The sequence below is a fragment of the Atractosteus spatula genome, chromosome 12 (assembly GCF_055471065.1).
Source record: "Atractosteus spatula isolate fAtrSpa1 chromosome 12, fAtrSpa1.hap1, whole genome shotgun sequence".
In the NCBI taxonomy this organism is placed as follows: Eukaryota; Metazoa; Chordata; class Actinopteri; order Semionotiformes; family Lepisosteidae; genus Atractosteus; species Atractosteus spatula.
This window is the reverse complement of record NC_142717.1, coordinates 45,151,819-45,440,176: the sequence shown is the minus strand read 5'-3', so window position 1 is coordinate 45,440,176 and position 288,358 is coordinate 45,151,819. Positions and strand designations below refer to the sequence as shown.

Here is a 288,358-nt window from a genome sequence, read left to right as displayed (position 1 = left end):
GGAAACTAAGAAGCAAATCTTCTGCTTCATTTTTTAAGGAACCGTAGCTACAGGACATTCGCTTGCTGCTAAGTCAGCGTTTCACCTTCCCACTTCTTCTCCGCATGCAGCACAACTGAAGTCCTGCTTCTTGGCGAGGGACACTGTACAACTTCAACCTTTTTCGTGGGAGTTGTGCTTTTAAAAATGTTTAATTCATAACTGTCGGCGGTGGCCATAGTCTGGGGGAGCTATAGTGGTATAAAGGAGAGCCTCCAAAGGGAAGGATTTTTTTTAACCTTTCATTTTTACTTTATATTAATAGTGGAGCTTTTAGTGAGATTACATCACACTGACTGAAACACTATGCAAGGGATCATCTCAGGCCTCTGCAGAGACTCTGCGCACCTGTCAGGACCTGCGCACCTGCCAGGACCTGCACACCTGTGACTAACAGCCAGGCGGCCCTCTACCTGTGGGAGCAGAGCTCTGTATAACAGCATTTTATTTCCAGAGACTCACCCCCACATTGTACCTTATCCGTTTATATTTGACTGTTTTTAAAGCTTCTATTTAACCAGATAAGTCAAAGCGATACCTTATCTTATAAATATAAAACTTTTATAAAAAGTTTTATATTTAAAGATATAAGATATATTTAAAGTCTTTATAAAACTTATAAATTATAGTTTTTAACTATATTGCAATCCATCCATCCATCTTCAAGCTGAAGTATCAAATACAGGGTCACAGGGGTGCCAGAGACTGTCCCAGCAAACAGCTGTGCAAGGCTTGAATCCGTGTCACGTCACTGTATCAAAGGTTTTCCAGGTTCTTTTAGGCTTGCAGTGACATCAGTGAGTGGTTTCCCAGTTTGTGTCCACTCCCCCATCAGACACTATGGAGGCTGAAGTGTTAAAAGACGAATGGCACTGTCCATGTCAAAGGAGTGTGCCTGCCTGCTGCTGGCTTTCAGAAGTGGGCGTGTCTGCAGGGCTGGCTCTGATAGGTGGGCGTGTCAGAGGAGTAGGCCTGCCTGCTGGTCTGTATCTGACAAGTGGGCGTGTCTGCAGGGCTGGCTCTGGCTGGTGGGCGTGTCAGAGGAGCGTGCCTGCCTGCTGCTGGCTTTCAGAAGTGGGCGTGTCTGCAGGGCTGGCTCTGGCTGGTGGGCGTGTCAGAGGAGTGTGCCTGCCTGCTGCTGGCTCTCAGAAGTGGGCGTGTCTGCAGGGCTGGCTCTGGCTGGTGGGCGTGTCAGAGGAGCGTGCCTGCCTGCTGGTCTGTATCTGACAAGTGGGTGTGTCTGCAGGTCTGGCTCTGGCTGGTGGGCGTGTCAGAGGAGTGTGCCTGCCTGCTGCTGGCTCTCAGAATTGGGTGTGTCTGCAGGGCTGGCTCTGGCTGGTGGGCGTGTCAGAGGAGCGTGCCTGCCTGCTGCTGGCTCTCAGAAGTGGGTGTGTCTGCAGGGCTGGCTCTGGCGGGTGGGCGTGTCAGAGGAGTGTGCCTGCCTGCTGCTGGCTCTCAGAAGTGGGTGTGTCTGCAGGTCTGGCTCTGATAGGTGGGCATGTCAGAGGAGTAGGCCTGCCTGCTGCTGGCTCTCAGAAGTGGGCGTGTCTGCAGGGCTGGCTCTGATAGGTGGGCGTGTCAGAGGAGTAGGCCTGCCTGCTGGTCTGTATCTGACAAGTGGGCGTGTCTGCAGGGCTGGCTCTGGCTGGTGGGTGTGTCAGAGGAGCGTGCCTGCCTGCTGCTGGCTCTCAGAAGTGGGCATGTCTGCAGGTCTGGCTCTGGCTGGTGGATGTGTCCAAGGAGCTTTTTTCAGGAGTAATAAAACCCACAGTAAGCCAGAAACCTAAATCTTAAACATTCAGCAGTTCTAAAATGTAAAAATGGATAGATGAATCACAGCTCTTCAACAGATATGAACAAAATGTATTTTAAAGTAGCAAATTTATTTTGATACTTTAAAGAAAAATAGTGAAAACCAATTTTAAATGAAAAAATTCTGTGATTTTTCGGTTGTCTGTGGCTGATACCGGCTGACTGACACTGTGCAGATGGAGTAACATGTTCGAGGTGTATCCAGTAAATTTAATTGGTGAAGAAAAGCTGGCAGGTTGATGTGACAAGTAGGTGGTTATCAGATTATTCTCGCTCATCTACAATTCATATAACAATAGGTGCTTGGGGCAACAGTCATTGCTGCCTACCAGCAATCCTGCCAAATCATGTCTCCCTGCTGGAACATGCCACTTAAAGGCTTCTTCAAGACAGCCATGACATCCAGCACAATTGATCCGGTTTGTAAAACACTGTTGGGAGGAGAAAAGGTGACATTCTGTGTACAGTACATGATGCACTTTAGAAAACCACATTATTTTCACAAATTGAAACTTTTCACTGCTACAGGGTATACAAGGAAGACTAGTTTTAACCCATACTGTATGTCATGCAAGTATTCATGCCTGCAAAACGTGTTTTAAGATTTTATCTTGTCTAAAATGTTGCAAATGGTTGAAATCAATGACTAAGGAGAAAATTGACCAGCTGTCAAGGAGATTTTGGGGGGGTTGAGCCTGTGCACAGACAGCACTAGCCTTGGCCCAAACTGTTCCTGTTTCCTTGAAATGCATGCTTGTCTCAGAGGAGGGTGGCTCAGGAAATGGATATTGCCTAACCAGAGCAATAAGTATAAAAACAGGCACCGAGTTAATTTATGCTAGTGGACAGGGCTGGCGAGTCACTCTGGTGCCAGTGTACTCTGTAAAACATCAAACTGACATGTGTACTGTGCAACTGACGGGCCCTGTCACTGAAGAGGTACAATAAATGTCTGTGGGGAAACTTTGGAAGAGGGGTCCCCTCCTTGTTATGTGGGACATGCTGAGCAGCAGGTTCTTGTTGCCTCCTGCTCTGCAGGTCCTGAACTGTGGTATTGTGTCCTCCTGATGACTGGAGCTGGGAACCCCTGCTTTGGAATACGTCTCCGACACCTATTAGTGACACATGTCACTAAATTACCTTGATTGTTGATGCACACTTACAGTCCTCCTAGTTATGTCTGCGCTGTATGGAACCCCGTGGCTAGATATGACAACAATATGAGCAACTGGTGTTTTATTTTTGGATGTAAAATGCACAGACACCTCTTAATGAAGGCACTGCGAGGAATAGAAGCACTTGTCCTGCTATTGCTAAGGAACAGTAGGAATGTTCTGAGAATGTTCAAGAATGTTTTCTTTACATCTGTACAATCTGAACATCTTGAGTTTTTACAGGATTCAGATCATTTACAAGACGATATTTGACTGATTATGTTAAATGTTAATCAAATAGTTCACCCTGAAAATAAAACACCGTGCTGCACAGTCACTATTGTCAAGGCAAGAGATTACCACATCAACCCTTGAACTTGAAGGTATTTTGCTTAAATGAGGAGAAAATAGACGATAACACATTAAGTGCTAAAAGTTATTAATCCGTTTTTTTCCCCAATCTAAATAGTGTTTTTTTTGTATCTCACAACCCTTTGTGTAGAACCCTTGTGTACTCTCTGTTCTCAGTTTTAAGTGCTCTGCCATATAGTTTACTTTCTGAATGTGAAATCCATTCAACATTTCAGTTCCTTCAGAGTGTCAGGACTCTTAGGATCTGGTTTGCTTGTCTAGACACTTTTAATAAAGGGGTGTTCTCCACTTCACAAGGGAGATTAGTTTAGGGCAAGGATTTCCTGTACTGCTCCTTGTGCTCTCCGCCTCCTCTGGCTTTTGCTGCAGATGAGTGCTGTTAAACAACTGAACCCAGAATGGGAACGTGCCTCATCAAACCTGGGTCTCTGCTTTGTTCTCATAAGGTTATGATTTGTCTGAAATCCTTTAAACGGTTTAAGAGCTGCCAATTAAAGTAATCTAATTAATCAATAAAAAGTTGTTCAAGAATTAAAATTAAAAAAATTGTTGCACCACCATGCTGCACATGAAAAGGAAATCATCAATCTAATGAAGACCAGCACACTAGCACTTCAGTGCAAAACTATTTATTTAAATGCAATACGCATAAGCGGACCAGAAAAACATTTAACATAAACTGGGTATTACAACATTTATTTTGCTGTTCAACTTTTCTCTCGACCAATCCCCCCTTATATGTCTCCAGCTCCTCCCATTCAGGCTGGTGAATCACAAAAGATACATTTCAAACATACTATATTTTAAGCATTCTGCAAGATTTTAAACAGTCTGGATTGTTTACATAAATTAATTTACTCAGAATTAGTTGGAGTCTCCCAGCTCTGGAGAACGTTTCTGGTACAGTAAAGACACCTACAGTATCATGGCATGGATCTGAGTCTTTGTGGTCCTTCAAGCAAGAGGTAAGTATTACTGTTATCTGTAATTTTGTATATGCATTCATTTCAAAGACCTTTAAAACCTTTGTTGTTGTTTTTTTACATTGTGCCTCACATTAGTTGGTGATTGCACCCACAAAGCAAGCTAGAATCTGTTGTTTGGTTGTAAATTTGTCTTTTCCTCCTCTTCTTGCTTTTTATAACATGGTGGGAATTATAGGCTGGAGCCTGCTTGGTCGCAAATTGATTGCACTAATGGATAATTGCATGTTTTCAATTGTTACTAATTAACTTGCTCTTCCCTTCTGTTGCTGACTATTAGGTGCTGACTCAGGGCAATTAGCACACATGTGTAAGAAGGCCTGTGATTTAGCTTTAGAGTGAAGGTTGTCTTGTAAGGTTGAGGTTTCTCTGAGTATCTATGGGCAGAGGTCAGAAACACACAGTCCAGTGATGTTTTTAAACACATGGACACTGAAGTTGAATTTAGACCATCCAGACCTGGACCTGGAATCCTAGTCAGTCTTTAGGTTTTTATTTCAACTTGGTTATTTAAATACATGCTCTTACTAAGTGATATAACACCTCCTTGTTCTACAGAATTGTGTATGTACAGTTTGGGTCTCTTTCAGACAGGATGTGGTTAAACAATTTAATGAAATGAATGATTTTCACATTACACCTTTCCTAGGTGAGAGATGTTGCTTAATTACCCCTCAAAAAATGTATGCTGTCATTAAGCTTTCTTCCAACCATGGCATCATGCTCAAATTTCAACTTTTCAGTGCAAGGACGACTTTGAAAATCTCAACCCGTCTCAAAGTGTCCAGATGAAGGTGGTGTTGAATGGAAATGTAGTTCTGGAATGTGAAATGGTATTTGGTCACCGTATGTCATTAATATGCCCCAGCAACCTGTCCATTATGTGTCTATAGTGGGTGTCTTTGAGGCTGGTAGCCTCTTCATGAGCAGAAGTGTTAATAACAGCTGGTTATAAAACTACTTGCCAGAAGGTTTCACAAAATCTGAAAATCACTGAAACATGTGATTGAAAGAGAGTGTGAATACTTCTTGACTCTAAGGACTGTTTTGGAAGTCTGAAATAAGCTTTACAAATGTATTTCTGAAGGAGATTCATTAAGATCTTTCACAAAATTGTTTCTAAGCTACTAGCAACTACTGTAGAAAAATGCTGTATTCTCGTAAAATATAAACTGGCTGTTTATGTTCTTAGCAGCATGTGTTTATTCTGTGTGTTCAATATATTTTTTACTATCTAAAGGAACAATTTCTGAGCTGATAATGTGGTCTACAGTATGTTGAGAACCTGAAGACCTTTTTCGAAAGACAACTTAAATTCTTTTAATATCCTGGACAAATTCCTGATTGTGCAGTTCACATTTTTGGCGATGTCCGCAACATGCTGATAAGACAAATGCCATCAATTTGAAAGCCACAATTGCATTGAAAAAGTTGCCAAGTAAACTAAATTCTTCAGCGTTAATGGCTGCTTTCATTTGTAACTAAATTCCACTGAGATCTCACAGTGATTAGCTTAATTAATATTTTAGATTCTCCAGCTAAAAAGGTTAACCAAATCAGCAGGACACAATGAAAACTGTGGATTAATAATTCAGATATTAATAAAGCAGGGAGTTTAACAGTGGTCCATCCAATAATAATTCCTTGCATTCGTACACAGAACGTTTCATCCCAACGGTAATAGGACTTTTAACCTTTAATAGACCACTTCACAGAATTGCTTAAGGAAGAAATAAACTTTAAAGGCTGAATATCTCTGAGGGTGGGTTTGTGTGTATCAGATATCACTGAGAAAGCAAAGAATTGAGAGAACCTAAGTGTCAAGGAATCTACAAAACTTTGAATTAAGTCATGTTGATCACCTCAATGCAATGACAGTGGAATATGGAATTCGACACCTTTGATGTGTGTGTGTGTAATGTGTGTGTAAATTGCAAAACATATTTAGGAGCTTGCTGACTTTCCTTCTCTGATGTTGCCTCCTTAAAGGCCTTCCATTGCCCGTCTTTACCTTCAGCAACCATCACAGTTGGTCATCAAAGACAAGCTGTCATCATGGGCAAATATACCTTCCTGGACTACAATACCAAGGATTGCTGCACCTTTAGGTCCAGCGTGTAGTCAAATATGCTACAAGAAACACAAAACAAAAACAGCCCATTTCACCCCCTTCTGGATGCTAGACAGCAAGAAAGTCTTTCAGTAATATGAGACCCAATATGATTTTGTGTAATTCCTGCACGCACGTTTGGCTCTTTACAAGGTCACTCCTGGAATGTAGCCCGAACTCACTCTTATTCCCTCCAACTTTCTTCCTCCAGGTCCCCAGTGGGTCAGGAAGGAGTCAAGAGTGGACAAAGGCTCCTGACCCTCAGCTTCCTTCTTCATCCACAGCTGATCCACAGTCACAGGGAAGAATGGATACAAGTACCATCCTCGGGTCAACCAGCTCTTCTTACAAGTCCCCAAGACCATTTCCCTGCCGCCTGGCGGTCTTCCTCCTCTCTGGGTCTCGTCCTTGATTACCAGCCCTGAATCCCGATCGGGCCTGTGAGCCCGAGCAGTCGAGTACCGTGAACGGATGGAGATCCAGGTCCGGCAGCACGGCCTCGCTAAAGGAAGGCATGATGACGCTTGGTCCCTGACTCCAGTGAAGCTCACCCCACCCCTGGATTTGCCTTCGGCCCCTCCTCTCAGCTCCAGTCACCTGGGCTTGCACTACTATTGTGCACCACGCACAACCATACACTCGATGTCATGTTCTGTACATAAGCCCTGGTTGTGCAATGGATGTATTACCATTGTCAGGCAGCAATGATTTGGGGAAGTCGACTGAAAGCCCTCTCAGATACACAGGCGGACAGATGGTTCAGACGGCTCCAGTCATCAGCAGCAGCGACATCAGAACGACTTGAGCCCAAAACTGGTTCAATCCTTTAAAGGTACCGTGTCTTCCATCGCACGATGGCATAGAGAACTGCAACCTGTTAAGGATAAGGAAGTGCTTTCCTCATCAATATCCTGTAAGCAAGCCAGTAAATCAGTCAGACAGTATATGTAGAAGGTTAATGCATCAAAATGTAGAGGTCGAACCGGAATACAGTGGGGAGCTCCAGTCGTTCTTATAGCAGAATGACCTTCATATTTCCCACGAGCAGCTTTAGAAGCCTTTCTGTATAGAAAATTCCCATAACTGGGCCGAATCAACTTTTGAACTAGCCTATACCTCAAGGAATGGGGCGATGATTGGTGGGCCAGAAGGTCTCCTCTTTTTTTAAACAATTCTTATGTGAATAAAGTGGCAACAATGAATGAGGTTCTGTGTGAATAAAGAGATCAGATGCAGGTTTACGGTATACAAATTGTTCCTTTCAGATAATGTAATGGAACAGGAGTCGGCATTACCATGTGTAATTAACAGAACACGTTTTTCCAAAATGTCTGCAAACACGATTCATCCCCTTTCTCTGTGCGAATTAACGTGCTTTAGATCTAAATTGTAAATTTGTGCAAAACAGTAGGCGTATTAATAGGTGTGTGAGTTTTGTCTCACTGAGCGTTTAAGTAAAAGAATGGTAAACATTGAACAATGAGCATGAAAAACCCGATAACTATAAACAAGAATGCTACTGTACTTCTGTTTTAAGGTGTCGTATTACACGTCAGTTATTAGTATGTGCCCAAGGGGGTATTGTAATGGACTGAGCAGTCATTGAGAGGATGAGGTTATTTTGAGACTTCCCCTCACATCTGAAAATCTCACTCCGAAACAATTACTAATACTACTCAGTAACACTGGACACGGGCTGCAGGTTGGTGCGATTTTCCTCCTTCACTGAGCAGCGCTGGAAGACTGCAGAGCTTAACAGAGTAACAAGGGTCGAGGCCATCAGTCACATTGTATTAATGTGATGTGTTACTCAACAAAAGCAACATTTCCAAATGTGAGTCAAAAAAATTAAGAACTGCAACTTCCTTACAGTTGGAGATGGAAGTTACCTACACGCCGGGAATCGAATGGGATGCTTTCGTTTATGCTGCCTAAATCAATTTAAAAAAATACAGCAGCAACTGTCGGCTGTCGCGGGCAGGCAGCGGGCACACGGGGCTGCTTGAAATTGTTATCGCATCAGTTCGCAAGTACAGTACGCCTCGTAACAACTGTGCACCGAGGTTTTTAAGGCAACGACCATATTTTGGTGCTAAGTAGTATAATTTGACAAGCATTGTGCTGCCGGCAGATTTTCAAGTACCGTTAAGGGTCGAGTCATTAATTTCCAAGCCGCTGGACTGCGCGCAGGAGGTGAGATGACGGGCGGCTCACTCACGCCGACAGAGCCGCGCCTGGAGGACCAGCACCGTGGATAGCGCCTACTGTCCACCAGCCGCGCACAGACAGGGGAGAATTACTGTATACAGCGAGCAGCGCCGGCTGTCACACGGACCACCATGGTCGATCCTTAATAAAAAAAACAACCTCTTTTAATATGTGGACGTGGATATAGATGCTTTATAAAGCTCTTTGAACACTGTGTGCGTTCTCTGCGAAAACCGCTAAGGTTGTATCACAGAGCTGGGACAACTCGCTTTCGGAGGGCGAGAGCTGGTGGATTCTCGCTTGGTTTCTACCCCGAACCTGAAGGAATGATGCCCGAGGCAGGATGTGTACCAGCAGGAAGATCATCTGGAGTCTGCTGGTCCTCTCTGTGCTGGAGATAGGGCTCGGGGTGTCCAGCATTGCTCTGGGGGCTGTGGGGATCAGCCGGGTCAAAGCCGAGCAGAAGACGCGTCTGGGTGATGCTTCTCCGGTATGGAGCGGGGTGTGTGTACGTCAAACATTTCACTTTCTTTTTTTGTCCACCCTTTGAAAGTGCCCGGAGCATGATTTTAAAGATGCAGCATCCCTTTTCTTTCTTAAGGAAAGTGCTGTTTTCCATGTAATTAAAAAAATCCAAACCAAGTAAATGAGAAGTGTCAAATATTCAAGGAGGGGGAGGGAAGGGGACACAAAAAAAAATTCTTGTCTGGTCAACTTCAGATTTGAGCGGGGATTTCTAAACTTAAAATATATTTGTAACAAGATCGCTTAATGGATGTCAAGGGTTGCTCATCATAAAAAAATAAATCATAAAAATCCAAACATGAAAGACAAAAAGCGGACGTACGGAGGGATGATGCATTTTAAATTCTACCTTTGCATTTGTATGACTCTTTATATTATGTTCCATGCATGATGCAGTGTTGTGTCTTGAGCGTCCAGTATTTAATGGAGTGGGTTACTGAAAATGCATAGAATTTACTTACGGGGAGATGCGCAGTAGGTGTGAAAAGACGAACAGCACAGTACAGAGTAGATAGAAAATATTATGTTTTGCGTTCTGGGATGAAACAAACGTAACAGTGCGGAAACAGGAAAAATACAAATGATATATCAACGCCATAAACGCATTTTGTTTCAAGTTACTTATTTATCAAAATGGGAAATGTACATTAGTTGTGTCTCGTGTACTGTGTATTATGACCTACGTGATATAGTAAGATTTTAAATAGAGTCTGGCCTTGTTGGAAAAGCGTTGTTTGTTTATACTTTTAAGCTCGGGGTGTAACCCTCTTTTATCCTGGTTCGCTTCTTAGGAGACGGTAAACGAGGAGGAAGTTTTCCTCAGACTCATCTGAGTTTGCGGTTCAAGTACAATGCATTTTCAGTTGAGGCACTATTTGTCTTTTTTGTGCTTAAAAGTGATTATGTGTCTGCTTTGAATTAACTGCATGGTCGACCGAACATTATGTGTGGCGAAAATGTGTATTTTATTTTTATTGTAATGCTTAAACTACAGTATTTAACAGATTCCTACAGCAGGTCGTTTGGATTTGTCCAAGAGTTCGTCATAGAAATGGTTGGTAATTTCACTTTAATTAATAAAGAAGCATTGAAACTAAAATTACTACTTCCAGTGCTTTTATGTAGTTATACTGCTTAAACTGGGGATTTTATATAATGTCACTATTTAAATTGTTTCTTTTAGAGGATAATCACTTATGCTCCTCAAAGAGCCCTTTTATAAACTTTGAATTATTGAGGCCACTAAGTCCCAGTTTCTACACAGACATCACAACTTTTATCCAAATAGTTACAGTATCGTATAAAGCACAAAATAATAATAATAATAATAAAACTTTTCAAGCCATTTTAAAATGGTGAATGACACTAATTTTAAAGAAAATGGCATGTGCATCTTCTCACAGATACTCAAAAAGAGTCCATGCACAGCAGGGAATTAGCCCTCCTCACTCATGCTCCCACCTGAAAGGGAAGATTACAGACTGGTCTGGAATCCTCCTCCAGTGCTCTTGGAGCAGGGGCAGATGCTGGGAGGACAATGCAGTGTTCTGTTGGGGTGCAGCTCACCCTACAAGAGTTCCCCACACAAACTGAGCAGGGGGAGGCGAAGGCAGTCTCATCCTGGATTGGGGGGGGGTCTTTATCTACCTGGTTTGGGCCTGGGCACAGCCGTGCAACCACCCATTAACAGGAAATTGCTGCTGGGAAGGATGGAAACACAGATCGATTGCTGTCTCCCCTGGTCGGGCTGTGGGAGTCTGCATCAAGCTTCCCAGCCATGATGCTGAAGCTGATTCGCTGGGCTTCTTTCATGGAGCAGCCGGATGAGGTCTGCAGCTCAATTAGCCACTAACTACCAAGGGAGCTAGATGAGCCGAGGGGTTCCCCTCCATTTGTGTCACTCCCATGCCCTTGTGATTGCTGTGTAGTCCTTATGACTGCGAACATCACTACGTTGCATTGCCTCTATCGAAGACAGGGAGGTGACCCCAGCTACCCAGCCACAGACTGACTGCCGAGTGCTCTGTGTCCGCATGTGAAGGATCTCTTTGACGAGGAGAGCAAGGCTCCACCACAGTGCACATTGCATGGTGGAGCATGGCATCTCTTCCAGCTGATTTGCATGCTGGGGCTGTTTCAGCATCTGTGATGCTCCACAGCTGACTGGGAACAGCCTTGTCTTCGGGGGCTATGTGCAGCTCCAGGTTGTTGGAATGGTTGGTTAAGTTGCCATGCTTGTCTTTTGTGAACACAGTGTTCCCAGGCAGAATATCTTCTTGGGTGACCTCTCCAAATGACAGTAATTGAAAACATGTTCTTTCTTTGGCCTTCAGCAATTTATTCTGAAGTTTTGTGATGGTGCACAAAATGAATCATGTCATTTTTTTAATTTTGTATTTTATGTTGAATATACTGTGTATTATTAAATACACTATCCACATTATTTTCTACTCCTTTATATTTTCTTCGTTAAGCTGCCTTGTGTAGTGTACCAGAATGCAATGTTTTGATATTGCTATTGCAGCAAGCATGAAAGCTGTACTGCATTATTATTGTGGATAATTATTGTTTTCCCACTGCAGTTTCTCATATGTGGGCTGTGCGGTGTAGTCTGTGCCAAAAAGAAATCTGGACTCATTGTAAGTAGTAATGCTTTGGTCAACAGTGTTTAGAACTAATCAAATCTTCAATATGTGAAAAAATGCTATTAAAATGTTTTATCTGTATTCATGATCTTCACATGAAAGACTGATGAGAATAATATTCAGAACAGTTTTTTTTGTGTCGCTCTTTCATTTATTAGAAATAAGACAAACGTGTGGCAGATTCAAACAGATAAAAATAATCCTTTAATTACAACCCAGCACTTCTCATTATTCGATAAACTCTAAGGGTCAGAATGAGGATGTCTGTGGCCCTCGTCTCTGCAGAGACACACTTTCCCTTCTGATGTGAAGCAACACTCACAGCATCATTGTGGATCTTGAACTTGTGCATCACTTTCTCCTAATACTTATCATCAGAGTGCGGATTCAATTAACCACCTTCAGATCTCAGAACATTAAATTCACTGGAGAGCGTTTTAATGACAAATCAATAAGTAACTGAGATCCATCCTGAAATGCACCTTTGGAATTCAGCCGTTCTCCTGGTGATGAGATTAGGAAGGTGTACAGGGCTCAACAAAAAGTTCCTCTTTGGAAAGTACTGAAACCAGATCCTTTGTAGTCTCAGACACCATGAGACTGGACAGACATATCACTTTCTGGTGCTAGTTCTTTATTAAGAAAGGCAGTGTTGCCCAGATGTAGATAAAAATAAACCAAGTCAAATGAAAACGAAAGGTACATTTAATGTGGCAAAATGTCAACTAGGCCACTTGGATAATGTAATGGCAAGCTGACCTTCTCTGTAATAAAGAGAAGATTGACAGTTCACTCTAAACATCCTAAACCCCTTCTCTCTGTTGTTTAAACCTCAGGATGAAACAATAATTTGAACAACTTTGGGTTTTCATTAGAAAGGGATTGAGCACAGCTGAAATGTAATTGCCTGCAATATCCATTGTTAAACAAAGGAAATACAATATATAACCTACTGTACTGCACTGCATGAGGATTAGAGGTTATACAGGGACTGAGCAGTCTTAAACTCACGGCTGCCAAGACTGATCTTTCGGTCCTTTTAGGGGCCAAAAATTGCACGGTACTATATGAACACGATATACTGGAAATTTAATATGATATATTTAATATATAATCTACAGTACATATTTATATAATATATTTATATATTATAGTATGTTTAATATATACCCATGCTATTCTTTTATTTCTTTCATTCTGGCTGACAGATGATCCTGTTTTCAGCCTGCTGTATCTGTGGTCTGATTGGAGGCATCCTGAACTTCCAGTTCGTGCGCGCGGTGGTGAGGAAGTCCACCGCCGTGTACTCGCTGCACCTGGCCGTGATGGCCCTGGCCTGCCTGGGCGTGGGGGGCTGTACCCTCTCCGCCTGGCTCACCTGCCGGCTGGCCAGCAATGAGCAGCAGAGGATGTTCCTGGAGCGGGAGCACTCCCTGCACCACTCCCACGAGATGACGGAGAAAGTAAGCGAGCGAAGACACTCCCACGCAGTGTTTCAGGGGATCCTGGGCTCTCACGAGCTGAAGAACTCTCTTTGGGCTGGAGCACAGCCCAGCAGCCCAAAGCCTTGTTTGGGATTTAAACAGATCAAACTGTAGTAAATGTGGGATTTACTGTTTTTAGTTGAGTTCAGTATCAGTAGGACGTAGGAGGGAATGTGTGCTGTTCCAGCTCTCTGAAATGTGAGTCTGTAGCTGATTCTTCATGATCAGAACGCAGGGCCACCCAGAGCAGAGAACACCACCTGTTCTCATTTTATTGCGCACAGGTGAAGTGGTAAAGGAAAAGTAAGATTCGGACTAATTACAGATACATTTTAGTGTCTGATTTTTAATTGAACTGCTCTTGAATTCACTGCACATACACGAAACAGATTTTAGTTTTTTGGAGATGAAGTTCTCTGTGGTAGGAACATGCAGGGCAGAGCAAGCCAGAGCTAGTCAGGACAGACTTTCCTTGCATGAAGTAAATGTTTGATTTTCTCCTTCCTTTTCAAGCATAATCAACATAATAGGATTTTTCAGAAAGAAAGGAAACATTGTCTATAACAATGGTATGAGGCCTTGATGAGGCTTCCTATATTTTTTATAGTTCTTTGTTTGTATTTTAAAGAAAAGAGTATTTTGCATATCTCTGTGTGATACTTGAAACTGCTTTTTGAAGATCAACAAAGTGTACTGACTGGACATTCTGCTTCCCCAGGAGTTACCAGATACTGCAGGGAATGGGATCCCTCAGCTTATTCAGAATGGGAAGATGTCCCCACCATGACAGGCGGAAGCCTGACTCTAGATTTCAAAGAAGGGACATCGCTGAGCAGGAAAACGACAGGAAAATAACATGCACCTCGGGCTGGGCTTGATAAACTCAAACTCAAAGAGACTGCAGAGCTGGACTGACCCCCTTGCGCACACTGGGGTTGGGCTGCCACTGGAGCTCGGAGTGTATGATTGACGCTCACCTCTCGGATCCTCGCAGCACAGTGGCCTGCAGCCGGTGCTGCTGTGCTTCCAGCGATGGGCGGATGACTCAGATGATATGAAATGCTATTGGACATGCATCCATGTGACAAAAAGAGCATGTGAATGTCTGCCAGGTCTTGCAGGCTTTAAGTATCGCACCCTGAGTTATTGTACAAAGCGGAATGCTCCTATAAATGTAAAAAAAATCCCAAAACAATAAGGTTAATGAATGTTGAATGCTTTAAAAAGGTACCTTTGGCAATATACTGTATGTATGATCATTTGGAGACCGTACACGCTTGTACATATGGAATTTCTCATTTATGAATGAAATATTTTTCTATTTAGAGCTTCATAAAAATAAAATTAAGAGTGATGGAATATTACTTTGTTGCCATACTGCATTTATTAAATCTAGACTGTTGCAGCCATGTGGCAAATGGAAGTACTCACCTCACATTTTACAGATACACCTTTACACTCATGTACAGCTGTGCTCTTTTCCATTTTGTTCCAGTCCAGCTGTTCACCTGTTCAACTATGTTCCAGTACACAAAGTCACCTGTGCACCTTTACACCTGTGCAGCTGTGCTCCTGTACACCTGTGTGCTTGAGCTCCTGTACACATGTACACACGTTCACCTGTGCTCCTGTGCTCTTGCAGTGCTGCTCAGTTGTTGCATATTCTAATCAGAGACGAGCAGTTCCCATGACCGAGGACTTACACATTCCTTTTGTGTTCACATTCAATTACATTTGACCACCATTTCAAATGTTTAATTTATTTTCAATTTTGCACAAACTAACACGTTTTAAGAAATACATAACTAGGCAGCAAAAGCCTGAGATGAAGTTTCCTACTTGAAATGTTTAGTTGTAGCCTTTCAATGCACTGTAAGCAATTTATTATTCAACCTGGAAATCATAGTGTTGAGAAAAAAGAAAGATTTGAAATTTGTTTTGTTAATATAACATGGACTGCAGGATTTTCGTTCAATTTACAGATGTTATAAATCTCTGACATGGGCATTAACTCTGGCAAGGGAGGGCACTGACGTCTTGCAAATGTCCCTGCTCATGCATTGAAACAGCAGCAGCCCAGCACTATCTGCCCTGTCACTTAGAGGATATTTAAAAAATCGATGCAATAAAATGGGTTATATGTGAACTCTGACAAGACCAAAGTTTTATTGATTGTCTGTTTTTGTCATCTGCGTAACTGTGTGAACTTTGTATTGACTGTTGGTGGCTCTGGAGTCAATCCAAGTACTCACGTCCCAGTGTGATTCTTTGAGCAGAGACCTACATTTGAACCTTCCTCTGTGATGTTGTGAAACCGCCAGTTTTCAGCTTGTAGCAGGGCTCATACCTGGCTGTGTCTTTCCCAATCTCATGCAGAAAAGCAAAATCATGAATTTTCTGGCTTGATTACTCAGTTATAATCAATTGCTATCTTTTGTTTAATTGCACAACCACTTTATAGACTTGACTTTATAAACTTTGTAGGCTCATCATTCAGTATGGCTTTCCAGGAGGAGAGAGGCATTTATTTAGGAAGAAATGTATAAATAATTTGAAAATAATGTGAATAACTATGTATGCTTTCATCCTTTTTTTTCACTTTTCATCTAAATGATCCCAAAGCATTTAAAATATTGGAGAGGTTCTATTTCATCCCTCACTTAAGTGCAGCTTCAGTGAAGGAGGAGTGAGACACTGAATTAAGAGGGGATTGTACAAGCCCTGGGAGGAACTTAGCCAGGACACCATGATTGTGGTGTGACGGGCACACTAGGACATCGTTAATTAACAATTAACATTCCACGCCTGACCTGCTATTTAAACCCGTCTCAGTCCACATCTCTGTGCTCGGTATTGTAGAGTCTCCTCTGTCTCCTGATCTCACCTTCTACTACCAATCTGCTTTGGAAACTAAATCTCTCGGTGACTGCTCTGGATACCGACTCCGTCTAGCCCTTTCGAGACCAACCTGCACAGGGTTCTCCTTTTAGTCTCGTAACACCTGCCCTTAAAGGGAGTTATCTGGGACCTCAGTTTAGCATCCCATCTGTAGGAAGGCATCTCCTACAGCTACAGCTGTAGCGGAGTGTCTGCAGTCACCATCCCGGGGCACTAATTTGGAAATTCTGCTCCACCAGCAGCATCAGATCCGGCTGTCACGACTCGTCCCTTCTCTCGTAAGCGCCCTGGCATTCCCACGCGTACTAGATTCCACACACGCTCGCCCAGGAACTAACTATCCAGCCACATCCCTCTCTTTCAATATTTGAACACCCTTCTCTGGCTTACCTACTCTCACTATTGAGAAGTCTTCCACGGCTTTCTCTTGTGCGCGCTATATTCTTCCCGACCTGACTCCTTTAGCTACCCGACCTGCTTCTCCGAGTTTCGACTTCATTCTTGCCTCACGACTTGGATAAGGAATATTGGATTTACTCTTTTCCTCGAGCTCCCTTCCTCACGGCCCCACACAGGGGTCCTGCAGCTCACCGCTTTCAGATTGCTGGCACTGGCTCCAAGGTGGCAGCTTTGGTAACACCACAAGGCTTTCAACAACTGTCTTGGGGAAACTATGCACATTACTTCTTAATTCCCAGAAGGCAGTTCTCATCATTTAAAGGTTTTGAGTAAATTTTTCAGTGCATGTATATTTGTTCGATAGGTGTTTTAACACAGACAAGATTTGAAATGGTCCATGCCAGAGAGCTGTTGTGTCTGTAGGTTTCCTAAGCAGAGCACCCATAGAGCAGCAGCCCCTGAAGAGCTTAGAGAAGCTGTTAAACTGGTCCCGTTAATGTGCTGATTTAGGTCATCAAGTCAGAAAGGAAACCTGCAGACACAGGACTGTCCACTGCTGGTCCTTTCACCCCTCGTTCTCAGCAAAACAGTGGTTTAGGGATTTAATTGTTTGGAGTTATTGATTCTTTTTATTACTGCTGGGAGGATCCGTTTGTCATAAAATAGCAATTAAACTGTCATATATCTTTAAATCAATTCCGAGACCTTTGCTGTACACAATGTTGAAATCATTACATTTATAGATTTCAGAATACATTTCTTATAAGCAAGTCTTCTCCATTGATTCACAGTATAATCTACTGAAGTGCAATTATCTCCCTCCCTCAGCGCTACAGTGTTAAAACAAATGATCAGACTCATGTTGCTTTGGATTGTGGATGAGGCCTTCTCAATAACAACAATATGCCTGTGACTTGTGAAACTTGTCCCATTGCAGTATTAGCTATTTATTCAATATTTTGTCAAAACAAGCATCTGCATTTAATTACAAGTTTATAACTTGTAATTTTGCTAAAATATATATATGAATATGATTCTCTGCATTATCAATTAATCTATATTTATACAACATAGTTGTTTTTCATACTGTACATCGATTACAAAGAACACTTTCTAGATGTAAGATGTGATGTAATAGAATGTAGCTGTAATGTATAATTATTTTTAAATGATACAACTTAAAGAGCTAATTTAAGTTTAGCAGGAATTAGTAACTATTTATTCCTGTAAATGACGGCATGCTCTTAAAATGCATCATTAACCTTAATTATGTGATGAATGTATTTTAATTGTTTTTTTACTTTTCAGTTATGAAGGACATTAGCCTTCCTTCACCCATCATGTTGAGCAATCAGAGTTTTATTGAAAATGATAACTTTTGCTTGCATCTTTTTCCCATCAACAAAATGTGACATCATTGGAGGAGGTTGAATACTTCTGCAACATGCTGTGTAGGTATAACAAATACAAGACCATTTTAAAATTATGCACAAGGAAATCTAAATTATCTAAAAGATAATCCATAACTCAATGCAAAATGAGTCTATGAAATAATCTGTTTGACTAATGTCAGGGGATTATGAAATAAATAAATGACCATTTCTTCTCTAACATCCCTGTCTTTCCTGAGTCAAAAAACACATAATGGGCAAAATATTGAATTATTCTATAATGTCCAACAAACCAACATTTGAATCAATCAATCAACCAACCAATAAATCAGTTCAGGGATATATACAGTAGATTTGACTTGTCAGACCCTGAAGGTCAGCACCTTGTTTACAGGCAATCAAATTTCAGAACAGTGTGAAGACCCCAGTCAAAAACAGACTGGCACACCTGGCACATCTGGCAGAGGTTGCTTCATGGCCTGGCATCTCTTGTATTGTAATAGGAGAAAGAAATAATTACATAGAAGAGCCAGAGATTCATGGGCATCCTCAGAAGCCTGGCGCTGTCAGGTGTTGCTGTGAAGCGGCTGGTTTGGACCCTATGCAAGGTGGAAGTAGGTCTTTTACCGGAAGGGAAGTACAAAAGTATCCAAGTCCGATAAACGATAAGCGAAGCCGTAGTCGAGGGATAGAGTGAGAGTTTCACAAGCCAAAAAGTCGATCAGAAGAATAGAGTCTTTCCAAAAACGTAGGACGCAGGTTGAGCTCGGGAGAGGGGAACCTCAAGAGTGAGCAGAGACTGAGTGGAGTGAGAGGGTATAAATAGGGAAATCGCGGGGAAAGGTAATTGATTAATTAGTGCGTTGCTGTCTACAGTGAGAGGTGCTTGAGGGTATGTGGTGATGTCTAAGTGCTCACATGCGGTTCGTGAGAAGCCCATTGCTACTACTACTGATGATCTCACAATGACTATCCTTAGACATCTTTCATATTCAACAAATTGTAAATGTGTGTGTCTAATGATGTTGAAATCACATCTCTGTGGTAACTAGACATGTTTCTAAAGAGTTATAGTTCATTAGTAACATTACAGATACAGTGTATGTGCTGTTTTTTTGATCAACAAAAGAAGCATATCACTTATAAGTGCAAAAAATTCACAAAGTTAATATCAGGATGGTATCGAGCTAAAAAAAAACTTTATTTGCGATATGATTTTATGGAACTTTGATTTTATGACATTGATAAATTCCTTGTACTGATTAACATTTGTCATAGATAGGGGATTAGTAGAACGTGTGTTGATGCAATTCACCTGGTTGCAGATGCTGTCTTGCAGGATTCTCCCCCATTTCTCTCACAGAGCCTGGACAAGCCTGTGCCGGTTCACTGGTCTCTGTGCCCTAGATGCCACAGATCATCCCAGCTCATCCCAGAAATTTTCCATAAATCTCAGGTCTGGCAGTTAGGACATCCACAACACAACTGGCGCATTTTTATCTTGCTAGAAAGTTGTTGACTATAAAGTATAATGAGGACATACTTTGCTCTTTTAGAATATTGTGACACTGGGATCAGGCTCCCAAGACTTTATCACTGTAGCACCCCTGTACTGAGGTTGCAATCAAACTCTACAAGTGGAGTTCGGCAGTGACTAGACCTGGTTTCTCCAACCCTGGTCCTGGAAAGCTTCAATTCAGTTAGTCCTACTAGACACTCCAGCCCTGAACATAACACATGGACCTCCCTATCATCTGTGGTCTGCACTCGCTGACATCCATCCGGTTGGTTGACACAAGACCATGATTCACCTCTAAAGATTACCTTTTTCATCCAGCCTCCAACATGGACCAAGAGCACTGATTTCTCTGTGGTTCATTTCAGGTTCATTTCTCTCAATGTTCATGAAGCTTGACAGTCAATAAAGCACCCCATCAACTGTGCCTCGTCAACTCCCTTACCAATGTATAATCAATCAAAATGACGAGACAACATTTGATCCAAAACCTGTATTGTACTTTATGTGTCTAACAACAATTATGCATAAACGACGATAAGTTATCAGTTAAGTGTATGTTAGCAAATCTTTCAAGATGTACAGTATCGTCTTCTGTACAGCATTACAAAACTCATTTCCAAACATCTTTGAAAAGTGATATTTATTTTTCAAAACTGTGTTTCCTGCAGTGGTTCTTCCTGCTTCTGGAATGGGCACAGAACATTTAACTCTTTTCATCGACCTGTGAATTGTTAACTGTCACCTAACACTGCTTCTCATTCAAACACCTAACATCTCACAGAGCACAGTGACCACTGTTTCTCCCCTTCAGAATCCTGCCATCATAGTGTGAGACTGCCTGATCCAGGGTGACTTTAATATAGAATATATTCATCAAGTACAAGGTCCAATCATGCAGGGACAGTAAAGTAAAGATAAATTAAATGAATCAAATGATACATCTAGCATAAACTGAAAGAACAAAGCGTTGCGCAAACAAAATGAAATGGAACTAAACATGGATGAATTGATGAATAAATAATTCAATGAATGAATAAATGCCCTTTCATCTGGAAGCTCAATACTCTTCGCATCTAAACACCTGCCATTACCTCACACCTGGGAGTCTGGAACAAGCTACCTAGCCTTGCTGTTGAAAATAATATCATTGCTTCTTTCAGGAAATGGCAGCATAACATCCTCAGATCAATTAGCTACTAGCAACCAGATGGGCTAGATAGCTCAAGTGTCTCCTCTAATTCATAATCCTACTATGAAAATTATTAGGACAGTACAAATGTAACAGTAACCCGCAGGCTCAGGATTCTGTAATCTTATCTGTTCGGCACACTGGTGAGGAATTACTGTCTATATTCATATGTCCATGTTTATAAACGTACTCTTAGTGCACTTTACAATGGAATTCCATAACATATTGAATACGGAAGATTTGTACATTCAGTGGTATTGATTACACATCACATGAGGTTAAAATTTAAAGAGAATGAGTTCATAACAAAAAAATAGCATTTTATCTTCAAAGAAGAAACCCATATCCTCTTCCATGCAATTTTTTTCTCTGATTTTGTACAACAAAAGACTTCTGTTACTGGGGCATTTGAAGAAGCTAATTGAATGTGCCATGTTCTGTAATACCCTTTTTTTGTGCTTCTATTACCTTCAGCTGTTTAGAGCAGGATATGAGCTTGGAGACAGGCCCCGCAGCTACAGGCCTCATGTTCTTGCTCTGAGAGTAACAGCCATCTATCTCCTTAATACAGTAGCCTTTGACCGGCATTTACTTTGTTCTCACCTGACCTTTGACCCACTGTATGGAAACAGACACCTTTTATACAGTACATTAGTATAAATCAATACTGTTCAATAGCCCATCACATCAGGTGCTAGTAAATTTAGTTTTCTTTGAACTGGTTTTTGGGCTCAGTGTTACAAGAGCAGAAATTCAAAAGGTTGGTTGACACAATTTGTCACGATCCTATCTGGAGGAACGTCCTGTTGAATTGACCATTCAATTTCCTTCAGTTAATAACTGGTCATTTGTTAACATTCAGTAATATCTCGGTGTCTCTGTTCTCATTCCTTACATCAAGAGATATATAACATATAATATCATTTAATAGAGATAAATAATAGCAGCTCATAGAGTGTCCCCAGTGCCTTTGATGTTAAGCAAGACTAGATGCAGAAACACGTTCAAATAGCACGTTGAAATCCACATTTTTGAGTGAGTTTTGGGTGGGGACTGTGTTGTGTGTGTTGAAAGATGGAAACTTACAGATTAATCTGTATTTTGCCTAAAACGTATTACTGAATTGGATTGTTCAATGTGATTATTGAAGTTGTGATATTTGAAATGTTGTCTGCAACCCTTCAGAGAGCGCAGCTGTATAATAGTTTAACATTTTTTTTATAATTTGGTGTTTCCTGACTTGTTCAAATGTTTAACATTTGAGTTTTTAATGCTTGCTTTGTGATGTAATGTTTAAGCACGTGACACGGTTGAAACAATTGGTAAATAAGGGTTATTTCAATATTTTTAAAAGCCTGACACCCCGAATACATTCTTAAAATACTCTTACAAATTCAAAACCAACATTTCATTTTTCTAACCATTAGGACGGCTTCTTTACAAGGATTTTCTTATTTTGTTTTAGACAACGAAAAACCTGGAGCTGTGGCAGGGTTTGTGTTTCCTGTCACTTTTCTGAATTCATCTGCAACACGCAAGAAAACGCAAACCCACACGACTGGAACGGCACAGCCTCCACCAGGCCAGCAGGTGGGGACATCACTGCAACTGATCACTAAATTCTTCACCCTCATCTCCTCCCCCTCAAAACCCCTGACGTTTGGCACGACACCACGTTGAGAGCTGTGGGGAAAACTACTTTACGGCAGCTGGCAGCATGGCGGCGGCGGAGCAGGACGATACCGAAAAGGTAAAAAAGATTTCTTCTCCGGTGTCCAGCTCCAGTCCACCGGCTGCGCCAGAAGGTCCGACTTTGGAGCAGAAGCCGGTCGTACCGTGTCTGATTCCGACCTTTTCCGATGCCTGTAACCTGGTAGACGCGCCTTACTCTTGCCTGGTTGTGGATACTCACCGGAGGCACATCGCTCTTGCCCCGATGTATCTAGGAAAGAAAAGGACGGGAATCCAGGATCAGCTTAACACCGAACTTCTGAAATATTCAGAAAGGTAGGAAACTTTCAGCCTGGGGATGGTCACTATCGGTGATATATCGGTGTGTGGTAGGACGGGTAAGCTGGACGTGAACAGTTACAGCATCGATACATCGAGCATGTGTACTGTATATATAACAAGTATACCTGCCTACATGCATTAACAGTCCACTTTCTGGGTAAATGTGACGGCGGAACATTTGGACTTAAATGAATCTGCAACTTAGGCGGTAGAGCAGGGTCTCAGACTAGCTTCCTGGAGGGCCTGGTCAGTGCCTTCTGCCTTTAGTGACGTTTGAGCTCTGAATTCAATGCAGTTTGTGTAATTATTTATAATAATAATAATAATAATTCCTTACACTCAAAGCGCTTTACAGGTAATGGGGACTCCCCTCCACCACCACCAGTGTGCAGCCCCACCTGGATGATGTGACGGCAGCCATAGTGCGCCAGAATGCCCCCCACTCGCCACTCTGCTTTCCTCCCCACTGATAGCTGGTGTGTGGTGAGCGGACTGATTCACTATGGCTGCTGTCGCATCATCCAGGTGGGGCTGCACACTGGTGGTAAAGGGGATCCCCATTACCTGTAAAGCACTTTGAGTGGAGTGTCCAGAAAAGCGCTATGTAAGTGTAAGCAATTATTATTATTTAGTACTCAAACAACCAAGTCATAGACCTCTGTATTGTGGTTTTAAACCTGTACCTTCTGATGTACTGCAAATATAACTGATCCCAAGAAACATTTTGCTGTCATTTCAATTCACAACAGTTTATAGTGCTTTTATAAATTATTTCATTGTTCTGTTGTAAGATGTATAACAATAGTAAGATGCAAAGGAACAGGTAATGGGTTTATTCCTTGCTGAAAAGAAAGGAAACACAACCTTTGTAGCCTATGCATGCTGATGCAGCTACCGACTTGAACTACAATAGTAAGATGCTTGTTTTTTTCCAGTGGTTTGGCTGGAAGTGACTTAAGAACAAAAAACAAAAAAAGACTGGAGTGTTAGCGTTAAGCTGTTTGAAGATATCATTGGTGCCAAAAACACATGAAGTTAATGAGTGTCAGTGGGTTTCCTTCCATCTTTTCCAGAGAGTGTTAAACGTCTGATCACTTCACTTAGTGAAATAGTAGGAACACATCTTTAAACTGCTGCGTTCTCCTGCTTACTCTTCGAGCCTGAGTGGATATTCTGAAGCAGTCTCTTTACAGCAATGTTGTGCATCTGTGTTTTGTGTTCCTTCTAGTTTAAAAGGTGTTCCTCTCGCCTATGACAACATTAAAGTTGTGGGAGAACATGGACATATCTATGATGATCAAGGATATATCCATATGAACATAGAAGCGTCCTTCGTTATCTTCCAGCCTAAAAAAGGACAAAAACTTGTGGTACGTATGTCCGCTAGCTGCCAGCAGAAATACCAGTTAGTGTGAGTCATGGTGGTTTGAGAGTATTGTTGTTCAGAGATTCCCAGTCTTGAGGATGCACTCTGACTGAGAACCGCCCACCTCAACGTCATACTTAACCCACCCACACAACCTGCTGTGCTCTTTTAACATACTTACGCAATGTGACAAACAGCCTATTAATTACAATAGGTAAAGTAACAGTAACACAATTCACAATAAGAACCACACACCCCCTCTCTACTGGGAAGGATGGGCTTGCTGTTCCTGTATAACTCCTCAGTGTGTGGCCTCCTGTTGGTGCTCATCGCATGCCATTCTCCACATGTGTCTGTGCTCGGTGATTGGTTTTGAGGGCTCTCAAAGTGGACACGCCTGCCCTGTACAGGCTCTTCTGGCTCGTGCAGAACCAGACCTCTGCCGGAGAATTGAGTCTGAGTGCCAGGTTCTTTTCGATCGGCATTTCGATCAGGCCCTGCTGTGACTGCAGGTCGAATATCGCATCAGTCGCTGAAGCGAAGGAATCTGTGACCCGGGTCTGGCGAGTGTGGTCAGACTCGGGGAAGTGCACACTGGAGTATTCCTTCAGGCGTGAAGGATGGGGAGGTATCGCAGGAGGCAGAGTGCCGTGGGCCGTCATGCTGGGTGCTTGAAGTCCTTGTGAAGTAATATCTTCGTGGCTCTGTCACATTGTTTATTCTTCCACCACTTAAACCAAAACAGCGGAGTGCAGCCACAGTAACACGAAAGTGGAAAAAAAGTATGAAAAGAAGTGAAAATGTAAACTTTTAGAACTGAATAATATAGATAAAATAATTTGATTATATGTCGACCCCAGTTTGGGAACCCTTTGTTCTAGGTGATGTGAATAAGGCCTAAAAACACTCTTTTCCTGAGGAGTGTCTTAGGTTATCTATTTTCTTGTTTGTCCTGTGTCTGACGATGACTGTTTTCCTGAACTGTAGTTGAGCTCCTTTTGTGAAAAGCCCGATTTGTCTTCAAGGGGGTTATAAACAAGGTGGGAGTCAATCACGTGGGCTGCCTGGTACATGGCTGTTTCAACGCCTCGATCCCAAAGCCTGCCCCGGTGCCCCTGGAGAGCTGGCAGGGGCTGGGGCTGAACGTCGGCGACAGCCTGGAGTTCGAAGTCTTCCAGTTGGATGCAGACGTGGCCGGAGTCCTGCTCATCAGGGGGAGCCTTGGGAAAAACAGGTAGGAACTTGAAACGAGGTTTTCATATTTTTTATTGCCATAAAATGTGGTTTCTAGTACAACTGATAAAATTGCCATTACTGAGATTTGTTTGAATGCTGAAAAATCGATATTTATTATTATAGATTTTTTTATTTAATCATGATTAGACTACAGTACCTTAACAGACTGATGTTACTGAGATGCGTTCTAAATGACTGAATAAGCTACAATATTTCTAGAATTCTGCTAACTAAAAACACTCCAAATCAGAACAAATTCCCTTAGAGACCCTTATGTGCAATTCATTCATACTTCTGGTTTTTCCAAAGTCAATACTTTTTTTTCTTCTTGTATCTGTATTACATGTGATATTGTACAGAACTTTGAATTTTGAAGAACTTTGAAGAACATTTTGTGGTTGTAATCTTTGCACCTAAAAATGCTTACTGTAGGTTTGGTAAAAATCAGTCCTGAAGGCAACAACAGAAATGCTTTTGTGCAGCCAATAAATGAAATGTGTTTTTAATTTTAATTCAGTTCTAAGACTTTTTCCAAGTACTTGCTTCCGATGTGAAGAATCAGGATTTACATCTAAAACCTCTGAATGGATTAATGCCATTCTGAAAGGCTCAAATTGGCAATTCGACCTTTAAAAGAAGCAACTTCAAGAAAGAAAAATTACAAAGGTTCTTCTTAAAAGTTTAGCTGCATTCTAATCGGGTGCCACTAGGTGGCACCACAGTCCTTAATGGTCGAGCGATGCCTCTAAGTGTTGTTAATTATGTCTCGGGCCAGGGGTGTGCTTACACACAGCTAAAATATTTTAAGACTGTAATGTAAACATGTCAAAGAGAAACTAAAAATAACTTGGTTGCACTTGACCTGAAGTCTAGAAGTGGTGACGTTTAGCAGCTCCAGGGCCGTTTTCAGAAATAACGCAAGAGCTGGAGAGTGGCGCAGCTCCAGGCGACGGGCGACGGGGGCTGTAGGGTGACTCTGAGGCTGATGTGTCCGTCTGCTTGTAAGGGTCCACAGCCTGCTTGGAGCACCGCAAGGAGAAGCAGCCGCGGAAGAGGACGTCGTGGATGGGGAACAGGGTGCGGAAGAGGTGAAGGTCAAGAAGAAGAAAAAGAAGGACCGGCGGAGGGGGGAGGAAGCCGCGGAGGGCGTGAACGGACACGATTCGGAGAGCCCCGGGAGGAGGAGGAGGAGGAAGAAGCAGAGGGAGCGCGCGGCGGACGAGGAGCCCGAGCGGGCGTGCCCGCGGGAGGAGCGCGGCGATGGCGACAGACGCGCCAAGCGGAGAAGGGAGAAGTCTGGCGGCGACGAGATGACGGACGGGGGCTCTAACCCGCCCGGCGCCAAAAAGAAGCGGCGTGCGTGAGGGGCGGGCGGAGGGGTGGGGGGTACGTGCCCCTGCCGCGCTGATGCCAGCACCTGTGTGAGGAGAGACGTACAACACCAAGCACAGAGTGGAGGAGGCACAAACACTGCAGCGCTGTGCAGCTGGAGTGCTCGGCCGTCCGCAGAGGGAGGGCTCTTGACGCACGGGGGGGGCCGTGCTGCTGTGGCAGAACTGGCGTCCGCTAGGCACTGCTGGGGAGGCTGGAGGAAGCCTTGCAGGTCTGTACAGGTGCTTCCTGTCTTGGCAGGTGTGGGTCAAGCCCTGCCTGTGTAGGCCGAGGCGATAAGGATCGCAGTGTGAGCTGCCGGCGAGTACGTCTCCTTGCCTGTAGGTCCCCGGACTCTCCACCAGGGCGCAGCAGATGTTTCCGAGTGCAGTTGTCATCAGAAGGTTTCCATTGCTCCCTGGCTGCCTGCCTGCTCTCCATCTGCACACAGAGCTGGTCAGCTCTGTCCCAGCTTGTAACGCACTGGGGGAGCCAGACCATTTCCACATGGACACTTGATTACAGCACCAAATTAGCGAACGCAAATAAATAAATAATAGCCAATTGCTGCTATTTTACTGTCAGTGAAAGAAAATAGCAAAGTGAGGAAATACCTCTTGTATAAACAAGTTTAAAAGTGTTTACGCTCTGTCGTCTTTCCAAAGCTTGACAAAACTGACAGTCCTCTAAAGTTATTTAAACAAAGGAGTTTGCAGTTTAATGCTTTCCTGTGTTCCCTGTCCAGAAAGTTCATATTGAAAACTGCCCGAAGGAAGAACGTGCTTTTCTCCTGCTCTATGGTCTGGGCTTGTGTGCTTGACAGGAAGAATGACTGACTGACGAATTAAATTACTTCTTTGTGTCTCATAGATCTGTTTTGTCAAAATAAACCGGGCTTGTAAACTAAATATTGTATTTTCAGTCATGCGGTCTTTGAAGTGTGCCAGACCTTTACATGTGCTAATTAATTCCTTGTAGTTATGTTTTTCAAATAGGTCATTGTGTATAGAAGTGAAAAAATAGTGCTTCATGAGTTCAGCCAGGACACCAGCATTGGCATTCCTACTCTTTCAGACTGCCCTGTGCTCTTTAATGGCAAGAGTGTTCTGTCTGTGGAAGATGCATTTTTTTATTAATGGGGAAAGAAAGAAATTTTATAAATGGTCAAGACTGACCGAGCCTCTTCAGCGTGCTGTGGATAAGAATTCCAGTAGATCACTCTTAGGATCTTAGGATACTTCATTGTTAAATTGGAGAGACTAGTCTGTTATGTTTCTTTCCAGTTTAGCCCGATGAGGTCTGAAGCTGTCTTTAATAGACAATAAATGGCTTTGATCTTTCCCTGCAATGCATTTTCTCCTGGCACAAGCCCCTTATGGCTTTGGACTTATCAATGTCTTTTTCAGGTTCTAGCTCTTGGAGATCGGGGGTGTATAGTTACTGTTTGGACAGGAAATGTACAAGGCTTTTCCAAACCCCACAAATGCACTGTGACTCAGAACCAGAATTCCCCAGGAACACCAGCCGTTTGGCAGGTATTTCACCCTAGGCGTCATCCTGTAAGAGACTGATCCACCCCCACTGCAAAATATAAAAAGCACTCAAATGACTTTCTGCAGCTATTAAGTAAAAAAAAATGTGGCATTGTAAATATAGTGGTCTAATAGTTCTGAGAAATGCTTTTTAGAAACCATGGGAAACTACTGTTAAGTAATACATGCTTAAGTTTTGCTTCTCTTTAGTTTGAAATAATGTTTTGTAAACTCTTGCATTTCCACAATAATGTTCCCTTCATTCTCGTAAAGAAGTGGTAGCACAGACCGCATCTGCTGTATGTGGTACAAGATTAACATGTCGTGTTGAAGAATAATACTCTGCATCTACTCAGCACTTGTCATCACCAGGGATCCTAAAGCACTTGACATAAGGGGACACCCATTCCATTTCAGCTTCAGCTGGGTGACACACAGCAGCCTCCCTGCACAGGAATGGTTAACGGGTTTATTCCATGCTGAAAAGAAAGAAAACACTACGTTTCGGCCGTGAAGACTTCTTCAGGTGTGAGCTTCTTCAGCCTGCCTGCACAGCCAATCAGGAGTGAGAAATTTCTTTGCTTCCTGAATTAAGGAGATCATTTAGGGTAGCCCGATTGTATGCAGATCCCGAGTGGAGTACAGCCAGGATCTCAGCTTAGTATGTCCTCTGAAGCCGAGACATTTCCTGCAGTGGTGCCCCTGCTAACCATCATGAGAAGCTCATCGCCCACAATCTCAGAGGTGCTTCGTATTCATGGCAGGAGTCTTAGCAACCTGCAGCCTATCCTGGAAGCATGGAGAACAAACTGGGACAACGCCCTGGTCATTCGGGGCTGCAGGCTTAACACCCCTTTTTGTTTTGCACAGTCCTTTAGGTTCTTTAATGACCAGGTACAGCAGTCCTGGTTGAACGTCTGATCTGAAGGCGAGTACACTACAGCGCAGTGCCCCTGAACTCTAATATGCACATCCAAACTCTGACTCTTCGCCATCCAGGTGAAATGTAAAAGGATCTGTTTGACCATTATTTGTTCGTTCTGTTTTTCAAACGCCAACTGAATTGATTTGTACTTCTCAGTGAGGTCTGTGGTGTCGAATGTGGGGCCTGTTAGGGAAGTGGAGTAACTGAGCAGGTCTGCAGTGAATCACACAGCTTCGTCCTTGTTTCGACACTTCTCGAAGTCGAGGCCTGCTTGTCTTTGAGAACTCTTCGTGGACTCTTAGCTCGTGGTTTGCCTGTGTTCCCATTCGTATGTTGACATGTTTTAGGCTTCTTTTAGTACAATTCTCATCAGAATTTAATTTTTGTATAGCGTTTTTATTGCTTGAAAGCTCTGCGTTTTGAATGATACCAGTGCTTTTCTTTTTCAGGGTAATATGTGGTGCAGATTTATTGCCGTGTCTTGTCCCTTGGAGGACTTTGGAGCTCAAAGAAAGTGTGTCCCTGCTTGTAAATCCACTGCTTCATTACCGCTGTAAATCTAGAAGCTCCAGAGCACATTCTCTCTGAAATGTATTAGCAGTGGAGCCTTTCATGTACCTGGTTCTTGGCTTTTATCACCTGACAGGCCTGACACATGGAGAGGCAGGTTTCACTAGTCTTGCCAGGATCTTCAAGGAGCCACTGGAAAAGGTTCAACTTTGTGCTTGAGAAAATCTCGGCAGACTGATAAATTTCAGTTTTATTTTTGCTTTTGAAAACGTGTGGCGGTTCCCAGAACGCACTACTCTGGCTGCTTCCCCCCCCCAAAGACTGACAGCCTATGAGAATGTTGTTTTTTTCCCTCCTGCTCTTCAGTTTTAGGCTGGCCGCCAGCGAAGCTTTGTGCTTTGAATTGTTTGCCCCGTGTTTTTCCATCACCTGTACATGCTCCTCGGCCGGGCTGTAGCCACCTGACGCGCCTGAGCCGGCTCCGCTAGCCGACGCCGCTGTGGCCGGATGATTAATACGGTGTGGGGGCTGGTGAAATAAATCGGTTGAAGCAGCCCTGATGTACAGCCCCATCTGTAAGGAACTGCCAGCTGTATATTGCTGAGGTGACCTCCTGACACGAAACAGAGCTTGCCGTTTCTGAAATCTGGGAGGTGCAGGAAAAAATGAAATTGAACTTAAGGATTAAAATCGACTCTTCCCTCCTCCCCTCCAACTTTGTGTCTGGCTCGGGTCACAGAAATTCACATGTACATGCTCTTCTTGTAAGTTCACATACTGTATACGAGACATAAGGAAGTAAGCATTAGAAATGTCTGCCAAAAACTTTCCCTTCTCCCATCTGAATCTGAATTATATATACACCTGTTCATGTTTCAGGCTTCATTCCTCAGTTTGTCTGACTTTATCAGCGGTTTCCCAAAGACATTTGTTGAAAATATTCATACTGGTAGATCCCATACGTTTTCTCAGACAGGCAGCACATGGTATCTTTAGTTTAACTGGAACATATTTAACCAGTGCAGGCTTGATTTAAGTGACCTGCCTCACTGCAAAACTTCCTTTAAATGCATATTTATATTATTTACAAATTTTGTTAAAAAGAATACAAGAAGCTAATAATTTAATAACCAATTTTTTTATAAAGGTCACCATCACAGATGGGGAAATGCAGCTGTTTGGATTGAGAATTGGATTTTAAAATAAAGACAGGCTACAGACAAGAGATGAAAATCTAAAATGAGGTGATGTAATCGGTGGAGTACCACAGATACCTATACTGGGACCACTGCTTTTCCTCATTTATGTCAAAGATCTACAGCAGATTATAGAATAGTAAACTAGTCAAATTTGCAGATGATATCAAATTGGGAGGACTAGCAAACACTCTAGAAGCAGCAAATGAAATTCAAAAGCACTTGAATTTCACAGCTGGGCAAACGTGAGAGACGACTTAATGCAGGATATGGTGTGCAAATGGTAAAAACTATTATTATAAATACAAAATGGGAAACAAGGAGCTAGAATAGGCTACTTACAAAAAGTCCTTGGTGTCTGAGCTGATATCATTTACAGTAAACGTAGACAATGTGGGGTGGAAGTTAAAATCGAACAAAGATTGTTGAAAGTGGACAATTTAAATCAAGGAGTGTCATATTCAAATTGCGTAATGCACAAGACTTTTAAAACTCATTTAGAATATTGTGTACAGTCTTGGTCACCAAAGTAGAGAAAAGATATTTCCATTCTGGATGCAGCTCAGAGAAGAACAACCGGATATTGGGGCTTTAAGGAAACGTTCTACACAGGCTCAGGGAACAGAACCTTTTTAGTCTTGAGCAGGGAAAAATAAAGAGGGGACATGACACAAGTATTCAAAATTCTCAAATTAATTGACAGTCAACTCATCTGATTTCTTCAGATTGAACTGTAAGAGCTCTGACCTAAAAGAGAAGATGGCAGAGGTATTGAACAGATTGCACTGAAGATCTTGAGAGTTTTTTTCCACTTTAAGTTCTTACAATAAAAATGTCCACTTTAAAGGACTGTTTCCTACACAAATGAGACAAGTTTTCTTCTCACTTTAAAATAAGTTCCTGGAACATCCAGGAGAAAAAGTATTCTCGCCATCACGTTGCAACTGCACCCGAACAACAACATGTAGAAAACTGAACTAAGAAGTTAAACTCCCAATTATACAGTAAGCTCTTCCAGTGAGTCCCTCCAGTGAGAGGCGCCTCGCTCTTCACTTGTGACAGTTCGCCTCTCGAGTCAGTTATCACCCAAAAGAAGAGACCCAACTCCCCAGCTGGAGTGCAGCTGGCAGGTTCATGTAATTTACTAGTATTAAAAAAAATACTCAACATCTGAATTTTCCTATAAAGATGAAGTCGATGGTTCTTCATGTTACAAATATTCCTCCTTTAACATCCGTCTTTCCACCCATCGTCTGCTTTGACACTTCAGGGCTCAGAGCTGCAGTCCTACAGCCACCCGCGCGGCGGGGAGATAGAGGAAACACGCCCGTCGCAGGCAGCAGAGCGGCAAGAGGGGCGGAGGCGTGTCCGCCACCGACAGCCCCCCTTGCCTGCAGGCGCCCAGACCAGCTACAGGGGGCGCTATATCACTCGCAATCAAGGGAGCCCTGGCTGATGAATGCCAAGCCTCTGCTGGGGGAATCCTGATCACAGTTGGACAGCGACGCAACCCAGGATCGAACCAGCGATGTCTAGTTTATACAGCTCAACCTGCAGCCCTTTACCAGTGGAACCACGTTGGTGCACCAGAAGCCCTCAAACGTGTATCTCTGAGCCGATGCAGAGATCCCACTGCCCAGCCCCTCACTCTCCCGGCTCTCCCGTGGCCGGAGTTCACTTGCCTGGCCTGAGGCCGGCCCGCCTGTGTGGAAGCCAGAGCCACACCTCCTCACACTGCCGTCACCAGTGTCTTTACGTGCAGGCGCCAACGACAGTCCTAATGCTTTTTAACGATCACAGCACATGATTTATATCATCCTCATTTTCTGTACACCAAATATGAAACAGTGCAATAACAGAGCATGTCAGCATTGGTACAGAAGAGAGGTGCATGTATAATGCAGGGTGCGCACTTGTCCTTGGCAAATTACTCCACACCCAGAGGCTGAGTTCAAGGCAATTGGGAGTCCTAGGTGATCACACTACCTTTAACAGGCTCAAGGACAGGGGGAGACCCATTAACCTCTTTAAATAATAAATTTCACAACCACATACAGTATGAACACATGATGTGTACACAAAGACATATAGCAGTGGCAGGATAACATGATTATGAGTCACGTTACCTTCATGCGCTGATGGGTCTCTTTTTATGTGACAATGTGATCAAGCTGGGTTATGACAGGCTGCAGCTGTTGTTCTAGTCTTCTAAGCTAAATGTTAGCCTTGCCAGCTTGACTAGCATGAATCTGCTTTGGGTGCTCTGTAGAACTAGTTATTTGTTATGTAGTGATATACGTTCCTGATGATTTTTTCTTGAAGACCTCTGCACTGAAGAAGTGTTGGAGAAATGCATTGTGAGTGATAGGAAACTGGTGAGAGATACAGTAGGTCAAGAGGAAAGTCCATTACCACTAACAGCAATTTACAAAAATGGCCCCACTTGGAAAACGGCCGACATATTTGCCGTGGTGTCTCTGGATCAGTATTCTGCTTTAGCAGCAGCATGAGATACACCTGCCTCTAAGCATCTTGGGTGCCCTGGCTTTACGGCACACCTCCCACTTTCTGACCAAGCGTGGCTTCAAAAAAGCACAGTGCTCTTTCTGATGATAAACAGCACGTGGCAGACTAAAAATCTAAAAAAACAGCACAACTCATGCTTTGGGGGTCTGTTCAAACACCCTGGCGATGTTGAATGGAAGCAAGGTACTGAATCCAATGGACATTACCAGGATAATTCCACAGCACAGTACAATGCTTCTTCCTCCACTAAACTGAAGAACCTTTACATTGGTTTAAGGTCCTTCTCCTGGTTTTTCCCTGCTTGTTAAGCAGGTTTCACCCTAATAAGGGAAGGTTACACCATCTCTTGCCACTGGATTTGTTTGGAACACTGTGGTGAGTCTCGGATGAGCTCTCCAATCCTTCCAGAGGGATAAGAAGAATCAGCATCTTGGAGGAAATCGCCTCAATCCAACTGGTAGAAATCCTGCAACTGCTCTATGTATTTGATTTTTTTGGATCCAAATGAAGACGTTCAAGCCATTATGGAACTACAAAATAATGTGCTCTTGGAATGGCATGATTGACATTGGCATGAGCACCACACTGTGAACACTGACAGTAGCACTGGGAAGGTGTGCATGAGTTTTGGGTCTCAAGAAAAGCAGTTGTTGTGTGAATGTTGAGGCACCTCGTTTTCTTGGTGCTCAGACCGTCTCAAAGGCGAGGCCCTGTGTGACTCAGTGCGGTGTCAGAGGAGCACAGGAAAGCAGAAATGTAACACTAGCGTGAACTGTCACGGTCGATCTATTATACCACAGACACTCCAACAGTAAGAACATTAATCAAGAACAAAAAAGATTCACATTCCACTTCAAGCCAAGTGGTGCTGGGTTTTGGAATACAAACCCTTACATTTTGAAAAACGTTTTGTCCTGAGAGTATATGAAAACTTCAGCCCTGGTATTCATCAGCTGTATTGGCTGTGATTATTTGGAAGATTAACTTTTCCCTGTTCTGCTTCTCACAGAATGAAGGAATATCTCTTATTCTAGCAGCCCAGAACAGTGTATGTAAATGTACTGGATATAAAATATCTTCAAAGCATCCAATTTATTTTGGTCAAAGGATCATTTTTTAAATGTTTCTGCTGTTTCTTGACGATATGTGAAGTCTGCGCTTACATTCAAAACTACAAATGAGAGGAGGCTATTTGGACCATCTAATTTGATAAGGGTTGCCAGTAGCCATAATTCTATACCTTTCTAACTGGGGCATAATCTCCAAGATCTTTTTCATAAAGTACATTGCTTCAATTACATTAAACGTTATCTAGATGTCCTCCCAGTCATTAATTTTGTCTAAGTTGATAATAAGATCTGATATTAAGGATGTGAATGAAGTGAAGATCTTCTTTTACAAACACCTACACAAATCAGTTAAAATGCAGTAAGACACAGTACATACTCAAGTAATTGTATTATTCTCTACCGTTTTTCAACACAGCTATCAGATGCTGAACATGCAATTTCCACTAAGTACTGTGTAAAACACAGTATGTATGTTTTTGCTTTGATTGTAACCAAAAGTTTCAATGTAGAGTTATCTAGTCTTTCATTTGATATACTTTGTTTGGTTCCCCTGTATGACACACAGAGTCTGGAACAAGAACCTCACTGATTTATACTAAGTATATCTCTAATTTATACTGCTCTCTTGACCAGCTAAGTGCTTTAAAAGGAAGATTAGAAGGATCTGAGAACATTCAGAATTGCTACTGGTCTCAGTGTGTCATAATTTCAGTGTAATTGTAACAGTCTAACTGACCTTCTGTGTGGAACACGGTGCACTAAATTTACCATGCAAATGGACTGGTAATTATGACATTTCAATGCACGATAATATTTTAATTAAGTGCATTCTTTAGGTGCACGATGTATCTAAGGAACTAGTAAATGTTAATTCCACACAAAAAAGCAGAAAGAAGATGCACAACATTTTGGCTGCTGAGCCAAGTTCTTTAAAGAGATGAATCTTTCATTGAGAGAAAGGTCAACATAGGATGCAAGGAAATTAAGGATGACCATAGCCTCTAGTTTTTCTGGAGAAGGAGTCCAGAAATCCCTATAAAAAGATGCAGGCAGAAGGGTGAGTGGAATCATGGCTGGGAGGGGTGAGATGGGGGACTGTCAGCTTAGAGATTCTTGATCCTCATGGCTCTGTGCCAGTCTGCTTCCTGTCTCACTGATGTGAATGTCAGGGAGATCCAGCACATGAGGGTACTGGACACACAAGATGTTCTGTGGGTGATTCCGAAGTGGCCCGAGGGGCCCTGTATATACCTGGCACTGGATGAATGTTGGCCTGTGATGCAGCAGCTCCTGTTACTGGAGAAGGGGCTGGTGTGAGTGGTCGCTGTGGGGGGTTATGGGAGCTGTAGACAAGTAGGTTGGGCACATTAGGTGGTCAGCGGTATGAGATGGAGGGGCAAGGGGGGTTCTGGGAAAAAGGTTCCAGCTGAGGGGTCACCCTGAAAAGCAGAGAAATCATCTTTTTCTGATCCAGGGAACAGAAAGGAAGTCAGCGTCAGGGAAGCAGCAGTGGAATACAGTTCTGAGTCTAAAAAAATTCTTCTTCGGGTTGATTTTTGGCTCGAGAATGGGGGCCTGCAGGTACAGCGAGTAGGGTATCCAGCATCACTGGCAAGGAAGGAATGCTTTAACATTTAAGGGCAAGACTGTGTCATTACTGCAGAACTGCAGTAACACCCCGTGGGGAGTGTGCAGAAAGAAACACTGTAGGATCAACTGTAGGATCTTGCCCGAGATGGGATGATAATTTATTTTCTGAGATCAATGTGTGTTGTAAAGTTTAGAGTGGGTGAGAGAAACAGTGAAGAGACACTGACTCAAACGGTGCCAGAGAGATGTCCTCTTTGAAGTTTGGCTGTTATACTCATCTTTCATGGGTTTTGCTTATTGTAAGCATGAGGACAGCAGCTGCAGTGACTCCTGGATACAAATCGGTTTCTGTGGTACAGTACAGTTTCTGCAGACTGTAGTTGCTGTCCAGCGTCACTTATAGTGAAGCCATTAGCAAACAAAAAAGAAAGCCTTTGAGAATCGGACCTTTGCTCTGAAAAATGGTTCTGTTTGTAGGAAATCTGAGTGGGCTGAAACATGGTTCCCTGCTGAGCTAGCTCAGCAGAGCACAACATCCTGGCTCCACCTGATAGTCACTGTGAGTCATCGGCTTACCCACACAGCACGCCATGGCTTTGTTCCGCTTGCTGTGAGCAACACAGCAGGCCAGCAGGTCCACGACTGGTTTACAAAACGTTAATTGCCTCATTATTGTAGGTATTTGCATTCCTGTGTGTTTGTTCTGTATCGCTGTTATGTAAACAACATTTATTTTCCATTTTGGTTGAGGCTGAAGGTTAATTGTCTAAGGGTTCAAAGCACACTTCTAACAGTATTTTTGTAAGATCCCACAGCAGTGCTCATAAGAGTAAGGGTGTTAACCCCAGTGTCTTTGGCTAAATTCCTCTCTGGGCTTGAACGGTCTGACCTCCCTAAAGGGCCCTGTACATTCCACAGGTGAAGTCATTTCTCTCTCCTCTACCTGAGCTGCTGGTGCAGAGTGGCTGCTGTCTTTCACTCAAGTGGGAGCTGGTCGAATTGGGTGCCCTCCTAAATGTAAAACATCCCAAGATCAGTTGGGGTGAAAAGTGCTATAAAAATTAAATGGATTACAGTTGTAAATTGTCCTTAATTCTCCCAAAGCATCTTAACATTGTCAGTTGTTTTTCTTCTGCAGTCTTTTCTTCTTTGCACAATAGGTAACTTGGCATAACTTTATCCGTGTACTCTTTGAAACAAACTGATGTCATAAAGTAATTTTATTTTCTGGTTAAATTTAAGAATGCCCATATAACTAACCACAATTATTTTTTATTACATTGGATACTTTTGGACAGCATGTGCCAGAATTGTATTGCTTATTTCTTTTAGAAGAATTTGAGACAGTTTGCAAACATAAAAGGCCATTTCATTGCTAGTAGCTAATTGATTCAAGGATCTCGCCAAGCTGGTTCTTATAAGAATCCAGGTAACCAGCATCACGGCTGGGTAGTTTCCAGACTTTCACAACCCTTCGCATAACAATGTGCCTCTTCATTGCTGATTCTGAAGATCATGGGTTTTAACTTTGTTTGCCTTCGAGTATTAAAAATATTTGAATCAGGTCTCTGGTCTCATACAGTCAGGACTTGCTGTGTTCAAGACCAAAGACATTCAATTATTTTAGCCTATCAGAGCAGGTCAGGGCTCAGCGTTTCAAAGTAACTTATCCATGATCAGTCTTGTTTAAAGCTACTCTGTTTGTACACCAGTGTACAGTGCATGGGGAGCTGAAGAAAGCACATCACAGATGAATTCTTCAAGAAGTATCACTATTGTAATTTATCCAGTCTAGTGTGGAAAAGATCAGGTGAGGCACTGAGCGTTGAATCCTCGAGGGTAGTGTGGTATTGAATGTGTTGTGTGAGTAAGGAACAATCTCCACCGAATGTGATACAAATTGCGGCTTAGAAGATGCATCAACAGAGGAAGCAGACACAAGGTAAGGAGGTGTTTAGGCTGCATTCAGAGTGAGTGACACTTTGTGGCTCGGAGTGGAAGGGGGGTCAGTGTTTCTACATTCCTATTGTGCTTCAGTCATAACACTGCATAATACTGACTCAAGCCTGCCCAGACACACTTCGGAGTAATTCTGCATCTCAATTCTCAATACATTATCTCCCGGCGATTCCTACAGTCTACAAGGTAGTTTTCATCTGAATATTGTTGACGATTCACTATAAAAGTCAAGTTCTGTACAAACACCCATACAAATAAGTGTAATGGTTTACAGTGCGTGTCTGTGGTAATTCTTGTTAAACGTGTGACAGTATATTAACAATTACAGTATATTACAATATTTACCTCTGGTGAATGCAATCATTTCAATGCATAATGTTTAGTCAAGGCATTTTAAACATTCATATCATTACAACATTTCTTTTAACGTATTTTTTAACAAAATTATTACAATCTGATTGATTTACACCCAAATCCTGATTAAATTAGCAGTTTCAAGTGCTGCTAATCTGCTACTGTATACAGTATACTAAAGGTTACTTTTCAGTTCGACAAAATGTCACAAGAGCCACGTCTTAGATACCTGTACTGTAACAATGAGGAAAACCTTTTGCACTGTACAGTATACTACTTTTACTACTGTATATGCGAGATAAAGAAATTTGAAAACATGGTGAAGAACTTCAAATTTTACAGATCATCTAAGAATGACCTGTGTAGTCAGTTTCTAAAAGAACATTTCCACTGATGTGAACTAAAATGAACAATGTTTCTACATTGGTCATGTGTTAAAAAGGAGGGCCAGGAGACCTAGATCAGTGTGATCTTGTACGTACTGTACAGGCCTACTGCAGGAGCCTACAGCTGATGAGACACGGCCATACTAACTGAATCTGGCCATCCTATCCTCTGTCAGAGTTTCCAGACCTGCCTTTGAACCCAGCACATGAAAGAGGGAGCTTTTTATTGGAAGTGGCCATCAGTGTAGGGCTTGCCTGAAGACTTGATTGGTATTATATGGGCTCACATAATTATCCTGGGGACTGTCTATGATGATTGGTCCTTCACATGTGTCCAAAAGTTAAAAGTCAGAAAAATGTTAAGTGTTCCCACAGTTTGACCTGTACAACTCCCTTCAAAGAACTTCTTATTTTTTTGCAAATAGATTTTCATGTGAGCATTTCTTGAACTTTTGGCACCTTGGCATTTTGCATTACATATTTTATCGATGGAATGTTTGCAGTCCTTGTTTTTTATTTTTTATTTGATTAAATAAGAGCCTTATATGCATGATTCCATTTTTACATTCAAAATTATATACTTTATATAACACCCGCTCACACACTAAGAAGGCTCCACAGCCGAAACATTGCGTTTCCTTTCTTCTCTTTTCAGCAGGGAATAAACCTTTTACTTGTTCCCATGTACTGATTAGTACACAGAAGTTCACTGCATGCTTGAACGATGCTGAAAGTTTTTCCACTGTTAATGCAATCACTGTATGTGGTAACTGGCATCCTGAAGTGTGTTAGTACTCTCACAAAATTTTAGCTTTGTACTGAAATGAACTTGACAGTATAGTGATGGCTATTGGGCTAATGACAAGAACAAAGGCTACAATAAGACATACAGAGACAGAAAGGTGAAATAACAAGATGCAGAAGATTTACAGTCTACAGTACTTGTCCTTTACATCTAGTATACAGACAATAACCATGAACTGTCAACCAATGTTTTTGCAACTTCCTATCCATGTGTTATTTAACAGTGACTGCATGTATACACTATTTTGTTAACTGTGAGTTTTGACTGCAAAATAAGATTTGATGATAGCTAACCGGTGAATTTAAAAGTCTGTGGTCAGTTCATTTTCAGCTACAGGTGTGAATTGTTGATTGCTCAATGTTTTAAATGTACTGTGGTAGTGAATCCATCTCTGGGTCAGAGTCCAGACATGACCAACTGCGTTTGTTTTTCTGGTATGGCCACAACATTTCCTGTAACACATTTTTGAATATTTGTTTAAACGTTATAGTTAAATATTTAAAAAAGATTGTTCCTTTTCAAATATTTAACAATGAAACATTTTAGTAAAGGAAAATCTCCAGTGGGTTTAAAGGCCATAACTGGGCTGGTGTTTCCAGCGCTTTAACACTAAACTGTGAATAGGTTACATATAGTGACCTAGTGAGACCTGGCTTTCTCTGGTATTTGTTTCACTGTAGCTCTGAACTACATACTGTAGGTTAGTTAACTTATTTAATCAGGCTGGAACAAAACCAGAACAGACAATGCTGTAAATAAAGATGTCATGGACAAATAAAACACAGCAAGATAATACAAAGATCTCAGTATAATGTAAATCAACTAAATATGAACATATTTACCTTATTAATTTAAAATTAACAAAGGAGAAAAGATTACAGTATATGGGAAATCTTCTCATGATGAAGGTGGGAATCAGCTGATCACAGTTGGTCTGAAGCTGACTGACTGGCCCACACAATCAGCTCCTTTATCAAGTACATTTAATTACATAAACAGCAGTTGTAGAATACAGATGCAGAGGCAACCCGTTGAACCTAACTGATGCGGACAAGTGATTATGGAATTCATAATACTAACAAGTGACTCATTTTCAGACTGCCTACAAAACATGAGCCGATTCCCAGTTCAGTAATCAATGGATATTGTTTGAAATTCTTTCTCGGTGTTATAAATATAAAGCCTTCATTGAAATTAAACACTTGCCAGATAAATCCTTTATTGCGAATCCTACTGAGATTCGATTGACTTTTTGCCCTTTGAACTACATGTTCCTGCTGAGCTCTCTGCCAGGGGATGTGGCTGCCTGCTGCATTGTCCGAAACGTGTTCGCCACCCCCCTGCTGCTCATTTCCCAGGAGCTTGCTCGCTCACAGCTCCGTCATGCGATCAGTTACCAGCCTGATTTATGTGAGAGGCAGTCCTGGCGCTCCACTGAGGAGGATGACTCAGTGTGTTTGTAAGGCGATTTAAACACACGCCCGATAGGGACACACTGGAAGCTCTTTCATTCCCTCCAGCATAGCAGGATGCTTTTTTAGCACAGAATAGATTGAGAAACTCCGCTTAAAACACCAATAACGTGATTCATAAATGTGTTAATACTTTATGGGTACATAATAAACCTAATTCTGGGTAATGTACCATGATTCAAAACACTCATAAGCTTTTGTTGTGATATTTAATGATGTAGAATTCAGTGTGTTATACTAATTTATGAGGACTGAATACTGCTACTGCAATCATGTGGACAGTGTTTACTCTGCATTGCCCTCTCGACCTGCTCCTGGGTCATGCTGGGCCAGACCTCACCCATCATCTATAAGACGCAGAAGAGTATTGTATTTTTATTGTATTTTCTAAAGAGAGGAATTTGTAGATAGTGTTTGGGAGGGTTTATGATTTTTCTTTTTTTTTGGTGGGGTTTTGGATAACTTTTGGTGGTTGTTTCTTCTTCAGTTGGCTTAAGGAAGTATAGTAAAAGTCAGAAGTCACCTCTTCCCATGGTGGCTGGTATCTTTTTTTGCACCTATGATGCTGAGCTCTTGGCTTCCTTCTCTCCTCTGATGCTCATGTCTCTTCCCATACTGCTGAGAGTCAGAGTCATCTCCTCCCAGATGTGCTCCTGTCATCTTAAGAGCAGCCTCTCTGATCCTCGCTTTTCCTCCTGAGAACCCCTCTAACTCTAATCCTCTGGGCTCCACCACCCTCTTCCCCGTCTTGTCTACAAATATCGCTGGTGTCACTCTTGACCTCTCCTTGCACACTTCTCCTCTGGCAACCTCCTGCCTCTTCCTCTTGAGCAACAGTCACAGAACCCACCCCTTCATTACCAACTGTTCTGCACAGCTCCCATTCCAGACTACTATGTCTCTTGGCTGGCTTCCCTGCCAGTGCTTTCCACCCAGTCCAACTCCATCCAGATCTCTGCCTTTTCTCTTCATTACTTTTCACATGCTACTCCATTACTCCAATTCCTTATCTCTCCCTGCACTCCCTCCGGCCTGCTCCTCTCCTCCTCTCCTGCCAGACTATCTGTCCTCCCCCTCCACTCCCCCACTTGCAGAGACCCCTTTTCTTCTCCGCCTTCTCCCCTCCGTGCTGGAATGAACGTCCCCCAGGAATCAGGAGAGCTCAGTCCCCGACCACTTTTCGGCGCCTGCTCAAAACCCATCTGTTCAGGCAGCACCTGTGATCTCTCAGCTCTCAACTAGACCTTTCAGTAAGTCTTCCACTGTTTTGCATTAAATGTATTTAATTCTCATTTGGTAATGAAATTCACTGGTTGCACTTATGCACTGGAAATATGGGTGTCTGCTTTGCTGCTTTTCATCCACTATACTATTACAATACTATACAATACTATTGTATTTTTATAGTATTTGCTCATACTTGTAAGCCTATCTCTTGTTTCGCTCTGTACCTGAATGTAACGCTAAATTTCATAAACACTGCAAGCTGCCATGGATAATGTATGTCATCATCATCATCATTATTGTTATACAGTCCTCGTTAATAACTGCAGACAGCAACAATAGTGTCTAAAGAGCAGAGTTTGTCAAACACTATATCAAACATTGACTGGAAACACTGTCGTCTTCTTGTTTGTTCCAAACTGGTGTTGGGGTTTAGCATCATATAAATATCCACGAGGATTCATGTTGGAAAAGAGTAAATTCTCCCTGCCTGAGGAGTAACCCCTCAAATAAAATCCTTAAGCGTATTACAATGATGACTTTAGCACATGGCAATGCTAAGGCAGGAAGTACTGTGTGCCCTTTCTCACCACTTTTTTATTTTCCCAGGAAGAGAGGAAGAGGACATTAAATTAGTATCCCTGTAAATCGCACCATCACAGGTTCTGCTCCTGGCTCAAAGTCAAAGTTCTGGGATAAGGGCTCTCAGATGCGATACAGTCGTTAGAACACAAATATATTTATACTGAATACATTCAGTATTAATACCATTATAGTAATACCATCCCACTATTATGGTCTAGACAAACCATAGCCTACAGCAGGTTTCACAAGAATCTCATCCCCATATTTTTTGCGACACCTTAAGTGACATGAAAGGGTCACATGCTGTTGCAGTGCTGCTCACAAGGTCACAGTTTCTGTTCCGGCAGGCATGTGGTCACGTTCTGCACTGAGAGTGGTGAAGGCAGGAACCCGGATTACTGTCGGTACCTGGGGTGGCCATCATGCCACAGGCTTGCACCACTAAGACATCTCGGCCACTTTTTGTGGTAGACCAGTAGGACAGGAGTCTGTTCCCACACCCCCAGCCCAGAAAAGATCACATTAAAATCCTTTCATGTCAAAGTTATTAAACATTACTTTGCTTCCTGCATGGTGTTTAACCTTTTGCAGACTGTATCATGCCATGGGCAAGTGAATTTAGAATACAGCAAAAAATACTGAAATAGATACAATACAGGACAAGATGTTGGAGACGTAATGCTAAATAGCTCATACTTCTGGCTGATCAGGGACATGAAAGGCTGGAGTTTGGTTTTCTCCAGAAAGTCTTGTTGCCTTTACCTGTGGACAGTGACGTTAATGAGGAACTTAACATTCAGCATCCATATCTTGTTTTATCTCTGTAATGTTGAATGCAGTGGAATGAGAGTTAAGTACGACAATGGCAGTAAAATGTTGCAAATCTTTTGCCTTCTATTATACTCCCAAAATCATATAACATTTTAAAACTTACTTCACTCATCTTTTTCCCCTTCCATTACTGTATAAATTGTCACAGGTCAGGTTTCAGTACTTTGTGACAAATGTCGGTTTAAAGAAATTGCAGTTCATGGTGTTATGTAACATGAAGGGTAAGGCCTACCTGGACATTTCCCTGTGAACTCAGAGGAATAAGAGATGAGATGTGTGGATTAGCAAATAAATAATTTCTTTCTGGATGTTACAAATATATACTGAGAATACTCATACCTGCAACTCAGTACTGAAATACCAGTACTCAGCGATTGATTAAAAGTGACCTCAATGATTAGTGCCTCCATATGGAGAAACTGAAACTTGGATCAATAAGCAAGTTTGATTATCTTCAAGATGATTAGGTGAAAGGTGGACGGTGGTCTGCATTCAGTAGCCTTTACTCGTGTTGGGCAAATCCAAACAAAGAGTTGCAGTTTATTTTTTCAATCACTAAATCACTACCGAATTTTTTATACATTTCATGTACTGATGCTCCGCTTATGTAAATAATGGTAGCATTGTACATTTTCTTAGTGTCTTGTTAGGGGAATAGAGCCTGACTTGAATTAAAAGGTCTGATTAAGCCTTTAAGAAATTCAAACCCCCAGTAATATCTGCTTAAGGTCCGTGTTAAAAGGCTTACCCTTACAATATCATTAAACATGATACGTGCAGGAAAATAACAACCTGGGCCCCAGAAACAGGGAAAATGTCATTCTCTGAAATAAATAAAAGTATTTCCAGTTCAGTACTTCCTGAACAGAGGGCAATGTACAAGTCACACAGGGCAGCTCTCGTTAGCCCTTGTAACTCTAATCCGAGTAACTGATTGCAGTCTTGACTTCTGCTTTTGGAGGAAAACCGTCCTGTGTGCCACCTACAAATCATTATTATGAACAGAAGCATTCTTATGTTCTCTGGGGTATAGATTGCTTCATTTAGTTCCCTTCCATGATGTATGCCAAGGGCAAGAAGTCATTTAGCCTTTAATTTATTGGTAAGATGATTTACAGCTGCAATATAAACACAGTAGTGTCCCACTCTCCTCAAAGTGTACCCTACTTTAATAGTTTTATGACTAATGGCATGAAGGTGGAAAGCCTGGCAGCTGTTACAATTAAAAATGTAAAATAAATGATAGCATTTACAGTGTTTGTCTCATGGAGTGTCGCCGATTCTGTAATTGCAAAACGGATTTCTCACTGTGCTAACTAGTCATGAGGTAATGAACGGGTCTGACGCAAACACTTCAACCACAGAGCAGAGTCTGCACACAGGAGCCACCGAGGAACAACTCCCAGGGTTAGGAAAAGGTATGGTGAATAATTCTGAATTTACATTAAGAATATGAAAATATCACAGCCTGAGAGTTGTTGACATATTAGTGTTCATGAATATCACAAGATGATAAATTAATTTGCTTGCACAAGCTGTACGTGCATATCTATAGATCCCGAAGGTTGCTATTGCCAGAAATGCTTGCAGGCGGGGTTGATGAGGAAAAAAAATAATCTAAAAACAAATAAACAGCTGGAACTTATACTTCAATTGAGGATTAATTAAATTTGCAGGGATCTTCGGATTAATGGTAAGGAGGTATCAGACTGTTTTGAATAATCATATTAGGTTTTTACAACTGCAGAAACATTAATTTAGAATATAGTATGCTCTCTGCAACTTAAGGATATATATACAAGGAATTTCACAAAATCGGTACATAAAAGTTAATTGGAATTCATCTGTAAATGATGCAGGATAAGGAACCACTCAGAATTAGAAAAGGACATTAAGGGAAAATAATCCTGGCTTAAATCTTTGCCCCAGCTTTCCACGGTCGGTGTGAAAGGAACTCTACCTCTTACAAAGTTTTCCCCTCTTCATCTGAGTCACCCACGCCTGGTTACTGGCCACAGTTGTTCCTTCCACCAGTAAGAGGTGTCAAACACTGAAACATTCACAGGCCGCCGTGACTCACGATGAGGAACAGGCCAGTCTTTAGAAAAAAAACCTCGGTTTCCTCAGGCAGTGTCCATATCCTAGAGTCGCTGTACACTCATTGTTTCCTTCAGAAGTGCTGAGACGGTTCCAGATGCAACTTCTTTCTCCAAGTCATGTCCGCTTGGCCCACAGTGAAAGTGCACTTACAGTGCACTTCACAGGACAGGGTGGCTCTGTACACCCACTTGCTTTTGAGTAACAGGGAAATCACTTTTGCAGGAACATCTTAAGGATATACAGTATGTGATTTTCTCCTTTTCTGCCAGAAGAATGGTTGTGATGAGTTATTTGTCAGAGCTCTTAGCATGTTGCAGCATTAGGTACTGTTCTTTGTCATCCCCATGTCATGCCAAATTATTCATCCCTTTGCACAGCCGTTTGTGGTTCCCATGGCTAAAAAATAAGTCAAAGCCCAGCACGCCTGTCCAAGACAGTGCTGGCCGATGTCACATCTGCTTCCCATATCACACAAAGTCAAAAAGCATTCGGACATTTTTTTCCCCAATTCAAGCACACAGTAAAATGATTTAAAGGTAACTTTCAATGTCCCTGCCTTGCTGCTCACTGGATGACTTTGCTAAGTCCACACAGTAAATAATGAACAGGGATTCGCAACAAGCGGACATGTGATGTGTCGTGAATATGCTGTGAGTATTCTCAGATTTGATGTGATCTCTATGTGATGGGAGCTCTCCTGCCTGGACCATCACATTGCTTGATTTCTTCCTCATCAACAGCTTTCCCTGCTGAGTCACATCTGACATACTCCATTTTGTGTCACTCAGCTTGGCTTGAATGTAGATATAGGAACCAGATCTTTGTTCACTGATGATAATGTCCCAATGGTAATCAGCCTCTCTCTTTTAATAATTCCTCTATAGGACTCTCATGCACTTTATGTGCTGGTGGGGATTCACTTTGTCCACCTCAGTTTGACAACATGTGGCAGTCGTTCTGTGCCAGCACCCCCACTGCACAGCAGCTCTGGTGCTGACGTAAGGGACTGGTGCCTCTTGTTACCACACACTGGGGCAGTAGTTTGAAACTCCTGGTCCAGGGCGCCACCTGTTGGGCTACCTGCACCATTTACAGCAGCAACCTGGTTTTCCTTGAAGATCTCCTGTCCCAGGACTGACCTGGACCATCCTTGTCCAGTTTTTAAGATCTGACAAAACTAGGATACAAGGTGGTAAGTACTACGTGAATCTTTTAAAATACTTAAGTAATAAGGGGAAATTTGATATACCATTTCTGAGTCTTATTCTTCCACAACAGAGTGTTTGTTTTGATTCCAAAAGAAGTCCGAGTAAAAAAAAAACAGACTGAACTTACTTACAGTATGTGCTACAATTGCTCAAGGGCAGTGCCTTCTGATTTCAACATAACATTCCTTGTACTGTCCAGGAGTGAGTTTTCAACATATTGTGTGCTGCCAGGTTGGTGTGGTAGTCTGTGCTACTGCTTTGCGGGTCTTGGGTCCTGTGTCTGAAGTATACCCTGCAATGGGCTGACATTCCACCCCTGAGAGCATTCTGTGTGGAGCCGGCACACTCTCCCTGTGTCCAAGCACTATTCCAGTGCTCCAGTCTCCTCCCAAGTGAATGGTGTCTCTAAATTGTGCCCCCTGTGAGCTCCACCCTGTGTCTGCCAGGTTACGTTCCAGCTCACTGCCACATTCAAGGAATAAAGCAGTTTCTCAAAACTGTCCATGTATGCTGACACACATTGTAGAAATTGCCGTTGAAGAGAGCCTTTCTGAACAATGTAGGCATATTTTTTTATTCTGATAAGACATGTCAGCTGTTCTTTTTCTATACATGGGAGATGATATAAAACAGCATACCGTGTACGACTCTGTGAGATATGCCTAATAAGCGTTTGTAGCATGTGAGTGAATGAAACCTACACCTTTCAAATAACTGTTATCTAGCCTTGTCTGGGAGCACTTAATGTCACACAGTCAAGGTTACAGAAATGCAGGTATAGGAGAAACATGGTGAAGAAAGAGAACAGAAATACTGAAATGAAATACCATTCAAGTTTTTGTGATCCCAGCTGTAACTTTAGGAGAAAATAATAATAACTGGTAACCCCCTCCCTCCCCCCAAAAAAAGAAAATACAGTCTTCTTTGTAGTATAAAAAATAACCAACACTTTTAGTTTTAGAGGTTATAGCCTCTCTGTTGTTCAGTATTTGACATGGAGCCTGACCTAGGAATCCGGTGAAGGTTTTACTCTACCCTGAATGAATCAGAGCGAGATGTCACCAAAACGTGCTTTTTCCACAATTTTGAAAATCTGCTCCTCGGCAGCTGTTTGTCAGACATACTCGTGGAAGTCGAGAATAACACAAAAATTTCAAGATCTAAACTGGTATGGTCTCAGATCACTTACCAGCAAGGACAAAAATGCACCCTATTTCAGGAAACGTTTGCCTTCTTAAGACCTGATTAGCTATCCACGTGGTTTCCATTCTGACATAAAAAAATACACACATGAAATGTATAAACATTTGATTAACTGTTGTTTCAGCTGATTTCAACAGAGACAAATGTAACGGCCATACACGGACTCTAAACAATGGAAAGTTGAAGGCCTGTGTACTCTGTATGTTACAATTACATCGTCTGGCATCCAACAACAAGGATAGAGATTTCTGGCACATCACCCACCCAACAACAAAGACCCAAACCGAAGAGTCATGAAAGGTTTACACAGAAATATCAAGCTTCAATCACGTTTGATAAGTTGCAAATTGCAGCTAATGCTGCATTTGTTATTTCAGCTGCGGGGAATGACCAGGAGGAAGTCAAAAACGTCGCGCAGGCATGAAACTGAAGAAAAAAGTCTAAACAAAACAGAGTGAAACAGTGCAGCACACTGGACAATAACAAATCTCACTATGATTTGTTATTTGGTCCTATGGGGGACAGGAAGAATGCGGTTCCCAATCTGGATATATTCTTCCAGGAACATTACCAATCAAGGATCCGTTACCAACTGTTAATGGAATACTTGTTGCATCTTTACTTTCTTCCACAATGCCCTGACCACACTTGGACTCAATCTTCGCCTGAGGGAATGTACGCGTGCAGATGTGTGTACAGTATATAGCCATTGCCATGCCATGTGTACCCAGCATGCCATTACTCACGCCATCGAAATGTGGGCAATGCAAAATGCACCAAGAGACAAAAAAAAAATCCATGAAAATTAAAAAAGAAGTCTCTTCTCGGTTGGCCTACTGATTCAAAAAAGAAAAAAGTAAAAACACACTGAAACATATTAAAGTCCAAAACACCTTTTGGTTAACCTGATGTTGCATAATTACAGTATGTAGTTATTAACAATTGGACATACTGTATACTGTATATAGCCTTTTGATCCTATTTCTGTGAATAACCAAATGACTGCAAATCATCAGAATTCACGTTTGACGGTATAGGGTACCAAACTCAAATAAAAAAACATTTTCAAGAAGTTCTTTGTCCCCTCTAATGTATCCATCTAATGTTCAGTACAATCAGTCTGACAAATGGTCTATCTACTGTGTACATATATGTTTGATTGACATATATAATGCATTTAAAAAGCCACAGCTATTAAGCTCTGAACTAATTTATATGTAAATATGTAATATGTACCCTGAGTGTAATGAAAATTCAGCTGTAGAGCCCCGGGAAATGTCGAGTTTTCTTCAGATCTATTCAGCATATGTGTCAGAAGCAGGGATGACCTTGCTATTTGGAATTTAACCTTTCTGCTATACATGCACTGTGTCCGTTGACCTGGGTTATTAAAATGTGACAGGCATAAAGGGGCATTCTGACATCTGTGTTTCCCCCGAATCACCTTCGGGGAAAATTCTTTGTCCTTGAGCAATCTTTTCAAGTTCTATCCTTGACTCACTGCATGAATATTTCATGAAACTATGGACCAGAAAGCATGGAAAACAGAATGATCACTTTTCTTTAATTTGGCCTGTATTTGCAAATAACTAGGAGAGTATTAGCTGCTTTTTATAACTTTGCCAAACAGTTTGCAAATTCTGGCAAAGGACAGAATAACTTTTTTTAAAAGAGGCAATCAATTTTGGTGGTGTTGATACAAACTGCCTTCTGCCTTCTATTAATTTAAACTGTCTGGTCTGATACCATATTTTGTTATCTTGTGAGCTGCTCCAACAGCTCGTATGAGCACTACAGTGTTTGCAATACTTAAATACTGTACTTCCAATGAGAAAAAAACCCATAAACAATTCTGAATAACCTCAGGGCAGAAACAGTTCACAAACCATCGGACCTTCAGCTAGTTGCTTTAATACAGCATGGGAGGACACGAGTGAAATCATAAAATCTTATTGTGAAGAACAAGGTGGATCTAAACGGAGGGATTAATGTGCCAGTAAAGTATTACAGCTAGATGTCTGTTCATGTATTTTTGACTCACGAGTGTGTATGTGTGTTTTGTTTGGGTAAATTGCTCATTGTAAAACATTTTTATATTCTGTTTTCCCTTTCGGTTTTCATGGTAATAATTTTTTAAGTGCTTTCATAATACATTTCATGTTGTTGTTGTTTTTTTAATTTCCTTTACCTCCCAATACAGTCCTTATTTTTCCTTTTTATGTGTTTGCTGAAGGGGGGTCACTTGGCAATGGTCTCTCCAGTTAAGTCTTCTTAAAACATTTTCAAATGAATTACTGAGTGAATTATGAATTATTCTTATTATTTAAATCATTGTTCTTTTTTAAGGATAATCTTCTGTATCTGCTTGGTTTCCGTTTTTTTTTAAACTTGTAGACCACTCTGAGCTGATTGCTTTTGAAATGCATTATATACACATGAAGTCAAATTAAGTTCACTAGACTGCATTTATGTTTCATTCCACCGTTTAGAAGAAAAATAAATATTTTTGCAACTGGTACGATGTTCTTGAATTTACTGCAATACACTGTACAACAATCTTAATGTGGAAATCAACAGCTTGCACATTTCCGGTCGTGGTGGACAAGAAACGCTACACGAATACGAAGAATATTAACGACAGATCTTTTAAATACATCACCAGAACCTAGACACTTATTTTGTATATATTGATGACTTGTTTCCATTTCATTTTGTTTAATTTTCACTAATTGGCAACCTTCTCCGTGTTTACATGAATACATTTGCCGGTCATTTCTGACTGAGGGTGAGAAAAAAAAAGTGTTTCCTCCAAGCAATACGCGACAAGATAAAACGACGTGCATTACAATGTAGCAAAATAAAAATGTACACAGACATACCAGGAGCACAGTGACTGAGCAGCCAGTGAAGGCTTCATGGTGTCTTCGGCATTTTCACCTGACCTCTCTCTACCTGCTGCTCTGCTCTTGGCTGAAGCCCAAATGTCTCGTTATGAGACGTCGCTAATAATCTCTTACCTGTAATGCACATTAAAACACCGATGCTTCAGTGTTACAGTGTTGTTGTGCAGTATTTCTGAACCAGCTGTGCGATGGGTTTTTTTTTCCCCGATTTTTAGCCTCATTACAGCGCTATCCATTTTGCGAACTCCGCTGTGAAGATGAGTGGCTTCTGGTGTGTTTATCTCTGGAGACATTTCCTTCAATCGAAGAAACAGATGGAATTGCGATCAGGAGAGGTCTGGGCTGAGCGCTCCAAGAGCAGCTCATGGGTTTTTCATAAAAGTTGATTCATAAAATATCACTTACGTGTTCAGCGTGTGTTTATCTTCCGGATCAGCAAGTTCAATACAGTTTGCAGGGCCAGAATTGATGCAGAATCTTTAGCATACTGGGCTTTTCCGTTGACTTGCACGTAATGTTTTCGTGCATTAAAAAAATAACTAGCCTGCTTGCACATTCCTCATTGTTTGTGGTTATGCTGTAATCTTAAAAAAATAGAGTGCACGGGTCTCACATATTGTTACACAGATAATTTCGTAGAAATTCAATGTGTTCAAAAAAATTCTACTGTGATCAGCACGAGCAAAACACTATAGATTCTGGCCATCAAATGCAAAATATGGGAGCCTGATACAAATTCGTGAGTAATTCAAGACATTGTTTTTAATTCTAACATCACAAGAAGTTTCACCAGTCTTCAGAATACTTGAATAAGTATACAGTACTTAACAGGAAACTACTCCTGGTTACTTTACCGAATCTCACTTGTCACGCGAGAATCTCTAAAAGTAACGAATCTTTAAAAGTATTTTTGTGTATGAAGTAGAAATAACATTTTTTCAGTAATGAGTACTTAAACAAGAAATTAATTATTTGTAATATCCTCAGGCCATTTAATACATGCAAATTATAAAAGCACTTTCATTTTGCTGCTGTTCTGTTTTTCACTGTTGGAATATTAGTAATCAAAGCAATATAGTGTACTGTAGATGCAGATACTAATGGGACTATTTCTATTTTCCTCGGCAGGGGGAGCACTTCTGCCTGTTGTCAGTCAAATTTCCTGTATTTTGTCTGACGGCAGTTCAAACAATTTAGAGAAGAGTTCAGGACAGGATTTTAAAATGGCCATTTGATCTATGCTGCTCAACCAGTGTAGATCATTTACACTACAGTTATCTGACAGCTTTGTTAAATGATCGATTTTATCCACTGTTTCCGGGTATTTTCATAATAATTTTGATTAATTGCTCAAAACCTTCATATGTCTCCAGGGACATAACAACATCTAAAACCCCAAAGAGATTTCTTTACTTTTATTTCAAATACTTTTATTTTGCATTCTGTCCAGCCAAATGTAAATCTCACTGATTTTCAGCCATAAGGACATGGTGACTAATGACAAATGTGAAATACTATAACAAAGTCTTAAAGAAATAACTGATCATTCAGAGGAAATCACCACCCTTGCGCAAATCCTTTCCATTAATAAAAATGCAAGATTTGGGAATCATTTTAATAGTTATCTGCTTTCTTCATGGGTGAAATGTACAAATGAAAAGAGAGAAATATGCTTCAACATGTAATTCTCATTTAGCTTAACCCATTAATATAATACCTGTCTAGAATTCTGCCAAATGTTTGTGGAGGTCTTACTACGGTAGATTATTTTATGAAGAAAACTCAAACTAAATGTTTATTTATCAGGCCACACTACTCCAACTTAAGTGAATAATGGTTAACCGCTGCATGTGTGTTAGAAAACATGAAACTGCCCAGAAATGTCCAAGTGTTGATTGGAGGTAGCGGTCTGAGGTTTCTCTGGTGAGGGACAGAAACTTACTTCAGTTAACAGCTCCTAATATGCAGACAGTATCAGTTATTACTCTGGCAACGTGTTGAAAATCCAAACTGCCCTTCCTCCCCACTCCATGAATAAACCTTCAAGGGAAAACAAACACCCAGAATGGATCTCGGGTGGGCCAAAGGTTAATAAAACAGATTTTATTAAAATAATGTAAACACAAAATTCCTGTTACCTTGTCAATCATTACATGACACTGACAGATGATGATTATAAAGACTGATGGAAGAATACTGTCACCAAAGAGTACCCCTTCTTCGGATTCAGCACTGCAGAAATCTCCAGTTTGAGCTCGTCCTATTAGCATGTCAATGTGCCCCTATCAGACAGTGTAAAGATGTCTAGCCCTGCCTCAGCTGGTGAAACAGTCAGTGAAAGGTAGCAGTGCTGAAATATAACGGCATCATGCGTATTGGTAGTTTGTGCTTTTTTGTGTTCAGACACCATAAGTGTAATAGGTAAATTCAATACCCTTTCATCGTTCCTTCAGGCAATCTGAGCAGCAGTTGCTCATCATTAAGGGTATGGATATTAATTAGCTCTCGGTCTAGTCACAGTCAGACTGTATTACAACTTTTCATTCTAGCCTTTTGCAAAAATAAAGTCAAAGCTAGCAGACAAAAGATGTTTCATCGTATTAACAGTTTTTAGTGTGACATAACTAACCTTATCTATCTCCCCTATTGCTAATCTATTTTTTAAATAGATCAGAGTCTTAATTAGCTCTTCGTTCAATCGCAATCCTGCACAGGTTCTTAGATATGATTTTTTATGCACCGAGAGATGGAATGAAAAGTAATGAGATGGTACATTCAGACATTCATACTCATAAGTCCCTGTGATGGCTGCTCTTAACTCCCATCCTAACTTGGAAGGGTGTCCATTTTTGCATACCTGGCATGTTTCAAGAGTATGCAGTTGCTATAAATTATGGGATTCACACTCTACCTTAGACAGAATTAGCAGACATGGGCTGTCATTTAACCCTTATTTAGGCTCATCATAGATCACTGAATTTAAAATCGTACTTAAAAACATCACACATAAAGTTATGCTTTTAAAGCTTGTTGTACTTTTACATATAGATGTTTCAGAGTTTTGCAAATTGTTGCATTGTTGCATCGTTTGTACAGTCACCATTTTAACAACTAAACCTTTTCATAATGCAATTCAGCGTTTCATCACTTAACCCTTCAATAAAGGTGTCAGTAGACAGGGGACTGACCTCCCAGAATGCCTAATGAATTTGCCAGATGATCTGAGGAGCTGTAACAGTGCAGGTGGAGACATTCTTTGCTCTGACATGGATAATCCAGAGAACAGACTTTTCTCTATTCTTTGAAGAATGCCACAGGCAGCCGACCAACACCCATGTCATCAGCAACACCAGGAACTGCCAATAACACTACATGTGTGTACCAATGCTAGGAACTAAGAACTTCAAAAGCCATTCAGTAAGGAGTTCTGTGCACATTCCTCTTGTGGATGCCCTTTTCTTGTTTTTGGAGGGAATAAAAGCAAACGCATCTAAACATCTTAATTCTAAACAATATGTTATGTTTTTTTGTTAATGATCAGAACTCTGCACATTGTCTTAGCCGGAGTCAACAGACAACCACAATCACGGCAGTCTGGCTGTGACTGGAGACTCCTCGAGTTTCGTTGGTGCTTAAAATGTGATATTGAAGGAGTATCAGAGTTTGCTTAAGTTACAATCTCTTCAATAGGTTTCAAAAAGCATAATATACAGAACTCATCAAAACATAAAGGGCAGGGCAGGAACAGAGTTTTGGAAACTGCCAATATTGTGTATTGCTCCATTACAGTGAATGCCTAAAAGATCTACAATGAAAAGGGTTATGAACATTTTTATGCCTTTGAAGTTTTGTGCATGAGCTGTAAACTACCCTCACAGTGCAGAGGTTAGGGGAGATGGATTCAAAACAGTTGCCACAGAGGTTGCAGAAAATGAGGCATGAAAGAAAGACAAACAAGGTTTCATTTTCCCCCAAAATTTTCTGTGCACCATTTTCACCAGGATCTAATCCACTACAACATACTTCAGAGAGATGGCAAAAAAGTGCAATTTCAGGCTCTCCTGTGTCAATGAGACTTAAAAACAGACTTTTTGTCAAACACACACACAATTCCTTTCATTCAAGCTTCAGACGGCTGCTCACTGGGGTAACATTACTAATGCACCACATAATCATTTTTTCCTCACTCCTGTCGGCCTTGTGAAGTCTCTCAGGGAGAACGCAGAGCGCTAGGATACAGCGCTTATTAGCACCATGAGATAACGGGGATCACTGAGGCAAATAATGTCATTGTCTGTTTACTCTCCCAGGATGTTGGCACTGCAGAGGCATTTTTCAGGCTTTGATGACGCTGATGATAGGAGCAAGATTCAGGACGAAAAGACCAGCCGACGTGGAAGCCAGAGCCAATAAACTGTTCCCTCCTCTTAAATACTCCTCCTGAAAAGAAGGAAATGTGTGGCACCTACAGTAGAGACCAGTACCTAATCCTTTTCACAAAGGAAAAGTAAAAACCTTTTTTAGACTGGGATTTGTAGCAAAATGGTAGTCTCTCACTTTCTTTTCCTGATCTGTGTGCTGTTATCACATCAGTTGAAAACTACTTTGAAATGGCAAAATATTCATTTTTGACGTGGTAAATAATGCAAAAAAGTATCTTTGCAAATATATCTGGTTTATTCAGAAGGACAGATTTTTTTCTGGGTTAAGCCTGTAGTTTTATTATTTTGATGATGAGATGAATGATGATTGATGACTCCCATACTGGCTCTGAGTGGGACTCCTGTGCATCAGTGAGCCACTGAACGGTCTAGCTCTGGGTTATCGTAAGAACATGTTATGTGAGTTATGCTATTAGCAGTCATCTATTAATCTGAGATCTGCTGATTCAGGCCTTCTTATTCTGATGAAGCCCAGGCTACATACAGTATGGGGTGACAGAGCCCCTTTTGCAGTGGAGTCCAAAACCATTACACACTCTGTGACCGTCTATAATTTTAAAATAACTAAAAGAGCTTTCTTTTCTATAGCTATTAATGTTTAATCTAATTTTACACTTGATTTTTTATTTTAATGTGCTTCGCTTATCTTTTTTCATTCTTTTTGATCTGTATTAATGGAGTTTTAAATTTAAATTTAATATTACACATTTCTGCTTTCCTGTTACATACTGTCCATATCCCATCTCCAGAGCATCCACTCAGATGTGCTCGTTCAGGGTTCGGCTATGCAAAAATATCCACTTGCCACACTCCCCCTCCTCCAGCCTTCTGAAGATTTGCTCTTTCCATCTCTTGCAGGGCACCCTGGAGCTCCTTGGAGCTGTAGCTCAGGTGTGCTCTCGGGACGCAGCACATCCCTTCTCTCTCTCCACCACTCCATCCTCCCTGCTTGGACCTCGCTGCCGCCCCTTCTGTTTTCCTCTCTTCTTGCTGCTTTTTCATCATCAGGCGTCCCACCCCCCCATCCCTTCTCCTCTGGCAGTGTTGTCAGGTGTTTCTCTCCCTCTTCTCTTCTGCAGGCAGTCTGTCTTTTCTACTGTCCCCACGGGAGTCTGTTCACAGCACTGCCCGCCCCTATATGCACACACTGCAGCTGGGTCCCTCTCTCTTCACCCCCTTCTCGCAGGCGTCCAACCAGCTGTGCTGCCACTTCCTCCCCTCAGTTCTAAACTCTTCGCAAACCAGGCCTTCCTGCCCAGCACAGCAGATACCTGCTTCCGCATCAAGACATGTAGACTACAGTCGGTTCTAGATGTTCATAAAAATCTAGAACTGTTGGAAAAAAACTGGATTGCGAATGTAATTTAGATTTTGCTTTGCTATTATTGAATAATTAAGGTTATTCTAAATCATAAGTATCTTTTTTTTAATTTTCTGAAAGAATGTAACTCATCAGAAGAGGATGGTCGAACCTGAGGATACTGTAATGTGACGAAAAGGATATATAATTGAAGTGAACAGTGCTTTCTTAACGAAGCTGCCACAGGTGTGGATTAGATGTGAATTCTGGAACACATCTTTAATCCCAAGAACATATTTGCATGAGGAATACTACAAATAGTATTTTTTTATCTTTATCTAGTTAAATAAAGATTGGATTTCTAGTACAATTTATTAGCTTGTACAATGAATATACAGAATGTTATATGAATACTTATGAAGGAAATAAACATACTCCATTACTCTTTCATGAATGGACAATAAAAGTAGGTACTGCTTAGTTCTGTGTATTTACATAGATCAATAAGCAGAGACCCGAGTTCTGAGTCTCACACACTTGTGCACAAGGTTGAAGAAAACTGCATATTTTAAAACAAAATTCAATGTGTGTTTTAGACTGTGTGTCACTATAGGACTTTGTGATTCATGTATTTTTGAAGGAGTGTTGAAATTATATCTTATTAATTCAGAGATCAGCACTTTACCATATCCTTCAGGGTGCTCAGAGACTGGAAACTATTCCAGCGTTCAGGATTTATTGTGGAAAAGCTTGGTACATGAAAATGTGCTCACAGCTCGCACTGTATTCCAATTTCAGATTTCAGCATTTTATCAACATCTCTACACCTGTACGGGAGCCCCAGAGGTGCTGTAGAGAATCTGTTTGAAAAAATTTCTCCAGTGCCTCAAAAGGGAAGTGTCAGAGCTGTAAGGACTCACTTACTCAGAGAAAAGCTAGGGCCTAAGACCACTTTCAGTTTACATCATGGCGGCTCTCCTAATTCATCAGCCATTTGGAAGGCATCATCTTGAAGAAAATTCTTGTTATGAACCTTGGCGATTTTAACAATAAACCTATCGCATAACATTTGCTTTTTCAAAACATTCAATATCACTTTACAGGTTATTGTTTTTTTTTTTGTGAGGACATGCAATAGATTTCCATATTTTGGCAAAAGGTTTACAAAAAAGCCCGTTAGAATATAAATAATAAAAACATACACATCTGGTTGTAAACTTAAACTTAATTCTACAATATATTTCTCCAATGTATTTCCTTTGTTTCTACATGGTAGAATATGATACACAGATATATATGATACAAAGGTAACATTTATTTACAGTAATACAGTAACAACAATACATTGCAATATAAATCTACTTCCTTCGGTAGATTAAGCATTGTAGCCAAATGTTTGATATGCAAGCTGAGATGTCTCTCGAGTTGGAGGGGAAATGCCTGGGCCTGCTCTGCTTTATAGCGGTCATGAAAAGAATTATGACAGGGCTTAAAAAGTGCTTCAAAATCCATTCATCACCCAGGACTGTGTGCCACCTTCCAGGAAAAATATCTGGTTAATGATTTACAAGCTTAAGGTCAGAAAGAGGAGAGAAATTGTTACAATTTGTTATCCTTTTAAAAATAATTTTTCATTCTGTTAAAATTTATTGCATTCACCCAGATTCATCCGTATATACTGCATATACTGAGCATCAAAGAAATTTAGAACCGCATCAGACACAAGGTTATCAGAAAAATGAAAAAATCTCTTTTTAGCAGGTGCAGCGATATGTTATTGGACAGATATCCATCAGGTCCTGGGGGCAACAGGCAGGGTACACCCTGGATGAGACGCCAGTCCATCACAGAGCAGACACACAGACACAAACACGCACACACTCACAGTTTTCCCAGAATCAATTAACCTTCAACAGATACTGTATACAGTAAGACAGGTAAATTCATTGTACTGATTAACTTTTGTCATCCACAGGGGATCTAATGCAAAAGTCACAGATTAGCAGATTTTACAAGGCTTCACAGTCAAGGTTTACTCACCATATCAGCTGCGGCCCCGATCGACCCTGTCACTATCGGTGTGATCTAGTGCTTGCGCAAAACCATTGTGATTTCTAGGAATCCCATTTGTTCTAGGCTCTAGGTTATCATAAAACAAAAGAGTATTTTATTTATGTTATAACGTGCATCGAATGAAAATTAAAATGATTATTAAAACAAACCGATTTCACAGTTTCAACAACAGTGCCGGGGCACTTTTAACTCAGTGCGTTCTGTGGCGTGTGCGCTTCTGCCCCCTGCTGGAGCTCGCCATGGCTGGACGGGGGCGGCTCCTCCCAGAGCGGGGTGAATTGCACCAGAGCTTCAGCCGCGGGGGATTTCAATGCTGAAGGTGTGAATATTTTGTATCAGTCTGTGGCCCTGAAACCTGTGAAAACCTCTCCCTCGCGAGTGACGAGCGCAGCTCTGCTCAAACCCTTCGCAGGCTGCTCCTGCACCAGCCCAGACAGCTCCTCGCCTCAGACGCCTTCTGTAACTGGAACCCGAGTCCCGGAATCTCGTCACACCCAGCTTTTATTTCCTTTACGGCCTGAAGTCTTTGGCATCTTGCTGGAGATATTTTGGATCGTTTATCCACACTTCCGGCAGAGCTCTGTATGTCGGCTGGTTTCCCCTCCTTGCAACTTCAACATTCAGGTCAATCTGCAACCTCTCAGTAGGATTTATTCTGGCAACAGAGGTGGCCCATCTACTGTATACCTACTCTTCTAGAATTTCAGAAATTCCTTTGTCGACTTCACTAAACGCTTTGGATCACTGACACACAAATTTCCTTTCAGTAAGCTTTGTAACTTATGAAACTGAAGAATATCTTACTGTTTTTGCACCAGTATACACGGAGCGCACAGTTGTACCCCATACAGCTGAGACCACTATACAGTGAAAGATCAGCAGTCAAACTGTCTCCACTGTGTTTACCACTGGACATTAAGAACATTTGTTAAAGTCCTCTTTGTAAAATGCTCTGTCTTCCCTGGTGAAAATAAATCACGAGCAGACAAGGAATAAACAGGCTTCATCGAGTATTCAACAGAGAACTCATGTCATTTATTTGTGTAACGCGTTTAAGAAAAATACACATCTTGATTTTTTTCCGCTAGAAAATGATCTTCCTAGGGTATTTTTGGACTGTTTGATTGGGAATTTCTATACTTTTTTCATATTCGTTGTGTCATGTTTTTTTCAGTAATTTGAGAATTTTTCCAGTCTGCGTTGAACTACAGCTGCAGTAATGACTGTTCTCCGGTGTTCGACAATTGTAACTTGCACACAGCTTTTTGGGAAGGTGAGTCATGCTGGTGTGTTTCTGGTAATTTCTCCACCTTTATTTAGCCAGTTTTCTGTCACTTTGCTTTTACCTCTGCGTTGATCTTTTGAATTGCAAAATTCCAATCAATTAAATCACAAACAATTGTAGTATGTCTTACTTATGGTAATTGTCAGTAGTTAGAAGCAAATGGCGTTCATGCAAAATATGTTGATTGCCAGAATAAATTTGCATGAAATTTATTTTAACACGTTAGCTTTCATTTCATGTTACCGTATGTAATGCCTTGGTTCATTATGAAACCGAATCTGTAATCGGCTGCTCTTCTTCATGGTCCATTCCAGGTCACTATGGATGATGTCGTTTATCCAGCTGTACTGTCATGGATGATGGGTTGGACTGGAACTCTAGCAGACAGAGAGGATTTCAGATATCATGGATAAAGATGAGGTTTTCTGTGTTGTAAGACCGTTGTGTCATATAGAATACAGCCATATCACAATCCTCTGTTCACTTTGACGGGTTGACAGTGTTTCTTCTGACTACTGCATTAAAGTAGCAGTAATCTTTAATTCAATTTAGTCCAGCTTAAGCTCTAAAAATACCTGTTATTTTTCTTTCCAAGCAACCTGGGGAGAACAACAACAAGCTCTGGGTTTAGGAGGCAGCTTGCAGGATGCCAGGCTATCCCAAAGAATAATCCTTCAGGAAAACACAGAGGTGGGGATTGGTGCTGCGAGAGACCAGAGCAAGCCTGCACTTCCGACTGGATTCTGTTTGCCCCTGTTACACAATGACACAGGCCCTACTGCGCAATTTAAAACACCCCCCTGCTTTCCGGCGATTGCTTGGAGTATAGCAACAGAATGTTTTCTTTCTTTCTCTGCTTCTTTGGAATTTCTCGAAGTACTGTACCAAGCTCTGAAATTGATCATTGTTGTTTCTTCACTGTTGAGATGTAAAAAGATTTTTTTCCCATCGGCACTATTGGCCGCTTATGTCCGCCTGTGGTAATTGCAAAGTCTTTGGCGCCCCTCAATCGCAGTGCACCTTTCTTTGTGCCCACTGCATCTGTGTTTACACACTCGCTGTGATCAGTCAGAGGCCTGCTCTAGGGGCCTGTCAGCTCCTCTCAGGACAAGGCCTTAAGGAGTTTAACCAAACTCTACGTGGTTAGGATCAGTTACTCCCTTGAGTCCTGCCTGGCCAGTTTCTGCTTTCCACTGACATTTTGACATAAATAGACAGGCAATTGCTCACTAGTCTGGAGATATGAGGTCTTGCAAAAAGTGTGAATTCAAATGGCTGTTGATAAATTGCTACATGTAGGCCTTCACTATTAATTTCTGTCAGTCAACAGCAAAATGGCCATGGCTGGTGAACATTGTTCCAAAAACAACACTTCCTGCTTGAGGGTAGGCCACTACACACTGACAGGCTTGAATTAATCTCAGGGAACTGAATATTGAGCGCTGTGTAAAGCTTTACAGCCAGTGCTGAGCTGAGAAATATTGTTCTCACCCCCTTTCCAAGATATAGACTCTTCTGAAAACTTAAGTCTGTGTAACTCATGGGCATGAAGCCATTTTCTTTTGGACGCTTATGATACAGATTATCGCCCATTGCAGCCTGCTGACAAATGGCCCACTGAAAAGAATGTTTTTGAAACTATTATCTATTTTTTAGTGGAGAAAAGGGATACTGAGGATGATGGGACATTATCGAGATTAAACTGTTATTTACGTCAACACAGATATAGACCCTAAAATAGTAAGACCATAAGTAAACTATAAACTATTCTATTCTGACCTGAGTCTGCGTTCACAATTAACGTTTTTAGTAATTATCATTAAGTAATTTCGTGCAGCACATGTGCACTGCAGTGGACTGGCATCCTGTCCAGACTGTACCCTGCCTTGCACACATTGCTTGCTGGGATAGCAGCAAGCAATGTGCGCAATGCGTTATTCAATGCAGGTTCCGGCTCCACCACGACCCTGAATTGAATAACGAGGCTAGAAGATGGACATCCAGCACACACAATATCAGCTTTTTCTCTCTTGATTAATAAATAACAAATAGAAATAATTGAAAGACATAAAACAGTTACGGCTTTAAAATAAATTTCTGCATGTAAAAGAAAATGGTCGTATATCCGTAATTTAAAATGATTGGATGTCATTGCAATCACCATATCCACTTTTTGTACCTATGGGAATACCTGGAAGATCAACCAAAACACAGCACAGTGTGCAAGAAATGACATGAAGTATTTTTTCAAAGTGTAAGGCTCTCCTCAAAGGTGTGTGAGGTGCTGTGTGAGAAGCTGACACAAGAGGATTCCCCGATACAGTTTTATCTGTGTGGAAGCCGGTAAGCAGCTTCGCAGTTTGGAACTGAGTAAGAGTTTATAGTCAGGAGCTCAACAAAGAGCGAGGATTTCTTTCAGTCTTGTTTCTAATACAAAATTTTGACCGTAAGGGTTGATGTTTACAACAGGATGATATTATACAGTTTCCGGTGTTTCTTTTGTCACCTTTGTCTTTCAATAAATATAATAGTTTGATAATACTTGCCATTGTTAACAAAGCTGAAAAACAACTTGAGTAATCCAGTTATGCCGTTTAATAGATAATTTGTTTGGTACCCATAAAAATCTGTGTTTGAATTTGACGAAAACATGCGATTCTATACAGTGCTGTCTGTAGGGCAATCGAGGGTTGAGATGCAAAATGGTGTTCAGTTTCCTGTGTGGCCAGACGAGGGGGCTCAGGTCTCTCTGGAAACGTGAACCACTGCAGGTTGAAGAAGAGGAGGTGACAGTGCTTCTCTTCTGAGCCACTCTGGGCCTGGAGCATCCATCTGGCTTCAGTGTTGTTCTTGGCTCACATGGCCCTGCAGGTCTCTTCTCACAGCTGATATCCGAGTGATTCATTTGCAGCACTGTTAGAGCACACAAGTGGCTCTTTCTCTTTTCAGTAGCCATAAATAACGACATTTTGATGGGATTAATTGAAAACATAATGAAAATTCCTGCTATAAAAGCCCTGGGGGCAATAAAAGTTTAATGTGATCAGGAAATTGCTAATGCCCACAAGCACGTGCTCTACTGAGAATCATCAGCCCAAACAGAGTCAGGTCTGAAACTGAGGACATCAAGCAGTCTTTTTTTCCTGAAAAAACAATCTAAATAGTCACTTGGACTTGGTTACCTTGGAGGGATCCAAAACTGTTATTGTTAAACATATGATCATATTCTTCTTAAAAGATGCCTGTCATCTTGGAAACGTTTATTTAATAATTTAATTTGTTGAGCTTTTTTTTCCTCACAGAACTCAGTTTTCTCCCTTTGGATATTTTCTCAGGTAACAAACACAATATTTGATTTAAAAAAAGAGTTGAAACCAAGCTTTTAATTAAGAAAACATCTATTTATAAAAATGACAAGAAAAGGTAATGAAAAGTAAACATTTAACATCTAGGGCAAATTATATTACAGTACAGCAAGTGTAAAACATACTGATGTCTGTGGGCCTCAAGGTCATCAGTATAAAGTCTAAGGATTGTCTAAGCATCATATGGAGTCTTATTCCCTGGGCCATTGCAGATGACAAGCACTGAGCAGGTGCCATTTTCATATCACTGCTCTGTGCCTGGCTGTCTTCCCCAACTACTATTTCAGTAGTTCAGTCACATTCCAATAATGACAAAATGAGATGAAGAATAGAAAGGGATAGCTTTGGCATAAATACTTTGATACTCAATACCTTGGCATTAACTCACCTGGCTGAGGAAATGACAGTGCTGGCAGAAGATCAGCACCGTCACCACTGCCTCACTTACGGGGAATGAGTCAGGGAGGCAGCTGCAAGGGTGAAGTTGGGGTGGAGGGAGGGGTGCTAGAAAAGTCCTCAGAGTTGTGGGAAGTGAGTGTTCATATGTAGGAGAGAGGAAGTGCGAGATTAGAATTTGACCTCCTCCCGAACTTCTGTTAAATAACACCATATGATGCAACCGACTCTAGCTTAGATGTCTGCATTCTGGTGGCATTCAAGATACTTAGCCTGCTGCACGTGAATGTGTCTTCAAATAAGAGCGCTAATATTTTCTGCTGCAATGCTAATGAAAAAATCCAAAACTCTCCTGCTAGCCCATCTGGCATGAGTAGTTTTTTCCAGGCTGTATCTTCACTCTGTGAATTGTACTTTGCTGTACGTCTTGAAGAACATTGACTCGACTCCAGGACACCCTTCAGGGTTTCAATGCTTTTTTGGAGATTTTTTTTTCTCTCAACATAGTATGACGCTGGGTCCAGTTTCTGGTGTACCACACTTGTCCACTGACTGTTTGCTTTCTAAATTCCTCACATTGCCTCATGTGTTCCAGTTTTCACATGTGAGATGTCAGAGGAGGAACAAGAAGAGAAATTGCATCTTCCAAATCAGAATAAAATATCTGGTTATTTATTTGGTTGAAAAAGATTTTAACTTTTTCCAGTAAGAAATGTTATGATTGTATTTCAAGCAAATAGTGATGAATTGTTTTTTTTAAGCAAGTACGATATATATTTTTCAATTTGAGTTATATTCAAAAGTACGTGATATGTGCTTGTGGTATCTTTTGTAAAAACATATTTAAACCATAATTTGCATTTATAGGTTATTGATAAAAAAGAATACAGAAAACCTTTCATAGCTTGTGGGTCATCCTGATAGTGGTTTTGTGTATGCATTTAGGTCAGCTCATAAAATCTTTAAACCAGTACGTGGGAGCAATGGTTCTTTGTCATTTTTTCTTTATCATTGCTGTTTCACTAATTGGTTTGTGTGTTTCCACATTAGTCTGACTAATAAAAGATTTTCTCATATGTGTCTCTTTTAAAAACAGTTTTGCCAGCATTTGGATCCAACAACCCTGGCTAGTTTCCCTCAGATCTTTGCTGTTCTACCTCATTGAACCTTCGGTTCTTTGTCAGAGTTTCTCTACTTGCCTTTTAGACCCTGGAAAAAAAAACGTCTTTAATGTCACCAGGAGGAAACGGGCTGGCAGGCATTTAACATTGTAGCCCAAATAAGAAACTCAGATATTTCTAGGAAAATGAAAGATGGCCTCAGAAAATACACTTTATTCATTGTGACAGCAGGGCACCGTTCAAAGAAAATAAACAAGGCCAAAGTTTTAGGCTTATAACCTGTTAGTCAAAAAGCTCCTCTGTGTCCAAGCATACAGTGTTTAATGGTGAAAGAGGGATCTAGAAACTGAGAGCTCCTGGGATTCCTGCAGCTCCCACTGATAGAAACACAGCTGTACAAACAGTTCCAGGCTTTGTTGGGGGAGAGTGGCCAATAAGCTGAGAACGCTGAGTGTCTCTGACCTATAAATCCCTTACAAAAGCTCCGCTCAAGAGACAGCCAGAAGTCATACCAGTTTTTTCTTAATTCCAGAAGGACTTATTTGACTGCTCTGCAAATCACAAGTTCAGTGACCAAATAGTGTGAGAATTGCGGAAGTACAAACATGGCTCTCTTTGTGAGAATAGATGAGTGAATCAATTTGCTTGTTTTGTTTTCAAAAAGATCAACTATAAAACATGCACGTTATACATGGGCTCTGGGTTTGACCACAGTAAAAGTTTTTTTTATGATCATTTTTAAATATATATAAATGTTCCACAAGTGGAGCACTTTAATATTTTGACACTATGATCCCTGTATTTAACAAAAAAAACTCTTCAATTCAACTGCAAATTCAAATCTTGTGAAATGTTGAAAAATACTTAAAAGTACCACCCTGTAACACATAAATGAGATTATAAAAAAGCTGTGGCAGAACAAATATTTGGGTATCCATAATAAAGACGCACTGGCAGTGTGGTTACAGCAAGCCTGATGTTTTGTTTATTGGCAGTTGAATTAACAGACAGTGGGTTTAGTCTGAGGGGAAAATTCAACACTTTACCCAAGAAACTTTGGAGACTTGCGAATTACAAAATGCAGAGCTAAGCAGGGCAAGTCATAAACACAGGGTTTGGGCTCTAAATCGAGAATGCCATATTAAGATATTCCCATTGATTCTGTGTAGATTTCGACGCACCGCAGACCTTTATAGAAGCCGCACGCAAGTAAATATCTGCTTACAAAGAATAAGGGTCCCTCTGATCTTCAAATAACAAATGAGTGGCTCTCAGACTACTGAAAAGACATGGGGGAGGGAACGTGGGCAGGTCACCGGGTGAAGAAATCATTGGGAAAGATGATCAGATGAAGTAGCACCTAGGGGAGCGTCGCTGTAGCGGCTCTTTAGCTCCTTCATTAAAACGGAGATGTAAAAATTCTAGATTTAAAATGATAGAGTTCAGGAAGTTCATAAAAGTCACCATGTCACTGTGTTGGGAAAAGAATAGTCTCGGCATGATTTCAGTAGCCACTCAATCTCAGTTTATTATTTGAAGATAATCCCAGAAGAAAGCAATGTACATCCTTTTTCCATGTTTACAAAAGGTACAATATAAAGACTAGGTGTATCCATGTACCTTATTCTTGAATGCATCTCGAATGAACAATTCACCCTTTGTATGCCATTTCTATTTAAAGCAGCAAATTAACTAATTACAGTAACTGCTTTATGAAAAGCGTTAAATGCAGGAAGTGCCAGGAGGAAGAAAGTTGGTTGGGAATATGATCACACTAAACAGCACTCAATGAGAAAGGTGAACAATAGGATTCAGGGACGCACAGACACTGCTTTTTTGATCTTCTGAAAACATCACACAAAGCGCAGGTCCATCTATTCATCCTTCTGCTTCTGATATCTTTGTTCTTGCAGGGTTTTTTGTAAAAGAAACCATGACTAGATGGAATAGCAAAAACTCCACATTATTCCGATCACTCTAAAACTGTAAAATGCATTTTAATGATATGGTACTTACTGTACATTTGGGTCAAACCAGAGAAAAGAGGCCTTTGAGACGTGAATGTGGCTTCCTGTGTAGATAATAGTCTTTGCTTTCTTAGGAAGCTTGTATAAATAATGCTTAGTGATGACAATTTAACTTTGTCAAGGATGTCTGGGCTGCTGGTTCGTTTTTTGTAGTCTTTTCTGCTGAAATGGTTTAAACCACAAAGCAGGCCACAGGCACATTTTTGAGAACAAAGTGAAATGAACTCCTTTTCCCAGCCACACAGGATTCAGTTTATGAAAATCAGAGCTAAGAGATCCACAACTTACAGAAGGGAGGGATTATAGGATTGGGCACTTATCTGTAAAAGGCCGGCTCTAAGCTTGCTGTATATTAAGTTTTTTTCTCCAGCCAAAACAGACAGTGCTTCTAAATGCTTTTACATTATGACATGAAGGTCTTTATATTGCTTATAATCTGTTTGCTTTTGTTTCCACTTGGAAAGTGCTTTAGAGTACAGCTGTTTTGCAACGTGAATGTTTTATGCTACCTCTGCTTAAAATACTGAAGAGCAAGCATGCAAAAGCTTACAGATAATGCTTATGGAAACCCATCAAATATGACATTAAAAAATCACAGACAAACTTTTATCAACTCCTGACACTAGTTACTGCCAGGATTATTTCAATTCAAACTATCTTCATCACTCAATGACCGCTAGTCCAGCACAGGGTCATGGGAGAGCCAGATGTTCTGCCAGGAAGCATGGGGTACAAGGCAGGATACCCACTGGATGGGACGCCAGTCCATTGCAGGGCACACACGGACACAAACACACACACATTCACATCAGGGCCAGATGAAAGAAGCCAGTTAACCTACTGTACCAGTGTATCTTTGGGCTGTGGAGGAGACCCACATGAACAAGGGGAGAACATGCAAACGTTATACAGATGACACTCCAGAATTTGAACCCAAGGCCCCAGCGCTGTGAAACAATGTTAACTACCAAGCCACCATGCCACCCCATTTAAGTAATGTTTTTTATATAATGCAAAACCATTCTGTACAGTTCTGTACAGATATTGTCTCTTTGCACACAATAGTGGGACCTCGTGGGCAATAACAGATTTTAAAACAGTTATCTGCAAATAAATGCAATCAGTTGAATTTTACGGGTTTCTCAGTCTCCACCCAGACTCGTAAACATTGATTTTGAATTAGACAGACATGCAAACAAAAAGCCTCCTGCCTGAAGGTTCAATGTGTCTTGGGAATCATCACGGAGACAAACAATCAAGGGGCCTGAGTCACATCAATCATGTCTGAATGTACATGAGACACATGGGCCCAGATGCGCTCCCCAAAACAATCAGCAATTGGAAATGTCTGAAAATGCCTGTATGGTGCAAGTTTAAGTCAGTCACTAAGCCTGGTGGGGTCCTGAAAAGAGGGCTATTTTGGTACAGATGTTTGTAGAACAAAAACAATAATAGGATCTTCTCCCTTTGAATGGCCTTTGAAAGATTGGCAAGTTTTAAGTTGACAGGAAGATAGGAAGCTCCTATCCTCCATTTCAGCCAGAAGGAAATTAAACAGGAATATGTCCTTTTCTGATTTTCTGATGCTGCTGTGGTTTGGGCACTGGGCAGCCTGCATGATATCCATCCATTTCATCTGCTAGCAGAGCAGGTAGCAGGTGCAATCGTCTCCTTCAGCTGCTGGAGGCAAAACTGGAGGAACCTCAGAGTGTGGCAATGAGTGAAGATTCTCATCGCGGTTTTCAGAGCCCCTGAGGTAGCCTGCAGTAATATCTGAGAAGAAATGAGGCTGTGTATCAGAGAGCCAGGGTACGTGTTGCGAATCGTCGCAGGGAAGCATGGTGTCTGCATGCGGAGCTCGCAAAATAAGAAGCAAGCTTCTCACCCTGGCTTTCTTACCCTGTGGGTGAAGGCGTGCCCTGTTGCATGGTGCATGAATCCAACTCCTCCATGTCTGTGGTGTTCATGATTAGACTGCAGCCACATGGAAATTTAATGACACATTGGCTGAGTGAGGGAGCTCTGTCCTGGTTAGGAGCCATAGAATGTCCCACTTTTTAATTTTCTGACAACGAAGGGAACAAACACTGTTTATGTTTTCAATCACCATTTTACCTGTCTTGTTCTTGGCTTAATTAGACCAGCTTAACAGCTTCTCTGAATTTTTTGTTTGTTTGGTGCTGCTGCTCTAAACAGACCTGGAAAACCTGCAGACATGCCCGCCCTCCAGGAGGAGGATGGGATACCGCTGACTGAATGTCAGAGCTCTACTTAAAGAAAAGCATTGCTCTTAAAGAACATTTTGTTACATTTTTGTTAAATTATTGTGTTTGAAGTAGTGCCTAAACCTGCTCTGTGCTGGAGAATATATCTCTGGGGTTGCACCCAGAATAATTCAGAACCAGCCTTTTTCAGCACAGCCATCCCTGCAACTGAGCATCATGACACACCTCCACGCGAGTGGTGTGGGTTATGTCATGTTCACATGTCATATCAAACCCCACCAGAGTGATGTCATTCTCTCCACTTCTGCTGCAGCTGTGATTATCTGTCCAAGACAAACTCTGCAAAAAACAAAAAATCCCCTGTTTTTTTCTAATCATATTGGAGTATTCCTGTCTTTTGTCTTTCAGCTCTCCAGATCTCATATTCACATGAAGGACTTGGACATTAAAAGCTAAGAAAAGCCCAGAAACTGTAGGATTGGGTCTTTTGCATGTCTTTCGAAGGTTTTCATTCTGTGTCATGACAATAAAACCAGCTTTTGAAATTAAGAATATAATATAATTTTCAGCATCTTGGAATACCATTAGAGAAAAAAAGAAACGTCCTTGATTTTCATTCTTTGTGCTAAGGATTATATTCAAAAATAAAATAATAGGTTATTACAATATAACAGGAAGAAATGCAGTGTGGCAGTAAGCACTGCTGCCACAAAACTTGCTTTTTATCTGGGTGCTTCAGCTTCCCCCCAACTTCCAGAGACACACCAGTGAGGTTAATGGATGCCTCTAAATTATTTCTGCATGGTAGTGTTTGTGTCCTGCAATGCATTAGTGTCTCATCCCATGTTGCACCCTGTACATTTGGGATAGACTCAGTGATACCTTGTTCCTTCCCAGGAATAAGTGAGTTTCTGTAATGTATCGATTACCTTAACATTCAATGATTAAGACGTAATGTCAGCACATATTTTAATTAGTTGTGAAATACTGAAGGTTGGCAAAAATAAAGTAAGGACTGAATTGGAATAGTCTCAGACCTTAATGATTTAGTGTCAGGATTACAAGCAGGCCGGATAACTTTCCACAAAGCAGGTGTAGTTATACTGTGTAAGTGTAGTGTGTTTTCAGGTCAACGCCAAACAAAAACACTACACAGAGAATTTCTTGTCACATTTAAGAATCCTCTGTTTCTCCTTTAGGTGACAAGCAAATGTGAAGATACAGTACAATTCATTCATTAGAGTACTAATGACACACGACTTGAAACCTCCACTGAAAGGGCAATTCGATAATGCCAGTGGGTTTGGTTAGTTGCTCTTAATGCCTTACACATCATACACAGCTTCAAAAATGTTTGGAAAATGAAAGTTCAAAAAGAAAATTTCAGAAAGTGATGAAATCCAAACATAGCAGGCATGACAGGACTGAGAAGCTGGCCAAAATTAACAAAGTCAGCCAAAAGGCACTTCATGTGTAGGTCAGGCAGTTTACCTGTGTCTTGCAGTATAGCGCACACGTAGAGGAATAACAGGGGGCCTTCCCTCAGTCTCTCACACGCCAATCCCTTTGTAAAAGACAGGATGTTAATGTCATCAGACAACGCATTTCAGCAGAAGACTCTTGAATGCATTAGAATGGCAGTCTGAAAATCCCATTTTGGGAACACTTCATGTGCTGCAGGGCTGTGAGATTCAAACTCATGGTAACAAACTGATAAGATGCCATGCTATTTAATATAGGACTAATGAATGTGTATGTGTGTATATGTTTCATTGAAGTTTGATTGTGAGAAGTAGATACAAAAAGGGAGGGGTTTCCTTTAATTTCATGATAGTTTTATTTCTCTCACCAACCCGAACTGTAGTTTATAGACAAAATAACGTGAAAGAAGAACACAGTAAGAACTCTCAAGGTTTGCAAAGGTTCATGCTGAGTTTCAGGTTTTGTTTTCTTAGCTCTGACTTTGATGCTGCCTCTTAAAGGAACACCAACAAGTAATGAGCCAATTCCACACAGCTCTGCTGCTGCTGTTTTTAACTTTTACATGTCATTTTGAGTTTCGGTGACTCCAGCAGTCAGGCTGCCAAACCCCAGAAAGCATTCACAGGAGTTTTGTCAGCGCAAACAGAACTCTTGATGGCTTGGACTCAGCAGGAGGGCAGCAAGAGTCTGACCAAGCTTTAATGCTGCCCCTTGAAATCTCATCTCTGCAGCTCTTGAAAGCCTGGTCTCTTGGTGGGAAAAGGAGGGAAACATGCTAGTTGTAAATAAACTCCTTCATCACAGGCAATAGTGTCACGTTGAGCTTAAAGATACCGACTATAAACATTCAACAAACTGAAAACATATAAAACCTAAACAGTGACACCGAGAGATGAGGAATTTCTATTTATCCATGTGAAATAATAAAATGTGCTATATATACAGACACAAAATTGAAGGTCTCGACATTCTTGACTTCTAGAAAACTTCGGGCCTGATAAATTGCTAATGTGTTTCTGAGGCATACTCCAAACATTCAGAAACAACGAACAGACAGCAAAAGTTAAAGACTGAAAAATCACCCAATTTATACAGCCAGGTGTTAAATGCTTCAATTAATTACTGGATTTATTGTCTTTAGTTTGAAATGAAAAGGAAGTGAGTGCTACGACAGTAACTGAAAATTATAACTGAAAATTGTTCATTGTTTGTTTCATCATTACCTTTATTACTATTTTTACTATTATTATTTTTTCATTAGTACTCTTACTACTTTTTTAATACCAAAATACATATTAGTGCGACGGTGGCACAACATTGATCTAAGGACTAGAAGGTGAAGGCGAGGCCTGTTGAATGAAGCTGTACTGTGTGTAAAGTGTATTGCAGCACCTCCACTGCACGTTGTTACTACTGGAACGGCGGCGATGGAAAGTATCAGGAGCACCTCCTTGTATCTTGATCCTGTCAGAAGTGAGATGCTCATCGAGGCTGGATCTAAATAGCACCGGGATGGGAGACCCCCACAGACTCAGGCTGCTGCTGTAAGTGATGCAGGTCAGCCAGTAGGTGGTGCTCTTCCTCTCACCCAGAATACATAAAAACAAAGCCTCTGGGTTTATGGGCCGTTCGTACCGCTGCCTCTTTGGTCTTGGGCTTGATTTTAAGCAAGGCTAACATGCAATGAAACATGGTCATTAAGTACAAAACTGCAGTCCTCTGCTGAGTAAAGATGACTTCATCAAAGTAGTTAAGATGTTACTTATACAGCTTTGGCAAAATGAGAAAGAAGCATCATTATGGCCTTTTTTCCAGGAAACATTGAAGGTAGGCTTTTCAAATACTGGACTGGTAGTTTTCTTTGAAAAGCAAACATAACTCATAGACGTTTCCTGTAAAGACAGAAATGCATGTTACCACATAGTCAATGTTTGCTAGAATATAAGGAATGCCTGTAATTGCAAGGATGAAACGCTTTGGTATTTCATCTCAACATCCACTAAACACAGCTGCCTAGGCTGAGCATAAGGTAATTAAGACTGACAATGGTGTCTCTGAAATAAACACCTCTGTGACACTCTGTTGTGCCTCATGACTGTTATATTTATTGTTAAAACGATTGTCCACCTCATCCACAGAAATAGTCTGAAGGTTAGGATGTGGCTTGAAGGCCTGTATTATTTAGGACAGCGACATTAAGATCTTTTAGAACTCAAGAAGTCAATGTTAGCTTTATCTGAAACCCAGCATGCAATTTAACACTTTGTTGTTGCTGTCAATGTTGTCAAATAACTAATATAAGTTGACCAAATGGCTGCAGCTGGTTCATGCAAACACAAAAGGAGTTAAAAGATCAATTAACTGGAAGGTTGTGCTTAACCCAATAATTTTAAAACATGATTGAAATAATATTTCTCCTAAATGTAACATATTCATTTCTAAAATGTACTGTCATTAAAAGAACAGTTTCATGTATGATTAATAATACTAAAATACATTTTCAGCACTATTAGCTGTAGTTGATTTACACTTAAACTACTGCTAATCAAACATGGAAGATAAATCATAAATATGCAGCCTTAATTCATTGCATCGGCTTAATCTTACATATTGTCAAGAGTTCATATTTCAGTTGTCACCTGGCTAATGGATATAATGTATTTTTACATGCTCTGTCTCATAAACTCCTCAGAGCCGTACACTAGAATAGCTGCTTATGAGATACAGTTTTATCTGAAGCTAGAACACATTTTCAGGCATGGAAATTCACCTGAGTGTGAATAAAGAAATAAAATGTTTGGTTTAGTTGCTTTTTTTCCACCATTTAATATAATAATAAATCAGCTTGACAAAAAAAGATGGCTTGTTAGTTTTTTATCAGCTTTAATTAATATCATTAAGCAAGGCTAGGGAAAGAGAGCTGGTCAAACTTCATGCTTTTGTGAAATTTTAACACCCACTAACTCTTCTTAACTCTTGTTTCTGGCAACAACAGGAACTCGGTGGTTTTAATTTGTTATTTTATAAGTCACATGGCATGCACCATATACAATGGCATACACAAAAACTTTTATATGGCAAGTTTATGTGTTGTTTGTAAAAGTATTTATGAATCACACTGTCACGCAATCGTTTCCCCAGCGATATTGCAAATGACAAAAATTTACTCCATGAAAAAGAAATGGAGAACAAGCCACATTAGTCAAATTTATCCATTTATAAAATCTCATCCACTGTATCTGTTTGTCTATATTGTACATAAATTATAGTATTTTGGAATGTCAGAATAATGGATATTTTCCTAAATACATTGTATTCAGAGTATTGTACTATTAGCTGGACTAAATGTCCATAAGGACTGAAAGCACACTTGATAAGAAGGGAATTGAAGGTGCTGTGGTGGAGATCGGTGAAAACTAGATTTGGAGATCAACTTGTGATGAAATTTGAAAACTGTGGAGAACCGATGGAATCTGCGTGTGATTTCCTTGTGCCCCTACCTGGCAGCTCAAGTTAGGGTTATGGCGGAAGTCCAGGCAAAAAAAGACATATAGAGCAAGGAATCTGAGCGCTTGCAAGACAGAGGGATCCTCCAGTGTGAGCCATGAATAGGTGTCAGCAAGAGAGCAAATTGAAGATGATCAGTTTCTGTATTTCTTCAAATATTTAAAATGCTGTGCAGTAATTAGACACCACATAACATTTTAAATAAAGAAATGATCACCCCAGACCTAACTCCACTTACTTCATAGCTTTTCGTTGTCAGTTTTTAAACAATGCAAAAAAAGATTTAACAGTAGGAAATTGAAACACTAAGGTAAAGTTATCTTGTATGCCATTTGAAAAAACACACTTTTTTTCTAAACCGGGACCAGAGCTGTTTTGTGTTTTATCTTTTATGTGAATGTCAGATTAATAAAATCACTATAGCAGCTGCAGTGCCTGTGATGAACCGATTTCAGTTCTAAGCTGGCAAAGGCTAATGTAGCAGAACACTAACCAGAGCTTCAGGCATCAAAGACTTTCAGGTTTTAAAAGCTCATTTTTACTGCCCAGTTCAGAAGTTTACTTTTCCGAGTTCCAGACAGGTTAAAAGAGAATGTCTGTTTTCATCTCACCCATTCTAATCCTTACGTCACATCCTTTCCCACTCGCTTAGACTTGTGCTATCAAACAGAGATATGATGTCTGTCTTCCAGTTAAAACGCTGACATTTTGAAGACACTGATGTAATACCCACAATCACCAGAAAGTATTGCCCGCCTCACTTCCCTCTACTTGTTTTTGGTGAATCCACCATTTTAAAGAGAATGGTCTTAATTTATAAGACATTCTTATTCCAAATGCTCATTTCGGCTCCAGTTCAGATTTAATGTTTTTCATACCAAGAACACACCGAACTCCAAGTTCCCTGCGGGGAGTAAGGTTTAGGTGCTGCTGGAATCTTTGTGAGTACAAAGCTCTGCAGCTTATCTTGAAGTGAAAGATCATAGTGATCTAATACTCAAGCATATTCTTCCATAGTTTTGGAAACTCATGCTATAGAACTCTTTTTGGATCTTATTTAGTTATACATTTGTTTAGGAAACAGCAAAGCAGAATTAAGACCCGCAAGATCTCACCATGAGTTGAATATGATTTGAAGGTCCTCCCTAATACTGCAGTTCACTAAAATACTTGTGTGTTTTGTACAGAACTCTGACAATGCAACATTTATTTAATGCTGGAAATGACATTGTTTCAATTGCACTGATTTCTTACTTTAGGTACACATGCATGTTGTACATAATAACAAACTGAGCCCACACCAATCTTAAAATAAGGCTGATAATGGTTTTACTGTCCTTGCACAGAGGATGTACACTAGCCTTAAGTCACCTGTCCAACTGGTCAAACTATATAAAATACAAAACCAAATAAAGAAATGAGGAGAACAAGCTGTTTTACTTAAGCAGGGCTGCTGAAATTAAAGGGATATTGTTACCCAGAGCAGATCCTATGTACTATTAATGCAGGCCATGTTACCTGTAGAGAGGACTGATTGTCACAATGCATCTTTTATTAATTTCCTCAGCAGTGTTATAATGGAGGAACTAAGTAACCAAGACAATCAATGATCTGCTGTGATTGAAACAATCTGTAGTTTCAAACACCTTGGGTTTGAACGTTGAGTCTAATGTACTTCAGTGTGCCTAAACTAACTCAAGCTAGCTGCAGCAATGCTGAATTTAAAAACGCTTTGTATTTTAGTCCCCACCTGCCTGAGCACACATACTGTACCAAAATACACTACTGATGTTGGCTTCCACCACAAACTATAAAAAAACATATTAAAACATAAAACAATAGTTTTCATAGTAAGTATAAAAAGTCATTTAAATTTATTTATTTTTAAATGAAGAAAAAATCCACAGGATTTTGTTCACTCTGGAATTTCACAGGAGTTACCATGATGTCCTGATATTGAGACCCTAATTCCAAATATTTGTTTATAAATATTATTCTTGTTATTCCTTTTGTTTTTCTGTTGCAGTGTGGTCTGCATTACTGTTACTACAAAACATTCCAAAACAGTCTACATCTATATGCGCTTTCTGGCACTATTTTCCATCTAAATAATGTCTAAATTGAAGAAAATAAAGGAAAATTAAAAGCAAAGCTGGGGAGATTATATAGCGCTTTCAAGAAGAGTCGTTTGGAAAATGCCTTTAATGACAAGAGAATACTATGATCAAGACATATTAAATAGACCCTAACGCAGTGGAACTAAAATTAGAAGCAGACTACACAAGCCAGGCCCGAACAGTGGGATAGGATTTCAGATTTATTGGAGTTTGGGGGAACATTACAGTCTGTCTCTGGAAAAATCAGCAAAAGGAAGTGGTTACAAAGAATTCAAAACTGTAAGCAACAGAAAACCAGCAAGGATTTCATGGAAGGGGCCTTTCAATTGTTATATCAATCCTGTAAGAACCCACACTCGTACTTTCCGTCAGGTATTTTTGTAACATCTGCATTTCACCGAAGTACAGCAGCCAGGAGCACACATTTCAACTGTGGTTTCTCATACCGAACTATCTGAAGGACATTTTTGTCAACGTTGTTATATCTCTATCAATGTTTGTAAATATTTTAGAATTATCTTTAGCCTTCAATTAGAGGGTACTCATTATACATTAGTGCTGAGCTCTGGCTTAGCCGGCATTCAATTGAAATACAAACAAGACTTTCTAAACTCATGTCTGTTTATTGTGTATAATTTCATAGCTCATGAATACAGAAACAACCTATCATATGTACCCAATAACATGCATAGATGCAATATCAGTTAAAATGGGATACAAGGGTCTCCCTTTCATTCATAATTCCAGGCTTGGCAGCACACAGTCAAGCAGGGGAAATATATTTACCAGAATCATGTCTTGTTTAACTAAGACATGTCAAATCCCTTCTTTATAGGGCTGACCTGTTTTACTGAGTTGGCCCTTTTAGCTGATATCAGATCTTTATTTGGCTTCTTCTAGCTTGGCTTTTTCTGTGCACAGAAAAATGTTCTTTTCAGTCAGGTATCGCTTCTTGTCACGTGTTGTTTGTAGCACAATTACAGCTGTACGCCTAAGTCGGAGAAGAAAACCGGCCACTACGATTTCTGAAAATGACACAGTTCTTTCTCACATATTTCTCTTCATGTGTACAGAAATAACGCACTCATTCATTTGATTCTTAACTGAATAAACATAAAAAGAGAAAAGTGAGCTGTGATTCTTCTCTGTCATGTGTTTTTGTAGCGTCTCTATACAGTAAAAGCTTCATGTTGTAACGAAGCGTAGATCAGGACCCTGTGAAACAGACACGGGGAGGAGACGACGGGGAGCTGAGCAGGCTGACGAACAGGGGGGCATGGCCAGGGCGAACAAGTCCAGGGGGGTCCAAAGGGAAATCCAGGGTGAAGTCCAAAGGTCCAGTACCGGGTGATCCATCCAAGACAAAGTTAAAAACCGGAACGGGATCCGGTGCAGGGAGAGGGAATAAAAACGGGGATGACGGGACCAGGCGCTCCGAGCCCCGGACTCAGCTGGGCCGGGACGCCGATAGGAGGCCTGTGCCCTCAAGCCACGGGCGTAGGGTGACTTGGCGGCAGGTGGGCCTCCGGGTGTCCGTCTCCCAGTGCAGAGCTCGGAATAGTGGGAGCGTCTGGCCTATGTAAGAAGGGGCTGGATAGGAGGCAGGTGCACAAAATCAACTAAAATGTAAAAGAGCCGGAGCACCCTTAAGAGGAGACATTACAATCGTGACACGTGTGTTTTGATACTACCGATCTGATATTTCTGTATACTATATATTGGACAGAATTCATCCGCCCTTTTTGCTTACTATATGGGTGCAACACCCAGAAGAGAAACATGTTTTCTGAAGCAGGTGTTCCTGGTAACCTGAAACTGTCCTGGCAGCACAGGCTGCCATGTGAGACTGAACATGAGATTGTTTTTGTCCTGGATGGGACGCTAGTCCCACCACTTTCCTGACATCATTTTTGTCTTAACCTGTCGTAGGTGTGAAGTGCTTCTTACCTGTGGGATGGGAAGGGTACCAATACCTCCTGAGAGAAACAAGAATAGTGACACTCAGGCATTTAGAATAGCTGGGGCAATGCTTTAGACATGGTCAAAGGTCAGGCCCCCTATTGCAGGACACCCCAGTGTTTTCCCTGCCTGTACTAATCAGCCCTTTCTGTGCCCTTGATCAACACTGTCACTAATCAGGGCTCGCTCTGGTGCCACTGCTCAAGGCAATGGCATATTATCCAGAAATACCAGCCTATCACAATATGTTCAACAGTGAAAGAATTTCAGCAATATATGATCTATTTTGCAACTCTGGAGCAGGATTAATTTTAATGGCTTCTGAAGTATACAGCTCGAGTCACTGAGTTTTTACTTTGCGTTTTTGGTGATATGAAGAGAGAGCATTTTCTCATACCCACAACTGGAGGATTGAACACACCATCAGAAAAGCAGCTCTGAATCCTTTAGTCAGAAATATTTTATGGCAAAAAGATGTTTGAAGGAATGAATGTATTAATATACAGTATACAATTACATTCGCATTTATAAGCTACATAATGTGTAAAGTTTTTTTTAATACTTTACAATTTCATAACTTTTGCCACACCTTTGGGGCATTTCTGGAGAAAGTGAGCTTAGGAGTATTCACACTGATACTCACGGTGCTGCTTCAGGAGACTGCGCTCTTTGACAAAGATTGATGGTGGCCTGAGAGAGGGAAAACACCACCTCCAGTTACTGTACCACAGTGCAGGGCTACTGAGAGAAACAGTGGGCTGGTCATGACGATTATTCAGCAAGATACTTACTGTCCTGAATTTCACTTTACGATGCATTTCTTCAATTGAAGTTTAAACCCACTGTGTCTTTTTGAATTGACAGTATTTTTTGGGTCAGAATATAACCCATGTTTCACTGCAGAGCTCACACTGTGTCCGAAGACATGTCTGCGTTTCCTCGTTCTCCCCGTGTGGGGACAGAGGCTGTCCCTGTGAGCTGAGGTGTAAAGACACAAGCGGGTGATATCTTTGGACTGGGGTGTATAATAAAAAATACAACAGGACATTCATAACTGAAAAACGAAAGGCTGCCATCAAGGCCTCGGTTTATAATGTAGTAGTTTGCCAGTGTTGGGCAGGTTGAAGAGGTGATTGAATCTGAGTCTTCATTATGAAATCTACTGTATGGCATAAATCAAATAATAAATGTGAACAAAATGAAAAATGTGATTTTTACTGTATCTTGATTTTTAGTTCAGTGTGCTTTTCACATACACATATTCATATATTGAATTCCAAAGAAACATTTATGCAATTTTTGGAGTGTCTGTAGCACGAGTAACCTGCAATTGTTTTCTTTTTTAATTCCAGCTACAAAAACATTCAGCGGGCTACTGTACGTGCATCACTTCAAATACCTCGTTTCAAAACTGCGGTACTAAACTGAGAGGCATTAGAGTGGCAATAAATGCTCTCATTTCTCTTGCATTTCTTAATGCTTCTCGGTATATATGAACTGCAGTGTTGTATTAAGGTATTCCTACTTGTAAATATTTACATGGAAATAGTTCTGTAATAGATGTCGTGATAGTCAGTCAAACGACATGTTGTTTTGTTCTTGAGTTTTTGCCTCTTGTTTCAGATTGTTTCCACGAGCCTTCTCAGCCTCCGATGACCACGTATTCATTAGCTCCAGTGTCACTCTCCAGCTGCAGTGTCTCACAATTGCCATGGCAACCCCTGGAATGCAAGCATCATGTTTCTCCTACAGCAAAGGAAAACAGACGAAAGAAAAGACATGGCTACCAACCATGGGCTGATCAATACTCTTTTTAATGATCACTGCAGAGGGACCCTGCTGCCCATCCATTTTCTAACTGCTTTTGTCCAGTACAGAGCTGCAGGGGAGCTGGAGCCCAGCCCAGCAAGCAACAGGTGCAAGGCAGGGTATGCCCTGGATGATGACCAGTCAGCCACAGGGCACACACAGACACAAACACACACAGTCACGCTCCGGGACCAATTTTCCCAGAGGCCCATTAACCCACCAGTATGGTTTTGGACTGTGGAAAGAAACTGGAGCACCCATACTGTAGGAAGCACCCAGTGCAAACATACAACATCCACACAGACAGCACCCCAGGCATTAAACCCAAGGCCCCATTGCTGCAAGGTAGCAATGTTAACCACTGCTGCCCAGAAAGAATTTTAGCAAATGTTGAGACTTTTGTTTTTGAATGATTTGCAGGGGCCTTAATATACCCTAAAAATGAGACACTCACGATTTAGTTTAAAAAAACATATTTTCAAATATCAAAAAGTATGATTGAGAACTCAAGAAGGAAAAAAATATTTTTCAATGGATATTGCAGACTGCAGTATGACAACAGAATAATATATTTCCAACAATATGTTTATTGCAGGAGAAGGTTCTAGATCTAGGTTCTAGAAACACTAGATCTTTATTGAATCTATATTGCAACCAAACTAAGAGCTTATCCTCTACTGTCTTAATTCCCTCTGGAAAGAGGAAAGACTGTAACAGAGCACATCTCTTACTCCACCAACATAGCGACCATATGAAAAAGAATGTGCTTGTTGATATGGTAGACATAATTGTAAAAATCACAAATATATCACCATTACTCATCAGGAAACCTCAAATGACATGACCCTTACAGCCATTCTGTTGCCTGAACTCATAGTTTGCCGTTTGAAGCTTGCTTGCACACATTCTTCTAGAAAATTAATTTAGGTTTTGTTCCTAATTTATTACATTAAAATTACAGACAGTCCACTACAAATCTAGTCATTGGCTTAACTGGTTACAGTCCTGAGTGTCCAGAATGGTGACCAGTGCACCAGTCTGGTGTTCTATGAAAGGAATTGGAGCTGCCTACAGAACACCATTGTAAATCCTTTGATAGACATGAAGCAAATACATCTAAAACCTAAACTTTCGTAATTCATATCATTCTTTTATTTGATTCAACTGATTATAAAATAACAGTTATATATAATGTGTATGCCTATCCCAATTCTAATAACTTAAGATGAAGTAACAAAAACCTGTTGTGATTTATAAAGCATAGGTGCACATAAAAGTCACACTCCCTATTCGCACTGCCTGAAAATCAGCCAACAGCTCTCAAGATCGCTGCCGAGAGGCTCTTAACCTTGTTATTTGTCATGCTTCCATGTGTATCATGTCTCACAAATAACCAAACCACAAGAGTCTCTAATGGGCCTTTGGGGGAGTTACATGACATTGGCAGAAAGAATGTGTAAATCTTCACTGTTATTGAAATTGTGTAGCGATTCTGGCACTACTTCTACAACAAGCTCTGTAATGGATAAAAAAAGCATAATATATGATCCCGTGAGGCTTAAGATGTTAGAGTGCATAACAGATTAAGATTTTAATTCCCGGTGCTGCAGAAAGATACATGTGTCAACTAGGATTAAATTAACATTTAACAGCTAAAAGACACCGTATCACAGAAAATCCAAACAGCAATGCTACTGCTATCATATTAATCGCTTTAACTTTTTGACCAGGTTAGATACAGGGTCAGAATCTGTAGTATACTTTGTAATCTGAACCAAAGTAAATACTGGACGTGTTTAGATGGTGACTAAAGCCACATTTCAACTTTCTGTTTCTCTGGACTAGAGCAATCCCTACAATACCTTCAGGTCAATACATTATTTTACGTAATTACAAGAGTGACACTAAATTGTAAAACCAACAGTCGAAGCAGTCGCAGTTTTTGTTGCAGTAATCTCACCTGCCTTTCCTCTGTGTCACATTAACATACAGTACTACCTTAATCATAGGATTCATCGTAACCTCCCACGAAAAATGGTTTAAAAAGTCAAATTAATCAAATCATACTGATGCAAATATTTTGTACACAAAGGTTGCCTTCACAAATACTTGCCTTATGATTTACAGTAGTATCTGAACTTCTTTCCTGCAAGAACCCCAAACGCACAGTTCACTGGTAGGCTAGCTCAATGTATTCACTTCAGTACTGGTGTTTAAATGCATTGGCACGGCTTTTGAATTTGCAGAATAATGTAATATTGTGCATGTCTGCTATGAATGTTATCATCAAGCTTCATGGAAATGGGCTTTATTTTTCAGACATTTACACAAAAGAATGACTGCAGGCAAGAGCTGGGTCATATGTTTGTGTCCTGTGCTTTTTGATGAATCATGCAGTAAGACATTTAACTAGACATTCAATTACAGGTTTCTACAATATGCTGTAAGTGTGTAACAGCAAGAAATGTTGCTGCAGTTGTTAATATTCATGGCTGGATCACAGATTAATATGCATTTTTGGTCTGCTCAAATCCGTTTTACAATATTCCAAAATAATGTTAATCTGCGTACATCACTTGTATAAAACACACATGTGAGAGTGATGGCTGATTACTTTCTCCTAATAATACTCAAAAACCACAGCTTAGACCGACCCTAGGCATATAGTTTAATACTAAATTGGATCTGAATTATAGAAAACTTGCAGAACTTTCTAAAGACCTTCCTGGGTGTCCCATACAGAATGGAAACTTGTTAGCTCTCCAGGGAACTGAGAAATATTTGCACTTATTTGCAAAATAAAGCTGACTCAAATAGTAACTGTTGGGGAATGTTCTATGTGGTCCCCTACATTGCTTCCTTGAGATAATAGAGGTCCCATTATTTAGCTCCCATTGCACCAGGATACTGAGTAAACACTTCGGGGTGACCCTTTGTAAAGCAGCTCCCCTCTTCAGAACATCATTAAAAGCTTGCATGCACTTGTAAGCGAATCGGTACCAAGGAGCTCATCCTCTTTAACACAATTCAGCCAAAATGCCTTTACAGAGATCTTGACTACTTCTGAAGAACTGGAAATAAGTTCGCTTGAAGTCGAATTAAAAAAAAATATTTAAAAACAGCAGGCAGGACCCGTGGTGGAGCTTTGCCAACAAGGAACTAACTTCATGGCTTTGACGGGATTTAACAAGTGAGAAACTCTCCTATTGATATCCACGCGCGCTGAAGTGTTGGCTGTCAGCTCTCATCAGCGTTAAGACGCGGTAAATCGTTGGTCTTTTTCAACGATTTCTTAATCCCGTTATCTCCTCCGTCATAAATACTAATGGCCTAACTGATAATATTTCATTGTATTTTGCCAGCCTTGCTGCTCTCAAGCCAGGCACTCGAGATTCATGCACATGCTTCCATCAGCATTCCCTACGGATCTCGAAGAAATGGAAGGAGCGTTCCTGGATACTCCAGTTATGGACTTCGTAACGGACGTCAACTTTCTGGACTTGCCTCTGCAGTCGCCCGGGCAGCCCAAACCGACCTCGGCCACGTCTTTACACGCCGCGGACCTGCGAGGGCTTTATTGCGATATCGCTTCCGTTCGTGACATTGGGGAAGGGCCGGTTCCTTTCGCTGGAAAGGTGTGTCTGGGCTCTCTGGGGATGGAGATATCGCCTGAGTACGACGTTGGCCCATTAACTGGCCGATCTAAAAGGAAACGCGTGATCACCACATCCCAGCGCCAGGCCGCCAACATCAGGGAGAGAAAAAGGATGTTCAGCCTAAACGAGGCCTTTGATGAACTGCGGAAGAAGGTGCCCACCTTTGCCTACGAGAAGAGACTATCCAGAATCGAAACTCTTCGGCTAGCTATTGTGTACATCTCCTTTATGACAGACCTCCTGAAGGAGAACGAAAGAGAGACCGAAAGCCGATCATGAAAAAAAAACGGCGGATAGCTTTTAATGACGGAAACAATGTGAATTAAGTTATGTTCATGTCCTTTAGGACATCCTCTTCAAAGATTTGCTATTTTTTTATTACAGACATACGGATATTAGATATATTTCCGCATACATATCATCATCATAAAAAGGACATTGTATACATGTCGTGGGCATTGCGACCCACACACGATGCGCGCTATTGCTGAATGTTTCATTTTTCGATTAATACATTTTAATTTGTTGAATATTGAATCAGCGCGTGAAGCTGGGGGCTATTAAAAGACTCCGAATTTAAGCCAGGCGATTTAAAATAATTTAAAATAATGGGGGAGGACAGTGCCTACTGTAGTGTGATCCAGTATTGTGGATTTACAGATCTGCAAAAGGTCATGTAAAATGAATACGTCTGTGATTATGCAATAAATTCTTCTTTTGCTTAATCTGAGTCATACCAAAGGTGGTTTGGTGGCTCATGGTTTTAGAAGTGCTGCGCGAATGCATTAAATGTAACCACAGGCGTAAAATAATGAAGGCGCGAAATTACCATTATGCTGTATGTTTATAGTGGGAGTGTTTTTCGTGATATCCTGGCTGGGGTTTCGCTGGAGTATTATGGAGACGTGATAATAATTCGCAGAGAGAAATTGGGATAAAGCACCCGTGTTTATCTGAATTTCTAGCTTATTCGGTTGTACTGTACGTCAAATGTTTTGAAGCAAATAAAGGTAAAGAGAGGTTGGCTCCCACGTAATTTATAATTAATTCCAATTCCTTGTTTTCTAACACATTAGTATCCAACACACAGCTTTGTTCTTCAAATCAGTGTTTAGACTAGCAAGGTTATTATTTCCCAGAACAACTCAGCTCAATCGATAGTTTCCCTTTTTGAAGCGAGAGATCTCTGCTACATTTTCCAGCCTACATGTTCGCTTTTTAAAAACATTATGCTCCATTAGTTCAGGCTGTTTTGAGAACCGCCCATGTTATTGTCATGGGCTTCATTTTGTCATCAGCGCGCCTCATTTGCGGTTTATGAAAGGTTTGATATGGACCGGCATTGGAGGATGATTCCTGAGAGACGAGGACAAGGGAACATCCCTAGAGAGTTAAATTGGGAAGAATCCTGATTTTTAAAGTAAGTCTGTACCGTGAAATGGCCAGTATAGAAGTACTGAAGAGACTACCGGCGTTTATTTTACAGGATTAATTGAAGGGATCACAATTGTTTCAATTGTGGTATTGCCGCGGACAGAAAAAAATAGTTTACAGCATAAAAAGAAAATATTTTTGTGATGAATTGGAGAGCAAATTCCCCACACATTCTTGCGTAAAAACGACGTTTTGTCACATTTATCACATGTACATCTACATTTTCTATAGAAGCAGAAGGAAAATGTTTTTGTACAGTATGTACCCACATCAACTGACATCAACCCGTACTACAGTACACATCTACACTTTACACACAGTGTTCCTGTGAAATTAAACACTTACTATTGTTAATTTGAAAGAGTAGATGGAGACCTTTATCAGTGCTTTAGTCTAGTTTCAATGAGCAGACAGTTATCTAGTAAGAAGAGTCAAGATATTAACTTGAAGGGCATCAGAGAAATGAATACGACAGGGTGTTGTTCAGCTGTAGTCATACCACACTTCTAGGTGGTTTCTGAAAGACTGGCTTGTAAGACATACTCAGGCATCCAGCTACCGAAAGACGGACACCTTTGAGCAAGGATTTTCAGTTACGGTACCAAATTACTCTGTATCTGTGGTCTTTTACGTTTAAGCTCTATTATTTAATTAAACATTTCATTTAAAATACATTTAGTGTAATCAGACCTTTTGCGATTTTTTATTATTAACTACAGTATTTAGAGATTGTAAGGTACTTGCGGAATTTCGAAAGTCACTTAAAATCTTCTGCTTTGCAGAAAACTGGAACAACCATAAACATCAATAAAAGAAAGGTACTGTAGGTCGCTCGGAACAAGAACCGACAGCTCCGGGGTTAATATAACCGGAATGAAAGAGGGTTATAAAGGACTGGATGAGAACCTCGATCGATTAGCTGAAAGAAACGAACGACACGAGCCGAATTAACTATTTTTTTCGTTTTGAATACTGAATTGCCAGTTTTACAAAGAGCACGTCAAATAATATTCATGAGCTTGAAAGATACACGTCTTCCTGGGCCAAACGGTGAGAAGGAATTGTTACAGCTCCTACCACCTGCGATCTAAAACTGTTACACTGTATTTGCCTTGATAGCTGAAAATTAAATTCTCATGCCCTTGTCTGGATATCTGACGCGTGGTACTTTGCAATTTGTGCAAGGTTTTGAAATGTTTCCTTTAACAATTAACATTTTAAAGGATGTTTATTTTAACTTGGAAATAAATCATGGTCCACGCCGTGATTTCCAAAAGCTGTGCAGCTACATTTTGTAACAAGACATCTCTAAATGTTCCATGCTGTTAGTTTTTGTTTTCCACGTAAATAATTCCATACCTCATAGGAAAACAACATGAGTAGATGTCTCGGACGTGGAATGTCTAATTATTTTAGCGAAATACTAAACTGCGGTTTAAAGGTTGGACAGTGTTTCATCTAGGCAGCCAAAGCAGGAGACAAAATGAAAGTCTTGGTACTGTAAATGGTAAAGGGGTTTTCTGTATTTTTCCTTCTAAACAATATCACTTAGGTTTACGGGAAATGCGGGAAAGGGCACACAGAAAGGCTGTCATACAATCTTGCGGAACATATCTAGAAATCTCGGTTCGGATTTTGGAGAATTCGGAGTAGAAGTTCCAATTTAATGTACAAGTTATTTCAACGTTGAATGACTCGATGTGATTGTAGTTAACGCGGTTAGCGCGCTAGTTTTCTGAAAGAGAATTAGAGGAATAGATAGCCTTATTAGACCTTACTAGCTCTCCCCGTACTGATTGTTTGCATAACACAGCGCGGGCCTGATCTGCTGTCCGATCCGATACTTCATCAAAATAGCGACATTGTATCTTGTTTCCCCACTGATTTTCTGTAAATGTGGTACAGACACCAGACCTCTGCGGCAGACGAGGGTGTGTGACTCAGGGCCTGTTGAGGGCCTGCAGCCTTGGCACGTGTTGCCTTGCTCCGTTTTGTGCTTAGTGTTCTACCTCGCAGTTTCATTATCAATGTCAGTCCAAGGTGATGCAGGTACTGTCATTATACATGTCACTCCCCTGCATTAAGACACGTCCCCCACCAACGCTAGCTCCACCCTGCACACACACCGCGAACGCTTTGTCTTACACAGTCACAATTAAAAACAAGGGAAGTCTCGTCAAGGACTGTACCTCATTAACACACACTTAGAAGTGTGTCCATTAGAAGCGAACATCCTGTAACAGGGCTCAGTGCAGTAAGCATTTCACTGTAGTGGCGCAGAGCAGAGCTACCGCTGGACGGTTTCATCTGGAAAGAGTCAGAAAAGAGGTACACAACCGTCCTCAAAAGCAGACGCAGAGGGTTTGTGCTGGGCGCATAAAGGAGTCACATACAGCAGCAGTTTCTGCAGACGTCCGATATCAATTTTCTTTATACTTTAAGGCTGCCTTAAAAAGCTTTTTTTCAACAAAGGACATAAGGTTATTCCTTTCAATATTCTTAACTAAGAGAATACGTTAAAGCCTCAACTCTCGTCTACGTGTTTCAGGTAAGAAGGGCTCCGAGCACGCATAAGCATCGCCACTGGTTTCGATCGGTTCTTCTGAATCGTCACAGAACGTTCTGCTGTGTCTCCGCCGGGGCCGTCTGGGCCAGGAACACAACTCGCCCTCCGTCCGCCCCAGTAGTACCAACTGCCTCTACAGATGGCTCTCTGTGCGCCGAGCTCGGCTTGGTGGCCATGGCAACCGCTAAACTAGGGACTATAAACACGAAATATCCTTGTAATGGATTGCCGGAGTTCGCTCAGACTTGCTAAAATAGCACGCTCGTGAGGATGATTTTAATGTCATGATCATTTTTTAATGTTGTTTTATTGCATTTAATGGCAGTTGAAATCAGTAGAAAGTGAATAACAAGCAGTTCTCTTCAATTCCACCCCTGCTGAAAATAGTGCCACTACTCCACTTTGACATAAAATGTTACTTACAGCATATTTCAAGTCTATTACAATTTATAAATAACACTGATCTTTTGTACAATTCTGTTCTTTTAGAGCATTAAGTATATCTTGTGTTTTGTGATGTCACAAATACTCTGCAAGTATGAACAAATTATTTAGTTGGGGGCACACACTTAAAAACTCACAGATCCTCAACCCATTACGCTAATGCAACTGCTGACAACTAGAAATTCTGTCCTAAATTCAGCATGACCACATGCATGCAGGCCTAAAAAACCCGATATTTTAAAATAAGAGCTAATTGAGTGCATTTGTTTCAAACTGGTTCTGCAGTCAGTGAGGCAGCCACTGCCTTCGTCTGTATTAGGACTTTAAACTGACAGTGTGTCCTACGGTGTCTTTCAATCACTGCTTTTCTCTGCCATTAGGGTTCCTCACCTTTGACTCTAGTGTGATGTTGAGCTTCCTGTATAAAGATTCCTTTTCAAAGACTTCATTTAAAAAAAAAAGAAAAACATAACCTATATTTATTTACATTAAGGCAGTTTTGATTTCACATGTAGGAAATAGTGGCTGGGTACAAGTAAATTAAACTAAATTTAAATGAGTTCAAGAGCAGCATCACTCTCGTACTCTCGTACAGAATGTGTCTGTTTCCCACACGGTGTTATGCAATACTGAAGAAGGGTGTAATCATTTCTGTCTCTTGTGTGCTTTGGTTACTTGCGGAATTTGGTCTGTAAGGAGCTTTTCTGGAAGGTGAATCAGATTATGAAAAAAAAAACATTTTGGCAAAAATCTTAAGTAGTATTTTTACCACAAAGGAAATTGCAGTAGGATTTCATTTTGAGAATTATAGAAAAAAAAATGAAGAAAATAAAAACACATTTTGGCGAAAATTCCTCAGGTGTGTAAATGTGCTGCATGCCTGCTTTGAGAGATTTTTGTCAGCATTTGGTATCTATTGCGATAATATTTTCATCGAGGTTTTAAAATAAATGGTTGAGTCGAAATTTTGATCTTTTTACCGAAACGCTCTTTCTTTGTTCATGAGCGGATCGGCTGGATTCCTCTCTAACATGCAAAACAGCACTTCCGCAGCTCGACATGAAAGTCCGTCAGGCCAGCTTTGAGCAAATTGAGGTTTTTATCAGTTGTGAAAGTTCTGTCAGAAAGTGCCCTTTCACTTTTCTTCTGCTCTGACAGATACGTGGGAAATCGCGCCCTCTCGTGGTCGGCGATGATGCCTGCAAGCCACTTCCTTTCCCTTTGCTCCTCTTTCCTTTAACCCCGTTCTGTTCAGGAAGTGTGTGCAGTATGACAACACACGCTAATCACTTCAAGTAGTTCAGAAGATAGATGCACACAAGCACTACTGGAACTCGTACTTAATTTCAGGGAATAACCTCAGTTTCTCCAAGCTCTCGCGGAGGAGGACTACGGTAGTTAAGTGTAAGGATGAAGACCCATTTCAATAGACGAGCTCCACATCCGTCAGCTGGGTCGGTTACTCAGTCGGTCGGTTGGCTGGTTGAACTGCTGAGTGGCAGGACGCTCAGAGAGCTGTCGTTCAAAGCTCAGCCCAATGTGGGTTTATACAGAGACGGACAACCTCAAATAGAGGTCATACGAGGTCACAGGGGCGATGCCCTGCCTCACTAGGAGCTACTCTGACCTTTTCTGTACGGGGCTATCGACGTAGCCCCCCGCCCCCCCACCTGAAATTTACCTTTCAAGCGCTTTCGTGGCACCTACAGTTTCGTATTTGGCGGGACTGCAAGCAGAAGCCCACAGCCCCGGTGTGCAACTCGCGGCACTCCTGGGGTAACAGTCGTGGAGGTGAATGGTTTGCCAATCAGGCGGTTTCACACAGCATCCGTTGACATTAAAGCGTTTTATGTGTTAGCTGTGGGTGCCTGCTCTCGTATCTCTCGCCAGGTAGTGTTTGTTGGTGGTGCGCTGCGGCCTCTCGGTGTGAGTGTGAGCAGCCGCCGCCGGTCTGCCCGCCGGTGTGCCCAGCCCTTACAGGGAGAAACCCGGCTCAGCGGGCTTGGGAGAGACGCTACACCTATTTTTTTTTCCAGGATCGTGGTATAACCTCCGCACACCCCCGCTTCTTTTTGGTGGACAGGTTTTTATTACTCACACTAGCACCTCTCTGAGCGACTCTCTCGGAACTAATAAATGAAAATAAATGTTGCGGTCACCTAGTGTCGAGGTGGAGGAACTTTGCAGGTCGCCTACTGACAACTGAAATAACCTACTGAAATAACCTCTTTCAATAATAATAATAATAAAAAAAATAAAAGTGCTTTATCAGCAATTCAGCAATAAAGAACAATATTTTCCTTCTTTCATTGTTGGCAACTGCTTCATCTTCAAAGGGTTGTCATTTTACTTTTATCAACATCATTCTCATTTTGCTCCTGTGTGATTCTTCTCCTTCTGTGTTGTCTGTTGTAAATAATAGTATAATAACTTTAAATATTATCTTTTGTCAACACAGTCTACAGAGGACACAATGTCTTTACAGCTAGTAACAGAAAATGCGGGTGGATATTGCATTCGCCTTGTACCCTTTCAATCACAGGAAGGCCAGTTACACGGGAGGAGTTAGAATGCACAGCTGCTAATTAAATTGACTATCCAGTACCAAACAACTGATTTCAGTCTCGATTACCAGCTCTGTTAATTCGAAAGAAGGCCGAAACGGGAGTGTATTGAAATAACCTCTGGTTGGCATAGCCTGAACACAAAATAAACAGTATTTGTGATTTCCATGAATAATGACGTTTATTACACCTAGAGTGACATTTCGTTTGACAATATTAGCTAGAAGACCATTACATTTTGTTTGGCTGTATCTATTGTTTGTATGTATACAGACCTTTGAAAGAACATGCTAACTATGTCATTACTAGAATTCAATATAATTAGTCATACCATTCGCACTTTATATTATGGTATTTGAATCTATTTATGTTTACGAAACCCCTGCGCCGGTGATAACATCATCTTAACACGACCCTCTTGGCCTGCTTTGCTGCATAGATACGTGGGGCCGGCATCCAGGCTCCTGAGATGTCCGTTGATTTAAGTTTGCAGCAGCAGCAGCAGTATTTCTGACTATAATCGTACTGTGGAATCGTAACAGCTGGTAAATATCAGTCTTGTGCTATTTGCTCCGCGCCGAAGCCGGGGAACAGCTTCAGCGCCGCCTGCGCGTCACTCCAGGTGAAATAAAGCACGGAAAGCGCGTGTGAAATGTCCCTTTTATACAGTAGGTCCCCCCTTCTCACTGGCATTGTTGACCAGGCTGCTGCGCTACTCTGAAAGGGCTGCATCTTGAAAAACGGAAACTTTTTCGGTGGTTCCTTGGACACCTCCGTCCTTCTTACTCGCGTCATTTGCTTTCTTGACCAATCGCATCATTCTCCCAACACTTAGCGCCGTCCAGGCTATAAGAACTCCCAAAGTTTCCAAGAAGCCAGAAACACCTCCGTGGCTAGGACGCCAGAGTACGGATATTTTAACTGACTTTATATAACAAGGGACTGAGGTCTCCAGTTTTAAATTAATGAAATAAAGAAGCGCGATCTTGTGTCTTTTCTAAGTGGAAGCTGATGTTTGAAGAAATGATGCAAGAGGAATCCAGCTCCCCTGTGTCTCCAGTGGACAGTCTAAGCAACAGTGAAGAAGAGCTCGACAGGCAGCAGAAAAGATGTGGGAGGAAAAGGAGATCGAGCAGGAAAAATGGGGAGGATTCAGATAGCCCTACCCCTGGGAAAAGAGGAAAGAAATCCAGCAGCAGCAGCCCGCAGTCTTTCGAGGAACTTCAGACCCAGCGAGTCATGGCTAATGTGCGCGAACGCCAGCGAACGCAGTCTCTCAACGAAGCCTTTGCCGCCTTGAGGAAGATCATTCCCACCCTTCCTTCAGACAAACTGAGCAAAATTCAGACCCTCAAACTGGCTGCCAGGTACATCGATTTCCTCTATCAAGTACTACAGAGCGATGAACTGGACTCCAAAATGGCAAGTTGTAGTTATGTGGCTCATGAGAGACTAAGCTATGCCTTTTCAGTTTGGAGAATGGAGGGCGCCTGGTCCATGTCTGCATCTCACTAGCGTCTGTGAAACTAGGCTAACATGGTATGCCTCTTTTCCTCAAACATATCGTAACTTTTGTAACATTACATTTGTAACTTTTATAGATTACAGAAGCAACAGACCTTGAGTTTTTAACTCATTTGGTCGCCTTGGTTTAATTGCTTGTACGCTGGCGAAGTGCCTTTTTTTCTCCCATTATTTTTAATTGATCGAAACAATGTATTTTTATGATGACGATCGTCAGTATTGAAAGAGTTTTGTTCTTATGTAATAACGTTTTTTTTTCTTTCTCGGTGACTGCCAGCTAGTTTCCATTTTAAGGTTTCCCTGCGTTAAATGTCGCTACATGTTAACATTGCACAGGCCACGAAAACAAATTTGGTCACGCGTGGATCTCTGTCAAATTGTCTCTGACTTATTTTGTTCTTTGCAGGTGACAACTGGTGTCCACTTACCCACCCGTGATGGGGACTCTCGAGTCTGAAGCTGGATATGTACAAAGCTGCGTTTTTTGGGGGGAAATACGAAAATCTTCAACCCAAGAAGGCAGGGCGGGGAGCACTTAGAGACAACGAGGCGACGGACACCGACCAAGCACACGTGCGACTTCACGGTCACAAACTCGACATTCTGATCTGTGTTTGAAACATTTCTGTCTGACGATGAATGTTGGAAATTTATTTCATTATGCATGCCTTTTGACCAGCTGTGCCTGTGTTCTATGAAGGGGGTGAAAAAACAAAGGATAAAAAGCATCGAAACTTTTCATTGCTAGGCTGTCGATGAAAACTGTCCTATAATATAGTCTGACACCTGGCTCATACCTGTGCAAACCTTTTTAAGGTTTTTTTTTCCTGAAAATACATTTATTTATTTATTGATGACCCATGTTATAATGCAGAATAGATCCGGTGTCTAAATGCATTCTTATTTTTATGATTGTTTTGTAAATATCTTTGTATATTTTTCTGCAATAAAATAAATATGATTTTTAACAGTACGTTTTGGTCACCTTTAACTTATCGAGCACAGAGCAGAGATAGAGGTAATAAATTAGGTGATAAAGACTATCCTGGGACGCAGAAACAAAGAAACGTGGGCAAAGTTAAACAAGCAGCGGTGACAGACAGATGATCGCTTCATCTTGATAACGTGACGCGAATTAGTCTTGGGGCTGCAGTCCTCTATTCACATCAAGGACAGGAATCCTACACGCGTAGGTCAGAGAAATAGATTCGATGGACTTTGGGAAATATTTAGGAAAATATAAACTGGTAAACCTCAGCAGCCTTTCCGTGAATCGCATGTCAGAACTTCAGCAGTTTCTCTGTCGGAAGTTCACACGGGTATCTGTACTTAGAACTAGGGGCAGGATGGTTAAAAGCTTCTTTTTTTTTAGATTAAGGCATTCTTGTCCTAACTCCACACATATTGGAATGTATTTATTTTACATGAAAATAGTCATGTATCTGCCTGTTTTTAGCCTCAACAGAAACAGTTTAGCGCACATTGAACAAAATAATTGCTAGTACGGATACATGTTGATATCCAATTCTCTGAAGTTTTGTATCTATTAAAAAGATTTAAGTCTTTATGAGATGTAACTTGACTTTAAAATTTAATTTGACGTGTCATATCTTCGCTTTAGAAGCATATACTGATATATATAGTTCGACTTCGATTTTTGGCAAAACATGAGCTGTTAACGGCGACCTCATTCGAATGTTTTGTATTTGCAAAATCTTTATTTTTTAAAATAGTGAAATGCATTTAGTTTAGTGATGTGCAAGACGGAGAAAACAATGGCTTACACTTTGATATATAACAATGCCAGTATTGTAAAATAACAACCAATCTCGCAAAATTGGTTATACGCGGTGCCACTGGAGATCAGATCTCGGCCCTGCAGTTTTCGGGATGTTTGCGCGCCTTTCTGTGCCTTGAACTGAACCCATGGGCGCTAGTATTAGGTTTTATGTTTGTGTTGCCAGTCGCTGTCTTTGACACTTTATAATACATAAAAGACTAGTAAGACTATTCCGCGTTCATTTTAAAAAGGGGGTATTCAGATGGGATCAAATGGTTAAAAGCAACATTTTTTTTTCAATCCGATTTTATTTATCTGACCTAATACCCCGCGCTAATTTAAAAACGAGATGAAAGCCAAATAACCCCCCAAAAAACCGGTCTCAAACTATTAGTTACAAATTACCTACGCTTGCTTGTTGCTACTGGGATTTTGACTAGAAAGATTCATTTTTTTGTTCAAAAGGAAAGAGCGCATTAAGTTAAATAATTGAAATGGCTATTTATTTTGTATGCATTCCTTGCCCCGTCCTTACGAAACTAACACATTCAATAATAAATACTCCTTTATGTTTTAACGCGTTTTTTACCCTGGAAGTTTATACTGCTGAGGTCCCAGCTACAGCACGTTCAAAAGTAGTACTGTGGAAGTATTAGTTACTTTCACTCTGTCCGTGGAAGCATGACTAAGGCAGATTCATTTTCTCCCGTTAAGCACAACCTCTTTGCTTTCACGTTTAAGGGAAACGAGCAAGGAGGCGATTCTGATGGTTAAGAGTTTCAAAGGAGGAAATATTATCATTTAGCCGTTATTAATACTACAATCATCGCCACCGTCATCATCTTCACCACTGCTGTTGTTAGCTTGTTGGATTAGATGAGCACTCTCGGCGTGTTTTCTTCGTCTTACTTGGGGTGGTTGGCCTGGCTCAGCACTGTTGTTCTTCAGGCCAAAAGTATCAAATTCTTCACTGACAGACGATTTTGATTCAGCGGTTCCCAGGCTTGCTTCAGAGACACGTACAGAGCAAATAGGTAAGTTTGTCATTTTAACGAGACAAAACAAACAAGTGTCTATTAATATCTTTCCACCACCTTCTGCTCTGCTGGTAAACAAATACGCGAGAATTACTGTATGGGAGTCATAGCACCAGGATTATGAATTGTATAATATAAAGCATTATATATAAAAAAATAAAAATGAACGAATTTAACCAAATAATAATTCGAGGTTCAAATCTAATGAGGTTTTAATGACAATTTTTATAGCGCGCTTTAAGTAAGTTCTGGCCATGCAGTCATCGGTAGAATGACTTTAAAGTGCGCTCTGGGTTTTTAGTTTAGTAATATTTTGGTTTGTGCTGAGCAACAAACACTGCCGGAGAGAAGAAAGCTCTTGTTTCTCGCGCGGCGTGGTCTGGAAAAGTATTTTAGAATTCTCCGAGCTTAAAGTTCTTGCAAATCAAAGCACGTGTCCGTTTGAAGAAGGTGTGTAATTGGGGTTTAAGGCATGTTCGGAATTCCCAGATGTCCATAAAATAGAAACAGCATTTGGCAGGTCACTTGAAGGTGGAGCAGGTTAAAATCACTTGCACAAAAGTTCTTTTTACGGCTCCAACAGTCAGCCATTTATACGCGTCTGACTTGGTAAAAAATAGAGGAAAGCACAGAACAAGCTGGGAGAAAAATTAAAAATATGAACGCATATTTTTTTCTTCTCATTTTATGTAGCAAACAGGCCCTTTGAATTAGTAACCCCTATATGGCCCACCGTACAGTAAGTGGAATCTCTGTTTTACAAACACCTGTTTTCGACGTTTCTTATTTTTATACATCCAGTATTGAACTGAATATAATAGTTTATTGCACTGGACGTACAGCACGTTTTGTGTGCTTCAGGGTGACCGGCTCGGTGTATTTTTCTTTTTAGTAACACGAACGAGAAAATATACACGAAATCGTTTACAAGGCCTATAGTTTGACCTAAAGTACAGATAAACGCACAGTGCTTTCATTCACGTTTCCAGCAATATTCCTGCTTTTCCTTATAGATCGTGGTTGTTATTTTTTCACTATCAAAGATGAAGTAAGTATAGGATTAAGTGAGAGTTGCTATTGTTGGAGGATCTTGGCAAGTGAAAAGTTACGCAGGCACCTGAAGGAAACTTATTTTCACCAGATGTTAGTATTTTTGTTAAACGTCACGTGAAATGAACAGATGTGCAGCTTTAGTAGAGACACGCCTTCGAATGCATTGCAAGAGAAAAGTGGTTGAAATAAGATTTGGACATAAATCACTCTAACTTATTCTAAAGAAGAGAAAGGTGAATTTTGTTGGACGATGACGTTTGTTATATTTTGTTAATCAAGGATTTGTTCGAAGCGGCAAGAGAAAGAATCAGATCTGGGGACAGGCTGAGGCTAATCGATTGCTTCTCAACGCGTCTGAATCTGAATGGTAAGAAGGAGAAAATACCGTTTTGACTTTTTCCTTTCGGTCATGAAAATCTCAAGATGAAGACTGGCATACAGCCTAAACTACATGACCGTCTTTTATAACCGATTATATATAATAATTCTGTACTATGTATATAATAAAGTCTACCATGTGTATTATATGTCCTACGTGGAGTACGTATTTACTTACATATGAATTAGAATACAGATGCGATGTGGGCTCTTAGTGTGGTAGTGATGTGTCTTTTTATGTCTGCTTACGAGATTTATAGGCCTGATTTCCAAAGCAGGCAAACCCGAATTAAGCAGAGGAACGTGGTAAATCGTTTTATAAACCATTTTGCGTGTGCTTAAATGTCATCATGTTATTGTTTATGCATTTTAAATTCATAAAGTCCCGACATGTATGGAATTATCATCACTGGTAGCCGTAGTTTTAGCAGCAACAGTATTAATGGTGTTACTATTTCTCTCTGTTGCGGGTTTAGTGTGCGGACAACATATTTAACAGGTTGTTTAAAGAAGTTTTTATATTATTATTTTGGTGTGATTTAATATTTTGTTTTGTGTACTATTGCACTGTGTTTATGGCTTTATCGATGACGCGAGAATATCCCGGAGCTCTTTTCCCCGTCTAACTGAATACTTGTTAGATTTTCGCTAACTTCCAAAATCCGAAGGCAAATTGTATCTTTGTCAAGGTGAGTGCATTTCCGCTCCGTGACCGAGCACACGGAAACTGTGATCACAGTAAGGGAAAATAGTCCAGGTCGGATTCAGCTCCGTTTATCACCCTCAGTCTGCATGTTTAAACATCTCTATGGAAAAAAAAAGAAGAAATAAAAAAAGAGTCCAATTGTCGTGTTTTTACATGTATTGAAAGTAAATCATTTAGTAAATCGCAATATTAAGAGTAACAAGTCAACCCATTTTACTTACATACTCCACAATAACACTTTATATTGAACTCTCCGCACTGGGCAACAGGTGGAATTCCTTTTATAAGTATTGATGGATATTGATATTTTTTACAAGTATACAGTATACACTAATATACAATGAAACGTATAACAATTTGATTAACGTAAACAGTTGCTATTAGTTTCAATCATCACTGGTCACGGTCTTTAATGCCTCTCAATAAATCTGAACCAAATCCGCCAAGTCATGAGTGGGATGAATAGTTTGCATTGACGTGTGTACTGTGTGCATATCCCCTTGAGTGGGGACGCGAACTGTACTCACTTCGGTTAGGAACCTCGGGAGATAACCCTCAGCCTGTGATGCAGCCGGGCGCCGCTTTCTGACAGGCGCGCAGGGAACTGAACAGTGCAAACTCTTGGATTTGATCAAAGGGCCGTTTGATTCTCCAGCAGAAATCGATTCCCACTCTTTCAAGTGACCGTGTCTCTGTTAATTTAAACTTAAGTCTTTTTTTTCCTTAGGTGCACGTCGTCATGCTTGCCCGTTCATAGTCCTGACAATGAAAACGAAATTCCATTGCAGGGAAATGTACCTTTTCTCGGCCCTTTCATACACACACTCTGATATAGCGTGTACAGTTTAAATATGAAAGATAGCGATATATTTTATATATGACTACATACTGTTAAATGTATTTTATAATAAACATCATCTTCCTGTGCTTTCGGAAACGCGTTTGTTTGTGAAACAAATACAGCTACACTGTATTAGTTTTTTTATTGTTTACTGTGCCTCTTTGAACCAAAAAAAAAAATACTTTCCTTTTTAAAGGATTCTGCGTGCGCCTGTGTTTGGAAGTGTGATATTTCCGAGTGGTTTACCGTATACTATTTAAAATATTTCACAATACGTTCTCCTTTATTTATAGTCAGAAAAAAAGTGTTTATGGTTTTAAAAAAGTCATCCTTTGATGTTAAGGTTTAGGATTGAATGTATGAGGAGTCTCAAGGCACCCATTGGATCTGGACGTTCATCGGTGTGATTTATTACAAATGTCTCCTGCTCTGACATTTCCAGAGGGTCAACCCACCCCCAGCCTTTCAGCACTCACAACAGAGAAACCTGTTCGCTTCGCTGCTGAATACAGTTCAGCCTGCAGTGAGCGGCAAGGAAGGGTTAATCAGACTGTAAAGGCACCATTAAGCATATTTTAGTAAGCTAACTAACGTCAGAAGCGAGTGGCAGTATTAGTTGTCTGCGCGATCTGTCCAAGGATGACAAGGGAAAAAAAAAACAAAGCCAGGGACCCATTTTCCACCCCCCCACTGAATTAGGAAAACCATTTTTTTCTGACATAGGCTCATTAAATACCTGTCACAAATAAAATTTGTTTACGTTTTGCTTTAACAGAAAACTGGGTAATTGCGGCCGTTTTGTCCATGAGTCAAAACTCATTGATTTTTTTTTTTAATTGCAAACTGGGCTTGATCGAGAGGGCAGTTCGACGCGTGACAGATTCACGTCGACAGGTGTTTCTTCGTATTTGTACATTTAAGCTACGAAGTAGCCCAGACCGCATTGTTTATTTTCCTTTGAAGGTTTAGCTTATACGAAGGTAAATCGAGTTTCTAATATAAAAGGTACGTGGCACAAATCAGATTACATGTTTTACAGTTTGCTCAGTGATAAAATATCAAATACAGATTAAATACCTCGTTCACGTACTGTAGCGCCTGTACTTGTGGCGCGGGTAAAATATATTTGCAGTGTAGCGTTACCGCGAGCTGCCAAGGCTTGAGAGTGCACCTGTTTTAGAGGTACTGAAAGCAGAGAAGTCTGTAAAACAACACATTTAAAACAAAACACAGATTTTAATACAGGCCTAAACGTCATTCAGAATCGAAATGGAGGAGAAAATTATTTTGCGTTTGCCTACTTTCTGATTAATCACTATATTTGATTTTTTTTATTTTTACGAGTAAATTATTTAAATACATTTCCGCCTCCTAGAATTTAAACCTGAAGCCTTTACAAGTCTGGGGGGGGGGGGATGTACTTTAACTGGAAAGGAATGCTGTTTTAGATGACACGCACTTGAGGCAATACTCTTGTTTTAAAACGGCCTTCTTACATCTATGCTCTTGAAACGTATCCTTTTGAAAATCAAAAGGGCAGCAAAAAGAAATCTGTTGTTCGAGGAAACCTCAGTCTTCAGTGGGTCTTAATTCAAATGCAGGTGAATCATGGTTCACTTCAGACTTCAGAATTTTTCCTTAATTCGTTATGATTCGGTGTAGCAGCTGCATCGCGTTAAGCAGAAGTAGCTGTAACAGCAGAAGCAATAGAAGCAATATTGTTGCAGGTTCACATTTTAAGACAGTAAAGTAATTGTATGTGGACTGTCAGGGATATTTTTATGATAGTTCGTTTGTACCCTAACTTTGAACAATTACCCTAACTGAAAGAGTAACTGGAGACGCTTTCTAATTTCTGCAACAAAGCGGTTAACTTAAAGTGTTTCAATTTGCAGCTTATAGTAGGCATCAGACTTCATGTGCAAAACGAGTGTGCTTTCTAAAAAAATCGATAAATGTAATAACTCTTGCATTACTATTTTCAGTTCCTTATTGTGTGAACTAATTATGCAAGATTATAATCTCCATTTTGTTTTCGTTGTCAAATAAATGTTAAAATATAGATCTTATTAAAAGAAAAATACATTCTACAATTATCAACTCTGACTTTAAATAGTGGTTCATATTCTCAGTGAAACATACTGTAAGTACAAGGTTTTAAAACACACGTAACAGATAAGGCTGTGAGTAAAATGTAATCGTAACGTGTTATATTAATTTTTATAAAACACACAATACGCATTTACCAATGCGTAGCAAAAACTTTATACTGAATAAGTATTGTTAGGAAATGTTTGCACCCCGCGGTTATTCTCCAAGTCATGGGAAAGTATTCACGGGGGATTAAAGGTATGTATCCTCATGGACCTCTTTCTGTTTTTGCTTAGCAGCTAACTGTAGCCCATTACCCATATTTAATAACGCTAGGCCTTCGCCACACCTGTATCCTGAACACGTTCTGAGTACACAATTAATTGTACACCGAAGCTGGTAATTCTGCATCCTGACTCGGAGCATTCCCGAAATACAAAAATGAAAAAAAAAATCCTGTACCTATTAAGCCTCTCAAAACGTAAACGATTCTAGGGTAGTGGACGAGACACACACACACACACGAAAAAGAAAGAACTGTAGTGTAACTCCGCTGCTTGTGTATCCGATGCACTGACCTGTTTATCTGAGACTTGACCTAAGTGTGGTTCATCCAGACTGTCAATTGATCTTTAAACACACAGTTACGGGTTTGCATCCCACACGCACAAGCAGAAATCAAACCCCGCTCTTCAAAGTTTGTTGTGAGTGATCCCCTCGTCTCTCCCTCGCCCTTCCGTTCTGGATACACGCTCCGAGTCCCGTAGGCTAGCTGTCGTTGAATTGCATCACCATCACAGAGGGGAGGAAAAAGCGTTTTTAATTTTTTTATTTTAAAATAGTCGTAAAGACAAGATACAACACACAGGTTTAATCTCCGTATAAAATGTAGAGCCAAAACATACAGTTGAGTGCCACTCAAATGACATGATCATGTAGTTTTGTAGTCGGAAGCAAAACACAACACACGCAAACGGAATAGAAATGAACAAAAGCCAAGCAAAGTGAAAAAACACACTGATGCACAATAGTGCTTTATCATAACAGTACAACAACTATAAAAGTAATATAGTATGTGAGTACACAATTCTAAATGCCCGTTTTTGCCTTTTGCTACATGTAAGGAACTCTCACAGGAACATTTTTGTGGATATTTCAGAAATTTGCACACGGTCAACTTTAGGGTTTGAGGAATTAGAAATATCAAGTTCCCTAACAAACTCTGTGTAAGAAGGTATTGTTTAGCACACACTGAATATTTCACATTGATTCATTCAAAAATATTTAGTTGTACACAGAATGTCTAACTTTGCTGAAGTTCAATCATTTTGCCACTCTGATTTGAGAACACAGTGACCTTATCTGGCTTCACTGTAAGTGCTTCATAATAATTTAATGCAGACTCTACTTTGTTACACTAGACACATCCCTGTCTACTAATTTTAATGATTACATTTTTATGTTCAAATGTACTGTACACATTGTGTCTGCCTGCTTTCACAACCATGTCACCAAACCCTTCGTGTTTTTAATTCACACATGCCCAAACGGTAAGAGAATGAGCAGGTGAAACACTTCCCAAAAATGACCTACAAAGTTTACTTACAGATGTTCGCTTACCAGTATTCGGAAGCGATGCTGTTTATGGAATGAGTTTCACTTCTGATTAAACACCTATCAATCACTGATGGTGAGGAGTGCAGTCCTGAACAGGGGACGGTTATAAAATGATAAAAAAGTAACCTTGTAAGAAAATGGTTAGACGATATTAGATTTATTTAATACTATCGTTTTTCTTATTAAAAAAAAACAATAATCATGATTTTCCTCAAATGGAGCTGTTAGTCTGAGTTGCGGCTGATTATTTATTTATCAACCCAACACAAGGTCATCATCTTTTTTCTCTAGCAGTTAAGAAGGCTTGCTTAATGGCTGATTATTTAACACAGGCCAGAAAATGTATGTGAAGCAACATCACACTAATTCACTTTCTGCTTTGTATTACTTAAAACCTCAGCGCTGCTCAAGTCCTCGTGGACCAAGGTTAGCATCCTAATTCACAGAAGGGAGCCTTCAGCTGCAGGTGGACCAGCCAGAGTTGGTGTATAAATCTGATCAAGACCTGAGGCGTCTGTCTCCATACGCTTTCAAGGCAGTGAGACAGGAGCTGTGGAGCGTGCTTTCTCCAGCTTGAAAACCCCTCACACTCTGAGGTCTGACCGCAACAAACCATCGACGTTTTGATACAGCTGAATCTTGGGACCGAACTTTTTCTCTGACTGGTTTCGATAGACATTTAACAACAATTTGAGAACATATTTAGGAATTGACTGTTACTCTAACCCCCACCCCCCCAGTATTTTTTCTGTTAAAATGATTGTTTGGGTGAGTGCAGTTCTCTCAGATGCATGTCAGTAGATTTTTTCTTTCTCTTATTGTCTCCATTTGTTCTAAATTTAATTCAGAATTTAGGTTTCTGTCATAGCTTAACCCATTTACAACAGACATCCAGTGCATTTTATCTGCTGCAAAATTAAAAGAGTCTGAATGAATTAAACCTCATTTCTACTTTATTAGAAATAGAAGCAGCATACAGTATGTTTATCATGATTTAATGATATTCTGACAGAATTATGATTTCTTCCTGTTTTCTCAAGATTTTACATTGCCAAATAGGCACGAGGATATGGATGGTAGAAAATGTCTAGAATATTTTAAAAGGAATAATAGTCATAGTGCCCTGATACTGTGACTACCGGCTGCTGAGCTGGGCCTCAGGTTGGGTGAGGCATGTTCCCTCTGACCTGTCACACACATTTCTGCAAGAGCCAAGCCACATGGGTGTTTAGCTGGCGAAAGGAAATTGTTTCAATTCTTATGCAATGATTGCTTGATGATAAGGAACTTGGCAAGGCATGGAGTTAGCCAATATTGCCAAAAACAGTTCACCTCATTTAATAGATCAATTAATTAGCATGCATTTCTCTATTGAAATGTAGTGGGAGCAGTTATTTTGCTAACAAAAATAAAACTGATAATGTGTTATATCTCTTTCACTGCATAACTCATATTCCCTGGTCATTCACATCTGGAACAGACGTGCTGGAAGATTATGTGAGCCACACGAATACACATGGGATTTTACTGAAGAGGAGCTTTGCAATTGAAATGTATTTTAAAAATAATGATGCAGAGTTTGCTCAGCTCTATGTCTGCTCTCCAGAAAAAAAAATCAGTTCTTTTGTCCTGAGCTTCCATGATTCAGTATAAAACAAGAGGTAACAAACATGCAGTGTTGCTCATCTTCCTTGCGACAGTGACCTACCAAAAATAATACACTAATGTCAAATTATATAAATGAAGGAAAAAGAAATCCGTAAAGCTAATGGTTGCCTCAAAGCATTTGTTAGGGAGTTCCATTAGATTACCCTCATTAATGTATCAAAGTCTAGTCAAATAGTTTAAATAAAATTGCACTCTTCGTTTAATTAAATGACCAATAAAACAACATTTTAAATTTTATCAAAAGGACCCATACTGCAAATTTAGCTATAGTTTTTTTTATTTTGTTAGGAGCTCTATTGAATAAAAAAAAAAAACAAATCCATAATTTTGCATAATTGTATATTAATTCCACTGTGGAAAGAAATAAAATGACAAAATGAAATGCACATGGGAAATCAGTCATGTAATGCACACTAAAGATTCTTCTTTGAATTCTTTTTCAGTCTCACAACAACAGTTATGAGATAAGGGTGTCAAGCATACAGCCTCTCTTCTATCTTTTAATTTTGCCATTACACAAGAAAACTGTCAATTGTTGCATGGACAATATTATTAATAAGAGAATAATTCAATATCACAACCACTTAACTAGACAAAATTAAAGAAGAGCTGTTATTCATAGGGCATGAGCACAATCGTTCCTACAGTCAAGTAGGACAGACAGGTCCAATACCCGCGCAGTGTAGCACCCAAGCATAAGAAGCACAATCCAGAGAAAAGACACAAATGGCAACTAAGGAGAAGTGGATTCAATTCAAAGAACAAGACACACTTTTACACAAAGAGTGGTGGGAGTGTGGAACAAACTACCCAGCCATGTTGTTGAAGTTGATACTCTTGACTGGATGAGAGGCTTAGATGAATTAGATAGTAGCTATCAAATTGAACTGGATGAGATGAATAGTCTTTCATTTTCTAACTATTTGTATTTCCTAAAATGGAGTAGATGGGTGTACAACATTGCATTTCAAAGGTTTAGTATTCACATTCACCCTTAAGGGTTAAAAATCTGACCTCTGGATCAAACATACAGTAGAAATAATGTGATGGCTGAAGATGAGTGCATTTACTCCAGACTTTGAGTTGAATAAAAGACGTTGAGTAACTAGCTATTGCTTTTAATAAAAACAACACGTTCAATTTAGTCACATCTGCTATTTTCGATCTGAGTCACTGCAAGTTTTAGAGCTATAAAAATACTTTAAAATAATAACGACAATCAATGATACTTACTAAGAATATGAATAACCTAATGTGTTTTATACTAATCTGACTTAGCTATATTTCACTCAACTCTGGAATATTAATCACCTGTAAAATGATTTTCAGGTACTAATTGCTAGTGTCCCTCAATCTTTACAAACTGCAGGACAAGGTGACTTTTTGTACTGAAGCTCAAGTTTTCATCTTCCTTTTTAGTATGGCCAACCATATTAAATTAAATCAGACATCGCGGACATTGAACTTCATTTTTATATTACGAGATATCTTGGCTTGGACTTGTAAGTATTGCAGTAACAATACATGCATCCAACTGTCACCCCTGTTGTGAATTACAATTATTAGGGTTAGTAATCTGTTACAGTTGCATTGTTCAGAAGGATCTTGATGTTATCTGTCTTCTACACACAAGGTATCTGCGTTATTGCAACCCGCACCCGTGCTCCTGGTTTAATTATGTCCATTACTTTCCTTTCTCTGTGACAGGTTCATCTCAGGATAGGTTTTTTGTAGCAAAGCTTCAGCAAGTTCAGGGCACGAGCACATCACTCTCAAAACGGTAAGTGGAACCTCAGCATCTCTTATACCATGGCTTACCACCAATATTTTATCAACATACCCCCTTGAGCTCTTTTAGAACAAAAACTGGAATGACATTGTATTGTTTTTAAATAATCAGTTCTCCCTCAATTCAGTCCTTACAGCTGTTGACTATTAACATCTGCACACTAATCATCTGTGCTGTTTTGTAGCTCATGCCCTTGTACTGAACGGTGCCCTATGTTTTGAACGGTGTACACTATGTTTTCACAATCAGTTGTCACATAAATAGATGTATCTTGTGACACAAATACGCTGATTGACTGTTTTCACAGAACGAACTCATGGTTACTTAGTATATGAAAAGATAAAACCTAAAGGAATCCTTAGTCTCCTACCAGGCCATAAATAGGATGTTCATGAGAACTGCCTTTTGACAGGATCTAGAGGTAAGGCTCTGGATCATCTGGATGTGGAAGGAGTGTAAAACGTTAGTTTTATTGGAATTAATATACAATTCGCTGAGTGCAGTGAGCAGCACAGATACTAGCAGGCTGTCCTTCCTCAGCCTGTCACATGAAGCTGGGTTTTTCACAGTTCTCGGACAGTGGGAATGCACGTATGTCACTGGATGCTACATACTGTACACACATAATGTTACACACTTTAGCTTCTGCGCTGACAGAGCTGATGGCCTATAATAACCAATATGTTGAGACCAGGGAACACCTGCCTGCCCCTCTGATGTGATTCACGTGGATTCAGACTTTTGTCTCAGGCAGACATCAAAGCCCAAGTGAGACTCAAAACCATTAGGTCATTTTCGAGATGCCAGGGACTTTACTCAGTCCAGGTATTATCCTGTATGTCCAAATGTGGGAAGTACTCTTGTTATTTGAATGGAAGGTGCTCAAGGTTACAGTATCCGTACACTCCAGGAAAGACAAGAGAGCTAAGGCTTGCAAACAGGGAATTAATATCATTGAACTGTGCCATCTTTGACAAGCTATTTGAAACTTTTGCCTGGGACCACCTCTTCACATGCACGTTCTATGACAGGTGTGGGCTGCGGTGTCCGCGATGTGTGAGTCGTCTGTGAGCACTGAAAATGGAAGTACCCAGCATTAACGCACTCAGATCCTGGCAGTGCTGTTCATGGATCCAGTATAAACAGGGTGCAGTGATACTTGGGTGTCTGTTTACCTCAGTGGAGTCTACAGTATGTGTATATCTGTACGTTTTTAGCCTCAAACCTCTTACCCTAGGTTATAAGAAGTTTTAGTACTTTCACATGTGCTGTATATAAAATATAAAATGATCTAAAACATAGACTGTGAACATTACAAACATAGACAGAGTGAAAACGTTATAGTCGAGGTACAGAATGACAAAAATAGCAAAACTGTTAAAAGAAGAAGGAACTAGCTGAGGTTCATTCCAGGCTGAAGAGTAATGTTTTGGCTGTTTCTGTGCTTCCTTCAGGTGTTTGTGCCTCTTTCTTTTCACTTTCCACGTGGAATAAACCTCTGTTCCTTCCTCTGCAGGCCGATACAGCTCCCACCTCGAAACTCAGCTAAAAGCATTTGACTGAACAGTTTCTCTACATCGACGCATAACTGACTTTCACCTTTGATTAGAAACCTTCCTAAAGATCACTCAGTCTTCCTTTATTTCTGACATTTTATAGTCTACAGCTTTTGGCACTGGTAGACAAAATTTCATTTGCGCCTTTATTAGTTTTTCAAAGTTCTTTAGGGATAAAACACATTGCTCAATAGCATTGTTTACCTTTGGACGTTTAATTGTCGACACCCCCCCCCCCCTCAGATATCACCTTTCATTATTTTATTATCTGAAACAGAACCCCTTCAGGAAAATGAAATGACTGACCTTATTGCATGCCCAAATGCTGAAAAAAAATGCCTGGCCGGATGACAAAAGAGAAATCTATAATTCCATTTGAATGAAATCTTTTCATCTTTGATTTACAGGTTTCAGTTGCCTTTAACTCAAACCATATTGTTCGATTTTTCATATCATCATAACCTTTGAGCAAAGCTTGTTCTAATTAAGGTTTCCTTCAAATTTCTGAATCGGGACACAATGCTCTTCGGCTGTGGTTTTAAGGCTGTACTTGAAAGCTGCTTAGTTAGAAAAAATATAATGAACATCAGTTGATCATAAATTACTCAGTAGTTAAAGTGTCACTAAATAGTTTATAATTCTCAGAGTTTTAACAGGAATTTGAGCTGTTAAAGTATCTTATTCTTGTTAACCTAATTGCTTCTAATTATAATTTTATTGTTGAATTCCACTCTTAAAGCATTTCTTTTTGACTTTAGTAAACTTGAGGCTTATTTTCATTGACTATTATCTTCTTTGGAATTGTTCTTTATTTTTAAATTTTATAACTGTAAAATAATTTTAATATTCTCTACCCAGGATGTGTTTTTTTTGGAAATACTGCAATGTATTATTACAGATAATGTGCAGTAGTTTTAAAGAGAAATAAAAATCCCGTCTTTTTAGTTTGTGCATACACATGAATTTGAACATGAACTGAATATATTGTTTCACTGCTATACACTGCACAAGTGTCCTTTTTTTAAGTAATTGAATAAAATGAGCGGATTCTCAAAGGAGAATATAATAGTGAAGTTTTTAAATTTTACATTTTAAAGATAAAAACAGCATCAAAAAGTCAATGCAAATGTTTATGAAAGAAGTGCGTTGCTCAGTAGTTTCCTTAATTATGGCTCTGTATGATTCCTCTGGTCTTGTGAATAGTAGTAAAATTAGAAAAAAAATAATGGATTGAAGGCAATAAGCAAAACTGACACACCTCAGTTGTACACAATAAAAAATGTCTTGACCCCACAAAATGATTTTTTTGCTCTTTTTTTTATAATTATAAAACATTGGGCGCGTTTTCCCAAAGTGCAATATTGCTTGATAAAAAAAAGAAAAAATATCGCCGGGGAAAAAATACCATTTAAAATAGGGCTTGGCAAAAAGATGAATGTACTGTAGCTCCTTTGAAATGGTAACAAAAAAAAAGTCTGGGGTCCAGAAGTGTCAGTATTATTCTGCACTGTAGGTCATAGTCGTAATTAAAACAGACTCAAGGCATGAGGGTACAGTATGGCATCTTTAACTTAAGAAAACCTAAGCCCTCCTTTCATACATGTCCAAGGAACAAGTGAAATGAGTCCTATGCACCCCATGTTTATGGGCCATCTGACGTGCGCCACCCAAGCAGCAGACAAGACATGTCTCAGGGTGCCCTGAGGGGTTACACAATGAAGTCACATACAGGAAATATCTTGGAAGACTTGGCACTTCACAGAGCGGGTTCCTCTTCCATTGGCTCAGCTGCAGTTCTGTAAAAATAAACAGGCAATCAGAATACGGCGCAAGAGTACACAATGACATTGTAGAGTTTCATGGATAATCAAAGCTGATTTTTCACTTCTGTGTGATGTTTATTTGCGTTATCCAGTTGTCCATAAATAGAGGTTCTTTCACAGGAAGTATAAACAGAATGTCAAGTGGAAAAACAGTTTAAGTCCAAAGCAATGATTTCAAATGTTCCTGTTTACATTATGGCATGTTTGAATATCTGTATATTTGAGTTAAAGTTATGGTTTAAAAAAAGATCCCCTTTCTGAGGAAAGAGAAAGGAAAGAGCCAAGGCAGAGAATGTAAACGATTTTACTTTCATGGTAGTTCAGGCTGTTTCACTGTGAAATCAAACACCCACTTATCCGACATGCATCTACAGCACATGTGGACAGGGGCAGTGTGCATCTGAAACTCATATCTTTTGAACGCAAAGTAGCAGGCCATACATTTTTTAATACGGTTGTAGTATAAAAGTAATCTTGCTCTGGTTTTCTGCAGTTTCCTGTGTGAAGAGTTTTTGTAAACCCGCTGAGAGCTGTTTTGTGTTTTGCAGTAAACATGGGTGTAACAGACCACACAGAGAATTGTGAGAATGAGAAAAGTCTTAGCACTCGAGACATTTTTCCCAAGTAGATCAACTCTGACATTTTGCCTGAGACCTGTGCAAAGTCATTAAATAAGAATAGCAGCCAAATGAACACGGACTGGTTAGCAACTTCTTACCTGCCTTCTCCTTCACCAGACTGGTCTACATCAACAGACAGTAAAGACATCGCTGTCACAGCGTCTGTTTCTTCTTTGTCGGACTTCTGGAGCTCCGAAAGAGAGAGGTCCACAGCTGAAGAATATTTCTCGATTGATTTCCAGTACTTGCCTGAAAGACATGCTGAAAATGAATATCTAATAACACCAGAAAAATGACTGTTTTCCTTAATAACCCTACAGATGCACATATTTGGATAAACACAGGCACAGATTTTGAACTCTATGAATATTTCAAAGGCAGTAAATTGAAATAGAAAATGACCCAAATAGCCTTACCCATCTGCTACTGAAAGAGCGTTGATGCAGGCAAAGGGAAATACTGTACATGGCCAAGTCTGAAATAAGAGCTGCTTTTTCTGGGGTTGCACAGAGCAATAGACAATTTCGAGTGGGGTCGCTCGAACATTATTGTGGGCTGTGGGTTGTGGGAGTGTGGAAAGAGCTCCCCTGCCGTGTTGATGAAGCCGATGCCCTGATCCTCCAGTCAGGACTTGGTGCACCATTTTACTCGAAGGACTGTGGAGGTGTGGAACAAGCTACTCTGTCATGTTGCTGAAAGCCAACATCCTTTCTTCTTTCAAGAAACAGCTGGATGAGATTGTGAGGCTGATCAAGCAACTGCTAACTACCAAACGTTCTTGTTGGGCGAAATGGCCTCTCCTGATTTGTGACCCGTCATCTATTGTTATTGGTATGGTCCTCACTTTTTTGGAGAAGATCCTATTTTGTTGAAACTTGAACAGAACTTCTTAAGCTCTGTTATATGGGATTACTCTCTCTGTGACAGAATCTGTTAGAGTCTTTCTGGAAAGCCTTGGAACATGAGAGCAGATGAACATAATAATGTTACCACATTCGGCCCATCTGGCCTGTTTTGTAGTTCGTGACTCATTGATTCAAAGATCTCTTGAATGGAGCCATGGTATCAGCTTCAGCGACATGGCTGGGTAGTCTGTTCCAGACTCCCTCAGCAGCAACCACTTAATGCATGGCCACATGTGCTCAATGTGGTGCCAATTTCCACCCTGGCTCCTTTTCCATCTTTGTGTTGCAGAGCCAGATGGACCTACGGCACCATCATCCCTAGGAAAACCGCTCCATCTGGACTGAAGAGAGACCACTGGCATAACCAAGCAGCAGTCCCTCCAGGACCTATGGGAGGGAGGAGGAAGCAGTTGAAGTTGCTTTGCAACAGGAGGACTTGTTGACTGTCTGGCCTGCCTGCAGTCCCGAACCACACCACGTACAGCTGACACCTGCCACTGGGAAAGGTGAGGAGGTGTTTGTAATTGTTTGCACGTCTGTAATGGAATGACCTACCTGTACATTGTGTGTACATTGGCTCTGGGTCTCCAAAACCCACATGCAAAGATGGATTCTGTCTTCTGTTCAATCAAGAGATCATTCTGTTGTCAGTCTTAAGTAGAACACTATAGTTTCTTGGAAATGTCACGCTAACATTTACCAATGTCAACTGTACTCCTAGATTTCACCTTGAATCCCCTGTTTGTAGTATCGTTGTCTGCAGACTGAGGCTTTTTCTGCTCTTATAGGATGAGATAATGTATTTTACACACCTAACTGAATCTAACAAACTTTCTAGTTGCAAAGGTCAGATGTGTAAATTGTAATTCATAAAATCTGTTCAATGTATTCAAAAACAAAAGGCATCATGATTCATGAAATAAGTATTTTAGGTGTGGTGTTTGTACGGAGTGAGTCATTATCCCATACAAAGCACAGGCTGAATTATGTAAGTGTGTATTTTATAGTATTACAATAATAATATGAAATTATTAATATAATATTATTAATTTAATAATATATATAATGAAATTAATTTATTGATTCAGAAAGCAGTTATCCAAAAAAGTGTGACAGAATTAAAACAAATTAATAATGGATCTAACATGGATATAGAGGTCAAGAAGGTAAACTAGTGCAACAGGCTGAGCAGAATGAAATCATGAAATCTCATATTCAGGAGGTAAGGCAGCAGCTCTCTGTAGTCCCAAGAGCAGAGCTCCAGCAGTGTCGTGGCACTCTAGATGTGATATCATGCATCCCTTGTCTAGTTAACACCCAGTGAATACATTTTTCAGTGAAAAATGAACCGTAGAAGGGAGCAGAATCAGAGTTTAAATGCAAGCTGATTGGATATAATTCTGACAAAGTAGTGTCACGCTGCACAATCTAATTAAATTATGAATTATATGAAAGTTTTTGTCTGAACTATACCGTGAATCAGAACACTTTGACACATTAAGGAGTCAGAAACGAACAGTAGCACACCTTTAAACTGCGTTCGTTCTCTGTGCAGTTTCTGAGCCTCTAGCCTGTCAATGAAGTCTTAATGAAGTTTGGTTTCCACAATGGGGATGGAACCAGGCAGCTCTGTCCTCCTTTCCAACCCCGACCATCTACAAAGATCCCTACGAACGTCCTCACCAGGCAGAGGTTTTACTGGGAAGGCAGGAACACCCTCCTGTACATATCCATTTGTGTAAATACTGTGTAAGTGCCTGAGGAATCAAAGATGTCCAGTTGGTAAAAGAGGTTTCTTTTCTGTGTGCCTGCGAGTACATCATAATTTTCATTGTGCCAGAGAAGCTGGATGACATAGTGTGGGCTGCACGAATTGAAATCGCATTCCTGTTATACGCCTTTGCTCCAGGTCTCACTGAAACCGGAATGACTTCTTATTCACAGTGCCTGGGATTCAAAGGTTTGTGTCACTGAACACAGTTCACAGGAAATGTGGTTTCCTGTCATAAACTATTAAGTTGAATACCCTCATAAACAGTGTTCACAGAAGGCGTTTTGATTAACTTGTTTGTGTCAATAATCGGTTTACGTCTCGTTCTGTTTTCACTGATTAAGGGTCATTTTGGATGGGCAGAAGTAGTTATTATTATTGACGTAAATCGACAACAGAGAAAACGAAGGACAAATAAGAGGTTCCCTTATATAAGCCTACAGTGGACAAGCCTGTTCTTAGGAGAAGGAACAGGGAAAATGAACAGGACCTGACCTGCAAGGTTGTCTGCCTGGTGTACTGTCAACTCACCACCATTCATCAGCGTTTTTAAAGGACCAGGAACGAATCGGCACACCGAGCAATCTCAAACTCTAGCCCAGCATCTGATCTGGCGGGGTCATTAATTATCCTACTAATTAAAATAGTGGGTCTGTAATCTGAGTTGGGTCAGTAAATCTTTACCTCTCAGGAGGAGGTTGACAGGTGAGCCAGAGTTCTGATCTTTTCTGGGAAAATGGTGTCAACCAGGCTAACCCCAGAGATCAGCAACAGTAACAGTAACGTTTAAAACAATAAGATGTCCAACAATGAAACAATGAAACGATGTCCAAACAAAAACAGAAACTCACGTTGAATCTCTATTGTCTTTGCAATAGAGGAGACAGCATTGGCGTTTGGTTTTGAGCGAAGAACTTTCTCTGGGAGGGCTTCCAGCTGCAAGAACAGATACCATTACCTCAGATAACATTATGAAAGGTGGAGTGTAACTTAAGTAAATATATTAAAAATGTGGATTTGTTTTCTTTTTCTCCTTACATTCTTTGAGTGTGAGAGAAAAATACTTGACAGAAGTATTTGAAACTAAAACATGTCGCTCTTCACAGAATGTGCTGTAAAAGTTTTTTTTAATATGCTACACAGCGATTCTTCTCACCTCTGGGTTCTATCATTTATTTATTTTTCTCAGTTTGTGTCTACAAAGGAAGGCAGCAGGGCTCAGGGGGAACATAAGTCATTCTTTATCGAAAGTACAAGTGCTAGCACTACCTAATAAAAGAGGTGAACACCAAATTTCAGTTTTCTAAAAAAACACAGGTATAGAAAAATACAGATCAAATTTTGGCACTGTGCTTTCCTTGCTCATACATCCAATATTCCATCATACAGTACATACACAGCGGATCAAAGTTTAGGTCAGTACTTACATCAGCCCTCGTGTCCTTAATTTATAAATAAACCTGCCTTACCTGTTTAAAACACCTGTGATTCATGCGAAAATAAATAATGTAGTTTACTGCCATATGAGTTAGAAACAAATAGCTTTTTGTGCTTTTCATAGTGTATAAACAAAGCCATAATGCTTTCTTGATTTCCTCTTAGCGTATGAGATAAGGACGGCAGCCCTGCTGTGAGGCACAGTAAGTTCAGGCAAAGTGTCCCTGGTTTCAGTGTAAAACTTATTATGCAACACTTGAAAATCAATTGGAACTTTGTTAGGACAGCTGTGTAAATTCTAGAATTCTTCTTATGGAGCTGATAGAAGTGGTATGATGTCAATTTCCAGCATTTCTGAAAATCTTTCATATGTATATTTATGTAGCTGGTGCCATTTTTGTTGTAAATTTAATCTGTTTGGGTTTGAGAAAGTATGTCTGGTGTAACGCTAGGCAATTTACATCTCCTGGCTCGCTGGCTCTTTTTATAGAGCGATTTTAATTTGAGGTGAAGCCAACCATGGATACGAAACAGGAAGAAGAAAGCCTGTTGCAGTTTAAGGGACACCTTTAACCTGGCCCTCGGCACCCACTGCCAGCAGAATGCTGTCCTCTCCTCTGTAGGAATTAGCTAGAAGTGACGCCCCCTCCCCTCCTCTCAGGGGGTGAGTCCCTGGCAGGCTGGAGGCTTCTGGTTTAATTAACTTGAGGATCCAGAGGGGCTGGTGCCATGTGGCCACGGAGTGACATTTATTTGAAAGGAAGAATTGATGTGTTGTTCTTAACTATTACAATGAATCTCTTCTTCCTTCCCTAGTGTGCCTGGTCTTTTAATTTGGGCTAATTCAGGCTAATCCCTTAGCACATCAGGTGGCGGGGGACGGTCCATCACCCTGGGTTGTCAGCTCTGGTCGCTGTGTTTTCACATCTTATTTAGAGACCTGCGTTCATTAAACTGGGATTTTCAATCAAGGCGACGTTCATTTAAAGTCCAGAGCAGAGCCCTGCACTGGAGATAAAGATAAGCCCACCTGGAATGGGAGCAAATCACTGCGGTGTTGCTGAATGTGTGAGGAAGCATTTAACAGTGGACGGCAATTGCCTCTTTGAAAACATGCTGTACTGTGCTGCTTTGGCAGAGTATCCAAAACACTGAACCAGGAACTTTCTGAGACACTGGCAAGCTCAAATTATAAAGCAACACGTAGGAGAAGATTTACTAAACATTTTTTTAAGAATAAAATTAGGAATTTCTATTTTATGTCCAGGAAAAAACAGCAAAAGAAATGAAGCCTATATATATTTGAGTTAGTACAGGACAGGCAAACAACACAGGAATGTAAACGTCTATTTAAAATCCCTCATTTTGAAATTGTTTTAATAAGAAGTGACTGTGTTCTAAGAAGTGTTGTTGAATCAATGCTACACGTGGAGTTTCTAATAATATGTAAAAGAACAGGGCTTTTCTGAGTAAAGAAACAACAGAATTTGCTATCAGCTATTTTTTACCCGTTTACACTAACAAAGTGTCTTTGGATGCACATTTTACAGGAATATTTAGAAAATACTAAGGAAAGTATCTCAGTATGTAACTCCATAGACAGAAATGTACTGTAACTATTTCAAGGCACATTAATGCTAGCAAATGACTGCACTTCAGATGTCTGGTGAGATAGTTTTATTGTTGTCCAAGAAAAAGCTGACTAAGGACTAATAATTTGATTCTGCTTCAAGACAAACAATTAGGGTATCAAGTGCCACGTGCTTTACAAAGCTGTAACATCTTTTCCATTATTACAATATACTGTAGCCATACTCTTACAGCTGTCAGCTTTATGTCAATTTTCTGCAGCTTTTCTATAAAAATTACAAAGACCATAACCTGAGTATTTCTGCAGTCCCGAGGAAGTATCTGTACAATTTAACAGATAACTCTAACTTTAAAAAAGCTATACTGCTATTTCATTGCATTATGAATAATTAGTCTTAGAAATCATGGCATTGTTGTATTGACAGCTAGTGGCCAAGAAAAACAAAGAAAAAGAAATAGTGTCTGAAAAAAAAACTGCAAGCTGTTTATGAATTCTAATCCCCCGCACATGAATAAATACATCTGACAAACTGCAGAGTGCTCAAACAAAGCCTTTGCTGACCTTTCTAATTTGAGTTCAGTCAAATTTGCAGTGTATCCTAGCCAAAGTAAATCTTGCCCAGCTATAGACCAAAGCTCTACCACCTACAATTATTTGTAAAGCTGAAGTACTAGATAATTAGTGATAATTATCCTATTAATCATGTTGAAGAAATGGCTTTGATGGGGAACATATCTGTAATTATAACTGTTGAGTCTGAGATGTTTATTTAGGCAGTTTTATGGTCTTTTATTGCAGATCAATAGGAAAGGCAGCATCTCCAGCTGCCTGGCTCTGCAGAGGATCATTCCACTACAGAACGTCTCAGAATCTCCTAATATAAAATGATAACCTCAAGCCATAAAAAGTAAAGACCGAAGCATCAAAACTGTTAATGAATTGAGACAATTATTGTTTGTCCAGTTCTCATTCAAAATTTGACCACAAGTATGTTTGCAAATGAACTTAACAAAAAGTTGGCAGATGTATTAGAGCTTGAACATCATTAATTCATCTCCATTAATGCTTTTATAATACAGATGGTAGAGAGGAAAACCATCCACTTAGAAGTGATGCTTCTGTGTTGGTTTCTAAAGGCGAAGGAGGCATTCTGCTCTGCTCTGCTCTGCTCTGCCCAAAGGCCATATATGCTTATAGAAGAATTTTGAAACTGAACTGAAACAGAAGTATTTCTCCTCTCAGAAAAAAACCCAACTAAATTACTTTAGTGTTTTGTTTTTTAATACTAACACAAAATGTTGCCTGATCAGTTATTGCCCAACTGTTAACAGCAGCCCCTTTTTTGCTGTTATTGCTCTAGTTTTGTTTCCACATCTTGTACAAAAGTTGTATCTCGCAGATTTGGACAAACACTGACTTTTGTCACCTTTAATGGTCACGCACTGTCAAATTAACTCGTGCCTGGAACTCAAATTAATCTCAACTCTGTAGTCTACACCAGACTAGATCAGTCCTGTGTCAAAGCTGATTGGCTGTGAACACTCATTCCATCCATCTGTTGACCGTACAAACGCTATACACCCTATGTTTTCTTTGCCTGTTATTTGTCACTTCTTGTTTATTGGTGACTTGTTGCCCTTTGTGGTTTTTACAGTCCTTCCTCCCCTGTGTCTGAGCTCTTCCGATTGACTGCGTCATCACAGTGCTGCGATTTATGCAGCAACCGAGAGTGAGTGTGCATATTTACTGCATTGCGTTTCCAGTGTGATGTGTTAAGGTGTTGTTTAAAGTGTCGCTCTTTTTGGTAAAATAATTTTAATCTGTTTTGTGTCAGTGGGTAAAGCTTAAACTGGACTGTTTATAACTTCATGAAATATGGTTTTGAGCTCTTTTGTCTGCTGCATACACATTTTTCAGTGCAACCAAATGATACCAAAAACATCAATGAATTGTGCGACACATTTGCTTATTTTCACCTGTTTATTTTGGTTGATAATTAGAGGTGCAGTGATCGTGGTTTATTTTTTGAGTTGGCACCGCCTACTGGCTTGGATCAAGGTGCACTTATTCGGGAAGCTCAATAATTTTGCTTTTCTGATTAAATGGAATGCAGCCTCTGTATTTAAAAGCCTTTTAGAAATGAAAGCCTAGCAGAGGAGACAACCCCAGTCTCTTACCCCTGACCCAGCTTCCTGTCTAGGACTAAACACAGGTCATTAACCCTTCCTTGCCCGCACTCACTCAGGCAGTGGAGCTGTCCCTAGATCTGGCCGACAGGGTGAGGGCGGTGGGGGACAGACTGGTCCTCACGGCCACGATCTCATTGCTCAGCCAGTCGCTTTGCTTTTGTGCAGCAACCTCCCGAGAAGGAGTCATGGTGCGCCTGTGAGTCCTGAGTTTACGGAGTAAATAATGTTTCTGTGTTGATTGAAAGCCTCTCGTTAGCCGTCATTTTGCAGTAAAGCTGTCTCATTCAGATGGTCAGAAAATATCTTTTACGTCTCAAGACTGGTGTCATCCAACCGTACCACGATTGAAAGGGAAGGAAATGTAATCTTGCAATTAATACTTTTTAACACCTTATCCTTTAACAAATATTCCTTTTTCCAAATGTTAGGGAATATCCAAATGTTTGCAAAGCACGAGGCTATAGCATATATCATGTTTGTTTTAATAATACTGTTGGGACAGTGTATTTAAAACCTCTCTCTAGCACAGTTGTTACTAGATATGGGGTATTATTAGAATTTGGGGTATCGTTAGACTAAATACAGAGTATATAGTTATTCCCTACAAGAGTACAACAAACCACCTCATGAATACAAGCTCAAAGATACACAGTTGTAGATACGGAGATGTAGAAGGTCTGAACGTTTCTTGGCTTGCTTAATTTTAGCGTGAAACTAACAAGAGTAAGTGACCTGAGGGACAATGCCATTGTTTATTGTGCAGCCCGATGAACAGACCATGTCAGCATGCGAGACACTTTGTTGAAAATCCTAGGGTATCGATTGCTATTTGTAACTTGCCAAATCCAAACCATTGCCCAAACTCGGTGATGCTTTAAATCTTAAATTGAGCAGATCCCTTCTTTCGATAAACAGTCTCCAACGATTATTACTGCAATGTGTTGTCTAGCTTAGAGTATTTCTTTCTGTTTTCTCTGTGGCTGAAAACTTCGCGATGTGCGGTATATTGCAGCAGGTTTGCCCCACTTATTGCAGTTTTACAGTATGGGCTTCAAGAAGCAACCAGGAAGAACATGGGAGGGCCTTACAGCTCCTTCCATTGGTGCCTTAGGAGTCAGATATTAACCCAGTAGAGCATGTAGTAACTGTTTGGTCAGAGACTTTAATCAAAATGTTCGTGTCCACTTTTGATCACAGGGATAGTACAGTACCAAACTGAACCCATGGCACTAAGCGTTCTTTGTGTAAGCATGGAGATCACGGAATTGATCTGTACAAACAACATGGCACTTAGTTGCATTGTGTGGAGCCTTTCATTCTCTTTCACTCCACTGTGGATGTAAACCACAGCGATATTTATCGTTATTGTTATTAATATCTCACTGCGGCCCGCTGCAGTGCACGCTGGCACCGAGCCAGGCCTGACTTCAGCGCTGTGACTCATCCTCTTTTACCTCATTTCCCAGCAGGGCGTTCACACAGGCCTCTGACGCATCGCAGATGGCGGTAAGATCGTGTCCACCTTCCAGCGCCAGGATCACCCGTCCGCCTGCCAGCTCCATCAGCTGTTTCGTCAGGTGACCAAAACCTTAACCGCAGCGGGAAAAAAAATGAAGTCTCCTGTAGAGTTTATTGTTTGAGAGATTGAACGGAGCCCAGTTTACTGTGGCATTTTTTTTCCCACAGGGATTATTTTTTTAATGGCCCCAGTACGTTTATGTGTTTAAGTCAGCAGAGCTATAAACAAGAACAGAGTCATCTGTGATACAAAAACAACAGCTAGCTCTTTCGTTTGGCTTATGCGTTTGGTGTCCTGAATGCAGTTCAGTTCAATATTGCACTTTGCCATTGACTTTCTTTTATGCCTATGAGTCACCTTAAATGCACAGATATAGCCGCGCATCATACAAACGTTCTTGACACCAGGGACTAAAAAGGAAGTGTTTATCGATATGTGCTGCCCCAGATATTTTTGTTTATGAGCCCGTAGATAATTACTGTATGTGAAAAGTCAACAAAAAAAGCAAAGTTAAAAGAAACGTTATCTAATAGTAGTTCAGAGCTGATGCTGATGTGTGTTGAGGAATGGTACTGACTGCCTCTGAAGCAGACTGAGCACTTGTGGGATACTGTACCTACTCATCGCATGCAAGCTCATCATGCAGCCAGACCATGAGATCATGCAGCAGTGATTTGCTGAGCAATCATTTACGATATTAAGACGCCCCCTCTTCCCGAAATACCCCCCAAAATATCTGTGTGCATGCAGCCCCTTTTGTTTAAATCCTGGGAGTTTAAAACATTGCATAAATACTAACTAGTGGTGAAAATATTTTAGCACTGTGTTTCTACTATACTGTAGTTTAAATGTGTATGCAGTCTATTTGTGTTCTTAAGTACTCTAAGTATTTAGATTATTTTTATACAGTTAACAAATTAAAAACACGAACAAAACGTATACAGAACATCCAAATACAAAGTTATAAAAGGAGTGTGCAAAAATAAGCTGCTTTGATGTGATTATCTGGCATTTTATAAAATCCAGCGACCCCTTCTTCCCTAGGGCACCAGATTATTGGTGATCCTACTGTAATAATAGAAATTAAATGAAAAAAAAGTGTAATTTCCATCTGCATACTGCAAATCCCATGTCTTTTGAGTTCACATAAGTATAATATGCCAAGCTGAACTGCTAATCCACTGCTGATACTGACTGAGCTGTCAACGGAGAGTAGGGGGATTAGTTCCCACACTTCTGCCTCTCTGTGTTTTGCCTAGACTTTACCTGGACTAGTGCTGATTTGTAAGTGGGTTTCTACTGTACCTCATCATTGTCTGTCCTCAGCCTGTTTTACACTGTGTAGATCTAGAGATCAATTTATACTGTATCTTTAGAAGCCAGTCTATTAGTAAGCAAGCGAATAAGCAAATTGGCAAATTATATTAATTGAATTCAACTCAGCTCTTTTTGCTCTTAAACTCCTTAATATATAATTTAACTTCCAAAATACAGATGGTTTTTCGTGTCAAAGATCCTGCTTTTCTTTCTTCACGAAATTCCTCGTTGTCAGCCGATGATAGCCATTAGGGACCTATTACCTACTGTATTAGGGAAGGAGTGTTCATTTCTTCATACCTCTTTGAGGGTGCGTTTTACAGTAGGAGCTCTTTTGATGGATCTGCAGCACTGAAGGAATGTGCTGTTTCCCTGTGAGGACACTTGTGATGTTAAATGCTTCCAGATGAGGCCAACGTTTCATGCATTTTGAATCTAAACAGTCAAGCAATCGGAGACGTTGCAACAGGAGGTGAAAAGTGCCATCTAAATGACAGGAGCGCAGATGGAAATTGGACGCATGGGATTAAGAAATAAAAAAAACAACAACCAACGAAACAGGTTGAGTGGAAGAGCTCCTCCAGAAGCAGTGACTCACTTGCTTGATTCTCCATATTCAGGAGACACGAACAACCTCCGAGTCTTAGTGTTTAATGTTTCACATCTAAGGCATGTTTCAAGCTAGGAAAGAACTTGCAATGTGCCGTGAAAGAATCAGCAAGATCATTATTGAATAGCTAGATTCAGTTTAGATACAATGGCAATTAAATGTTCTTTTTCCTAAACAAGCTGTCATCACTTGTAGTTTTCCATCAGAACAACTGATAGAAGAAACTAGTTTGGCACAAATGAAGCTGATAGTTTTGCATTCCTCTGCATTATTTCATGACAGTTTTGGTGACTGAATATTTTCCTTTGGTTCAAATATTCTCAGAACATGCTGCCAACTCTGCACCAAGCTGATCTGTGCTTTATCCCTGTGGTTGCATTGTGACTTAGTGATTGATACACATTGATACCATTCCAACAACTGTATCCAGAATTAACTAGGTCAGGTTTCTCACAATATTGTGACATACTGTTCAATATGCCCCATATACAAACTCCACCAGTGTTTGCTTGAAACATGAAACTAGTGCCTCACCAAGATGTTATTAAGCTATAAAACGAAACTGTAACTATAAAAGCTATCTTTGAAATGTGATTTTTTTTCAAATAGATTGTATCAAATTCGATAAACAGTCTTAGTTTTAGATTTAAAGACATGATAACAACAGAATTTAATCATTTTTCCAAAAGTGCAATTCAGTAGGTGTCAACAAAGTCAATGCAATGGTAGGTATCTTGTCTAACTCTTGTGCATGGACATTAAGGACCCTGGTAAGAACAGGAATAAACCTCTACAGTGACAGTTATAGGATGTTTTGATCTACGACCTGTATAGTACCATTGTTTCATCATTAGTGAGACATATTGTGTGTTCTGAGAAACCTAATGGCAAAACACATTTTAAACATTACTGAAATCCTAAACACTGGAGTCATTTATGTCTGTATTTAGGTTTTTTTTTTTGATGAATGTATTTATCCATGATTTTTCTAAATAAAAAAAATGTAATACAAAATTAATTGTTAAGTTTATTATTTTTATTGCTAATTTTCTATGTTTACCAGAATGTTTTTTTGCAGATTTTAAAAAGATCAAGAGTTTGCAGCTGTAAGCTGGATAAACCATGGTCTTAAAAAAGAGGCAGTTTGTGGTACGTCTTTGCTTTGTGTGATTTCTAAATTTTGCTTTATAACATTTAGCAGAAATGCAAGGCCTCGACTTCAGTATTTTTTATGAAAGAAGGAAAATACTTGAAATAGGGTTCAACATTTTCCCTTAATGAAAAGTGATAAGATTAATTTAATCTGTTTAATTCTCTTTAATTTTTATGAACTATATAGAAAGGAGGAACAAAATAAATTGTTTGGTTTACAACATTAAAAGGATTGCATTTACTTATTAGAATATTGTTTCAGTTCTAGAAAGTTCTTCGTTTTTGTTGAACATCTCAAGAAATGTCTTTTATTGGTCATTTTTGACTAATTAAAAATAGCATTCATGAAGGGGTTTCGTGACTGAATTGGTGCCTATATGGAAACCGTGATTCTCTTTTGTTTAAGCTGTCGCAGTAGCTAGAGGGAGTAACCAGAGATCAAGACCTATAACTTAAAGGTTGTGGCTTCAGACCCGGAGCATGAGGCTGCTTTTGTACCCTTCTGAGAAAGGCTGTTCCCTCCAGTCAACTGCCCTGCCATGTAAACAGGTCTCTAGGTTGACGTTATAAGTGTGGATTTGTTTTCAATTGACCTACCGGGTTAAATAATGTATTATTATAATTATTGTCATTGTTATGGATTGTTAAACGACCAGCAGGCAAGAAGGCGGAGGTGCAGAGCTACTTTTGCACTATTTTTTTTTGTTTCTTCTGTCACGCTCAGTACACCGCTTGTTATTCACAATTGTGTTGTATTTTTCACTTCATTTACTGTTTTTACTGCTTTTTACCCTTTTTGGGGGGGAAAGGCAGTTCCTGAGGGGAGGTCTCAGTACAGAAACGTCCCGGTGAGAGCTACCCAGGGTGGTACACCCTGCTGCAGAAGAAGATGGGGAAGGTATAGTACAGTACAGGCAGGCACAGTCCTAGAGTTTCCTCACTTTCAGTGGTGAGGAGCTATCGCTGAGGACTGGCACTGCCAGGACAGCTAGGACGGCACACAGCAATCTGAGCAAAAGCCATACACCAGTATGAAAAAAGAAGGTAAAAATATGCGATGAAGGATGTGCAGCAGATAAGCAGAAAAATGAGAGGAGAATGCAGACAGTATGAAGTAAATTTGGTCTGGTGATAGGCTGGTCCCATTGCCAAGCGTGGCTGTATTTCAATGCACAACTGAACTCTTCACCATGGAAATATTTCCACAGCTCTCATAAAGCACATTAAAAGTCAGTCTACTATCATGGAAAAAGTCTTATAAAATATGTTGGATTTCTCTGGAAGGAGGACAAGACTTTCTAGATAATACACGGTAATCTGTCACTGCTGTGTATTATCATGTGACGACGACGACGATGCCGAGAAGGCTCAGCAGATGCGTTCCTGAATTACTGAGCTTGAATGTCCCGACGAGCGGGGCTGTGAGAGCCCGGGAGAGGAGAGCTGGAGGGCAGACGAAGGACGAGAGACGCCCTCGGCCCCAGGCCACGTGTCCGGGGCACATCCGCCTTCCGGACCGAGACGAGGCCAACTGCAGTCTCGCTACGCCCTCTCCTCTCCTCCTCCGCGTGGTTGTGAGGGGTCCGTTAGTCAGGAGTTTTTCCTTTTCATCAACTCATTAAAACTCCCAAGATCTCGTGTTTATAAAAATATGGACTGTTCTGCCCATTATGTGAAGGCACTTCCCACAGTTCTATTTAAATTCAATTTACAGTAATGTAACATAAACACTCCGACTCTTAGGGACAGGGAGATGTGTGGGGGCTGATGTCTAAGCTGATCGAGTTAGAGGAGCTCACAAACCAAAACGAATTTTGTTTAGCTCTTGGAAGTGTAACATAAACACAGGTCTTGACCCAGTTTTCTATTTGATTTATCAGTCTTCTTTGAATGAATACTGAGCACTATGTATTTGGGGGTTTGAGACAAAAGGCCTTCTGTAACAGAAACGTAGGTATAAATGAGAGCACAGAGATCTAATTTAGAATAATATAAATATTTTTTACTAGGAGATGGTCTACAGATTTTTTTGGAAGACATGGTATCGCTATCTTGTGTCTCAATAAAATAGCTTTTAAGAAATGGCCATGGCAGATGTCTCTATATTTTGGGCGCATTAGCACAGAACAATGAAAACTGGATGTTACTGTTTATATAAGATGTATTATTACACAAAATGAATTAATTTAAACAGTAATTTTAACAGTTGTGATTAGTAGTTAATCGTGGATTATTTCTCTTAAAAGTCAAAAAGGATTCTATAACGTTACAATTCTAAAAAAAACAACTTTATGGAACACCTTGAACTAAACGGAATACAGCTTCGTGAATGGTTTGAGTTAGGAGTATTTAACATCTTGTTAAAACACAGTCCTAAATCTGAGCCCTAATTCCACAGTGTCCTGTATACATTTGTGCACTTATCTCCACAGGATACAGGTCAGGAACCAAGCAGCTTATTTCTGCTTTTTAAGAACACTTAAGGTAGACTTTATCTTCATTGACAATCACCATATCACTAGGGTGCTGGCACCAGCTACCAAAATAAAATCTAGCAGTTTGTGGCCCTCGTGGTAAATCAAGTTCAAAGCTAGACACTGCGTCCTCTGCGGTATTGCATTTCACTGAGGCTGTTAGAAAACGCCCAGGATCCTTTGGGTTTTGTCCACATTCATGGGCCAACCCAGACAGAAGCTGACAGGGCCCATGAACAGCTTACAGCCACTTTGGATAGATAGTGTTACCATGGAGATTAATCTGATAACCTGTGGAGATCAGCTAATGGAGCTATCAAAGTTTTAATCTACCTTTCTTTCTCAATGCACATCAAGGAAACTGACACAACTTTTGCAAACCCTGATTAACCGATGGGGGTTATGTGGGGGGTACCATTCGTTTCCTTTGTATTCTGTATTTTGTTCAGCAATAAGAGAAATAATTTTACCTTTGTAATATAAAAATACACTTTGAATTCAAGCCATATTGTGTTTTATGAGTCTTTTTGAATCTTTTACTTTTTGTAAATTTAGCGTCAGCCCTAGCAGTTTAGATCACTCACTCCTGAAGATTTCGTAAAGCAAGAAAAAAATTAATTAGTGCCGCTAACATTTCCTCGGGATTTCTCCTTAAGACCAGCTACAAAGTGCCTGATATTCTGTAAACAGCTTAATTCCATCTTCTTTTTCTGCAGAAAAGTATTAAATACATAATATAATCGCTGTAAAGTTCGGATTCTTAGTATGTTAAATGTTTACCATCGTATTCTTTAAAAGTCTGGATAATTTATAATTGTAAGAGGTTTGAGTAATTTTTTTTTTATAAGAATGTTATTCCTTTTTTTGTTCACAGTATTTAATAAGGCCTTAGACAGAGAGAGTTCCTTTAAGATAAAGAGTAGAACACAGACGTAATAATTTCACCTTTAGTTTCCCCTTTGTGGTATCTGTTCCACAGCCATTTTACAGTGGTCTGAATACATCAGGCACAGGTCTATAGCAGCTCTGAACAGACCTGGAGATTCGTTTGCTCCAAACAAATCAAGAACTCGAGCCAGATGTACCCAACCTCCATACCTCTAATTCAAAGGAAATACCTACTTCTAGAATTCTTATCTTTAGATCTATGATATATTATTTTTCAAAGTTTTTAAAGACTAAGAATGAGATGTATAATTATTAAAAAGTATATTTAATATTTTAAATTAAAGAATGAGAAAAGGTTTGTCATTTTCTTTCTGTAACTGAAGCATTAATTTGTTGGATTGAAATAATTAATAAAATATATTTCAAGGTTTTCTGTACTTTGAGTAGACAGCAACAAAGGTTCATTTAATAATATCTTTGCTGTATTCATCGTTACTATTTTTCTTAGGAGAAACAAGAAACATATTGCATGTATTATTTCAGAAAAATATTCATTGAAACTTGTTCTTGGACAGAAATAAAGCATCAGAAGAAATAAAGAAAGCAGGTGGCTCAAAATTCAGTTGTGATCAGTTAACAGTGTTCTGCGCAAACATACACAAACAGACGCACATGGAAACATCAGTGCTGATACACATATAACACTGGGAAATAAATAAGATGCCTAAAAATAAAATATTTCAGGAGAGTTTTAGAGAGAAAAGCAAAAACATGAACATATTAATATTTATCAGAGAGCAGAAACAGCAATCTCTTCCTGATTATTTTTATATGCCTCATAATATACAATATGTATTTTTGACCTAATGTATGTAATATAAAAATCATCTAGTCTTTAACATTATGTGAGTCACGTATACATTGTTTTGTGTTACTATAAATTTTCTCTTATTTTTTGCAGTTTAACTTTAACTAAGGACATGAAAAGGTAGAAAGATGAAAACAATTTTTACCATATATATTTGTTATACGTATAAGGATAATGTTTTTCTCCCACACAAAGAGAGGTTTGCAATCTGATTTTTTAAAACAAAAACAAAGATTACCATGCAAGAAAAACATTCTAAAATTATCCACTGAGAATAAAACCACTTTGTCTTAGCTCTTCTATTTAATTCTACACTCTTTGCATTTTTACATTTTAAGTACATTTTAAGTGTTTATTATTTTTAGTTAACAGGTAATTCAAATGTGTTGACAGTCTTCTTGCTAGAAAAAAAATCCCTGAAGTTCACATCACATTTATTCCACCCTGCTCCTGCCCCTCTGAGATAGATCAGACTGCGAGGAAAATAAAGAGAAAGTTGCAGACATTTTCCCCAGCAGGCTGGCCTTTCACTGTCCGAGGAATGCTGCCTCTCCGAAGAAATTTATGTGTGAAAAGAAATTTAGTTCAGAGTCAACTGAAAAATGCTTCTGTGGTTACAAAAGCTGAACTACAGAAAAATGCATTTCAAAACACTGCCAAAATAAAAGCATTGTGCATTACTATTACAGTGATGTCGGTGCGTTAATAGAATGGGTTTCTAAATTGTATTTTTCAGACCTCATAACGCCGAATTGAAAGTTTTTGTTTTCAACTTCTTTGAACAGAAGACTCAAAAATAGTATCCTCACCATGAAGTCACTCTAATTTTAATTCCCCAGCTTTTTCTTCTTGTTGAGTGTACTTGTAGTTTTATGGGTTAGGTGCCTCATGCTGAACACAGCGAATGATTTTGTATTGTTCACTCAGGCACTTGCTGCAGGTGAGGGTGTCTTGACATTGGAGTTTTAATTTCCATGGTTATGCATAACAGTTGCTGGTTTACTTCTGAATTTTCTTACTAAGGGAAAAGGAGCAATATCAGACATGAGAGTTTGCTGCAGGGCACTATGAAGTAGATAATTAGGTTAAAACAGGAATTTAGTCACCCCTAAGTACTTCTTCAGAAAGCAATATTTACTTTTATATTAAAACTAATTTCACCATGAGGCCGAAAAAAAAAATTCCAGCAAAGGTAATGAAATCCTCAAATTATCATTATGGCAGTGGCCAGCTCCCTGGGGTTAAACGCTAGTTTGTCTTTAAGGGTACGAGGCATCATGGCATTTTGAGAGAAAAAATACTGAGCTTAGCAGACCGAAAAACAGATGGTCACTAATCACCCCATGTGGCTAAAACACACAGCAACAAACAGCACAGACGCCTCACCTTCCCTCTGTCTGTCCCTGGTGAGATAGTGAGCTGCCACTTAGGGTTACTGCCTCCCTGCCCTTCCCTGTGGCAAGCTTTTGAAGTCCATGGTCGTGAAATCTTATGTGAGAATACTGTTACAGATAAGAAGTGTTTGTTTTGCAAAAAATAGCAGGAAAAGTCCATCCGACCTTTAATGCTTCGGTAGGGAGCCACAAATCTTTGCAGGAGTACCACTTTTCTGACGTGACATGTTTCCTTTGGATCTATTCTTTCTCAGTTATCATCCTGTCAGAGCAGAACAATGCTGCAGAGTAGGATATGTCTCTCAGTTCCACTACAGTACTATTGTTAAGAAGGTAAGGGCTCCCTGCCTTCGGTGATGGACACACGCGCTCTTCATATCAACGACAAAGGAGGGTGGAAAAGCTCTAAATAAGGAGTGTGCGTGCACATGAATTGATTTTTATATCAAATATCAATAGACTCTGGAAGCATAAAATGATCATCTGGAATACATTTGACATAAAAGACAACAGTAAATTGCAAAATAGAATCTTCATTATTGATTATGAAGCTATCATGTAAAGGAATAATGATATATTTCCTGATAAGTAAGAGCACCTAAATGACAAAAAAATAAAATAATGAGTGTTACATGCCAATATACAGAAATGGTTGTAATTTTGCAACTGTAAGCTTATTGTATTTCACAGTATGGCGGCAATAGGCAACCCCCGAATTCCCTTCATATTTCCAGCTGCTCTATATTTTCAGAAAAAAAACTCTTCAGTTTAGTTTAGAACAGATGTTCTGTTTTAACCCTTCAAGCTGCAGTCTGGTTCCCAGCTCTCGCCGGTGTCCCGCAGGCCAGGTGAGCAAGGTGAGCGAGCAGCAAGAGGAAGGGACTTACATCTGGCTGTGACCGTGTACCCGCCCAGCAGGGGGTCGTGGCCTTCCACGGCATCGAACCCGGCGGACACCAGGACCACGTCGGGGCTGAACTCATTGGCAATGGGGATGATAACAGTCCTGGGGAGGAATTCATACAGGGCTTTCAATGGCAAAGCAGAACGAACAGGGCTGTGCTGGCATGAGCAGCGCTTGCATGGCAAAGGAGAGGAGCTGACAAGCTGCTCTGACAAAGCACTGGACCGCCCCCCCGCCTCAGACGAAAATCACAAACATGCTTCAGTTCGGGTCTTTTATTGGTGTGACTCACTAGGCTTCCAACTCTGTCCTCTCTCTTTCCTTTTTACTGTTGCATTCCTCCGGATCAGCTCGCTCTCAGGCTCTGTTACATAATCCTTATAACATAAAACTTGATTTGTAAGGAGGTGCAGGATTAAAGGTTTGCGAAAGAGTCTTTAAATCTTGGAGTTAGTGAGGGCTTATTACGCAGGACACTTGCTGTGCCTCCAGACAGTATAATTATGCAGCCCTGGGTTATACCTGGGTTAGACAAGTGGCGAGTCCTTCGTTTTTAATGAATGTTCCCAACTACCTATGAGTGCAGTTAAGCTCCAGTGCTGCAAATGTACAGATTAATTAAAGTGCCGCAGTCAGTTGGCATGCATACCGATCTAGCCATAGCCTAATGTTATGCTGTTTTTGTACTCAACAGTCTAGTACTAATGATTCTACAGATTCCAGTGCAGTGTGAAAGGAGAACACACGCTAGTGTGGTCTGCACCAAAATTGCTGTAATTAGGCATTTAGTACTGCTGCGTGAAGTGCCCATTACAGTGAAGTACCATGACAATTACAACTTTTTTCCTGTGTTACAGTACATTAACTCTCTAAGGGCAAGACTCCTTCCAACATGGGTACAGTGTGGGAAAATGCAACTGTCTCCTATGAGACAAAATAAGTAATGTTTTTTTTGCATATAGAACATTCAGTTCTTTTTATCCGTTGTGTCATGTGACCTGAACAAAACAGTACAAAGTGAAGCTTGAACGTTGTATATCTGTGCACGTTGAGAGCTAAAATTGTTCAGGACCATGTTTTCATCGTGTATAGTTTTCGATTGCGTGCGAGGCAGTTTAGGGCTACATTCCTCACATTTGATTATTCAGTAAATTATTTTTTTCCTTTCAAAAACAAAGTAGACCACGAGTATTAAAAAAAACAAACACATTCCATCTTCCACTAGCCCTCATCCTCAAAGCCAAACAGAAAGCAGAAATTACTGTCGTTCTTCATTTTCGACAAGTGACTTGGTGTATGATTTAGTGCACACTGAATGAATCCAACATGGAGTCACGCCTAGCTGTTCACATGAACCAGGGTGTAAAACTCGTTCATCGCTTCACATGTCAGGAAGGTTAGTGCTAGGGAGGGTATCCAACAGGATCCTTTAGTTCATTTGATTACTTTAACAGCTTTAGAAGTCGTTTGGGTCGCTTCAGTGTGAAGTCAGTGTGAGACCCGGCTCAGCTGTTCAGTGATAGGTCTCCGGTAGGAGATCTGTAGGAGGCCATGCTGGAAGACAATGTACACAGTTCCTCACCCTCCCTGTCCTGCACAGGGATTGTAGGGGGAATATGCAGAAGGGCGATTGCCAAATCCAAACCGGGCAGATATGGAAATGATTTGGCAATTCCTAATTTAAAGAAAATTCAAATAAAGGCTGTATTGGAAACACTGTTCATCTTCAGCCTTTGTGATGTTGTTGTACTGTACTTGTATAACCATCACATGGTTACAGAGATGGAATACTGCTATTCATTTGGCGGAGGGGGACAGGTGGAATTCGGACATCCAGAGAAGTATTCAAATATTTTCATTTCCATGAAAAAAAAAAAGCACATTTGCATTTCAACATTTTTGCATTATATAGAAGTATTGCTTGTCTGTAATACATTTTAAGAAATGTGAGAACGATGGTTTCTCTTCTTCAAATTCAGTCAAGATATTGTTATTATGAAAATGTATAACCCTTATCACCATGCTTTGTGATTTTCACTTTTAAATGAAAATGAAAGATTTAAGAGAATGTTTGCTGATGTTGCATAAATAATGTATTTAGATTGAGAGACGAGTGTTCATATTCAGCATTTTTAATAAGGCTGTTTACATATTAGTTACTGCATGTTATTAGTTGTTTAGTAACATAGTTTTTATATTCATATTCAGCAGGTGTCACCAACAATGAAACTGAGACCTGATATCATCCAGACTTTTTGAGACTCCTGAGCTCAGCTCTTGGATTTTCTTTTAAACAGAAAATTGAGACTCCATCAGAATTGTGTTCCTGCAATAAAATAACAAAGGCTCAATCTCTGAGGCTCTAAGTTACCGTAAAATTTTGTGGGTGGTAATTTAATGCAAATAATTCAGACGCAAAACACAGAGGCAGAACGAATCCCTAATTACACAAGCACATCAGCGAGAAATAACTGTAAAATTATGAGGTAGGAGGCCATGCCAAGATTTAGAACCATGAAAATGAACTTCTGTGAAAAACTGGTGTTTAGGTTGAATGGGACAGCTGAGTTTCATGTGATTTAAAGCTTCTGTTTCTCTCTCACATCAAAATGCATTATATGACATAAATGCATGAATGTCTACATACAGTGGAGAATAATAAGTTAGAAATAACATTTTTGTATTCATAGACTTTCACAGCAAATATTGTTGTATGTCCATAAATTTTCAGAAGGCCAGGAAGATTATGACAATGTAATGCACTGGTATTTAACATTTATTATTATTAGACTGTGTGTTCCAAGTGCATAAACAAATTAAAGATGACCACTATTCAGACTTGAAGAAGGAGGTACAGTATTAAAAAAAAGGCTAAGAAGAATTTTCACAAGTCAGATAAAAACTTGTATCTATGGCTTTTAATTTTTTAATTTAATTTAATTTTAATGGTATTTATTCCAGGAAAAGGTATTTTATGGAAGAAAACTTCACTTTCTCCAGCAATATGATTTCCTCAAGACATTTATTGCCCAAGATTAAAACTCCCAATCCTATCTGAGTGCAAAAGATCTTTCCCTTAATATTCTCTTACTTCACCTGTCGATCTATTAATGTAACGTTAATTAATTATTGTAATGTTTAACGCAGTATAACTTAATTTTGGAAACAAGAATGATTTTTCCATTACCAGTAGTGGAAACAAAGTTCTGATATACTAATGCAAAACATTATAGTATAAGAATATTGCATATAAGCAGAACAGACCTATTCATAAAACAGAAAAAAGAGCAGTAAGTCTATGTTAGCACAATCATCATCAGGCAAGACAGAGACCCATTACACCCTCCTCTGAACTGCAGCCCCCACCTGGGTGCTGCCCGGCCACCTCATCTGATTATAAAGCAGCAGCAGCAGCCTCACTGTACAGCACATCAGCTGGAGGAGGAGTCGCTTCACCAGTTTACTTAAGGGATGAATTTAATCGGACAGATAGACGTGGAATTTAACACCCCTCCCCTTGCAGAAACTGTTCCGGGGTCTTTAAAAACCATGTAGTCATTACTGTGGTATTATGGAACAAGCTACCCATCCATGTCACTGAAGCTGATTTCTTTTAAAAAATAGGGATCAATAAGCTACTAACTACCAAATGAGCTAGACAGGCCGAACGGCCTCCTCTCATCTGTAACTGTTCTTATGTTCAATTCAGGACCTCGGTTTCTAGTCTCGTCTGAAGGACGGTGTCTTGTACAGCCCAGAGTGTTTATGCTGGGGCATTCATTTGGAAATTCTGGCGCAGAGGGAAGAGCACCACCTACTGGTCATCCAAGCACCGCTTGCAGCAGCATGCTGGTTCTCTCTAGAGGTCCGTCTCAGGACTGAGCAGGCCCAGCCTTGCTGAGCTTCTGACATCTGACATGTCAGGGTTCGTGGCGGTGAAGCTTCTGCCTGTTACCGGCAGAACACAGGCACAAGAGCAGGACAGTTCAGCAGAGCCTGAGCTACCGCTGTATTTCCAGCGACAGATGTATGTGAGCTGCAGCCGCCTTTTCAAGAAAGATACCAGGACGCATCTTTAATGAAGCACTCCCTCGTAAGCACACATGCATGACATTTTCAGCCTTCATCTTTGTGCACAGTGGAGAAATGTGCACCAGTGAAAAACGACCGTTCTGATTCACACAAGTCATCAATGAAAATAAACAAACACATCAGTCTAAATGAAAGCAACAGTAGCCTGGCCCAGCTCCCTTTAAAAGGTTCAAAGCCTTTATTCATTGCCCGTAGTCCTGCCAAGAGCAGGCTAGTGTTGCCTTGACATGCATGGAAATGATATGAGGCATGTAAATCAATTAAAAATATTATCATTTAAAACTTATTTTTTTAAAAAAACAGCGTCTCTATGTAAAATGGATGTTACTTTCCTGTAATCATTTTCGATGGGTTAGGTAAAGCAGGAACTCAGAAATACAAAGCCTGAGATCTAGCATTTTTCTGCCACTATGACGTTTTGTAGATGCCTTGAAAGTCTCAAAGTGAAACTTTTTTGGCTCCCTCGGATGACCTTTACCCCTGGTCCAAAAAGAGCTGAATTTCGATAGAACACATAATGGCTCCTTTCCTGTGCAGTAAAGTCAGCAATAAAGCCTGGTAATTAAGGTAACCAGGGAGACCCAGCCCAGCAGGCCCGTGGTGTGGCGAACACTTTTAGAACTTCAAACAATATCAAAGTCACGGAGACTGGGACCGGTGCAGTCCTGGTTTGAATTAAGGCTCACTTCCACACGCACTCTTCAAATCCAAGCTCAAAAAAAAAAAGAGAAAACAACGACGAGGCCTTCTGGATTTCATTAGAACCAATTATCTTATCTGTTTCATCTCAAGCCTGGCCCTGGGGCTGGCAGGCAGCTAGTCAGAGTTTGTGGTTGTTTGAGAAAGCCTGCAGCCAGCCAAAGGCCTGAGGACCTGTTAATTAAAACACTGTTGCCCCCTGCCTCTAGTGATTAAATATTTTCATGCTTTTGTAAATAATTTTTCCATTCTTAGCCCCAGGCCTCTAAGGTCCAATATATGAGCAGTTATTTTGTTTGTCAGGGAATACTTCTTTGGAACGGGTGCTTTACACTAGGGGCTTCTGTTAGCATTTGTATTTTTTTTTTTTGTCTTCGGCTGTATAATTTCAAAGTGCACTATGTGAAAACAAAGCAGTGCTTTATTTAAAAAAAAACTAATTTGAATCACATATACAAGTTATTTGAAGGATATCCAAATTGGTCTGTACACCACATGGTCGAATAAATGTGTTTATTCTTCATATAGCACTTTGGCTGTATAAGGGGCTGACTTGCTCCTGCTGACATAATTGGCACAGGTGTTTTTAACAAAATTGCCTTTGGATTATAGATTATTATTAACATTGTGCGTATCTATATGTCTATAATTAACAACTTACACCTTAATATACTGTAACGGTCATTACCATTCTTCCTAAAATTTGCCTGGTCTCTAAGAAGTGGTTAATAAACATCAAAACAATGATTTTTTAGAAAATAAAAAATATTTAAGACACCAATAACAGCTACCCATAATGAAGCAGTTTTTGATAAACACTTAAAGTATATCATTTTCTTATGTTTAGCATAAATTTTATTTTCATGATATTGCCTAGACTTGTTACATTTTTTTTCTGCAAATAGCTTTAACGGAGTAAGTTTAAATACATGTATGTGTATGGCAGCGGTTTTTGTGTTACTTAACTCTACAGGTCTGATCACATTTATCTGTTCATTATTTCATGTAGATGTGAACAAAGCCAGCAGGAGTATCTGAACTTACTTTGCACAAAACTCATTATCAGGTAAACATTGTTTATTCAACAATATGGAGCTCTAAATTCAGGGTCTGATGTACAGATGAATCAATTATCAGATTTCATGCTTACAAAATAAATGCATTATTACTGTTTAAGTCTGTGAAAAGGTGAAGGTTTCATGTTTTATGATCTTCTGACACAGTTTACATCCAGAGAAGGACATCTTTCTTTCAAGGAGTGACATGATTATTGACAAAATCCATACAGAACCACAGTACTTATCCTAATAGTACTAATCTCCTGTAAACATTGCAACAAAAGATGTGGAAATGTTTATCCATGGAACTTCGACGGAAACACTAACAGAAGCTTTAGTTTTCATACATCTTCAATGCATCTTTTTAAACTGGTTGAAATAAATCTTTAATAAATTAAATGCGTTGAATATTTCCAATCTCTTATATAAAATGGTTCAAATAAAATGTATTAATTTAAATAAAATTCATATTTTGTAATTTGCTTAATTTTTTATTTTTCAGTCAACTCATTTTATTTCCCCCTCTGTGCCAAAGGCATGGCTCCTGATCTCTCAAAGTGATGTCACTCTCTTGATAACCCTCAGCAGGGGACTGGAGTGTTGCATCACCCTCCCTATGACGTCACAATGGTGACACATCTCGCTGAAGAGCCCTCCACAACTGGCCACATGCAGTGTAAGCGCTGAGGAGTACATCCAGATCTCAAAGAGGTGTTTACAGCCGACTATCAAGGGCCATTTTCAGAGCGTTGACAAGCAAAATGACGATGGCATGCCAAAGGCCTGTCTCCTGATTTGCGAGCTGATCAGTTGTAACCCTGTGACCAGCACTTTTCTTTGAGGGTGTTGTCTTGGAAGAGCAGCAATTAACATTTGCACAATGTTCTAGGATTGTCAGCTGTGGACATTTATAATATACATACTTGTGTCGGGGAAGAGCTAGACCACATCATTGTGTAGCCGTCCATCTTTTTCTTAACCGCTTTATGCAGCGTGGGATCGTGGGGACGCTGGTCCCTATCCCAGCATGCAACAGGCACAAGGCAGGGTACACCCTGGACAGGACACCAGTCCTTCACAGGGCAGACAGACACAGAGACACATTCAAACTAGGGCCAATTTTCCCAGAAGCCAATTATCCCACCAACATGTCTTTGGACTGTGGGGGGAAACCCATGTAAACATGGGGAGAACGCACAAAGTCCAGGCAGAGAGCACCCCAGGGCCCCAACGCTGTGAAACTGTACGGTACCACCATGCCACTCATAAACTGATAATTTATTCTTAAACTAAATCCCTTTAGGAAGTGGAAAAAAAACAAAACAGTGATGTTCTACATATTGTATTCCCAAGCAATTTTATATGGGTGGAAGTTTAAAAATTTCTGGAGACTTTGAAGTTTGTTTTGCTCGGCTCCACCGGAGTCTGGCTGGAAATGCTTCTGGGGATGACCAGCTACACAGGCAGAAGTCTGTCTCAGTCCATTAGTGCTATTTGTGGTCTTTATGCTACGTTATTTGCCTTAGTCACACAATCCGTAGCAAATGTACGAACCTGAAGGCCATGAGGTACTCAACGTCTCCCATGGGTGGATCCAGGCCACCTGTCCAAGCAATATTTACATTATAGCCTTCACCGGGGCCACTTCCACACTGCAAAACAGGGGAACACCAGGGCAAAAAACAACATCAGATCGTTCTGCTTTTGGCAGCAATCATCAAACAAAGTGTCACGCGATCTCTCCTCCAGACTTCACAAGCTCTGGGCTCTGCACTTGTTCTGTTCAGCGGTAGAGTGTGTGTGTGTGTGTGTGTGTGTGTGTGTGTGTGTGTGTGTGTGTGTGTGTGTGTGTGTGGGGAGGGGGGTGGGGGTGTTAAGGCCCCACAGGGCAATTTCAGTAATCGGGTGCTGTTTAACTGCACCAGAAAAGGGCTGAGAAAATAAGAACTAATCATGGAATGCAATTTCAGCAGGAGGTTGGGGTAGAGGGAGTTCTGAGAGTGAAACCGAAGACGCACCTCGTCAGGGGCTCCGCTGCCCGGGAAGAAGTTCCCTTCATCGTAGCGGTGGAGGGAGATGTAGAGGACACTCGGGTCACTGAAGAAGGCCTGCTGTGTTCCGTTGCCATGGTGAACGTCCTAAAGGACAGAGGAGACACATGACACATACAGCAGCGTTTGGCAGAGTCTAAAACCTTGCTTGCTCCAACCTTCTCTTATTTTCGACCTACCCTCTCCACTTCCCAACCCCCAGCCGCCCAAAACCCTCTGCCTTACCCCCCCCCCCCGACACTTCCTGAATGCTTCTCGGGCAAATTACTCCTTAATGCGCTCATTTTTTAAACGGGCTTCTAAAAATCAGGAAACCGCAGTGAACATGCCCTGGAGACTCCAGATGAGCAGTCATTGAGAAATCCCAGTCCTTTCTTCTACAATTATATATTTATACACCACTTCTTTGTACTATGGGTCCAAGTGATGGAATCTAGCATCCTGTTTTATGGTGGAATTTTATGACTTATTAACTGCCAACAGTTCATAACCCCTCAGGCTCAATTAACTTTGCTTTCTTGGCCCCCAAAGAAATGCAAATGTTTAATTTGGCCAAAACGAAAAAGAAAAGCTGAACTGAACATATTTTGCAATGTATAAAATTTAATACCCAGCAGGGGTAGATTGGGTCGTTTTTGCATAAATAGCAACTGTCAGCAGTTGCAGAGATTAATAAGCGGTTACAAGGAGAATTACAATTGTCAGTATCTACAGACTTCCACCCTCGTAGATTTACTTGCAGACCAAATTAAATATAACTGCTGCAGCTTTTGCTCTTTACAGGTGTCTGACATAAAGTTATGGATGCAACAGAATTTTCTTTAGCTGAACTGTATCCAGACTGAGGCTGTGCTTACAACACAGTTTACAAAGTTGGTGACTTCGGTGTTGTGTGTTGATGGTTCTGATATCAAATGTACTGTATTATGGAAGTTAAAAACCTTGGTGTTACTTTTGGCCTGCCCATGTTATTTGAAGGTGATGTTAGGGATATCACAAGAAACATTATTGATTTAAAGAGACAAGTAACAGGTTTATTCCATGCTGAAAAAAAGAAGAAAGAGAACACAACGTTTCGGCCGTGTCACACCTGAAGAAGACTCCATGGCCGAAACGTTGTGTTTTCTTTCTTCTTTTTTCTTCTTTTTTTCAGCATGGAATAAACCTATTACTTGTTCCTTTGCAGCCTATGCATGCTGACGCAGCTACTCACTTGAATTACTGATTTAAGACTGTTGTTGTGCTTTTCTGATGCTAAACTAGTGCAGCTTTTTTTAAGATTAGACTACTGTAACACCTAACATACTGGAGTATTTTGTAAGGTACTAAATAAACTTCAGTTTGTCCAGAATTGTCCAGACAGTCCAAGCTGCACTGGCTTCCAATGAAATTTAGAGTGGACTAAGGTTGTCCAGCTCACTTATAAGGCCATTGGTCTGTCTGTAAGTTATCTTAAGAATGTAGTGCATGAGTGTAGTCCAGCTCTTCTCCTAATTCACGTCCAGCCTACGCACTCTATTTTACAACACTCAGTTTTTTAAAAAGCTCTTTTAAATAAAATACCTGTCTATTCATCATCTGCAAATTTAACTAGATTTCTATGGTAGAATCTATTCAGTGATCAGCAAGAGCAATGGACCTAATACAGATTCCTGCAGTACACCTGTGCACACAGATGAGACAAGACACACTGTTTTCTGTTAGTTAGCAGTTCTCAAGCAATGTGCATACTATACATTACCTTGGATTCCTATGACCTTTTTCAGAATCTAAAAAATGTATATCATATGTCTAAAATTAAAAAATACTGTATTATACCATATATCCTTTCATTTTAATTCTAGCAAAGTATGAGTACTGTATGTATTAAAATTACTAAAAAATGCCCATTTGATGAAGTGGAGATTTCAAAATGAAAACAAATAAATGTCCCTTCTGTGTGTGAAGACGTGCAGGATTGTAGGGAGTGAGCTGATTTTCCAAGAACTGATTTGGCTCAGACAAGAAACCACTGTCGCAAACTCATTCAGTCAGCAAAGGCAACCAAACCCAAGCTTTTTTTTATGAGCTCTCAGAAGTCTTTGTAAACTTACTTATTTATGTTTAGATTTTATAGTGTTTTTATAGTTTTATAGCGATTTCATAGTAATTTAGTTTCTATTCATTTGTTTAAATAAAAACTGTGTTTTATGAAACCAGCTCCCCTCAAAATAAACAGCAGTGCCCAGGACACAGCGATGTGTCACGGGGCAGACCCTGCCTTTCTGACTGCACGCTGACATGTGCTGTCTGTGGAAGCAAGGTGGGTGGGCCGCAGCCATGACTGCTACTTCTCTAACCCGCGCTACAGGTACCCTGTGCCCCCTGCAGCGTGACGGGACTTCTGATAGAGCCTTGTGACGTTTTAGAATTGCTGCCTTGCAGCACTGGAGCCCTGGGGTCAGTTCTAGACCTGGTACAGTAGGTTAATTGGGATTTAGGGAAAACAGGCCCTGGTGTGAGTGTGAGTGTGTGCGCATCTGTGTCTGTCTGCCCCGCGACGGACTGGCTTCTCAACTGGGGATGTACCTGTCCCTGTGCCCTTTGCTTGCCAGTTTAGGCTCTGGTTCCCCCACTATCCCTGTGTTGGGTGCAAAAGAATGGATGGATGGATAGGTGGATGCATGAATGGTTTCCATCTTATTTTTTATTTTCTGAGCTTTGCCTAAATAACACCAAATGATTGAGTACTGATGCGCAACAGGTGGTGTTTTAGCAGAAGACACCCAGCGTAACTTCCACAGGCACCTTGCCCTGGGGAAGCTGGAGTCCTGTTTGCCAGTGCTTTTACACTGCTGAACACTGGAGGAGGAAGATCTGCTGAGGGTCGTCTGGTTGCTCATCACACCGAGAGGCCAGCCCCTGGACTCTGCAGCGCAGCTCTGTCGGGTGAGCAACTGAGAGGACTCGGATGCGGGCTAAATGCAGGAGTGGAAGGACATCCATTGATGGGAAAAGCATTAGTTTAATTACTGAAACTACCAAAGTAAATGAGGTCTTTTGAAATACCACCTTTCAGGACCAACATTGCATTCATACTGTATGTACCCCAGCTAGGTATTTTCGAATCTGCAGCGTCCAAGCATAAAAAAAAACCCCTGAGCCACAAGCACTTCACACAAAGCACTCCACGAAGTGCCCTGCTGTATAAACAGGTCTCAAGATTGTCGCTCTAAATGAAAGTGTGTTTTCAATCGACTTACCTGATATACGAACCAAATCAGTTTGGTAGGTGTGGATTTAAAATAAAAGTGATGTAAAGTGGTCTTTGTTTTCCATTCTACTTCATGTCCTACACAGAAGGTTTAAAAAAAGAGGAATTAAAAGGTACCTCTAACCTGTTCGTCTCAGCATTATTAGCAACATTCTTCCATAGAGCTCCTTCGAGTTTACTTTTCTCTGTACGTCATCTGTGCTGGAAAGAGCTTGAGTTTAAGTACATCAGCTGTTGGGCCTTGAACAGCAGGATACAGTTTGATTATAGCCTTTATTATGCCATCATGTGTTCCCTGAGAAATTGTATCACACTAGTCTCTAAATCTTTTATCACTTGCCGAAAAAATAAATAATTGGCTCCAGATGTAACTGATTACAGTTTGATGCCAGGGTTCATTTCCTGTCTACGCTTTGTCAGACAACCTATTACACCTCCTGCAGAACCATTGGTAAAATAAAGGTTGTACCCATAAATCAATATGCAAGTTTCCTCAGGTGTCAATGCAAAACAAAGTCTGTGAACAGTTTAAAACAGTAGAGATTTAGTAAGAGCTGCCCACCTCATTATTCCAGCTCATGTACAGCCTGACCCTGAATGCACGAGGCTTTGCGTATGCCTTCTGAAGCTGAGCATTGTTTCAAGTGTGTGCTGTTTCAGTACCCTGGTCCCTGATCACACTTTTCCAAAGACTCAACCACTGAGGGAAAAAACACAAATGAATTTGGAAGTAATTTGGAAGTGAGGAAACTATGAAACTCAATGAACAAAAATCATGTCGGTACAATTTTACTAACATTACAAAAAATTGATGAGATCATGCATACACTGACTTGCAGAGGTATTCAGCTCCTTTCAATAATGTTCTGTCTGGCTGAATTTCATGTTTTAGGCACATTCTTTAAAGTAGATTTTTAATGAAAACTTGAATGCTCAGACCGAACACTTCTTTAGGTGAAAGGAGCTAAAGGTCAGCAAAACATGCAAGGAAAAATGACAAATTTAAGGTTAATACTTTGCAGAAGCACTTTACAGGCAGACTTACAGCTATAAATAAGTCCTTACCAACTATGCACACCAGAATGATGGAGTTTCTACCTAATGGAGTTTAAAACAAAATTCGTGAAGAAGGCAAACACTAATCTCTCCCACCTACCTGTATATACGTTAAATATCACGCTTCTTCTCGCACATTTTGTTTTCTCATTCCTCCATCCGCCCCATCTTCACCCCTACGGTAGCTTCCTGGCTCATCCCTCATTAGGAAGGGTGCAGGGGGTTCAGACAGCCTCATCCTTACAGATGGGTTATTGTTTGCTCTTGCCAGGTGAGTTACTCCAATTAAACTCACTATTCGATTCACGCCTCTTTTGCTCTGTTGATTGGGGATTGTGGATGGACAGCAGTTTTCAAGGCTTGACACAGATTTCCCGTCGGATTCCAGCCAGAACTGTGACTGCGCCAACCAAGGACGTTTTCTTCCTTAATCCCAAGCCACTCCTGTAGAGAGGTGAATATTCACCCCAATTCTAGGATTGAAGCAGGTTTTGCTCTAAGATTTGTTTGTAATTTTCTGGATCCATTTTCCTCTCAGTCTTGACAAGCACTCTGGTCCCTGCTCGTGATTAGCGCCCTTATAACATAATGCTGCCACTACCATGCCCGACGACAGATATGAATCATGTTGCCTGGGCGCTGCGCTATGTTGTGTTATTGCCAGATGCTACCCTCTGCATCTGAACACCAAACCCCTTGCCACATGTTTGCAGCGTCACTTAAATGCTCTGCTGCAGACTCCAAGCTGGAGTTGTGGAGTCACTGCAATATTGCCGATTCATGGATTCTCCCATTTCTAACATTTCATCCACTATGCTCTTATTGAAAGAGTTACTGATTGATGAATGATGATTTTTATATCATTGTTGTAACCTGTGTCTTTCTACAGCTTTATCCCTGAGTTGTTTTGGAGGCTCTTTGTGAACTCAAACGAATTTGTTTGCCGTAACAAAGTGGGATGGGCCCTTATGCAATTAGCCCTTTTTAGTTTTTGATTTTTCCTTGTAGTTTTGGTGACATGAAACTCCATTCACCCATCAAAATGTTCGGGCTCAGCATTCAAGTTTTGATTAACTGTATTCACTTTGAAAATGTGCATTGAGAATGAATAATTCAATTCAAAGGGTGAGAGCTGGTAGGGGGTGAATACTTTTGCAAGGTATTGTGCAATGGTTCCAAACTACCTTTTATACAGGCCTGATTCTATGATATTTAGCAAAGGAAATTAGGCATTTGTGCCTGAGACACTGATATAGAAAATGTTGCTCCACACCTTGTTCTGGGATTATTTATGGAGAAACGCTCCAGCTTTGATGACGGATGATCATAGAATACTTTGATACTCATTGATGTCTGCCGAGTGGGTCTTTTTAACTGAATTGTAAAAAAGTTAAAAGGTTTATTTGAAGCTTTCCCTGGTGGGATGGCAATTTCACACAGGGGTCAAGGAGAACCTGTGGATTGAATTTTAATATCTTATGCGATTGCACTAAGGATCAGGTCCCTTGGCGAATTGCACCACTGAGGTAACATTTGAAGCATTTAGAAAAAAGTGATAGGCAAGCCATATGAAATGAAACTGCTAGTTCCTACTTTGAAACTGCTGCATATTATCAGCAGTAATTTTATTTAATAGTAAGTGAGAGTTCAGTGCACCATGTACTAATATTGTTTGCATAGTGGCATCTGTAGAAACTGACCATATATTCATTTTATCTTAAGTTACTGCTTCAGAAAAGTGCAGCACAGGTCTGAGTGGTGATAGTGAACAGCTCTGCCTGTGAAACCTGATCTTTATTTCAACTCGATTGCTCTGGACTGAGGTCATATCTACTTAGCAGTTCTCCTCTAGTGACTAAAACTGCCTGCTGATGAACAGATGCAACTTAAAGTGATTTTTAAAAAACTTTTCAGCAAAATATAGGACAGGATATTTTTAAATTATTGATTAATGCATTTGGCTTATTTGACTATATGATTGTGCAGAGCAGCAAAGGTTGAATATTAATAGTTTAAAGAGTTTCTGCAGCAAAGATATCATCAAGACCTGCTACAGCATATACATTAAGTGCTGACAGTATTCTTATTGTCACGTATGCTTTTGAAATGTCAAAAGCTAATGCTGTAATCATTAGAAACTGCTAATCATGATTCTCACCAAAAGAAGCAGTTTTGTCTTGGCATTCAAAATTAATAAAGTCAGTATTTATGCGATTAGAAAATACCTTTGGGATACTTCAAAACGTAAGATGTTTAATTATGTAATTGCTTTACGTACAGCACAATAATACACTCCTAAATTCTGTGTAGACACTGTACAGTGTGTCTCCCATCGATTTGAGAAACGGAACAGAGTTACTTTGCCAGCTGCCTGGTGCGGAGCAGGATTTGATTGACTCCTGTCCCTGTTCCGGTTGTTGAGTCAGTGCAGATGGCACCTCCAGCCCCTGGACCATGGTGAGCGTGAAAGCTGCAGAGTGCAAGAGTGCCAGGGCTTCTTCACCATGTGGACTGCCACACATATTCAGGGCTGTGATGGTCAATCAAACTCTCATCGCCAGTGGCAAAGCCTCTGTTAAAGCCCACTTCCATGGGGATGAGATTGTTGCAAGAATTCGAAAATACAGTTGCTCTTCACATGTACCTGTCAGCATTCTGGAGACACAAATTCTCCACACTTTCTTCCTTCCACAATCATCCTGCAGGGTTTTCCACACTGAGCCCACACTCATGACCAAGCTGGCAGCCGTCTATGCAACAGTGACACTGTATACTTGTAAAAGCAGACCAGGAAAAGCCCTGATGTTACTTCCTGTTAAGCTATAGCATACTGCCTCACGGCCAAGACCTTTATACCACAGCTAAATACTGCTCTCTTCTCTTCATAAATCCCCGAACATGCAGTGCATTCAAAAGTTTTATTTTGTTCTAACATGAAGAAAATATAACAGAATAATGATATTTTTTTTGTAATAATGATCATATCTGCTCTCCCACAGCAGGCACCCAGTGAAAGTCCCCCTTTTGGGGAACAGAAGGCACTTCAGGGAATCGAACCCAGGCCCCAAACGTATAAGGCAGCAAGCTTAACATCAATGACACCCATATGCAGGTATATGCATTTTAAACATATCAACATAGCAATATACCAATTTCAGTTAAACAGGTTTATGTACATTTACTTTACCAAATTATCAAACGCATATCTAATGCACGTGTTAGATCACTTGGAAACCTTCGCATAAGTCAAGGCAATTCAAAACGATCACAGTACGGAAAAACACCACTGACTAGACTGGAGGCAAGCTGGGTGGAGACTTCTACACAACATAGGCCTCATTACAGCACTGTGGGGACCTGCAGTTGACAGGCTCTTCATGCACTGTTTGAAGAGGAGGCATTGGACTGGCCATTGCTTTCATCTGAGCTCAACCCAACAGCAATGTTAGCGGCTGAGCATGTGACTTCCAGCAACCCAACTAATCAAAAAGCACATGATCTACTGTACATGCCCAGCAGTGAAGGACAGGTACAGTTACACAGGGTGTACTCTATAGTCATTCAAACTGTGAAAGCAAAGGCACAGGATGACCTCTTAAGTTCTTTGCATAGAATGCATTCATACTTTTGATCATGGATGACATTTGGACATGCAGTTTTATTATTTGGGAATCTTAACTGCTGTTTTGCTGTACAGAACTTGATTGAAATGGATCCGTCCCCTGAAAGGATGAAACAGCACAGTAAAGCTTCATATTTTGCTGCACTAAATACTTATTATCGATCATTCATACAGCCAGGAAACATCCTTTGGATTTTTTAAATGTTTAATTGATTTCATTTTTTACTAGAATTATCCTGCTAGTGTATGCAGCGCTATAGAAAGAAATGTATACTCTTTTGGATTTGAAGGTTTACTTTTAAAATCCCCCCGCTGGTCGCTTCGGCCTTGTTGAATTTACAGTAACTTGCCATTCAGTCAGATTCTTGAACCCAAAGCGTTATACATACCAGATCTATGATTAAAATCCGGCTGATACTGAGCTTTTGCCTCAGGTACTTGGCAGCGATTGCGACCGAATTAAAAAAGCAGAATCCCCTGTGGAAGAGAGAAGAACAGAAAAATAAGAAAACAAGAGAGCAAGGAAAATGATCATAAATAACATTCTGGTTGCTTTTTCTTCTTTTTAATGCTATATGATTTCCGAGGTCATAAATCTGATTCTGGGAGTACCTCGAAAGACTTTCCTTCAGACCTCCATTGCCATCTGGTAATAATTACAGTCCTGCCAGGCTCGGAGCTGCACAGGTGATTGTGAGTGAAGCTGGTGCTCTTGGGTGGACAATAGCCACCGACACTTACATTGCTGTAGATTCTTCTGCGTGATGGCCGGGGGGTCGCACAATCGCAAAGCCGTTCTGCAAAAGCAAAGACATTGCAATCGCAACACTGTTTCCTACCGGATGCAGTTCAGATGTGCACAACTACCACAGAGCAGTTCAGAGCTGGTTAAAGGGAAATCAAGTCGCCCGACAGCAAGGGATGGAACAATCACTCAGAATAGCTTTGTTTTGTGATCGGGCCTGATTATTCAACTGAAAGTGCTTAAGCGTGAAGAAGCACTAAATGTAAATTCCTTTGTTATTTGCACAGAATAAGGCAGGTAACTGTAGGTATGTGGAAATGCTTTACACTAGAATGTAAATGAAGAGGTCAAAAGGCGTCCTGGACTCCAATAAAATCAAGTGTGATTAGACCCAATAGAATTTAATATAAATCTGTTACAGCTGGGTTCTGTGTTCAAAACAATTGATTCGTGTTACTCAAGCACTCAATCCCACTCTGCTGGTATGCGTTCCCTTGTTAATTGCCAGAATCATTTTTCCTGTAACGCGGCAGTCCTGCCCCCAAAACAGGAACGCCGAACCCCGTTAGAACCGTTTCCCTCTTTCAAAACCATTTCTAGACCGATGTCACGAGCGTGGGGAGGAAAACAAACGCAGCAGCGTGGACTTTAACACCGTGCTGATGCTTCTCTGCTGCTTCACACAAAGAGAATTCCTGGAAGAAACAGTGGGACAGTGTGGAATAGAGAAACGCGCTCCGTGTTGTGCCGTTTCGAGACACATTCTGCGGATCATTAAACTTTAAAATCAACAATCCCTGCGCTCTCCCAGCGCCCGCAGGCCCCTCTTACTCCGCTCACTTTGGTCTCTTTGTCTGCACTTCCTCCACCCTTCCCACACACACTGCTGCCAGACCTCACCTTCAGCTCTCGGGAGGCTACTCTGGAAGCCAGCTCGATGACACAGCCCACGGCCATGCGTGCGCTGCTGGGCGAGTGGAGCTCATTCCAAATGGTGTCACTGTCCACCTGAGCAAACAGTCGGCAGAAGAAGAAGGAGAGAGAGAGGGAGAGGGAGAGAGAAAAGAGAAACAAATCTGTGAGGGAGGGCTGGCAGGGTGACAGCCAATGTACAATAACATTAGTCTTCCGTCTTGGCCCAGCTGAGTGAGCCTTCTGGACGCGACTTTCCTTCAGGTTTTTTTTTTACACAGAACGTCTGCAATGGAAACACATTCCTGTCATGCCTCGCTGCCATTCCCTGTTTAGATTTCTCATTACAAACAGCATTACACGCATGGGCCGGATCTGGTCTAGTTACAGGCCTGGTAGACGCTAAGCCACAGTAGTAGATTTGATATGGGCTAGGGACCTCGGCGTACAGCTAAGCCCCGTCAACTGCCAGAAGGGGAAAAAATGCATCTCAGACTTTGCTAAGAAAGCAAATTCAGCAAATCATCACAGCTCAGGTATCCCAATATCACTGTGTATACATAAGACATCATAGCCACCAAAATGAAGCTAGATTTTATTACATAGAAGAGCTAAAAGATTGGCCACGAGATAACACAACTTATTAACATTTTTTTTGTACTTTGAAAAAGAGCAATCATTTCCTCCCTTCCTTTTATTGAAGCTGTGATTTTTTTTCATTTTAAATTTCTTTTACTTTTGGCTAAGAAATCTATCCAGTCCTCCTGCAAAACATGACAATCACAATCTTTCTCAAGAAATAAAAGTGCCACGTTTGCTGTTTCTAAGGGATTATGTGTCAGAATTCCTACAGAAGACAAGAAAGTAACCACAGCTCTCTGGCTTTCTTATGAGGGCAATGATCCCAGCAGGGAAATACCAGTTATTGTTTCTTGAGTAATTATTAGTTAACACTCTGCATTTACTCCAAGTGGCATGCAATCATATTTCTCCTGATATTGCATTATCTGCTCAGCTGTGTTATTCTGTTCTGACTTCTGGCAAACAGTATAATGGTCTGCCTTGTTTCTGCAACAGCAAGCTTGAAAGATATTGAAACCAGGATACACAAGAAGGAAAAGGCTAGTTTAACTATAAGATTTGACAGATACCAAAAAACAAACAAACAATAAAGCCTATTTTTAATGATAAAAATTGACTACAAAACTTGTTTACATCTGTTGTTCTGTTACTAGAATGATTATTGAAGGCTAAATATTATAAATACATTTTAAAATAAATTATTTCATGTTAATACCAACTGCATTTATGTATGTACTATCATGGCAGCCTTTTTTTATTTTAGTTATGTTTTTAAAATAAGATAAATGTGTTCTGTAAGTTTATTAATAGTTTTAGGTATTAAAACTTGTAGCAGAACATAATTGTCTATCGTATTACAAAGGTGCAGAATTATTTACCTTGTAAATTATTCACTCTTGAAAACTACCAATTCTTAACACATCAGGGAGTTGAAAAAAACCCCAGTACTACTGTGTTGTATTTATTGAGGTCAAAGTAATGTGAAATGTAGAAATATGTACAGTATATGGTTACTTTAGGGCTTTACAAAATTTGGAGCCTATAGCTGTTCCAATAGTGGGCTAAATGTGAGATCCACTCTGTCTTTAAAGCCATGTTCATTTAGGACATGATAATATGGAAACCTACTGTATTTGCCTCTATTCTGTTTGGAAGACATTCAGAATACTAGAGAAGAAATGTCTTTTTCCTCCACTTGTACTGTGGTGATCCAGAAAAAAAAATCTCTTCAAATTACACACCCTGAACTAGGGATTTATGAGTGCAGAGTGGGTAAGTCTCAAAGGAGGCAAGAGTTTTATGGAAAGCAGGGTCCTACTTTTGTATTCTTTTTATATCCTTTGCCAAATGATCTGGGCTGGCCCGTCCTCTTTACTCTTGCACTTGACAACACAGCTCGATCCAAGATCTCCTGAACGCTAGAAGAATATGCCTGTCATTGGGCAGCTTTGATTAATGAGATCATCTTATATGAACCAGGGAATCACCTATAAACGCTAACAGACTCCACCTGGCAGAACGCCGAGTATTAGAGTAATCCAAGTGCAAACAGTGCAAACCCTGGGCTGAGCCAGCAGTGCACAGGATTGCCGATGCCGATGTCTCAGATTTAGCTGCTGGATAGAAATATATAGTAATGCTTGTCGCCATCAAAGAAAACGATGATTGAGCCAGCTACCACACAAAGTCAAACAGTGACTCATCGTCTATGAGCAACACAAACGGTTTTTGCACATTTTCTGGAAAATCCCAAATGAAATTATAGGTGATACACTAAATAATGAGAGCGCATTCTTGTTACCAACCTGGTTTGCTACGGTTTTGTTTTTTATTTGATTATTAAGTGTACAGTTTTAATTCAGCTTATCTTTGTCTCACACGCTCAGATTACACAAGCAGCCAAAAATAAATACATTAATATTGAATTGTTAGGAAAGGACAGATGCCAACAATTAAAATCTAGATACTGTGTTTGAATAAAAAAACAATCAGTCCTTTGATAAACTATGTTTAACTCAGTTTGTTAGTCTTTGTGGAGAAGCAAGAGAAACGGTTGGATATTTAAGACCTGGAAAATATAAATTTAAATTTGATAAAATTCTCCTGAAGAAATGTGAACTCTTTAACAAAGTTCTTGTGCGCAGAGTAAGCCACTTTCAGATTCAATGGTGTCAAATCCCAAAATCTGTGCCAGGACTTTTAACTGAAGGAAACTGGCAGGGAAAGCAAGGCATGTTAAGAGATGACATCTTGTCACATTTTTCCGTGTTTATACTTCTCGGGGATAAAAACGGAATTCTTGTCCATGATGAAGGTGTAATTCCTTTTATGTCTGCAAGGCCTCTCTCTCTCCTCGGGGCAGAGAATGAAACCCAAACTTATATAAAATCATATCCTGTTTGCAGAAATTATATTCCCTCTGCTACTTCGCTAATCCAGCCGCAGAAACCCCTGCACAGCTAGGAAGCCCATTCCTCTTCTAAACAAATGTCATCAGACCCTTTTATGCTTTTATGACCCTGTCAAAAAATAATATTGACTGCCAATAGTGATGTGATATGAACTCTCTCCTCTGGGCCGCAGAGAAAGGAGCTAGCAATCTGTTATCAATTTTGCTAAGCCTGTCCAGGGAATTGCTCACTCCTTCTCCTTCCAAGAAATAAACGACAACAAACGCAGCCAGAGCTTTTGAAGCCATAGAGATGATGACGACATTATCATAAAAGCCTGCTCTTCTCTGTTTTTGTGGTTCTCTTCCCTATTGAAAGAGACTTGCACGAAGACAAAAAAAAGAAGGCTGAAAAATGATTTCAAGATTTTGCTCATTTCTTTGTTCCGCAGATCAGGGTCAGGAGGAGCAGGGGAGCTGTTTCTATATTTAGTCATAGGATCTGTATGAGTCCGAGCCATAAAAGAAATTCAATAGGCAAATAACATTCCGTTTGCCTCTAATCAAATTCCCACAACCAAGGGCTTTTCTCTGAGAGAATTATGTGGAGTAGTATGATTCCCACAATTATGGACGATCATTCAGTATTTTGTAAGTTTTTATTACAAATGTGCATCCCCTCTATATTAGTGCGCTTCAGCACATGTCTCTTTCCACTTACTATAATAAAGACCAGCTAATAAATGATTTCTGCAACCACCTCTTACATCTTAATTACATTTTTTATCTTTAGTTATCTGTTACTTACCCCCAGTCCTCCACAAGGCAGCACAGTAAAGTTTTTCTGGGGTGATGAACCTACAGTAAATATAAAAAGAACCGAAGTTGAATCTTTGCTTTATAGGAAATAGGACATGCAGTTTATGAACTGGAATATGTTAACTGCAGCATAAATCTTCTGTATCAGTCTAGTTATGTGCCCCAGTGTAAACATTAGTAGAGGATAATTACCGTACGAATGGAAGGATTGGAAAAGCTCAAAAACAAAAAGAAAGGAGAACAGAAAAAAACATTCCAGATGAATTCTGAAATGAAGGGACGTGTGAAAGACAGGAATATCAGTGAATGGAGAAAATGACAATGAAATTAATCTCTGAGAGCTGGGGGAAAGGTGTGAACCCAGTTTAAGGTACATTTGATTTCTGACTGCTTTCTGGAGCAGGAGCAGGAGCTGGAGCAATCATGCTTTGTCTCGGAGAGATCTTTGATCCTCTCTGCTCTGACATGTTCCCTAAAACAGTTGGCCGGTCTCTTTCCTGTTCTGCTGATAGTCCCCCCTTTTTACCTCTTCAGCCCATAATTACACTGACCTTTCGGTCTGTGTCCCACACAGGAATTCCAGGACTACGACTGCTGAAAGTCCAAGTGTGTGCCTTAAACTTACATTCACGGAGCTGGCTCTCAAAGACAGACACCTCTCCTTCTGAATCTCTCCCTTGTTCCCAGATTTCTACCGCCCACAGTTCTCCTGGAATTCGTCTCCTGGGTTTCTCTCTTTCTCAGCTCCCCCTGCTCTCTCTCTCCGGCTGCTTCATCTGCTCCTCTTTCCTCCCCTTCCCTCCCTCACACACCTGAAGAGGCTCCACAGCTGAATTGCTGGTCTTGTTGTTCTTTCTTTTGACTTCTCAGTGCGGAACTAACCTCTGCTTGCTCCTTTGCAGCTCACACTCATGCTGACACAGCTCCCCACTCTAATATAATGTAACACCCAGGGACTGATGAGCAACACGTACCCACAACTCAGCTACACACATGGGGAAAGAGTTATTTCTGACTTTGAATATATAGGAAATCTATTCTAAATTAGATTGGAATTGCTTCCTTTCTAACGTGTTATTTTAAACTTACCTTTTTTATGAAATTAACGGTAAAGGTTCATTTAAGAACATTACAAAGACTGCAAACAAGAGGAGGTCACTCAACCCACATAACTCACTTGATTGCTAATTGACTTAGCTTATTTAATCATTTAGCTTCCACTTTTATCCAGAGCAGCTTATATTTGTTACTCTTAATACAGCTGGCATTTTAATGGGAAGAGTGGAGAATTTCCGTTTGCCTTTGTTATTGCTTCTCAACATTGTTTAGAAGATGTAAATCATGTGTTAATATAAAAACCCACGTATTCTTCATAAACTGTCTCTTCAGGATTATTGTTTCCTAATTTATATTTATATACATTTGGACTTTAATCAAAACCTCCTGAAAATCTGGTTGTACCATATCATACGTTCTGTTTGTATATTATACTACTGTTATTGTTTGAAAAATTCTGATGAGTTATTCAGCAGGACCTACCTTTTCTAAATCCATGCTGACTATCCCTCAGTGTCCTACTGTCACACAGATGATTCCCTTCTAATCCTTCTAATGACCATTTCTGTAACCTTACAAGTAAGAGAAGTACAAATTTTTGTTCGGCTGTTTTCTGACGAACATTTCCATTAGCCAGTGCAACAGTGGCCTGCAGTTCCTTGGATGTTAATCCGGGGTTCTTTGTAACTTCCTTGATAATTTTCAGTTTTGTTCTTAGAGAGATGTTGGTAGGACAACTGCCTTTGATTAGAGTGACTGTTGTCTTGAACTCTTTGAATTCTGTGTCTGACAGTGAATTGGTGGATCCTCAAATAAAAAGGGTTTTGTAAACCTTTCCAGACCGATAAGCATCAATAACTTTGTATAGTGAAGACCAAACTCTCAGCTTTTAATTTGGATTGAATCTTTTCTGTGCTTCTAGCAGAATATTGTTAAACTATGACCATCCATTCACCACTGATTTCATATCTGACTAGTATCTTTATACTTCTTTTGAAATCTGGCTCTTTTCTTTACGGTCTGCTCTCCAAAATTTTATAAAACTTTTTGTTTTTTGATTTTTGTTATGCGCTTATCGGTATCCCATACTACTCCAAAATAAGAAACTGTATGAGTATTATGTGCAATTTATAATGATGCAAAACCTAACAAATATTTGTTTGGTAGTTTAGTCGATAAATGAATTTATCATTTTGTGGAGTTGATCCTTCATGGAGCTTTGAATCTGGGCCTCAGTCATCTAACTATACTCAACTCTCCGTGTAAAGAAACCTTTCTTTTTCTCCATTATAAATTAATTCCATTTTCCAACTGTAACCTAGTTTGCTAAGTATCTCAAACTGTTGGTTTTATTGAGGAAAAGAAATGGACCTAAAATGAATCCCTGCAGCACACCACTATAAGTAAATAGAAATAGAAGTCACCCTTTAAAAGTATTGACTGTTAATTAAAGTTCTCATGTGCATAGATTGCTTTGCAGTTATATATTGTACTGTAGTTGTTATGAATGCTCTTATCAAAAGATTTCTGGAAGTCTAAATATATCATGCCATGTGATTTTCCTCTATTAAATGGCCTTGTTGTTTATTCCAAGAATTCTGTTAAGTTAAAAAGGATCTCCCCTCTTAAAATCCAGTTGTTTTAGAAATATTTCTCTGGTTAACTTTCTCAATCACTTCAATAAGCTTACCAGTTACAACCAAATATACCAGTTACCAAATTTACCAGTTTCCATCCTTAGTGAGAGCTGAAAAACCTAAGGGTCTCTGAATGACCTCCCCCAGTTCCTTACACTTGGCTGTGAAAATATCATCATGCCCCAGTGATTTATTAGGTTTCAGTTGTCCCAGCCTACTTTGTAATTATTCTTCTGTGTCTCTTTCCTGGCAATACAAATATATTTTTCCAGCTGAGTCAGTAGTTCAGTACACTCTTTTTCTATCTTTGAATGTTTGGCTCCATTTTTAAAGCATCTGTAGTGCGCTCTCTTCCTTCTGATTTTCTCCATTAAACCTTTTACAGTATGATAGATTTTACTCGGTGCAAATTCTTTAGTTTGGGGATGATTTTGTTCTGAATTTTTATCTTTGAAGTATAACAAACCTTCCTATAGGAATTTATCTGTTTCCAGTTCACCACTTGTAATTTCTAATTTTTTTCTTTATAGTCTGATTTTCCTAAATATAACATAATACTAACCTGAATGTGTCCTGCCTTAAAGGCTGGGTCAAGTAAGAGAATTTTCACTTGCTGGTGTCTTTATAAACTGGGTTAGGAAGCAATCATTAATCAATTTTCCTAAATATAACATAATACTAACCTGAATGTGTCCTGCCTTAAAGGCTGGGTCAAGTAAGAGAATTTTCACTTGCTGGTGTCTTTACAAACTGGGTTAGGAAGCAATCATTAATCATTCCAACAATATTATTGTCAGCTTCTCTATCTCCCATCGCAATTTCCCAAATAGTGTGCAGAAAATTGAAATCTCTTATTAATATAGTGTCACCTTTGCTACATACGTTTACGAACTCAACATGCAGCTCATGTTTTCATCGGGGGGTTTATAATACACATCTAATGTTAAGCTCAGGCATTGTCATGTCTAAATGGCCTGTATACCCTATGCACCTGTCCATTGCAGACTCCTATTATGGTGATGATGATGATGAAATGACTGTAATTGTAAGCTTTTAAATAATCCACAGAAATTAAAACTAAACAAATACATTAAACAATAAAATTCTCAATATGTGTGCCTGATCATGGAATAATATTACGAGAAGTGTAATTCTCAAAACATGTGATCTAGGATGTGGTTTCCTAGTATGTTTTTTTTATCGTTTGTAAGCCACTGGATGCATTCAGCTTGGATTATTCAAATCTGTTTATGCTCACTGCACAAGCAGCCAAAGCAAACTCTGCATTCCAGGAGCCTGTCCTGAAACTCCAGCCTCCTTGAGAGTAAGGAGATAGTTCACTCTCCCTCTTCTTATCTCTTTAATAGAGTGCAAACCTTTCAGTTTGTGATAAAGAAAAGACTGATAGGGCCTTTTTTTTGTTCCTAAACGTACTTTAGTTTGGTATCCAAACTATTCAGAAGTTAAGGCATACGTAGCTGCTGAACAGTTGATCAATGTCGACTTAGCATTGCTTATGCATAGTAAGTTGCTGTATATATAAAAATATACTATATTTCAGGTTCATTTTGGCATATACCAGTCTTATTCTATGCCTTTACACTCACATTCTATTATTAGTAATACTTTAGAACACTTTAATCAATTCTATTAAGCTCTGCAGTACTTCATTGTGAATTGAGCAGTGTTCAAGTAATGACTTCTCCATGTATTACAGGTTCACTTCATGTGGAAGGTAATGATCTGGAATAAATTCGAAAAGAGATGCATGACTCAGGGACGTTACATAAATATTCGGGTGTGAATACCATCTGGTGTGAAGCCTGTAATAAGATAAGATAAGATCACTTTATTGGCCGTATACAATTTCTTGTATTAGAATTTGTCTTTTCACATACCCCAGCTTGCTCTCCATGAGACACACAGACACGCAGAGAAGCTGGGGGTCAGAGCGCAGGGTCAGCCATTGTACAGCGCCCCTGGAGCAGTTGGGGTTAAGGGCCTTGCTCAGGGGCCCAAAGGAGTAGGATTCCTCTGCCGGCCACGGGATACGAACCGGCAACCTTCCAGCCACAGGCACAGATCCTTAGTCACAGGGCCACTGCACCGCCCCATCATAATCTAATCTGTTATGAATATGGAGTCATTATATTTGCGTGTTAGCCTAATGGATCATATATATGTACAGTATGTATTTAGCAGATGTTTTTATCCAAAGCAACTTTAATTTCAGCTCAGACCTAGAAGCTTCTTGGTGTCCAGCTTCTGCCGGTTCAAAGGGTTGGTGCCGTATAACAACGAATGACGCTCTGAGTGAACCAGCTGGATTTCTTCAAGGCTGGCTTTTCGACCCCGGACACGCTGATAGAAGAAAAAAAAAATGCATAAGAACAAATCCAGACATTTTGGGAAATTTCAATACTATTTTTTTAATTCATGAAGTGGAGTTAAACATCTTTTGATGTGTTTGACTCCACAGGTAGATGAACATAGAATGGGAATATGTCATTAAATAGCATTTAATATTTAATGTACATGCAGTTAATAATGTCGTGTTTTTTCAATGCACAATTCTCTCATTTTCACACCTTTATCTGTTTACTTTATATCACATAGGCATCCACTCACTTTGTGAACACTCTTTCATCATACAACTTTATCCAAGTATTTAAGTAACTGACCCAGGGCACCAACCACCTTGTACTTATAACACGGGATTTTTAAAACCTTTTTTTGCAGGGACTATGTATTAGTGACAGCAGTATGAAGACCAGTGTCAGTCTTTTGCATTAGAAAGAATAAACAGACTATAGCACTAAACACGTCAAGCTATTGAACAAGGTAAAATTATTTCACTCTCAAATTATGGGTTTTCTGAGGTTTTCAATGAAAGTATATACTTCAGCTATTTAATAAACATAAAATGAATTCATTACTATTACGTAATCTGTGTAAAACTTACAGGTGAATGTGCCATTTTTCCCTTTACTGTTAAAGTAAAGTTTTAGAAAATATTTTCTTTTAAGGAAATTGGCAGTAGAATGGATATAACAGGTGTTGACACAACTTTCAGCTTCACTTTTGACTATGGAAAGAAAAGAGACTCAAACATGAATAAGAACAAATCCCAGCTAGGTTCTGGCTCAGAGTACTGAAAGTTTTGTGAGTACATACTGCACGTAGCTATACAGTACGTTACCAAATATTTACAGTGCCCTGCAAAGGTATTCAGATCTTTCATATGGTGTCCCATTTTGTCAAATTATAAAATTATGTAAATACAAAATGATTTTTTAAACTTAATATTTTATTCAGAACCTGAATGCTCAGACAGAAGACTTCTAAGGTTAAGATGTTACAGTAAATGTAGGAAATCCCTGAAGAGTAAAACAAGGACTATGTTGATTGCAGAAGTATTCAGACCCCTGAACTCAATATGTAGTGGAAGCACCTAACTGTTAGCTGCAATTACAGCCACAAGCCCCTTAAAGTCTTTTTAGACAATCACTTGTTTTATTCTTAAGCCATTCCAGTGTAGTTACAAGCAGGTTTTCTTCTAAAATTTACTAGAACGTTGCTCCCTCTAAGTTCCAAACTTGACAAACTTCCCAGTCCCTGCTGATGAGAAGCAGAACTATAACATAATTCTGCCACCCCCGTGTTTGACAGTAGGGATGGTGTTGACTGAGTGATGCATTATGTTGGTTTTGAGTCAGATGTAACGCTTTGAATGTAGACCAAAAAGTTCTAATTTTGTCCTGTCTGACCTGACAAAACCTTTTGCCACATGTTTGCAGTATCACTTATGTGCTTTGTTACAAACCCCATATGGGATTTGAGATGTTTTTTTTTTAAAGTTCCATACAAACTTTCTTTGTGGAGTAACTGTGATACTGTTGGGGATTTTTTCTCCCATCTCAACCACTGAGGTCTGAATCTCTTTCAAAGTCCCCATTGGCTGCACAGTGGCAACCCTAACCACTTTCCTCCGAACCCAGCTGTTCAGTTTGGCCTGATCTACTCAGTGTCTCAGTACCTTCCACTTCTTGAAGATTGACTTCACCTTGCTCAAAGAGATGTTAATGGTCTCTGAAATGTTTTTACTGTATACCCTCCTCCTGATCTATGCCTTCATATGAATTTACTCCTTAACCATTTTGAAATCTCCTTGGTCTTCATGGCTGAATATTTGCCATAGCACATTTGAACTATTATTAATGATTAAACACAGAGACCACTCACCTAAGCTCATTTAAAGTAATTTTGTGCACCTTAAATAATTTAGGTTAGCCACAGCAAAGAGTTGGAATACTTATAATCATACTTATTATACTGTATACTTATCCTTGAATACGTCTAAATACTTTGCTTTGAATGTGTGGAGTAAATTGAATTCTTAACACATATTAATTGCTGCTTTAAAGTGTCATGACTGCAAGCCTTAAAGTGTCTAAATGTGAAATGTGTGAGAGTGTCCGAATCCTTTTGCAAGGCATTGTTAGAAGTCCTGCACGTCTCTGAGCTTCACTTTCCCTGACCTCTGAGTGAATTACGCCAACACAGCACACTTTACAGTATGTTTTGTGATTGCTTAATACAAAAAAAGAAACAGTCTCAGCAAGTGAACAGACTAAGAGAGAGGCTTGAGTTTGGCCGTGAGAGACTGTGTGCACACTGGGCGGACCAGTGCGGTCGGATGTCGAGACTGGAGGACCTGGGAGGAACTCCTCTACCTGGCAGTAGTTGATCAGGCCTGTCTCCTGCAGCCGCGACCAGATGCTCTGTACCCTTCCTCCATGCTCAGGGTGATCGGTGTAGTTTCCACAGATGCACTGGTGTTTCAGCATTAAAGCATCATACGCAATCCCTGCGATTCCGAGACAGAAGCTTCCATTAAGACTCGCATTTTAAATTAAGATTCGGTGCTCGCTTACGGTTAGTGATAAATGAGTTTATAATGAAAGTTCGAGAGGGATGACCACAACCAATTTCAATGACTCGGTCGTCAGCAGTTCGCAATCAAACCTGACATCATTTCCTCATGCCATCCAGACAGCATGTGATCCCCTTCTCTGTCTTGTACAGTATGTGTGCTTGTGTCTCCCACCTCCCCCTCATGTCCACCTCGGCGCATTGCTGTTGCTCACTCCTCACTCTGGATCAGCCAAGCGGGACGAGCCAGATTTCTGACTAAAATACCCCAGAACCTTTTCAGGACACTTAATTTGTGGGTGTGATTATTCCTAGTGAAGTCAGTTTTATTAATTGCTCATGTTAATCCTATGTGTTTTTATGCTAGAAGGTAACATTACCGTACTGATACCAACAACAATAACAGTCAGAGTCTGATTAATATTAATGGGGTAATTAGCGAGGAAAGCCCTCTGCTGCCATTTAGGGTTTTATTCTCTCCCTTAATTCCCTTAATTGTTCAGATAACCAAATTGAACAGACATAAGCGAGAAATCTGAAGCCAAGGAAAACTAATAAAAAATGGGTCAGTAATATGTATTCACTCATTTTTAAGATAGCCCATTTGTGACTGAAATCACCAAAGCGCCATGACACTCGAAACACAGAAACCCACGTCTGCAGACATCTAGAGCATTTTGTAGCAGCTTTTTTTTTTTACAGAAATAATAATGCGAGGAATGCAAGATACTCAGCTCATGCCGCCCAAAGGCTGGCCTTAGGAAATTCTCTACATGGAAAAAAGAACACCTGTTTGCAAGACACTTCCACGAGTTCCTTACATAATTTATGATTATTCAGGGTGGATTATCAACAGCCGATAAGAGGTGGTCGTGCCAGCTGAACTTCAAAATGCAAACTGTAGTGAGCGTTATATCTAATGTGCAGCTATTCGCGGTATTCGGTGCATTTAAATCAGAAGATCCTACTTGAATGCAGCGGTTGCCCTGCCTGTCAGAAACACCCCCTGGGAGCCTTACCAGTAGAAGAGGCGTGCGTGACAGTCTGGTCAGGTGACAGGCCCAGTAGAGGAGAGGCAGCAGGAGATGCCTGGGCCCGGGAAGCAGGCCGATGTTGGTCTGATCCTGTCATGACAGCCGTTGCCGCCTGCGCCTGGTACAGTCGGAGCTGGTGAACGCGTTGGTGCTCCAGGAGTTGCTGTTGCCACGGAAACAGCACAGTAGGGAGACATGTGAGAGGCTCAGCCGAAAACGCTCGGAGGAACATGTCAACAAATTAAGTTCATTAGGTCAGAACCATAATAAACAGTGTGAAAGAAATCCTGAGGCAGGCCCTATAAATCCATTCAACAGATGTTTTCACACTGTCACTCACGGTCTGATTACCCTGTTCCAGCTCCTGGGCTGACAGTAACTGGCCTATCACTTCTCACTCCCAGAGTGGGACACTGGGTTACGTTCAAAGGGAAGCTGTCCAGAAAGAAGCACATTTCTCCGGTCAACAGCATTCTCTGACCGCCAGATTCACACCTCAGCACAACCCACTCTCCTCTTTTTTCCTCAAGCAATTTCATGAATATCTTTAAATACATATCTTTAAGTGCCTTAAAGTGCAAACAGAGGGAATTACAGGTCCAGCAGAAAAACGCCGAATCCCTGTCTGTTCTCGGTCACCTTCTTGGCCTGGAGACTTTGAAGAATATAAGAAGAGGAGTACGTGCGGCCCAGCCAGCCTGTTCGGATACCTCAGCAACTTGTATTTGTGGTCATTATTACAGCAGCAATCCGAGAGAAGTATCTTGCTCAAGGGTACAATAGCAGTTAACCACACAGTATTCAAACCAACAGTCTTCCAGATAAGGTTTTAGAGCCCTAACCACTAATCAACACTGTTATCTAAACAGAGTCCTGAGAGAAAGCTTCATATTAGCAGTTTGTTGGTAGTATTGTATATAATTTTGTGTAATCAAGTACACTTGAAGATTTACAGGCTACTCACAGCATTTAATTGACATTTTCTCTCTCGCTTTTTTACAATGTAAAGGGTGTTTCCCTTTGCGAACAGAAAACCCCACATCTTTGCTTTGTAACGTCTGATGCAGCTTCGTCTTGCTTTTAAGCAGCAAGGAACTTTAAACTTTGTGACTTAAACTAACGTAAAGGTATGCATTTCTAAAAACACGGTGTGTTTTCCAATGATAGTTCTGCATTTGTGCTGTGCAGAGGTAATAGACAGACTGACAGACCCTCGTGAAAATCACACAACAAACATGCAAAATCCAGTATACCAGTGAGAATGTTTCAATCATAAGAAAATTAGATTGGTAATAACTTAACTTAGTTGAACCAAGAACTGGGATTTTACCCTTTACACTCACCCTTCTTAATCTCCTTTATTTTTACTTATTATTTCTGTCTCTATTAGTAGTGCTATTATTATCGTTGCTCTTACTTTATTAAGAGAGGTGAAAAGTCTACTGTATATAACTTGCTCCCTGTGATGCAATCTTCACAAAAAAGAAATTGTAGGAACAGACTTCCAGAAGGAAATTGTATCTTAACAAATGCCTAATAAAATCATCAGAACATGTTCTGCAAATTTTCCTACTGTAATTACAGTATCGACTGCATCCCATTCAAGACTGATATTTTAATTACTTTAAAATAATAATTCTTTTGGTTAGCTTATGCATTTTATCTGGGATACATTAGAATTATGGACTGTAGTGCTCCCCTCCCTTAGAGATAAAAACTTTCTTTGTGGTTAAAGTTCTTTTCACGAAAAAATCCCTTATGCAGCTGAGTCCTTGAGTATTTTGAGTTAAAATTTCTGTTAAATACTTCAGATTTAATTAAGCAATTTGTCTTAGCGGACCATACTCTCAATAGCTCTCTCTGTCACACACACACACACATAGTTTTGCAATGCCTTGTACTGTGCTTTTGATCATTTTAAAATCATGTCAGCAATTATTACAATACGTGATGAAATACTTCTTGTAAAAAAACATTTTTTGTAATTGGATACATCGAGACATATAAATAAAATATGCCTAGTCCTTTAGTAATACAGTGTAAGTCGTGATTTTAGAAACAGCGCACCATTCATGTGTGAATCATAATATGGCTATTTCATTGCTTCATTAAATCAGTACTGTAAAACCTCCTTCAAAGACAAGAGGTTATAACATGCTGGATTTCTTGCCTCTTTGCTCAAGAAACGTTCCTACAGAAATACATAGTTGAAAAAGGCTGAAAATTGGTTAGTCATATCAATGACACGAACACTGCTGTGGATGTCTCTGAGATTGAAGTGATACACACTTAGAGCTGTTAGCTAACTGGTGTGGAGCTAGGTAAGACAATTGTCATTAAACAAACTTATATATTCTAAGCAGTGTTATTTTCACTTGCAGTATATATCAAGGTATGTTCAGACAAAAGCTTTTTTGTAATATTCTGTAGCTATGGAAAGCAATTTTCTGAACTTGCCCTTTTTCTGTTAGTCTAAAATAATAAGTGTAGATCAAAGTTCAAGACGGACCAAAAAAACCTTAACTTTTGATCAAAATTGCTACTTTCTGTTTAGACGGGTTTCATTTAATCAAATGCTGGATTCCACAGAATTGCTTTCTTCTTCCTCACCATGATCAAAAACTAACTTAAATTTTGAATATGAATGCCATTCCAGCTCATCAATATCAAGAATGTGCATAATCACCAAATTTGTTCTGTGAAATTGATTTTGGTTTCTTTTGAAAAGGGATCTGTAACGTTTAACCCATATTGTTGAAGAAAATCAATCTTCTGATTAGGATGAAGATAGAGTTTCTGATTAAACTACTTGCAACTGTTGCTAAAATTACTGCAGACATACAGGATCAGTTATGGCAGATTCTTCGCATTCCCTCTGACAGGAGATACCCAGCGTATGACATCATAGATAGCCTGTAAAACTGATAACACTGTAGAGAATGAACATAAAAAGCCCATGAGCAGGTTCTTCCTATCCACATTTGCAGATCTTATTCTTTTCTCAGGAGTAAGAAGACTGTTACAGTCCAATATTCATTAAAAGCATTTCTGAGGATCGAATAAAAACTAATGTGCCATTATGAAGAAGCAAGGCAAAAATCCTGTTCTCCATTTCCATAGCTTCTGCTGGGATGTGTAATATCTGCTTAATGTGCTCTTAAAAAAGAAACTGAATGCTAAGATGAATAAACTTTCTGTACACCCAGCAGCAGTAGCGGATAAAGCGAACACTTGATGCGTTGGTGGCTATTGCAGAAACATACAGTAATTGTGTTGGTTTTTCATGTTGTTTTCTTTGGAGGAAGCACAACAGAATGCGATCCGATACACTGTGATCATATGGGGTCGGTGTGGTTCTTTTGGATACACATCACTAGCATTTTTGGCAACCAGGGAGACATTTATAACAATGCAGACTTCTTAGTCAAAACCGTTGGCATCATATAAATGAAAAGTCATGAGGAGAAGTACATTTCTGTGAAGTCTTGTTAGTGTCTCCATGCACGCGTACAAAGAGCTTTGTGTTCCTGAAAGCTGTGAAATTCATGGGAAGATCAGCATGTACACCTGAGGACCTCATCCGAAGGGTCGGCACCTTCGTCTGCAGTTTCCCTGGTCACCCTGCTTGATTTGGGAACTGCTCTTCCAGAGGGAAGAGAGCCACCTATTGGTCTACCAGAACCTGGTGTTCCCAGTACTGACCAGGCCCAGATTAATCTGCACCAACAATGGACTACTGTAAGGACAACACGTATAATACAGTATGTACTATTATGTTTTATGTATGCATACAGTAATTTAATTTTCTAGCTTTGCACTTTTAAGGGCACAAGACATGAAATACAATATGTATAGTTTAATGTGCATCATTGTTTATATGCACTTTATTCGTTTTGTTTAAATAATGTATAACATTTCCCCAAAATATTATGTTTATTTTCTCATTGCTTCTTGTTATGCAATGCTTCTCATTACATGCACAGGATGTGTTAACCGCTGTGCATGACCTTGTGGTTTTCAGAACTGTATCACTATTTTTTCTAAAAGTAACTCACATGCTCAGAAATCATTTATCTGAAGAGAGACTGTGTATCAGTGTATTTTATCCTAATAGCTGGTGTTTCTAACTGTATAGGGTTCATGACACTTTACAATAAAAATACTTAAGGGTGAAGTCTAAACTCAATGGAGCCAATAGTATTTGTTTACTAGTTTACAGAACTTAATATTACTGGGTTGCAGACATGAACAAAATTACAAAACACAGCAAAGTGGCAAAGCACAGTTTGTCTGGGGCCCTTTTTGTAAAAATTCCCAGCTCATCCATCCATTACCTACAGCTGCTTCCTGTGAGGTTCATGCTGAGCCAGAGTCTAACCCAGCAGACAAAGGGGGTAACACAGGGGGTGAGGCAGGGGGAGACGCAGGGGGTGACACAGAGGGTGAGGCAGGACTACGCCCTAGATGGAGGCCATTCTACTGCAGGCAGCCCACGCATCTGGACACAGGTACAGTTCAGAGACAACTGCAGCAGAGGATTCTTCGAATGGTATTTTTTTATTCCTTGGGCCTGTTATTTTGCAGGTTTCCTGTTTGCCACCTCCGATGTGTGGATTTTCTTTACTGAAGTTACACAGACAAGCCCCAGTGCATCTTGCCTCTCTGCTCTCCTGTCACGAAGCTCTGCTTTAACTCTGGAGCAGCTGCACAGCTGTCCTTCCTCTGCTCTTGATCTTATGACTTATGACACAGTAAAAAATCATAGAATTTCTCAGGACATTGTCACTTGTAGAGCTGGTTAGTCTTGGCATACTGGAAAATAAATTGCAACAAGCTGACTGTTTTCTGTCACTCATTCACTCATATATACTTATCAATGTCATTTTTTCACTGAGAGAACTATTTCAGTGCCTAGATAGTTTACCAGTAGTTTTTCATCTTTCTTCCTTCTCTCAAATATTTCCATTATCTATATTTCTACATCTGTGTCTCGGATGTCCAATTTCAACAGAAACTTCTCCTTTTTTTGCCCGTGTCTACCTTTGCAAATTTCTAGCAAAGCATCAAGGGGAAAAAATGGTAAAGTGGCATGATTTTGTCCATTTAAAAATTGAAATGATCAGGGTTTGCTGGTCTGAGATGGAGAATGGCACCCCCCTCCTTGATGACAGGCAGCATGGGCAAGAGCCAAGACTATTGACCTCCCTCTGAAGACGAGATGCTGAAAAACAGTATCCCAACCACGCAATGTGGGCAAGAGTGCTTCAACTTCGAAATTTCCTAGAGATTTTTTTTTTCAGATTTGCTCTCCTATTCACCAGTCCTTTCATTTGATGTATCTAAAGCCACATTATTCAAGACACACGGAAGACTTGCTTGGAAATTATGTACTGCTGTGTTGTGCTAAATGTGAAAGAGATGATGATGAGAAGGAGGAGGAAGAGTATGAGGATGATGATTGGCAGTAGCAGTAGGCAGGGAAGTACAGTAGTAGCAGTGATTTTCCAACATGAATCTTGAGGACGACAAAAATGAGCCAGCTGACATCTTTGTACGCAAAGGAAAAAAATGCTTAAAAAAAAGGCTTAGGAAAAGTTCAACCTTAAAGCACGAATTAACATCGAATGAAGCTCGAGTTAACCCCCTTCTCTCCAAAAATATAATCTGTTCCCTGAAGCAATGTGCTAAACATCCACCTCTCTCTGACCAGGGTGACCTTTGCTCAGACCACAGGCCTGCACAGTGACCAAAGGACAACTAAAGAGTGTTACTAGTAATACTTTACAGCTGTCACGAGAAGGAAGTCTCGAAATACAAAATGAAGGCATTCAGTCCAAGAGGGACACAAGGCTTGGGCAAGGCCAGGATATTTTGAATCCTAGTTCTAAGGTCAGAGGGAGGCACATAAAGATTAGCGATTAGAGGCATACAATATCAACTAAGTGTTTCTGACTTCTCCGAGAAGTCAGTGCTTTTATGATTGCAGAGCAGAATAAAAAGCTCAGCCCTGGGCTATTTGTATAAGATATTGAGTTAAGCATAACCTATTTAGCTTCAGCATTCCAGAAAATATTCTTGATGTCTGCTTTTCTTTGCAGGAAAAGTAAACAGTATTAAGGAAAAACAGGATTGATTCCAAGAGATAAAAGCCATAATTAAATTTGTTTTAAAGTCAAATGTTATATTCTTTTCTTTTTTCAGAAAAAAAGGAGCTCTTTGTTTGTTTAGTTTTGGCTTTTTGTGTGTCACCATTTTATTTAAAAATAAAAAAACAGGAAACATTACTGGTTAGTGGTCCTGTAGTATGTAGACTCCTTATTTGTTTCTTGTGGGAATAAGATTATCTTTTTTTTTCCAATGTAATTTGCAGTTCTGTTTTTTCCCTTTACATAAAACCTGGAAATAGGATTACAATATATGCAAAGATGATGACTATTGATAAAATATGGAATTGTGAAGTGTTACAAAAATGGTAACTGAAAGCATAAATATTTTTTCCATACTGAATATAATATAAACTATACAGATTACCGGCTTCTGACAATCACAGTCATATTTTTGTCATTAGCATTAAAAAGTCAGATTGATTTTTATTGAACTACATAAACAGTAAGTTGAGTAAATTCAGGAACATTATCTTTGATGTTACTGCCTGTAACTCTTGACCTCTTTGGAAATCACTGTGATAAAGAGTCTGGTTTGATGAAAATGTGGATTATATTTGCAGAGAAATACACAATTGCTAGACATAATTATGGGCGATTACAAGGTTTTTAGAAGTCTGCTCACTGTTTTTCGTTGATACTGTATGAAGTTAGAAGTCCTTTTTTCTCATTTATATTTCAAAACCAATATCATAAACATTTGCCATCTGCTTTCTGAAATGAGGGTCTTAAAATTCAAGTGATACTTTCAGAACTACTGTTATAACTTTAAGGGTAGGTGATCTTACTTACCACTTACTCATAACTTACAAATGCTCATTACTACACAATAAAGAGTCTGAAAATCACAAAAATAAAAGCGAATTATATGAATAAAACAATAGTATCATAAGAAACCTGATGGATTTAAATAATACTCCAACTTAAGCCATGTTTGTAGACTAGGGCGTATAAGCCCAAAGTACAGTATAAGCCATGTTGTAATTTTCCAGATACATGAGGGTGTGAGCATTCCTAACACTGCCAGGCTGACAGTCAGCACTCAGTGAACCACTAACTACAAGCAGAGCTGACTGGGAGAGTGGAATAGTTTGGCATTGGCTTGCAGTGGAAAGCAAAACCGATGAGCCCTAGGGGGTCATTTATCCCCACACTGCGTTCAAGCAACCGCACATACTGGCTAGAACCACACATCTGTTCTGACAAGGAAAGGACAGGTCTGCTCTCACAGGCAAGAGGACGCTACGCCCCAGAAACCAGCAGTGGGGAGACCCCAGTGATGCCCAGGTCGTGCTGCTGCTTCCTGCAGGGGAGGCCAAGTTTGCCAGCTTGTTTCCCAAAGGGGTGCTGCCTTCTGTAGGCCACTGGGGTAGCTCAGTATCACCTATCAAGGAAGCCAATCAAAGCTTGAGATAAACCAGCTCCTGCCTGCTTCCTACCCTTTGAACACTCCAGGGGCACTCCTCCTCTGTGCCTCTTATCTAATTAAACTTGAAAAGAAATATTAATCCTTAAAGGACTCAGATAACAATATAGATGACACTGGCCAGTGAGACTGACAACTATATAAACTGTTTTCTTTTTATCTGCTCTTGCGTGTTTGTTTCATCTCTGTTGATAGTTCACTACTGGAATTCTTTTCATTTTTCAAGACAGAGCAGCGAGTATGATGCTGGTTTTATGTGCTTTTTTATAAACGGTTATGCAGTTGAATCCCTGGCATCTCAGAGTGACTTGTGTAAGGTAAATGAATTTTAGGATCTTTGGTTTGCCTGCTTTAAGCACCACAGTAGATGAGGTTTATTTAAAATCTGCATGTCCGTTAGGGAAATCGTGACTTTCATAAACACACAACAATACACATTTCTGCAGCATTGGCCATTCAAATACATACAGGTGATTGCAAAAGAATTTGGAACAAAGGAATGTTTCTTGTTTTATCTTTCTGCTTTACAACACTCGAAACAACACAGAATAAAACCTGGAGTGTACAGGTAAAGTAAAAGATTCATTTTGCACTTTTATGGCTGACAGGTTTGATGGGCTGATTATCCTTTAAGTTCTCATTGAGTTACGATCTAAAATTGGATCAGTTTTGTTGTGTGACTACGCTACATCCTTATACACAGAGTTCCATACTCTCTGATTTCTTTACCGATTTACTTAACCAATGAACACATTTTGCAGTCTGAGGTTTGTGGTAACCAGGCCACAGAGAAATCACAGAATTCAGAGAACAGACAACCAAACAGAAAGCAGAAAGAATACTGTGCCTCTATCTGTAGGAGATAAAGGCACAGTGCTCAATACATAGGCTGTGCTGGAACTTCTGGTGCCTGTTCTAGAGAAAGAAACAAGCACTTTGTACAGATCGTAAGTCAAAATGACCAAGTGACTATAAATAGCCTCCAGCTGTTTAGTCCTTTAACTTTTGTATCTTAATAAAGCCACCTGCCCATTGAAAAGTGTTTGTAGGAATGGCCTTTTTATTCACCAAAACCCATGGTAAGGCATGGTGACATGGAAATTAGTGTAGCTAGAGCTGCTTAAATCGTTTTTTATCCATCAGCATGCATGGTCTGAACGCATTAGTCAACAAAGGTCTTTTGTTGCAGAATATGTGTTACCTTTACCCAAGCTGGAAAACTTCAACTGCAGAGCACTTAGGTTTGACAATCTGGAATTAACATTAACTCCAGCTCAAAGGATCTGGGCAGAGAAATAGTAAGAATTAAATACCTCCGTTATAGCAATCAAGCTGCCAGTGTACTGTTTTCTAGTTAGAGGTGGTCCATTTTTACACTTTGCAAAAAATCTTTCCTTTACTTTAACGCCAGAAACCACTAAGCAGCACTGTCCCACCGATATAGCACGTTAATAACGCATGGAAAGAAAAACAAAACATTACATTAATTCTCATACTTGGATCCCTTCACTCTGTATTTCTTCAGCAGAAAAACTAACAAAAAAGTTGGATAAAGATAACAAGCCTCAATCCACAGTATGTCCCACAATTATTTTACTGCCATCTTCAATTTAGCCACACAAGCAAAATTTGCAGAAACTGGTTTGAAATATTGCTCCTTTATGACTGAGTTGACTGCTCGGAATAGGTTTGCTTGATAATTTTGGAACCACCAGTTTAAACTGGCACAACAAAGGATCTGTACAACGCTATCTATAATAATCGTGTCAACTGCCAGTACTATAACATGTGCTGTTTGGGCGTTTCTTGGTCATGGTTTCTCAATCCTCACAGTATTATTTTAAACTGGGTTTTCGGGTTCTTTTCTGTGCAAATCAGCAAAATACAAAACGACACCAAAGCAACACAACATTCACCCCCACACCCCATAACCTGCGTCTCCCTCTCTGTCATCCACTCCACTTCAACTCACTCTGCGTTTCCCCATGGGCCCTCAAAATAAAGCTGGGCAGTGAAGACGGGAGGACCATGCAGAACAGATTATCCGGTGATGTGATCGCCACACCCCACAGGAACATGGGTCCAAGCAGCAGCGAGCCCATTGGAAATACTGTGAAGATGCCAGGATCCGGCGATTCTAGGGGAGCAGATGTGGAGATTCCCAAAGAAGAGCCATCGTCTTTTTAGCTTCAATCAGACCAGGCAATAGGATCTGTTTCTGCCTCAGCAAGAGGCTCAAACTGGAGTTCTCCTTCAGCGAGAGAACGAGCTGAGGGCAAGAAGCCTCCTCATCACCCCAGAGTGCTGCCCCATCTCTGAGATCCTACCACAGGATCTGTGAAATGATCTGAGTAGGGAGCTCCATGGAAGTACTGTGGGATCCAGTGATCGGGAATGTGGAAATTCCCAGCTCAGCAGGTATCAGACCTTTTTAACTCAGAGGCTCAGACTGGAGTTTTCCTTGTTTGGAAAAGTAGAAATGTGTCTAAAGCCTCTAAAGATGTTACTATATTTTTAAGAGAGAGAAAGACAGACATTTGTTTTTTTTCTGGATTTTAAAAAGCATAGTCAATTTTTTAAGGTTCTGGTTGTTCTTAAAATATGCTGTTCCTCAGTGAACTAAAGTAGTGGAGAAATTAATCACAATCAGCTATTTCAGTTGAAGATGGAGTGCAGAAGTAATAGTTTTTCTTTTTTAACGTATTACTGAAATGTTTAGTAATAGCGGAGATCTGTAGAATTATCTGGAGAGCAAAAAATTACCGTCTGGTGAAGTAAATCAATACCCAACCCAGCTTACAACAAGGGCCGAAGCATCACGAGCACAGATGTCAGCCAGAATAAAAGAGAAAACATCAAAGGCCGCAATGTTTCTTCTTTTATGAAGAAATGACAGATAAAACATGTCTCAAACACACCACACCTCTTCTCAGCTTTCTGTTAGGAAACAGAAAAAAAGCCCTTCTGTGACATGTGCAATGAAACACCAGTTACAGTCATGGGATTTCATACACTTCAACATCTGAAGTCAAATGTTACCTTCTAGAAACTGTTTGTATTTATTTTTTCATATTTAGGTTTTTCTTTCTGCTTATGTCAGTATTAAAGAATGTTCATCCTGCAGCTTTTGCACAAGAGTTTCCTTAGGACATGGCAGCCACTCTGGAAAATAAATTATAGATTTATTATGTGTAAAACAGTATGCTACAAACCGTTACATCTGGTTTATAGGCAATCAGCACCAACATCCAAATGGTCAATGATTAGCTATGAGTTCTTGTCAACAATGGTGATTCATCACACCTGTCCCAAAACTATTACACTTTCTCCTAGAAGAAATAAGGCTTTGAAAAAACTTGGGAGCTACCTCAATGTGTTTTTTAAAGTCGCAGCCCGGCTTAACTTATTTTTCTTTTGTCTGTATTTATATTCAGGCCTTCAAATAGCTGTATGCAAACCAAAATACAAAAATGCGGCCTTCTTCCTCCTATAGAGAGTACATTTGTAGACCTCATACAGTATGTTCGTAAATTACTCATTCACCTCTCGGATTGTGGTGGGGTGGTAAATGTTTTGTATTGTCTGCAACAGACCCGTTTCTCTGGAGCAGGTTCACCACGAGAAGAAACAGCAGCCATGCAGGCGGATCGTGCCGCACTCTTGCCTGTCCTACAGTAGTTGCTTTTCTTTAATTGGATGCATAAGATCACTTCTCAATTTTGAACACAATCCAGAAGGAAACTATTTCAATAATGCTAATCCTCTCAAAGTACTTGCTGTTTTCCTTGCATAGGAATCAAACAGGACTATCCACGTTTATCAAGAGATCTAACTGAGAATGCAGAATATAAGCAAAGAATGCTCTTCGGTGGACAAGCTGTCCTAAGCCTGCTAATAATTCACTATGATCAAAACATTTTTTAAGCCCTGCAGCTTTTAACTCATTTTTGATATTCCTAGAGTTTGAAAGCCTTACACTGGCAGGATTTAAAATTGCTTGACTGTAACTGAAACATTTGTACTCAGCATTGCAATTCTAGATTAAGGGAATTCTGATCACATGCTGATCACTTTGCTGAAAGTGCTCTACAGAGGATGTTTAGGCATCTGATAATATGATAATATTAGCATAAATCTGTTTTGTTTTTTCAGACTAGAAAATAAAAAAAATCTTTCAGTTGAAGATCCAAAATGCACTAGAAAATTGTAAGAATGTTTTTTATCTTGGCATCAGTATGAATCAGCTTTGTTCTTCAGTTTCTGTTTGGTTTGCCTTTTTAGCTTCTAGGTAATGTCCTTATTTTCTACAATTTCACACTTGGAAACTATGCGTCTCTTCTCCTTTCACTAGTGACAAAAAGGCTTAGTCGTGGGTGCTGACCAATTGACCAAAATTCAAGGAAAAGAATAGGTCCTATTGACAAAATGGAAGTCCTTGACTTTTCCAAAGGCTGTTCATTCCGAAAGTGTATTACCAGCACACTGAACAAAGCGGTGCCAAATAAAATTACTTTTTTAACTAAACAGGAATAACAAATTTAAAATTACTTGGTGATTAGTTATCAATTACCATTGGTAAACTGCAACATTAAATCTTTCTATAAAGACAAACCAGTCCTACATACACATCAAGGTATATTGTACCTTGGTCATCAGTCTGTTTTTATCCATGCATTAAAATCCTAATATTATGCAATATGTGTCTGTAGCTTAAATTACAAGCATACACAGTTCACAAACATGAAAGAAGCAATTTGATCGCAGTTGCCATTAAAAAGACCAGCATGGTAAAAACTAGTGCCTTATCAATACTCTGTAAATGTTTTGGCACCTTACCAAACATGTTGTTAATTCGAACATGTTTTAGCTACTCATATGTCTTGTCTTTAATTTGCCAGCAAGTTTTTCCACACGTTACCCAAAGAACTAATACTCAGGTCTGCAATGTGCTTATTCACACTTTCATTCATACACTCTCTTTTGTACTATGAGACCTCTGTCATTTAGCTAAAGAGCAGTTGTTGTGGATTGGTCTACTGCTTCTTTGACACAGCTGCACTCCTCACTTCTGGACCTCTGTAACAATGCCAGCATGGTTTCACAATGGGCTTTTTGGGGGTTTCTGTGATAGGATTTGAAGAAAGCGCACAGAAACAAGTCAAGTCCTGGGGTGAGGCAGACATGAGGCTGTCTTCTTCCTGCTGGCAACGAGACCTTGGGCAATGCAATCAGGGCTCTGACCCAGACAGGTCTGTTTTAAATGAAGGCGTCCCATATCCTGTTGTGGAAAGCTCTGGGGGCAAGACTCATTAGGTGATCCCTCTCTGGATTAAGTTCTCACACAGCAAAAGGATGGTCATTGTAGCTGGGACCTTTCTTCTCTGGCACTGGTGCTTGTGATACAAATTGCCACAGTGTCTCAAGGATGAGATGGGGTTTTTGCCTTTTTCATACTCACTTGTATGCAGAAATTAGAACCTCAGCCTTTTTTTTTCTTGCTGAAATGTGTTTTCCAGTTGAACACGGACACACCAGCAGCCAATGCTCTGGGCTACATCACACGCTGAGATACATGTAAAATACAGCTTGTTTTAGACTTACAAGTAGGCTGAGTCACACCGGGCCACGGATCAAACCCACGACCTCCCAAATGAGTGGTATTTAACCACCAGGCTATTCGCTTGGTCTGCGCTAAATCTGACTGCTGCCTCAAAACAAGGTACACCCTTATGAGCTTAAAGCTTTTAGCAGCTGTTGAAAGCAATTCTCGTATAAGAGCTCGGCCAATGAGGAAAATAAAATGGCAACACTTAAATGTATTTGCAAAGAAACACTGTAATGCACTTTGAACGTGCCCTGTGAAAATTAAAGTCACATGTTCATAGTAATTCCAGACGATCAGATCTCTCACAGGCTTCAGACAGTTTTCGGTGTTTTAATATTCATACTTTTTGTTTAGAAACAATGACTTAAATGAGAAACTACAACAGCATTACTTTGTGTTGGATTAATTTTTCATATTAATAATTACCAATTACAATAAACAACAAACGATAAGGCAGTATTTTTGCATGGTCATTGGATTTTCACACAGCTTTTCCACAGCGTAATAACACGATTTATGTTTAAATTTAAAAAAAATTCGCCCCACGGTGTTATCACTGCAGGTCTATCAAAGAAGCAACAGTGCCAGAAAACCTCTCAAGCTAATGAGCAAAATAAAGATCAAAGTTTTTATAGGAGAATATTGCTATTTATGTTTCATTAATTGTCTTTTAATAATGTTATTCTTTCAATTTAATGCAGACACTTTCTTTCCTATTCTAATATGAATGAAATCTTTTGCTGTTTTAGGAGGAATGCAGCGCAGGTCTGCCCAGCAGGGGCTCCTCTTTCAATTTCAGAAAAGATCAAAAGCAAAAGAGGGAGAGTTCATTCTGGCGGGATCTTCCTGCTGCCAACAGGAGCTCTTTCCATGCCTTTTCTCATGTATCATGTTAGCATTTAAATGCATGTTGTGTGCCAAAGTATTTTACACCCTGCCTGGAACAACAAGAATACCCCTTGTCTTAGCAAAACTAGTCTATAAATACATACCCGTTCATTTACGTGACTCACATTTCTTAATATACTTTTATATCTTTCTAGAACAGTTAGAACTAATTCTGTGAGAGAAAAAAGAAGGACGTAATTCTCTCTGTGGGGTCAAAAGTATTTTAAAACACTGCTGCATTACTCATATTATTCGTACGCAAAATTAGTTCCCCATAATACCGACACTGATTCCTCTTATCGCTGCAATCCAATGCGCTGTATTCTAATGCCACATACCCGACATAACATGCCAGACCGAAAGAGAGTCTGAAACAATTTGCATTTCTTTCACAGTGAAGGTGGAGTCGGGTTCTGATGTTCTTTTCCTAGATGTGTAATTGTTTTCGTGCTCATGCCTGCACTGGGTGTCGCGCTCCGCGCTCATGTTTGCCCACAGTGCCCCAGCAGACTGTGGCCGCGGGGCTGTGCCTGCACACAGCAGAGCCCCACCACTGGGTCATCCACGCTCCCTCAGCAGCTCACCCTCCCCGAGTGCCCCGAGCCAGACTCCGTCACAAAGACTGTCCCCTCTGGAGCGACACTCTTGGCTTGGCCTAGCCTGTTATCTTTTGAACTTTCAGCCGGAGCTCAGATCAAGTGCCTAGAAATATGTTTGCCATCGTTTTGTTTCTGTTTGTCAATTGTCAACGATCATCAGTTGATTTGGCTACAAAAAGCTCTGTTAGCAACTCCGAGGCCCAGCGGACCCATCAGCATGGCTAAGCCTGAGCAGTAGAGCTGGGTTGAGCTGGGTCCAGCAGAGTGATGATCCAGCTCCTGGTCTAGACTTCACAAACAGGACTGAGCACCGAAGGAAAGTGTGTTTTCAATATTTCATTGATATCAAGAATCTTGCAGAATCTCTCATCACAGAAGGATTGAAACAAGACTTTTTTTTTCTTGGAGTATGCCTTCTCTGGACGTTCGCTGGCTTTTCCTGAACTCTGGTGTTTTCCGCTACATACTGTAAGGATTTGTCACACCTGCCAAGTCTGTGCATGGCAATGCATTCACAATTGGCTTGCAGTGTCAGAAAGAGAGAGGTGAGCATGAAGCAGATATCGCTCATATTGAAATTTTTACCCTTCAGGCAGAAAAACAAATAAAGAAACAGCTCAACACTGTCCATCTTTCTGACAATAACAATACTTCATAAGCCTAAGGCAGAACGCCCCTGGCTGGCACGTGAGAGATGTCATTAAATTAAATGGCAGGAAACATCTCTTCCGTACGTCTGGCCACACACAAACTGTAACACTAAATCCTTTCTTCATAGGGTTCAGGGAAACATACAACAAACTTGGAAATTTTCAGTGGACTGTGTTTCTTAAAAAAGAGAGAGAGGCACCCATAGAATAACAGTGAGTTTCCTCTTTGCTTATTATCCTGGTAGTCTGGCCTTAAAGAAACCTTATTTGCTTTCACAACTGTTTCTTTGGGAGGGGGAGGAGGGCATGCAGGTGGTAACACACACACTCATACACTCACCACTGTCACACTCACACTCACACACTCGCTTACCCACTCACACACTCGCTCACACACACTTACACACACATTCACACATACACACACACTAACACTCACTCGCTTACACACTCACACTCAGTCGCACACTCATACACACATTCACTCACACATTCACACACACACTCAGATGCACACACACCTACACACACTCAAACACACTTACAGTACATTCATTCTCACACACACACTCACATAGAGCACACAGAGTTCATGAACCCTAAAACTGAAGGTAGTGGTATTTTGATATTTGAATACTTAAAATCTAGAAATACCCTGTGCGAATTCTGTATATACTCTTATTTAGTGTACCTACTCTCTTATGCAATCACCTAGAAAATGAACATTAGGAATAGGCGTTTTTTGATGCATTGTACCAGCCAACTGTAAATTGCTCATCAAATCTTAGATATCTTGGAGGGGTGGCTGACTTAAACGGACAGCTTCTGAGAAAGGATTTTTTTTGCTGCTCCAGTCTCCTGGAATTAAAGAAAGCAGGTTTGTACTTATTTAATGTGCCAAGTAGTTCCATGAGCTCTCAGCACAGGACTGTGTGGCCCCGAGCCGCCTGGCTGGAGAGAGAGAGCACGATGTCAGCTCCACTCTGGATGCTCCTCCACAACCTCTCAGCTGATTTATTACAGCTCTTGTGCTCTTAAGCATTTGTATATACCCAAATAATGGTTTTGCACAACTATTACAGCTCAGGAATAATGTTGTTGATTTTTTTTCAGAGGGCCCTTGACAGACCACCTCTTGATGTTCATACGAGATAGATTCAGCCAATTAAAGACTGTGTATTCCAGGACACTGTATTTTGATTAAATGCGGCAGACTGTGCCCTGTAAAAGACAAAAAACAGTAAAGTTATTTCTATTAATGCTATTGTGCTTTATATACTATGCTTGATATACTGTAGCTTTACTACTGTGCTGTTTAATTTTGACAGTTACTGTACCAATTGTGAAATTCCCACTCTCCTGATTAATGTACAAATGACTGTATTCATAAACAGGCAGATTTTATATAATGGAATTTGACAGCTTTGCACAAATGTTATTTTCAGGGGTATTTTATTTTGATCAGTCAAACCTGTCAAATACAGGATAGCATTTTGCTTCTTATCTGTGCAACAGGTAATTTTTCTTGTGCCATGCGTCACAACCAATTGAGAATGTTTTGAATAATCAAGTAGCAAAAGAAACATTTTGACAAATTAGTTGGCCATAGCATTAAAAAAAGAGCACTTTACGTTTGTAAATACGTTTGTATTACAGCACCAAATCTTGAAGAACAACAATATCAATATTCAGCAGTATCTGGTGCCGTTTTGGAAACGTTTAGGAAGAAACATTAATTAATTCAATATCTAGTTGCATACCTTGGTCAAATGTACTAAATTCGTTCTTTCTAATATCCATTTACTTCATCAGGGGAGAGTAGCTTGTTACTTTTTCTGTAAACAACTTTTTTCCCCAAACATCATAAAATTGGGGAAAAAAGTTGTTTACTGCAAAAATAATTTTTTGCAAAAATAACCCCTAAAATACAACCAAATGGCTCCCCTGGAACCCCTGGACTGTACCAGCAGTGACACCCCAAGCCTGTTCTGCCCCCCAGTCGCCAGTCAGACAGGCCAGGATTGGGGCTGTCTGGAGCATGGACACTGGGGCTCCCAGCACAGTGCCCAGGGCTGGCATCAGACCAGATAGCTACTGTAGGTCTGCTTTCTGTTCCTGAGACCAGCATCATCCAGCAAGAGGGGGAAACACAGAGGAGGACGCAAAACACCACTTGTCACCCGAGTCTCCGACAGCAGCTCCATTTCTGACCACTGAGCCTTTTGTTACTAAACAAATCAATAACTCACTAGCTTTGCAATGCTAAAATCCAAAAAATCCACTAAACAGGAGAGATTAACTCCACGCCACAAGGAGTAAATAAACATCAGCCATACCGCACCACCCTTAGCTTACTGCTTTAAGCTATGAAAGTACAGCTAGACACTGTGTATAAAACACACCCGCAATGATAAATCCCACTTCGGTGATCATGCAGATACTGTAGTTTCTCTTTACAGGAAAATTTCAGAAAAAATTCTGCACTGATTTCAGAGCAGCAGTGCAGCTACTACTTTGCTGCTTTGCAATACAGCACTTTATTGGAAAAATTATGTTTTTAAAATAAATTGGTGACCTAGGCTTACATTATAAGTAATGTGCAGTACTCAACTTTTTGTGCATACAGTAATTCTATATATATATATTCCTCGTGTTCTCCATTATATTATAAGTAAAATCTTTTGTTTTCAAATTGAGTGGCATAATGAATTAAATAACAGTAAAGCTGAAACTACGATAATACTAGCAAAAGCTAACATGGTCCTGTTATCTTATTATGATTTTTTTTTCCTTAGTAAAAGCAACATTATGAATTAAGGCAAAGGCAAAGGCAGAAAAAGCAAACAATAGTGTTAAACGAGCAGATAATCTAGGGTTATAAAAAGTGCCTGGTTTTAAACAAGTTAGTGCAATAAAAGAGCTAAACTAATCTTAATATGTTAAAAGTGTCTGAATGTACAGTACTTAAAAACTCTATGTATTAATATGTTGTTAGGTTTTGATATGTGCAATAACTCACTAGCTGTTATTATATTAAGGAATGGGCTGGACATGATTTTCTGATCTATAAGATACTTCCCATCTTATAGAATCTTTCACAGTCTGCACACGCAAATATTTAAGTAAAATGTTTAATGTACATAAATATAAGTATATGGAACAAGTAAAGGTTTATTCCATGCTGAAAAGAGAAGAAAGAAAATACAATGTTCAGCTGTGGAGCCCTCTTTGGGTGAGAGTATTGTTTGTTACATATAATGTTTAAATAATTAGGTATAAAAAATAAAAATGGGTGCATAATGCCAATTATACATTCACTAGATTTACATATGATTAACACAGATTAACAAGGTGTGAAAATAAAAGTCGTCAGGCAGCACATGAGAAAGTGCCCTGCAGCCTCAAGACCTGTATCAATGTGCAGTACGGCGAGTGATAGTGCTGAAGAATTTTAAATGCTGTATGTGGTGAAAACTATGACCCTTGTAACGAAATTTAATGTGATAAGAGCACATAAATCAAAGCCTTTAGCGAAGAAGGCATCTCCTATTGACAGATCGTATTCCATGCATGCCGAGGAAGAATCACGAAACCAGTACTGTTCGCAAAATGAGTGGGTGAGAAAGCCAACTCAAACTGTGAAAATCGTGTGTCACATTCCTTAGGGTACAGTTCGACGTGCAAGGCGGCGGATCCAGAAGAGATCCGGTGAAGGAGCTCGCTGCAGGTGCTGCGGCATTTCTGTTTTTCGAGAACAGAAAGAAAAGGCTCTCAGTGATTAAAACATTTGCCTTTTCCAAGTGACATTTCCTTCCTGGGTTCACAGTATCCATCACTCATTTACAACCATGCAATTATCATCATGGTACTCACTTAATAAACAAAGCACAGTTTGCATCATACAGTATACCTTATTATTTAATATTAGGTGTATATTATTTCTTATATCAAATATCAAATATCTAATATGTATATGAGTGCATATAAATAGAATATAACTTTACAATTTTAATGGTACTGTACATCATGTCAATATGAGCACAAATATGTAAAGAACAAACTTGAACAACCTCACACTAACCTTCACAGTGGTGTCTCCAGAGTCACTGGTGTTGCAATCCTCACCTGTCCCAGTGTTAGAAACCAGCACCTGCGTCACTACCAACTGATTTCAAATGTCATTTGAAATAGAGCTATTTATGTGTCTAATATACAACGAGAGCCTGTTGGTAGCTGTTTGGGCCCAATGTCTTTAAAATTATCATTTGAAAGAAGGCTGATTTGGCATCAATGTATGGATCTAGCTTTCTCAATGCCCTGGAATGGTATTATAAAATAATTTCTATTGGTTATATCATGACATAATATTACATAAATATTACTATAGGCAGATAACACTACAGTACAGTATATTGAAAACGTCATAGGTACACTGTAAAGTGTCCATTTTGTTTTTTTGTAAATCACACTGGTCAAAGTGGGGGATTGTAAGATGCTGCTTATCTCAGATGGGTGGTAAATGAAAAAAAACAAATAAAAATAAACAAAAAGAAACAGACATTAGGCATGAGTTTTACATACACATAACATCAGGAATTCTGCATAACGCGAAGGTCTGTTTTTGTTTCCCACTGTTCCCATGCGGTCAAGTTGTCACACTAAGACATGGAAGAGGACTGAGGTTAGAAGGACTGGAACTGAGAAGGACCTGTTCTTTTGGTATTTAGATCATGATTCTTCACCTGCAATCCGAACTGTAAACATCCAGCACAGCATCCGCAGTACAGAGCCCAGATCCTCAAAGACTGAAGCTACTCTGGGGTTTCAGTCTTTAAACTAGTTACTCCAGCTAATAAATGACCTGCTTGTGCCAATTTCGCATACTTTTAGGGCTGTAATTCAGAGGATGCATAATAAACTATAAAGCTCAATGGATTGCAGCTCTCAAGGGTGATGACTGCTTTGGAGAAATTATCTGAAGATACATTTCAAGAAAATACTGTAGCATCATGAACAACTTAAACCACATTTGATAAAACAAAACATTACCCTAACAAACACTGATACTTTTTTTCTTAAATCTTTCTCACAGGCCTACAGTAAAGGTTAAAAAGAATCCTAAATATTATCTGGGGGGGGAGGGGTGAAAAAAAATCCTTCTACAAGAATGTGATTTTGGAAACACTTCCTGAAAAGAGTTAAGAAAGAGGTGATGGTGAGTTTTGCCGGAAACTGAGCATGGTTTGAAAATATTCACATTCTCTGGGGATTGACATTAAACTATCCATAAAATAAAATATCAAGGAGATATAGTACATTGAACCCTTGCTTTAATGAACTTCGGACTTAACGGACAAAATTTGAAAAAGGGGAATTTTGTCTGTAAAATCAGAAATAATGGACTAACTATTGTTACTACCTACTGTATTAGTCCTTTAAACTGGGGATTTACCATAATGTCAATTCATGGGAGTAAATAAAAGGAATTCATGCACACCTACTGGACTATTTAAAAACAAACAAAAAAAACTAAAAACATATAACATTATCCATTAACATGAGCAACTGCACACTACCAATATCTTTTGTAGCCTGGCAGTTCTAGGATAATGAATAATATTCACAATGTTAAAGAAATATTCCAGATTCACACACTGAGATGTGTCCCTCAAGGAACAAAACAGACACACATATATAATTGAACATATATGTACAATACATACAGAACTGTTGTCCGTGCAATACATGAAAGTTTAAACTGACCAGAATAGAGCACAAGAAAGGGAATGAACTTTATTTAAAAAAAGATAAAAGATTTTTAACAGAAGGCAAAATAGGGAACAAATACAAACAGTAAATAACAACATAAAACAGAGTTTCTCCATCAGCAGTGAAGATGAATCTCATTACAAATTAAAGGAATAAGTGAACAAGTGAACATTTTGTTTGTTGGTGATTTTGATTTAGAACAATACAGAGCTTGATGACTCGATACATTAAAGAGTTGATCTTTTTCGTTTCTAATCCCCCAGGTGTTTAGGTGTTTTACTGTGACAATTCAAAATCAAAAACAAACAAAACGTATCACAGTTACATACAACATGATTGATTGAAATTAAATTTTAATCCCCATCTTTTGTAGATAGAGCATGCTGTATCTACTGTACATGTAGGAAGTAGATGCCATTTACAGCTACATTGATTCAAAGGACTGTTTTTCCATCAGCTTTTTTATGCTTTTTCACAAAACTAGGCAAAAAGAGGGATGTATTCTTTTTTTAACAACTTGAAGCCTACGATAAAAGGTAAACACATCATGAGGGAATATGAAGGAAATGTTTTGTTGAAAAGCTTCCTTAACCATTTCTCTGCTCACTTTGTTATTTTCTGACAATAAATCAATTCACAGGCTGCCCTTTCCAACTTTCTGAGTAAAATACTAGCCTTTTCCTACATTCCTCAGCAAATGAATCATTTGGACTTCTCGCTTCCAAAAGGAATTTCCTGTCCAGCCTCACGGAGAAACTTCACTGCTGGATCCTAGCAGGAACTTGACAAAGCCTCGATTTAACCACAGAAAGACAACAGTGAGCCCAGGTTCTCTGTTACTGTGGAACATGCCACATTACTGTATATCATTTAGGTGTTTTCTGTTTTTTCTTTGCAGATGTTTGCAAAAGTTAACATTTATCTAGATTTAAATTCCCAAAACAATTCCTTGCCTTCATTAAAGCACTCCTTAGAAACAGACCGGACAATTTTACAGACACAAAATAAATAAATAGAAAAATACTTTTTGATTGTGAAAAACATCATGATTCACATTTGCAGCACAAGTTAAAAATAAAACTTCTTGTATTTTTACGGCCCTGGCTATGGCGTAGCGATGTTCAACAGCCTTTGCAGACTTTCACACTGTAGTCTTTATTTGTAGACATCTAAAACAGGCAAATGAATGCGCCACAAAAATAAATAAAAATCTCTCTGAAATAAAAAGGAGATAAAATGCACAGGTACAAGAATGTCTGCTGAGTCTGGCAGAAAACACTGGCTTTGCTATTTAGCTGGAAAACAGAAGGATGCAATATTTAGGTAGATTTTAAAGAACTGCTGGGAAACTAGTAATCAGGCTGTTCTTCCCAAAGCCAATTCTAGTCTATGACATTCTCCTCTTGCAATATTATATACAGAACATTGAGAACGAATGTTACAGAGACCACGACACAACTTCACAAACAGAATTTGTCAAGGGATTTCTCTCATCACCTTCTGACCACCCAAATCATGTCTGCAGCAGGCGAATCATTTGCACACAGCACAGGGACAAAATCAAAGCTTTGCCATTTATTCGGGGGGCAGTGGGATAACTCAAGAAGACACTCACTGTCACTTTGCTTTGTGCACTGGGAACCTGGCTTTTCAGCAGTGAACATGGGCAAGCTTAAGTTCTGTGCACTAACTCAAATAATAGCTTTAATGACCAACCTTCGAGCAAAATCTTTCCCCTTTACCTGCTGCATAAATCCAGTCTGTTCCTTGGCATCACTTTGATTGCTTAGGCTTGCATCATCACTGTCTGGCGGTTCCTCTTTCACTTTAATAACTCCGAGGTGCGCTCCAGGGAAATCTCCTTCAGAGCTGCTGCTGCTGCTGCTGTTGCCGCTACGGTTCCGGCTGACGCCACAAGAGGGCGCTCTGTCCTCCTGCATTGGCTGATCCTTGTGATTTTCTTCTTCTGTTTCCTCCAGGTGGCTGTTCGGCTGTCGGAGCTGCTCAATGGACTTTGAAAGCATCTGTAAGGCAGGAGTGAAAAGTGGTTCAAACCTGGATCAATCTGTTCTGTAGAAGCACCAATATAGCTTTAGAAATAAAGCCAAAAAGGTATTTTTATCACAAATAATATAACAAAGGCCAATAATGGCCAATAACTAACTAATTATGGTTAGTTCAGTCATGTCAGAATGACCTTACAATGCCTGGTGGTGTATCTGGGCTGTAGAGTACTATAAAGAGCCTCATTACAGTGTGGCCAAAGTAAGATAAACTAGGACAACACATGAACACATTTCTGGCAGTATATGTGATCTCCAATACTTGACCTTTTCTTGTTATTAGTCCTAATGTGAATCCAACGGTGCCATAAAAATTGTATATATATAACACAAACAGGGTGCTTTTAGGAGAGCATTCTTATAGGTACTTGGCTGAAAGGAAAAGTAGAGTGAGCCAATTAAGCTGTAAAATAACATTGTTTCTTTAAAAAATCACTCTTTGTCATGTTAAAAAAAAGTAACAGGAGCCAAACTGTGCAAAACGGAGCCAAACTGAAGTTTTACATGTTTTCAGGAAATTAAACAGTACCTAATTCACAGGAGCCCCCATTAAGAGCGAGCACACGGAGACAGAAAACGCATTAAAACAAGTCGCTGTGTAGCTGTGAGAGCCCAAACAAGGAGGACATCAAAGTCAGGTCTACCTGACTAGCACGGCAGGAAGGAGGAACAAGCAAAGAGCTTGGCCTGAGAACACAGGCCCTTTATAAATATCCAGCAGAGAATCACCTTTCTTCTTTAAGCATTAGTAAGTGCTCTCACACCTCCTTTTAAATCCATAAGCTCTTGTAAAGATCCATTAGCGTCTCCAACAATGCAGGTAAAATGTTGCTAAATGCAATGCCACTCTTGTTAATTTCACCGCTTGAGTTTAATTGGGGTAATGATTCAGAAATTCCAACTGGTAAACAAAGGCACCTAATCCTTGATTAGGACCATTTATAGCTCAGCCCACTAAAGTGTTGTGCTGTTGCCCATAGTTACAGCACCAAATGTGACAATTAACAGTTGTGCTGATTATTGGGGATATGATATTGACAAGTAGTCAAACTTTTACATGGGTCACAAGAGCACCATAAAAAAACTGTTTTCCCTGTTAATTGTTTAAACCCATAATCGGAATTGTATAGTAACACTGTCGAGTAAAAAGCAGGAAAATGTATTTTATCGAAGGTAAAATCTATCTAATGCAGCACCCTTCGCCATAGCCTTGCCAGCTGGTACAATGCCAGCGTTGACTGAGTCAAAGCGAGGAAAAGATTATTTGTCCACTAATGACATTTTCTTAGGTGTCCCTTTCTCTTAATTTGAGCAGGGAAGAGCGGACAAAACCCTTACATTCAGCATTTTGAGCATTATGAGTAGAACTAGAAGAATGCCAGTGGTAAAACTGAGATCCTCCAGAGATCAACCTCCCAGATTAAGTGTTTTGCTCCCTATGCATACTGGGCTTATAGAAGCAGCAGTTTTTTTTTTCTGCAAAGACAGTGTGTGAAGGCCCATTATTGGGCATGGGCATGGGCTACTGTTGTGTCCACACAATGACTTCTTTCTCCCCTTTGCTATATATACTCATTGGCGTGCATATTTACGGGGATAATTATGGCCAGTGCCTGGTCTGATAGCAAGGTCAAGGCATGCAGAACACAGAAACACAAATATTGCCATAAAGGAACAAGAGCTTGTATTCTGTGCCTCGGTTTCTCTTCTGAACTTGGTCGAATTCGATTACACGGGGTCACACACTTACGCTGCAGAGACCCAAGGATAACAGCATTAGTGCGAGGTTTGCTTTTCAAATGCATTTGAAAGTTAAGGCCACCTTTTCTTTCCGAGCTCCAGAAATGAAAAGGTGTGCAAGGCTCTTAGTGAATTAGCTCTATGTACAGATCACCACGGGATTTTCACCCGCAATGACAGGGCCTTAAAATAAACTGTTTTGCTTTTTTAATCATGAATTGTAATATGCAGGCTTCAAAGGGATTTGCCAGTATGTTGTCAGTTTATTTTTAAGCCTTGTGTATCAGAAAAGATTGTATCAATGCTCACAGGAGGATGTCCTCTATACTGTACAGGCTCAGAGTCTTCCTTGCCAGTGAAGCTCTATGCAGTTGCACGGGCACAGAACTGGCTGATGGAAAGAAACTGTAGGAATATCTTTGCCATTAGCATTTTAGATAATGGGCACTTTTGCTAAATTTATTTGAGTTTTGGATATATATCACCTGCGGTTTTCAAAGGCATGGTTATCACCGCAAGTCAGCTGCAGATTGTTATTTTTAGCATGGCAGGAATATATTATCATTAATATAATGTTGGAAGAACAAGCCGTACAGCAATAGCTTAAGAAAATAAAAACAGAAGTTTTAGAACAGTCTACACATGATTAGCAAAAAAAAGCTCTGCCACTGCTATATTATCAGTGTGCAACAATGATTAAATTAAAGGCCATTGCTGGCCCGGGTCTGGAAGCAACCGTTTACCTTGTTAATCTGGATCTGCTGCTGATACTGTTTCTGCTTCTCCAGAAACTGCTGGTGCTGCTGCTGGATAACAAGCTGGGCCAGGGTGCTCTGGGGCAGGGGGGCAGACTGCGTCCTGTTCAGAGGCCGGTGGCGCGGCAGTTTCTGCCTCCCGCTGGACACAGGCCTGTCCTTCATTGCCAGAGGGGACTGAGGCAGGACAGGAACTGAGCCTGGACCTGCAGGACCGAGAGAAAATCACCCTGCGGGAGCTGAAGCAGGAAGCCCCTGTGAATCTTCCAGGCTTGGATAGAAATGCATCACTAGTGTACAGTATGTCTGCACCCGGCAATCATTTCACCCTAAAATAAAACCTTAAACCAGTTTCCTTTATAAATGTAACTTGAGCCAGCGGGTCAGGTCCTTTGGAAATAGAGCCTGAAAATGAAATCCCATAAACTACATATACAGTATGTATGTCGACAGTACAGTATGTCAAATGTACAGTACTGCACAGGCTGGCAATCTGATAAGACAAGAAAAAGGGCGTGCCTTTCTACAGGTGGAACAGTGATGAATTGTGCCCTTCAAAGCCTCCTGTCCTTAAGGTTCACTCGTACTCTTTGTTTGTGGAAACGTATTCATCTCACTGATAACAGCTGCAGACATTTATCTAATCTCTCTTGCACATTTGGATTAGAGAATTTGCACCGGTGAATCACCACTTGGTGCTTTCAGAATCATAAAAGCACAAACATTTCAGGGGAACGTACCAGAAGAGAGCATCTTTTGCTGTCGCATTTGTTCTTTTAACAATAGATGCTGCAGGAGTGCCTGGTGACTGTTATTCACTTTTGCTTCCAAGGCAACAGGAGGAAGACCTGACTGAAGAGGCACCCCTCCGACATACTGTCCTGGCAAGGGCTGCCTCATGGCCTGCACAGCGGCCTCTCCGGGCTTCTCCTTCAAGCTGGTGGCAGCCTGCGCATAACAGCAACAACAATAAGAAGATACTTATATTCTACTGCACGGATTACATCTCATTAGGTGTCTTAAAAATAGGAAAATATGGTACCACCATTAAAAAAATAAATGCTATTTACACAATACAGTGTTCTTAAACAAGGTCAAATTCTAATCTCGCACTTCCACCCTCTTATGGCCATCTTTTCTACACCCTTCCTCCCATCCCAGCTGCACCCTTGCAGCTGCCTCCCTGGTTCATTCCCCCTAAGTGAGGGGGCTTGTGTCAGTGCTGATCTCTGACCAGTATTGTCACTTCCTCAGCCAGGTGAGTTAACACCAAGGAATTAAGTACTTTATCCCTTTATACTCATCAGCACCTTTCATCCTTAATATAATTTGACCCAGCTACTGAAATATATAATATGGGAAATGCTTTGTCACTCCAGCCTGCATGGATATTTCTTTTGCTTGTGTTTTGACAAAGGCTTTAATGTAGTTATTGCATCATGATGGCATAAGAGCAGCATACCGGCTCTGCTTTTGTTAGGTTGGGAACTAAAGTTTTGGGGATTTTTTGTAGAGAGCTGGAACTACAAATCCAGTGCTTGAATGCTTCTTGCTAAAAAAAAAAAGAAAAAAACTGATACATTGCATGATGTATTATCTACAGTTAAAACAAAGCATACAATCACTGCAATGTTTTAAATGCTGGTGATGAATTAGGTGATAAAGAGAGATAAGAGCACTGCCAGAACTGGACACTGGAGCTCATTATTTATCTAAGGGATATAAAAACCACAGGGGTGAGAGTTCACTGCCCTAAAGCCATACATTAATCCTGTGTGCCACTGCCTGTGGGTCTCCCCTCTACCAGCCCCCAAGGCTCCTGCCACTGCAAACAGGAACAGAAGGTATTCTCCAAACCACGCGATCACTAGACCTGAGACCTCTCATCAAAATATTGTGTGCACATCGAGAAGCACTAAGAGGCTCCGAGAGATTCAAATGCATGAAAAAAAAAACACTTCAGCTGATCTACTCACCTGCATTTCTTTTTCCCCATACTTCAGTTTTGCAAGAAACAATAACTTTGCAGTATGCAAGTATGTAATTCTAAAAGTCCGCAAGTCACGGTTGCAATAACTTACATTAATTGGTGAGGACACAGCTGGGAGTCCCAGGGTGATATTGGGTAATGAAGGGGATGTGTAGAGACTTAGCAAGGTCATTGATTCTTCGGGTTTCAAGACTCTTTGATGTGAGAGGAGACGCTGCAAGAGATAAATGGCATGCTTCAAAACTCGGACCCAAGGTGGCTGGATTCCACAAAGACTATATAAAATAAAAGTGACTTGCAAGAGACTGTGGAGGTATTATAGGCATGGCATATCCTGTCTCTGTAGATACCTAAAAAAAGACACCTTCACCACCAAGCCACCCACCCCAGTATACACATCCCAGTGGGGAACCCCGCTCAAGCACACTTCCTTTATTCATCAGAGCCATCCTTCAGCATGTGGTTTGAGGATGCCCTTGTTATTTCTTGCCACCCCCAGTAGTCATTATACAATGACCTGTATGTGGGACATCCGCTCGATACTTGGCCCTGGGGAACAGTTGTCTCTGAAAACGAATACCTAATGTAACAGTACAACAACATTGGTTGCTTATGCTGCAAACAGGAAGCATATGGGAGACTCCTGATGAACCAGTGCTTTCGGAGAGATAGTTTACGGGGGTTTAAGCTTGTGTAAATATAATAACAGTTCAGAATGTTGTTAGAATCTAGAAGCCAACCAACTGCGCCTGGAATATCAATTAACCTGGAGAAAGACACCCCCTGTTCACTCTTCGATCTCTAAGGCTCTTCTACAATTTCACTGAAGGTTCATGGGAGAGTAAACATTGCGCCTGTTTTCCAAAAACACAGCCGGTCAGTAAAGATTGTTTGGAGATGTGTCATATTAGCCGCTTTCAAATAATGTACGCTATTGTGCCTGCAGTCCCGATGGAATGTTCACTCGTAAGAGCAATAAATCCATAAGGGAGTGCCTGAGCAGTGCCTTAGAACACACAGTCACTGACATGGTAAAGAAATACGCAGTCATCTGGTGGAGAAAACAATACCATTTAGGTTTTTTACAGTAAGTATTCTTTTTACTCAGGACCAAATTAGAATTTAAAGACCCAAGATGAATTTATTTTTATGTAACAATGCTGAAACCTAGGAAGGACGTGAGTAGTTATTTTAACTCGCGATACGGAATGTTCAATTTATTCTCAAGAGATCTCTGTTACGAAATACTTTTACATTAGAGGCTGAAAAGATTCAAATCAGCTTGCCTTCCCAGTATCACTTTCTGTTTCCCTTGACAGGAAACATATTTCCATAAGAGCCTGATGGAGGAAAAAGTGATGTATCCTTCTGACAGGTCGCGTATATATATAGCATGCGCTCTGCCTAATCCAAGCAGTGAGTAGTGTTTTGCTGTTCTTTAAATACCAAAGAAACACCTACACTCACTCTTTGAAAGTCAAACCCAGTAGCCCACTAGGAATATTAATATTATGAGGATTAATAATATGTTTGCTCAAGATAAAGCACCTACATTAATATCTATTTTTACATGCTAGAGGAGAATAGTGCATGAGATTGTTGTGTTTGTAAAAAAAGAATGAGTCATTCGGAAAGCCAGAAGTAATGATCTAATAAAGGCTTTTTGGTGTTGTTCAAACGAATATTTTTTTTCCACAAAAGAAATTAAATCAGAATACATTGAAAATGAGTTTCAGTGCCATGCGTAGGGAGTCCAATTGAGTGGGTCATGATGACCAACTGAGCATTGCAGCCTCTGACGGTTAATGCAGCTCTTCAGAGCCCACCAGGTCCAGAACATTGTCCATTCACAGCATCAACAGTCACTAAATCACACTGCATTTGTAAAAACTATTTGCAGAAACTGCAAGTACTCATTTGTAAATCTATTCAGGCATTTTTGTCTTTTAAAAAGTACAAAATACATACTGTACCTACAGTGTACATTGATTCAATTTAAGAATGGATTTGATCGTGAGAATCAATCAAAATTGGGTTTAGTCCATGCAGTTTTTTTGTGTTCAAATAAACAAACGGAATTTTCCTTGTTACAGCTGTGGCCCTCAGAAACGGTTCACAGTGTTCTCAGAAACAAAGGGGATCTTTCCGACCTGTGTTCAGGAGTGAGCTCATGAGATGTGTTCTGGTGTGTGCTAGGGGGTGTGCTCAGGGGTGTCTTCAGCAGTGTGCTCAGGAGTGTGTAAACTAAGTTCTCCCACACAGTGGATCTGTTCTGACTGCACTGATGGTGGACCTGTACTGTAGTTCTGTTTTAAATGTCATACAGTTGAATTATTTCTGATCGTTTCAGACTTGATTTCTGGTTTTCCATCTACGGAGAGGGATGTGTTGAGCCGGAGCGTGGGCTGAACTGTACCTCGGTCTGAGCCGCAGTGGGCAGCGAAGAGGGTCCGTTCTCAGCCCCCACTGCAGTGGACACGCTGTTAGGAGAGCTGGGGCCTGACCCTGGGACACTGCTGCCGGGGGTGGTGTCTGTGCCAAGAAGTTAAAGCAGAGAAAAGAAACAATTGTAGCCTTTCAAGAAGGCGGCATCAGGGGCTGAAACTGACTGACGCGCGCAGCATCTCTACACCCAGGCTTTCCCTTATTTTTTCATTAAGATCGTTCTTTGACAACAATCAGATCCCATGTAGTGGGCTGCCCTGCTTGCTAATGGCCCGCTGTTCTCCCGTGTGGAAATCAGGACTGAAAGCCCACTGGTGGGAAAGGCAAGCAGGACTGCTCTTAGTGAAGAGGCAGATCAACACAGTGACGGACTTGTTACATAATGAAATCCTTCACTGGATGCACCAGTCAGTTCAGCAGAATACACTGGGCCTCAAAGGGCCACAGTATGTCTGACTGTTTCAAAATCCCTAACAGAAATAATCATTCAAACACCTCTGACATGGTTTTAACATCCATCCATCCATTTTCTAACCACTTTATCCAGTACAAGGTCACGGGCGGAGCTGGAGCCTGTCCCAGCAAGCAACAGGCTCGGGGCAGGATAGACTCTGGATGGAACACCAGTTCATCACAGGGCACACCCACACACGACACCTCTATCATTTCCCCAAAACGCCCAATTACCCTACCGCCATGGATTTGGACTGAGGGAAGAAAGCAGAGCACCTGGAGGAAACCTACATGAACACAGGGAGAACAGTTCGTGCAAACAGCTCCCCAGGATCCGAACCCAGGGCCCTGGCGCCGCATGGCAGCCATGCTGACCACTGCACCATCACACCACCCTGGTTGGAACGTGTACGGCTCTTACATGTACAGATTAATGAGATTTAAAAGGATGGGTACAATTTTTCTGAAGTGGTTTAGCACTGGTTCCAAACAATCTAAGCAGATTTGGAATCTCAACAGGATGTAACAAATCTCTGCAAAAGCACATTTACAGCAGGCGTGCGATGAAAATTTTTTTTTTCTAAAATAAAAAATGTGCACAGCAAATCGCAATCCCCAATCAATTTATGACCAAAACACGCAGAAGTGCGAATGGTCTTGGAAATGGTCTTTTCTTACCTGTCAATTCAAATGTCCTCTTTTTGTATGAACTGATTACATTTCCATCTTTCCTTCTTAGTAATGGGCTGCTTCTTCTCTCTGCTACCTTCTGTTTTAATCTTGAACGCACTTTCAGGTTGGGTTCAGAAGCTGGAAGATTAAGAACAAAACAATTGAGTACTTGCACCTGCTCAAATCACACCTCGTAATGATTGCAGAATGCAGCTATACAGTGAACTACAGAGGTTTAACGATTCTTGCAAGTGAAACCAACACACTTAAAGTCCTTTTTTATATAAAAAATCACCCTGAACAGCCTTTTTTGGGCAATGATATATAAATGAAACAGGATTGGAAATTTGTTCTAAGTCATCTGGAATAAATTAGTCTCACCAAAACAGTGCATAAGTGGATAAATCTGCTACCTGCAGCCCTCAGTGACCACAAGCCCTGATACAGTAGCAGCACTTAAACTAACAATGGCCAGCGTTATAGCTTTAGCAGAACACCAGAAACCCTCGTTCTTAATCTGAACCAGAGATGTTAGGAATGAATCTCTACTACATGGTTTAGCACTGAACTAATCAGGACAGGAACCTGAAGTAAGTAAAACTGACACTGTTGAAACACTCTTAACTCAGGATTAAAATAGTCTTTAGGTAAAACAAGTCATTGCCCTTTTATAAAATTATAGGGTACATAGACAAGTAAGTGGTACGTGTTCTCAGAATTGAAGCGAAGGAGATATAATTTGCACCAAATTAAAACTAATTCAATCAATAGAACAAGCAATGTGACATTTTCCTTAGCATTTGGAAAGCTGTAGTTAAATCAGTATCTTCCAGAAAAATCTGCTTACCAGGCACTGCCTGACTGATGACCCTTTTGATAGAGCTGAAAATGAAAATAATAAAATAACGTCCTTTTTATCAGCCGGAGAGAAGAGTCTTTGGAGACACTGTGTCACCGCATGATTCTTTTGAGGATTTTGTGGTGGGGCAGTGGATGACAACATTGTTTAGCATTTGTCAGCAAATTGCATTTGAATCTTTTTTTATATATTCCTGTGAAACGGAGGCATGCTTGCAGGATCTGAATGTCTAGTTTTGATTCATATTAATGATATAAAAAGACGCCATCATCTGTCTGGCGCTGCCTTGCGAGTCCGGCCGAGCGAGTCAGGAGTCAGCAATGAGCAAACGAGGAGGCGCTCTTCACCACGAAGAGGGGAGCCCAAGGGCCTGAACACACCTCCTGCTAAATACCATGACAGTTTGTTCAAAACGATGTCCGTTTACCAACAAGCACAGAGGACTGGATGAAAGTTGCACCACATTAAACAGAAAACTATGGAGAGTTTTACTGACATTTAGATGATGATGATGTTTTGGATTGTTGTGCGGTGAAGGTTTTTCATACACATATCCAGACGTACTATTGGTCTGGAGGCTCAGTAAATTACTGCAGGTCACCTCTTCCAGTGAGTATGTCAGAGACTCCTGTGCCCTTCTCTGTTTCATCTCTCATCCCTAGTTAAAGCAACGCCTCGCCTGGTTTTATTGAGACATAGTTTTCCCTTAGACAGAGAAAACAGACACCGTACAGTAGCTGACAAGGTGCCGACCGCTTGTGCTCTGTGAAGGTGCAGAGCCCAAAACCGCCGGCAGTATCTGATGCTGTTGAGAAAATCTATGTGCTGCTGGCTTAATTACGACGCAGAGCGTTAATTCTATTTATACCATCTCTCAGCTGCAGAGCAGCAGACAGTTTCCAATCCAGTGGTTTCCTAATGTGATTCAAGTCCTGCGGCTGTGGGAGAGAGCTCTTCAGAGCCGGCTGGGGAGCTGCATGAATCTTTTTCATGCGCGGCTGCCCTGATTGCTTTCTATTTTTACAACACCGCCATCATGCTCGGCATCCAAATCAGTCGCTTGAAAAACAGGCAGGAGCCCCAGAAGCAGGTATGTCTGCTCTGCATCCTCAGTGCAACGGCAGTACAACAAGAACTCGGGATTTGAAAAGAAATTTCAGCTCCACTCTGAAGCAGACTTGCAACACCTCATTCTTTCAAACAAATTGCCTAAGGTATTCAGAGCTTAATAATAATAATTTGATTTGTGAGTGAGGCCAGAGGTGATATCTCTGTAAAGTAAACAAATCTTTAACATCTCGACATTAATTCGGCTTAATATTTCCATTTTGTCATGCAACAAATCAAGGATTCTCACAGTTTTACAGATTGCCTTGGCTCATTATTAACAGAAATTTTATTAACATGCACTAAGTCACATGAGTGCCAGGATAAATGCCTTTACAAAGTTTTACTCCAGTCTACTATACACCACGATTCTAGTTCAAGAAATTTTTTGTTTTACTTTTCAAAAGCCCAGACAAGGCAGTTATTTTTGTGCTTTGCCTGAAACTTGGTATTGCTGAAAAAAATAAATTCAAACACCAAAAACAAATAAATAAGGGCACACACTCTGTCCTATAAGCTCAAAAAAGAAATTCCATCTGTAGGGCCCAGTGAGGACAGACTATAATTATTCTTCTTACACAAAAGCAGCCCCGATTGCCCATAGGAGGCTTTAGAAAACTAGTTGATTTTAATTGTAAACTATTGGCTAAACATCTAACATTAAAATAGCAAAATTCACCTGTTTTGGGGTTGTTCTTATATAGATGTGTATATTCTTTCTGTGCAGTAAATCAAGTTTATGGTCAGGTTTAATCAACCCAAATGAAATGAGGGGCTTGAGGGATTATGTGATCATCAAAATCCTCTTAATGATCTTAGTGCCTAAGATTTCCACATACTATAACAACAGAATGATGTCGCTAAGGCTGCTTAATAAAAAAAAAACATGTGCCAAGACATGAAAGCATTATACTAGAGAACACCACTCTCTGAAGCACAACAGAGAACTTTATTGTCATTTGTGACATTTAGAGATATAAAATATCCTCTATGAAGGGTATTTATTGTCAAACTGCTACTCACCCCCTTCTGTAAATGAAATAACACTAAACAGGTCAAGACACACAGAAGGGCCACACTTCTGTGGGTCACTAAGGGCTGCCTCAGCCAGTGCTCCATTCCACATGCCACGACCTGAATCTATTCTGGTCATAGGCTATATATAAGGTAGATGACCGGCAAGCAGAGATTTACAAGAATAATCTACTTTGCAGTGGCTAAGCTTCTTTTCTGGGTAATGTGGCCAGACCTCTTTCACTGGATTATTGTCAAATACTGACCACAGAAATGTGCCTGTCTTTGCTGTTTGATGAATACATGCTATAACGCAAGACTCATTTTATTCCACGCAGCTGCAGACATAGCTGTGAACAAGGACCTGCTTCAGGCACAGAAATCATCACAAGTCAGTTTGGATTCCTACAAACGTATTTGATTGAGAAATAAAAGGCTGGCAACGCACTTTTACTGTAAACCACAGTAACGGAAGCACAGAATGACAGAGAGAATAGCTAATCTAATCACAGTTAATTGATGAGAAATGTAAAAAAATTCCTTTGACATGGACCTGGTACTATAGGTCAAAACAATTAGGACACCGTCATAAATTTATTAAAAGTGTGCTGGAATGTAATGGGGTTGTACTACATGGTACTAAGAAAAAAAACAAAAAAGAAAACTAATATAAACTGCAAAACAGATTTGTAAAAACATAAATCAACCTGGCTGTAGGTGTTCCTCCACAACAAAACAACAGCATCATTGTAAAATTCTTTTTATTCTGCGGTGCTTTCAATCATAAGAGCTTTTGTGAATTGTTTCACAACAGAAATACGCACCCTAATGAACTGATGCCATTAAACCAAAACATTCATTGACCTGAGGGCTAACAGGAACATCTAATGCCCTATGAAATGATCTGTTGTTTCATCTAATAAAAAAATAATGAAAAAACCTACAGGTGGGCAGGTGTAATTGGACACCAGTAGTCTTGTATTTTAAAAGTAGGATATGTTTACTGTACAAACTGTTAACAGAGGGCAAAAGTATTACAGCAGAAAACAATTACATTCATCCATTAGACAAGTGAGAGGTAAATGAAAAGTACATTATCGTCTGCCCCTGTTTTCAAAGAACTGATGGAAACAGCTGACTGGCCACCTAGCTGCTTCATTCTGATACCAGTACTGGAGAAGCTAAAGGCTAAGTCTCTGATGGCAGGGAAACTCCACTTCTGCTCAGATCAGTACAAAAAAAAAATCAATGGAACATTTTTCAATGCATCCAAGAATAAAGGCACTACAAGTTCACCGTGCTATTAATAAATCCAGAATGCGGCATTAATATTTGATTTATCCTTCAAAGGGTTCAGTGAGAGAGCCTAGAAATACATTTTAAGGGACTTTTTCCCTAAAAGCCTCTCTTTCTTTGCGGCAGAGCTGGTTAAAGCTGTCCAATTAGAAGAAAAAGTGTCAGATATGCTGAAGCAGGTGTCAGACAGAGAAAACTCTTGGAGATATTTTGGAGCAAAGGCAAAAGAGGCAGGGTAATAATGCACACGGCGCTGTTCGTCTCCAAAGAACCTGCTTCACACACAGCTCAGGCAGTGAGCGAAATTACACAGCTATTCAGCATCGAGGGCTGGGGAACATCTGATACAGTATGCACGCTGTAGCCGATGTCCATTTTGAGAGCTGTTAGCACAGTACGTGACAAATGCAAGTGCCACAATCATTTATCTAAATGTGTAGGACTGGATGAATGTAAAAGCATAACAGGACAGATTCATCACTAAGAAAACACTTTTGAAGGAATACTAAAAAAATAATGTCCCCTGGCTATTGTTATCTTTTGTACCATATACTTATTTTTTCAATAACACTATCATATACCCCCTTGTAGTTATTCTTAAAAGGTTGCACAGAAAAGTGAATATTTTATTAAAAACATCAGAAGGAGGCCTGCAGTAATGTTATTCCTTAAGAAAATACTGTTGTTTGGGCTAACTGACACTTGATGAATATTGGCTATTAGAAAAATACCACAAAAATATTTGTTCAGCAGTTAGAGTAAAGGTTTTACACGTATTTAATTTGATGAGAAAATATATATGGTCTACATCTATTGTTTATGTAAAGGGCTGCTACTAAATAATGTTCTAACTGCCCAGTCATCGTGGTTCAGTGTGTTAAAGCAATGACCCATTTAAATAAATATCGCAGAAAATTCAGGAAAGTCATGCAATGAGGCTTGGCTCTTACCAAATGCACTGTAGCTTCATGTCTGTATCTGCAATAACCTTTCTTTTCTCTACAAGCTTCATAATAAAACAGTCATTTCAAGCTAATGACATTAAACATACTGTAAATAGCTGTAAATATGTGTAATATTATAACTATATGAAGTTTGAATTTCAGTTAAAAGAAGTTCTAAAATACAATATTTGTTTTGTACTGTACAAAACAGAAAGTCAATTACATCCAATTACACTAAATAATTCTGTCGACCATCTGGTAGCATTTTCTCTTTCATGTAAAGGGAATATTTTATCTTTCACATATTATAGAATAACCTAAAAGGCAATTCTGATTCCTCCTATTTATTTCAACGACGTTTAGTGACTCAGATTATCGTTTCTACGATCTATAATTCACTTTGAATGGATTCCATGATTAGTAACACATTCATCTCCAGATGCAAGTGTGATAACTTGGAAGCTTCTGCAAAATGCAAGGAGGCCCCTGTTGCTCATGAAGTTTTTAGTATCTGCTCTGAAGGTCTCATGCAGGCAATCAGTGACATCACTGAAGGCACCAGCTTCAACAGCGTGACAGGGCAGGTTGTTACAGACTCCCGTAACTCTTCATGTAAACAAGCACGTCCTGTACTTGGTTTGAACTGCACTTAGTTGCAGTTCCAATTTTATTCCATGTCATTGTTTCCATGCTTTGTGTTTCGCGGTTGATGGCATGCGTTACAATTAAGAGCAGCCGCTTTCTGCAGACCCTCCACTGGACAATTGAAAAAATGAGGTCTCCTCTGTTCAAGACAAAAAGATGGTCAGGCAGTGTAACTCGCCCTGTTCAGTCCAGGAACGCATCTGGACGCTCTTCTCTGGATTGGTTCCAAACCAGTAAAATCTTTTTTTTATTTTTCAAATGTGGTGACCAAAACTGCACAAAAATTCTAAATGCATTGTACAATTTTAACACAGAACCCCATGATTTGAATTCTACGGGTTAAACTAACAGGTTTAAACACCATTCTTTTTTATGGCCCTCTAGAAGATGGGATTTGTGTGTCTACAGTACATAAACACCTAAGTCTAGTTTTTTATATTTTTTTACCTTCATGTAACGAACCACACTTGCGTCAGGTGTTTGCCCTGTCTTGAATTTTGTCTTTGACTGTTTCTTTCCTCTGAAGTGATTTAACAGCTGTACCCATTTATACAGCTGTGCATTTTACTGGCACAATTTTTCTCAAGAGAAAAACAGCGGTGCCTCGCACAGGATTAAGGTAACAACCTTCCATTTATGAGTCTGCAACCCTCACCAATACTCTGCACTGCAACACTAGACAGGCATAAATATTAGCACTAGAGTCTACCAAAGCACTTTTCCTCTTAAACCAGTGAACTGGAATTATATTACCTTTATTATAATTTAATAATCAACCACACTCTCTTTAAATTAGAGACAGCAACAATATTAAAATTGCACATGTAGTTTTAATGCAACTGTTATAGGCTAAACCTTATGTAAACTAAAAGCAAGGGATCTTTTAAAGCAAGTGAAACAATGATCATCAAAAATCTTGTTCATACATTGTACCTTTAGAAACTCAAGATTCTCTTTTTATTTCACTCATACTGCATGAAAAGATCAGGAATACAAGTGCAGTTTTACCGGCTTCCCATCTTTATTAATAGGAGCCCACTTGGAAAAATAAACTTCCCTGTCATGTTCAATTCTGCACTGTGTCGGTCCCTCAGCTCGGTGACAGCTGCCAATCCCCCTGTTTGTGATAGCAGCCGCAGTGCAGAACAAGTGGAACCTTTGTCTCCCACATGCGTGCCAGCCACAGAGCAGGCTTTAATGAGGACAGACAGGAAGTGGAGGAGGGGGCCTCTTGTGGAAAAGACCACATCTAGAGGCTGAAACCTGAGGAACAGGAAGTAAGCTCTTGGATGCTCTTGTCAATGCAGGAGGATTATTATTAAAGCAGGAGAAGGGCTATTTTTAATATCATACACCCTGCGAATACCCCCCTCCCCCCAAACTTCTCAGGTTAGCGCTGGAATTAATAGGAAGGAATAAAAATACGCACAAATTGTGGCTTTGAAGTTTAGCTAACAAAACTTTGTTTGTGACTCCCTCATCAGGATATATTTTCAGAAAAACGCCTTTCAGCTCCATGACTTCCTTTAAAAAAATACGTAGGAAATTCCAAAATAACATAAAGAGCCCCGAATGAAGTCAGGTAACAAGGCCAACTTGAGGTTATGTTTATTTTCAATTTAAAACAAGCTCAACTAAAAATGATTTTAGATTGAGATTGCTGTCATGTACCGTAATGTAGTTGAATAGAAAGACATTTCATAAGTTAACATTAATAACAGAATCTTCATAAATGCTCTAGGATTTCCCTTTGACCACAGAATTAAAATTAACTGTAAATCAGAAAGGAAAAACTAAAACCATTCAAATGTGGTTAATTAATGATAATTCCTAAATGTGTCATTTGAATCTTTCTACAAAATCATTTAGATTTTTACATTCTTAACGTCCTCATCTAACTCTTAGAAGAACATCTTACATTGCTCATATTATAACCTTGAATTCTTTCTACAAATGAGCCATTATTTCATGGTTTGGTGGATTTTAAAAAGTGCTTCCCCATAACCTGTGATTTCCAAGAGCCCTCCTAAACGTATGAGTTCTGGCACAGAATGTCTGTAAGGTAATTGTTCAAATGAGCGTGAAGTGACAGACCAAACACAAAGCACTTTCATGTCCTTCTGAAGTGCTTGTTTAAATGGAACAGACTTTATAATTAACTAAATTGAGTTTACATTATACATATAACAGTCCGCAAAACTTAGGATATAGTCCCCACTGCCTATCACTTAATTACATACATATACAATGTGCCACTCCATATGGTAGGGTAATTTACTACATACACGTGTATAGTCCTGTAATTTGAAAGAGGACAAAGGTGGAAAAAGCAAAATGGAATTTCCTTAACTTCACAATAAATCTATGCACAATATCATTTTGCCACAGATTTCTGAGGGCCTAATCGACGAGAATGTTATTATTAATTTATTTCAGTGCTGACTTCTTTCCCCTGAAGTTTTGCTGAACACAGATATTAAATGTTATAAATATATCAACAGTCCTTCTATATTCTCATGACTCTTATTCATCTATAATTAGCAACCCTTAATGAAGGCATTCAGGTCTGAATCTTCCCTCTTACTAGGCACAAACACTGTTAGCATGCAACCTACAAAAGAACAAGTGGAGATTCATTCTGCGCTGACAATCTTGCTAAAAAAGGACAAAGAAAACTGACTGGTGTAAAGGATCATTATCCTTTTTTAAAATGTATTTACAGGGGTTATCCTATTATTAAGAGTGTGGTGGTTAGCCCTGGTTTGTCGAAATTTCCCAGCAAGCTCTGATTCTGTAATATCAATTGATGTGATAACCTAACATCCACATCCAACATTTGCACTAACATCCAAACTACAGCCAGAGAGGAGCGCAGTGGACAGATAAACCATATTTCAATCTGTCAACGACAAAACACGTTGGTAAAAAAGAGGCAAGAATTTGTGAGAATTTTGTTCCCAACATGCAGCAAAATGCTGAGGGAATAGGATATTGGTTTGTCTAAACACCCTCTGCAAATATTGGAAAATTGAAGGCACAGTAAGATGTGTGATATGTCACTCTTGTCCTGTTTTTCAGTGTTATGTAGTAGGCTACATCAGAAAGAATAATTAGGTGTTGAATTTAATGCACTGGCCAGCTTAGTTGCTTGACCTTTTAAACCACTGCAATGTTCTAAGACCGGCATGAGCAAAGCAAAAAAAGAAAATATCAACCAGTAAAAATGAGATGTGGGTGATGGTTACGACTAGACCGCAAGGTCACGAATAGACAGTGAGGCGCTGCTAACACTGTGTGGCAGAATGGCGAGCACTAGAGCAGCTGAGATGCTGTAGAGGAGAGCAATGCTTCGATGAGAAAATGTATCCTGTCTAGATTCCAATTTCTGTGTTCAGGTGTAAAAACGTGTTATACAGCTCAAGTCCTAACTCGATGCAGAACGTGTTACTGTTTCAACCCTGATAAAGACATTTTCTGGTGGAATGTACACGTCCTGCTTTGTTACAATGGATTTTCCAGTCCTTAATACAGTTAAATGCCCTGTTTTCCCAGAGCACCTCTCCTCTCATTCAAAGATGAACAGTTTATATTGCCATGAATGTCTACCCTATAAATCTTAAGCTTAACCAATATCTAAGGTTTACCACACTGGTGGTCAAAAATATGTTTGCAAATTCAACATGCTGTATATTTATTTTAATTAAGGAGATGCTTGCAGATTGCTTTAATGAATTTAAACTTTACAGAAAAAGGACAGCACTTTATGTACCACTGAATCTGCCTACATCACGTTGCTGCTTTTTTAAAAATACTATATATGCAAATGAATGGGAGAGGAGAAATTAGCTGTTTTTTAACACTTGCACGCCAATATTGTGTCTGCCATGACTTTTTTACTGTCTCTGGCTACTCTAAATTTGAGGTATATGGTAAAGGCATCTAGCTCATCTCAGATGCCCTGTTTAACAACTCCAGAAAATGGGTCTGAAATGCTAGATCTGTCTTGTGGCACATTACCAGTGGTGTCACAGTGGGATGTGGGCTTCCCTGGGGCAGAGGAAGAGAGCTCACCCTTGCACCAAGGGTCAAGCTGATCCAATTATCAGGCTGTGGTGGCTCCTATGGCACCACTGTCCTCCTAGAGCCCTCCCGGGCCAGAGGCTCTGCAGTGACCCTGATGCAGGACGCTGTGATCACATTCTGGCTGATCAGGGGCAGGGTCAGATAAGTCTCTTCCACACTGCGCTCCATTCAGGCTGACCTCCTTCAAAATCATTTGTTAAACCCTGCATTAACCTCAAGATTATCCACTATAGAAAAGTACCCTTTTTCATTACTTTGACCTAAAATGTAAACAGGAGCATTTGCTGAAACAATTAGCTGATGCTCTGAGATGTCAGCTATGTGACACTCACCATTGACCTCAAACCACTGTGATTAATGTCTGTAAGGCTCATCTGCAAACATTTAGCCAGCCTTGGTCTTTTTTTATTGTTTCTTCCTGAACTTCTCCTCTACACTTTAGCCCACATTTGTCAAGACAGTACAAGCTGCTTCTTGCTCTCACCCACCCGAGGAAAGTATAACTACTAGTCCAGCAAGTCGAACACACGCACAGTTCAGATCGATCTAGTAGCTGATACTGTAAACCTATAAGCTCGCAAAAGCCAGAATATTATCAATGCATACATTACATGCACAAAGCAAGGCCTGTGTGAAAGCAGAGATGTCAGAGTGATAGCAACAGGGTATCTGTATGTTCCAAGGCATCCTAAAACCCCTCTCTCTTCTGAGAGCAGTGCAGATGCCTGAAGGTTAATAACTAGCAGCGTTTCATAAAACCCCAAGGAACTCTGAGCTCCCATTGGACCTAACACTGTGAAGTCTCCCAACTATAAAATTAACAGTGCATGAAAGCTTTTTTTTAAAAATGATTGATTAGGCTATCCATAATTCTGTCCTAAAAAAGACAGCAAAAGTATATAAGGAGGATAATTTTAGCTTTAATTGATACCAGGAGCTCAGACGGGCGTTTGACATACCAGTTTTCCTCAGTGGAAAGTCATCCTTTGAGTCCTGTGCCGCTGGCAGGGTGTACTTGTATGTGGGAGACGTCCCGCCGAGGGGAGGCGAACTCTGATCCAGTGAGGTGTGACGGCCTGCCCTGTTCACAGTAAAGGGTCCAGATTAATTCCAGATTTCCGTCTACCTGCCTTCAGTCAAGGGCAGTGGGGAATACTGGTGGAGCAAGATGCAAAAGCCTTGCCTGGAGGCCTTTGGAACTTGACTTTCCATTTGTAGAATTTCCCTCCTGCAGGTATAAATGAATATTTGAGCAGACAAACGTGTTTTTTTTTTCTTGTTTGTTAAGTAACTCTGATCACTGTTGCATTTCCACATGTTAATCATTCCGCTGGTACAGCGTACAGTCCCTTATTTTTAATAAATATCATAGCTCTCTTTTTGTGAGAGCACTTCAAGGCTTGGATGGAACCTTCCAGCAAATGAACCGTGTGGAAGAACGGACAATAATTTCAAAATGGGTATTTTAAAATGTATGTTTACCTTACGGAGTCGGTCATAGCAGGCCATGTTGCTGGTATGTTTTTGTAATGTCAGTATTGTCAGTAAATTCCTCCCCTGCCCTGTGTGCCCCTGGGAATGAAAACAGCCTGTACCCAGGCGCTGAAACTCACGTGTGCCAGAGCTTGGGCCTCCGGACCAGGGAATGATTCACGTCACTGCCTGCCGTCTCTTTACTGGCTGATTTGCTTAATAAAAACTCCTGGAGTTTCTGCTTGACTTCCGTGCTGGCCACTGCACCTGCCGAAACAAAATCCTGGATCAATACGCTTCTGAAAGGGGCTCACATAATTACTGCTTGTTCCATGTAATATATTTACAGCTGCGCTCACAGAGAGGGGACCTCCACTTGGTGAAAGCAATAAATTGTGAGGTGTCAGTGCTTAGATAGAACAAGTCGTTCTATTGCTATGGGGAATGGAGCAGTTTTCGGATTAACCCCTGAATGAGCGGTTTAACTAATGAGCAAATGTCTCCCTCTTGTGGGCAGTTAGAAAGTCTTCCATGACAAGGCAGTGGGAGTCCTGTTCTTTCGGCCTTCATGTGAGAGACCTGCTGTACGCAGGACCAAGACACAGCACCAAGACAATGTGCTCAATGTGCCCCTTTTTCAAAAGGATGAAATCTGCAGGCATCCTGCAGAAAAGGAAATAGTATCCTGAAATATTAGAGTGAGGTTTTATCGTTTCAGTGTGTTTCATTACCAAAATCACTTCCAGTATGGCAGGGAAAAATTTAAAAATATGGGTCCAGAACAAATACAGATATACTGTGGTACAAATAGTTTAAACTCAGAAAAGCTGAACAAAACGCTGTCGAAATAACACTCTTATCCTCTAACTGACACCATATTCGTAAACAAAATGCACCTTCCAACACAAAGCCCCATCGCCCTTCAACAGCGTTACCCAAAAAACACACACTGAGTAAAGAAACGTCTGTTCCATCTGCGGACACCTTCCTCCTGGTGCCATCTCACCAGGTGGCAGGAGGGATCTTTACATCTTCATGAATTCCTGGAATAGCTCAGAAAGAAGGACTCATGGGACTCGAGCCTCAGTCACATCCTTCAGGCCTGCCGCTGTGCACTGCCCCCCAGACACACAAGCACAACACGACTGGGACGGAGACGAGCGCTGGGCCTCACTTTCTCTGGCCCTGTCCTTGTTGCGGAGCAGGAAGAACTGCTGCTCCCGGCGGTGCCGTTCCATCTCCTGCTCCTGGCTCTGCTGCTCCGCTTTGCGCTCTTTTTCCAGCAGCTCCTGTTGCTGTTTAATGGCCAGCAGCTCCTGTTGTAACTAAGAAGTGGACAGCATCAAAGATCCGTGATGGGCCGTCCGGCATTTTTATCAACACCCGCACGCAGAGAACAAGCCAACTACGGCAAAAACAAAACTGCCAAAACCAAGATCTGAAGGAATGAACAGCATCAGTGGAAGAACACATTTGCCTGTCGCTGATGAATGCGAGATAGTGTAGCTTTTGATTAATGTTGTATCAAAAAAGTTTTAAAAATGGAAAATGCAGCTTGCTTATCTCTGATTGTGTCTGTTTTGTTTAGGTACTATAGAATAGAGAAAGGGCAACTAGAAAGTTAAACTAACAATAGATACTACTTCATACGTAAACTGGGTTTCTGTTTTGGCTATTCGGATGATGCCGTGTTTTTTTACACCTCAGATGTGGTGAGTGTGCCGTTGAATCTCAACTTTCAGGCCCAGTGTACTGCCAGTGTTTTGGATTTCCTTGTTTTTGGGGTCAGATGTGCGAATTGGATTTACTCTGCAGTCCAGTAAAGACTTTGAAGAGATGACTGAAATTAAACTGTTGACTTTTACAGCTTTCGTTTTATTATCACCGTTTAAAAATATACAGTATGTACATACATGCATGCACATCATATACTGTACACACTGTATATATTATTTTACCAGGTGTTAAGGTGTACTTTTTTGGGTTTTGGGTTAGCAGTCTATCCTTTAAACGTCATACTGTATTTAGACAAATATTATATATAATTACAAATAGAATTTAAATAGCATGTTCAATCTAGAATTGAATGATTCTGAGCCCGAGGAGCTCAATCAATCATCAATAGTATTTCAGAAACACAATCACAGAGTCACAGAACATTTTATTTTCAACCTGTGTGATCAGGCACACAAATACATCATCTGGTGTTGCCGTGACAGCAGTGATTGTAGAACATTCTGCATACTGGTAGTCGTAAAAATATTTGTGTTTGGCTGATCAGTTTAAAGAGCAGCAGAGTAACAGAGTTTTTTATGCAGGGATATGAAAGTACGCACGATTATTAGAAAATAAGCTCAGTTTCTAAATAAAACTCATTGGCAGGGACCACAGGGGAAACAGAATACCATCCTGGTCTCTATTTGTGGATCAAGATGTCACCTCTCTTGAAAATGACGTATACTAGATGGACAACTTTTACTGCTTAAATGAAATCTTGCTGGATTATTCAGCTGCCCATATATAAAGGGAAGGAGTTATGCATGAGCAGTTTGTGTTCAATGTCGCTGTTGTTTGACGAAGGACAGAAATATCACCCAGTGGATGCTTTTGTATAATTCAAGACGTGACCACAGAAATCCGCAAATGACGAACGCTAAAAATATTCAGTTTTATTCAGCACAGCCAGAAGAAAGCTGCCACATGGAAGGCCAGAATTGTCAGTTGCCAGCAGTTACTGAAACAGATCGGCTTTCTCGGCGGAAATGAAAAGGCACAGTCCGAGGTCACACCTCACCTTCAGGTGCTCCTGGAGCTGAGCCTGGTGCTGCCTCGTCAGGCTCTCGTGCTGCTTCTGAAACTCGCTGATCAGGAGCTGCTTCTGGATCTGCTGCTGCTTCTGGATCAGGAGCAGCTCCTGGTGCAGCTGCCTCTCCCACACCGTGGGGTCGGCCGCCGGCATCGTCATCCTCAGGTCGGTCCGGAGGTCCAGCGGCGTGACCGGCTCTAGCCCCGCCGGCAGCTCGGGCTTGAGGTCCACTGCAGGAGAGGAGACAGGCCACCGTGAGCCGGGGCGCGCGGTGTCCCACGAGGGAGGGCCAGCATGTGTTTCGTTGTTTCATGAGCAATAAACGAGCAAAAACACTTCGGGCACTCCTGCAGCATGAGAGTCTGACAGACCAGTGCGAACGCCTTCAGATCTGAAGCGAAATGTCTACAATGTCATCTAGCTTTTGGAGAGAAGCTGGTCTCACACACTAGTCAAAACAAATAGCAGTCACTGCATTAGGGGGTGTCCTAATCAAGGGACTCGTCTTCAGTGGGAAACACACCTGCTTCTAGTTCAACTACAGGCTTTGAGGCTCTATGTCACTTACAAACTGTACAAAACAGCCAGCTGCAAAGGTGGCCACGGTTTGACTGAAGAAACCGATCTTGTATAGTGCCATTCGTCCTAGGTCATTTCCCAAGACACGACCTCAGAAGAAAATATATTGTAAAGCAGAGTCTAGACAATTCTGAGCCACAATGCAGAAGGCCCTCTTATGTCCTCAAGCCCCACAAAAGAGAAAACACTACCCCATGATTCCCACAAATATTTTCTTAGCTATCAAACAAAAGCTTTCCTATTGAGACTAAAGCTGTTCCTTTTTAGATTTAAAACACACAGCACTGGCATAAATACGATACGCAATGCTTAACCATTAGGACTATCACTGTTGGAAAGCTCAAGAAGAAGATACAGAAAATACTCTTCATATAGTCAGGATTCAGTTTCTGACAGGTTCTTCTTAGCATTTCTTTCAGATAAAAATAGGCACTTGTAACACCTTTCCCTGTCCTATTTCATTCTATTTTCTCCCAGCACAATTCATTTAATGTTTCAGCTTGCCTGTTGAAACTTTTGAAGTCATCACTCCCAAGGACTTGTTTAAAAAATGATATAATTTCACTGTAACAGAGAAATCTAGGCTAATGGTAAACTTCAAAAAGCTACTTGGAAAGCAGAACTTGAAGAAAAGCAATAACAATCACTTAGAACTCAAATTCAGCAAAACACCAAAGAAGCCCAGAGAAACCTGAGAAACACCAGCGGATTAAAACGCACAATAAAGCCTTCAAAGGAATGAGTCTGGGCTCCTGTGATTATAGGATTATTTTATCATTTGTATAAACAAATAAAGGACCGACATCCATGCCTTGGGTACACACTCGGAAAGACCCAGAATCAACTTGAACAATTGAACATAGTTTAGCACACAGGCCGGAATAAATCTGGTGTCCACTGGTGCATCCGTACTGAAATCCCGTCCTGCTCTTGTCTACAGGTAAATGACACAAATCCGAAGACAAAGTTCCCCGTTCTTAGTCTCACACGTGATGCCGGTTTCTCTAATCTCCTGCAGGAGTGATTTGAGGGGCGTCAGGCCGCTGTGGCAACCAAGTCACTGCTTTGATTTCATTTCGCTGTTTAGATTTGTAATTTGTTCTCGTGATTATTCGTATTCATAGCAGTTTTATTAGCAGGAAAATCAATGGCATTATTACAAATTGCCCTTGTTATTTCCAAAACTGCTCTTGATTATAAATAATAGCTGTTAAGGTACGAAGGACATGCTAGGCAGGAGCCCAGACTTTCACACGATGTATTCAACAACAATCCACAACCCATTTGTCTAGACTAAATATAGCACAGTTTACAAAAGAAATCAATAGCACTTTCTGGGAGCACAGTGAAGGCATTAATATTTCATGACATAGAGAGATGGCAATCAACAAACTGACATTTCTTCGCCGTCTGACTGTGCCTTCCTGATGAGTCACAAGTACTGGACCTGGACACAGACTTGTTTTGTACCTGTCACAATCTCCCTCTATTTTTACCATTTATTTACTCTGTTATAGGTAACAGAGTTTTGTCCCTCCCAGCTCTGACAAGATAGCAAGCCTCCCTAGTAAAGACAGCATTGTATTTTTGGTAGGGAAATGCTTGCTGTCCATTTTGAAGGTGCTGACTTTTTAGAAGCCCAAGAAAGCAAAACTCCATTCAAATATTTCAAAGTAAAGGACTTTTAAAAGGGAATTTTTAATTTAATGAATTACTTTTTTTTAATCGATGACCTTGTTCATATTGATGCTACTGGGTCCAGTATTTGAGTGTTGAAATTTTATTAACTCTCACTATAGAAATAGTACTCATGTTAAAGTACTTTCTGTTTCTGACAAACTCATTTATATAAATGTTTCTAATTGCTCATTATACAATCTATTCTAAGGGAAGGCAGTGCTGTAGACCTCAGTCCTGTCCTACTCCAGCAGTTCTGATGGTTTTTGTCCATATCACTTCATATGACAAAAAATTGGCAGCTTATATGATACATGTTTGCAAAGGCACATGTCCCATATTAGAGGTAATTCCACAAGTAATAAAAAAGAGTTCCACACTGAATAAACATTGCTTCTTTCAGCCACACCATTTACAATCACAAGAATAAAACAGGTAGGCACATGATACATAGACTTTAACATGCATTAGTCTTCTAAATGAAAACATATAAAATTTAAAAGATAAATACAGCCTTACTGTTAGTATGAGTGCCGCTGACTTTGAAATCTTAATTTTAGCGATGGAACGCTGATAGAACACTCAAGACATATATAGATTACTTTTATTTCTAATTGGTTTACGTGTCCTGATTTCTGCTGTATAAGGACCACAAAACAGCAGACTTTGCTAATGTCTTATCTTAAAATGCGGTTAAAATTGAATTAATGCCCCATATTTCAAGGATTAAGCCACACAAACAAAAGAAAAAAAGATTACACAGTCCTGAAGGTACAACAGCTAGGTATCTATAAACAATTTATATGTGGTCATAGACTGAGTCATAATTATTACATAACATGATCTGATTCCATATTTCATATCTTGGTTTGTGATTTCACATAAGTGTTTCATTTCATATATAGTAAATACTTAAGGCAGTAGACTGATCTGGTCAGACCTCAGCAAGGCTGGGGCTGGTCAGGACTGGGCTGGGGGTTTTCCAGAGAAAACCAGGTTGCTGCTGTACGTTGGTGTTGGTGGACCAGTAGGTGGCACTATTCCTTTTGGATCAGAAATGATTTAAACCAATGCCTGGATCGTGTCATAAATCCTGGATTTATAAATAAATAATGGTGATGATAAAGAGGAGATCATTCTGCCCACCTATCTCATTTTGTGTTAACAACCACTTGGTCTTTCATAAATATACTGTGTCACTAAAATTAGAAATTTTCACTGTTAGACTTCATCCACGAGTGGGTGATACTGACATTTTTACCTCACTATCTGGCTGTCATCAAAACACAGTATTTTTTTGATCACCCTTTCCTTCTGCAGAATAATTTTACCGATCATACGACTGGGCAGCTGTAGCTAAAATATTTTTAGGCATATTTTTGGAACAAAAACGTGACCTGCATGCCACCTGCCTGGTGAAATATTTCTGGCACCGTTCAGCAGTGGCGCGATCTGCTGTACGACTAGAACCAGAAATAACCCAGGACAAACACTCGTTTGAATCCAGACCTGCCTGAAATTGGAAAGCAAAGGGTACAGCAATCTTCTTTTCAAGGTGAAGGAGCCCAGGAGTACAGGCAGAAAAACAGACCTCTCCACTTAGCTGTTAGAGCTTTGATACACATCACACAGTTTGCTTAATTCACGTTTAAAATGCGGCAAACATGATATGAGCAAGAGGGATAAAAAAAGGAAGGTTAACTCATGCACGCCGAGTTAGGAGAAGGTTTTTCATCTTTATCAAAACATCTGTAACTGTGCTTGGAGTGGTAATTATAAATAGAAACATGAAACCAGGCGGCTTAATGACAGGGCTGTGACCTCCCGTTGTCATGGCAACTGTGTCGACATAATTATGTTAGTAGTATAAGGATGCATGCAAGTTGCATTCAAATAGTGCACTCTTCTCTTCATGCAGACAGTAGAATGCTTCCTTTCTTTTTTTTTGTGTCGGGGCCACAGTCCCTGACACAAAATTCAAGCACAGTGAAATTCAAGCACAGTCACGTAGAAAACAACGTGTCAAATAAAAGCACTGACATCCACAGCAAATTGGGAGGCTAACTCGAAATCGTAATCAAAAAACAAAATACACTTTCATCTTTCTGACTGTGCTCTGACTTCACTGTTTCCTCAGGAGTGGTGCTTTCACAAAGGGCTCCTGTAACAGAAGAGGACGTAATCCAAACACAAGCTTTGAATCTAAACTTCGGGATAATTTCAGTAAAAATTAAAGAACTGTTTGCAGACAGGGAGCGTATCTGCCACAGAATTGAGTCTATTTATAGCTCTAGAAGATTTGTTCCAAGTATTCAAAGCTTGCAGAGTAAAGTGTGCAGGTTGAACACTGACTTGTGTGAACAATTGCAAAAAGTTATTTAAACCACATTGAATTTTCGACAACTGTTAGGAATTATAGTAGTGGATGATGCAGCACATACTATACATACACACGACGAGACTAGAGCTGTGGAACACATACTTTCATGTGGGTATTTCCAACATGTGTTTAAAATTAGGACTGCAAAACTAAGTTTAAACAGAGACAGATTTATTCATGGCATAATACTATCACATCACTTGTCTATAACTTTACGATCTTTCACTCATTCGTTACTGCCTGATTGATTTTAAAATTAGCATTGACTCCTAGCATTAGTACTTACAATCAAAGCTGATATGTTAGCTGTTTCTCGTATTTCCACTACGAGACGCTTTAACAAGCGAGTACAGAATCTCGGATGGCCATGAGTCAGGTCTTAAGTAACTGTAAAAACATTTCCCTGAATATTCATATAGAATTTAACACAGATATACCTCTTGACATAACCTACTGCATCGCCAAATGTACTGTACAACTAATTTATACTAATCCTGTACAACGAGGATATGGAGTCACTAATCAACCATTTTATTGAAACTAAAGTGTAATTAGCAATTAAGCTATGAGTGATCACCAACAGTATATTCCAGTTTGTACAGAAACTGCAGTAATCAAACTAATCAAGTTGTAAATCACACCTGCAAGGATTACAGGTTAACTGCAATGAACCTGGCTTCCTTATTCAAGATTCCACCTGGACTCTGACTCTCATGCCTCTCGGTATCTGAAGCAAAATCTCTGGGTGTGCCACAGGAAACCTCTTAATGCTCTGCATGATTTCCTGCTGAACAGACTGGGTTGAGGAACAATTTACCTGCAAGAAACCTAAAGTCTTTCAAAATGACTGGAAACGCCTGCGTTTATACACCTACACAGTAAATACTGTCTTCAATTCCCAAAGATACTCCTAGCCTGTGGTCCTGAGCTACCAGTCATTGTTTCCCTGTGGCAAACACTATTCAGCAGAGGATGCTGTTTACTGGCCCATAATTTCTTCATGAGGCCTAGAAATCCCATCTTCCAACGCGGAACAGAGGATAGCCGATTCCATTTAAGGCTGACAACCAGACAGAAAGCAGAAAGCAGAATTCCAGAACTTGGTGGAGTATCCACAGTGTTTCAGGAGTGTGGCTCTGTGCCAAATTACTTCCCAATCTGAGGGGAGCTTTGCAAAGGGACAACTGAAGTAATAAAGTCATCCACAAGTAAAATGTTTCTTTTAACAAATAGCATTGTTCAAGATGAGCAAATTCATTACCATAGGAAGTCTTTAAATCAGCCATAACCATGTGATTCATCATGGCAAGTCCAAGTAGAGTAGCTGACTACTAAAAATAATACAAAATACAAAAACCACTGAAATGGTCTTGACATTCTTGTTTACTTTTTTACTTTAGCATGTTAAAATACACATTGTGACAAGTTTATTTTCCTGATTTTTTTTTTGCAAGAGCACACTAAAAATTTAACAGAACCTTGTTAGGTGTTTCATTTTCAAACCATTTTTTAATTAAACACAATTGCATTTACACAGTCTACTATACATAAAATTCAATAATCAGGATTGAACTGGATGTGAGCTGTAACTGTCAGCAACCACAGCTACAGTATGAAAGTAAAAGAATGGTCATAATCATTTCACAGGCATTTAAAATACATTTACCCTGCAATTCACTATTTAGAGAAAGTGGTTTATATTTAGCTTTAGAAAAACCTTCTCATGCAATGCTTTAAAAAGATTCACAAACTGGAGCAGTGCATGTTTTTGTATCTATTTTACACATAACAGTTTCAGTTTGTTTAAGAAAACCTCATTCTGCATATTCAGAGTGGAAAAAAGACATGAGAAAAAATTCAAAATCTTTGCTTTCCAAGTCAAAATCATTTTGCCAAAATACCAAATGATTTTTGAGTATAAATAAAATAAGGCATAAGAATAACTAGCAAGCCACTACTTACAAAAAATGATTGTGTTTATTTTAGACATTATTTCTGTCTTTCTAGACAATGTAGGGAAGAAATACAAGGGCAAAGTATTAGGGTATACAGTACAGTTATAAGAAAAAAATTGAAATCAAGGGGTGTCATGTGAAAATTTCACAATACACCAGTAAGACCTCATTTAGAATATTGCGTACTATTTTCCACATTACAAAAAACATATTGCTGTTCTGGAAGTAGTCCAGAGTACAGTGGCCAGATATACTGCTGGTCTCAAAGGAATGTCCTACTCGGACAGGCTAAAAGAACTAAATATTTTTAGTGCTTTTAGGGACGAGATTCAAGTATTCAAATCCTCAAAGGCATCAACAAAGTCAATACTATAGACTGTAGGATCAGCAGTGTAGCACAGACCTGAAGACACACATAGAGACTAAGGGGATGACCATTTCAAGCTTTTAGCACAAAAGAGGAAGCACTTTTTTACACAGATGGCAGTGGGTGTCTGGAACAAGCGACCTCGTCTTTGTGTTAAAGCTGATACTTGGTTTCCTTCAAGAAATGCCTGGATGAGATCCTGGGATCAATTAGCCACCAATCGTATTAAAGAGGCCCAGCTGTGCGAGTAACTTTTTGTTCTTATGTCAAGACTCCTGTTGTGTGAGACTGTACAGCAGAAGACATTGAAGGGATCCTCACTAGTTGGCCATTAAGGTCCCATGTCAATGTCTGAAAGCATCACAGTCTACAGCAGCAGCTAAAGACCCTATCAGCTCTTCAGCTTTATAGCTTTTTGACAAGTCAAATGTTCTGAAGAAAATACGAGGGTAACATCTGGACATAATAAATAATTAAAATAATGCTAGTTCCTGATATAATACATATATACTGTATATGCAACTATATAGTATGCAGGAATCTTTGTAAACAGTAATTTTCCCCTAATACCCCGTGCTGTATGTGAAGACTGTATGTGTGTTAATATGTACTGTAAAGGAAATACCAAGAAAGTGAATGGAACTTTGAAAATCCAGTTTGTCTCTGAAGTCTGGAGATTCCTAACTCCTTTCCTGAAAAACCTGAGGCCTATACACAACTGTTGAATATTTATAAGAGGTATGAAATCAAAGGACTATGCTTGTCACTGCATTTGGATAAACATGCCCTCGTACATTGAGGAATATCTGCCCAATGCCTTTTAATCAGACAAAAATAAGTTGTTTAACAGCCAACATCTAGCAAAGCTTTCTTTTCGCACTACACAGTGACAGTCACTCAGTTCAATGCCGAAATCGCACTCTCTAATAACCCATCAGGCAACACACAAGTGCCAAAATGCATTTGATGCTTTCAGTGGGAGAAACTTGGTGTCACATCTTACTCTGGAAAAAGAGTCTGTTATTAATTATAGAATCATATAAGAAAAAAGTATTGCCTACCGAGCTTTGATAGGACTGTAGACATTTTTCAACTGGACTATGACCTAGAAAACTTCACTTCAGCTACGGACAGACGGTAATCAATGTTAGGCTGAACAAGCAAATTTAACAATATCTGAATTTTAAATTGGAATTTGCACAAAACTGTCAATGAAAAGACCAAACACATGCAAAAACTGCAGTTTACATGCGAAAGCCTGCATTAAAATATAGTCGGAATAAACTGCAGTTTTCGTTTTACTGGCAAATGTTTGTTGACACCTTATCCTACAAACACTGTAAAAGCTACCCGATTAAAAGTAAAAAAATCATCCACTTTTAATCTTAGTCCCTTTTGCTCCATTGTCATATTTTTAGAAGCCAAGTTTGAAATTCAGAAACTTCAAGGGAAAGTGGACAACTACTTATTATTTAATCAAACGACAAAACGCTTCTTACTTTTAACGCTGTTTCCCTCATTTAAGAGCCCTCGGCTATTTCAGGCAGCTGGCTCATCTAAAGCAGGAAACATGGTTTTATTTTTAAACCTGAGACATGTCAGCACAGCCAGGCTGAAGTGCCCAATCTATGGGTATCCGTTACCAAAAAGCAAAGTTCCTCTGCGTGAGGCTCGAGTTAACGCTTCAGACAAGCTGGTGTCACAGGGCTTTCATGGAATACCTCAAGAGGGGTTGACACACAACCACCCGTGAGCTCTCCTCTCTCAGTTGGCACGCAAACTGCCTGCGAAGGTGGCAGAGATGCTGTCTCACTCGCTGGAGTTCTGGGTGTGTAAAAAGTTTACAAACGACACATCTTGCACCACTACCAGACAAAGCATCTTGATATGCATCACACACTGCTAAGGATCTTACTAAGTTATGTTTTTTTAATTAAAAAAAAAACAGCTTTTTTTTTTTAAATGTCACACTCAATACCTTTTACTGAAGAGTACAAATGACCAATTCCAGCTCAAATTCAACAGCAGCCTGGGACATGAAGCTAATTTAATTTAAAAGACAGGCACCGTTTAGTTCTCTGATTTGTAATTACATTCATGTTGCTTCCATTGTAAATATACAGTATATATATTTGTTCTTTTTAACATCTAGCTACTCAGTTGCTTGCAGACAAGTTAAAAAATCTTAATTTTGCTAGTACCACTGATATTTCAGCACCTTCACCACTCTCTTCAATGGCGTAAAAAGAGGAAGTACAATGAGCAGATACTAATTAAAATCTAGCAATATTTTTCCTACTTTCTATAGCAGTGGGTTGACAAAGATAAATCTATGAATTGTCACACAGGATTTGAATGCAAGACACAGACAGCTTAATGCAGTGCAGAGATTTCTGTTGGTGATTCCATGACAAAAACAAATAGACAGATCTTGTTCGAGAGGTAGGGAATTAGTGATATTTTCATTATTTATCTGTGTGGTTTTCTTGTGGTTCTATTATCCTCTTGAGTATACTGTGAGATGCTAAGATTTCTATCTATTTTCTTCTGAGCTACAACAGTCTCACTGTTCACTGTCTTTTGCTCGCATGGTCTCAGTTAGTTACACTTTTCCTTCTATATCCAGGAAACACGACAGTTATTCTTGCTAAAGAGTAGAACAGTAAGGCTATAGCTGCATACAGTACATGTTAGAAATGTCAGATGTATTTGCAAGGCTTCTATGCAAGATAAAACATGAAAAAACAAAACTTACAGGAAACTTTTCCACAAGGTGCCCTGTGATAGGCCAACAGCTAAATTGAGTTTAGGAAGATAATAAGTGGAAATGTGTTTTCATTATTAGTCACCAGAACCAAAAATATATGTCACAATGGAGATAATAATAGTATAATGAGTTGTCAATCTAAAAAAGGTAATGGGATTTTTTCTAATAACAGTAGAATTAGTTTAGTTTAAATAATGTCTTCTTCTTAATATGATGATGATGATGATGATTATTTTTACTGTTCAATCATCATAAACACCAGCTTTTCCTAACTACTGGGGGTTCCAGCCTTAAATGTATTCATAATACAGCATGGACAGCTTTTCAGATCAAACACCAGTTCTTTTGTTTGGATAGGTCATCAAATGCCAACTGTTTAATCAACTGAGCCATAATTAACAGATACTGTATGTTTGTTTGTGGATTCTGGGACGAAACTCAATAGTTGTTTTAGCACTGTGTCAGAGCACTCCTATAATAATTTCACAAACACCCCCGCTTTAACAATAATATGCTAAAAAAACAGGGGATCCCGATGTCTAGGCCCCACTTGCAGCTGAAGTGTCGAGCTTCAGGTCGGCAGGGTGAAATGTTTTTCTGCCTGTTGTGTTTCACACATCGCCCAGCGTTTCCTGCCTTCTCCGCAGCTGCCCGGCGCGTACCGGCATCTGACTCGAGCTGCTCTGGGCACCGGCCTCCTTGCCTCACTTCGGGGGGACTTCTGTGCCAGTTTTGGATTTCCGAAATGCAGAACTCCCACCCTTTCACATCAGGGGAGTAACATCCACATACTGTAAATGCCTGTGCAGATCCCATTATTTCTGCCTTCCTCTTTCCTCTTCCCTGTGCTGGATGCCATGGAGCAAGGGCCGGGCCTCGACAGAGGGGGAGGAAACGAGAGAGGTCCTGTGAAAAAGGACAGCTGAATACGTGCAACGTTGGACCTCTTGGCCAGCACTCACCATGGATTAACAGACGTTTTCTGGGCTGTCCTCTTTCATTTTACTATTGAGACGAAAGTTCAAGGAGATCACAAAATACATACTCTTCTTTCATTAAACAGTGGTACTACGATGCTGCGAGACCACATATTCGGTTTAGCAGGTCAGGCTGTGGTGAACAAACACTGCTGCCCGTGTTTTGTAGCAAGTCCTCACAGCTCGAGGACGCCACAAGGTTCATCCAGTGCGTTTGGTCCGGACGAGACGTCTGGTGATGGGCGAGAGGTGAAGATGGCTTCTTTAAGCCACGAGATCACAGTGGACACTGTTCTGTAGCCACTGGAGACGCGTACACATTTGTTTTCCTGTTTCTTTCAAGGTTTTTACTTTTCTTTCCTCTTCTCTCTAATTTCACTGACGCACGACTCGTTGACTGTGTGATGCTCTTACAAGGGCCGGGCGTTCAGGAGCAGGATGGTCAGCTACGATAGGGTGAAACCCGTTCAGGACCTCACTTTGCTGTTGCCGTTTTCTCTGAGGATTATGTGGTTCCCAAGGTTGTTAATGGCTGGAGCACTCTGGATGATGGCGGTGTCGGCTTGAAATCTAGCCGGGAACTCGTATTAACTTTAATCCTTACAATCCGGGCTTCTGGTGTTGGTCTTTGGTCTTCCATTATTACTCTTAGATTATTATGTCTTGTATTTTTTTTGTTTTTCAAAAAAAAACTAGATATGAATGACGAAACTTTTGAATGTTTCTTCAAAACATTTTAATCACCGGGTTCCAAGCAGCAGCAGCAATCTGGAGTAGTTGTTAGGACTCTGTACCAGAAGGCCATGGGTTCGAATCCCAAGTGGGGTGGCTCATGTTGTGCCCATAAGCAAAGACCTTCAGTCAAATCACTCCAGTATATGCCCTGTTGTATAAATGGGCCTCCTGGTTAGTGTAAATGAGGGTCTGCTCTCAACTGACTGAGTATTTCTGGTGAAATAAAGGATCAAGTTTTTAAAAAGTGTGCTCCTGTAAGACTGTTCTCTTGCTGTCAAGCTGAACAATCATAGAACTTGTGGATGCGGCAGGTCGCCTTCCAGCTCAAGGAAGCTTAGATAAGACAAAAAGTAAATTCACAGAAGGGCCAGAGACCTTTAGCTGATCAGCGAGTCAACCAGTGACAGATCAGAATTTCACAGTGATCCCTACACTGTGTGCTTGGTCAAATTAACCAGCACGATCCCAGTGACCAATTACCATTTAAACGCGCGTTTAATACCTAATGTGGTAACGTGTTGGCCATAGAGCTAAACAGTTATCACTGTATTGCTGTTGAGTTCCAAATGAAAACGATTTGACTGGACAGATGATATTATACCCATTTGTCACTTACATCATTCTGAACATTTTCCATTAAAGCTTCAACCTAATGCAATCTAAAATACATTTAGTGTTTACTTATCTGATGGCAGACTACAAGTTATAAATCTCAATTCAGACAAAACCATTTGATGAAAGAGCACAGCCGTTAGAGCTCTTGAAGGGAATTGTCTCCTCATGCCCTTAACAATCTGAAAACCCCTGTTTATATCCCTTACCTTTCTGGAGTTCAGTGGCCCACTATCACAAACATCAAAACAGCAGTTGGAGCCCATGCTGAATTCTAAACAGATACAGCTCTGATTTATTTAAGCTCGTGACCGTATACACAGGTTATATCACAAAGACATATGCACCTCCATAACCATTACTTCACTTCTGAATTTTGATGTATGTACAGTATATAACAAGAAAGATTTACCTTTGCATGTTAGCTTGATTGCGGTAAAGAAGCAATCATTACACCACCTTAGTTCTATCGAGGTTTTAACTACATTTTAACTACTATTTCCCAAAGCACTGCGAAGTTATGAAATGTTTTCATGTTTACTACATGTTTTCAATGTGCGAAGAAGATGAATTCAGCAGCTCCAGAAGGTAGAAAATACCAGTGACAACTGCTGTAGGATCACTGTACTGTAGATACAGTCTCACAAGAGCCACAGCATTCAGATGTTCATTGTTATGTGTTTTGTAAAGATTAGTAGTTAAAAGAAGATTGATAAAAGAAAGAAAACATCACCCCCATTGCTCCAATCAAAACAGATCTACTCTCCTTTCTTCTTTTGGGTAAAGTAAGAAGCACTTCATGCTATTCGTGTAAACATAAAAGCAGGGCACAACAAAAGGTTCCTTGAGGCTGGAGTGTAACAGGTGAAAATAATGAGTTCCCTATTTATCTCTTATAAAGGGGTCTATTGTTATATAGCAGGAAGAATATCATTTATACCTCAGGTACATGAAAGAGCTGGAGCTAATTAATTCCTTTTAAAAAAAATTCAATTGTCTCTTATTGAGATTAGATTATGAGCACCATTTTAATGAATACTTGTTCATTTCTTGAAACCTTTTGACAACCTTTGATGTTATTGACACCAAACCTTAAACGTACTTTAGTTTATTTAATGTTAAATTAGTATATCTGGTAACTACAATGTTCGGATTCTGATCTTTAAAGGTATTATTCTTAGTTCCAACCCCAAAAACCATTACTATGCTTTTTCAAAATCATACATATTTCAACACAAATGAAACATCTGAATGTGACAAACTAAAGGATATGCAATCTTTAAAAATTGAAAAATGTAAAACATAATTAATAACAATTAGTTAATGGGGCAATGGGATAAAGTATACCAACAATACTCTGGAATACATAAATACTCTTTTAAAGTACTATTATTTTGGATAAATGTAAGAAAAATATTATTTAAAATAGTTAGTTTCTGGGTCTTATCATAATTGCCAATACTGCAGGATACCTGAAATGTATTGTAAACACTGCTTTTAATGTAGTTTTAAAAAGGTATATACTCTGTCAAGCATACTTAAAATGTTGAACGATATGTTCAAGCCCAAAAGATTCCCTTAATATGACCACATGGGATTCTGAGGAGTGTCAAAACACAAACTGTATGTTCTAAGACAAACGTGTCCCACACTACAGAGCCTGGAAAGTGAGCCCTAATAACCAATGTTCATATAATTTCCTAGATCTCTTTGTGCAGACTAAAACTCAGTGACAACTCTTAAAAGGATCTCAGATGGACTCTTTAATCTGTTCCTGAGGGTTTGGGTGGTACTTATCATTGATAACTTTACAACCATCTTGCTGCGGTAAATGGGTGTTGGTGGACCAGTAGGTGTCACTCATATCTCTGGGCCAGAACCTCCAAACTTATATCCCAGTATATTGCTACTGTGCTTTTCACCAATATGTTAAACACCTGAAGTGGGTGATGCCTGGAGATCACTCCACAGCCTGAACTTTTTATTTCTTCTCTACTAAAGGAAGAATCCAGTTTTTTCAGCATTATTGAATGTCAGCATGATGGTTAATTTAAGATAAGATCACTTTATTGTCCCTATACAATTTCTCGCATTAGGAATTTGTCTTTCCAAATACCCCAGCTTCCTCTCCATGAGACACACAGACAGTGAGAGAAGCTTGTGGTCAGAGCGCAGGGTCAGCCATTGTACAGCACCCCTGGAGCAGTTGGGGTTCAGGGCCTTGCTCAGGGGCCCAACAGAGTAGGATTCCTCTGCCAGGTCGCAGGATTTGGACAAGTAACCTTCCAGCCACAGGCGCAGATCCTTGGCCACAGAGCCACCGCTCCACCACACAGAAAGTCATGTCTTAGTGGCCATGTTTATGATATTCCCTTTCTCTTTCCTATTGTGCTCTACAATTGGTTTTAGATTTTGAAAGAATGTACAGAATACCCAGATAAAGCTCATGCACTGCCTTTTTAGTCTCTCCCGGAATATTTTGCTTCTTCCATGATTAAAATAAGCTCAGAAATAGCCATCGGTCTTTCTCTGGATGTCAGCTGTGAAGTGCAGGTGAAAGGTACCTTCACCTACATCAAACCTTCAGCATTTTTATATGTGGAAATCCATGCAGACATCAGGGGTGCCTGCTTGCTTTATGCAGGCAAGATTTCATTTATTTTTGAAAATACATCAAAAGCGTATTTCCTGTTCCTGTGCCTTGGAAAAACAAAGCAGGCAGGGATATTCAGTTGCATTGTTTCAAACAAGCACATTTTATCTTACTATTTATAACCTAGGACTAAACACTTAACGTTTAGCGACGGAAGAGTCACAGGTAGCCAGCTCCAAACATTTACCTCAAGACAAACCCACTAAACAGGGCGAATCTGCACCCTGGCCGAAGCTTCATGCTCTAACTGATTCAGGTCTGATAGGGAGGTATCACATTACCCGGGCTTGTGGTAAGAGTCTGTGGTTTCAGACAACATTGCTCTTCTTAATTTAAACAGCTAAAAATAAAACTGAAAAAATGACAGAACACACAGTGACTATAAATAACTGTTCCGGTGTACAGTTATATTAGGAGGTAGCTCAGATGGAATGATAACGCCTAACCAGTTAATCTTAGAACTCTAATGCCATAAGCAGAAAATAACAAGCCTAAGAATAGCTGACCCACAGAATAAGTAGTAAGCTCGAATTGTGCACACAGTTCAAAGGATGCATTTATTTATAAAAAGTAAATCCACTTGTTTATGTCTTTCAAAAACAATTCCTGCACGGTTATTCAGCCAATTCACCATCATAAGTAGAAAACTGTTACAGTCAAGGGCAGTCTGCACTTTCTTTTCCTGAGCATAATAATAGATTGACTCACTTCTTGTTCAAAGCTTATTCTTGCATGCAGTTGAGATTTTTTTAATGCAGGGTGGTAAAAAGTCGTGGTGAAGCTATAAAGTACATGCTTAGGGGCATTTATAATATAACAGCTCAGATTAACAAATAGCCACAAAAGGAAACAGAATGAGCTAATATTGCTCAGAATTATTGACAAGTGCTAAAAAACATACTCTGTGCAGCCACATCTCCACACAGCAGGTAAAACAAACATGATTTGAAAACCTAACTCCCACTGCACTCTTTTACGCTCCAATTTTGGCATCACAAATTGAATAAATGCACTTCAGTGGAGTGATAAATTGAGTAAAAGCTACCTTTATGATTAAACTGCAAACTTGAAAATAAGACAAGTGCAGTATGTGTCATGTTCCGATAATACAGCACATTGTATTGCTCACAGTGATCTCATCTACCATGAAAGACAAGCATTCAAACGCACACCTTTTGAACAACATTCTGAAGAGTGAAGACGTTCATTGATTTTGGATTTGTCACCACATATGGTTGAAATGGTCTGTTTGTATGGTGCTCCATTGTGTAGTGCTATATTGAAACATTGTGCACATCCTGTTGCTCTGTGGCAACAGTTTGCCACATGAAAGCCTACAAGTTTGCAGAGGGACGATTTAAAAGTGGTGAGCATCACACAAAACACAGACAGAATACAACTGTAAAAATTCACTAACACTACCCAAGATAAAAATGGTTTGTGGCATACTGGATGCCTCATAAATCCGTCTTTTGCTTCATTACAGTATTATCTCTGTCATTTCCTCTTGTTGAAACTTAAACTGTTGATGTCACTACAAACGAAAAATAATAAGGCAATCTCCTCCTTGCTTTACAGTATGAATTTTGAGCAGATTCAAACTTCTATTCAAAATAAACATACACTTACATGCTAAATTCTTATTAGTACAACATATCGCACATTATCATTATTACTAATAAAGAAGAAAGATATTCAAGAATAATTCCATACTCACTTAAAAAAATACCCCAGGAGCAAATCCAAATTAGAACTGTTTAATCCGAACAAGCAGCAAAACCTACAGAATTTCAGAGCTTTGCTCATAGTAGCCTGCAGAGTACAGTCCAATACATGCTGAGCACACAGTAAAAAATATGAGCAAAAATACCTTGAAACAAAAAGGAGTGACTGATCATAGTCGCCTGCTTATCACAAGTAATGAGGTCTCTGCTGAATAGAAACAAGGCTCCCCGAACGAGACTGGTTACCTGAGCTGATCATGCTGTGCATTCTGTGCTGAGCCAAGAGCTGCTCTCGTCCAGAAACCCCATCTGAGGAGAAACACGATTCACTCTCGTAAATTGTCTGCAGCATATTCCAATCAGTCCTCACTTCTGCTACATGAAAGATTCATCACAGCCCTGCTCTTGGAGTTGCAATGGACTGTCCCTGGCCAAGCAGAGTCTCAGGGGAATTAGTCCTACTTTTTTCTATGGATACACAGTATGTTAATTACTTTCCTCTATCTTTCTCTTGCTCCCTCTGCATATACCAAAAGCGAAAAAGTCACAACGAAGACAGTGTTAAAAGAGCATTTTGCCAGTGTATTTTTAGCTCTCTGGATCCCCACCGGATGACAGCTGCCAAAAAAAAAAGAAGAAGAAAAATTCTCAGCTCTAACTCTAGGTCGATGAGAAAGAACTGCTATCTTTTTCTTTGCTTTTTTTAAAACTGAAATAGTGTTTCCAGGTACCCGAAGGCTTCTCTGAGGATTAAGTCAAGGCAGCTACAGCTCCGATAAGCGTGCTCTTCCCCTGTTTACTCTCTCCTTACTGAGAAGTTGGCTGAAGCAAGTGACAACTCATTTACATATGAATCAACAACAGCGTGGCCCACAGGAGACAAAAATAGAACAATGGCCAGCCTGAGCCAAAAATAGGTCAGGCATGGCAAGGGGATTGGAGGGGCATTAATGCATGTAAAAATACCACTGCAAACACAGCTGTCTGTCTCTGTCTTTCAGGCGGCCGGACTGCAGGCAGCACAGAGCCTGAAGCTGCGCTGTTCCCTTCTCTTCCTGCTGTTTTATCCAGGTCTTGGCAGTTAAGGAAATGAGAAAAGGGAAAAAGGATTCGGGGGGCATTCCTGTTTTGCAGTGCGAGGGCCATTTGGAGAGGTGGGGGAAGACTTTATAGCGCATGCCTGTGTGGGTTTGACAACAGTGCCGTGAAAACCACAGCTGTTTTGAATATTCCATTTTTTCTGTTCCTTAAAGATCATATACTGTATATAACTAGGAATCACAAGGACCCCTGGGATCAAGCCAGAAGGAAAGCTAGCATTGCCCATCACACATGATGTTCAATTGAATATAGGTACTGTATAAGTACTGTACTGTATATGCAGCTGAGAAAACATATTAAGTCAATTTTCCTTGTGCTATGAGAACACAAAGGTCCCAAAACACAAACATAGCAGACAAATACCAGATTCTGGTGGGTCAACACCTCTGTTCAGATCTCCACAGTCCAATATGTACCATTTATCTCCCCTTTTTAATAAATATTCAGAAATCACATCCCAAAAAGGTTGCACTGCATTTCACAATTTCACTATTTACTGTTAAATGATGGTAGGAACACCGTTTGATTGCTTCATGGGTGATTTTGCACTCTGATTTCCTTTACATTTTGAACTTGGCCAATATAAGGCACATGTCAGCTAATCAGAATAACAGTTTGTTTTGTAACATTGATGCTGTCTGACCCAATGAACCTTCCCTCTACTGCTGTCAACTCTGCATATGTCAGGTGTTGGTGACTCATCTGGATTTGACCATGTCAGAAAACAAGCTGGACAGGGATTCAATTTTTGAATCTTATTTCTTCACTCATTTTTCTGTACAATTCAACAATGGAGGTCGAAGAGGTAGCAATGCTCAGTAAGATCTGAATGTTTAGCTCTAAATGTGAACTAATTCATGTTTGTTTGTTTTTTTTGCCTATGCAGTCAATACAAAATCTTAGTAAGAGCCACCCAATACAAAGACTAACTCATAATCAAGTATCCTTGATTTGACAACAAACCTTCAGACGCAAGATTGGAGACTCTAATCCTTACTTTTTAAATCTAAATATTGGCCATTTCCCATTTCATGAGGAATAATCTGGACATCCACAGAATAAATGCATTATAAATGCATACTGAGTGTTTAAGAAGAATAGGTTTTGGCTGCATCTGCTGGGTGTAGAGGCAGCTTCCTGGCCACAGGACCACGAGGCTCAACCCTCATCTGGAGAAAGGAGTGACCAAGGGGCAGCTGCAAAGGTGGAGGAGGGATCAATGTTTCTGAGTTATACACTGTATGCAGCGAAGGTGATTTAAAGCGGCTGGTCAGATTGGTTTTATCGGTCATTTTCCCTCCCAAACCTCAGTCAAGACCTTCCGTGATCACACACAACAGTTTCTATGTTTGCCGTGTGTCGTCTTTCTAAAGCTGTTGTATGGGTGGGATGCTCTGGTTTAAGACAGGGGCATTAAAAAAACATCTTCATGCTGAGAAACCTACAGCAGGGGAAGTCCGCATTGTGCTGAAATTTCCGCAGGCATGGCAGAGAGAATAATCCCATGGGGTCCTGTGTCTTTCCAAAACCCTGCCACAGTGTGTCTTCTTGTCGGTAGAAAACTTCTTTTCTGCAGAGGGCTGCCCAAGCCTGATTCCCTGCAGCAGGACATAACTGTAGCAGGCAAGCAGTAAAATGGCTCCTTCATGCAAACTCTAGTTAAAGGCAGCAAAGAAGTTGACAGCGACACCTTACAGCTCTACAGAGCGCCCTTCAGGGCAGGGAATGCTGTGACAGTTTTTGCACAGGTGATGCAATCGACAGGCAGATGTTGTGGATACCAGTTCAGGTTAGTGCAGATGTTGACATCTGTTTCTCTGGTTTTAAAGCCTTTGAAATCACATTCTTTTACATGAAGAAGTTGCATGATCACACGAAACCATAACAGCAACTTAAGCCACACTGCAGACCATAAGGTTCAGAATTTGAACTTCAGCTTCTTATTCTAATTGGTCTATTAGAATTAATAAGATCTAATTGTTTGAGAGTACTTTACATGTCGATAACATTAGCAGACTTGTGGGGGAGTTGACTGTCTTTAATATCCTATAGACTAGAGAGTTCTGCAGTTGGGAGTTAAGTTTAGGTGAGTGATTTGTCACTAAGAATAACGCCAGCAATGAGGAATGGATCTGGTTTCTTAGTTACTATGTGAAGATTTTATAAGTCCAGTGAATCCACTAACTACTGTGCTGTTTGCAAGCTGAGAAGGAGTAAAACTGAGCTTGACCAGCAGTCAACGTTTTTAGCGCTCACTATAATCAACAACTAAAAATAGAAATGTGTTCTGCATCCAATGGGATTATTGCACTGGCAGGCCCTCTGACAGAGGATAGCTGGCAAGCCAGTTTTCCACAATTTGGGAATTTTGGAAAAACCCTGTGTACCTATATGCACATAGTCGGCCCCCTGACATTCCCTGTAGAATATCCCCGATATCCATTCTGAGAAGATTCCCAGCAAACTCTCATTAAGAAGGTAATGACTGAACAACAGAAGGAAATATATCAGTCAATCAATTTCAGTATTGACATTCATGAATGTTCAACAGTATATTTTAGTAAAGCAGATGACTGCCTTAAAAAGCAATAGGCAACTCTGTATCTTAAGAAACTACAAGGTTTTACAGTTTTACATAAATCACTCAGCATTAACTGTGGAAATATTTTTCGCTCCGAATGCTTTTTAAACCAAATACCCAGCAAGGGGCAGAAGTACATAATCTTATTTTAATTTATCTGTAAATTTAGAACTACAGGATGTGGTATCAAAGCATAATGTAGCCTCTAGTTTTATAAGAATCCCCTGTAGGTGGAAATAAACCTGAGTTATATAAATTGTGAGCTTGAAAATTCAGACTAGGTCAGACAAATCCGAGAGAAACAGACGTGGGTGGAGAAACAAACCTGTATGAGGAGCTCAGTCCTGTGACACATTTCGCTTCTGCTTAAACTTTATGGTCAGCAGACTGAAAAGAGAGACCCACTATATTTGTCCAACCACTGTACCTTTAAATTTTTTCTATCTTTCCACATAATATGACCTGTCCCCCAGCCACATGCAGAGAACCTGCATCTCTATTTTTAGCTCTTGTGCCTGTGGCTGCAGTGTGTCTGGTACAACACTGAGAGATATAGTGTACTGCGTGTCGCTCTCGCCAGAAAAACATCCTATTGTAAAAAAATATTGTTATGCTGTCACGAGAGAAGCGCAGCTAGCATACAACAAATAGTACACTTTTTAGATCTTGCATAATTATGTCCTTGTGTATGTGAATATACTGTACAGGTATATCTGTCTGCTTATTAAAATAGGTGGTTTATTTAGCATACAGTATTTAGTGTAAATCCAATTATAATCGGATTGAGACCGAAGTATATGTATACAATATGTATAAATGCAGTGTTGTAACAAAAGTTACTTTGTCAATGCCTTTCAATATTTTTTTAGTGTTTGGATCCAGTCCCTTTGCAGTCTTCTCTGTTCTTGACTAAAAAGAACAGAATGTCAGTGTAGGACATTCCTTTAATCATAGGAATATTTCTGGTTGCTCTTCGCTGCATTGATAACAGAATTGCAATATCTTTTCATCCATTTTCTAACTGCTTTATCCAGGACAGGATCACAAGGGAGCCAGAGCCTATCCCGGCAAGCAACAGGCACAAGGCAGGATATCTACAAGCAAATACCCTGGGTGGAACCCCAGTCCATCGCAGGGAGTTTTCTATAGCATGGTGATAATAATTGCACAAAGTATTCTGAATGAGGTCTTCTTAGTGCATTGGACAAATCTGACAGTTTTTGTCCACTGGGAAAATCCGCTGAAAGCTTTGGAAATGTACTGCATACCTAATACAATGAATTTAAATTATTCTTAATTAAGTCCACAAACAGAACGTGCTACACCTTTGTGTGATGAGGGGAGCTCTTTGACACCATACAGAAATCACCTGTAACCCATCCCAGGACTGTGTTACAGTGTCCCTGTATCCAGTTTTTATAATACTGTATCTTATTGTTATCACTGGGTGTTACATTTTATCTGCAGTATAATTAGATCAATCTAAATCTAGACGTTCTTATTACAGCCAAGCTTCCTTTCCGCAAAGCTGACAACTGACTGCATTTCCCCTTGGCTTGGCATGCCTTTCTTACAGTGTTGCCAGACACTGTCTTTTGTACTGGGCTATCAAGCATGTATCTGTTAGTACTAGAAGACTGAGTCATGTGCTGGTTTAAAGCCTTTTTTAGATATCTTGTCTTTCCTTCTCTGTGAATGTTTCACTGACATTTCTATGGTAGTGCATTTTTTAACCGAATATCCTTTGCTGGTTTTGGTTAGAGTATTATTTGAATTTTAAATTGTTAACTGTTTCGCAAAAAAGCCTCAATGACTTAAACTTAAAGCCCTTTTGATGGCTTTCAACCCAGTTCCACTGTCATCATGTACCACTGAAAAAATGTGGCAGTAACATTCTCACAAACTGGATGGTAAAGCTAAAAAAAAGATGATGCACTAAGATGATGAAACCATGATGTACTGGCAAATACCACTGTTATGACATTGAATGGATACGTATTGTAACACATGCAATAATTATTTGTGTCTTCAGTAATATATTCAGTGACATCTGATTCACTTGTATTTCTAATCAAATTGGCTTCAGCCTCAGAGATGAATTTATTTGCACATTTTAGTGAGAAATATTCATTTGCTTACAGCCAAGGACATTTACTGAACCTCCACAAAAAAAAAAAATCCATCGATTGTCTAACTGCATCCAATTCAGGACTCCAGCAGACAAAAATTAAGCATCAGACAGTATTGATCAATAATACTACCATAACTACACCGATATTTCTCAGATTAAAAAATAAGACTTGAAATTGCAGCTCCTCTAAGAAATAGTTTTACTATAGGGGTTTACAAAAAACATTATAGCTTTCAAATAACTACTACTTTGAAATTACGTTTAAAGCCCTGTACAACATCACACACTCTAGACAACAGAAGCAAAGATGAAGTGAAAAAAGTCCAAGCATATTGGCTTTGTGATACCAAGAGTAAAACTAGATTTCACATTTTCATTTCCGAGCGTCGACAGTCTCAGAGTCTGTACTGGATCTGGGCAGCGAGCCCCACAGACATGGCTCTGCACAGGAGTGACTCTGGTGCCCACTATGCGGAGTCAGGTCTTCAGAGGAAGAAGACTTCATCAGCAGACCTCAGGTTAAGAGCTGGACTGTACTCATGCACTACATCCTTAAGATAGCCAGGAGTAGACTAATCTGGTCTATGTGAGCAGGAGGACCTAAAAGTCCACTCTAAATATCATTGGAAGCCAGTGCAGCTTACAGAGGACAGGAGTTACATCGTCACGCAGGGTAAGACTACCACACTAGCTGACTACCACAGCTCTTGATATACTGAAGCCTCATATACTGAAGTATAACCTCAGTAACACCTCAGTAATTGAGATATTACTGTAGTCCAATCTTGATTAACCAAAAACATTAATTAATATTTCAGCATTGGACAAGCACAGTAAGGGTTTTAACTGAGCAATTTTCTGTGGACAAAAGGATACCATTTGCGAAGCTAATGTTTGGAGCTGGGGAGCACATACTGTATTTTTAATTTCTTTACAATTCAAAAACAGAAACATATAGTAAGGACATATGTAAACATCATCTGACATATTTTTGTACTTATCCTTTTGTTACGTTTCCAGAAAAAACTGTTTCTCCTTTCTCTCCTGCGTTAGCTTCTGATCTTTTTCTATGAACGGGCATCATCACTCTGCTCTCCTCCCCGCTGAGAGCTGGTGGGTGGGGAACTGTGGCTGCTGTCACCTCATCCAGGTGGGGCTGCACACTGGTGGTGGTGGAGGGGATCCCCATTACCTATAAAGCGCTTTGAGTGGAGAGTCCAGAAAAGCACTGTATACTGTAAGTGTAAGCAATTATTATAATTACTACTTGTAAACAAGTGTTTCCATGTAACTGACTGTGTTGGGCAACCTCATCCAGCTGTTTCACGAAAGAAGCCAAGAAGTCAGCTTCAGCAGCATGATGGCATGACATGACGTACTAGATTCAGATCCCTGCAGATAACCAAATGTGTCTGGTAAAAGAACAAGGTTGTGAAAAACTCAGACAACGGTGTCCTTCCATGTTTTAACAGGAAGAAAAAGCACTTTCAATGGCCACTCCTAACAGCCAACAGTGCAGGTTTAGAGCTTGCAGCACCAGGGGGGAATTCAGCGCGCAAGCCGACGATCAGAAAGAAAAGCTGAAGCACAGATTGAATCACACAGGTCCCTAAGGAGCAGGCAGTTCTTGTTATGAAACATTCCAGCTTTAAACAGCCTCCTAAGACTGACTTCCTGGTCTATGCACGCAGGTTTCTTGGCATCGCTCTGATCATCTACAGATCAAGCGGAATTCAATATGCAGTGTCTCATCCTGCATTCAGTGCGAAAAACCGCCTCCATTGTTACATGACTGGGATTTGGGATCGATTCCCTGTTTGGGTAATTCCAGCACGCAGCAGCAAGGAGATACACTGCAATGAAAGCACACGGTACACTACTGAAGTGAAGTGCTGGAAGAGATCACACTGAGCAGTGCACTGTGAGCATGCATCTCTTCATCTCACGCCTTGTAGCCAAAAACAACTTTCTGTGTTTCATATTTTATGTCTCTTACATTTAATCCATACTATAAGTCTACCTATGCATGTCTGGCTATAATGTAAAATAATAAATGATGCAATGGAGAATTATAAGTCCAGCATGATTGAACAGGTCTACCTTTTTGTATGCAACTGTATGAATACACTCGTGAACCCTGTCATCCATCCCAGGTGGATGATGCACTTGAGCGCAGTTGTAATAAGAAAATCATGGAGGCTCTTTGCTGTTACTCACACAAGAACAGCAACACAAAATTATGTAACAAAGATTCTTCAGCACAGAGGTCTGCAATAGCTAATATGAGATAAAAACAACCACTTTATATTCAACAAGATATCGCTATTGAAGATCAGCATAACACTTTACAGGTTGTTTTTATATATGATAAGAACACAATGCCAATACAGCTCTTGGCTCACTGTTCTACTGCTCTTTTTACTAAGAATATCAACCCTAACAATTACTTCCGATCATATATTAACCTACACTTTTTATTTTTAGATACCTTCCTGAACTAAAGAAAGGATAACCGGATTTTAATTAGTATTCTAAGAAGGAAGGACCCAGAAAACCAGATCCCTTGTAAACCCACAGTCATTCCATTACAGTCCATGCGTCATCATTAGCCTTTGTCTTCTTTAGGCCTATTAATGCATTTAAGTGCATACGTCAATGAGCTGGCCGACACGTGGTTTGACTTTTAGAATCCAGAGAGTCTGTCATCTCCAGCATGTCAATTAAATGGGGAAAAGAGCAAACCGCCTCAAGCGCCCTCCCAATTGAAAAAAAAATTGCAATTATCGTAACCTCAAAGAGGGAGCTCAAACTCAAAGGTCACAAAACAATAGGTGCTGCGTTAGATGAAAGCAAAAATTTGTACAAGATTTGTCATGTTTGCTGGAGATCAGACAGACAGAGCAGGCAGTGTGCTGTGTGCTCACCGCACAGGGCATGAGAAGATGAACGATGTTCGTGTTGTGCGTCCACCTCAGGAAGCAGGTCTAGAAACTCTCCACACACCACCGTCAAATCGTTCATGCTCAGAAGGGAATGCTATGCAATTATTACTACCTGAATAAACAGCCTATCATAAGAACATGAGAAAGGGTACAAATAAGATAAAGCAATTCGGTCCTTTTGGCTCTTTCGGTTTCTAGTACTGTAGCTTATGGATCCCGGGGAAGGTGCTTCAATGGCAAAGTTTGCGCTGTACCGTCACAACCGGTGGCCGAGAAGTGCCTCCTGCTCTCTGTGGGAAGTGCACTGCCTTCCTCGATTCACTACGGGCATGGAACCTTTTCATAATCTTACACCCATGTGTCCAGACCCTCACAATGCCCCCTGCGGTTAAGCCCCTTTATAAGCCCCTCGTCTGCAAAGCACATTCCTACAAAATCCAGGAATCAGCCTTTTTTAAAATAGGCATTCACATTGACCAGTTCATGTGGAGTGAGGCCAGATCCAGCACAAGGGCAACCGACTCAAATGCAATGTGATCAGCAAAAGTGGCTTTGCAGTTTACACCTCCAACATTGCATTGTCTGCCATGTTTTGCAGGGTATGAAAGGTTTAGGGGTTTGGGGTTAACCTAAACCAATTCAATAGAAGAGGGAGCATCCATCTACTGGGTTGAAGGGCTACCAATCTATGGACACAGAGGGTCATGTGTTTGGTAGTAACCCATAATGTAACCTTGTTACTCCTGGCTACATTATACATACATCTTATTGTATATTCACTGGTCCTACTAGCTGACGGCAATATACTAACAAACAAAGCATATTACTTAATGACAACAAATTATGTCATTTCTTTTGTCCCCGCAGCCTTCTTATAAAGAATGGCATGGCAGGATATTACTTAGTTGTTATTTTTTTTTGCTAAGATGAGCTTTAGCTGTTAATCCCAGAAGAGGCAGTGGTTTTCCTACTGGGATTTCATCATGCTGTTTGGAGACAGGACGTCAGTATTGCCAGGTGTCAGGTATCTGAATCCTGGCTGCCTAGATACAACTGATCTGCAAGCACCTGGAAACTGGAAGCTTTGACGTCATTACTGCTTGCAGTTGGCAATCCCCAAGCAGACTTGAAAACCCCCCAGTGAACCCATTTTGTGCTGGGAATCACTGCAGGGCTACAAAATAAATCATTGCCAACAAACTTGCATCAGCCCACATTAAGCAGACTAGATGTTTAAAACACATTTTCTCTTGCTGACCGTAGTAAATTTATTTATTCATGCACACTTTCCCAGCTCCTGTGTTATTATTGTGAGACTTATCCATTGTGTGAAATATTTATATATTTACATTTTTTAATCATCATGAAGAAGTGTTATTGGAGCTCTTGATTCAGAATACCTCCTAAAGCTGCAATGCCAGTCAGAAGAAAGAAAGTTTCTGTTCTGTGACTGAATGTCGTGTTCCCTTTTCTCCGAAACTGAAATTCAGTCATCAGATTGCTGAACTGTTGTGCTCTTGGAGATGTTGAAACAGGCAGGCAGTATGTCACAAATGAAGGTAGCACTAAAATATAAATACAAAATTATTAAATACCTTACAAAATACAGTATGTGTTCTTGAACCGAATCTCTAAACTGAAATTTTACATCACAAAAAAAAAATCTCTGTGCAAGGAAATCCTTGAAAACAGATCACACAAAAAAGATGGAAGAAATATCTATTGTTCTACATCTGCACAACCCTAAAATAATGTAGAATAGTTTTCATTTCATGCCTCTCAAAAAATGATGCACATAATCTTTGATTAAGATCTAAATGGTAGTTACTTGAAGAAAGCAGCAGATTAAAAAATTACTAGAAAAAGATATCCTCAGACTCCCAGGGCTCCCTTAATCTTTACAACACCTTACTGTTAGATTTACTGACTGTCATTACTGTAAATTAGACACTACTGGAAGGCTACTCAGCACAGACGTTTCATTACGTGATCTTGAGTTATCAGATCATCTGAATCCGAATTCAGCTACTTTATGTTATAAAAAAGTTCACCTTTCTGTGAAGACAGATCAAAATATTACAAAAGCTTTCGATTTTTATTGACCACAGATGTCCAAGATACAGCACATAGGCAGGTTAACTGCACTGTTAGGCAGTTCTCTTAACACCAAGGGCCTTACCAGGGTCTGTATTGGTCACCAGAGGCTTAATTGTTCAGAATGACAGTAGGTTTTTATTTGCACTCCACTGTGTATTTGCAGTTTATTCCTATATCTTCTCTATCATGATTTAAAAGGAAGGACATTTTCACTAAGGATGATAGCCTGTTATATAGAAAAGAGCTTAAACACGAGCAAAACTGGAGCGAAACGTCACTGTCAGAAAAATGCTGAGTCATGCTGCTATTATCTGTGATGTGGTCATTGCGACTCGGGTTCTACAACACCCAGATCAAAGACTTGGCCTCCTGCTGGGAATGCAAGGTGTAGAGCCAATAGATTGTCGTTCCAAACTCCTTTTCTTTTCTATTACAGTCAACCTCATACAAATACACAGCCCCGAAACTGTTGCTTTAATGCCAAAAACTAATTAGGTAAACTAATTACCTTGCAATGTGTTATGAGAAAGAGCTCCCCGACTAATGGCTTGAATTCTCGGGTTTTTATTAGCTGATGGAGTCTAGCTTTCTCTGGTATTTCCTGTTGCGCTTTCAGGGTGATACAAAGTCAGCTTTACAGGTTATATCAAATAGCGCAGAAGAACTTCAAAAAGCAATAGTGTTTGGCTTCAAAATTTTAAAAAATGTTGGAAAATGCAGCCGATTATCAAATAATGAGAGAGGCCCGAGAGGTTTTGACGTAAATACAAAGATTTGGGCAGTTATTTCGTTAAAAATGAACCGACACAAATACTATTATACATCTGACTTTGATTTTTTTTTTTTTAATTGTACAAAGTACAACAACTCTTTGATTGCTGAGAAAACACAAATTAGAATATTCATAATGATTGAATTTCTCTTCCCTATGGAACTTTTATAAACATAAATGCTTTACACATACTTTGAAGAATGCCGAACGTGGAAACACATCTCCTCACCCATCAGTGTGCAATGTGATGCTGCGATCTAGAATAAACAAAAATTAAAGTGGCAACACAAGATCATGTCACCTGATAACGGCTTCCTGTTTCCCAGAGGCCTCCTGTGGATACAACTGGCCCCAGATTTATTTCTACTCCTGATGCATTTTATATGAAATCTGGTTTAAGCACAAAACACGTATAAGTATTAAGTATTTGTTGCATAAAAATGAGATTTTGAACAACTGGTGAAACAAAACAGCATCAGGCGAAACAAAACACCAGTCCAAGACAACTACTTTTAAAAATGCTAGTAGTTCAAATTCGCTCAAACACTAGCAATGTTGTATACAGTATGTAACTTGCCAATGTTTTTTTAGTCACCTGGTCATATCACAAAGCCTCTGAGAATACGTTCACGCTGACAATATTACTTAATTTATGCATCTCAGACTGCATAAGATCTATTTTCCTGTAGCACATTCTGTGTCATTCTGCTTCAACGCTTTTTGTTGCAGTTGTTTTATGTCACTGTGACCTGTGCTTTACACAGTTGTCGTTCATTAAAACACAGTCCTGTAATCCACACATTGGACAGTTTCCCTTTAGGTGAAGCTGCTGTAACGTGTGCGGGCACACCACCGATTGAAACCAGAGTCTCAGCCTACCTGTGCAGCTCACACAGGCACCTGACCCTCTGTTACCCTGCCAACACCGGGAACTGACATCTAAACAAATTATTGCAAACGCTGAGGTCATAGGAGGAAGAACTTTACATCAAAGTTGATGCATCGCGTCTTGGTTTAATCAAAAAATAAAAATTTGTAAAGTTCATTCTATGCTGAAAGGGAAAGAAAACGGACGCAATGTTTCGGCTTTGGAGCCTTCTACAGGTGTGTCACAAACGTTGTGTCCCTTTTTTTTTTCCTTCCAGCATGGAATAAACCTTTACCTGTTCCTTTGCAGCCTACGCATGCTCACGAGCCTCCTCATTGAACGTCTTCATCCCCACATGTGCACCAATTCATTGTATCCTGGGCACTGGAGATCTCAGACCTCAGCCTCTACTTCTAATTTATCTTCCAAAATGTAAAGGAACATTCTTATTTTTTGACAAATGGGTGTGGGGAACCTTCCAGACTATGAAGGCCCCAGAAAAAAACCCCAAGAAAACTCTAAAAAAAGAAGTAAAAATGTTCTTCACATGATTAATTCCTAATGGATATTTCCACCCATGTTTAGCTTATTTATACTTAACGGGGAATAATATTAACTTCCTGTGACATACTGCCAATGAAAATTCATCAGGATTCATATTAACATTTATACTCTTTAGTAGGGAAGACATACAGTACTAATTCAACCTTCCTAGATGTACTGTTTAGTTTACATTTAAAACATTTTAAACACTTCTCAACACATAAAAACACTCCAGATAAGGACATATACAAAGTGTATTCATAAAGAGTGTCCCACAGTTGGTTTTGGTACACAATTCTGTTCAGGAATGGAACTGTGTAAATAAAAAAAGAGTACTACATTCAAATTAATTACCGTACAGTATGTCATCAGGATTACTTCCCAAAAGAAAGTGTGAAAGTATGTCACAAGACTAGAGGGGACAGGCAATTGCACAGAAATGCTTATGTAAGTGTCTGCAAACGCTAATTATTTGTCAGAATAATTAATAATAGCACTGAATTTTCCAGAACTACAACAAACAGAAATTTTACTTCAACAATAGTGGGGCTTATGTAATAGCTCGTTGGGGTAAATTAACAACAATAACAACTCATTTTAGAAAATTACAAAAAAACATTACCAGTGTGTAACAGCCTTCTCTGTTTTAAGTATTTTAAAATCTCACAAACCGAAGGAACATTCAATTACTTTTACAGCTCTGCAGGCCCAGGAAGGGCTCTCCCATAACACAGATGCTGAGAAAATGTTCAAGTCAAGGTCAGCAGTTAAAGTGCCACTCAGGGTCATGGAGAGCAGAGCTACTTCACAGATCTCTCTGGAAGAAGTCTTACATAAACAGCAGTGTAATAGTAAACCAAAGGAGGACTCCCGCTTTTTCAAATGTGCTGTTTTATTAATTTCCTTCCAATCTTGTAACAGCCATGAATTGCCAAGCACCCTTCTTCTCCAAAGAGAAGAACCTCTACATTTTCAGTCTGGCAATTGCGGTTCTGTTAACCTACAACGATATTCGGTTTGTGTGCATCACAGCATTGAGTGAACTCTAAAAATACCACTTCAATTAGAGCCGACGTGTGCTTCCCTGCACATCCGTGGGAATTAAGGACAGCCTGCACAGGGCAGTGGCGGATTCTCATTTACTCGTCCAGTTGATCAGCATGCACTGTTCTGAAGGAAACTATCGATTGATTGTCTGCAAGGGGCGTGCTCTCTCTCTCTCTGCGTCTTGTCCAACACAGCTTTCAAATGCTGCGCTTTCCTTCATTCAGTACAGTTAATGCAAATCATTTTTATTGCAGAGCCTTCAGGCTCAGTTGCTACACTCAAATGTCATTCACTATCCCCCTCCTCCGCGCCTCGTCTTCCGCCCCCTCTCCTCTGGGGAAAAAAAGGATTTCTGTGTTATGAACCATCTCACCAGTAATTTTCAACTGCACGTTTAAGTGAAAAAAAATCCTCGGAGAAAACTGCGCTCTTTAATCATTTTATTTATGGTCTGCGCTTATTTATCATAAAGCAATAACTGAAGAACTGACATGCATGATTCTGTGCCAATCTGCAGTTTACTGTATAGGCAGTGTTTATTTTCTCTAGCAAAAAGCACCTGTCCCTTGAAGGAAGTCTTAAAAAAAATCAAGATTTATTTTTGCAAAATTAAGTCTTAAATCAATGGTCTGGTTTAGTAATTACTCTTGTGTGACGTAAGCCTTTTTACATGTTCAAATACTAATGGAAAGTAAAAATAAAGGCATAAACTTTCCAGACTTATTTAAATGCAAATAATAATAAAACAGTTAAAAAGCACACAATGGGCACTTTGAGACTTTCTTTTAGTATATGTAATCAGCAATGGCATGATGAAACATAATGATGAAAAGCTTTTTCTCTGTGATGATGCAATACAGACCATGTATTGGTTAAATCAAAGCCATAAGCAAGCACTCATTCATCATTTAGTGCGATTAACAAAAACGACCCCCACCCTATCCCTGCGCCCAGCCACTGATGTACTTTAAAAAAGTAACAAAAGGCTACAAAGAAGAAAGTGGGAAAAGAACAAAAATTACATAAAATAAATATTGTGCATATTTATTTCAAAGTAGAAAATCAGCATGAACAAGGTTCGGCATTAATCTGCCTGTGATGGATTATTAAATCCACAGTATCCAGCCCACAGTGGCTGATTTGTTTTCCCATTTAATCTGAGCGCTGTATCAAGGATGATCTTCAATATCTAACACCTGCCAAGTGGATTTAACGTTTGCACTGTAGCAAAATCCTGTTTTATCATCTTCTTTACCCAATATCATGGCTGCTGGGATAAGAAAGCCTCCTGGATCCTGAATTTTGAAGATAACAACAATGGGCTCAACATCACACTCTCTGCTGTTTCTCCTTCGGAAAATTTAAGTGCAGTGACTGCTCGGTCACAATTCACTTTATTATTTTATTTTGACTTATTTCAAAAGTAAATCACCTCACATAGTCCCTAAAGTGAAAAAAATATACATTTTAATTCTATTACAAAATAGATATATTTTATATTGAACACAATTGTTATTGTTATTTTAATATTTTTAAATTATGAAGTATTAAGTAAACTTAGATTGTTTGGGAAGTTTACAGAAAAATTGTAATACTACGGTGATTGTGGAGCCTTTTATATTTTTTTTAGTCCAGATTCACACAAAAAAAACACACAGAATGAAAAACCAATTTTCAAGTCCAGCAAAACCTAGCTGGAGTGAACATCAAGGCTAACACCGACCAGCTTTCTTTCCTTTTGCAAGCACTTCACATCTGTGTCAACATTACAGTACACACCAATAAATACTGCCACAGATATTCTCCCTCAGGTAAAGTCCAACTTAAAAGATAAAACTAAAGACAGCAACAAAGCAATAAGCCCTCAGCTTGCTCACAGATAGAAAATTTGGCAAACTCTAACAATCTCTGCATGCTTGGAATAGGCAGATCATTCCAAACTCCATCATTCTGTCAACAAGCAATATTCTACAAATGCATTTTGAAGCCTGCTACTATCCTTAGCTACATTCAGCTATTAAAATCAGTAAATCGTTTTCTAGACTTATTTAATGTTCCAAAGCACAGCTGGAACAGATCATGGTACAGTATAACCACCTAAAATTGTCATAAGATAAAGAGAGATCAGGAAACCCAAAGAGAATATTCAACTCTTGTAAAATATTGCTAACATCCAGCAGGAAAAAATATTAGTATATTATAATTATGGCTGATGTCTTTAACATTTAACAATTTACAAGGGGCCCAGTACACAAAAATATACATAAGCACTTTGAGCAGCCACCTTTACAGGCGCTATATAAAATAAAATTTATGAGTATTATAAATAAGAAAAATACGTTAAAAATCCAAAAATATGGATTAATACTTCAAAAATGTGCAGTAGTTTACATACAGTAGTTAAGGAAAGTACAGATTATAAATGACTGCTTTAGTGTCTATCATTATATCTGACACTTCTGTACACTAGTGCCTCACAATTCTGGTCTTGGATAATTCTTGTGTCTGCTGGTTTTGTTGCAGCTTGGCCCTCATTGGTGCCTGTAGCAGAACTGCTTGTTGGTTTTGACTGAGTGTTTTTCTGCACCCAGACATTGGTTTTAAAAATACCCAAGATAAAGTGCATTCTTTTACAAATGAATGAGACTGTGTTAGACAGATCTCTCAATGAGTTACTGCTTTTCCTTCACCTTAAGAACAGTTGGTTATATCCGAGATAGCACTTGTGCATGAAAGTCTGAATTAATCCTGAAAGTCTGCCCTGAAGGTCTCTAATTAGCACAGGGTTCAGACCAATTACAAATCTCATTCAGATTGTTTAGAGCTTTAAGCAAATTAAGGCTCCAAGTAGAAAATTTAAATACAATAGCTTAGGCTGTGGTTAGGAACTCGGCACTAGCAGAACACCAAAGACATAGGGATTCCCACTGTACCGGTTTTGAAACCAAGGTCTGAGTGCAGAAAGAAAGTCAAAACCAGCAAACAGATCAGAAACTGACAGCTATTAGCGCTGGTGATTAAGGGCCCAGCTGGAACACCATCCAGTGACCACGGGGTTAGTGCAGGACCAGAGCTGAGCACCACTGATGCTCACCATGGGAGACAGGATTGCACTCAGAGCAGAAGCCTTTCAACATTTTATTGAAAGCCTGCTTTATCGTGCCAGCATTACATTAAAAAATCTTCAACCTGAAAGAAAACAAAAACAGAAGAATTAAGCTCAGGGAGCTTTAAATGTTCTTTATGAATGATGAGTCATGCATTGGATGGAGAAGGTCTGTGACCATTTCGTTTAAGTCTCCGAGATAAAAACAAAGGCAGCCCATAAATCTCCGTTATGGCCTGCACCCCTGAGACAGTACCCATTTGAAAGTTTCATTCTCAAAACAATCTTTGCTCCTAGGAAACTATATAACACTCAGAGCTGGGTCTTTTTTCATTCTTAGGGGAGCACCTGAACATCAGTTTTAATCACACACATAACCCCAGCTTCCTCCTCCTTCTACTGTGGCTGCAGAGGGGGTGAAAGATCACTCCACTTGCTCTGTGAAAACACTAGGCTGGTTACGACACCCAGATCACATCTTTCCAAAGTCCTCTGTGCTCACTCCAGCTCGCTCACTCCTGCTCGCTCACTCCTGCTCGCTGGTGTTCTCTCCAGCTCACGCACTCCTGCTCACTGCTGCTCACTCCTGACATCTCACCATCCACTCAGAGAATCCCTTCTTCCCACCTACTGAAGTTGTGCAGAGGCTTCAATGGCTGAGCAAACATCAGCACAATGTGAATGGAGAAAAAGCAGGAAAGGGCTGCTGTTGTGAAACTGGTTTAAAGTAAATGTACAATAGGTCACAAAACATACAGTGCAGCAACAACATCACAATTAGAAGGCCAATGCCATGTGCCCAGAAATTTCCAAGGACTTTACCTCTGCACTGTCGTTATTCCAGCTCCCACACCAGACCAGGGCAGCTAATGGTGATTTTTTAATGAAAAGCGTGCATTGCCTGCACAATACCTTGCTCCTAAGATGTGACCAGAAGCAGTTATCTCACGTCCTTCATACTTAAGAACAGCGTTAAGAAAAAACATAAGAAGAAGCTGTTTCTTATGCAATTAAAACCATACCTGTAACAATGCAGGTATTTCACATCCATCTATCCATTTTCAATCACTGCCCAGTCCAACACATGGTCATGGTAAGCCAGAGCCTGCCCTGGCAGACACTGGGTCAGGACAGGACTGCTGCCCTGGATATCACACATATACTGTATGCATAACAGGGACAATTGAGAGATTTAGAGCTCAGCACTCAGCGCAAACCCACATAGCCATGGAGACAACATGCAAACTCCACACAGAAGGCATCCCAGGCTACAATCCAAACCAGAAGCCAGGAGCTTCAGAGCAGCAGGGCTGGCCACTACGCCATTGTGCTGCCCAGGTACTGTATTTCCCAAGACGCTTTTATTGTTCCTGTCAGAGGAAGAGAACAGATCCTATTCTTTTCACTTTGCTTTATTTTCCAGGAGCAAAAAAAAAAAATGCAATCGACTTTACAGTTTCACCACAATGTCTTTTTTGATGCATTTCAGGAACACTTCAATAATCTATGAATGTCTCATTGTGTTGCACAGCTCTCCCCCGTGTCTGACGTAAGGCTGTGGATAAAAAGCTTTTCTTATGTCTGTGCTAAGGTTCTCTGTTAAAATAGCTTGACTGTTCACTTCTTGTCAGTGTGTCACCCAAGGGCTTTGCTCCTGTCACTCCTGCACTGCTCTAACAGGACTGTTTGCACATGCCATGACACTAGAACTACATGCATCTGATCATAAGATAACTCTTTCACAGTCTCCCACCCGACTGCTTTTATTATTTAAAACACATAGTTTATCTTCGAAATGTTGCATGCATATTGCACAGTATAGCAACGATGTTCATTAAGGCTCAAGACGAAGCCGTTTTATAACTGTCAGCTCAGAAAAGTGCTGAACTCAATCAACGATGCCTTTTTTATTGAGAGGCTACAATTATGAATAACCCATTGCTGTTCCAACTTTTCGCTTTCATTTAGACAAAGAGGAAAATCTCAGGTTACTGCAACAGAATGACTTCAGAGCGGCGGCCGCACCATCCCAGGATTGCAGGAGAGCTGGAGTTTGTCCTGGCAAGCGAGAGGCGCAAGGCAGGGTACACCCTGGACAGTCACCAGTCCATCACCGGGCAGATACAAAACACCGGGGCAAATGTTCCTTAGGCCTGTTAACCTGCTAGCATGTCTTTGGACTGCGGGAGGAAACCCATGCCAACACGGGGAGAACGTGCAAACTCCACACAGACAGCACCCCTAGGAAGTGAAACTGGTGTCCTAGCACTGCAAGGCTGCGGATCACTGGGCCACCATGCCACGCTCCGTGGATGATGACGATTATAATAATATCTACTGCTATCAGACAACAGGATATCCCACACACACTCTTGCGCAGCGCCCTGGTCTTTTATGGTCACGGGTAATGGCTGTTGTTCCTAACCTCCAGGGGAAGGCTCCACTGAGAATCACATGCACCAGGAATTCATCACAAGGAAATTCAATCACACTGAACTTTGGAAGGAAAGAAAAGACATCTTGCAGTTATTATAGTGTGCCATGCATGGTACCATGACTAACAGCTTTAAAAATAGTTTATTTGAGCCATATTTTGCTAAAAAAAGATTTTCTTGCTGTTTGCTTACAGGGCATCAATAAAAAATCTAATTCAGGGACTGGAATATTAACTGTATGCCGTTACCACTAAAAACTAATATCATCACATGAACTAGCTGCGTGCAGGAAACTAGGCATGTCAGATGTCCAGCTTTAAAATCAATACTGAGGACTGTACTGCACAATCCCCTATAGCCACAAGGTTTTTTTCTGTTGACAAAAATTTTATTGGCAACAAGTCTGTTGTTCTATTTTTGTGTCAAGGACAAACACTGAAGAGGTTTTTCACACTATATGGAACTAAAACATTTTAGGTCTGGGATAGAATAAAGAGCATTTCTGAGGACTATACATTTCTGTAGCTAAAAATATTGATAGATTCTGCATTATATACTGTAAGTGTAAACATTTCTACTGATTTTAAATTAAAGACCTAGTTTTCTCTGGGTTCTGAGAGATCCATTAATCTTTTCTGATGATTGCATATACTGTATCTGACATGATATCCAACATAATTGCTGGTTTGTAGACGTGATGAGAATAGTATCACAGTTAGCTCATGGTTCTGAGATTAAGAAAGCAAAAGGCAGTTCTCACATTTGGGTTATTAGAAATTATAAACTCTAATAAGAAACAGATACTTCTGAAACTTCAGTGCTCCTCTTTCATGTGCAACGTGATAATCACATTTTGTTATATATTATATTTCATCACAGTCATTTCTTATTCAAATTTTCCCGAGGCCCTTTCATGTTAAACATCTTATAGCTGTCACCTCCAAAGAAAACTATTATAGCTGAACCCTTTATTTCAGGTTTTATTAGTTTTACATGTGGTGCTCATCTCCTGATAATCCTGTGAAATCAGCCAGCAAACATTTCTTTCTAAGTGGCTCTTGAGAAAGTCTTTCAGTGTCGAGGAAGAGTCTCTTCTTCTTCACATTTGAACTGTACTGTGGGCTTAAGGTGCATCTAAGACCTTACTCAAGAATTATTCAGAGAGAAATTCACAATTATTTCATATGTATTTTTTAACCATAACAGAAAGTGACCTTAATGAAAAAAGACTGACATGGGACATAAAGAAACAAGGTACTGTACAGTAAATGAGACAAAAGTGAAAAGACTTTGATTTTTGTTAAGGTTGAAGTTGTAAGACCTTAAAGGGCATTGTGGCCTGGAAAAGCAGCTCACGCGGCTGTTACCAACACAAAAACACACAAGCATGCGTACTGCATCCCTGGCAAAGTAAACAGCAAACAAAAGAGAGCAGTTTAATCTGAGCTAGGGTGAAATAAAAGATCCACTGTCTGTACATAATGTTGCATTGTCTCAAGATCCGAATTCCTGTCCTCACAAAATATTTCCTTTTTAAAATCTGAATAAAGTGGCAGTTAAATGTCATCTCTTTTTATGTTCATTGGGGTACTTAAATTTGCAAGCTACACCCACCCACTTCTCAAAATTAGTCACGCCATAGTGTTCAGAAAGAGCTAAGGAGTCTGTTAGCGGATCATCTGCATATAAATTACTTTCCTGAAATATCATTTTGACTGATTTCCGTGCTTTAGGATTAAAGAAGCTCCACAGATGACACTGTGTTACTTCTTTCCTTGTTTCACGGAGACTTGATCCCTCCGCAACAGCTCCCCCCAGAGGCCACCACGTCAACAACAGGCAAGAGAGAAACCCAAGTCGCGGAAGCAAGGTCTTCTGCAATGTAAGAACTGCAGAAATAGTGAAAGAACCAGACACGATGGCCACATGTTGAGACGGCTGATACAGTGCAAAATGCAATGAAGTAATAATAATACACTTTCCAAAGCACCTCAAAGCTCTTAATTTGTTATATAGATGATGGCAGTTTACATCGTTTTAATTCTCATTAGTACTCTCGGACTATTTCTTAGATAAAGAAACTGTAATTTCAATGTCCATAACTTTTTTAGTATCATATTTGGGTGAAGAAATGCATTGCATAGCTATAACTATAAGGAATGTTAATTTGTTGAATAAGCAAACTGGTGTGACTGTTTATCTAACATTTACATTCCCTAATCCCTGAGTTAAGGGAAACCTAACAATGCCGAGATAATTTGTCATGCTATAGCCCAGATCACAGGACAGGCTTGTTATCTTTAAACGTTGCATTAACATTTTTCTACAAAACGTCTTCAAATACTTCAAGACTGTAAACCCCAATGCACATATTAAATTACATAAATAAACAGAAAAACATCCTGCTGTGCATTTGGCAATCAAAGCTCCAATACCAGTCCCTCTTCTCATGGTTCAGATCTGTGTGCTGTTATCTCAGTGCTATAATAACGCTGTCACTGCACTTGGATCGTGGAGAATCATCAGATCACTGCCCAAAACCGAGAAGTGAAAAAAACAGACACACGGTAAAGTCACCAAAAACGAGCAGTTCTCAGCAGTTCATTGTTCTTGGAAATGCAGAAAAAAAGTGCACAGAGTGCATCTGATGGCTAATCTCACATTTCACGGTAATTGGAACTCATACAGAAGATCGGGGAGAAAGACAAACATCAGTTCTCAAGAATCACTGTGTTTCCCTTAATAAAGGGCCTTTAAACCATGATCTCCCAGCACCCATCATGCTAACAAGCCTGCGTCATCCTCAGAACCATCACCAGTGCTACAGCTCTCTGGGTCTCACTTCCTTCCTTTCCCACATGGCCAGGTGATCATCACACAAACCAGGCAGGTTAAAGCCAAACACATCAGTAAAGGACTTCATCGCATTCACATGAATGGGGTGTGCCTGTATCTCCTAAATACTATTGGTTATAATGCTATTCTGTACTAATAAATGGTCAATCAAATTTTGAAATTATAGAGGGAACAAAAAACGTAATCAGTGTAATTCAGCATTTCAAAGGCACAAGACTGCCTTTCAAAACTTGAATCTTCACTGAATATGCCATATTAGTGTTCGGCACAAAATAATGATTTCTCTGCAGTTTTAAGATGAACTGGGACAAAAGTATATGCAAATGCGTTTAAACCAGGGGTGTAATTTAAGAAAAATAATCAAATGGGTACAAAGACCTTTCTCAAAGCCTGTCTTTAAAGTTGCAGTGCGCATCCCTGGTCTTTCAATTACGGCCCAAGAAGGTATTTCCAGCGTATTACATGCCGAGCTGGAAGGAGTGCCCCCCGGCCCCATCAGGGCCCATCAGTCACAGCGCAGACAGCCTCGCGCGACGCGCAGACCGCAGATGAAAGACAAGAACAAAGGCCAGAGCTGACAAGCAGCACAAGCTCTGAGCCATTAGGGGGAATGAAAGGATTAGCAGGAAGCTTCACGATGACACGATGGTCTGAAGTGTCTCTGTTTATGTAATCAAGGCCTGTGAGCACCGTCGATAAGGCCGTAACCAACAAGGTGACATCGGGAGCGCTGGGCCAGGGCCCCTGTTTTACTGGAGTGATTAATCGCTCAGGAGCAGGAGCCCGTTTCACAGCAGACAGGACTAAAGGGGGCCGCACATCAAGCTGTCTTTCCACCGGAGAGCACAGAAAAAGAAGAAATCCCGAAATAAGTAAAATAAGATTAATGTACTTACTGTGAAATGTATTGTTGGCTGTTGGCTTCTTACTTGGTCATTTGAATGCATTAACTCAAAAATCACAAAAGCACAGTTCAAAAAGCACAGTGTATGCCCTTGAAACCCATGAACAATTACAGTATATGAAAACATAATAACTAAGCAAGATATTATATTATATCTGCGGATACAGAATTTCAGGAATGTGTCTGTTATTTTAGTTATTAATTCAGCACACCCTTTTTCTATTACCAGTGTATTCAGTACTTTAATTAAAAAAACTGCTTTGAGATACAATTTGAATAAGGCTCAGTCACATAATAAAATTCAAAACTGAATACTGTAAGAGCACACTAATTCAGTATACACCGTAACCCAAGAACATATTACAAATATTATAAAGAAAATTAGCCAGTAAACACTTCTGTCAGATGTTCTTGTGTTTCTTGTGAAACAGTCTTTCAAAAAGACTGGAAGTAATTTTATGAATATCCTGGGTGGGAGAAAACGTAAATGAATGGTATTTTTAAAAAAAAAAAAAGATTCAGCTTTTGCTAAAAGTAAAACTAATTAAAGTGGATTTTCATCGGTCTTGGTGAGGATGCTCAGGATTGCTTCTCTGACTTTTATTTTCAATCTGAAGAGCTTTTGCAAAGGAATGAATAAATCATGTTTCTGAATAAGCTCTTGAAAAAGTGAATGGAATGCAAGAGATGGTAAAAACAAACAGAAAGCATCCCACAGGACTCGTGTTTTAATGTGGAGTTGAATAAATGAACTGTGAACACCACACAAACCCCTCAGGGCGATTCATATTTAAGGCTGCTGGTACTGCAACTTTGTCCTGGTAAATGTAGTGGGGAGTTTTCCTTTTTTTTCCTGCATATTTTTCATTCATGTAAAAAAAAAAAAGAGATGAACTCTGTTCTTTACAGTACATTAACCTTTTCAACCCTTAAAACTTCTGGGAGAAGAATAATAGTACAATCTGTAGAACATGGTTGCAGTTTTCCATGGAAATCTACTGTTAATTGCTGTTTCCCTAAATACAGCTTTTTTATCAATATCTCAAGCTTTTTTTTCTCAAAAAAGGGCAGAGCAGTGTTCCTCAGAAATCCATATTCATTTGTATCTGTATTCAACAACATCCACTCTCGACACTTGTATCCTTAAAATTAAAAGTTCTATTTTTTACTTTTAGATTTAGTTCAGCTTCCAAAACAGATGCAGCGTCAGCAATAAACTGCAACAAACAATGCATTCATGTGATTAAGTTCGAATGGAGAGCACAATACAGAAAAAAGACTGAGGAAAGAGAACAATAATGTGTACTGCATCCGTAAAAACATTCATTTAACTGAAGGGATCTGGGATACCTTTTTAAATATTTTATTCTGTAATATTTCAAACATTATTACAATGTTAATACTGTATGTGTCCGCATAAGCACTAGGATCCTACATCTCTTTTTTCAGCAGTTGTAAAATTCTAATGAGTGAAAACAATTTCTAGTGAACAACCTAATGTAAGACGTTGCAACTCTGTAAAAGTCTTACTGTACAGTATATACAGTACATACAGTACATATGCATTATATATTTCAACAATAGTACTGTAGTTCCAGGAATGCAGAAATCATCTGACTGATTTTGGGTGTAGCATTCAATAAGGGATTCTTTTCCTCTAAAATCATTCTAAACCAAAAATGTCCAGAGCCATAGGGATTCATTTGTGAATGAATGTATGATTCTGTGTTAACAGAAGTAATTGTTTTTCTTATTTCTTATTTAAAAAAGGCTGCACGGTCACGCTAATTTACTAAAGCTAGCACACTGAACTTACATTTCTACATAACTGGAATATATCCAAGGCCAAAAAAGCAAGTACTCTATGTATGCAGTTAAATTGTTAGCAAGCTATGTACCCCTATAGTTAAAAAGACGTTTAATTACAACAATCCATACTTTCCATTAAACTTCTGCAAAGAAGCGTTCAAGAATGGGTATCGAAAATAATAATAAAATAATTAAAATAATTTAAACATAGCTGTTCTGTAAGAAAACCACAATCCAAGATAGATCTCATAGATCTCATCATAATAACAGCTAAACAAGAAGCTCAGTGCTGTCGGCTCTCTTCCTGCACTGTTTGTGTCACGATTCTCCTCTTCTCTTTAGAATATATGCTCAAATGAGCAGCAGCAACGATAACACACAAAGGCGAGAGGAGGGGGGGGGACCCCACTGGGCCAGTACTTCACGGTGAAGCGGGCCCAACGGGGTCACTGTGGATTCTGGGGCTTGGGCGGTCCATTCGTTTCAACTTTCAACTGAAAACAAGCTTTGTTTTCAGTTGAAAGAACTTATTTTAATCAACCATTCCAAGAATACATTTATATATATTTTTTTTTTACTTTTCTCCTTCTGGAAATAAAATGAGAAGCATGCACGTGAGTTACATCCCAAGTCCTGGGATGTCACTGCACAGAATTCCAAAAACGTGGGAGAAGAAATGTCCGGTTTGTATCCTTTTTCTCCACACTGACTTTTGGAACAGGGCTGACCGAATACCAGTCACTGTTTCACACAGCTGATGTGCCGCACCCACCGCGCGTTAGAGGAGCGGTGCAAAGCTGGACATGATCACCCAGACTACAACGGAAACTGTAGGTTAGGAGGTAGATCATAATGGCAATTGTGCAATCGTTTTAGCTTCTGCAGAGCATCAGGACGATAAGAAGACAGCTGTATGTACCCGGACTATGCACTGACCCGACAGCAGCAATGGCACTGTTCAGACACTTCTGCCACGAAGTTGCAGGATTTCATTTGAACAATTCCACGATTTCTTTTTCTTCTCTGTAGCAGCCCAGCTAGGGCTGAACCTCCGGGGGGTGAAGTGGGTCTACTCTCCTAATCGTGAGGCGCTTTTGGGACCCTTTGGGGCGAAATGAAAAGCGCTATAAAAATGCTAGAAGCTATTTTTATATACAAACAGCGTGACCGCCACACAGAGAACAGAAGCGGGGCTGCAGCGAGATGAGAGACCGGGAGACCGTGTAATGTAACTATGAATTTCCATCCGGACAATACAGCACAACAACATATTCACGTTCCAAATAATGGCGTATTTACTCAGAATCATCGCAAGTAACACAAAGGTAGAATAAGCAGAATTGTATTGAATTGTAGAATTGTAGGGAGAAGTAGGACAAGTGAATATAAAACAACGTTAATGCACATGAGAAAAAATGAAAATGTTTAAAATTATATATAATGCCCATTTTAATGCTCATATACAGTACAGTACATGTCTGCTAGACATCAAAGTAATTACATTCACAGATTTAAAATAACAAAATACTATAAAACATACATAATTCAATTATTCTATTATGGTATTTATCCAAAAGTGTTTTAGAAAATGAAACACACTTGCACACGTGCTGAGCAAGTGAATGCTGCCCCTGAAACAGCTGCCAGTGGCTCGTTAGGCGATTGATGGCCGTTTTCAGACAAAATAGTAATGAGGTTTTCAGCCAGCAGAGGGCGCATACATCACGCATCCAACCGACATAATTAAAATAAGGGTAACGACGTTTTAGAAATATGCACCTTGGTTACTCTAGAACAGCAGCTCCTACTCTAAATTATCATGAATATTTATTAGCCTGAATAATATGCACGCCCTTCATGCTCTACTTAACACTTTGTAAGAATACATGACACAGCTGACTTAAAAAAGGTAGGAGGCTTTATGAAAATCTAAGAGTATACATTAAAATAAAAATAGTTTACATTTAAACTGAAGCTCGCAGTTAATTAGCGTAGTTAACTGGCCAAATTGTCTCCAGTTCTGCTGTGGAATGTTCTCAGTTTCTCAGTGTCCTTTTTACAGAATGTTTTAATTAGAATGAAATACAAAAACTCAGTTGCTGGCCATCAAAGACACAGGAAGTACAGTAGTATAATGCTGCACTGCACTGCACTCTTACAGAATAGCAGTGTGAATCACTGGGTAAAAAGATTAGCAGTCAGGTGCTCGAGTGTGTTTAATCGGGTATTTATTTGCTTAGATCCTGTTTGAAAAGCAGCCAGTATTCTGTGGGGACTGTGAAGGAACGGCTTGTGTATATTGATGGAAGGTGTTGGCTTAATCAATGTCTCTCCATTGCCAGGTGGCAAGATTTAACCCTGGCAGAATATACAGTACCAATTCAGAGAGGCATAGATGCTCAACAAGCATCTGGTTTTAAGGAAGAACTAATATTAACTTTCTTGTGTTTTTTTCCTGGCATTATAAGGATAGTAATAAAGATATTATATCATTTACAAGGATATTTATATCCTTTATAAAGATAATGATAAGGACAATAATACACTGGCGTGTGGGTTAATTGCTTCCCAGCTGCTGAAAAGTGGGCAGAATAAGATTACAACCCTTTCCAAATTTAACACCTAGAGCTAATCGGATATTTCACAGGATACTGCACTCTTAAAGAAAACCGTCAGCAGGAGTCAGCATGATTGGTCAGGACTGGTGTGCACTGAGGTATGCACTGACTACATGCCTTTACAAGCACAGTTCATCTACTGTTTTAATTCTGTCAGGCTCGACTAGCCAAAAATAGATGACGTGGTGATAGGCGTTTTCTTAGAATATTAGACATAAAGCAGGTCATACTGTTTTTCACAAACGTCAGTGTGCATAGCTCTGCAAACGGAACATCAAGACCTAATGGAACAAACTGACTCTTTTCTAATAGGGATTCTATAAATGAATGTGCATGCCTCAATAATTACACCCATTTATGGTATTTTTCTTCTGTACACAAGAGAAAGAATTATTCTTCCTAAAATAATTCATGACAGAGAAAAAAAAAACATGCATAAAAATAATACAGTTCAGAACTTCTGTTTTGATTTTAAGGAAAACATCATAAGGGATGGAAGAAGACTTAAATGTTTAGGTACAGAATATTGTAAATGGAATTTTATCATGAAAAACGGGGACGAAGCACCAGAACACACTGTATAAGAGATAAAATGTGTAGAAAAAGGACTATAACTGCAGGGATAGTCTGTCTTAATGATTACCTTCATTCATGTGATGTGTTTCAATAAATTACCTTCTCCTCAGTTTTAATAGAAACTAATCTGTACAGTTTCCTGTACAGGAACTGTAAATAGGTTCATTTGTAAAAAAAAGACTGTGTAAAAATACTTTTTGCAAATAAGACCATGATAAACAATGTCTTTTTATTATTTAAACCAATAAATAAGTTATTGGTAAAGTGAATATTAGAGCATAGTGACCAACTGTACCAGACTTTAAGGAAATATTTCAGGTAGCATTGCAAAAATGGGACGTACCACCTTTCAGTCTGACTGCTTTTTTGTCTAATATTCAGTACAGGATACTTCCATAACTCATTTTCCATTTATGAAACACATAGGAGGCACTTTGTCTTCCGTAGGCTTTGTTAAGGAAAAAGAAAATAAGTTATGGGGATTGTAAGGAATTGTGACTTGGACCACATGCTGGGCAACTACAAAGCTCCTTTTATAATAAAATCCAAATTTATCTCGAGCGTGGGCAGCGGTCTGGATGATATGATTTCTTTCCAGCAACGGCCGCTCTGTGTTTTTGCAAGAGAAAGTTTAACCCTCACAGCTGTGAGCGCCAACCACAGGCCATACCCCGGCTTGAACTCAGGTACGTGCTTATTCTGACACTGATGGTGCCTTCTTTTTCAGAGCAATCTGTAGAGGCAGTTTCCGAAGGCGTGTTTCTCGTAAAAATTGCACGACGCTGAAAAAAAAAGAGGAAGAAAGCAGATTCTTGTTCTGAAATGGGCAGTGGGTATTTACTTGTACGTATGGCGTCTGATAAACAAAGGAAGAATAAAAATCACAGAAGCGTAGAGCAATATAGCGGTTACCACAAAGGAGCTCGAACAGCAAGCTGCAATTTGCTGTTTCAGGAAGGAGTGGGCCATCAAATCCAGCGGACTGAGAAACACTGCTACAGACCATAATTATCGCTTCTCGTTGCTTCCCACTTAGTGTAAAAAAACAAGGTTATTTCAGACTTGCATTCTTGCCTCACTTTCAGTGGAATTCCCTGTTTAGTGACGAAAAGGAGAAGTTGGAAAAGGTCATGCTTTTCTATAAATAACTGAAATTTGGAAAGTTTAAACTCATATTTCAGCGTTTCCTCTTTAAAAATCCACAAATCTCTTTCACTATGAAAACCTGTTCAACCAGCCGAAAACATCATTCTGTACCAGCATCTCAAGGCTCCTACCCAGAGTACCGTCTGAGCCACCAGAGAAATCCTGGACTTGCTGATGAAGATTAGCAAAGGCTTAGATACTGTATTTAAAACAACAAACAATAGCCAAAGAAGTGAAGTTGTGTTTAATTTCATTGTTAGTCTCTTTTCTTCTTATGAAACCACATGAAACTAATGTTCTAACATTATATCTCTTTCAGAGCTTTTATTATTAGCATAGTAAAAGGAATGAAGTCTAAATCGGTGTAGGTTCTAAATTTTTTAAAGGTTGCCATTACTACTGTACTTTCAGCTCTTAGGTTTACAGAACCAAACTTGCTCTGTCCCTCATTTTAAAATAATACATGGCTAAACCTTCTATACGACTTTATTCAATTTTAATGTTAAACAGGACCTAAATTGCACGGAAGTCTAAACTCATCAGGCTACATTCACCTGACTGGTGCTAGAGATCACATTACACCAGTTCTTTAACATCTGCTTTATCTCCCAATTTTTCTTTTTTTTTAACTTTTTATTTAGCATTGAAAAGATTTACAAACAGAACATGTCCAAAACAGCAATATAAATGTTTGCCTTCGTCTTTCATTTTTATTACATTATGTTCGTACATACTTATAAAATAAACCTCCCATTTTGTTTTCATATTGATTTTGACTAACCACAGTTACCTGAAGTTAACTAACAAGCCATTCCACAGCTCTGTGCCATCCCATTTCACAGATTTCCAAATGCAGCATTCACCCTGCCTACACCTAACCTTTCATGGGCTCAGGAATCCTGAGTTCTCCTAGCATACTAGAGGAACAGCGAATGACAGGTTATTAAGTCCACATCAACACCAGCCATGCTAGATATTCAAAACTCATCATCAACTTTGTGAAGGGTTTTAATACAGCTAGTGGCCACATTCAATACTATACTTTAGAAACAAACTTTAAAACCACAACTCTTTGCATTTTAGGGTCTTTGCGTAAAAACAGCTGTTTTCTGATCATTATTTGGGGGCTGAAGTATCACAGTTAGTGCTGATAACATGGTATTCGTAGACAGACGGGCTGACTGCTTTTAACAAGCTTTAGACAAAGATCTGTGCTGTTTCTCATCTCCAAAAAGGGGATTGAATTCTATAAATAAGTGTGGGATTACACACTGCATATTTGTATACCTCAGAAAAATCTAATACTGTAAAACACTGTACAGAATCGCCTTATAAATGGCCCTTAAGCTTCTGATTTGCAGATTGTATAACAAGGATCCTGGAAAAATCCCAGGATCCAGACAGAATCTGTGAGAAATGATACAAATCCAGCTTCTCCCTCAGCAAGTGAAGGCAATGGAGATGTACAGTAGCTACTGGAACTGACAATCAAGGAAGTGACAAATCCTACATTCATGAAGGTCTGAACCCAGATGGTGAGGCTGACAAGACAGAATCAGTCAGAGAGGACTTAGTCCTGGGTTATCAAATGAAGCCAAATACAACAGCCTGTCCAGACAACTCCATTTAACATCCCCAATCATATTTGCTGGAAACAGTCAAAACTTGGGAGCTCAAGGCAGCAGCTCTTAAGACAACAACATGGCATAGACTGCCGATCAAACACTAGTAACAGAGTGTGAGACTCTTCACTCAGGAGCACTGCCAGGGAGGCCCTGAGTCAACAGCAGTGTGTCATCTCCCTGGACACGAGGTGGCTGCCATCATCCCGAGAGGAGACCAGCTGCCATTCAGACACAGGACCTACACCTGGAGGAATTGGGAATCTCAGAGCTACGTGGGTCAGATTTATACAACATTCAAAGGGCACAGCGCTAGGAACATGCAACAGGCCACCTACAGTAATTAGGATGCAGGCTTATATATTGAATTCAGGTACAGTATCTACTGTATGTGTAATGCAAGGAAGGGGTTATATTTTTGTTTTCCACACGGAGATTGGGATGTCGTTCTTGGACTTTCGGCCCTTGCCGCTCCTGTCCTGCCAGTTCGTCCCTCACTGCCTGGGCGCGAACCCGGGTCTCCAGTGTCACTCAACAGGGAAGTTGCCGATTGAGCTAAAGGAGACTTCCCCCAGCCCAGGCTTGTAATGGAAATGGTACTCATGGCTAACAACTGCTTATTCAGCTTATTTGCCCCCAAGAGAGAACGCTGGTGCAGAATGCCCGCTGTGCGTCTCCCAGGTGGGGCTGCTGGTGCAGAGTGGCCCCTGTGTGTCTCCCAGGTGGGGCTGCTGGTGCAGAGTGGCCCCTGTGTGTCTCCCAGGTGGGGCTGCTGGTGCAGAGTGGCCCCTGTGTGTCTCCCAGGTGGGGCTGGACTTCAGCGGGGGATGAAGTGGCTCCCCTCTGATATGCAAAGCATTGTGGGATCCTCTGACGTGAAAATGCTAATTCTTTGTGAACTCTGGGTCAGCTCTGCCCTCAGTTAAATGTGTCAGTTTTGCCTTCTCTCAGTAAGAAGCAGAAAAAAGGTTTGAATCAGTGACCAACTTTTATTGTTGTTTGATCTGTATTAGCGTTATCTCTGAATAGCTTCTGTCTGTGTTGTGCAAGAGTTCTAAACTGCTCTCAAAGAACAATACATAATGCAGCACAAAGTCTTACACCATCGCCACCCAGAAACATGTTCTATCTTTATAAAAATTGAACTAATAGGCAAAAGCCTCTTGCCCTTCTGAACACTTTTTTTAGCCTGTGGTTTCATACTGCTGCTATCTCCAGAAAACAGATCCATTTTTTCCATCTATGCAGTAGCCAGATACAGGCACCTCAGACGGCTGTAATCTGTTACTCAATATACAGTACAGACTCACCTCTTCCACTTTTAACTGTAGATCAGTTTGCTCTCGCTTTTCAAAGCAGGGATTTGAGTAGATCCAATGCCTTGAATCTAGATATTTAACATCCAAATGCATGATACTGTATGTAGAGCTCTACCGATATACTATGTTTCTACATTTTTTTTTAATGTGATTTGAATGCACATACCCAGATAACCAGAGAGCTCCGATCCAGCACTGACTCCACATCAGTGGTTTCATCTCGCCAACGTAAAATTGTCAGCTTGACACCGTGGATCACTGTAGTTTATACCACATCAGGATATACAGAATTTCACACATTTATGGGTAAGAAAATTAATTGGTTCTTGTTACAATACCAGAGAAACAGAGCCATCCTGCAACTTCTAATTCTACTTTCTGCATTTAAATAGATGTAATAATTGTATGTACTACATCTATTATCTATCCATATTATTTATTACATCATTTTATTGCATTTATTAAATATAAATAGATTTACATTCAATAGGTTTTACTGTATTATACTGTAGATTATAGTATATATATATATTTTATATCATATATTTATAAATAAAATTATATACTTATTTATATCAACCTGTATTTTTTTTTCTCCTTAAAGACACTGATCTCAACGCACAGGTTAAAGAGAAACAGATCTTAAAAACAGATTGACCTAATTGTCCTTTGGATTGAACACAGGCCATTTAAAGGTGCTTCATACACTATCAGGAATATACTGGGGGCAGCTCAAGTGCAGCTCAGCCCAGCCACACTGACTGACAGCCATCGCTGGCCCCTGCTTGCTGGCTACCTGGAGTATAATTTTTATATTTGCATAAAATTAAAATAAATGTGGTACAACCCCCATACAAACATTTTTTACCCAATGGTGTCTTGCCCTCTCAAAATCAGCAAATGCACAGCATGACAGTCATGTAACCTTTTCTAGATCACACATAATTAATCTTCGAACCTACAGGCCCCAGAAGCCAACATTTCAATCCAGCTGTTCGCAGCACTGCCACTGTTTTGATCCTCAGCTATTAGACCCATATTGTTGAGCAGACATGATTGAAGACATTATTGAGTTTCAGCTTCCACTAAGGACAGCCTAATATAGCCCTGCCACATGTAGCTGTCCCTCTGTGGAAAGATGATGTCAAGCTTGCAGCTCAGCGGGCTGGTAAGAGACATGCCAACAATTCCGTGTTCAGTGACAGTGCAGATCGAGGGAAGGCCTCCTGCCTCAGAGACAGTGGCCAGGGCAGTGCAGTTACCACAAGCTGTAACCATTCTGCACGGCAGACAGCAGCCATGATAGCAACCTGTAATGTGTGCTAATTCATGGGATTGACTTCTCGGAAATGACTGATCGCTTGTGTGATTTCTTTCAAACTAAGGCCAACAGAACAGAACGTATTAAACTTTAAAGTTGGAGGGCATCACTATCATTTAACAATGCTGATTATCACAGGTTTTCATTTGGAAATTCCTGAATTCAGAGGGGCCCTAATTTTAGACAGAAATATTTACTGAGTGAACACAGGCAGAGCTCAGGCCACAGAAACCCTTCTCGACCTTAACCTACGTTAAAGAAAAAACCTTCACAAAGGAAAAATGCCTCTGCCAGGAACATACTTGTAGTTTTGTGGTTTGTCTTGGTTTACATAATCCTAAACTGCCAAACCCTTTTTGGAGTTCCTAATGGTCTGTGTTTAAAGCTAAGCACCACAAGTCCCAGGTGGTTAACCTGGGTAAGTGCCTGTTCTGAGAAGCAGAATGCAGGGGGAATCCTGCTGCCCACAGATCCCTGGGTCAGATCCAGCTGTGCCAGTAGCTCAATGTTAGATTCTGGCTACATAATCAACAAGAGACAGGACAGGTTGTTATAGAAGTGAAAGAATTTAATGTGTCAACTAAAAGTTACACCTTAGGTAACTGAAACTGCAGTTTAATTACTCCACCTGGCAAATATGAGGCTTCTGTGAGGTGTAATGTGAGCATGTCATTCCAGGAAGGAGGATGTTTTGTTCTACAGTATATGTATCCAGCATGCGGTGCTGTCAGGGGCAGAATACAGGAGTGAGGGCTCTGGACTCCTCACTGGAAGGCTGTGGGTTCAGGAACCCAGTAGAAACACAGCAGCTGGATCCCTGAGCAGAGTCCATTAACTTGATTACTTAGTTGTATAAATGGGCACTGATCTGTCCTTTTGAGCTGCCAGCTTCAAGTGTGGGCTTGAGGACCTATTCTGTCACAATAATGGGCAATGTGTGATAGCGTTTGTAAAAAGGCTTCTAAATATGACAGATAGCCAAACTGTAAAAGCTTAACTGCCAGAGTTTATAACAAAGAACAACGAGCCATCCTGTAAACACAAATATATCTAAACAGTATACTTTAAAAATGAATTTGAGTTCATATTTAACAAGCACTGTCATCGTTTTGAATCACAAGGATGGCAGTGCTTGTTAAGTATTAACTCATTCATATCAAAGATGTTATTGATACCTCTGGTGCTATGAAACAGATGCAGGTAGTCGGAAAGGTCAGCATCAAGAAGTGACTTACCAAAGCCCCAGTATCTGTGCCGCTGTATGGCTGGGACATGCAGGACAAGGGGTCTGTCTACATGCCTGTATTCCCTGGTCTGGATAAGTGATCTTTGGTAAGGCACATCAGCACTGTAACCAGGTCTCCTCCTTTCTAAAACAGCTTCGGCACAAGAATGAAAACACTAAATTTACAAGCAGGAAGTCTGTGTGGTATAAATTCAGAGGCCCAGCGCATGTATACCTGTCCTAAGTTCCTATGAATAGAGTTTGGGGTTTAAATGTCCTTCGAATAGCCTGCAACAACTGCAGTTGTAATGTGGTTTACATAAAGCCTGCATATGAACAAAAACATAGATGGTGTCAAAATAATTCTTTCAGAAACCCACATAAATTTTTTTAAAAATTCACCTATGTTTTTCATTAACTCAGGGGATTTCTGGTAATTTTCTCCATGGTACGTTGCCGGTCTCTGAGCTTCATAATAACACTACTGTTTTATCCACAACTTAATGTAAAGTGCACAGAGACAACTCAAACAGTGAGATAACTGTAAGGTGTGCTGTAATAAGCATTTTTTATAGTTTAGTCCAAGAAACATATGTATACTTTACTGTGTATTTTAATTTCTGCAGCATTTGCCTGCAAAAGCACTGAATGACAATTTCTTTAAAAACCTCCTGATTATGTTTAGTCTTAATCAGGTTTGTGGTTACAGCCTTTTATAAATACATTTTCAGTTTTCATCTCAGCCAGCAAGAGGTCAGCAGCCACAGGCTTTTTAAGAAACTCATGAACATTAGCACACATAGCAGACTATACAGTTGCATCTTATCGATTAATTAAAATATTTCAAACTTATATTTCAAACGAGTCAAAGGAAATGATGAACAAAAATACAGATCAAAGAATATTTCAGCAAAGTTCTCAGTGTGAAACAAATACATTGCAATGTTAGTAATGAGCATGGCATCCTTGAACATTAACAGTGCGGGCAGAGCCAACGCACAGACCTAAGCTGCCTCTGAACAGACTGCTGTGGGCTGTTCCACCACTCTTTCTGTGCAGCTGCAGCCAAGCTGGCTGGTCCCAGTTGTCTTGTGTTGTTGGCATTGTTGAGCTGGTCCCAAAGCAGCCATACTGATATTATTGTCATCCTAGCATGGTGTGGTTAGACATTGTCCTGCTGGAATACCGAGACTTCTTGATTGGCTAGCAGGAATGGGAAAGCTGCTGGCATAGCTTGCACACATCATCTTCTGCCAGACCTGTCAAGGGCAAAATACAATTCATCTGCCACCTCCTCACACATGTTTGCCCCACAGAAGATGACTATTTTGTCACTTCATTATCAATATTTTATCCCCGAATGTCCTCCAGGCATGCAGATCCTTTTCACAGACAGTGAGCTTCCTGCCCAATCATTCTTCCAGTTATTTCTCATCTTGCAGCCTTTAGATGATTATGCAGATGATTCAGATTTCTCAGATGGATGTACAGTAAGTGTCCAGTGAAGCTATGGTGATTCTCTGTTTTCCACAATGTGGCCTTTTCCTCACACATCTGGTTTCCTGGTTTCTCTGAGCTATTCTGCTGAATGTTGCACAGAGCTTGTCTCAGAGACAGGCTGCCTTCAATCATGCCAACAGCAACCAGATGACATTCGTTGCTCAAGTGAGGTCCAGTCATATCCTTTGCTGTTCTTGTATTGATATCATGCCTTTTTGTATTTTAACTAAATCAAAACATCAAATGCTAAATGCCTGTCATTTTTATAAAATCCTGTGATTTGGGCCCAGTATGTTTAAAATGTCAATAAAATTAAGCATGTGTCCAAGGAGACGTTGATGTAACATGTGGACTACTGTGTTGTCATTGTGGATCTGTAAATTCTTCTTTCAGAACTTGATCAACACTGCATTGCCTGTATAGCCACTGTAATGCTGTGATCAGTCTCAACTTGTGGCAAGTCTGCAACTTAAATATCCTAGGACTTCGTCGTACTGCATCACTGCTCTTAAAACAATAAGAGGCTTGCACAATACATTCTTAACATTAAAAAAGCAGCAAGAAAGCACGCAAATAATAATCACCCAAATATTATTTTCTATCATAAAATATAAAGTTCCAGTATGTGCTCATTAAAAGGCTGGAACTCTAGTCAGATGAACCTTCGGGCCTGAGAATCTCCTACGTGGAATATCCACGCCACACTGCACCAGCTCAGTTTGTTAGTGTAAAACACATCTATGGCCAGTTATTTCTAAACCGGAATTTTCCAGCAATTAAAGAAATGACAAAAAAAAAATATTTGTTTCCTTAAGGAAAGCATACTTACACAAGTGTGGTGTTCTTTTTCATTTTTTCAAGGGGATATATGTAAGGAGAGGTTTTAAATTTAAATGAATCTAGGGGTGCAAGCCACATACAGTTATATGCATCTTGTTCAGTGTGCAAAGCTATGGAGGGAGTTTTAGATGACCAGTATTTCAAGTAAATATCACTGCATTACAGCGCCGACCTCTGGTTCCCCTGCTTCTGCAAGAATGAAGCAACTCTTCGAGGCACATTTTGCATTTCTGTTTGTGGGATCAGAAAGTAGTGCAGTTCCAGCACCAAATGCTTTTGTTTAGTCATACAATCTGAAAGTGCAACTGCCTTGAATGGGACAGCTGTCTTTCAGCATCAGGTCTAGTCGATTATGAGTGGAACCAAGAGGGGAATAATCATAGACTGAATCAAAGTTGTGCAACTTTAATGCTTAACGGTGCAGTGTTAGAAGGACTGCGTTTAATGTTTTGCAAGTACTACAGATACAGTGTTAATAAAAAGTTGTTTACATTATGCAGTTTCAATTTGTCCTAAGTTCTCTAATTTCCCAGGATCAAATCAGAAGGATAAGTACAAGCTAGAGTTGGCCCAAACCTTTCTAGGCAGTGTGTATCCATTCTTTATCTACTGAAAACATTATTTATTTTGCGTGGCCACTGAGGTTTATATTTTAAAAAAAGAAAAGAAAGTCTGCCTTGCGCTCAAATCCAGGGAGCTGCTTTTGGTCTGTATCTCTCTATGTACAGTAAAACCACTTCACAACTCGCAAGCTGAAAATTAAGTTTTACTTACGGGTTTTTTTGTTTTTTTTTTAAGACTGCCTGCCACATAAATTATAAAAAAGTTGCGCAAGTGCAGTATGTAATTGAAATTGAAAGCCTAGAGAGTAACACGAAAACACAAGAAAGCAACAGAGAAGTGCAAAAGCACAACAAATAGCACAGCAAGCTGCTGGGGCTTTAAGAAGACGGTCTTTACTATCAGTTTGGATTTGGTGCAGCACACAAGACTGAACCGCAAAAACATTACAAATACAAAATATGATAAACAGCTACAATATTAAGGAATTAAACAAATTACAGCACACCATTCAGTCTAATGTTATTTGAAACCTGGTTTTTAAAAATCTGCGATTGCACAGTATTAAACACACTGGATAAGCAAGGCTTGTCAAACATTAGAACCATTTCACCTTTCAGAAGAAATACAACAGTGGTATTAAACGTGAAATAAAAAAAACTTAAAATGAAAAGAAAGAAATGAAGATATTAATATATATAAGTGCTAACTTACCTGTCCTACTTTTCATGATCTCCCTTTTCTAAGGTAACTCCTACTGATAACACTGCGTGGTACACAAAAGGCTTAACTGGACTCATGTATCTCCTAGTATAAGCAGAAACAATTAAAGGAAGTGGTTAGCCCATTTGCTAGTTTTGTCACTCCCTCTGACAAAACAGATGAAAACACCTTGTGTTTTTATTACAACAAAATTGAAGTGACTGATGTGCCTTTTCTTTTAAAGCTATAAAGGACTTTTTTCAAGTGTTGGCTAAGAATTGTAGCTTCCAGTCTAGCCCTTTTCTCACAGGGAATATAAAAAATGAGGGTTCAGTATTTTATATAAATAAGTTTGTTCCCCATGACAATATAAAGTAATTATTTTTCCAAAGGGATAAAATCCCTTGAGGTGCAAAATCTCATTTTCATCTGCCCTTAACCTTCCTAAGAACAAAGTACACCGCAAACTGTTGACCCTGAGACAATGAGAATTTATCATAGAAAATGAACTGAAAACTTTGTCCAGAACCACAAGAACATAAAACAGGTTAAAAATGAGAGGAGCAATTTGCCCATCTAGCCCATTATGGTTGTTACTAGTTAACAGATGCTCATTCGGTTGTTACTAGTTAGTTGATTAATCTAGAAAGAGGTCTGGACATCACTTTCAACAACATGGCTGAGAAGCTTGTTAGAGACTCCCACAAGCCTGTGGGTAAAGAAATGCCTCCTGCTCTCCACATAGTTTTGACCTGTGTTTCGCTGCTCATTCTGAAGAAATCTGCTGGCTGGGCTCTGTCTGTGCCTTCAAAAGGAAGACTCCACCTCTTCCCAGCTCTTGGGGATGAAGCCCAGGCCACAGCAGTAAGGATCCCAGCCACCTGACCGCCCGGGGGTATCACCCATCTTTCACTATACTGTATGAAGAGCATATAGTTAAAGATCTGCAGCACATTAACTTGATCCAGAGCCTCCGGGAGAGTGACCAGGACAGCAGAGATGCTGCCCATTGGAAAAGCAGCACAGCTGGCCAAGTGCTGCATAACCTCAGGTAAGAAACCTCAGCCCCATTCCAGTTTATCCCAAGGGACTGGGTCAGAAGGTGGCTCCAGCTCTTATTTACTGCAGGTTATTTAGTGCTTTGATCGCGTTAATTGACCTCAGACCTCAAACAGGTGCACTGTGGCCTCGAAGACAGTAACTGAAGACCTCTTTTATAAATAATCTGCAAACAGATGCACAAAATGCGAGTCTATGCAAGAAAGCCAGAACCTTATGCACCTCTACATCAGGAGCATCAGTTGAGAGATTGAGAGGCGTGGTTGTCCTTGCAACTTCAATTTAGAAAAGTCGAGATCCTCAAGATTCAACTCTGGCCAACATGTTCTGCATCCCAGCATCATCCTTGCCACCCTTTCTCATGCCCCCGGAGAGGGGTGACGGATATCGCTTGGGAACATTTCTGCTCCTCGACTGGAAGCGCTGCTTTGCATTTTTAGTCCTACGGTGACTGCATACAGTGCCATTTTTTTATTGGTACACTGCTCTACATGCACACACTCACAGTACCACATTGGGTTTCGTTCTGACATTCTTTTGATGATGAAAACATTGGGTAAAATGCTTTTTGCGTTTCATTGCACACGCGCGATGCTTTGGTGCGTTTCATCACAAAGCCTTCCCGTCTCCTGCAGGTTGTTCACATGCTTCTGTAACCTTTAATGTTATCTCTTAGAAAATATTTTATGCTGGATTTAAAAAAAAAAATATACAGAATAACGGAGCACATTATAAGCTTGTCACATTTATTCTGGAAAAGGAGAATGAATTACTGGTAATAAAAGCACATTTGTTTCTGAAATATTTTGTAGGCAAAAACTGTGTGAAGACCTGGCAGATGCCTTTAAGGACACAAGCTACCAAAAATAAAAACACAGGAGCTATTGGTCCATATGGCTGACAGCTCACAATGGGATTAAGTAAACATCTACAGAGATACTTCATGTTTAATTATGTATGCATATCAGTCTTGCTTCTATTTATAACACAGCGAGATGGGTTTGAAATCAAAGTGTTATGGTTTATAATTCTTGCCAAGCAAACAACAGGGAGACTACATAATCTATTTAACATCTGTTGCAAAAATGAAAAATAGTATCAGGCATAAGCAAATTGGTTGGCTATGGGTCTATTTAATGTATTTTTTTACCTGTCCTTCTTAATAAAAATAGCCATTAGCTTTGTTTTTTTTCCATGAGTGCAGAAAATGGTTGGTAGCAGCTGTATTATTATGCAAATGGAGCAAACTGAAATCATGTTTCTTTCAAGGTAAAGTGAAGAGACTGTTATATCCTATTCTGTGTACTCCCTGGGGCTATTTCAGCCGTGTAAACCTTCCAGTTATACCCAGGGTTTCGTTAAAGGTATATACCCTATACATGAGGTACTGTGGTTTCTTTCCATATGCATGCCACACAGAGATTGTCCTGATTTCTATGTCGTTGAAAGTAAATAACGACTCGCTCTCTGGACCTCTGAATGGGACACCAGTCCATCGCAGTGCTTAGCAAAGACTGGTCCCTGTTCATACAGTTGGGTGGACTGGAGCCACTGGAGTAAAGCACCTCACTCAAGGTACACCAGCAGAGTCTGCAGCAGCAGGAACTCGAACCCACAGCCATGAGTCCGAAGGCTTGCCCACTATGCTTTACCACCTCCCTGTACATGAGACTAGACAGACTTCATTTCATAATAAATCATTGTTTGTATTTCTTTTCATCCCAAAAGATCCAGCAGCATTTGACAAAAAAAGGAGGCCACCCCTTCATAAAAAAAGAGAATGCAACAAAACAGAACTGTTTTTTTTTCCCCAAAAGGAACCTTGAATGTTATAGCCATGACAAATGAGAAGCACAACATAATTAACGAGTTTCAACCAGCACAGGAATGGGAGTATTCAAACTGCTATTCAAATCACTGTGTCAGGACTGGGAGCATCGTTACAAAATATTCAATCACAGGAGCTGAAGAGGTATCACTTTTAAAATAGTTTAGAGCTGATGTGATAATTGAAAGATAATGTGACAAGTTATCACACCTTATGTCCAGATGTAGACCTTCGCAACTGTGAGGAGAGCGCTCTATTCTGCAGCTTTTATCATTTAAATCGAACGTTCAAAACTTATGGAAAACCAAGCTCTTTCATATTGGAAATAAGCAAAAGATCTTGTTTAAAAAGCAATTCTCTCTAAAAACAACAAAAATTCCAGCATACAAAAAGGAGTTTAGCTTCTTAACAAAAAAAACAAGTGATTAATTTATTTTTAATTAAGCTCTCTACATTGTGTTTGGCGAAAGATAAGCAGTTAATTCATTCTTTAGTGGTGATTTATTTGATTTACTACTAGAACAGCAGAAATGATTATAAGAAGAACTGAGAATCTTTTCTTTTTGAAGAACAAAAACATGCTTAAGATAATTGCTTAACAGGATAAATACCCATAACATTGTAAATTAATTTATCTATAAATTAACACATTTAAAAAAAAAAAACAGAATTACGGTAAGGAAAAAGTATATTTTGTGATATACAATTAAAAAACTATGATACCCCGGATCTTTGTAAGACATGAAAATTATATTTTCCTCAGACCTCTTGCTATCTTACCATGCTTGTTTTGCTTTTTTTTTTCCTCACTGTGCCTCAAAGTTGCCTTTAAAATCTCAGGTTGATATTAACCAAAGGCTTACAGTCTCAAAGTATAATGGATCTAAGACTATAAACTGAGCAGTGAAATGTGAAAACTGCCCCTTAGGCAAATGCATAATTACTATCATTAAACACATCATGATACACATTATACTGTACAAAGTTGTATTGTCCCACTGGCCAGTTTTGAGAAATACAGATTTTTTTTTTACCTAGGAAGACTCATCAAAAGATTTTCAGGGAGTGATTATTGACAGAAAGTTTTATTACCCATTTCTCCTTTCATGTTCATTATTAAGTACTGTAAGCAGCTTAAAATAACATTGGTAGGCTGGGCCTTATTCTTAAAGTAAAAGTAAAATATCTTACCAGCGTAAAACTTATTCCATGGATTATCTTTTTATTGCATGATGTCTTTATCTAAACCACGGGAATTCCAAATGTCATATCATTCTTGACAGTTCATCTTATTAAAGGACAAAGAAGCAAACTAATTATTTCTTTCAATCACTGACTTGTCTCACCCGTCTGACTCACAATGCAGGGAGCAGCACTGACAAACACAATGCTAGTTAGTTGCAATAACTAAAGACACATAATCAAATCAGAGTGTCGACAAACAAGAGCACATCAGACATGCAGGTCGTGTTACTGGGTAATACTGACACACAAGTTTTAAAAGTAAAGGATATTCATATACACCAAAAAAACAAGAATGAACAGTTCCATTCCGCAACACCTGTGATTGAACAAGTTTGCATCAGATATGTGATGGAATGCAAGTATTTCAAAAGCGTGTGGTGTAAGTCATCCTGCTCAGGCTACTCTTACTGCTTACTGAAGCTTGTTAGTGGAGGCTCACTAACACACTGAATGTGAGAGACACTGAATATGCTACAGTGTAGAAACATCCTGAAAAATGAACAAGTAAAAAAAACTACTGATGCCAAAACTATGAAGACACGGTAGAGGTTTCAGGAAAATAAAAACACTTTTGAAATGCAAAGCAATTTCTCGGCTGAAGTAACCCTGACAATCCTTCCTTTGCCACCAGGAACACTCGGATACCTGTCCTCACCAGCGTCCTCAGCAGGTTTGCTCTTCCACCACAGTTCTGTTTTCATGGATCATTCCATCACATAATGAGGAAGAGATGCAGGGTCATAAAGCTCCTTCCTTATATCTTGTACATAAAGGGAATACAGTACATACATGAAGGTTCTGTGCATCAATGGTATGCGTATACAGTAAATATTTTCCTAACTGTACAGATGTTTGTACATATAAATCTCAGCTCAAAGTTCACTGGCACGCGTGTGCACATTTCCACAAGGAATCTGCAAACCCACGTCTCAGATGAAGTTATTGGTTCTTGGAATCCCTCATGAGGTCACGTTTTTGTCTTCTTTTGCTTGAGACAGGTGAGTCTAGGTTTTTTAGGAAATGTACTCTTGCACTTCCACTCTCTTACATATAAATACTTGCCTGCTGAGCACCCCTCCCTCCACCCCACCATCACCCTTGCAGCTGCCTCCCTGGTTCATTCCTCATAAGTGAAGGGTGGGTTGACAGTCCTGACCATATGACCAGGGCTGTCATTTCCTCACAGTTAAGTGATCTTACCTATAAAGTTGTGTTCTGGGACCACTGTTCATCCTGATCCACAGTGAAAAAACATAAGAATGGGGACAGTGAAGTAAAATTTGTACTTATTGCTCTGTACAAATGAAATCTGTATTTCAGGTCACAGGATTAATATGAGGCAAAAGTACAGAATTTCAGCTTATGTTCATTTTGCACACACGGTTAGCCATGTTAGAACAATTTCATTTGTTGTGTTCCATATCCCCCCCATTTTAGGTGAGGAGAAGTATTGTCTGCTGGGGGAACTTGAACACACAACCCACCTGTCAGTGTCCAGAGTCTTACCCCAGTACCCCCGTGCTTTGCAGCCACCAGTAAAGTGAATGATCTTGTTACAAAAACAGGTGAAGTTGCAAATGGACAAAACGTTTTGGACAAAATTCGACAAAATTAAAGAAAGGGCACTTGCCTGGCAAAAGGAAATTTAACTTGAATGACTAAATGCAGGAAGCAAGAATGCCTCAGTATTTCAAATGGGTGGTACAGTAGTGAACAGGAATAAACAATACATGAGAAAGATTGAGGAGTTTATATAAGCATCGGTAAAACAAGGGCAACAAAGTTCTTCTAGGCATTGTTCAAATAGTAGAAATTAAATCATGATCAATCATGTTAAATTTCAAAGGAACAAGTGAAGGTTTATTCCATGCTGAAAAGAGAAGAAAAGAAACACAACGTTTCAACCATTGAGCCTTCTTTGGGTGTCCACAGCCAAACATTTCTTTTCTTCTCTTTTCAGCAGGAAATAAACCTGTACTTGTTCCTTTGCAGCCCACGCATGCTGACGCAGCTCCCTACTGGAACTACATGTTAAAATTATACACTGCATTAGTTTGTCCCAACTTAAGAAGGGTGACAACTTAGATACTGCCATTCGGTTCATACTGAGGTCAGTTTTGGTCACCATGCATAAGATATTGTGGACCTAAGGGCAGTAAAGAGGAGAGCAAGTTCACTTACTTCCTGACCTGAAATGAACGTGATATTCACAAAGTCTAAGAGAGCTTAATATCATTCTCCTGAAACACAAAATCAATTACAGAATTCAATCAGGTGTCTTAAATCCTGTCAGATCTCGACCAAAACAACTGCTGATGAAGGATCCACCCCCTCATTGCCTCCCAGCACCTGGGGTAGGACCACAGCAGGCCCCTCCTGACTGAACCGAACCCACGACCCTGCTGAGCGGATCACAGCTCAGGTGCTCCAGCTTGATGATGGAAGGATGGCCTGCAAGGCCTGCTGGACTGTGGCTTTCCAAGGCCCACTGTCGGCCACCCCTGATACACAGCATGCGTTCAAAATGCTTAGACATATGGATCACAGGACCACATTACTGACGTTTCACTGTTCTAGGGTCGGGTTGCTCAGACTGCATCTTCAGTAGGCTTCTGCTTTTTAAAGTAACCATGAGGGGTATTGAAAACTGCGCATTTAACATATTTTAGTCGTACTTTCAGGTTCTGTTTGCTGTACTCTCAATATCATATCTGGTATAATCTACTTCTCTTTATTACCGGCCCTAAAGCGAAACTACCCTTTCCCTAAAAAAAGATGTGACTGCAGAACAGAGAAGGCTCTGGCTTCCACATCCTCGCCACGTGCCACAATCTTCTTGACTGAAGAGGTTTTCCTTCCCTGATTGTACTGCTCTTCCTATTTATGCAGCGTTGCAAAGCCGGATAGGACTGTATTTCACTGGTTAAAACAACATCCATAGCTAAAGTTTCCAACGAACACGCTTCTGAAATAACCCTTCGAGAGTGAATCGTATTAAAGGCTGGGATTATAAATTAAACTGATGGGATTTTGTTCAAGCCAGTTTCAGACCACATCAAGACAATGACCAGATTTTTAATTAACTACAGAAATATACACTACACCATAAGGAGCAAAACAGAAGTGATCTCTCTGTGTTTTCATCAAAACACAGGTGGTTTTTAATGTTTAATTTCACTCAGAAGCTTAAGTCTTTTCTACATCACTTGAAATGCTACAGTACACCTTCAAAAAGGACAGCATGCTAACATGACTTGCGTAAATGCACATGTCAGAATTTCCTCGTCAGAAGCCTATGAGCACGTGTGGAAACAGTGGCAAGCCCAAGACCTCCTGGAACCCAAACTCTATACAGCATCTTCCATGGGCCTTTCACCCTCCAAATTTAGCTCTGGTTAAGAAGTGGCAAGCCTTCACTGGAGTGTATGACATCCTCTGACAGAATGTCATACCAAACACGCCTCATGACTCAGAGGAAGTTGTGACATATTGATGAGACCATTTCTTTCTGTTATTCTAAAATAAAGAAATAGAAACTGGGTTAAAATTAAAAACTGGATTACATTCTTTTTAGCAAATATTGTTTCCATATCATTTTCATTCTTTACATCTGATTGTGTTCCTAGGCTAGTGCGTATCTATACGTACTTAATTATACCGTATCACTCAGGTCTGTCCAATTACAAGCACGAGAGAGCGCAGTGTCAAGTGTTTCCTGCCTTTTAAATGTAATCAGGGTTTGACTTCGAGTAAACATTCTTCAGTTCAAGCAATAGAATTTTTCATGCAGCACTAATACCTAACAACAAAACAGCTGCATGCTCAACGCGTCTTTTCATTTCTCCATCTCTGCTTACTCTGTATGACATTAGAATTCCAAATTTCCACTTTCTTGCGAAACGATCAGTTTTAATTTGTTTTTCCATATTTGTCTTTTCCCATTGCAATTTGATTTGAAATAATCTGCAAACACATTTTCAATACTTTTTTGTTGCATATGTTGAATTTATCAAATCAAACTGTTCTCTGCTTTGATTTTTGAAACATGCCCCTGGCCTTATACAGTATGTCAGGATAATTTCACAGCACTGAGGTTCTCATTTGCTGGAATTTTATGGAACAAAAACTAAGAGGTGGTAAAGAAATCATTCAGTGAGAAATCCCAGAGCACTTTTCAATTCCTTCTTGTCCACAAATAGAAACAATGAAGCTGACAGGAGCTTGCAGACTCACACTTGACTAAAGAGTCTCTAAAACTACTGTGAAGCTAATTTCTCTTAAATTTCTTAGTAAATTATCTAAACTCAAGTGAAAGAACACAGATATTTCCTGAGGTAGAGATTGTCAAACAGTTCCATTTAATAATTGTGTTACCCACAAGTCAAACTGTGTGTTAGCACAAATGGCAAAGTGTGAACATATTTTGTTGAGGATCTGAAGATTTAAAAAAGGTTACATGATCCACACAATATTTTAACATTTTGGGATTGTACATTCAGATAAGAAAATTTCACAGAAACAAAAGATGGCTACAGTCCTCTGAAGACACATTTATCAACCCAACAGTTTGGGAAAAACAAATTAATGAATATGTCACGCTATGCAATAAAAGATCCCCCAGGCAGTACAAGCAATGAATTGAAAAATAAAAACTACAGCATGGCTGTCACTTCATCACAAAATACACCAGGAAGACACAGCTGGATGTCAGAATAGACGCTAACTGATAATAAGACTACTGGAGAAACATGTTTCCAGTAAGAAGACCCCTGCCTGCTTTAACACACTCCACCAAATCCCTGTTTTGGCAGCTATTGCTTTTGCATCTGCAAAAGTTTAATAAATAAAGGACAAATAAAATGTGTTTTTAAAACAAGGAACAATAGAAAATAAGAAAGGTCACAAACGAGAGGAGGTCATTTGGTCTATCTATGATCTATTACCTAGATGGAAGGTGACTGACCTCAGGGTCTCATCTGGCCGTTTCTTGAAAGAAAACAGGGCATCAGTTTGAACATGAATCTATTTTATCTTGCAAAACTAATTTTAGGATAGCTATTACTTTCTCATATTTAAAAGGTTCCTTTGTAAGATTTTTTAAATTCTGGGGAACACCCTTTAATGGGCATATTAAAATGCACATCAGATCCACTTTTTGCTGGTGTTCGAGTTCCTTCAGACACGTTTGTTGGTCTTCTAAAACAGACAGTGTGCACCTGCCTGAGACCAGCAATATTATGAGCCAATACCTCATGATAAAAAAGGTTAAAAACTATAAAAATTTCACAACATAAAGTGAGTGTATTTCAGGCTTTTTCTATTTCAGTGGCCAGATGGACTAAAAAAAAATGATGTTTTAGGCAAAAAGGATGTGCACGCTGTATTAATTATTCATTCCTTTTTCCGTCACACAGAAAAAATGTTTTAAACAGAAAGAAGCAATGGTCTCATATTTATGAAAGGAAAGCATTTTACGTTCATTCAAGATCTGGACTTTAGTTTCACAGTTACTTTTAATCCACACTTACTGCTAAATATTTTAGTATCATGTGTGATGGAGTGTTTTATGTATGGAGAACAAAAAAAGAGTTTCTCTTCTGTTTATTGCAGAGGAGGAAATTGAAGTTATCGTTACTGTTCTGGGAGACACTATTGTATGCACTGATAACACGAGACACTATCTTATCCACCTCAATTCAAGGACCTGCACATGTGTAGGTCACCTTAAAAAGTGGGTATTTGTATTAAACTCCATGCAGTCCTGCCTTTGCAGAGTGAGGTGATTTTTGTCTGTTACAATGGCATTAAGAAACTATATTCACTACCAAAGGATTCAGCTACAGGCTGGAGGAGGGGTGAAAGGCAGGGCTACAGCCTGGAGGAGGGGGTGAAAGGCGGGGCTACATGGAGTAGCTAATATTCAACGTCTTAAATTCAGATGCTGACCTCAACTTGAAATCAACTTGAAAAATGTGTCGATCGGTTGTGTGAAATTTAGTTTTAACCGATTAATGATTCTTAAAGTCTACTTCTCCACGGATTTTTGGTTTCCTATCCTTTTTCTAAATGAGAACCTTTCAAGGTGAACCTAAGCCATCTTGTTCCAGTAAAACACTACATAATCCAAATGACTTGCAAGAACCATACACATTTAAAAAAAAAAACTTTATCAGACTCAGGGGCAGAGGGCTGCTAAAATTATCCTGCTTTACAAATCAAACATTCTCTACTTCACAGATAACACCTGCCTACTCCAGTCACCTGATAAATTAGACACCATCTGTTACATTCAATTTTACAAAGAGTTTCCAAAGGATGTCCAGAACTTTTAAATGTTGCAAGGGTCTGCAGGATATTGAATGTGAAGATTAACTTTATCAGTCCTCTACAAAGATACTCTTTAACCTGCTTAACATTTACAACATATGGGACAAAGCCACATTCTCCTTCTTCACTTAGACCTTGGCTGCACTAAATCAAGATATTGAGAATTGCTGGAGATATTAATAAGTGATCAACATATTTAAAAATGTACATATGTTCTCTTGGAGCTGAGCATCCAAAGTCTCTGTGGATGTAAATGTGTCCTCAGGCAAGCATACAAAAACTAAAAATGATTTCCTCCAAAACGAAGTAAATTTTCATCTAATGTGCAAACAAAAATGAACTCTTAGTATGGATAAATTCAATGTCACTCTGTAACTAAAAAGTAATATTTGTGATGACTTTTAGCTGCTTTTTAAAGAATTGCATTACTTAACCTTAAGAGTAAGTCATAGAATAGTCCATAGGCCCACGCAAATGTTTTACAAAGCATTACAGGAAGGCTAGACATTTTTCTTGATCATCGCTGGTACTTTCCTTAAAAAGTCTATGGAAAAGACATGGATGTGGATATGGAACAAAAAGAGCATGATTTAGAGGTGTGGTAATTCAGCCCTCTTGCCCAATTGCAAAAAAGCAAAAATCTGTTGCAGCTTTGTGATCCCAAGGTACTTGTGTTTCAGCAATGGACATCATCAGGTAATGGTCTTGGGGTTTGCTTGTTGACAGCCTGACCTAAATTTGGACTTAATCCAGTTCTCTAATTTATAAACAAAAAACACATATCTGACAGCACCATCCTATTTTTTAGTCAATCAGAGGGTCAAACACGCTGAGCCTTTGTGGCAGTGTGGAGAAGGACAGCAGGCACAGTCATAAATGTTTCAAAGGAATTTGCCAAATAAAGGTACAGTACAAGTATACAGATAGCTCTGGTGTGCATCCAGGGATTAATCATCGAAAATCAATCCACTCACTGGGATTGAATAATTCCTAATTCCATGCCACGTACGCTCCATTCTGTCAACTCCACACTTCACACTACTCCATCCATCACCTTTCCTACTGCTTGTAGGGCTGTGTGGGAGCTGGAACCTATCTCAGCAAGCCACAAGCATAAGGGAGGATTCACCCTGGATGGGACGGACATCCAGTCACAGGGCAGACACACACTCACACCAGGGCTAATTTTCCCAGAAGCCGATTAATCAACAGCATGTTTCAGCATGGAACGTGGGGGGGGGGGGGGAAGAACCCACACAAGCTTGTGAAACTTCATGCAGACAGCACCCCAGGATGTGAACCTAGGACAGCACTGTTGCAAGGCCACAACACTTTCCACTGAGCCACCCTGAATCCACTGTGTGGTCTCTTCACATGGAAAGCGTTGCCACTGACTTGCGGAATTATTACCATACACACAAAAAAAGTTTTATAATAATGTTATAAAATGCACCATATAGCAAAGTAGATAGGACTGGATTTCATCACAGTACCTACTTCCACAATGTGAATGTGAGTAACTGTTCTTCAGAAGTACAGTACGAGTTTAAACATTGCACCACACATTGCATCAGGCCTGCCCGCGTCGGACTCTTCTGTCATCACAGAGGCATCGGTTTTACTATAGTACTGGAGCTGCCAAACAGGCTGATCCCGTAGACGGCGAGTTCATGCTGGTGGTGTCAAAAGAGAACAGAAGGATTATGCATTCAACCCACAATGCTGAGCTTGTCTGTGGCGTCACACGTAAGACAGGTTACGGTTCCGCGGGTCTTTCCTGCCGGCGGCTGTCAGGGTGTATAACGCTGCCCTAGGCTAGGACTGTTAGCCCTTCATTTGCTCCTCTATGGACAGCATGTTTACTCCATTGTACATTTTGCACATATTTTATTGTTTTTACAGTGACTATGATCAGCACATTTTGCACACACCTATGTATTTATTTATTTTTATTTATTTTGTTGTCTTTTGTTTTATAACTATTCTGATGTCTGTTTTGCTTGTCTTGGGCTGGACTGCTGTAACACATCAATTTCCCTACGGGATTAATAAAGTCTTTTCTATCTATCTTACCTTTGAAACTACACTGGTAAAACAGAGAGGGGAAGCTACAGTACATCATTTCACAAGGTGTTTGAAGACCCCTGCTGCCAGGTCTACACGGGCTGGAAGGCCCCCCGCATATCTGGAACCTTTCTTATGTTCCTACGTTGTTACACACAGACCGCCATGTTGTTACACATGAAGTTCATAACACCACACCAGTGATTTCTGTTACTAGGGAGGCTTCTTAGACAGGTATACGTTTTATCAACTGGTACTGTATCTTTTGATAAAACCATTGCTCCTACTGTATAGTCACAAATCCATAATACAAGTTTGCGGACAATGCAAAAAAGCATTTAATTTAATTACTTCAAATTACTTCAAAATAATTAAATAATCTACTAACACATTAAGGCCATAGACCAAGACTTAACTTCAGAGATCCCCGATTGATCAACCCTAGCTAGACCAGGACAATCCACTATACGATCAAAAATCCCAGACTGATCTTCCCAGCAGACTGGACACACCCACTCTCACTACACATTTGCTTTCACACACTAACCCCAGCAGTACACACAACCTCTCCCTGCACGGCTCCCGGCACATATACTGTCTCACTATGCACTGATACACTCCCGATACAATACACCACTTACTCCCCTGTACCTCACTACACACAGCTCGGGCCTGGAGCAGGAGGCAGACTATCAGGCCTCAGACCCAAGAGGTTTCTTCTCTTTTTTAAAGTTTTTTTCTCTCTACCATGTCTGATGGTTACACTGTTACTCTATGATAGATCATACTACTTCACACGGATTTCCTTTTAATTTTTTGTGCTGTACAATCCTATCTGGATGGAGTGTGTAAAAATTGAAAAAGCCCTCTGTGACAGCCTGTTGTGAAGGGAGTAATTAAAACTCAGCTGAACTGGACTGAAACTGGAATGAAAGGGGAGATAGCACACACACAGGGAGTACAGTCAAAAACAGAAACTCAGGGAGAAACAAAAAGTCAAAGGAGAATGTAATTAAGTTCTTGCACCTAAATGCCATTACTATTAGAAAGAAAGGTCATAAGACATAGAAATGTAAACTCCATTAGCAGGTGATTCTGACAGAATCAGAATAACAGAAACATGCCAGTCACTGTTCCACTATACTCCTCTGTATTATATAGTGGACACTGCCAGCAGAAGACAGTGCAGGAGGTAACTGTAGCTGACTGCCATTCTAGTACATATAGCACACAGTACACAGCCCTCGGCCACCCACTGTCACCACAGCGCTGAGTGTGAGGTGCTGACCTCCCTGACCTGCTCTTTCACACACACACACGGCGAGATCCAGCACCCTTACTGGAATCTCCAGTCCTCAAGCAAGAATTTGCCAGTCCTCAGTGGGGAATGCCCTGCTTTAATAAGACCTTCGAACCAATCGACAGCATGCAGTGGTGAGCCACACTCTGTCCCAAAGGTACTATAATACACTTTCTTGAGATGGTATGGTTGGAAGATGTCTTACATTACTTGAGTGCGGTGTGTATGAACAATATACTCTAGATTTTACATAGATCCATATGGATCTAGATTTGAATGAACATGTTTGTTCATTGTTGAATATTTTGTGTTTCTATGCAGTGTTAATCATGTCGATGTGTCTTCAGAGCATGGCAACAAAGACGTCCATTTATTGAAAACTGAAAGCCAATATTCAAGAGGAAATATCCGTTTAGGAATGTATGGGTGGCTCCAAAACCAAATTCATACTACCTTAAGTAATAGTAATATAGTCTTACCAGGCGATTAAAAAATCCCCCAAAACTGATCCAGTTTTGTGGTAAAAGGGCATACTTAAAGCAAAGTTGAACTGAAATTCAAGAGAAATTGAAACAAATCTTCACACCTGTTTAGGCATTACTGTTAAGGAACATTATCAGTGAAAAATTTAAAGCAAGACCAAAACAGCTACATATAAAAGGTTCTTGTAAAATGAGTCAAGTAAATGTAAGAAAACATCCTATTTATCTTTTACTTTTTTTAAACAGTTTAAACTAATACCCAGGTGGCTCCAAATGTAATAGTCCTTGTGCAGAACAATGTCATTAACCACATGTGATTGAGACATGCCAAACTGTAGCATACATGATCACACAGATCACCAGAATTAAACAGACTTAATTAAAATGAATTTAAACAAGAAAACAGACACAGATTGCAATTTCTTAATGATTTCCAGGCTCATATTTTTGGCTTATGCACTGATGATCTGACTGTCTTTTGATAGCAAGCACTCCGATTCCATAAGCTGGTTTCTTTTTATGAACGCTGAAGCTTTTTTCTCTCAATCAACCCATTGTCTGTATTGCTGTACATATAATTTGTCTTCACAGCTGTATTAGCTTAGTTGCGGATGCATTCATCATGAAACGCAGCAGTAAGGAAAAGAAGAAAATTCAGAAAGTCAGAGCAAACGCACCTGTATGTGTCGGAGAAGACATCCCTGGATCTGACTCTGTAACAGCAACACTAGCGAAGGAACACCCTTTTGGAATAAGACGATCTCGACTTGCAGTGGCGGAGGGTAATGCACATCTGTGCAATCCCAAGAACAGCACAGCACACACAAGCTAGCACAGACACCTGTGAACAAATCCAGATTGAGCCAATTACCAAATGTTCACCCACCTTGCAATCCCGTCAGCAGAAATGCAAATGTTATATAATAGCCAACTGTGTGAGGAATGTGATTTATGTTCTCAGTTTGGGAGAAACTGAGTTTTGTTTCACAGGATGGGTACTGAGCTCTTACCTTAGCTGATAATTTATGAACTGCAAATTAACAACAGTATTAAAACTTGCTGTAGCAGTAACCTTATTTTAAAAAAACTGCGAACAGAAAAGACTTGGAACAAAATAAAAACTGAAATTTACGAAGAAGAGAACTTGTAAATATAAATAGCCCACACACTTTTTACTTCAGCTTCTGAAAGTAATACATAAACCCAGGCCCCATGAACTGGCAGGGCCAGCAGGGCCATTTGACCTGGGCCTCACCTCAGTCCGGGGTGCGTGGTCCTCCATTTGGCTGCGTTTCTCCACTTGAGGCGAATTTGTAACCTTTACCATATACCATGATTCTCGACTAAAGTCCATGTCAGTGAAAAAACGTCCCCCTTTCAGTTTGGTACTGAATCTACCGTTCTTTAGGAGTTTCAAAATGCCCACCCTAATCTTCCCATCATGCCATGCTTTACATTAAAATATTTTTTGCCCCTCTTCCCAGACAATGAGGGTGTCACACCCGACATTCCACCCCTAGAGGGCGCTCCACTACTCCAATTATTCGTCCCGTGAATGTTGCTAGGCTCCCCAGGTGTACCCTGTTATGTGTACTGTTATTTAAAGACTAGCTCCTCCAGTCCTCGGGGCTCAACATTAGGGTAAGGATGTCGCGAGGCCCGCCTGGCACCAGGAAACCCTACGTCCGTCTCCCGAGGGCACAGGCCTCATCCCCGACACCTCCCGCTGCCTGAGCCCGGGCCCTAGAAGATCTCGCCCCGTCATCCTAGGACCTCCATGTTCTCCATGTGTTGGTGTGTTCCCCTTCCCAGGGATTTTAACCTTGTCGCGTCCCAGGATGGATTTACTGTTGACGGACTCATGGACTGTGCCCTGGCCTGCCTTTGGACCTGCTCAGATTTGGATGCCATTCTTGTCTCCCCCACTCGCAGTCTCACGGACTGTCACTGTTATTTTGTGCACTATTTAACCCCTGTGTGTTTTCCCAAACCACGCCTCCTGTGTCCTCCAGCCCCTGTCCGTAACAGAGGGGGCCTCACAGTGTGAAATGGCCCGAGCCTCATCTGAGCTCTCGGAGGGCCTGCATAAACCAACTGGCATGAGCTGGAGACCTGGCAGTGGTACACATTTTAACTGGACGGGCAGAGCTAACCCACTCTATTTAAAACACCTTCTACAACAGAAAAAAAAATTTGAGCTATGATTTAATTGTATTAAAAGTCTAGTCTTGACCATTGCCACTCCAGATGTGTACTTTACAGTGGCTGCAAGAAGTGGGTGAATGTCACCTGTGTTTTAAGAGTCATTGTAGATGATATCAAAGACTCAGTGCGTGAGAAAGGTTAGAAAGGAGAAATGAGATCATTAGTTCCTCTAGTCCACTTTTGTTTAGATCATCAGCTTATTGATCTGAGGAGCACTTCCAGCTATTCTGTGAAAGACGTTAGGGTATCAGCTTCAACACCATGGCTGGAGAATTTGTTTTAAACCCTCACACACACCATTTCATTTTCCTTTAGGTCCTCGTGTGTTCTCAATTCACAACTAAAACAGTTCAGTTCTTTTGGCCTGTCGGTGTAGGACATTCCTTTACATTCTGTGGCTGCTGCTCTCTTGACTGATTTCAGAGCAGCTGTGACTTCTCTTCTAACGAGGTGACCCAAATAATATACAACACCCTAAATCAAGCCTCACTTCTACTTTGCATAATTTCATCCTAACATCCCCAAGATTTCATTTCTACATTTTAACGATACATCTTGACTTTCTGTTTCCCTTTTTTGTTTCCCTATGAAGGTGCATCTGAGAATTCTCTCGTCTTGTAAGGAGGTGGATTAAAAACACAGATACCTGTAGCAAGCGAGCTTGATTGCGGAGGAAAAACAAGAGCAGCTAAGAGGCGTGTCTTTTCCCTGTTGCAAGAATAACCCATAAAGACAGCGCTGCAAGCGTGATAGCTGTGATATATTCAAGAGGAGGCATAACAGCATCCAGGATAAATGGAAGGAGAAGAAGGGGAGAAAGGATAATTCATCCTCTTATCTCACGGAAATGAGGAGGAAATAAAGCACAGGTTTTGGCTTTGCAAAAGTGAGCTGGTCAACTGAATGTTGTTTTCCAGGAAGCCAAGGTTATTTTTGGAACTGTGCAGTGAAGGTAGTATTGAATAGGCAATCCCATAATATTTTAATCAAAACATAAATGATATTTGTAACCCCATTTTAGAGTTTGTTGATTTAAATTGATAAACTCAGCTGACCTGCCTGTGCCGAGATGCTCGCAGAGATTACACAGCCATGACACGACTGTTCTTGCACTATCTTACCTCCCAGTATTTATAATGTGAAGGCCAAAGAAATCACCGGACCTGGCTTGAGTTACTGAGGATGTAAGAAGAGCAATGTGTTGCTGTAAAGTTCGTAGGATAAACCACACTTTTATTAAAATCAGAACACCTTCAATGGTATTCTAGCAGCTGTATTTTCAAAGTACATAAATTAATTAATAGCTAATATCTTTAAAATTAATATAGTAGTAAACAATTTGCAACAATGATGAATAGTAAATTCAAATAGATTAAAATACAATAAGTGTGTCTAAAAAATGATAAAAATGATAGAAATAGCTATATTGTGAACTAGAAGCCTAATTAGTCTTGAATACTGGGTAAATGAAGTATTAGTAGTAAAGCATTCCTTAGAATTTTTGTGTTAAAAATATACTGTATAAAATACAATCAATCGTACATATTCATCCACCATATTACCATGATACTGGAGTAACAAAATACCCCTAATGTAGTTCACAGAATGTATTAATTCAATGTACAGTGATTAACAAACTTAAAATGTAAATATAACACATTTTAATTCATTTTAATATATTGTCTTCCAGAGAATAAAATGTATACAGTACATGTATACATATGTTCCTAATTTTAACTAAACTAACTTTACAACCCTGACAACCCGAAGGTTTCTGGAACTCGTGGTTTTAAAAATCAATACCGAATAATTTCAGCTGAAGAGAAATCTGGCCCTTGATATTTCTTACAACCTGAAGCCTCAAGCTCTTGGATGCCATGCCATTCTTCTGCTGTCACTGATCAGAATCAGAGCCATGGCTCTTCCCGATTTATACTGCAGACGATGTCGTACGAGGAGGATCAGCAAAAAGTGCGGAAGCAGCAGATGGAATTCAAATGAATTCAGATCAAATTAAAACCTGGGAAAACATGGCAGACGATGTTGGCAAGCAATACAAAGGGCAAACAAAATGTTAGGATACTGTGTATAGTCAAGAGTGTAGAGTTTAAGTCAGGAGTGCTGTTGTAAAATTGTATAACACACTAGTAAGACCTCATTCAGAATATTTACCACATTAGTGAAAGAATATTGGTGCTCTGGAATCAGTCCAGAGAAGAGCAACCAGATACTTTCTGAGGCTTAAAGAATTCTCCTACACTGACAGGCTGAAGTACACGAAGCTTTTTACAGCAGTGTCGAAGCAGAAGGGGACCTTATACGAGTGTACAGTATAAGTATTCAAAATCATCAAAGTTACTGACAATGTCAACCTCATGGACGACAATGAGCAGTGAAAAACAGAACAGAGGTCACGAGTGGAAACTACACAATAGAGCATTTAATCGTATAAACAGCAGGCACTTCTTTCCCTGAAGGGTTGTTTGAGTACAGAGCTCAGTCGTGTTGTTGAAGCTGATACCCTGGAATCTTTCAAGAAGAAGCTGGATGAGATCCCTGGATCGATTAACTGCAAACTTCACATCAAGCTAGTAGCGCTGAAAGGCTGCCCCGGGTTTGTAACAGTTCTTATGTTCTTACCAAACGAGCTAGAAGGATGAATTGCTTTCTTAAGTTTTACAGGAGATGGAAATGTCACAACTTCTCTTTCTATCTATTGTCCATCAAAAGCATGACACAATAAGTCGAAAGACAGTTCTGTTTCCTGTAACGCTGCGATTGGTCCATGTCTTGGTTCTCCTTACAATTAACATCGGTATCAAATGCTGATAAAAAACACCAGTCTTATCCAATCTATGGATTAGTCCTAAACGCTGATAATCACATTAGCAGCACCATCTCTGCAAATCCTGACTGATCCCAGCCATTGCCCAACCTTACAGACCACACAGTGCTACACATCACACACACACGGTCCTGTCTCCGCTCTGAGATGATAATGGAAACAATCGATCAATAAAATCTGTTCTTATGCCTCATCACTTCAGGCACACAACTTTGTGCCATTTGCCTTCTTATTCACAATTTCTCCTGTAATCCTATTTTTTTTTTGCACGATAACATCCTGTTATGAATGCAAAGCGCTTTATTGGCATGACAGACGAATTACAGTGTTCCCAAAGCAATATCAATTAGTCAAAATATTTACAGGCATTTTCAACAAAAACATATTATTGTTATTAGACCCATGTAGAAAAAAACCCCGTTATTATTTGAGAGGCTGACTCTCTGTTCCTCAGGCTGGGACAGGAGATCACATACTGGGCTGCAGCTCTATTGAGTTTCCTCCCCCAGGAAGACTGGAAGCTGCTTGGATTCTGGCAGGAATGGGTCCTTGTTTTGCTTGGAAAACATTGCTTGGAAAACTCAGGGTTCTCCTGCCAGCGTTCCAGCGAACCCCCCACTGCTGGCAAGACCTCGGCCGGTGAACGCTTGGGAGTGTGGGAAAGAGGGGGTGAGATTCTCATGGCCTCAATGGCCAACACGCAGATTTCTCCCTTAGAAATCACAAATCAACAGGGCGAATTATGGAAGCCCTCCCTTCACCTGAACATGACGGAAACTTCCCGAGAGGCGTCTGGCTGTTTCTCGGGAATAATGAGTATACTGCACGCAACTTCTCCCGAGTCTGGTTTTCGATCCAAACATTTAACGCTCTTTCCATGTGCTCGAAGCTGCGATCCAGAGGAATGTGTGACTCTTAAGCACGAGCAGCTGTTCCACCTGCAACACTGGGCGTGACTCATGACTTCTCGCTTTTCGTATTGTGCTGATGATCGACTCCTTAAACCCATTTACCCGCTCGCCAAGGCAAAAGACTCTTTTTGTTTCTCATCCAACCTTTCCTGCTCTTTTCGCACAACAACTTTTTTTTTCTGGATCATATCTTTTTATTGGAGTTTTACAAGGGGAACAATACAGCAAGATATACACCTGAGCAACTTTGAAGTCATGACTGTTGGATAATCATGACAGCACAAATGCTAAAAAAGGCAAAATTATTTAATATGTTTAAAAGAACACCGTCATCACACTCACAGGCTAAAGTGAAAAATATGTAACTGAGTGATCATACAGTATATGGAATGTGTTTGAAATTCTTGCAATATACTTTGCAAAATTACTACACCTACTGAATACCTTATGAAAGTGTATATTAAGTGAAAGATTCTTTAAATACTGAATGAGGAAGGCATCTTAGAACAATCCTCATCAGAAACTCATCCATCCATTTTCTAACCGCGTCTGCCAATTCAGGGTCAGGGGGTCCAGTGCCCCTCCAGCAAGAAACAGGCGCCAGGCGGGGTACCCCCTGGACGGGATGATAGTGCATTGCGGGGGACACACACACTCTCACCCAAGGGTCAGATTTCACAGAGGCCAACTAACCTACCAGTATGTGTTTGGATTGGTGGAGGAAAGCGGAGCACCTGGAGGAAGCCCACACGAACACGGGGAGAACATGCAAACTCCACACAGACAGCACCCCAGGTGTTGAGTTGAACCCGGGGCCCCAGCGCTGCGAGGCAGCAATGCTGACCCCTGCACCAGCCTCCAGAAAATCATATGTAAAAAATCACTGGCATGAATAAACATCTTTAAATGACTGAAATGTTGGGGTTTTTTCTACCATGCCCCTTCTTAAGACTGCTTGTACAGAAAACCATGTTACATTTATCGGGGAAGTTCAAACAAGATGAACAGCGCCGTCTTCGGTGCTGCCCACTGCTTGACTGTGAGATTATTCCACAGCCTTGGAGCAACTCAGGGTCTCCTGGTGTTCTGAGCTTCGTACCAAGAACTGAGAAAAGGCTGGAGTCTGAAGAGTGCAGGGACAGCAAAGTGTGTAGGGAGTTAACAGTTCACTGATGCAGTCAGCAACCACAGCTTTCCAGCCAAATAAACGTGAGCAGCAGCATTATGAGTTTTATCCTGAAATCCACAGGGAGCCCATGCAAGGAAGCCAAAACAGACTAAAAGGCCTGAGCATATATCGCCTGAGTTAAGATACAGGATGCCGAGTTCTAACATACAGCAGCTTGTCAAAGACCTGCATGGAAATTTCTGGTCTGTCGCCACCAGGACTCGATGCAGGATCGCGGGCCCTGAGTATACACAGCATCACCCCCAAGACAGCAGTGACCTCAGCTCCACCACACAGAGCGGGGCCACTGCCACAGGCCAGTCCTGCCCTGGCAAGGTTAGAAAGTCAGCTGGGGGAGGTTGTAACTGTCGTAACTGGCTTGGTGCCACTGAGACACTGCTACACACATGCCAGCAAGAACCAGCAGCAAAAGTGATGGCTGGAAAATACTCAAGGAAGGGGATGGACATGCACAATGTAAACTCAAAAAAAAAAAAAAAAAAGACACCTTCACAGCATTGAGAACATGATCTTTATGATTTGGGTAACCACGATTCCTGACCTGAGTGCCTGGAATGATTCCAGGACCGTCAATGGTCACATTTGAGGTTGGCAGCATGTTTGGAGGGTTGATAAACATCAACATGACTCCAGTCTGGTCAGAGCTCATGTTGTTTCCAACTCCAGACCCCTACAACCGCAGCTGTGGTGGCCCACCTGCACCTGGAGTGCTGCTCAGCCTTATTAATTGCTTGGCTCACGGGACTCTGCTCCGTCTGCTCCGTCTGCTACCACAGGGGCATGCACGCTGTCTCTTCTCTATTCACAAATCATGCAACAGACCCTCGCTCTGTGTCCTCCTGTCCAGGCCAGCTTCCTTGCACATCCAACGCTGTGCTGGGCCGGCTGGGTTCTCCTGAGAGGGTCTTTTTTGGACTCCCACTGAGCTCCGCATCCCTCTTTCAGCTCTTAATTGCCGCTGCTCAGTCCTTCTTATGCGTTATTACCCATGAGCCACCTTCCCTCAGCTGCATGGTGCTGGCCTCTGCTTTCTCCGTTTCACTCCCTGCGCCAGCACCACATGGCAACACTGAACTTGTAAGAAAGAAGCTAGAGTATTTATTTGGGTGAAACACAAGCACAGCGTTCATTATCAAGGGTGCTGGGGATGAAACTCTGTCCTCTGCTACACCACCAGTGGCTTATAGTAATAAAGGGGGAGAAATCAGCATAACTGTGATTATTGATAATAATCAATCAATAACTATCGGTCATTTGGGTGTTAACTAACAAATATGTTATCATATGCTGTTGGTTGAATGTTCATTGTTTGTTTCTAAAATAAAAAGAAAATGTTGATCGCAAAAAATATGTAATAATAATAGAAAGTGACATAGGACAGACTAAGACTGTATTCACATCCTGCAGTAAAAATATACAGTAGTTAAGCCGTTTGCAACACAAAACCTAACCAAGAATATTTCCTAAATTCCTACAGCTTGTTACGGCAACTCATCATGTTGCACAAATCTAAGAAGGCTCTAGTCTTCTGCATTCTGATTTTGAACATTGCAATTTGTGTAAGCTGAAGCAAACACAAATTAATTAAAATAGTAATCCTTTAATGAAGCTAGAAGAGAGATCAGCTCTGGACAGTAGATAAAGCAGAATAACATTTGAAGCGGCTCTTGAGCACGAACAAGAGCCTTTACTGCCCTCTTCTGACACAAAAGTGCAATGCAAAGGCTGGCCATTTTCAGAAGTAGTTCTCCCTGAAATCAGCCTCGTTCTTTGAATTACTTCATGTATGAGCCTGGTGATGAGTTTCTTATTGATCAGGAAACATAAAGCTCATTACCTTTGTAGCATCTAGTATAAAAGTGCTTATCTTGTTTTTTCTCCAGGTTATATGAAACCAAAGATAGAAACCGGTCCACGTGGGACTCCACCAGGGCTGTGGTTTCCTCTCACTAGTACAAAGACTTGCTGTCTGTACAGTGGTGTCTCAAAACTGTTCATATATTTTTGAATGCTGTTGTCTGTAATGAGATTTTGTATAGACCAATATACTTCTGTTATAATAATTTGTTCAAATTGATTATATAGATACGATTCTGACTACTAACAAACTGCAAATTCTTTAACCCTAAACACATCTTGATTGTACGAGGTCAAAACACCGGAAAGCTCAAGGTCCTGTTGTCGATCTAGAACAAGGGGGTTGGGATTGGGTTAAAAAAACTCCATTTCACTCAACAGTTTTCCACAGCTGCTTAGCCCAACAAAGCTGCTTAAAAATGCATATCGCAATATTTTAGATGTTGCACACAATATAAGTTACACCGCCTTATTGTAGCCTTGTTCAGTATTAAATGTGTATCGTACTTGTAACACTAATGTAGATGGACGCGTGAGAACGGACACATCCCGTGACATGTGACATTTTTAACCGCTCTTGTCCGGGGCTTGGAAATCCGTTTCACAATAGTCACAAGGAAATGTGACATGCCCTGTAGTTCTCTTTCAGTATTCCACTATGTCTGGGACAGGCACGGCCAGCAAGCTGAGATGTTAAAGAAGGCAGCGCACCCTCTTTGCTATGACCAGTTCAAAGAAAAGATTGGCAGCATTTTAAAGACAGTGTAGCTGGACACTGCCGTGCAGTTGGGTATCTTAATTAATAGAGCCATTCTCAGGGTGAGGATGCACTGTAGCACACATACTGTACAACAGAGCGGTGACATGTACTGTAAAGCAAATCATAATAAATGATCAAAGGAGGGGCATTTTTAAATGAGCCAATCGATGATAGACAAAACATGCTTCAAAGCAAAGTGCTTTAAATTTTTTAGCGGTTACACAAAACAGGTGGTTAAAATATGAAAAGGTCTTGACACGAACAAGATTTAGAATGTCCAAAGTAAAGGGAGATCTGCAGCAGTCAGAGAGAAATCTGAGAATATGCGAGAAAGATTCTGAAGAAAAAAAGACACTATTCTGAAACAATGCGTTTCAGCTCATGTTGTATCCAAATCTTAAAATTTAAAATTGTGAAGAAACATATCACAAGATACGATAATATCGTTATTCCCCAAACTCTGAGTGAATCCATAATGTGGCAGTGAACACCCTGTGGAACACCCAGATACCAGGCCAGAAAAGCCCAGATCAGTCAGAGAATGTTGTTACCAAGAGTTTTATAAACCCAAGTTTAAAGAAATAAAAGAAATGAGGCAGAAGTTAGTCATAAAAACCAGGTTATGCTGGATGACTGAAAAAGCTCGACATTCTTCTTTAAGGGAATCCATACATATCAGGCATAAACCTTTACCAAGTACAATAATTACAGATTATTACAGTTTTGGGGGGTTATAAGGTATAATAAGGATACCTTGCCGAACAACCTATTTAAATTTCACCGAAGCCAAACCAAATTTTAATTGAGATTAGTACAAAGCTGTGATATATTGAGAATTTTAATAACAAAGAGAGATAACAAAGAAATTACGGTAGATAATTACTGGGGGAAATGCTACTACAGTAGTATTAATAATGCACAGATAATAACATTTCTCAGACTCACGGTTTGGTAAGTTCAGCTTCAGGACAAAAACTTAAGTTCCTGAAGGAGCAGCAAATCTGTTGCTTTGGCCTACTACGCCTCTGCCCCTGTGTTGACCTTGACAGGCTGAGAGAACTGTGAGTGCACTAAATCTGACGTTCACTGGCTAAACAATCTGTGAAGCAGAGCAGTCAGTGGAACAGGGTACGAGCACGTGGGCAACCTGTGGGATACAAGACTGAGGCAGTTCTGGGTGCGATAAACCTGCCAGGTTTCAAGTCAATTAGTATCATAGCTCATCACTGGAAGTTTAAATTTGAAAAAAAAACATGGCGATTATTTCGGTCATTTGGAGCAGCTCACACCACTTCATCACATGACAACTCTACTGCCACTAGAATGACAGCTACGGCGTTAATTGGAGCCAAGTAGGCATTCAACAGGAGCAGTCTGCACCAGAAGGCATGGCAAGCGGAGGTCCTGGGTCAGAGGGGAGAATTATCACGGTTTTAAAAGGGCTTTACGGCACAGATCTTGGTTGATGCAGAACCACAATCACCGTCAAAGATTTTAAAGGTTCATTTGTCCCACTAAACCATAAATTTGCTCAGTTGCCCAGTCTCTGGACATGAGCAGTTTCAGAAGTGGGAGGGGGAAAAAAAACTACATTCATGACACAAGTCCACTGCTTGGAAGCCTAATAGTACCGTACTGTACAGTATATCCAGGGTAAGACTGAAAATTAAGCCCACCTGACAATGGCAAAACCCAGACCTCACCTGAGGTTACCTTTCTTACAGAATCCTCTTGTGTCTCCTTCAAACAGTTGGGTGTGGCATTTACGATCTGCTGGGTGCTTTACTTTCTGAATTTAACCCACTCCCGGTTTCGCTCTGAACAGCGTTTCAAAGCATGTTATGCATGGTCAACAAGCCAGCGAAAATGTTTTATGCTTTATATGCGTCAAATGCTCAACCAATTTACAGATTGAAGTCTGTCATACATTTGTATGTCACTCACGTCTTGGATGATCATTTGTTTGCTAAATGTTAATGAGTTCTATTTATAGTCCAGGAATGGCATCATTTTATGCAGATCAGGAAGGGGAAATTGATGCCTTTCATGTGCACCGCGATGTTGCGGTCTTAAACGGTGTTGGAAATAAACGTTATTATAATCCATAACAATTAAAGATGTCTTTTTAAACATTATGGCATCAATTTAGAAGAAGTGTGCATCTTACAATAATGTATACGACAGCTCCCATACCAACAAAATTGTAAATGTTGGAGTCTCTTGCACATGTCCTAATGTTCTGCGCAGGTTGATACGGTATTTAACATTGGGATGTACACTATATTGCGTAATAGATTTAAGTTCTTTCATCACGAACTGATTAGGAACCTGATTAACACCTCTGTGCGATATACAGTATGTCACAACTTGACATTTTTTTAAACCGTTTGCTTATTAAACTGGTCTCATCTTGTCGTGTCGCCTATGAGGCACGACTTAATTAATCACGTTCTTCAGTCATTTTGGTTTCCTTGGATTAACTAATGGCTAAAACCATTTTATAACAAATGAAAGCGACCAAAAAACGCTTCAGTCGCATGGAGGGGAAACAAGAACGAGTTTTCAACAAGCTAAAATTGGCGAGCATAAGGCTCAGGGGCCAATCACTTGAAAATGGTGCTAATTACAAACTGCAAAGAAGTCACAGTTAACTACACACAGCAAAAACGCGTTGTTCGCGGTTGTCCTATCCAATTACTATTTATAGAACAGAATTACATCATTTTCTTACCTGGTATTTCTGCAGGGGGGAAAAAAAGATCAAAACGCGAAAGGTTCCAGTATTTAGGTGCAGGTTCTAATCTGGCTGTGATCTTGGATATCGTGCCTTCCCGGAGAGCAAGGAGACAGGCTGAGAGCAGTGTTTTCAAATTGCAGTGGCAGAGAGATTCGATCAGAGCCTGTGGCGACACAAGTAGGATCTACTATAAATAGCAACGCAGTAGAAAGCGGGCGAGATTGCTGGAGCTAACAACGAGGATCATTCACACAATGAGGGAAAATTAAGGCACGATAAACGCTGTTTATCGCACTAGTTCTTAAAACACTTCTGTTGTTTTTAATTGTGATTTTAAAACTACTTTGCGCCCCAAGAGAAAAAATGCCTTTTGAATCAATATGTATTTATAACCTTGCCTGCTGTAACTACAGTAGATAGAGAATAATTATTTATTATTATATATTTCTGTGCGCACTTTGCAAATAGGTAAAGGTTTAGGTTTGCAATTAACTGTGTTTGGCCTCAACTCATCTTTTTTTTTAAAAAAAAAAAAGGTTCCTTTCTAAAAATCGCTAGAATTTAGTTTTTTTTTCTTAAGTTGATTTTGTTTTTGCTAAAACCCATAATAGGCTTTTCCTACAGATAAAATGTTTTTTTTTTCCACTTTTAAGTTCCATGCCTTTTTATATAATTAATTTCAAATTATTAGCAAAGTGTCCATAGATATCAACTGACTTATTACCAAGTTTAGTTTTCAAACTTTGTTTTGTGCACCTCGTATCATATTATATTAAAAGAAGATATATATTATATAATTATATATTATGTATACTTTCCTGATTTCCAAAGTTTTATATTAATAAATAAATATGATATCTTTAAGGAGCAGACACCTTTTACATATTTTTAATTGTGTCTCTGTTAATAAAAACCCTCTGAAGTCGAGATTCCTGCTGGTCATTAGCAGATGGTCTTAAGTTTTGTTAAAGTAATCACAGCTTGTGAGATTTCATTAAACAACTCTCTTAGGGGCTGGACAGAACCATTTCTTTTCTGAGAATAATAATGAAAAGGACCCCTTGGGCACTTTTTTACTGGATTACCCAAAATGTTATTTTCATTTTAATTAATGGAGACCATCACGCACTGCTAATTTATGAAGAATAAAAAAGCAGAAACAATTACTTTTCAAATACAAATGCCTTGTGTCTAACCAACCAGTTCGGAATGTGTGTGTCCTTCATAAACTGTAGCAAATCATTTTTTTTCATATAAGCCACATAAATCATTATAAATTCATATTTCATTTTTGGGAAAAGCATCATGGCAGTCACTGCTATAACCATACAGTATGTACAGTAGTCCTGGATAGTTACAGAAACGTCTTGAAGAAGTGAAAAAAATGAGTTGAAATTGCATGCTGATTTAATTATTTAAATTTGCTGTTAGTTTATACAGAGTAGTGTGTCTGTGGCTATTAAATTAATAATTTTCAGTTACCTGATGAAGATTTACCCCAAACCACATGAAAAAAAATAAATCTTCATCAAATGCTCTTTCGTGCAAACATGATTCTGAAGACCTTTTCAATTTTAAATCAACAAAGACAGCACTGTATCTGTCATACCAGTAGAATCTCGATCACAACAGATTAAATAAATATAGAACTATATAAAAAACACAAAATGTGACAAGGTATTTAGAGAGGAACCTCATACTAAGAGTTTCCTTGTAAGAATTATCCTAAACAGACCACCCAAAAAAGCAACAAAAAATAGTATATGAACAACACAAGAGACAATAATACTGTACAATGATGGTGAGAAAGACATGAATGAAGTTTTTAAGAAGCCTTTTCATAAAGGTGTTTCCAAAGTGTCAATGCCTTTGAGACTCTTGCCTTTGAGAAATACGTGAACATATACAGTAGGAACAAGTAATAGGTTTATTCCTGCTGAAATGAGAAGATAGAAAATGCAACGTTTCGGCTGTGGAGCCTTCTTCGTGTGTTACTTTCTTTTGCAGCCTACGCATGCTGACGCAGCTCCCCACCTGAACTACCTGAACATATGTACTGTAGCTCATATTAGCAAGTGGAGCTCCACTTAAAATTTCTCGTTTTTGCACATCAAACACATCATGCAAAAGTGGTACTTTCACTGTCTTCGAAATGGCACCAGAATATTATTTTTGCTTAATATATTTCAAAATATTAATTGCTTAAATTGACCTGCCATCCCAAAAGTTCTCTCTTACTGCAGACCTTTCCAGTAGGGACCATTATGAATCAGCAGAGATCTAATGAGATTAATATACATGCTGGTCACAGTGTGATAAAATAACAAGTACTTGATCTGTTGTATAGAGAACACACCTAAAACAGAGAGCCACTCTCAAGTTCTGGGTTCTGAGTTGTCATTATCAGTTAGGAAAAAGGTTTAGATTTAATCTTTACTGTGTTTTAAAATAATATGACTCATTTGTACAATATTCACAACTCCATGTGGTTTGAAGACAACACTCAGAAAAAAAAAGTATATTTGACTTTTAGCATGAGTGGTTCTTTGTTTGACTTTGTAATGCAGATTTTCAGATAAATGACATTTTAGCTGGATTGCTCATTTCTCAAGACTGGCTGCTTTGAAACTCTTGATTCTCTGCATAAAAATATATATACTGTATATACAATATATCTTGCTATGAGATCAAATAGTTCTATTAGATCTAAAATTGTAAAAGCACAAGTAATAACCCATTAAAAATACACTT

The 288,358-nt window shown here is 40.0% G+C and overlaps 5 protein-coding genes and 1 long non-coding RNA gene across 13 annotated transcripts; 5 read left to right on the top strand and 1 right to left on the bottom strand.

Annotated features, from left to right (window-relative positions):
• Nucleotides 1-9,021: 9,021 nt before the first annotated feature.
• Nucleotides 9,022-14,119, top strand: tmem196 (transmembrane protein 196). Its single transcript, XM_088929719.1, has 4 exons — nt 9,022-9,186; nt 11,786-11,842; nt 13,057-13,311; nt 14,051-14,119. Exons 1-4 carry the CDS (start codon nt 9,022-9,024, stop codon nt 14,117-14,119), a joined length of 546 nt encoding a protein of 181 aa, XP_088785845.1.
• Nucleotides 14,120-22,429: 8,310 nt separating this feature from the next.
• Nucleotides 22,430-27,626, top strand: polr1f (RNA polymerase I subunit F). The gene is made up of 4 exons (XM_088928517.1): nt 22,430-22,735; nt 23,970-24,111; nt 25,133-25,341; nt 26,350-27,626. Exons 1-4 carry the CDS (start codon nt 22,446-22,448, stop codon nt 26,705-26,707), a joined length of 999 nt encoding a protein of 332 aa, XP_088784643.1. The 5' UTR covers nt 22,430-22,445; the 3' UTR covers nt 26,708-27,626.
• A 56,012-nt stretch (nt 27,627-83,638) lies between these two features.
• Nucleotides 83,639-84,136, top strand: ferd3l (Fer3 like bHLH transcription factor). The gene has a single exon (XM_088928607.1). It carries the CDS (start codon nt 83,639-83,641, stop codon nt 84,134-84,136), a length of 498 nt encoding a protein of 165 aa, XP_088784733.1.
• Nucleotides 84,137-91,768: 7,632 nt separating this feature from the next.
• Nucleotides 91,769-93,244, top strand: LOC148823181 (twist-related protein 2-like). Of its 2 annotated transcripts, none has more exons than XM_088929372.1 (2): nt 91,769-92,232; nt 92,796-93,244. In XM_088929372.1, exons 1-2 carry the CDS (start codon nt 91,877-91,879, stop codon nt 92,797-92,799), a joined length of 360 nt encoding a protein of 119 aa, XP_088785498.1. In that variant the 5' UTR covers nt 91,769-91,876; the 3' UTR covers nt 92,800-93,244. The 2 variants fall into 2 exon arrangements, with proteins under 2 accessions (XP_088785498.1, XP_088785497.1); XM_088929371.1 differs by having other exon boundaries at nt 91,769-92,404.
• A 1,623-nt stretch (nt 93,245-94,867) lies between these two features.
• Nucleotides 94,868-121,670, top strand: LOC148823180 (uncharacterized). Its single transcript, XR_016093824.1, has 5 exons — nt 94,868-95,203; nt 96,539-96,626; nt 105,268-105,340; nt 110,543-110,759; nt 118,708-121,670. It is a non-coding gene; the product is annotated as an uncharacterized LOC148823180 (long non-coding RNA).
• On the bottom strand, nt 107,038-285,738 carry LOC148823179 (histone deacetylase 9). 7 transcript variants are annotated; one of them, XM_088928544.1, is made up of 27 exons: nt 258,811-258,897; nt 255,206-255,349; nt 220,423-220,485; nt 203,739-203,980; nt 202,119-202,269; nt 201,085-201,211; nt 200,431-200,552; nt 189,530-189,661; nt 188,370-188,485; nt 186,045-186,167; nt 184,704-184,911; nt 183,952-184,169; nt 181,148-181,429; nt 158,290-158,467; nt 157,072-157,205; nt 154,579-154,699; nt 149,635-149,684; nt 145,844-145,951; nt 144,940-144,995; nt 144,588-144,675; nt 136,235-136,354; nt 135,771-135,868; nt 128,351-128,469; nt 118,696-118,829; nt 112,876-112,960; nt 109,447-109,597; nt 107,038-108,701 (listed from the first exon to the last, which is right to left on the bottom strand). In XM_088928544.1, the coding sequence occupies exons 1-27, from the start codon at nt 258,824-258,826 to the stop codon at nt 108,662-108,664; spliced, it is 3,426 nt and encodes a 1,141-aa protein (XP_088784670.1). In that variant the 5' UTR covers nt 258,827-258,897; the 3' UTR covers nt 107,038-108,661. The 7 variants fall into 7 exon arrangements, with proteins under 7 accessions (XP_088784670.1, XP_088784665.1, XP_088784668.1 ...); XM_088928539.1 differs by lacking the exons at nt 107,038-108,701; nt 109,447-109,597; nt 112,876-112,960; ... (11 more) ...; nt 255,206-255,349; nt 258,811-258,897 and adding exons at nt 273,781-273,944; nt 285,602-285,738 and having other exon boundaries at nt 179,410-181,429; XM_088928542.1 differs by lacking the exons at nt 107,038-108,701; nt 109,447-109,597; nt 112,876-112,960; ... (11 more) ...; nt 255,206-255,349; nt 258,811-258,897 and adding an exon at nt 285,602-285,669 and having other exon boundaries at nt 179,410-181,429.
• Between the last annotated feature and the right edge of the window lie 2,620 nt (nt 285,739-288,358).

Coding starts and splice junctions, on each gene's coding strand:
- ferd3l (XM_088928607.1), top strand. CDS start 83,639: ATGGAAGGAGCGTTCCTGGATACTCCAGTTATGGACTTCGTAACGGAC.
- LOC148823181 (XM_088929371.1), top strand. CDS start 91,877: ATGTTTGAAGAAATGATGCAAGAGGAATCCAGCTCCCCTGTGTCTCCA.
- tmem196 (XM_088929719.1), top strand. CDS start 9,022: ATGTGTACCAGCAGGAAGATCATCTGGAGTCTGCTGGTCCTCTCTGTG. Junction 9,187..11,785: donor CGGTATGGAGCGGGGTGTGT/GTACGTCAAACA, acceptor TTCCCACTGCAG/TTTCTCATATGTGGGCTGTG. Junction 11,843..13,056: donor AAAAGAAATCTGGACTCATT/GTAAGTAGTAAT, acceptor TCTGGCTGACAG/ATGATCCTGTTTTCAGCCTG.
- polr1f (XM_088928517.1), top strand. CDS start 22,446: ATGGCGGCGGCGGAGCAGGACGATACCGAAAAGGTAAAAAAGATTTCT. Junction 22,736..23,969: donor CTTCTGAAATATTCAGAAAG/GTAGGAAACTTT, acceptor TGTTCCTTCTAG/TTTAAAAGGTGTTCCTCTCG. Junction 24,112..25,132: donor AAAAAGGACAAAAACTTGTG/GTACGTATGTCC, acceptor TTTGTCTTCAAG/GGGGTTATAAACAAGGTGGG.
- LOC148823179 (XM_088928544.1), bottom strand. Junction 202,270..203,738: donor AGCTCCAGGAGCACCTGAAG/GTGAGGTGTGAC, acceptor TCCACTTCTTAG/TTACAACAGGAGCTGCTGGC. Junction 184,170..184,703: donor GCAAAAGATGCTCTCTTCTG/GTACGTTCCCCT, acceptor TCGGTCCTGCAG/GTCCAGGCTCAGTTCCTGTC.